The 284,998-nt window shown below is 33.5% G+C and overlaps 12 protein-coding genes, 4 long non-coding RNA genes and 2 pseudogenes across 27 annotated transcripts; 4 read left to right on the forward strand and 14 right to left on the reverse strand.

Moving 5' to 3' along the window:
* Window positions 1–9,607: 9,607 nt before the first annotated feature.
* On the reverse strand, window positions 9,608–14,105 carry LOC118030104 (uncharacterized). 4 transcript variants are annotated; one of them, XM_035034102.2, is made up of 8 exons: window positions 13,947–14,105; window positions 13,587–13,656; window positions 13,324–13,483; window positions 12,703–12,784; window positions 12,002–12,218; window positions 11,242–11,306; window positions 10,583–10,849; window positions 9,608–9,797 (listed from the first exon to the last, which is right to left on the reverse strand). In XM_035034102.2, exons 1-7 carry the CDS (start codon window positions 14,022–14,024, stop codon window positions 10,595–10,597), a joined length of 927 nt encoding a protein of 308 aa, XP_034889993.1. In that variant the 5' UTR covers window positions 14,025–14,105; the 3' UTR covers window positions 9,608–9,797; window positions 10,583–10,594. The 4 variants fall into 4 exon arrangements, with proteins under 4 accessions (XP_034889993.1, XP_073262851.1, XP_034889992.1 ...); XM_073406750.1 differs by lacking the exon at window positions 9,608–9,797 and adding an exon at window positions 10,175–10,373; XM_035034101.2 differs by lacking the exon at window positions 9,608–9,797 and having other exon boundaries at window positions 10,409–10,849.
* A 2,682-nt stretch (window positions 14,106–16,787) lies between these two features.
* Window positions 16,788–108,432, reverse strand: LOC118030114 (large ribosomal subunit protein uL18). Of its 3 annotated transcripts, none has more exons than XM_035034111.2 (9): window positions 108,289–108,432; window positions 19,338–19,407; window positions 19,126–19,217; window positions 18,610–18,736; window positions 18,451–18,530; window positions 18,212–18,328; window positions 17,610–17,744; window positions 17,304–17,473; window positions 16,788–17,109 (listed from the first exon to the last, which is right to left on the reverse strand). In XM_035034111.2, exons 1-9 carry the CDS (start codon window positions 108,289–108,291, stop codon window positions 17,010–17,012), a joined length of 894 nt encoding a protein of 297 aa, XP_034890002.1. In that variant the 5' UTR covers window positions 108,292–108,432; the 3' UTR covers window positions 16,788–17,009. The 3 variants fall into 3 exon arrangements, with proteins under 3 accessions (XP_034890002.1, XP_034890000.1, XP_034890001.1); XM_035034109.2 differs by lacking the exon at window positions 108,289–108,432 and adding an exon at window positions 60,366–60,486; XM_035034110.2 differs by lacking the exon at window positions 108,289–108,432 and adding an exon at window positions 19,651–19,731.
* LOC140955108 (uncharacterized) lies at window positions 21,449–23,037 on the forward strand. Its single transcript, XR_012168834.1, has 3 exons — window positions 21,449–21,584; window positions 22,763–22,793; window positions 22,991–23,037. It is a non-coding gene; the product is annotated as an uncharacterized lncRNA (long non-coding RNA).
* Window positions 23,554–28,332, reverse strand: LOC118030107 (disease resistance protein RML1A-like). The gene is made up of 5 exons (XM_035034104.2): window positions 27,632–28,332; window positions 25,462–26,566; window positions 25,064–25,357; window positions 24,224–24,979; window positions 23,554–24,139 (listed from the first exon to the last, which is right to left on the reverse strand). Exons 1-5 carry the CDS (start codon window positions 28,219–28,221, stop codon window positions 23,636–23,638), a joined length of 3,249 nt encoding a protein of 1,082 aa, XP_034889995.1. The 5' UTR covers window positions 28,222–28,332; the 3' UTR covers window positions 23,554–23,635.
* On the reverse strand, window positions 38,012–40,556 carry LOC118030109 (disease resistance protein RPV1-like). Its single transcript, XM_035034106.2, has 2 exons — window positions 39,708–40,556; window positions 38,012–38,969 (listed from the first exon to the last, which is right to left on the reverse strand). The coding sequence occupies exons 1-2, from the start codon at window positions 40,283–40,285 to the stop codon at window positions 38,198–38,200; spliced, it is 1,350 nt and encodes a 449-aa protein (XP_034889997.1). The 5' UTR covers window positions 40,286–40,556; the 3' UTR covers window positions 38,012–38,197.
* Window positions 77,625–80,951, reverse strand: LOC118030117 (uncharacterized). 5 transcript variants are annotated; one of them, XM_073406811.1, is made up of 5 exons: window positions 80,582–80,951; window positions 80,360–80,421; window positions 80,157–80,213; window positions 79,192–79,411; window positions 77,625–78,242 (listed from the first exon to the last, which is right to left on the reverse strand). In XM_073406811.1, the coding sequence occupies exons 1-4, from the start codon at window positions 80,860–80,862 to the stop codon at window positions 79,221–79,223; spliced, it is 591 nt and encodes a 196-aa protein (XP_073262912.1). In that variant the 5' UTR covers window positions 80,863–80,951; the 3' UTR covers window positions 77,625–78,242; window positions 79,192–79,220. The 5 variants fall into 5 exon arrangements, with proteins under 5 accessions (XP_073262912.1, XP_073262911.1, XP_073262913.1 ...); XM_073406810.1 differs by having other exon boundaries at window positions 77,625–78,275; window positions 80,582–80,950; XM_073406812.1 differs by lacking the exon at window positions 77,625–78,242 and adding an exon at window positions 78,981–79,128.
* On the reverse strand, window positions 94,594–96,072 carry LOC118030116 (ion channel CASTOR-like; annotated as a pseudogene).
* Window positions 108,433–110,478: 2,046 nt separating the features above from the next.
* Window positions 110,479–111,258, forward strand: LOC140955107 (uncharacterized). Its single transcript, XR_012168833.1, has 3 exons — window positions 110,479–110,546; window positions 110,946–110,976; window positions 111,175–111,258. It is a non-coding gene; the product is annotated as an uncharacterized lncRNA (long non-coding RNA).
* Window positions 111,259–112,591: 1,333 nt separating this feature from the next.
* On the reverse strand, window positions 112,592–117,860 carry LOC118030106 (disease resistance protein RML1A-like). 2 transcript variants are annotated; one of them, XM_073406768.1, is made up of 6 exons: window positions 117,628–117,860; window positions 117,064–117,582; window positions 114,966–116,046; window positions 114,556–114,861; window positions 113,359–114,471; window positions 112,592–113,274 (listed from the first exon to the last, which is right to left on the reverse strand). In XM_073406768.1, the coding sequence occupies exons 1-6, from the start codon at window positions 117,822–117,824 to the stop codon at window positions 112,693–112,695; spliced, it is 3,798 nt and encodes a 1,265-aa protein (XP_073262869.1). In that variant the 5' UTR covers window positions 117,825–117,860; the 3' UTR covers window positions 112,592–112,692. The 2 variants fall into 2 exon arrangements, with proteins under 2 accessions (XP_073262869.1, XP_034889994.2); XM_035034103.2 differs by having other exon boundaries at window positions 117,064–117,860.
* A 10,144-nt stretch (window positions 117,861–128,004) lies between these two features.
* Window positions 128,005–130,150, reverse strand: LOC118030111 (disease resistance protein RPV1-like). The gene is made up of 2 exons (XM_035034107.2): window positions 129,365–130,150; window positions 128,005–128,955 (listed from the first exon to the last, which is right to left on the reverse strand). Exons 1-2 carry the CDS (start codon window positions 129,868–129,870, stop codon window positions 128,187–128,189), a joined length of 1,275 nt encoding a protein of 424 aa, XP_034889998.1. The 5' UTR covers window positions 129,871–130,150; the 3' UTR covers window positions 128,005–128,186.
* A 7,957-nt stretch (window positions 130,151–138,107) lies between these two features.
* LOC140955110 (uncharacterized) lies at window positions 138,108–139,884 on the reverse strand. Its single transcript, XR_012168836.1, has 3 exons — window positions 139,651–139,884; window positions 138,704–138,749; window positions 138,108–138,259 (listed from the first exon to the last, which is right to left on the reverse strand). It is a non-coding gene; the product is annotated as an uncharacterized lncRNA (long non-coding RNA).
* Window positions 139,885–146,671: 6,787 nt separating this feature from the next.
* On the reverse strand, window positions 146,672–147,529 carry LOC140955109 (uncharacterized). Its single transcript, XR_012168835.1, has 2 exons — window positions 147,359–147,529; window positions 146,672–147,273 (listed from the first exon to the last, which is right to left on the reverse strand). It is a non-coding gene; the product is annotated as an uncharacterized lncRNA (long non-coding RNA).
* Window positions 147,530–151,623, reverse strand: LOC118030100 (uncharacterized; the record flags this gene model as incomplete). Its single annotated transcript, XM_035034099.2, has 6 exons — window positions 151,525–151,623; window positions 151,115–151,420; window positions 150,514–151,029; window positions 150,305–150,379; window positions 149,728–150,220; window positions 147,530–147,876 (listed from the first exon to the last, which is right to left on the reverse strand). Coding segments are annotated over exons 1-6 (1,836 nt in total), but the record flags the coding sequence as incomplete, so codon positions are not given.
* Window positions 151,624–154,201: 2,578 nt separating this feature from the next.
* On the reverse strand, window positions 154,202–159,567 carry LOC118030108 (disease resistance protein RPV1-like). Of its 2 annotated transcripts, none has more exons than XM_073406769.1 (7): window positions 158,743–159,567; window positions 156,631–157,723; window positions 156,231–156,536; window positions 156,076–156,145; window positions 155,257–155,735; window positions 154,803–155,172; window positions 154,202–154,715 (listed from the first exon to the last, which is right to left on the reverse strand). In XM_073406769.1, the coding sequence occupies exons 1-5, from the start codon at window positions 159,321–159,323 to the stop codon at window positions 155,701–155,703; spliced, it is 2,085 nt and encodes a 694-aa protein (XP_073262870.1). In that variant the 5' UTR covers window positions 159,324–159,567; the 3' UTR covers window positions 154,202–154,715; window positions 154,803–155,172; window positions 155,257–155,700. The 2 variants fall into 2 exon arrangements, with proteins under 2 accessions (XP_073262870.1, XP_073262871.1); XM_073406770.1 differs by having other exon boundaries at window positions 155,257–155,841.
* Window positions 159,568–161,791: 2,224 nt separating this feature from the next.
* LOC118030113 (cytochrome P450 71AP13-like) lies at window positions 161,792–163,402 on the forward strand (annotated as a pseudogene).
* Window positions 163,403–192,235: 28,833 nt separating this feature from the next.
* Window positions 192,236–194,797, reverse strand: LOC118030112 (disease resistance protein RUN1-like). Its single transcript, XM_035034108.2, has 3 exons — window positions 194,674–194,797; window positions 192,600–193,725; window positions 192,236–192,495 (listed from the first exon to the last, which is right to left on the reverse strand). Exons 1-3 carry the CDS (start codon window positions 194,748–194,750, stop codon window positions 192,370–192,372), a joined length of 1,329 nt encoding a protein of 442 aa, XP_034889999.2. The 5' UTR covers window positions 194,751–194,797; the 3' UTR covers window positions 192,236–192,369.
* Window positions 194,798–203,755: 8,958 nt separating this feature from the next.
* On the forward strand, window positions 203,756–204,974 carry LOC118030098 (uncharacterized). Its single transcript, XM_035034097.1, has 2 exons — window positions 203,756–204,286; window positions 204,459–204,974. The coding sequence occupies exons 1-2, from the start codon at window positions 203,756–203,758 to the stop codon at window positions 204,972–204,974; spliced, it is 1,047 nt and encodes a 348-aa protein (XP_034889988.1).
* Window positions 204,975–232,391: 27,417 nt separating this feature from the next.
* On the reverse strand, window positions 232,392–237,060 carry LOC140955076 (uncharacterized). Its single transcript, XM_073406616.1, has 7 exons — window positions 235,698–237,060; window positions 234,739–234,808; window positions 233,602–234,621; window positions 233,207–233,496; window positions 232,842–232,960; window positions 232,656–232,757; window positions 232,392–232,565 (listed from the first exon to the last, which is right to left on the reverse strand). Exons 1-7 carry the CDS (start codon window positions 237,058–237,060, stop codon window positions 232,392–232,394), a joined length of 3,138 nt encoding a protein of 1,045 aa, XP_073262717.1.
* Window positions 237,061–284,998: the final 47,938 nt, after the last annotated feature.

The following is a 284,998-nucleotide window of genomic DNA, read 5'->3' on the forward strand; positions in this document are numbered from 1 at the left end:
AGTCATTTAAATTCAAGCGAAGCTCACTGAGGGATTTCCAACCTTCCAAGCTCCGTGGGATTGAGCCGGATAGTCGATTGTTGGCAAGGTTTAGTACTGAAAGATTGGGTAAGTTTTCAACAGTGGCAGGAATAGAACCAGAAGAAGATTGTTTGAGAAGCTCAAGACATTGAGTTTCATCATAGTTCCTATATCCCGAGGAATATATCCGTTGAATTGATTATAACCCAGATTGAGAATGGTAAGCTTGGATAGATTACTGATATGGGGAGGGATATTTCCTTTGAGGGAATTGTGTTGGAGATCAAGACAAGAAGATTATGGAAGGATGAGAAGTTGAAGTCATCAAGCGTGCCTTTTCAGCTGGAAATTGTGAGGTTTATGGTGGAGACACTTCCACCATCATTGCAGTGGATCCCAGACCAAGTGCATGGGCTCATGTTTGATCCGGGAACGGTTTCCATGAGAGAGAAGAGAATTGAGCCTTGGCCACTGAGGCTTCTTTCTCCATTTGAGTAACGCCTCCACTTCTAGCACTCCTCCATCAGCTTGTTGATGATCAGTACTTGAAGCAGAAACATGTTGTGAAGTAAGCATTAACAAAGTAAGTAGAAACAACGACATGGTTTTAAGATTCTTCTTGATAGAAGAATCTAAAAGTTGAGAAAAGTTGATTAATCTTGAGCGAGCAGGATTCATAGAATAAATCAATTGAGAGAATTGAAGAACATACAAACATAAATACTTGTGTGTAAACAAGCATGGTAGAATATGCTAGCATCTCACTTGATCAGTTAAGTGGGTGTTTGGTTTTGTGGTTGCAGGTGAAGTTCACCCGCAATTCACATGTTTTAGTGTTTGATAATAAAAAAAAAAGTGATTTTTTACTGATGGGACCCATCAATTTTTAACGATTGCACCACAGGTTCGGAGAAGCAGCATTTCGTGATGAGATAATAATCTCAACAGTGGAGCATGAATAGTTTTTTTTTTTCAGTGCATAAAGTTTTTTTTTTTAAAAAAACTAATACAGTTAATTAATTGCACTTGTATTGTTCAAGTGAATGTGAACAATATTTTTTTTTTGTTTTTTTAAAAATTAGTTTAAGGTAAATTAAATTTGTTCGTACTATAATCTCAATTTTATTCCTGATAATATTTTACTTAATTTTATTGCATGCAGGATAAATCATGATAACTGTAGTTATTGTCGAATGAATTTTGTACGTAATAAAATTGTTGATTTTTTTTTAAAAAAATTGTGTTTTACTCGAAAAACTATTACTTAATATTATTTAATAACACTACATAAATTAGAAGGATATCGCATGATGACGTAGCATTTGTGAAATTTGATCGCAATTCCAATTATGTTATTGCTAGGCCCGACTCAGTTAAAAAAAATTCAATTTTTATTTTTATATTTTAATATATATATTTTTTAATTATTTTTATAACCTCAATTTGAAAAAACATTTTTTTAACCAAACTCATTAAACTACTTTTTTCTTTAACCTCAAATTCAACCACAGTTTTAACCAAACATTTATTTTTTCAAACCAATTTCAACTAAAAATACTTTTTATAAAGCAATTTTTTTTAAAACACAACCACAATAACTATCGCAATATCCAACACATTCAAGTCTATTTCAAAGTCGCCGTAGACTTGGATATTCAAAGAGACTACTCGCCTTCTTATTATAGACTTGAAACTTTGCTAGACAATTGCTCACGACTTGAAGATCTTGTTCCCTGGGCTACACGTCAAGATCTCGATCGGTTTATTGAATATTCAAAGCAGTGTTTGATTGCTACTTGATGTAGCTATTGAGCATATTACGAAGTAGTATATTATTTTCCAAATAAACTAATCCCCCGGCGATGTTTCAAGATGTATATTACTATTTATTGTAATAGTATAATTACTATTTTACTTTTCATCATTATCATTAGTCTTTTCACTATTTTGCCTCTTGTCATTTTATACGAAGGATTAGCCGAATTAATTTTCATTTTTTAAAGTATTTTTTAATATTTTTTTACCAGTATTTTTTTTATTTTTGTATTTATAGGGTTATTTTTAATTTTATATCATAGGTCATGTGCTTGATTTGTTTTCCCGGGTTGGTTCTCAAAGTCACTCAAAGCTTTATTTGTTATCTTCTTTTTTTTGACAAGTTTTTTATATTTATTTTTAAATTGACTTATAATAAATTTCTTGATAAAACCTGAATCTAAGATTTTATAAATTGTGAGTTTTTTAAGATTTGATTATGTTTAGAATGTTTGTCCAAATTTGCTTAGTTCTTACATATGTTTTGAATTTCACCCCTATAATTTTTTTAATCTTTAAAATTTAGTTTTTATTTTTTTAATTAATATTTATTTTATTTGGGATTCTTTTTATTTGTTTTCATTAAATTGCATCGTCTTTTGGTTTGTCTTATCAAAAAAAATTTTATTTTTTATTTTTGCTTTTGCATGCTTTTTTATTAATACTTTTCTACAGATCTCATCTTTCAAAATTAAATTAGTGGAGAATTATATTTCTTGATTAAATCCTGGTAAAAGATTTCACGGGATGTAACTTTTAGAGATTAGACTGGATTTAAGAGATTTACCTTTCTTTTTTTTCTTTTTTCTAAATTGATATTATCTTAAATTTTATCCTTTTTTTTAACTCTTTTTTTGTTATTGTTTTTCAGTTTAATTCTCTTTTTTTAACTTTTGGTTTCTTATTTTTTTTCAATTTGGTTTTATTGGGTTAGCCCACAACAATTTTTTTCTATTTCACCCCTATCGTTTTTCAATCTATAAATAATTTATCATATTACAAATAATTTCACTTTCATCCCCTTTAAGATTTTTTTAATCTTTCAAGTTTGGTCTTAAGTTTTTTAATTGTAATTTTTTTTAGTTTGCGATAATTTTTTTAGATTTCATCCTTATTGGGTCTTTGCTTGTCAAATTTTAGCACCATTTTTTTTTTGTTGTTCCTTTTCTTTGCAAGATTTTTTTTAATAGTTTTTTTCAATGATTTTATCTTTTAAAATCAAATTGGATGACATTTTAAGTTTCTTAATTGAACTCGGGTCTATAATTTAATAAGTTGTATTTTTTTAGATTAGATTATATTTAGAAAGTTTGCCTAGGTTTGCTTGGATTTTTTCCTCTATTTTTTAAGCTGATGTTCTCTATTTAGTTTTAGAAGTTTGACCCTTTTTTTTCTCCTTCATGTAGGTTAGCATTGGGTTGTTTAATAATCCCAATAGGTTCGGTGTGGTTTTTCTTCTTTTTTTTTTTTGGTTTTTTTAGTTTATTTATTTTTATCTATTAAACTAAAGTTAATAATACAGTTAAAAATTATTCAAACTTTTAATATTTTTTATATTTTAAAAAATGTATCCGCTCTGTCAGAACACAATCAACTGGTGATTTGGAGAGGAATTAATGAAAATTATGTTTTGGAAACGGAAAAAAAAAAAAAAAAAAAAAAAAAAAAAATGTCAATTGTCTTTTTTTTATTTTCATAAGTCGGCTAACTGTCATTGGACTTCATCAGGATTGCAGAGTATGACAGCTTTTTTCACTTCTGGAAAATTTGTTTATTTGCACTTAATTTAAGGGCTTTGAAAGTTGTAATCTATCGTTGTCAAAGAAGAAAATTGGGAAAGTTTCTTTCTTTTTTCTTTTGTTTCTAATTTAACCTGTAAAATGGGGTTATGGAGGATGGGACTAACAGGTGTTTGTTTTAGGAGTGAAAGCAGAATATATTTCTTATTGACTGAGGAGATATATATAGTTACATATGCTGACCGACTTCTCCTATTTGACAGGAAGACCAACTCCTAAGGGATTATAACCTGAGATCTTATCAACTAAAGCTGTGAACAATGGATTACAAGCTGAGATCTTATCAGCTAAGGTTTTGAATAATCTAAGAGCTTATCAGCTTAGCCAACGTGATTAGAGTCCTATACATAACAGAGTCCTTGGAGATATGTTTGTTATCATGCCCCCTCAAGATAGGCCACGATCATAGAGGCCAATCTTGTCACGAAAGAACTGAAATTGAGAGGTGGATAACGGCTTGGTTAGAAGGTCAGCTAGCTGATCAGCAGAAGAGATATGAGCAACACGAAGCCTATCAGACTGAACTTGGTCACGAATGAAATGATAGACCACGGCCACATGCTTCATTCGTGAGTGAAATATGGGATTGGAACTTAACTGAGTTGCTCCCACATTGTCGCAGTAGATGACAGGAGGAGTGGGAAGAGCAACACCTAGTTCTTGAATGAGCGAACATACCCAACTTAATTCAGCAGCAGTGGCTGCAACTGAGCGATACTCAGCCTCTGTAGAAGACCTGGCAATGGTTTTCTGTTTCTTGGAACTCCATGAAATTAAGTTACTCCCAAGGTATACTAGGTAGGCACTGGTTGAGGAATAATCATCCTTGTTGCCCGCCCAATCAGCATCCAAAAAGGCATGAAGTTTGTCAGCAAAAGCATGAAGAGAACAAGGAGAGTCACGGCGCAGAAGAAAGCCCTTGTTGAGTGTACCAAGGAGATAACATAGAATGCGCTTGACAAGGATCCAGTGTGTATCAGTCGGATGGTGCATGAACTGAGATAATTTATTGACTGCGAAGGACACATCCGGTCGTGTAAGAGACAGGTATTGAAGACTGCCAACAACCTCACGATAGATGGTTGGATCAGGGAGAGGCAAGCCTGACTTTAAAGAAACAGCAGATGCAGAGCTTGGAAGCGGTGTGAGAACTGGTTTTGCTTCATGCATGTGCAGACGAGTGAGCAAGTCAGTGATGTACCTGCGTTGGGAGAGCAGGAGACCATGTTTGTGAGATATAACCTCAACACCCAGGAAGTAGGACAAGTCACCAAGTTCTTTGAGAGAAAATCGTTTGGCAAGACTGGAAACAAACTGAGAGAGAACATCATCATTGCTACCAGTGACAATTATATCATCGACGTAAACCAGCAAATACAAAACATGAGGAGCACTTTGGAAGATAAACAGAGATGTATCAGAGTGAGAGTTATGGAATCCGGATGCCAACAGAAAGTGACGTAGCTCATTGTACCAAGCGCGGGGCGCTTGCTTTAGCCCATATATGGCTTTGTGTAGTTTGCAAACAAAGGAAGGTTTGTCTTGATCAACAAACCCTGGCGGTTGCTCCATGAACACGGTTTCAGAGAGGCTGCCTTGAAGAAAGGCATTGTTGATGTCCAGTTGTTTAAGAGACCATCCACGACTGATAGCAAGACTAAGGACGAGCCGGACAGTTGTTGGTTTAACAACGGGGCTGAAGGTGTCATGATAATCGACTCTAGGACGCTGGTGAAATCCTTTTGCAACCAGGCGTGCTTTAAACCGATTAATGGAGCCATCAGAATTTCTTTTGATTCTATAAACCCACCTGCAGCCAACAAGGTTAGTGATACCATCAGGGGAAACAAGTTCCCACGTGCCATTTCGAACAAGGGCATCATATTCCTCAGACATAGCCTGACGCCAGTTGGGATCTTTGAAGGCCTGAGAAGTATTTGAAGGTTCAATGTTGGAGGTGTCTGATTTTATGGTGTGAAGAGTGAGTTTCTGAACAGGTTTCTTGATATTATTTCGGGACCGGGTGACCATGGGGTGGTGGGAAGTTGTTTGAGGTGGGATTGGAGGTGCTTGAGGGAGTAGATGAGAAGCAGGTATTATAGGATTAAGTGGGGATGAAGAAGGAAGTACCTGTGACAACGGGGAAGAGGAGATTATGGTGCTGGGCAGGGCTTCGACAGTGCAAGATGAAGATGGAAGTGAACACAGTGAAGAACCCATAGACGAAGGATCAGCTGCATGACTTTGTTGAGATGGCGTAGATAGAACCAGTTGCTGCTGAGGAGTGGAAGAAACAGGAATGATGGGAGGGACCCAATCGGATATGTAAGGTGATGAATGGGAGGAGTCAGTGGAGGAGGACTTAAAAGGAAAAACCGATTCAACAAACTTTACATGACGAGAAACATGAATTTTTCTTGTGGATTTATCAAAACAAAGAAATGCACTTTGAGAAAGAGAATATCCGAGAAAGACACAGGGCTTGGACTTGGGATCAAGTTTATGAGATGTGTATGGACCTAACCAAGGATAACACAAACACCCGAACACTTTAAGTTTTGAAAAATTAGGACTGCTGTGAAAAATAGACTCATATGGAGAGGACATTTGTAGCGTGGGAGTAGGCATTCTATTAATTAAATAGACAGCAGTACTGAAAGCATAAGTCCAGAAAGTGGTCGGAATTGAGGCCTGAGAAAGAAGTGCAAGACCTGTTTCAACAATGTGAAGATGTCGTCTTTCAGAAAATCCATTATGTTCAGGGGTGTGTGGTGGAGAAGTGAGATGGCTTATGCCATTTTCGGAAAGAAATGGTTTGAGAGCAATATATTCACCACCGTTATCGGAATAGAGAGACACAATATTTTGCTGAAAATATTTTTCAACAATGGCTTTATAACGTTTGAACACAATTTGCACATCAGACTTTCGTTTTAAGGGATAAAACCATATGTATTTGGTAAAATGATCAACGAAAATAACATAATATTTGTAACCATCATGAGAAACAATTGGAGAGGTCCAAACATCAGAAAATATTATTTGAAGAGGACGAGATGTGATCAAAGTGGAAGTAGAAAATGGTAGTTTATGACTTTTATTGCTTAAGCATGCATTGCAGCAGAAATGTTTATGGGGAGAAAAATTCAAATTATAAAATGACAAAATATGACTAAGAATAGAAGATGCTGGATGACCAAGTCGTTGGTGCCAAATGGAGGATGTTGTTTTTACTGTGGAGAAGGCAAGAATAGGAGAGGAGGATGAGCGAGCAACTGGCCATTCATAAACTCCATCTTTAGTTTCGCCTTGCAGAAGAATGGCCTTCGTCCGTAGGTCCTTCACATGAAAACAAGTGGGAAAAAGTTCAACAGACACTTTATTAGTTTGACAGAACAAGGCAATGGAAATTAAATTTTTTTGCATTGGTGGAACACATAAAACGTCTTGTAAATGAAAGGAAGAGTTAAGTGTAGGAAGTGATACTGAACCAACGTGAGTAATGGGAAGAGTAGTACCATCGCCGATCATAACATCATCATGACCAGTATAAGGTACATGAAGGGAAAGATTGTTCAGGTCAGCAGTGACGTGATGAGATGCTCCACTATCTAGCAACCACGGTGCAGCATTGGATGAGGACGGAGAAGTAAAATTAGCCTGAGGATGTCCTGATGGGGTCATGCCATATGAAGAGTTGATATTGTGAGAGCCTGAAGTGGGCACCAACTGAAAGGAAGGACATCGTTTGGCAGTGTGGCCTTGAATATTGCAAATTTGACAATGTCCCAAATAGGGGCGTGCAGGCAATCTACTGTGGCGACCATAATTGTTTGGAGTAATGGACATAGCAGGTCGAAAGTTTGTGGTGGTTGATGAGCGAAAGTTGTTCCCTAGAGGAGAGAACGATGGTCGCCAGTTGGATCATGAAGGTCGCCAGTTGCTGTTGTTGGAGTTTCTAGCCATGGAATTGGCAGTGACAGGACCGATACTGGAGGAACGTGACTGTGTCTGAAGCGATGCTTCAAACGAGAGAAGCTTTTCATGAAGCTCATCAAAAGAGATAGCAGAATCCCGAGCTTGGACAGCACGAACAAGCTCCTTGTATTCATCATCTAAACCATCTAAAATCTTCTCAGTAAGATCTTCAATATCCATGGGAGCACCAAGGATAGCAAGTTCATCAGATCTTGCCTTGACAAAGTAAACAAAATCTGTAATGGTCATTGTGCCTTTAGTAAGATTTTTCAGCTGGTTCTTAACATGTTTGATACGGCCACGTGAAGGTTTTGCATATGTGACAGCAAGAACATTCCAGGCTTCACGAGAGGAAGTGGTTCGTGCAACAAAGGAAATCAGTAGGGGGGAGAGACTGCCAATAAGGGCATTTAAGATGAGCTGATCTTGTCTTACCCAAAAACTGTATGCAGGATTTGGAGCAGTTGTGCCGTCAACTGTGAGATTTATTGATGGACATGGCTTTGATCCATTGATATAGCCAAGAAGATCATAGCCAACAAAAAGAGTTTCAAACTGAATTTTCCAGGAAGCATAGTTGGAAGAGTTCAGTTTGAGTGGAGCTTGAGCAGCTGTGTTAATGGTGATGAGGTGATTGTCTGTGTTTAATGGAATGGAGTTGGACATTTTTGTTGTGAAGAAAAATTAAGAAAGAATCAGAGGAAGGATCAGAGGACGCTCTGATACCATAACAGGTGTTTGTTTTAGGAGTGAAAGCAGAATATATTTCTTATTGACTGAGGAGATATATATAGTTACATATGCTGACCGACTTCTCCTATTTGACAGGAAGACCAACTCCTAAGGGATTACAACCTGAGATCTTATCAACTAAAGCTGTGAACAATGGATTACAAGCTGAGATCTTATCAGCTAAGGTTTTGAATAATCTAAGAGCTTATCAGCTTAGCCAACGTGATTAGAGTCCTATACATAACAGAGTCCTTGGAGATATGTTTGTTATCAGGGACTACAGTCAAGATATCAGATCAATTTGCCTATAAACTCCTTGCTTGGCCAATACATCTGCAGCAGCGGGTGCTTCCTCTAAGCGTATGGCTGAAAATAACATACTTCACTGTAGTTTTTATGGAGCTTCATTGCATTATAACTTCCTTGCAACTTCCAGGGGCGAGCTGCACTAGAAACCATCTATGTTACTGCTGTTGTTGAGCTCTTGAGAAGATCAGAGGTCTTTATGCGGTAAGAGGAAGCAATTGCTAATGCTGTTGTGAAGGAAAAAAAAGGTTTGGAATTCTTTGGGATCTAAAGAAAGGATTAAAAACGCAAATCAACTTATCTATTCTACTCATTTGCCATTTATCTACTGATCCTTAAAGTCAATCATTAGTTTCATTTTAGCGATTTGTATCAAAGAAATTTTGTACTGAATAAAAATTATTCAAATTGTGGAAATCTATTTAATATTTTTATTAAATTCAACCCACCAGGTTAATCTTGAAACATATTAATCCGATTTTTTATCCAATCCTAATTTAGAATTAAACTATGTAAAAATTACTTTGATATGACTCGGTCGACTTGGCCGATCAAAAAGCTTTCCAAACAACTAGTAACAAAAATCCAGTGATGAATTTGAAAAATAAAATTGATATAAAAAACTCTCTCGATTTAATTTTTTATCTAACTCAGGTTTAAAATTAAATTATGTAAAAGTTACCTAACGTGAAAATCAACTTGATTGATCCAAAAATAACATAACCGACAAATAAAAAAAAATATGAGGAAAAAAGAGATTAAATTGACATAAAAATACCTCTTAGACCTAAATCCTTACTTAACCCGAGTTTAAAATTAAATCGTGTAAAAATTACTTTGACATAATCCAATCGATTTGATGAGTCCAAAAACAACCTATGAATTTATTAAAAAAAGCCTAAGAATGAAATTGTGAAAAAAAGGGGCCAAATTGAAAATATATATAAAAAAAGAAATGAAAAGGCTAAAAATAGCTTCATTATTTATATAAACAGCGAAACTCCATAATAATCCTGAGATTTTTTGTATAGAAGTAATTGTATTGTTTTAAAGGATCACTGATATCCATCTTACGGAGAAGGAATTAGATGAATTGAGGCAGCAAGTTTTGTCATTCCAGCCAAAAATAAGCATTTTAAGAAAAACCTGGAGGCCACAGAAAAGAATATTAATTATTTATAGAAGTAAATTACTGCAACAAATGGGAGGAGGGGCAGAGCAAACCAATGCAATCTGTCAGACTCATGAAGCAACATGAAGACAGAACTTAGGAAGCGGCATGATGAGACGTATAATCAACTCCATGTGATGAGTTAGTGCTACTTGAATATGAATATCTTTTACTCTCAAATAATGCTAGAAAACTAGCAAAAAATAAATATTTTGCAACCTCTAAGTGGTGATCATAAGAGAATGGTGTAGTCGAGGGAGAATACTTGAAAGACAACAGATATGAATATAGTTTGTGTAATTTATCATGCAATGTGATTGAATCTTTATGTGCTTGTTTGAAAACAGTTAAATAAGCAATTCGAAGTCATAATTTCGATTCATGATACATATTGAACATAAAAAAAAACCTAATCTAGAGCATGTGGACAAGGCATTAGAATCTGAAACAAAGTAAAATATGTTTGCTTCAACATAAGCCAATCTACCCAGAGCCCCCCGAAAACTACTCATGAATATCCAAAATGAAGAGCAAGCAAGAAGTGCAGAGAGCTGAGTGAGCATGTCAAGAAAAGGTAGAGGGTGAATGAAGCAGAACAAAGAAAAGATAAACATATTATAATAGTGTAAAATAGACAACTTAATTGCTTGCTCATTGATAATTTTTCAATGCTTGACTTGCAATGAGTTTAGCCTTATAGATAGCTTCATTAAAGGGACAAACATCCAAAAATTAAAGATAGCAAATGAGATATGTTTACCAGCATGAGTTTCTACCATGTAAATGATGGTAAGACAAATGATGGGTATGCATCATATTTGGATGCAAGGGCCTGCACAGAAGATAAAGTTGCTTCTTCTCCAAAACTATTGACTCCAAGTTCAGTTGCATGAATCCCACCGGTTATAAATGCTGACCGGATCCCAACAGCATTTGCACCTTTGATATCATGGTGAAGAGAATCACCCACAGCTATAGAATCAAAAGCATCAACACCAGCCAATTCCATAGCAGATTTATAGATTATCTGCCAAAAAGTTGATACAGCAATCAGAGCAGCCAAAGGAAATGTATAACCAAGAAAAAAAAAACAGCAATGATATGATAAAGAAGGTGATAACAATAGCTTTGCCCTAAAGGAATACACTAATTATATAAAATATGAGCAAAATGTAGATTATTCCTGGACATCTCAAACTAAAAAGTCAAATGTCAGCGAGTGATTTTAATCGCTTAATCTGTATTTTGTATAGAATATTTAAAAATAAAGGAAATAGCAGTTCATAGAACAAAAATTAAAAATTCAATGCTAGTTTGCACTTGCAATTTGAGGCAAATACATTGTTGTCCATATCACCAAAGGACATGATAAGCATTTCCCAATTAAGAGTAAGAACTAGCAAGAATAATATGCAGTACCTTATCTGGCTTGCCCATCCATTTCACTTCACCACCAAGCTTCTCATACTTGGCAGCCAATGTACCTAACAAGATAGCACAACTTGTATCACAAGAGTTAACAAAATAAATCTCTCCTTATTTTTATTTTTTTTTAGTTTTTCTTGCAAGTTGATCTATATATAAGGGGTGAGAAAATGAGAAAGAAAGCAAAGAGTAGCTAACTCCTAAATTTATATTATTATTCAAGCAATAAATAGAGTAGTTGTTCATATTTTCTAGACAAATTGATCACAAATTATCAAAACAAAATGAAATTTTCGTCTTAAAATCATATGCCAGACAAAGTCAATCAACGGCAATTTGTTCATTTCATCATAGAACATTAGGTTTATGGCTAGGCATTTTGCTGCTTTATTTAGATAAATGAAGAAACTAACGAAAGGAAAGGAAAGGAGAGGAAATACACTATGAAAAAGAAAGGATCCCCCAAAAGTTATACCATGCTACTAGATTACCAAGAAACATCTTCAAGGGAATTTTAGTAGAAAAACCTATCTCATTTAATAAAGATTTCATACATGGCTTCTCTAATTTCACAAGGGCATTGGGATTTTTGGAAATAAACCAAACATTTAGGTTATTAGAAACTAAACAAAAAACAGAATTACATCTCCATTGAAATGAGACTTCCATGCTAAGCTCCCATTCACAGAGACAGACATTTCTGATTAAGAATGTATTCTGTAAACAGGAGGATAAGATGACTCAAAATCTTTACCAGGCATGACTCGCAAGTCTCTAGCTTCAACAGTTACAAAGTCTGGATTGGCTACTACCATAGGAATTTGTTTAGCAGCACAGCGCTCCAATACTTTCTCAAGCTCCTCAAGAGTCATTGGGCAAGAAGCACCAGAAGACAGCCCCAATGCTTCAGTGCCATGAGCCAAAACAAACTCAGCTTCTTCAACCTTGTCAACAACTTGTAAGCCTAAGCCCTGCAAGGAAAAAATGGGCATAAAAGCAGAGTATTAATTATGAGTCTGACTCTGAGTGTCTAAGGTCTTCTAACACTTGAATAATCAAGATTATCCACTGTAAGTCTGCTAATTAGATCCAATGGATCATTCATGGCTCTTGACACAATCACTTAGCACAACTAGAGCAAATGCAGTGATCAATAGATTATCTACTCAAAGATAGTTCAGGTTGAACAGAAATCTATTCCAAAATTCTGTTCAGAGCCAAAGAAAAGAAAAATTACAGATGGAGAAATTGGCTACAAAAAGAGTTGCAGAAGATCTTGTGATCACATAATGGGTGCTTCCTGGTTTGTTTAATCATGTCCAATGTCTTTGTTTACCTAGGAAGAGAGAGAAGGGAAGGAGCACAGCGGGGGCGGGGGAAAGGCAAACTAGAAGTGTAAATGAAAAAAAGAAACCAAAGAAACAGTGTAGAAAAGAATTCAACCAAACCACACACCTCAAGAGATATGGCACCTCTGCCCTTCCAAGTCATGTGAATGCAAGATTTTCCTAATGCTGCAAACCAATCATCATCTCTCCTATCAATTTCAACATATGAATCAGGAAATATACACGTTTTTACGTGCATTTAAAAGATGTATAAACCATAAACTATGGCATAACTAAGTCAAAAGGAAGAAGTTTGGCTTATAAAATGATTTAAAAAAAAAAAAACAAATCTTTTCAATATTAGAAATGCCATTGATACCTTCCCTAAATGGCAGAATTATCAATCACTTTGAAGGATGGATACTCGAGGAGGAGGGTAGAGATAAGTGTTCCCATCATTCTGTTTTTCAATCATTGAAAATGGATTCTTTTTCTCAAATTTTCACAAATAAGGATATTGCAGGGTTTCAAACCAATCAACACTTCTCTAATAGTATTAGACATAAAGTCCACTTCTTTTCAACAAAATTTGGTACCCTATATGTAAGGATATTAGTGAAAATACATGAAAATTCAGTACACAAAATTGATACCGTATAAACACAAAAAAGCAACAGTCTTTTCAATCACCAAAACAACACCAAACATTGAACATAATTCCTCAACTCCATAAAGCTGAATAACTAACCTCTGCAAATATTGATGTGTTAATTCTCCACTGGTAATGGCTCCGAGAAATAAAGAAGTATCAAATCCAAGACTCTTCATTTTCTCCATTGTTGTAGATGCACGCCGCGAAGAATTACTTATAATCACCATTTTAGCACCGGTAGTAGCTAGCTTTTGCACTGCCACCAATACATGAAATAGAAACCACTTCCAACATAAAATTTTATAACAACATCAGCAAAGTACAGATCCAGATGCCAAAACTAATGAATAAGCACATACATGTTGAAATTGCACCAGGATAAGGTTGTTTTCCATCATGAAGTACTCCAAATTGATCTAAAAACCATGCCTGTGGTACACATTACCAAACTAATAAGCAAAACGTCTACTTCATGTACAATGTAATCCAAAAACAATAAGAAAGACCAACTGGCCAAGTTCTAAACTTTATATAGAATTCAACGCAATTCAAGCAAACCCATTTGAACCCGGATCCTAAAAACTATTAAACTGTAAGATATAGTAGTATTTTGTGAAATTAACAAGAATTAAACTGAAATTAATCTTTGAAAGCATATACAAAATAAACACCAAAATTTGCATAATTGACACATCTACAGTCATGGTAAGTTTGGTTACCTTGAACTGATGGGTTTTAGCAATGTGTTGGAGGCCATTAAAGGTCTGGAAAAGATGTAGTTCAGAGGACTGTAGCATTATCTTTCTCTTCTTATTCTTCTTCTTCTATCTTTTGAAATTGAAGTCAAAATCTGTTTTCATTTTTATCTCTATGGAGGGACAGATAGTACTACTTTGGTTATTTTACTAGATAATTATAACTTAATCCATGTAGTTTATCAAAATCAATTATTTAGTCCCTGCGGTTTTAAAATTAATTAAATAATTCATTTGCCTTCTTCGACTTAATAAATCATCAAATTAACTCTTCGAGTTAGAGATTTAAAAATTGTGGCTCTTGAAAAGGTTACAAAACTCAAATTAATTCTTCTATGTATTGTACTAATGCTCTTTGCATAGAACACTGCTAGGGTCCAAGAAATGGAGCACAACTTTTTCATTAAATCAGCACATAATTTTCAAGAAAAAATAAAAATATAAAATATTTATCACAATCTATAGAACGATAAACAAATTGAATTTTTGAACTCATTTTATATGATTTTTTTTTGTTAGAAATTTGAAGTTTAATTGAAGAAAATATGAATCGATAGAAAGGCTGGTTATGAAGTTCACTGATAAGCTTCTAAAAAAAGACTTACCTGTGAGGAAATGGAGAAGAAAATACAAATGAGGTATATATAATTAAAAAAAAAAAGAATTATGTTTTTCTTAAATCCAAGTCAACATATCTTAAAATCCACGAAAAAAATAATGAATAATGCATGAAAGTGATGACTATTCATGGACTGTTCAATTACTTTTTTTTTTTTTTTGGATTTAAGATTTTTAATCTTGGATTTAAAGGGATTCCATGAAATCTTAATTCATCATATAGATAAAGGAAAACTCTTCAGAAATCAATGGATTACATTTCATGTGAATATATAAAACACTCCAAGCCATAATAGTGTCTAGAAAATTGAGTTAAATTTATGCTCAAAATCCAATCATTGAAAAAGTAGGATAAAAAAACAAATAATCCTAAATAATAGAAATTTTAACCAAATTTTAAATAACATATTTTTTCCATTAGTTTTTTTAAAAAAATATCAAGTTTTTGTCAAAATAACTGCATTTATTGGACAAAAAATGCTCTCCAAAATGGGTAAGGGATACAAAATGCATGTTTTAGAAATCCAAATTGAAAACTGTTTTCTTTTGACAACTTAATTTATATGTAATTTATAATCAAATATCTATGTTATTTCTAAATTTGGGTTAAATATGTTTAGAAAATCTTGACCATGATAATAAGATCCATTATATGTTAACTGTTTCTTTTTTACTCTCAACTTGAATCAAGAAATTAATTGGTCAAATCTTTGATCAACCAGTTAGATCCGTCCAATTTCATAACTTTATTTTAAACTAATGTTGTGAACTTGTTACACTATTTATCTTTATAATGTTAATCTAGTGCAGGAGTGAGGAGTTTTAACATAGTTTGATAATATATTTATGTTCACAGAAAAAAAAAGATGTTATTTTCCTGTATATTAAATTAGAATTTCAATAATATGTATTTATAGTGAACCTTAACCGTACAAGAGATATTACTGATTCCTAATAATACCTCTTTATTTGACTATATGAATATTACTCCTTGCCTTTCTCCCTCTCATCATCTGTTTTGGTTATGATGCAATAACAAAATGAATGACCCTTGTTCTGTTCTCACTTGCGCATTTTTTTCCCCTTCTTCTTTTCAAATTTCTTATAAAGCGCTATACGACATTATATACAATAATTTATCGTCGCCTTCCAACTGAAACATGCTAAACTCCTCCATAAAAGCTCAAATGTTAATTAGAGCACACATTTTCCTCTCGACTCAAAGAAAAATTGGTGGAGGATCGGACAAGAACAGAAGCGGGTGTTGTTTTTATTGATATTCAGATGGTTCGTTTATTGCCTTTCCTTTCTCTCTTAGTTTGGCTTCTGGCGGTGGAGGTGGTGGCCTTCTAGCTGCATTTGCATCCCAACCACCAATGTTCAAGCCCAGTGTCATTGGCCTGCAACAAGTAGGCATGAACCCCCATGAAATATAAAATGCTAAGCAATACAATATCGGTGTACATTTGGCTAAACGTATCAGCTAAGTCATATTTCTTCCATGTATTTAGAGAGACTTGCAAGTATGTCAGTAGTTTTTGCACCAAACTCGTCATATAGGAAACGTAGATTCATCTACGTTGTCAAAGGCTTAAATCAAGAGAAAGATGCCCACCTGCGATGAACAAGTTTGTTATCTGAAAATGGCTTGGAATCTCCATGGCCAGCAATTGTTCTTAGAAAGCCTAGAGATGGAAGAGAAGATCTTAGAACTGGCTGAAATTGGTGTTATTGTGGTCGCTGGTGTTAAGGTTAGTGAATGAGCCATGACTGTATCTCAAACTCGGAGGATTGCTCGAATTCAGGAGGAAAAAATGGAAAGAGAAAATTTATCAAGTCAATCATGTCAACAGTGCATGGCATGAAATTACAGGTCGATAGTATTTTGAGCTCTGGTTGTAATGGGAAGTGGAAATCCGTTAGGAAAATTGTAATGCTCCCAATTTTACATGAGCAATTGGCATCTGATTCCCAGTCAGGAATGATTCTTAACAATAGATTATTAATACTATCTTAAAACCTTGAATTTCAAAGTTACATTCCAGCGTAAATCCATATTCCAACAAGGGGAACCTCTTGTTCCTTCAAAATCTAAATTTTTTTATGAAGTTTTACAACATCAAAACCAATGATCACCAGCTTCATATCCACATTGCAATTATTTCAACAAACAAAAGTAAGCCGGCATTTAATCAAGCAAATTATAATTAGCCAAGTCAAATTTGAAATTGCATTCAATATCAAGTTAAAAAAAAATCACAATCTTGTAATCTAAGAAAATTATACTCAAGGAGACAAATGGAGCCATAAGCAAAAATAATCTGAAGGACATAACTAGGTTTCAAATAAAAACTCATAAGTAGCCTGTGTGCCACGGAAAACTGACATTAGAGCTCAGGCATCAATGTTTCACTCATCATCTTCATCATCAGCGGCTGAGTTGAGAGCATTCAATCGCTCAACCAACTTGGCTTTCCTTTCCTCATAGGTTAGCTTCTTCAAGTTGTACCTGTGATACACAGAAACAATTTGAAGGAAAATACTAAATATATAATTTCAAGTAGCTCCATGCAAAAATGGCATGAGAAGATGGACTTGCAACTTACAGGTAGATGGAAGTGGTGATTTACCATACAAACAAATAAGCTATCACAAAGATGTGTGGGGTGCGTGCAAAAAGTTATCAATTAAATAGCAACAAACCTCTTGTGCTCCTTGGGTGGCTGCTTCTCTGATTTCTTTGCGGTTGGATCAGCACGAATGGCAGCATGAACCTTCTTGTACAATGCCTCCATACCATCAGCATCAATTCCTCTCTTGAGGTACTCACTAAAGTGGGATTGGTATTTCTCAGGTTCATCCTCCATCAATGTCTGGGGTGAAGAAACACAATAAATATATGAACATTATAATAGACAATATACAAGCACATTTTTTTACAGATGCAATTAAAAACGTGGAAACAACAAAATATAACAGGTTGTGTTTATTAAAGCTAGCCACATTTACCCTCATGTATGCAGCAACGTGGCCTCCATAAATATATTTGCGGTGAACTTCAGCATCAAGCTGCTTATTGTCCTTTGCAAAGCCAGCAAACCTCTTGTCACTGTGGGGAATATCTAAACCACCATCTAAAGCTCCCTACAAAAGAAAACAGAACGAATTAGTTCAATGAAACACATCAAGGGCACCAATCTAACTATCACAATTCTCAAGCATAAATAATATGATAGGTGAATGGTGTTGTGCAGTCAGATGCTGAATATTGAAATTCAAAGATAATGCAACTAATGTAAACTAAAAAGAAAAAAAAGAACAAGATAATAAATATTTGTTTAATGGATAAAAAGAGGGCAAAAGTAAAACCACCAAACTGGTTTTATAGTGAAAATATCACTAGCAACTTCTAATGCATTTCAGATACAACCTGGCAATGACATCAATAATCCAAATATCATTGCATGATAACATTTACAAAATAATTGATTGAATTGCACGCATTGATGCTTTAACAAAAATTATACTACAATGAAGAATCATTTTATGACAAGCTTCCCAAGACAAACATAATGGAAAAGGATTTTGCAAAATTAATTGTCTTAATATACCTTAAGTGCACCAAACACACGGTTTCCAGTAGTGGTTCTAAGCAGACCAACATCAAGTAGGGCACGGAATGGCCTCCTGCTATCAGCTGGTTCAACAGAGAAATCCTCTCCAGTAGCCTGATATTCAAGTTCATAATCCAAAAACTGTGTAAGACAGCTAATTTTTTTGAGTTAAGTTGTATCATGAAGAGTTAAAATTGGTTGTCAGAGAAGGTGAATTCTTTATCCCCACAATATACCTCCACATTTCCTTCATATTCATCATCCATCTCAAGCATTTTCAATACACGACGAGCCAAGAGAAGTCCAGTGCAGTAAGCTGAACGTGATTCCAAATCAAACAAAAGGTTAGAATAACATATTAGGTAAGCTCATAGTTTCCAGACCCAAAGGATTACCTGCTGCATAGTTTGTAAGACCAGCTTCAAGCCCATATCGAGGAAGCTCATGACTATACGCAGAAGCAAGGACTATATCTCCAGAAATGCTTGCAGATGTTATTTGTGCAATAATATCCTTGTTGGTCTAAAATCACAACGTTAAGGTGCAAAGCATATAGAACACAATCTATAACAGTACATAAATTGTTTTTTAAATGCCCTAATGAGCAGGAGCAGTACCCTACACCCAAAGTACACACCAAAAGCAGTTGCACCTTGAATAACATCTCAAGACCTAATGATTCAATTCAAACACAAAAACATCAATTCAAGTCAACATTCATGCACAATCCATAGCCTTATTTAAAAGCAAATGCAGTAATACTAGTTATATTTCTACTGTTTTACAGCATATAGCAAATAAAGATCCCAAAAATTAGTGGCTAACAATGCTAACAAAAACGCAAAAAAAGAACAGAGTAACAAGAAATGAAAATGACAACACGTTAAAGAACAAACCAATCAAAAGGATACAAATCGGACAACGAATCGGTACTTAGGCGTATTGTACTTGTTCTTGTCCTGATTAATCAGGCGAATCCTAGCCCTGTAGTCAGTCTTCCCAGCTACAAGAAAAGAATTCTCATCCATTGATCAAAAAAGGAAAAATCACCAAAACTCATTGAGGAGAATGAACTTTATCAGCAGACAATACATCTAATTAACCAAAAAGGTAAAATCTTTACCTCGCCTTCTCTTAAACTTGACTTGATACCTCTTGAAGTATGCCCTGCTTTTCTGCGACTTGGCAAAGGCCTGTCAAGCAAACAACAGAGAAAAACATACATATTAGCACAAGCCTATTTCTAAAAATTCAACAAAACCCTAATCTCTACTTAATTTATAGCTTTAAACAGAAAAAAAAAATTGAAATTTCTATCGTAACCAAAGCTTTTTAAGACTAATAAAATGAAATCTAAAAAACAGTTCGTTTTTTTTTTTAAGAAGAAATGAAAGAACACATGTAATGTAGTTGAAAGCTAGGGTTTTGAGAGTCACCATTGTAGAAGCTTGATATGGGAGAGGGAGAGGCCAGACGGCTGGTAGGGTTTGAGAGAGAGGTGTGAGAGATATAATGGAACTTGTTATAAACCCTATTCCCTATTGGCTCTTCAGATGAACGGCTGAGATTAGATTTTTTGTAGCAGCGATGGTTTTGTTGACTTGTGACTGGATGGCGTTTTGGTCATTTCGGCCACCAGTTTAAGCATACAAAGCCCAATTCGTTATTTTAGGCTGAAGACCCAAAGTCCATGGAGTCAATTAAAGAACAAAATTTCTTGGATGAAATAGAACATTGAAATATATTTTTAATATATATTTTTTTTAATTAATCAAAGAGCTTGAATAAATCAATTATATTATTAAAAATGTAATCTAATCAATTAAATTTTAAAAAATTAATATTTTTATTTTTTCAAATAAAAACTTAATTCGCATTAAACTTTTTATCACGAATTTTTAATTTAATCCACTAATAAAAATAGAGTTTTTTTTTGTTTTATCAAGATATTTAAAGGTTATAGATTAATCTTGTTCGAAGTTTAATAGATTTCATATTATGCAACCAAAACTTCAAATATAAAATATAATAATGCTTTAACGCTAAATCAATATTTAAATATAAAAATTAGGGTTTAATAACTATAATAAATAGATTTCTATTATGCAACCAAAACTTCAACGTCTTCTTGAACCAGCCTGGAAAATCAAGTCCTCCTGTCATGATTTTAAATACACTTCTCTCAGTGGCATGACCTTGTAAACTATTTTGTTTCTGAATTTTTTTTCTTAACATGAAAGACATGAGGACATCTCCCCTTTTTCCCTAATATCTCCGTCACCTCATAAGAATCACTGTAACCGAGAGCCTGTAGTTTTCACGTTAAGTGCCTATCATGCTATAAGCGTAGATCGAGTGAAGAGAAATGCAGACACAGGGTTAGCTATGGCAACACAATAGGGACATTTTCAGGACTTCGTATTGTATCATGTGATCAGAATACACACTCTGCAGACATTTTTAACTGCCATCTATGTTAACATGTCTATGGAGGATAGAGATCCCAACCAAATGGGAAAAATTGAATTCTACAGAAACGAAGAATTGCTGTGTTCTTACAGAATTTATCAAGGCCTTTTGACAACTTCACAGTTGCTCCATTCAGAAGCCAACGCTTTTTAGAATCCTAGTCTATTTGGTAGGAGGAAATTACCAGAGGAAGATGTAAAACAACAGGGGTAGCAAAACGAAGGAAAAGTTCTTGGTCAAAAACAAGAACAGAGAAGAAGGGAAGCCAAAAATCCAATGGCCGCACTCTATTTCCTGTCTCGTAGAGTAGAAAGAACATGAAAAGAGAAGAAAAAAACCTAGAAGAAGATTTTTCAACTTGAAAGATATTGTGTGAGTTTCATAACTTGCATATCATTTACTTGTGATGCTAGGAATAAGCAGATAATTACCCATATCAAGTCTTTTCTCTTGAAACTCGGAGGACTTGATCCACCATTGGAACTTGGACTCATGATAGGAACTGGCTTGAGAAGGAAACCAGAAGGCCGAGAAGGCACCAAACCATGAATTGGATTTAATACACAACTAAATTGAGTACTTTATGAGCTGATTGAGAGAGATCTTGGCACCAAACCATGAATCTGATATTTTCATTCCAGAAATGTTTCCAACACAAGTTTTGAGGTAAAATAGAATGATAAGACACATGAGCAGATTTACATTCAATCTGTGCTGTTCTTTTCATGGATTGAAAATTATAATTACAAGTATTTTCTGGAAGTGCTTGATTTTCTTGTGCAAAATCGAAGCTTTTCACAATATACTTGTGAGTTGTGACAACTTGGCATCATTTCAGGAGGCTGAAGCAATTCTAGAAGATATCAGACCTTCTCCAGTGCAAACACTTGGGTATGGTGTGGTAAGAAATCAGATTGCTTTTTGTGATACTGCACTATGATTAGTCTATTTCAATCATTTCTGCTTTTTTGGATTTCTTTTCCCCAACTAAAGCCATCTTTTTTTTAAAAAGGATATCTAATATCTAGAGAGACGTGTTTATGGGATGGGAATGATCTTTTTATTTTGTAGCAAGGACATAAAATAATTACTACTCTTTGTTTTGAATGTATGCTTCTGTATGGTCTAGAGACATGCTTCCACAAAGATGTGTATATAATTAACTAGAATTACTCATGCTGTTTACATCATGTCTTTATTAATCATGATTGAGAAATATCTATTGCGTACCATGCAAATGTCCATTGCATCCTTTACTTACACTATATTTATGTTGTGGACTGTAGGGACTACGGACACCACTTATCTCCACATTGGTATGATATTGTCCACTTTGGACCTAAGCCCTCATGGATTTGCTCTTGGGCTATACCCCAAAAGGCCTCATACCAATGGAGATATTTGTCCATCTTTATATACCCTTGATCCTCCCCATTTCTAGCCAATGTGGGACTTTGGTTGCATACCCAACAATCCTCCCCTCAAACAAAGGACCACCGAGCCTCCCCTAAACGATCATTTATCCGTCCACTCTCTATCAACCATGATTCTTCATTCTCCACTTCACCATGTTGGGGTTAGGACACGTCCATGAAGCATCCGGAGAGCACTACCTGACTTGAGAGTTTGCTCTTTCTAGGTCAACTCCTCTTCACCGTGTTGGAGCCAGGACACGTCCGTGAAGCACCAGGAGCAGGTCAACTCCTCTTCACCGTGTTGGAGCCAGGACACGTCCGTGAAGCACCAGGAGCACACCGCCTATCCAATAGAGCTGATCCACGGATTACATCGTGATTTGATTGGGGGCCCACCACCTTTTGTTCGGCATTTCGAGGATTCATCCATCATGGCTAACTCCGGGGCAAGGCTCTGATACCCACTTGTAGGGATTACGGACACCACTTATCTCCACATTGGTATGATATTGTCCACTTTGGGCCTAAGCCCTCATGGATTTGCTCTTGGGCTATACCCCAAAAGGCCTCATGGCAATGGAGATATTTGTCCATCTTTATATACCCTTGATCCTCCCCATTTCTAGCCAATGTGGGACTTTGGTTGCATACCCAACATGGACAGGGTTTTGCTGCAGCATCATATGCATTGCTAGGTTTGTACACTTTCTTCCTCATGGACAGGCTCTCTATTACTTTTCAAGAACGACTCCCCAAAATGTTGTGGAGTTTGAAATACTTCAGCTGTATTATATAGAACCAATGATATAAATTCTGGTTTTCTTTATTTTTTTTTCTTTTTTGTTGCTTTCCTCACATTCTTCTTGCCAACCAAGCTTGAACTTTGTTTCAGAGTGGGAGAAGACCTTACAATTTATTGCCATCAGTAGCTCCAGTCAGGTACACTTTTATTTGTTATAGTTCCCTGGTTAATGTTCCTTTCACACGCATATAGATGTTGATTTCTAAGCTGATAATAATTAAAACAAACTCCACACATTCTGATATTGTGCTAGTACTCAGATCCTTTGATGTAATCCGTGAAAATAACATGTATCCTTTGATAATAGATCTCCTTTGTCTATTTTGCATTGCTAAATTTAGTTAAGTGAACATTGAGTTTCTCTAATTATTGGTTTCTCACACTCTGCCAGGCTATTGATCAGCGGGTTGCTTCTTACAATGACCCTGAAGATTTTAAGCAAGATGTGAGGTATAAAATAGTTTGCTTAGGCTAGTTTTGAGTTTATTTGAAAGAGTTATAAAATATACAATAATAAAATCTTGAATTTAAAGTTTTTATGTACTTACTGTTTTTCTTGAATAAATGCGCTAGATGGTTGTTATAGTTAGTTGAGGAATTAGTTGAATAACAGAAAGTTAGTTCGTTAGTCAGTTGCAAGGGAAGAACAATATTTACAGCTATCTTGAAAACCAAGTAATAATTGAAGATCAATTTGCAGTAATTACAGAACTCTCTCTCCCTTTCTATTTTCTTTTATATCTCGCAAAATTTTCTTTTGAACTTTTTGTCCGCCGGTATATTTTCATAAAAGTGCAGATACACCCCCCAGCTTTTCAACTCCAAAGGCCACCTTTTCACCTCCAAAGTCCGTTGACCTACCTCCACAAAAAGGTTGTCGAAATTAAATGTAACTTCATTGCCAGAATATTCACTTAAATAACTTCCAAAATAATGGCGCTGGTAGTGTAGAATCATGTGATATGAGTCACATGACACCGAGACATCTGTTGGAGTCTCGTCTAGCCCTAAATAAAAGCTGTTTACTTCATCGTTTTTACACTTAACATGACAATCTGCCCTACCAAAGGGAAGAGGGCCTAGAAAGACAAGGCAGAAAGCAATTCCCTTGAGCGGACGACAATTTGAGGGCAACTGTATGGTGACTGAAGATCCAATTCCTTTGTAACCGAACCATTCTGGAATTTCACTCCCCGGTAGAACCATATCAAATGTGCCATGTAGGAGCTCCTCTCCGGACTGTAACACAAAAGTCACATTTCAAAAATGTGATGAAGCAAGCAAGAAAGAGAGAAGAAATAAAGAAGGGGTTAAGAGGGATACCTGAATTTTCAAATGCATTGCCTCTATCAGTTGTTTCTGATCCAATTCGATGCAATTTCTAAAATCCAAGTTCAAGCCGATATTGATGGTTGATGTCGCGGTTTTTAGTAATCGACAGTCATGTGCTCTTAGACTCTTCAGCGAAGGGGGAAGTTCAGGTAGCTCTTTAATAGGCGTTCTACTCAAAGTCAGTTGTTCCAAAGATACCATATCTTTGATTGACAAGGGTAGCTCTTCAATGCCTGTTTCACCCAAGTCAAGATACTTCAACGTTTTGAGTCTTGTGAGAAACTGGATTGATGATGGCACCTCTTTAATAGCAGTTCCCTTTAGATTTAATATTGTTATATCCCCTGAAATCTCTGGAAACTTGGTGATCTTCTGGCAACCACTTAGAGAAAGACTAAACAAATTGCCAGTGACTGATTGTGGAACTTCTTTGATTGAAGTTTGTTCCAACTTTAAATGTGTCATATTTTGTGAAATCGTTGGACACGTGGTCACATTTAGGCACTGACTTATTTCAAGGTTTCTGAGAACCTTTGATTCAAGCATTGGAAAACTTCCAAGTTTATAGCAACCACTGAGATCAATTTCTTCCAGCTTGTAAAGACATTGAAGAGATGACGGAACCTCGATTAAGCTTGGACAGTCCGCTAGCATTAAGCTCTCTAAATTTTTGGCCTTTGATAGATCTGGCAATTCCGTCAAATTTGGAGAGCCAGATAGGATGATTGCTCTTAAATTTCCAACATCCTGTCAACAGAAAAGGCATAATTAGAAAGTTAGCACCTCCCACTTCATATTTCTGATCATAAATCTGTAGCCATTAAATCATACCTGTACTCCTGTCCAAAGTTTTTCAAGCTTGCTTTCGCATAGGTCAAGCTCGACAAGGTGTTCAGCACGAAAAGATGGCGGCAAGGATTTCGAAGGGAATCCATCCCATTGCAAATATCTCAGCTCATTAGGAAGATATTCGAGGCCAGTAGGAGGAAGGTGTATTTCACCAAATACTCGATAGAAAAGGAGAAATCTAAGACCATCCATCATTGCGAAGGCATCAGATTTCAAGTGTATCTCTCCCGAGAAATCGGACATGTTCAAAGATATGCCTTTAATTTTTCGAGTTCCCTGTTAAACAAGAATAAAGAATAAACAAACAATAATACAATCTACGCAAACACATCAACTTTTGAGCAAATACATGAACGACAGTTAATGGCTGTAGCTTTAACCTTATTTTCCTCCAATACTTGAACGACATCAGGAGGATGACATAACCAGCTACGTTCGCCAGGAAAATCAGATTCTGCACGAACAATGTTAAATGCCATTTCTTGTAGTAAATCATGCATTTCTAGCCTATGAAACTCGTCAGTAGTTATGAGACACTTATCAATGAGCGTGCTTATATCGAACTTCACAGACCGATCATATAAGCCATCTACTAACATTCTTGTTACAAAATCTGGCTCCAATCCTTTTAAGAAATGTGCTATGTCAAGAAATATGGATTTTTGTTCTGAATCCAACCCATCGTAACTAATTCTCAACGCGCTTTCGATTTGAGGGTGCTGAGCTAGTTTATTCAATGCACTGCGCCATTCTTCGATGCTTTTACCATAGAGAGAGGAACCCAAAACTTCAATAGCCAACGGATTGCCTTGTACATGCCCTACAATCTTTTTTATCAAGTGCATTTGATCAATTGTGGGGATGCAATTCTTCAAGGCTTTTGACCTAAAGAGTTGGATAGCTTCTTCATCGTTCAACCCCTCAACCTCGTATGTCTCATCAACTACATTATTAAGCACTTGCTTGTCCCTGCTTGTTATGAGAACTTTACTGCCCGGACCAAATGAACTGTTTCGTCCATCAAGCAAATCTCTCCATTCTTCCAAAGCCATTGAATTATGCACATCATCCAGAACAATAAAAACCTTTATACGACGAAGTCTATCCCTCACAAAAGAATCTCGAAAACTCAAGTAGCCCATAGTGTTCAGAGTTTCTTTGCCAAGTAGCCGTTTAAGAAATTTTCTTCGCAAATCAGATTGTTGCCTAAAGTTTTCAAAAAAGATTCCTTCAAATTGAGAACAAACCTTGCTGCACACAGCTTTAGCAATCGTTGTCTTACCGATACCACCCATTCCCCATATCCCTATAATGAGAACATCTGGAGAATTTATATTTAACAAAGACTCAACTTTGCTAACACGAACATCAATTCCAAATAGACCAGCCGTAGTGTGACATGACTCGATAGATCCGGAGGAAGACATGGCATGCAATTTTTTCAAAACATCTCCAACGATTTTCTCAATAAATTCAGACTCCGGCCTGACAAATTAACAAGAGGAACACACATAATTGTTAGTCAAAATGGACCGGACAAGAAGAAACATATAAACATACTCACTCCTTAGTAGCTACATTTATACATAGTAGACACGTACGAGTAATTTAGCATCATTATTGGCAATGGATAGTGCTGATGTAACACATGAATCGATGATAACATTGAGTTGAGTGATATGTAAAAATACATGACATTCTTCAGTGATATGCATGTAACACATGAATCGATGATAACATTGAGTTCAGTGATATATAACACATGTAAAAACTGGAAACTACATGTAATCGGTGTTTATCTAATAAAATCAATTAAATGCAAATGCATATGATGTTTTCTCATGTCATCCTTTTCACCTCAAACAAATAGAATATTATTTAACGACAAAAGAAAACATTGTCTGTCCTTGTAAAATTTACAGTAAGGATCAAAAAAATATTTTTAAAAAATATATTATTTTTTATATAAATACATCAAAATAATCTTAAAAGACTTAAAAAAATATTTAAAATAAAAAGAATAATTAAAAAATATATATATTTTGAAACAAAAAAACAAACAACCACTTAATATCAATACAAGCCTTAATATTTATACAAGCGTTCCCCTACAAATAATTTTTTTTCAAAATTATTTTTAATATAAACATATTAAAATAATTTAAAAATACTAAAAAAATTAATTTAAAATAAAAGCAATTTAATTTTTTTACAAAACATTTTAAAACACAAAACAAACAACCACTTAATATCTATACAAACATTTTTATATTAAATAATAATTTTTTATTTTTTAAAAATATTTTTTAATATACACACAAATAATATAAAAACACTAAAATAAAATAAAGTTTTTTAAAAAAACAATTTTAAAACACAAAACAACCAACCACGTAATATCTATCCAAGTGCTCCGCTACAACGTTTACAAAATCAAATAAAATAAATATGAATTCACAGAGCTCATCATTCTCAATAATTTTAAATTAAATTTCAAATCCTCAACAAATGAACGAATATTTTCTCATGGGATATATTTCAAGAGGTTACCCAGAAATCCCTAAGCCCCATCCAGATAGATTGGCTGCATCCGTCAAAGCGTCTCTGAAGCTCTGCACTTCTTCCAACGTCAGAGCTTTATTCCTTACAAGTCTAGCAAATGCATCCCCAAAGCTTCCTGTTTGATGTCTTACATGGGTTGGATCCACCTTGTAGAATACCGGAATAACTATCTGTCCATTGTTTTTTCTACACTCAAAAATCTTTACAAGCTCCTCCAAGCACCATTTGGAAGATGCATAGTTTTCAGAAAAAACAATCAAAGAAAGCTTGGCCTCTTCAATTGTTCTCAGAAGTGATGCCGAGATCTCATCTCCTCTCACAAGCTGATTATCTACGAAAGTTAGGATTTGTTCCCGTTTCAAAGCAGCATGGAGGTGGCTGGTAAAACCAACACGAGTGTCTTCTCCCCTGAAACTAAGGAAGACATCATATTTAATTCCTTGTGGCTGGGCGGTGGTTAAGGTGGAAGGAGAAGATGGTGATGGAGATATATGACGGTTTCGTATGATGAATCTCCAGATATAAGCAAACACTTCGAAGAAATAAGAGTAATTAGACTCTGGTGGTAAGGTAGGCATGGAGGGAGAGAGCGGAAGTAACTCAAGGAAAAAAGATGAGGCTGATTTTGAATCAGTAGCTTAGGCTTTACGTGTTTAAGACCCTGCCTTAGGCATATGTATAATTTATAATAATCAAATCCAAGAATTTTCTTAGAAGATTACAAGATTGCACATTGTTGATTTCCTGGAAATTCCCCAGTTACAAAGTGATGTGATAGGAAAAGGCATTTATACGTTGTTTTGTTTTTATGGTATTCCCAGTGTTTTTATAAATTTTAATTTTTTTTAAAATTAATTTTTTATTATTATTTTAATTTACTGATATAAAAATAATTTTTAAAAATCTATATATATATATATATATATATATATATATATATATATATTCTTGTTCATCACATGACAGTTGTGATAACCAATGAAGTGTTGATTTATTAGTTAAGAAACGGTTATATTTCTATAAGAATGAAAACATAAATTTAATTTTTAAAAAATATACTTATCAAAATAAACAACTACAAACCTAACTAGTCTAACCTTTAAAAAATGTGAAGATATCAGAATAAAAACAAAAAATATCACAGCTGTGATAGATACCTTTCTTAATATTTCAAATGTATTAGCCATTCACTTGGCGGAGTAGCAGATCTTTAACTTTTTTATTATATATTTTTTAAAAACACTAAACACTTCTGTGTGTCCCACATCGATCATTCTTTAGTCTATTAATTTTTAATTCAAATTCTGTTATAATTTTCCAGGAAATTACGAATTTCTTGTCTTTGTTCTTTAAGGAACGGTCGCTTGACTCGCTTTTGATAATGGTCATATCAAAATCTGTCCGAGCACTTTTTAGAAATATACTGTGTTTTATAAAAAATATAATTTTTTATTTAAATTTAATGTTTTTAAATTTTTTTAATATACTAAATTTAAAAATAATTTTTTAAAAAATAAAAAAAAAATTTAATACATTATAATTTCCCTAGCAGCCCAAGGGAGCTGCCATGCACATAAAAGGAAAGGCGCTTTTATCTTTGCTTGTAACAATGTTTTTATATATTTTGATTTTTTATATTTTTTATTTAAAATTATTATTTTTTAGTTTATTCTAGTTTGTTTTAATATGTCGGTGTCAAAAAGAATTCTTTAAAAATAAAAAATTACATTATCTTAATATATTATTAAATAAAATACACTTTAAAAAATAATTATTACTAGTAAACATTTTCTATATCTTCCGTCCAAGTATTTGCTCTACTGAGGAATTTTTTTGCTTTCATGTTATATTATAATAGTTATGATGATTTAATTGAAAAAAAACTTGTTAGAGAGCTTGTTTGATATTATACTAGTGATTAATTTTTAAATTATTTTTTTATTAGAAATACATTAAAAATACCCTCTATTATCTTTAATTTAGTATATTAAAAATATAAAAATATAAAAAATTAATTAAAAATAAAAAAATCAAATCCATGTATTTTCTCAGACGTTAGAGAGGGTGCACATCTACTTGGAAATTTCCTGTGGACAGAAAGGCTTAATGTCTTGTTATTTGTTTTTTCTTTTTGTGATTTGGTAGGAAGAGCATCGAGTCTTCGATACAAGTGTTTGCACGAACTAGGACTTTGTTGACTTCCAATTATATTATAGTGATTGTAATGATTTCATTGGGAAAAACTTGTTACTCTGCCCCAATAATAGGAATTTTTTAAAAAAACTAATTGATACAGTTAGAGAAATATATAATATGGTTTAATTTTATTTAAAAAAGAACATAGTTTTTAAAACAACTGCTATTTAAACTACGATTTTAATATAAAAGCGATTCAAAATCATAATCGTGGTTCTGTTTACTGCTTTTGGCAATATAATTGGCATGCAGCCATGTAATTATAATTACTTCTTCTTTTTACATGCTTTCTTCCACCTCATTACACACAATCTATCCAAATAAATCGGCAGATGCCTTTTCCTTTTTCCTTTTATATATATTTATTTAATGTGAAGAAGAAGAAGAAAAAGAAGTCGTCTTGAAGGAGAGAGGAAGGGACGGAGGATGGGGCCAATCCTCTTCTTCATACTGGCGGGGACGACGACTTGACCTTAAGTGCGCTTCCTGGCGAGTGCTTGGGCAACGTGTTCGGGAAGCTGAGTTTGGAAATTACGTGTTTCTCTTCAACAGTGCTATGACTGTTGATAACGACAACTGGTGATTTTGGGCCTGCTTTGGCAACTTGATAGAATGTTTTTGACCCTCACCATTTTCATGATGTTAGCTTGCATCTTATTTTACGCCTCCATCCAACCTTATGCGGAAAAACGAAAGAGGAAAGAAATACTCAATGATTTCATGAAAACCTGAAAATAAACACAATAAGCCTTCAAATTCCAGGTCTTTAAAATTAAGGGGAAAAAAAAAATCTTCATATGAACTGAGCAAATGAAAATAATAAGAGAATAAGTTGAAACCAACAACTCGAAGGTGTTTGCCATCTCTTGGAGTATGGCTATCAGCAACAACAATTCTGTAAAATGCTCTGTTTTTGCATCCCAGCCTAGCTAAACGAATCTTCACCGCCATTTTCTTAGGCTGATCTTCTTCACCGCCATTTTCTCTATTAAAATAAATATCTTAGTATTGTGCTGTGACTGATTTTATGAGCTTTTTTATTATCATATAGAACCAATGATATAAATTCATGTTTTCTATATTTTTTTCTTTTCCTTTTCGTTGCTTTCCTCACATTCTTCTTGCCAACCAAGCTTGAACTTGGTTTCGATAAAATAATTATATTTTTTTTAAAAAAATAAATAAAACTAATGTCCAAGCTTTTTTATTTTTATTTTATTTTCATGAAGGTTTTTAGTTATAATCAAAGTGAATTAGGGACAATTGAGGGCATGTTTGAGATTGTGGTATCGGTTGCGGTTTTAAAGTGGTTTTCACTTTAAAATGTATGAAAATGATATTTTTTAAAAAATTATTTTTGAGATTAGCACATCAAAACAATCTGAAGACATAAAAAAAATTATTTTTGAGATTAGCACACCAAAATAGGGCCTGCATCTAAATAGCATTCGTGTTTTTTGGACGGTGCATGCAACATCTCTCAGCAGATAAACACCGCTTTCTACAATTGTATTAAAGCATCACGACGTCATCTTTCTGGAGGTCAGACACGTGTGCATGGCGGCGTAATGGTTTGGCTCCAACAATTTTTTTTCTTTCCTCTCTCTTTCATCTCTTCTAGTCTCGAGTTTCATGTTAGCTAGGAGTGTGGAAAAAAACCTAAAAACCGATTAGAAAAAAAAATCAGTTCGGTTCGGTTTCGATTTTAAATGGCTAAAACTAAATAAACCAAACCAAACCGGTTCAAATAAAAATAAAAAATCAATACTATAAATAGCTTCCAAACTCATCTACAGTTCTACATTTCAATCTCTTCTTCTAACCTAGCAAACCTAGTGGCCGACCCCCTCACTCCCTCTTGATCAAATCTTCATCTCTTCTCTATTCTCTCCCATCTACGTGTTCGGGAAGCTGAGTTTGGAAATTACGTGTTTCTCGTCATCATGACTGTTGACGAGAAGAAGAAGAAGAAGAAACAGTAAAATAATTATTTTTTTTTATCATTTAACTAGTTATTAAATTTTTTTATAAGATTCATTTATCATTGTGATTGTTGTAATTATCAAAGACAAATAATTTTTAAACATTTTAGAAGTACAAAAAAAAATTTAAATATTCTTAAAATAAAGTTCTTAAAACTAATATCCATGAATGTTTTGGTCTTTTTAACATTTTCATAACAAATAAAAAATAAAAGTTCTTAACTATATTACTCTTGAAAAAAATAAAATAAAAATAAAATAAAGAAGAAGTTCTTAAAACTTTATTTTTTTTTAATTTTTCCAGGTTGAACCGAGTTAACCCATGAAACTCGGGACTCGGCCCTTGGTCGGGTTTTTAATATCAGCACATCAACTTGATATAAAATAATAATTTAAAATTAAAAAATTAAAAAAAATTCAACTTGATAGAATGTTTTTACCCCTACCATTTTTCGAGCTTGCATATCATTTTTGGCCTCCATCCAACCTTAAGCAGAAAAACGAAAGCGGAAAGAAATGCTCTTTCTTAAAACCTTGATCCAGTGACCTTAGTTTGGATTAGATTTAAATTCAATCAGATGAAGATTAACCCTATTCATGAAAATTTAAGATTTAAATTATTAATCAGATGAAAAATTAAATTATTCTAGTGTTAGTGTAGGGTTTAAGTAATAGATTGCCACTAAACTAAGCTACTTAGATAAGCTCAAAACAATTGAACTCTTATTCATGAAAATTTAAATTATTTCTTTGTCAACGAAGAGGGCTGGACAACTTGCTATGTCTTTTAATTAAAATTAAAATTAAAAAAAAAACTAAAAATTATTCGTAATTATAAGAGACAAAATAACTCTTAAACATATTAGAAGTACAAAAAAATAATTTAAATATTCTTAAAACTAATATCCATGAGTGTTTTGGTCTTTTTAACATTTTCATAACAGAAATAACTATATTACTCTAGAAAAAAATAAAAAAAATAATAAAAATAAAGAAGAAGTTGTCTTGAGTAGGGACCGGGGATGGGCCAATCATCTTTTTAATGGTCGGGCAATAATAGCCATTTGGATGGGGACGACGACTTGACCTCGACTCTTCCAGGCAAGTGCTTGGGCAGTGTGTTTGGGAACCTAAGTTGCCTTGACATTACGCAATTATGTATTTCTTGTCTTAACGGTGGCTTTCGATAATTATTGGTCATAATGATTAGAGACAAATTAATTTTTAACCGTTTTAGAAGCACTGAGGAATGTTTCAAATATTCTTTAAAGTAAAATTTTAAAAACTAGGATTCATGGGTGTTTCGGTAAAATAATTAAAGTAAACTTTTTAGTTCTAATCAATGTGAATTAGAGACATTTGCATCTTACAAGCATCCATGTTTCTTTAGACAACACATGTGACATTTCTCCGCAAACACGTGTGCATGACCGGGGATGGGCCAATCCTCTTCTTCATGCCCCTGCAATAATTGCTATATTGAAGGGACGATGACTTAAACTAAATATGTATTTAGAAGAATAGTTGTGATTTTTTTTAATTGTTGTTATTTTAAAATAAATTAAAATAATATTTTTTTATTTTTTATTTTTTTTAAGATTATCACATCAAAATAATCTAAAACATAGAAAAAATATTAATTTTTAATAAAAAAATTTAATTTTTTAAAAAATATAGCTTTAATCACGTTGCAGACGGTGTAGGCCTTTTCTTTTTTCCTTTTTTATCGGCAGATGTCTTTTCTTTTTTAGATGCCTTTTGCCTTTTCCTTTATATATATAAAGGAAAAAGAAAACACGTAATTTCAAGGAAGATATAAGGTCAAGTCGTCGTCCCCACCCATCCATATGGCTATTATTGCCCAAGCAATAATGTCTTGTGGACAGAAAGGATTCAAATATTCTTTGAAGTAAAATTTTAAAAACTAGGATTCATGGGTGTTTCGGTAAAATAATTGAAGTAAAATTTTTAATTATAATCAAAGTGAATTAGAGACATTTGCATCTTAAAAGCATCCATGTTTTTTTAGACAGCACATGTGACTTTTCTCCGCAGACAGTGGCGGAGCCACATAGGTACAAAAGGGGGCAATTGCCCCCTTAATTATTTTTTAATATTTTTATATTAAAATATTAATATAATAATATAGTGAATGGTTCATAAAAAAATTGTTATTACAGCTCATTTCCTTCCTTTCTTTTTCTTACCCTAATTATACAAATTTCTCTTTTTGATTTCCCTGCCTCTCTCTTGTATATATATCCAGCTCGTTCCTTAACTCTATCTAATATACAAATTTTTCTTCAAGTACAGTTAAGTAATTAACTTATTTTACTTTTTGTTTTTATATTTTAGATAAATTTTCAACATCTTTTTTATTTGTTTTATTGTCTAATTATAATTTTTTGTTAATTAATTATTAAAAATATTAAAATTTATGATAATTGAAAAGTTTTGATATGAATATATTTAAATATGTTAATTTAATCAATTAAATATTTTTTTATTATAAAAAAATAAATTAATATTCATACAAAACCATTATTCTTGGCATCTCTTCACTTGATTTGTTTATAATTAAAATATCAAGTAGAAAACATGTTTTCCAAGCATTATTTCTCTTACACAAATATTAAACATTATTCCTCAATTAAATGTCTATAAATGATTAAGTATAATTTAATCAATATACTTATTATATATATATATATATATATATAAGTTTTATGAAACGGTTTTAAAATATAAAAAATAAAAAAGAACAATTATAATATAATTTTTTGTTATTTTAAAGTATTTTTAAATTAATTTTATTTGATATGAATTACTATATATATTTTGAATTAATTTCTAATATATATCTATAATATAATATTTGTTAGTAATTTGTCCCCTCATCTAAAAACTTCTAGCTCCGCCACTGTCCGCAGACCAACACCACTTTTTACGACTGTATTAAAGCATAACGACGTCATTTTTTTAATGGTTAGACACGTGTGCATGACTGCGTAATGGTTTGCCTCCAACAATTATTGCTGTAATTAGAAGAAACATATATTCTCGTGTATCATCATATCACAACTGTGATAGATAATTTTTTTAATATTTCAAATGGATTAGTTGTTCCCTTAGCGTATTAGCAGCTTTAGGATCCTTTGTTATTTTCTCTTCAAATTTATTTTTTTATTAATATATAAACACTTCTGTCCCACATTGTTGACTTCCTGGGAATTTCCCATGTAGAAAAGGCTTCATGTCTCGTTAATTATCAAAACAAGACAAAAGAATGGCGGGCAATAATTCTCAGCGTGAAGAAGAAGAAGAAGTCGTCTGGAAGGAGAGAGGAAGGGAGAGGGGATGGGCCAATCCTTTTTAGTTATAATCAAAGTGAATTAGAGACATTTGCATCTTACAAGCATCCATGTTTCTTTAGACAACACATGTGACATTTCTCCGCAAACACGTGTGCATGACCGGGGATGGGCCAATCCTCTTCTTCATGCTCCTGCAATAATAGCCATATTGACGGGGACGACGACGTGACCTTACAATTAAATTTGTATCATCATTCTTACAAGAATATAATAATATGATCAACAATTCTTTAAACAGTGTCTCCAAAAAGCCGTGTTTCCTGTAAATTCTGTGTTTCCTGGAAATTTATTATGTATAAAAGGCTTCGGGTTTTTTTTTTTATTAGGGCATCAAGTCTTCGATCAAGTGTTAACGCGTATAGAGGAATTTGTTGACTTCACATTATATTATAATGGTTATTATGATTTTACTGGGAAGAAATAACGAGTTATATTGCTCATTATATTACTCTGCCCCAATAATAGGAATTTTTTTTTAAAATGATACATTTAGAGAAATAATATGGTTTAATTTTTTTTTAGAAAACAACATAGTTTCAAAAAAATCTGCTATTTTTAAATCTCGATATCTGTGATTTTGCAAAAATCACAATCTATCCAAATAAATCGGCAGATGCCTTTTCCTTTTTCCTTAATATATATTTATTTATTGTGGAGAAGAAGAAGAAAAAGAAGTCGTCTTGAAGGAGAGAGGCAGGGACGACGACTTGACCTTAAGTAGTCTTCCTGGCAAGTGCTTGGGCAGCGTGTTCGGGAAGCTGAGTTTGGAAATTACGTGTTTCTCGTCACCAGTGCTTTGACTGTTGATAACGACAACTGGTGATTTTGGGCCTGCTTTGCCAACTTGATAGAATGTTTTTGATCCTCACCATTTTCATGATGTGAGCTTGCATGTCATTTTACGCCTACATCCAATCTTATGCGGAAAAACGAAAGAGGAAAGAAATACTCAATGATTTTATGAGAACCTGAAAACGAATGTTTTTGCATCTCATTTCTGGCCTCCAGTAACCTTAGTTTGGACTAGATTTAAATTAAAATAGATGAGAATTATCCCACAAAACTACTAAAATTAAAAACTATGAATATATTATTGAGACTTTTACTGATAACAAAATGAACTATGAACAATCAGTACTATCAATGATCATATTAAACTACATATACATAAAAAAATAAAATTACAAATGCAGTATCCACAAAGTTTAAGTCTTGAGTAACAAAGTTATCTATACATACCATGCATTGATTGCATTGATGATATGAGAACCTGAAAATAAACCCAATAAACCTTCAAAGTACAGGTCTTTAAAATTAAGAAAAAAAAAAAATTTCATGTGAACCGAGCATATGAAAATAATAAGAGAAAAAAAGGGAACCTGCTAAGGGGTTTACAGATAATTAATCTTCATGTGAACTGAGGGCACATTTGTTTTTTATCCTTTTTTTTTCCAGTTTATCTTAAACGTTAGATTTACTGATAATTAAATTTTAGATTTTTATTTTTCTCTGTGCGAGGTTTTCCCTTTGTATGCAGCCCCTTTAACAGTTAATCTGCATTACATGGGACATGGAAAGTGAGCTCAGAATAGGAAAAAGATGTGAATTTGTTGACTACACATTATATTATAATGGTTATTATGATTTTATTGGAAAGAAATAATGAGTTATATTACTCATTATATTAGTCTGCCCCTATAATTGGAATTTTTTAAAAAATGATACAGTTAGAGAAATAATATGGTTTAATTGTTGTTTAGAAAACAACATAGTTTCAAAAAATCTGCTATTTTAAATCTTGATTTTAATATATCTGTGATTTTGCAAAACCACAATCTATCCAAATAAATCGGCCTTTTCCTTTCTCTTTTATATATATTTATTTAACTGATGACAGAATGAACTATGAACAATCAGTGCTATCAATGGTCATATTAAACTAAATATACATAAGAAAATAAAATTAAAAATGCATTATCCACAAAGATTAAGTCTTGAGTAACAAAGTTATCTACACATACCATGCAATGATGATACGAGAACCTGAAAATAAACCCAATAAGCCTTCAAAGTCGAGGTCTTTCAAATTAGAAAAAAAAATCTTCATGTGAACTGAGCATATGAAAATAATAAGAGAAGAAGAGGGAACCTGCTAAGGGGTAGTAGAAACCAACACCTTGAAGGTGTTTGCCATCTCTTGGAGTATGGCTATCAGCAGCAACAATTCTGTAAAATGCCCTGTTTTTGCATCCCAGTCTTGCTAAACCAATCTTCACCGCCATTTTCTCTATTAAAATAAATATCTTTTAGTATTGGGTTGTGACTGATTTTATGAGCTTTCTTATTATCATATAGAACCAATGATATAAATTCATGTTTTCCATATTTTCTTTTCTTTTCCTTTTCGTTGCTTTCCTCACATTCTTCTTGCCAACCAAGCTTGAACTTGGTTTCAGAGTGTGAGAAGACCTTATAATTTACAATTTATTGCCATCATTGGCCCCAGTCAGGTATACTCTTATTTGTTACAGTGCTTTGGTCAATGGTTCTTTCACACACACACATGTTGATTTCTAAGTTGATAATGTTCAAAACAAACTTCATACTTTTTTAATATTGTGCAAGTACTCAGATCATTTGATGTATTCCATAAAAATGGCGTGCATTCGACCATTAAGTTAGAGACTATTTATCGGTGGGTTGCTTCTTACAATGGCCCTAAAGATGTGAGTATAGCCTTCCCCAGAAGTCTTTTATCTTTCATGTATTTATGGTGTAATGGGCACAATTTGGTAAATCATAATGGAAACCAGGTCTAAAACCAAGTCTTGTTTATTGTTCCAGGAAACTTAGATTTTACACGAACAATGCTAAATGCCATTTCTAGCATGTTATGAGAAGTAGTTATGAGACACTCATCACTGAGCGTGCTTATATAAAAAATCACAGGCCGACAATAAAAGCCATCTAATATTTTTATAGCTCGGTTTTGTTCAAATCTTCTAAAGAAATATGGATTGTTTATTCAATGCACTGCACCATTCTACAGTGCTTTTACCATAGAGAGAGGAACCCAAATCTATAAGAGCCAACGGATTGCCTTGTACATGACTTACAATCTTTTCTATCAATTCTCTATGATCAATTGTGGGGTTGCAATTCTTCAAGGCTTTTGAGCTAAAGAGTTTAAGAGATTCTTCATAGTTCAACCCCTCAACCTCGTATGTTTCGTCTACTACATTTTTAAGCACTTGCTTGTCCCTACTTGTTATGAGAACTTTACTGCCTGAACCAAATGAATTGTGTCGTCCATCAAGCAAATCTTTCCATTCTTCCAAAGGCATGAAATCATCCACATCATCCAGAACAATAAAAACCTTTTTACGACGAAGTCTCTCCCTCTCAAAAGAATTTCGAAAACTAAAGGAGCCAATGCTCATAATTTCTTGGCCAAGCAGCTGTGAAAGAAAGCTTCTTTGCAAATCAGCCATGGAACCAGTTTTTAATTCTTGCCTAAAGTTTGCGAAAAAGATTCCTTCAAATCGAGAACGAACCTTGTTGCACACAGCTTGAGCAATCGTTGTCTTACCGATACCATCCATTCCCTGTATCCCTACAATGAGAACATCTGGAGATTCCATTTTTAACAAAGACTCAACTTTGTTAACGCGAACATCAATTCCAAATAGACCAGCCGTAGTGTGACTTGAAGACATGGCTTGCAATTTGTTCGAAACATCTCCAATGATTTTCTCAATAAATTCAGACTCCAGCCTGACAAACAAGAAGAACACACCTAATTGTTAGCCAAAATGGACCGGACAAGAAGAAACATATAAACAGACTCACTCCTTACTATCTACATCTATACATATTAGACACGTATGAGTAATTGAAGCATCATTATTAGCAATGGATAGTGCTAATGTAACACTTGAATCATAAACCTGGACAAGATTCTCTTACTGGGCCTCTCGAGAGAATGAATTTGAGTTCAGAAATATGCAGCAGCTCCCTACTTATCTCAAGCTACAGTTAATCAATCCTTGAAATTGGAAACTACTTGTAAGTGTATATCTAAGAAAATCAATTAAATGCAAATGCATAAGATGTTTTCTCAAATCATCATATCATATAATCCTTTCAATTAAAAAAGTTTAAGTTGTTAGGAGAAAATCTCAAAATATATAATTTATAGTATTTTTTAAGTCATCATGATCTTTTTCACCTCAAATTAATAGACTATTAATGCCCCAATTTCAAGTGAAACGATAGAAGAAAACATTGAAACATTGATTGTCCTGATAAAATTTAATATAAGGATTATGAATATCTTCTTTCTGTCTCCTAAAGCTTAAGATCTGTACAAGTGTTTCGCTACAACGTTTTCAAAATCAAATAAAATAAATATAAATTCACAGAGCTCATCATTCTCAATAATTTTAAATTAAATCTCAAATCCTCAACAAATGAACGAATATTTTTCTTATGGGATATATTTCAGGAGCTTACTCAAACTTCCCTAAGCTCCATCCAGATAGATTGGCTGCATCCGTCAAAGCGTCTCTGAAGCTCTGCTCTTTGTCCATCGTCAAAGCTTTCTTCTTTATCAATCTAGCCAATGCATCCCCAAACCTCCCTGTTTGATTTCTTACATGGGATTGATCCACCTGGTAGAACACAGGAATAACTATCTGTCCATTATTTTTTCTACGCTCAATAATCTTTGCAAGCTCCTCCAAGCACCATTTGGAAGATGCATAGTTTTCAGAAAAAACAATCACAGAAAGCTTGGCCTCTTCAATTGTTTTCAGAAGTGATGCCGAGATCTCATCTCCTCTCACAAGCTGATAATCTATGAAAGTTAGGATTTGTTTCCGGTTCAAAGCATCATAGAGGTGGCTGGTAAAAGCAACACGAGTGTCTTCTCCCCTGAAACTAAGGAAGACATCATATTTAATTACTTGTGGCTGGGCGGTGGTCAAGGTGGAAGGAGTAGATGGGGATGGAGAAATACGACGGCTTCGTATGATGAATCTCCAGATATAAACAAACAAAAAGATAGAGAGAAACAAGAAAAACATCGCCATTGTTTTGTGGAGAAACAGTCGAAGAAACAAGAGTGAGACTCTGGTGGCAGGGTAAGTCTGTAGGGAGAGAACGGAAGTAACTCAAGGAAAAAAGATGAGGCTGATTTTGAATCAGTAGCTTAGGAACATGTATAATTGTAATAATGGGGGTTTCAAATCCAAATATTTTCTCATGTAGAGAGGGTGCACATCGTTGACTTCCTGGAAATTCCCATGTACAAAAGGGCTTCAGGTCTTGTTCTTTGTTTATTTGTGATATGGCCCTAGAGGGCTTCTCTGCCTTCGCATTATACTATTATAATGGTTGTTATGAATTGATTGGGAAAAAGTTGACACGCAACAATCAAGTGTTTTGTTATTCTTTTTTCTTTGTTTTATTTGGTGATGTGTAACCTGGCCGGATATGTATCTGTCGAAAACCAGACTAACAAGACTGTTTGTTTTGACATTTTAAAAACATTTTTAAATTTTTAAATTTTTTTTATTTTTTTTATTTTAGATTAATTTTTTTTTAATATTTTTAAATTATTTTAATGGGTTGATTTCAAAAATAATTTTTAAAAATAAAAAAAATTATTTTAATATATTTTTAAATAAAAAATATTTTAAAAACTAATCATAATTATAATATTAAATAGCCTTTGCGACTAAACACCAAATCCACCCTCATTTTCAAGTGGAAGTATTAACTCCTAGCAGGCCGAGTCAAAGCAAGCTAAAAATTTGTCCAGGATATTGTTTAAACAATCCCAATTGTACAACAAGGGATCCAAAATTGTCCCTTTTGCAATTGTTCCAAAATCTACCCTCTTTTTTTAAAAAAAAAAAAAAAAAAAACTGTCCCTTTTGCAATTGTTCGTTTTCGTTCCCAAAGTAATTCATCTCAATTTCATCAAATATATCATGTTTGCATGGTTTAAAACCTAATAATTACTTGTGACTGTACATCTGTATTATTTATTTATTTCTTTTTTCAGACTGGCAGAAACTAATGAACACTTCCTATTGTTGTTTTCTTCGGTGTCCATCGAATTTTTTTCAAAGAATAACATGTTCAGGGGATGAAGAAGAACCTCATCCTCATTCCTTCTCTGCAATTACCACGAAGACATCTTTCAGTGACCACCTACGTCTCTCACTTTTGGCAGGCGGATTGATAACAGCCTTTTCAGCATTAGCTGCACGGTAACCAATGACTATCTCTCTTCTCTGTCTGAAACTCATAGAAACTCAATTCCTCGCCTTCACTGAGGTAAAGATCTGCTTGCCTTATTTGTAGCTCATTTCCCTGATGAAGGCAAAATGTTTGTGAATGATGAGTTTAACTGATTAAAGGATCTTAAATTCCAACATCATCAATAGCAACAATTTCACTAAGACAACAAAGGAATCACTGATCAATGCTCGAGGGTTGTTCTAAGCAGTAAAGAGAGAACATGCTAGCAAACCCTGAATTATTTTAGCTAGCAAAGTTTAGCTAGCAAAGTTTCATGGGCTCTATAGTATACATGATGCAGATGGCTTTTTGAGAGAGAGAGAGAGAGAGAATTTTAATGTGAATGTTAAAGCCTGTTTGAGAGTGCTTTTCAAAAGTATTTTCAAAAAAAAATTTGAATTTTTTTTTTTGCTTTAAATTAATATGTTTTTGATGTTTTCAAATCATTTTGATGTGCTGATTTCAAAAATAATTTTTAAAAAATAAAAAAAAATATTATTAACATGCTTTTCTAAATGAAAAGTACTTTGAAAAGGAACAATAACTACATTTCCAAACACTCTCTAAAAGTGCTTTCAATATCTTCCCTCAAGCACGAGTTGGGAAAAAAACGAGAGCAATTCTGTAAAAAACTACCTCCTACTGATCAGAACTTTCCTAAAATAGATGTTTAGCAATTAAAAATCAAAAGCTAAACCTCTAGCATTACCCACGACACCTTGAATAGGAAGTGATCATCTCCTAGCATTGTCTTTAACAAGTGGTTGGACATAAGCATAAAGAACAAATATAATGAACACAAAATGAATTAAGGGAATTTTAAACTTCAATTCACTCAACAACCTGGAAAGGAAATTTAGCTCCGAACCCATTCAGTTGAGAGAAAAAACATAAAAGCAACAGAGATGATAACTTTTACAGGGTAATTGACATCATGAGATCAAAATGATATAAAAAAACAAAAAAAAAAATTAAAACAATTCAAATCCAAGTATTTTCTCACGACATTACAGAGGGTGCACATGGTTGACTTCCTTTAAATTTCTCAGGCACAAAAGGCTTTAGGTCTTCTTTTTTTTGTGATGTGGTAGGAAAAGGGACGTAGGAGCTATTTGTCTTTATGGTATAAACAGTATTTTTATAAATTTTGATTTTTTTTAGATTAATTTTTTTTTTATTTTTTTAGTTTGTTTTGATGTGTTGGTGTAAAAATAATTCTTTAAAAATAAATAAAATAATATATAATATATTTTTAATCAAAAAATATTTTTTTAAAAATACTTTCGAAGTCTTGGCTCTAAGTGTTTGTGTGTGCCGATTTCATTTTTGCTTTCACATTATACTAGAGCTCGTACTGAGGACTTTGTTGACTTCATATTATATTATAATGGTTATTATTATTTCATTGGGAAGAACTTGTTATGCATAGCTTTTGAACCTGTATAAAGTGTTGCGTGGATATCACCGGCGAGAAGGAAAAGACTAGCCAGCTGAGATAGAGGAGATATAGTTGCTGATCTCTTGAGCTCGTCAATCACAGTTTCGTAAACTCTTAGCTACACAAATAATTGTTAAAAGCAAGAGACTGTATTATTGCAGTTGAAAAACTGAGGCTTTATATCAGCCTTTACATAGCAGGAATATCAGAAATAACAGAACCACTAATGACGTGGTCAATCGCTTACAAGGAAATCAAATCTAAACTGAAGCTCTAAGAATCAGGACATTATTAACCCAAAAACAGCAACAATAAAAAGACTAAGTCAATAAAAGAACACAACAAACTCTCCCTTAAACTGACTTGCAATTTTCGTCAGTTTACATTTGGTGCCATACAAACTCCAAGCAGTTCTCTTAATCTTGTGAACACTTCAAGCGTCAAAGGCTTAGTCATAATGTCTGCTAATTGATCTTTGGAATCACAATACTCTAACTTAACAATTCCATCCATTGTTAAATCATGAAGAAAATGAAATCTAACATCAATGTGCTTGCTTTTTCCATGCATAACAAGATTTTTTGATAATTTAATAGTAGAGCTGTTATCACATAATATATCAATGCACTCACTTTGTTCAAGACCAAGCACATCAAGAATTCTACGCATCCATATACTTTGACATGCGCAAAAGGCAGCAGCTATGAACTCAGCTTCAATAGTGGAAAGCGTGACTACTGGTTGTTTCTTTGAAGACCATGCGACATCACCTGAACTGAGTAAGATTGCATATCTTGATGTGCTTTTCCGGTCTTCAATATCTCCTGCATAGTTGCTGTCCATGTAGGCTACCAACTTCTCTTTTCCACCTCTTTGGTAAGAGATTCCCAACTCATTCGTCCCTTTGATGTAACGAAAAACTATCTTTACAGCTTGTAGGTGTAACTCAGTTGGTCTTTCCATGAATCTGCTGATTAAACTTACCACAAAGGCTAAGTCTGGTCTGGTGGCAGTCAAATACATGAGGTTGCCCACCATTTGCTTGTATGTTGTTGCATCAACACTTACTCTGCCTTCATCTTTTACAAGCTTGAAACCTGGTATAATTGGATTTTTGATAGGATTGCAGTTTCTCATGCCAAATCTTTCAAGCACTTCATTAGCATATTTCCTTTGATTGATGAAGATCCCTCCACTATGTTGTACAACTTCCACGCCAAGAAAATATTTCATTTTCCCAAGATCCGACATGTCAAACTCTTGTTTCATAGAGTTCTTGAACCTTTGAAACATTTCTGCATTATTCCCTGTAAAAATAAGATCATCAACGTATACACTTACAATAAGACATTTCCCTTCCATTGTCTTTGTAAACAAGGTATGTTCACTCAGACACCTCTCAAAACCTTTTTTAATGAAATAGGACTCCAGTTTGTTGTACCAAACTCGAGGAGCTTGCTTGAGTCTATATAGAGCTTTCTTGAGTCTATAAACCTTGTATTCTGCTCCTTTTATTTCATAGCCTTGTGGTTGCTCAATAAACACTGCTTCGTTCAGCTCTCCATGCAAGAAAGCACTTTTCACATCGAGCTGATACACATCCCAACCTCTGCAAGCAGCAAGAGCTAGGATCATTCGAATGGTATCCCATCGAGCTACCGGTGCAAAGACTTCAGTATAATCAATTCCAAATTTCTGTGAGAATCCCTTTGCTAAAAGCCTTGCTTTAAGTTTATCTACTTTCCCATTCTCATTTAGCTTGGTCTTGAAGACCCATTTTACACCAATTTGTTTGGCTCCATATGGAAGTGTAGTAAGCTCCCAAGTTCCATTCTTCTCAATGGATTTGGTTTCCAAATCCATTGCTTCTCTCCACTTCAGGCTTTTGGCAGCTTCTTCAAAGGAGATGGGATCATTGGAGGCTGTAAACAACATTAAGTTAATTTCTTCATCTAAGTCAGATAACCCTTCACCACTTACATAATCCTACAAGTAAGCTGGTATCCTTCTAACTCTCCCTTGAACTGGAATGGAAATGACTTCGCTGGATGAAGAAATTGTCCCAGTAGAATTGTTACTAGTAGCACTAGAATTGTCACTAGTAGCACTGTTGTCAACCTGCTGCTCTTCTTCTGCATTGTCATATACTGGTTGCACATTATCTTCATTATTGTTGTCAATCGGCTGCTCTACTGCTATAGCATTTTCTGCAACTTGTTGCTCTGCTTCTGCATCTTTACAAACTGGTTGCAAATTACTGCCAATTTCCCACGCAAGAATTTGATTTCCAGTTTCTTCAGTACCCCAATCCCACCACTTATCTTCTTCAAACACCACATCTCTACTCACAATAATTCTGGTAGACACTGGATCATACATTCTATAAGCTTTAGATTCTTGACTCAACCCCAAAAAGACACATCGATGGCTTTTATCATCAAGTTTCTGCCGATGTTTGTTAGGAATGTGAACATGACCAATGCAACCGAACACCTTGAAATATTCCACTGATGGCTTGAACCTAGACCATGCTTCCTTTGGTGTCTTGTCTTTTACTGCAAAAAGTAGGACATCGGTTGAGTAAATGAACAACCCAGTTGACAGCTTCAGGCCAAAATATTTTTGGTACAAGCTTCTCTGTTAACATACAACAAACCATATTCATAATCGTCCGGTTCTTTCGCTCTGCAACCCCATTTTGCTGTGGGGTATAGGCTATTGTGAGTTGTCTAACAATACCATTAGAGCTGCAATACTCATTAAAATCAGACGAGGTAAACTCCTCACCTCGATCAGTTCGGAGACAACATATAACATTTGCAGATTCTTTTTCTACTAGACTTTTGAATTTTTTAAACATGGCAAGTGTTTCCGATTTAAGATTCAAAAAATAAATCCATAGCTTTCTGCTATAATCATCTGTAAACGTGAGTATATACCTCTTATGACTATTTGACTCAGGTGTAATGGGACCATAGATGTCAGCATGGATGAGTTGTAGTTTCTGTGTAGCTCTCCACATACTCTTCTTAGGAATGATTTCTTGATGTTGCTTTCTTATCATACATACTGTGCAAACAACAGAGGACTCACTGAGATAAGGCAGGCCTTTAACCATCTTCTTATGAGACAAGGTACTCAAGCCCTTGAAATGTAAATGCCCATATCTACGGTGCCACAGATCAGCTGGACTTTCAGATGTTGTCTTGAAGCATGTAGGAATGGAGACTTGAGCTTGCACCTGTGTTTCTCTTTTAGCCAGAAGGATAAACATCTGATTAGCAAACATTTGAGTACTCATAATTAACCCTCGTTCATAATGATAAATTTTGCATTCACCATGTTCCATTAGAATAGCCAGTTTACGTTCTTGTAGCTGACCAATACTAAGAGGATTACTTTTGAGCTCAGGTAAGTAAAATACATCAGCAATCATCTGACTTATACCATTAATTCTAAGCTTGATGTTTCCTTTCCCCATTACAGCCATTTTGGTGTCATTGCCAAGCTTTACAACTTGCCGAAAAGACTCATCCAAATAAATGAACCACTGCCTATCACCAGTGATATGGTTGCTGCAGCCTGAATCAAGAAACCACATTGTTTCTTTAGAGTTGGTAAGTTCTGTTTGAGCCATTAACAACATTTCTTCTTCATTTATTTCAGCATAATGAGCTCTTTTTTCCTAACTAGGACATTCATATTGAAAATGTCCTAGCTTGTGACACTTATAGCAGTCCACAAGTGCTTTGTTAAATCCATGTCTGCCTCTACCTTTTCCACGACCCTGAAATGTACTTCGACCACCTCTACTTCTTCCTCCTTCGTATGAAACATTCAGAGCTTGTTCATCGTTTTGAAAATGACGATTCAATCTTTGTTCATGAACAAGTAAGCTGCTTTGAAGTTCATCTATGGTAAGTTGGCTCAAATCGTTAGACTCCTCTACTGAACATAACACATAGTCAAATCTGAAAGTCATTGATCGTAGAATTTTCTCAATGATCATGACTTGTTCCATTGTCTCACCATGAACTTTCATCTTATTACAATCATTAATGTCCGAGCAAAGTACTCGTCCACTTTCTCCCCTTCCTTCATCTGCAGCACCTCAAATTCTCTTCTTAAAGCTTGCAATTGAGCTCTTGTCTCTAATTTGTTCAATTATTTGTTCTTCATAATTTTATGAAGTAATAGTTGTGTTGAATTTTAATTGTTATTGCAATAATTTTTCATTATTTTTCTGAAATTTAGTTATTATTTGCAGAAAAACTTAATTATTGTTTTGTATAGTATTCCATTTAGAAATTTTTTTTTTATGAACTTAGGATCACAAGAATTAGCATTGAGAAATAATTGTGTTGAATTGTAGTTGCTATTGAAATAATGTTTTCATTATTTTGTTGAATTTTAGTTATTTTATTTGTTTAATTTTTCTGTTAATATTTAATTAAATGCGTAGGATTAATTTTAATTATTATGTTGTATGTATTCCATTTAAAATAAATTCTTGTAAATTTAGGATTAAAAATATTATCATGTAGAAAATGAGAATGTTCTACAAAATTGAATTATAAAAAATTATAGTGTGATAGTAGAAAATCACACTATCAAGTGATATGGCCAACCTCCTGCATTGCTCCACGAAACATTGCAGAGCACCAAAATAACTAGAAGCATTCCAAGGAATCTGCAAAAATTAAAGCATGCAGAAAGCACCGGCAAAATCATCGGTGTAGAATTGAGAAGAGTCACAACAACTCGGACAACAAATAGAAAATTACAAAGAATTGAAGGGGTTATGACTAATTCCACAAAAAATAAAGAGCCCCACAAGAAAATAATACTACAAAAGAATCACATTAAAAAAATTGATCCCTCACACATATATTAAACTTGGTGGACTCTTGACGGATTAATTGGGGACTTCTTGACTCAAAATGTAATTTGGGTTAGAGTTTTTTTTTTTTTTTTTTTGTCAAATCAACATATCAATTCACTCACGATATGATTAGCTTTATCAAACCTAAATGAGATTCAAACGAGTTCATTTTAATAATTTTTTTAATTAATAGAAACAATAAAACATGTTACCAAAATACTATAGAGAATACTATGCATATAGAGTAAAAAAACTATTCATTGGGACCCTTTAGTTACATTTTTCCCCTTCTAAGAAAAAACCAAAAGCTTATGAGTTAAGGGCAATTCAATCTTTTCCATTGGTCATTAATTATTTCACCGGGAAACATATATGTAACCAGAAGCTTATGAGTTAAGGGCAATTTTTTTGACTAGGACATATGGGACTTTTCTATTTTTTATGCCTAGCAAAATGATTTTTTAAATCTTCATATAAAAAAAACTAATGTTTTTTTTATTAAGGATATTTAAGTTTTTTAAATACAGTAAAAAAAAATTATTTGCTCTTAAAAATCAAGAAAAAATCAATCTAGAGATATTTTTGTTTGTTGATGTTGGTTTTTTTTATTAATTCCAAAACTATAAAGGCTAATTTGATCATTGATGAATAACTAGTTTTTAAATTTAAAAAGTTATTGACGAATGTAGCTCACATGTCATTGCATGAAAGACACTTATGCTCTTTGAGTGATATGCACGTGCCTCAGGTGGTCAAATCTACCCTTGTGATGGAGGTTGGTTGGTTTGTCGAAGTCATTTTTTTTGCTTTCTTCTCTTTCAATAGTTACAAGTTTGTCCTTTTTATTATTGGTATTTCAGCTATGATACTTATTCTTTTGATATTTAATTCTTTTTCTTAACCATTTTGCAAAAGTTTCATTTGTTTTCAATTTAGTTCTTCAATTTCAATTTGCCATATATATATTTTTTTAATTTGATCATTGTTCTTTGATTTCTAAATTTTTTTTCCTTGCCCTATTTTTCAATTTTATTATTCAATCCAATTTTAGGGTATATTATTTTTCTAAATCAATCCTCATTCTTTTGAATTTTTTCTTTTGTTGAATTATTTTTCTTTTCAATTTGGCTCTCTAATAAAAAAAAATTGGTTTCGCCTTCTAATTTATTTTTTATTTCAATTTTCTCTGTCATTCGTTTAATTACAAATTTTTTTTTTTTGCATTAATGATTTTTTATCTCATCATTCAATATTTAATTTGTTGAGTATATGGCTTCATGGTTTTTTCATGTATGGTACTTTTGGTTTAATGACCTAGATCATGAGTTTAAAATGTTAACATAGACTAACATTCTTTTTATTTAGCTTGTTGTTTTTTCTGACATTAATTTTGTTTTCAAAAAATAAAAAATAAGAATTTCACGTTCAACATTAGTTTTTTTCCTTCTTTAATTTTTTTATTGTTATTTGTTTTGTTTTTTAAGTTCTTTTGATTTATTTTTTCTTCAAGTTTTCTTCTAATTATTTGGTTTAATTTGATTTTTTTATCAAAGTTGATCTTTATTCTTTGATTTTTCTATCCTTTTTATTAATTAAGTTTTTTTTTTAGTTTCATCCTTAGCATTTTATTTTAATTTTTTTATGTCAAATTTTGTTCTCATTCTTTTTATTGATATTTATTTTGTTTTGGATCCTTATTTTTTATTGTTTTCTTCTTTGTCAATTTTATCTCTAATTATTTTTTTATGGAGGGTTTAGCTTCTTTTTTTCCCACCTTCTATTATGTTAATTTCAGTCTCATGGTTAGGATGATGAGTTTTGAAAATTGACATGAGATGACTTTGGTCATTTTTATATCTCTCGGCGTTTGAATTTTTGAAATTGATCTTCATGGTTTTTTTTTTCTTTTCCTTATGTGGGATTATCTCATTTTTATGCTTATGGTTACAAGGTTAATGTGTTAACTCGAATCACTCGAAATTTTTTTTTCTTTGTTTTTTTTTTCAATTTAATTGGATGCATCTTTTTATTGCAAATTTTGCTTTGTTATTTTTTAGTGTTTATCTTCTTTGCAGACGATCTCTTCAATCTTCGCCTCATAGATGACCACGAGTTTTAAAAGTTCACACGTGTAGATTTTTACCTTTTTTAAAAAAAATTATTTTTTTAATTTCATCCCTAATATTTATTTTTTTAGGAAATGATCTTCTTGCTTTATTTTATTTTTTTCACATTTATTCTTTTGTGGTATCAAATATCTTAATTTTATTTAGTTATTTATTGATCAAATATTAATTTATTTAACTTAATGTATATTTAAGCATTTTAATTTGTAATTAGAAGTTTTTTATATTAAAAACTAATAAAAATCCTTTCTATTTTTTTATCAAAAAAATTTAATTCAGAGAAAAACACTAGTTAAATATCTAAATTGTTTTTTAAAATAATATTGTTTTAGTTTAAAAAATAAAATTAAAAACAATTAATTTTAAAATTGACTTTGCTCAGTCGACCAATCAGCAAATCAGGTTTTGGATTCGATCAGACCCCGGGCCCGTATGAAATCTATGGTCGGCCCCCTCCTGAAGAAATGAGAGGCAGAGAGAAACCAAAGAGATGAGCTAACAACATCAACAAGCCACACAATTTGATTCTCAACCATGATATGTAGATTGTTTCCTTAGACAAGTCGCAACACAAATTCCAAAACCCATTTTCATTTTCCTAGATTTTGAGTAAGTTTTAGTTCTTTTTCGAAGTGGGTGGTTTGATTTAGCTTAGCTTATCGTGTTGTAAATTGTCATCTTTTTTGTTGAATGCGGTACTTGGACATCACTTTTTGTAGTATCATGGTGTTAGTGATTGTATTGTGAGGCCTAGTTGGGGAATTGGTTTATTTGTTCTGAATCCACTCCTGTTTGGTTTGTTTTAGCTTAGTGTGTTTTACTTACTTGTGAGTTGTACACTTGAATATGTTGTTTTGTGGAACGAGTTCTTTGTTTTTCATGATTTTATTTAAAAATGGAGCTCAAGCTTGAGTTTTTAGAAGCCAACTTAAGGAGGGTTCATCTTGGTATAATGAATTGAAGCGGTCGTGGTTCAATTTTGCTCATTTTGATCCATTTCTCACTTGTCTTTCATAGTTTGGATCCACATTGACGCCATTTGTTTTCACTATTTGAGAAAGAGTTTACTTTTTTTTTTTTTTAATTTTAAGGAATCCTCTTATAAGTTGATTGCTTGTCAGAAATGGAAATAACCCTTATTCAACTTAGCTTGGTTTAATTGCTGCTCTTTTTTTCATGGGCCAATTTGGAGATTGAACTGCATTTTAATTGTAAAGTTTTACTTTCATGCAGAACATGGAAGCTTGGTGATTTTGATAAAGTTTATATTGAGTTAACAAAAGATGTTGCCTGTTTGCTTTGCCACTCAGTGTTGTTCCTCTTATTCTCAGGTGAGTTTCACTTCCTAGACTGTAATTTAATTCGTGTTGTTGCCAAGTTTCTATCATCCTTGTACCTTGGATTTCATCTATGCCCTTAGTTTAGGGGTTGCATGACCTCTAATTAGGTGAAGAACAAGCCAGGACTATAATTGAACTTTTGCTAAAGAGAAAAATTCTGGTGTCAAAAAATAAAAGAAAAAAAAATGTTGCAGCTAGAAATGTCTGCCTCTTTATAAAATATGTTTGATGTATTTGAGTTGAAAAATCTGGGGTGCCTAAGTGAAGGTTTTGAATGAAGGTATCAATTAAGCTTCAACTGTTTAAACATAAAGGTCAGTATGACATCATGTAGAGCTTATGTGCCTAAGTGAAGGTTTTGAATTGATTCTCATGCTCTAGCATGGTATCATAGTCCAGTGCAACTTTCTCCTTTTTCTTAGGCCTACACATCAGAGGGATGCTGGTTAAATCCCTTAACAATCTAGCAGAAAGTTTTGCATTGGCCTTATAATTTGCTTGTACACTCCCTTTAGTAGTTTAAGCTTGTGGGTGTGATTCTCTTGCACCAACTTCCTTCTCATGTGCAGTGGATTATGATGGCATTTTCTCTCCACTTAGAGCGTGTTTGATATTGTGGTCAAAACACCATTTGCCAAAAATTTAATATTTTTTGTTTAAAATTAATTTTTTTTAGTGTTTTTAAATCGTTTTGATGTGCTAATGTCAAAATAAATTTAAAAAATGAAAAAAACCTTGTTTTAATACGTTTCCGAACGAAAAACACTTTGAAAAGCAACATTTACCACAATGTCAAACATGCTCTTAATCTAATTACTTGCATCAGAATAGAAAATTAAGATATGAGGTCTGTGAGACTCCAATATACAAAGTCCTTGTCCACCTTTAAACAAAATTTGACAATTTTCAGTGAAGCCTTGCAGACAGTAACTTTAATTATTTTATTTGACCCTGAATTATTTTATTGTAATGAGCTGGAAGGAAGCATGTGAAAAGAAGAAGTAATTACAAGCCATATCGATGGGGACGACGAATTGACCTCAAGTCTTTTTAAAAAAATTAAAAATTTTTATTTTAAATTAATTTTTTTTTTTATATATTTTCAAATTATTTTGATTGACTAATATCAAAAATAATATATATTGCAAATTATAAATATTAAATTTTAAAAACTAAACATAACTACGTCTTTGCAAACTAAACACCAAATCCAACCTCATTTTCAAGTGGAAGTGTTTACTCCTAGCAGGCTGAGTCAAAGCAAGCTAAACATTTGTCCAGGATATTGTTTAAACGATCCAAATTGTATAACAAGGGATCCAAAATTGTCCCTTTTGCAATTGTTCCAAAATCCACCCTTTTAAAAAAAAAAACTAACTGTCCCTTTTGCAATTGTTCGTTTTCGTTCCCAAAGTAATTCATCTCAATTTCATCAAATATATCATGTTTGTATGGTCTAAAACCTCATAATTACTTGTGACTGTACATCTGTATTATTTATTTATTTCTTTTTTCAGACTGGCAGAAACTAATGAACACTTCCTATTGTTGTTTTCTTCGGTGTCCATCGAATTTTTTTCAAAGAATAACCTGTTCAGGGGATGAAGAAGAAGAAGAACCTCATCCTCATTCCTTCTCTGCAATTACCACGAAGACATCTTTCAGTGACCACCTACGTCTCTCACTTTTGGCAGGCGGATTGATAACAGCCTTTTCAGCATTAGCTGCACGGTAACCAATGACTATCTCTCTTCTCTGTCTGAAACTCATAGAAACTCAATTCCTCGCCTTCACTGAGGTAAAGATCTGCTTGCCTTATTTGTAGCTCATTTCCCTGATGAAGGCAAAATGTTTGTGAATGATGAGTTTAACTGATTAAAGGATCTTAAATTCCAACATCATCAATAGCAACAATTTCACTAAGACAACAAAGGAATCACTGATCAATGCTCGAGGGTTGTTCTAAGCAGTAAAGAGAGAACATGCTAGCAAACCCTTTGCTGTTGTGGTCCAACATATTAACTAGCTTAATTTATCACAACCATGATGATTATTTGGATGCAGGGCTCACGATATGCTACTTTCTCAATATAAGAAGCAGGGCATCAAAGTCATTATAATATATGATTTAAAGGAGTGACCAACTAAATGCACTAGGGAACGAAGCTAATGATCACCTGATGTGTTTAAGATTTCATCCTTTTCAGCATTAGCTAGCGAAGTTTCATGGGCTCTATGCAGATGGCTTTTTTTGTGTGTGTGTGTGTGTGTGTGTGTGAGAGAGAGAGAGAGAGAGAGAGAGAGAGAGAGAGAGAGGATTTAACGTGATTGTTAAAAGTGCTTTCAATATCTTCCCTCAAGAGTTGGGCAAAAAACTAGAGCAATCCTGTAAAAAACATCGCATGATAGTGCTTGTCAAACTACCTCCTACTAAGAACTTTCCAAGTTTCTGCTGAATTGAGGAAAGCTATAGTAAGTACCTCATTTGTTTATTTTTTAACCTTTCACATATGTTCTTTCAAATTAAACATATAGATAAGGTACTGACAGGCAAATTATGAGAAAAGAAAACATTGCATGCACTTGTTGGAATTTTATATTGCAATTTTGTAAGCCCACTTCGCCCTTCAAAATTTGGTTTTCCGTAGAGTGCAATAAGATCTCAGAATTTAACAGAAGTGAGACAGAAGAATACCTCATCTGCAAAGAGCTCTTCTAATACATCATTTATTTTGTTGATCTTCTGCAACCATGGCCAATGCCATGCTGACAAGCTCATTTGATAAAACATATTCACTGATCTTCGACATGGATAATAAATTTTTAGTTCTTGGGTCCAGAATTTCAATTATTATTACAGATTTATCTGAAGCCTGCTGCATCTCCCCAATCCACGAACCTTGAGAGAAGGTTCCTCTGCGAACCTGGTTTACCATTGGGAGACGCTTTGACTGCATGGATCATGAGAGTAAGAACACATGAATACAAAGGATCGAAGAGCACTAAATTGCACCTTTAACACCTGGATCCTGTACAATTATCTTCTTGAGCTCAGGAGAAAATAAACAAAATCTTTTGGCTTTTCCTTAAAGTTGAAGAGGAGTTAAAAGTGCTTTCAATATCTTCCCTCAAGCAAGAGTTGGGCAAAAAACGGATTTAATTGTTGGAATTTTCTATTGCAATTTTGTAAGCCTACTGAGTTTGAAGGAATGTAGGGAGAAACAAGAAAAACATTGCCATTGTTTTGAGGAGAAACAGTTGAAGAAAACATTTTGTTTGGCATTTTTGATTGGAGTTATTTTTTAAATAATTTTTTGTATCAAAATATATGTTAATGATATTTTTTTATTTTTAAAAAATTATTTTTAACATTAGCATATTAAAATAATTTGAAAATACTAAAAATATATTAACTTAAAGTTAATAAAAAATTAAAAAAAAATTAATTTTTTTTAAAAATATCTTTAAAATATAAAAACAAAGAGATAAGGGTAAATATGTAGGGAGAGAAGGGAAGTAACTCAAGGAAAAAAGATGAGGCTGATTTTGAATCAGTAGCTTAGACTTTTATGTGTTTAAGTCTTTAAGACGCTGGCTTAGGCATATGTATAATTGTAATAATGGTCGTTTCAAATCCAAGTATTTTCACATGTACAGAGATGTTGACTTCCTGGAAATTTCCCGTGTAAAATAAGGCTTCAGTTATTGTTATATGTTTATTTTTTTATTTGTTTTTGTGTTTTAAATTTTATTATTATTTTTATTTTAAATTAATATTTTAGATTATTTTGATATACTAATATTAAAAATAAATTTTTTTTAAAATAAAAAAAAAATTATTTTAATATATTTTCTATTAAAAAATGCCACACTTCATAATTCAATCTAAAAAAACAAAATGAAAAGGTAGTTTTGAGCCGAGGGTGAGACTATGAGCTAGAAGGATCACACACTCTTCTTTGCCTTCACATTATAATGGTTGTGATGATTTGATTATGATTTGTGTTTGTTATTTATTTTTTTTATTTGTAGTGGGTTTGTTTGGGATTGTGATAGTTATGACGGTTTAAAGTATTTTTTGTTTAAAAATATATTAAAATAAAAAACTTTTTATTTTTAAAAAATTATTTTTGATATTAATACATCAAAACTATCTAAACAAAAAAAATCAAAACTTTTAAAAATATAATTTCCACCACATTTCCCAACACATTCAAAATCCATTTTACCGGCCAAGTAAACGTGCGAACTGAAACACCCTAATTTTTAACTGAAAATGAAAACTATTAAATCAATTACGAGGGGCAAGAACAAAAAGGAAGGTTGAGGTACTATAGGCGTTCCTTACGATTTTTAAAAGTAGAAAAATATTTTAAAATAATTTTTTTAACTTCAATGTTTATTATATATATAGTCCATTCATATAAATTGTTTTTAAAATTTTTTATATAAAATATTAAAATTTCAAACAATTTTTTTAATTTTTTTTAGATTAACTTAACCAATATAATCCAAAAACACTGCCTTAATTTTGACCAAATCAACCTTAGATTTGGTTTCAAATCCAAATATTTTCTCATGTACAGAGGGTGCACATTGTTGACTTCCTGGAAATTCCTCATGTACAAGAAGGCTCCATGTCTTGTTCTCTGTTTATTTGTGATGTGGTAGGAAAGGGCATAAAGTCTTCCACCCAAAGGAATTCTTTGCCTTCACGTTATATTATTATAATGGTTGTGTTTGTTATTTGTTTTTTTTTATTATTTGTTTGGTGACATGTGGCCCCTGGCTGGATTTGTATCAAATAAAAATTAAACCAGTAATTAGCTTAACAAAACCCGCTTGACCTACCGAGTCAATCAGGAATCTGGATAACCCGGTGAAATTTCATCCATAAAGACTTTTTTTTTTTTTTTTTTATGAACCAGTCGAGAAACAAGCGAGCTGAAACACTAAATCCACCCCACCCTCATTTTCAACTGGAAATGAAAACTAAACACGCGTCCATCTTTTATCTCTTATGCATGATAAGACCCATGAAAACTGAAATCATTGCTTTGTCTATAAAAATAAAAAATAAAAAAACTAACAGCTTAGTAGTTTATTGTACATTAAAGACACATATAATTGTGCATTAAAATAATGACGTCACTATTTTGCTCTTTTAAAATAAAATCATTTAATTAGGTATTAAAAACAATATTTTTTTTTATGTGATCCGTTTATTATTATCATGTTAAATGAAGATAAATAAGTTTTTAAACATTTTTAAAACTAGGATTATGGGTGTTTTATTCTTTTAATATTTTGATAGTATAGTGAAATGACTATATTGCTCTTAAATGCAAAAAAATTAAAAATAATGTTCAGGGTTTTTTTTGTATTTTTATCATGGCTTTTTAGTTATAATCAATGTAAATTAGGAGCATTTTAGTCTTTTAAAAATATAAATATGATTAAAAAATAAAAAGTGGTTGATGCTGGTGTCTAGGAGATGCCCGCACTCTTTGAGCAGCACATGCAACATCTGCGGACAAATACTGCTTTTTATGACGGTGTTGGAAACATTACAACATCCTTTTTCTAGCGGTCAGGTATATATGCATGGTTTTTTTTTCGTTTTCTCCCTCTTCTCTTTCTCCTAGCCTCAAGTTTCATGTTTGCTCTTTCAAAAATTAAATGTCTCATGTTCAATTTGTATTTGTATCAATTTTATTTTTATTATTTTTAATTACTATTTGTTTTGCTTGAAATGCATTTTAAAGTTGATTTTTTCTTCAATTTTTTCTTTCAACATTTTATTTCTCCTAGTCTTTCAAACAAATAAAGTTAGGTTGTCTTTATGGTATAAACAATGTTTTTATAAATTTTTATTTTTTTAGTTTTTTTTGCGTGTTTTGATGTGTTGTTGTAAAAAAATAATTCTTTAAAAATAAAAAATATTATATTGAAGTTTTTTTAATAAAAAAACACTTTAAAAAATAATTATTAATTTTTTAATATTATATTGTAATGATTATGATGATTTGATCGAGAAGAACTTGTTAGACAACTAATTTGGTATTGTAGTTATACTTATTTTTTAAAGTATTTTTTATTTAAAAATCTATTAAAATAATATATTTTTTATTTTTTTAAAATTAATTTTTATATTATAACATCAAAATATTTTCAAAAGGCTAAGGTGTTTTTATTTGTGATGGGGTAGGAAAGAGTATTTAGAAGCTGTTTGTCTTTAAAACATAAACAGTGTTTTTATAAATTTTGATATTTTGAGTTTTTTTAGATAAATTGTTTTTAGTTTTTTCGGTTTGTTTTAATGTGTTGATACAAAAAGTAATATATTGATATATTTTTAATTGAAAAAATATTTTAAAAAGCAATTGTCATGACACTCATAAACACATTCCATATCTTGACTCCAACTGTGTGTGTGCCGATGACATTTTTGCTTTCATAGTATATCATAATGATTATGATGATTTAATTGAGAAGAACTTATACGAGAACCTGTTTTGTATTGTGTCAACATTTATTTTTTAAAGTTTTTTTTACATGAACATATATCAAAATAATAATTTTTTATTACTTTTTAAAATTTATTTTTGATATTACCACATCAAAATAATATAAAAATAACAAAATTAATTAAAAATAATTCCTAAAAATATTCCATGTACAAAATGCTTCATGTCCTGTTATATGTTTTTTTGTTTTGTTTTTTTTATTTGGTAGGGAAGGACATCAAGTCTTGGATCCAAGTGTTTGCTCGTACTGAGGACTTTGTTTGACTTAACATTATATTATAATGGTTATTATTATTTCATTGGGAAGAACTTGTTGTGCATAGCTTTCGAACCTGTATAAAGTGTTGCGTGGATATCGCCGGCGAGAAGGAAAAGATTAGCCAGCGGAGACAGAGGAGATAAAGTTGTTGATCTCTTGATCTCGTCAAATGCCATGTCAAATCTCTTCCAAGGTTTATCTGGACATTGATGATTCCAGGTTGTAGTTCTAGTGTTGTGATCAATATAATACGTTTTCCCTGATGCTGCATCAGATCGCCTCTCCCAGCCTGGTGGCAATGGAGCAGTATATCCACCATAGTTATTGACTGACTGATAACAGTAAGCCAATTCACTATCAAGTGATTGGCCAACCTCCTGCATTGCTCCATTTTGATGTGATCGTATGCAGAAAGCACCAGCAAAATCATCGGTGTACATGATTTCACCCCTGCAATCCTATTCTTTAAATCATAAAAACATGACACGCTATAAAAATAAAATAAATTAAATTAAAAATTTTATCCTTTTAATTTGATTAAGAAAGTCATCCTACAACTATTTTACATTTATTTAAAGCAAGTTACAAGACATGCATAAACTCTTTTGTAAAATTGCAGGTCTCCATTCGGCCAGCCCAGCACTAAAGGATGGTGAGAATTGAGAAAAGTCGCAGCAACTCAGACAACAAATAGAAAATTACAAAGAATTGAAGGGGTTATGGCTAACTCCACAAGAATAAAGAGCCACCGCAAGAAAATAATACTATAAAAGAATCAAATTAAAAAAATTGATCCCTCACACGTAAATTAAACTTGGTGGACTCTTGACGGATTAATTGGGGACTTCTTGACTCAAAATGTAATTTGGGTTAGAGTTTTTTTATTTTTGTCAAATCAACATATCAATTCACTCACGATATGATTACCTTTACCAAACCTAAATGAGATTCAAACGAGTTAATTTTTTTAATTAATAAAAACAATAAAACATGTTACCAAAATACTATAGAGAATACTATGGATATAGACTAAAAAAACTATTCATTGCGACCCTTTAGTTACATTTTTCCCCTTCTAACAAAAAAACCAAAAGCTTATGAGTTAAGGACAATTCAATCTCTTCGCATTGGTCGTTAATTATTTCACCGGAAACATATATGTAACCAAAAGCTTATGAGTTAAGGGCAATTTTTTTATTAGGACATAAGTGAATTATGTTTTATGCATAATAAAATTATTTTTTTAATCTTCATATAAAAAAAAACTAATGTTTTTTATTAAGGGTATTTAAGTTTTTGAAATACAGTAAAAAAAACATATTTGCTCTTAAAAATCAAGAAAAAATCAATCATTAGTCTAGAGATTTTTTTTGTTTGTCGACATCAGTTTTTTTTTTTAAATTCCAAAACTATAAAAGACAATTTGATCATTATAAGATGATTAACTAATTTTTAAATATTGAAAGTTATGGACATATGTAGTTCACACGTCATTGCATGAGAGGTATTTGTGCTCACGATGTGCGTGTGCCTCATGTGGTTAAATCTGTCCTTTTGGTGAAGATTAATTGGTTTGTCGCTAATGAGTCATTTTTTATTTTGTTACTTTTTTCTTCTTTTGTGCTTTATTTTACTGTTTTTCATATTTATTTTTTTGTATATCAAATATTTTAATTCTATTTAGTTATTTATTGATCAAATATTAATTTATTTAACTTCATGTATATTTAAGCATTTTAATTTATAATTATAATTTTTTATATTAAAAAACTAATAAAAATTCTATATCTTTAATTTTTTTATTAATAAAATTTAATCCATAACAAATACTAGTTAAATATTTAATTTTTTTTTAAAACAATATTGTTTTAGTTTTAAAAATAAAACTAAAAACAATTAGTTTTGAAATTGACTTTGCAATTGACCAATCAGCGAATCAGATTTTGGATTCGATCAGATCCCAAACCCGTATGAAATCTATGATCGATACCCATCTAAAAAAATAAGAGGCAGAGAGAAACCAAAGAGATGAGCTAATGGCATTGACAAGCCACACCATTCAATTCTCTACCATGATATATATACATATTAGCACAAGCCCATTTCTAAAAATTCAACAAAACCCTAATCTCTACCTAATTTATAGCTTTACATAGAAAAAAAAAATGATATTTCTATCGTAACCAAAGCTTTTTAAGACTAATAAAATGAAATCTAAAAACAGTTCTTTTTTTTAAGAAGAAATTAAAGAACACATGTAATGTAGTTGAAAGCTAGGGTTTTGAGAGTCATCATTGTAGAAGCTTGATCTGGGAGAGGGAGAAAGGGAGAGGCTAGACGTCTGGTAGGGTTTGAGGGAGAGGTGTGAGAGATATAATGGAACTTGTTATAAACCCTATTCCCTATTGGCTCTTCAGATGAACGGCTGAGATTAGATTTTTTGTAGCAGCAAGGGTTTTGTTGATTTGTGACTTGATCGCTTTTTGGTCATTTCGACCACCAGTTTAAGCATACAAAGCCCAATTCGTCATTTTGGGCTGAAGACCCAAAGTCCATGGAGTCAATAAAAAACTTAATTTTTTTTATTATTAATATAATAATCTGGATTAGTTTATATATATCTCGATTAATTTTATGGGACTTTAAGTTAACGACCATGTAAGTCTCTAGTGACCCTGAAATTTGTAAGACTCGAATTGATGATATTTAAAAAAACAAATCTAGAATCTGACTAATTGAGTTACACTCCTTAAAGTTGACATAATCTATTATTAAGTTATTAAGATCGTAATTAATATTACCGTTGTAATTATTTTTTAAAAATAATTTTTTATTTTTTAAATTTATTTTTAATATTAACTTATTAAAACAATTAAAAAATATTTTAAAAAATTAATTTAAAGTATAAAAAAATTCAAAATGCAGTATAAAAAAAAATATATAGGTTAATTTATGGGGTTGCTGAATCAATTTTAATTAATTATTTTTATTAAAAATATATTTTTTCAGAATTAGTCAAAATAAATCAATTATGTTATTATAAATTTAATCTGATGAATCAAATTTTACCAAATTAATATTTTTACCTTTTCAAATAAAAACTTAACTCGCATAAAGCTTCTCATCACGGATTTTCAATTCAACCCCCTAAGAAAAGTGGGGTTTAATAACTATAATAAATACATTTCTATTATGCAACCAAAACTTCAACGTCTTCTTGAACCAGCCTGGAAAATCAAGTCCTCCTGTGATGATTTTAAATACACTTCTCTCAGTGGCATGACCTTGTAAACTAGTTTGTTTCTGAATTTTATTTTTTTCCTTAACATGAAAGACATGAGGACATCTCCCCTTTTTCCCTAATATCTCCGTCACCTCATAAGATTAATCACTGTAACCGAGAGCCTGTTGTTTTCACGTTAAGTGACTATCATGCTATAAGCGTAGATGGAGTGGAGAGAAATGCAGACACAGGGTTAGCTATGGCAACACAAGAGGGACATTTTCAGGACTTCGTACTGTATCAAGCGTAGACATTTTTAACTGCCATCTATTTTAACAGTAAGCTTCAGTTCTGTAGAATTAAGACTGCCATATCCAAGAATAAATACACGGCTTAAAAATCCGCCGGTTGGGACTTTGAGATCATGTATTGGCAGCCACAGGTTTGAGCTTCATCTCCCAAGATGACTAGGAATTTGTAGTGAAGGGGAGGGGGAGGGGGAGGGGGAGAGAGTGAAATTTAACATGTCTATGGAGGATAGAGATCCCAACCAAATGGGAAAAACTGAAATCTACAGAAACGAAGAATTGCTGTGTTCTTACAGAATTTATCAAGGCCTTTCGACAGCTTCACAGTTGCTCCATTCAGAAGCCAACGCTTTTTAGAATCCTAGTCTATTTGGTAGGAGGAAATTACCAGATGAAGATGTAAAACAACAGGGGTAGCAAAACGAAGGAAAAGTTCTTGGTCAAAAACAAGAACAGAGAAGAAGGGAAGCCAAAAATCCAATGGCCGCACTCTATTTCCTCTCTCGTAGAGTAGAAAGAACATGAAAAGAGAAGAAAAAAACCTAGAAGAAGATTTTTCAACTTGAAAGATATTGTGTGAGTTTCATAACTTGCATATCATTTACTTGTGATGCTAGGAATAAGCAGATAATTACCCATATCAAGTCTTTCTCTTGAAACTCAGAGGACTTGATCCACCATTGGAACTTGGACTCATGATAGGAACTGGCTTGAGAAGGAAACCAGAAGGCCGAGAAGGCACCAAACCATGAATTGGATTTAATACACAACTAAATTGAGTACTTTATGAGCTGATTGAGAGAGATCTTAGCACCAAACCATGAATCTGATATTTGCTTTCCAGAAATGTTTCCAACACAAGTTTTGAGGTAAAATAGAATGATAAGACACATGAGCACATCCTAGTTAAAGAACATGGAGTCAATGGAAAGTATATGAACGAAAACAACAAGTGTCATACATGATAATGTTATCACATTCGAAATGCTTTGGGATTTAATTGCGAGGTGCTTTAAGCAAGGATTATGGATATAAAGGTGCACAACAGAAACTCCTTCCCTTTTAGAAAACAAGATAATGAGGAATAGAGCTAGCCAACAAGTGACTTTATGGTCCTAGTGAAACTGGTATCGCTGCTTTGACAGGAGCAAAGAATCTACAAGAGAACACATGGGTTGCGCGAAGGAATCCCAGAATAAAAAGCTGATACAGAGAGTACAAAACATACATTTAGAGGTTGAACTGGAACTGATGGAAGATGCTGGAAAAGTCTCGTCCCAAGAAACATTTCCAGCTGCTTCTGACGAGGGCCATCTTTACAAGTACATTTTTATATCTTCTCTGTAAAGTGATTTGAAGATTCTGAGCTACAGAAAACTGTTCAGATTTTTCTGCTTCTTCATTGAATATGTTTAGAATTTGGCTATGCATAGCTTTTGAACCAGTATAAAGTGCCAGCGGAGATAGAGGAGAAAAAATTGTCAAATCTCTTTCGAGGTTTATCTGGACATGGATGATTCCAGGTTGTAGTTCTAGTGTTGTGATCAATATAATACGTCTCGTTTTCCCTGTTGCTGCATCAGATCGTTTCTCCCAGCCTGGTGGCAATGGAGCAGTATATCCACCACCATAGTTATTGACTGACGGATATATAACAGTAAGCCAAATCACACTATCAAGTGATATGGCCAACCTCCTGCATTGCTCCACAAAACATTGCAGAGCACCAAAATAACTAGAAGCATTCCAAGGAATCTGCAAAAATTAAAACGAATGACTCCATTTTGATGTGATCTTATGCAGAAAGCACCGGCAAATCATCGGTGTAGAATTGAGAAGAGTCACAACAACTCGGACAACAAACAGAAAATTACAAAGAATTGAAGGCGTTATGACTAATTCCACAAAAATAAAGAGCCCCACAAGAAAATAATACTATAAAAGAATCACATTAAAAAAATTGATCCCTCACACATATATTAAACTTGGTGGACTCTTGACGGATTAATTGGGGACTTCTTGACTCAAAATGTAATTTGGGTTAGTGTTTTTTTTTTAGTCAAATCAACATATCAATTCACTCATTAGCTTTATCAAACCTAAATGAGATTCAAACAAGTTAATTTTAATAATTTTTTTAATTAATAAAAATAATAAAACATGTTACCAAATACTATAGAGAATACTATGTATATAGATTAAAAAAACTATTCATTGCGACACTTTAATTACATTTTTCCCTTTCTAAGAAAAAACCAAAAGCTTATGAGTTAAGGGCAATTTAATCTTTTTGCATTGGTCATTAATTATTTCACGAAACGTATATGTAACCAAAAGCTTATAAGTAAAGGGCAATTTTTTGACTAGGACATATAGGACATATGGGACTTTTCTATTTTTTATGCCTAGCAAAATGATTTTTTAAATCTTCATATAAAAAAAAAATAATGTTTTTTTATTAAGGGTATTTAAGTTTTTTAAATACAGTAAAAAAAAATTATTTGCTCTTGAAAATCAAGAAAAAATCAATAATTAGTCTAGAGATATTTTTATTTGTTGACATTGGTATTTTTATTATTTCCAAAACTATAAAGGCTAATTTGGTCATTGATGATTAGCTAGCTTTTAAATTTAAAAAGTTATTGATTAAAGTAGTTCACATGTCATCGCATGAGAGACACTTGTGCTCTTTGAGTGATATGCACGTGCCTCAGGTGATCAAATCTGTCCTTTTGTTGGAGGTTGGTTGGTTTGTCGATGATGAGTCATTTTTTTTCTTTTTTCTCTTTCAAGTTACAAGTGTGTCCTTTTTATTATTGATATTTCAACTATGATACTTATTCTTTTGATATTTAATTTTTTATCTTAACCATTTTGTAAAAATTTCATTTGTTTTTAATTTAGTTCTTCAATGTCAATTTGCCATATATATATTTTTTAATTTGATCATTGTTCTTTGATTTATAATTTTTTTTTTCCTTGCCCTATTTTTTAATTTTATTATTCAATCCAATTTTATTGTATATTATTTTTCTAAATCAATCCTCATTCTTTTGAATTTTTTCTTTTGTTAAATTATTTTTCTTTTCAATTTAACTCTCTAATAAAAAAAAAATTGGTTTCACCTTCTAATTTATTTTTTATTTCAATTTTCTCTCTCATTCGTTTAATTACCATTTGTTTTAAATTTTTTTATTTTTTTTGCATTAATGATTTTTTATCTCTATCATTCAATATTTAATTTGTTGAGTATATGGCTTCATGATTTGTTCATGTATGGTACTTTTGGTCTAATGACCTAGATCATGAGTTTAAAAGGTTAACGTAGACTAACATTCTTTTTATTTAGCTTGTTGTTTTTCTAATCTCATCGTTTGACATTAGTTTTGTTTTCAAAAAATAAAAAATAAGAATTTCACGTTCAAAATTAGTTTTTTTCTTTCTTTTATTTTTTTATTGTTATTTGTTTTTTTTTAACTTCTTTTGATTTATTTTTTCTTCAATTTTTCTTCTAATTATTTGGTTTAATTTGATTTTTATATCAAAGTTGATCTTCATTCTTTAGATTTTTCTATCCTTTTTATTAATTAAGTTATTTTTTTTAGTTTCATCCTTAGCATTTGATTTCAATTTTTTTATATCAAATTTTGTTCTCATTCTTTTTATCGATATTTATTTTGTTGAGGATCCTTATTTTTTATTGTATTTTTCTTTGTCAATTTTCTCCCTAATCATTTATTTATGGAGGGTTTTGTTTTTTTTTTTCACCTTCTATTATGTTAATTTTAGTCTCATGGTTAGGATCATGAGTTTTGAAAATTGACTTGAGATGACTTTGGTCTTTTTTATGTCCCTCGGCTTTTGATTTTTTTAAATTGATCTGCATGTTTTTTTTTCTGTTCTTTATGTGAGATTATCTCATTCTTATGCTTATGGTCACAAGGTTAATGTGTTAACTCGAATTACTCGAATTTTTATTTTTTTTTCTTTGTTTTTTTATTTTTTTTTCCAGTTTAATTGGATGCATCTTTTTATTGAAAATTTTGCTTTGTTGTTTTTTAGTGTTTATCTTCTATGCAGACAATCTCTTCAATCTTTGCTTCTTAGATGATCATGAGTTTCAAAAGTTCACGCGTGTAGATTTTTATCTTTTTAGTTTAAATTATTTTTAATTTCATCCCTAATATTTATTTTTTTAGGAAATGATCTTCCTGTTTTTTTTTTCACATTTATTCTTTTGTGGTATCAAATATCTTAATTCTATTTAGTTATTTATTGATCAAATATTAATTTATTTAACTTAATGTATATTTAAGCATTTTAATTTTATAATTAGAAGTTTTTTATATTAAAAAAACTAATAAAAATCCTATCTATTTTTTTTATTAAAAAATCTAATTCATAACAAAACACTAGTTAAATATCTAACGAAATCTATTATTGGTCCCCACCTGAAGAAACGAGAGGCAGAGAGAAACCAAAGAGATGAGCTAACGGCATCGACAAGCCACGTGATTTGATTTTCTACCATGATATATATATATATTGTTTCCTTGGACAAGTTGCAACACAAATTCCAAAACCCATTTTCAGTTTCCTAGATTTTGAGTAAGTTTTAGTTCTTTTTCGAAGTGGGTGGTTTGATTTAGCTTAGCTTATCGTGTTGTAAATTGTCATCTTTTTTGTTGAATGCTATACTTGGACGTCATTTTTTGTAGTATCATTTTGTTAGTGATTGTATTGTGAGGCCCAGTTGGGGAATTGGTTTATTTGTTCTGAATCCACTCTGGTTTGGTTTGTTTTAGCTTAGTGTGTTTTACTTACTTGTGAGTTGTACACTTAAATATGTTGTTTTGTGGAACGAGTTCTTTGTTTTTCATGATTTTGTTTAAAAATGGAGCTCAAGCTTGAGGTTTTAAAAGCCAACTTAAGGAGGGTTCATCTTGGTATAATGAATTGAAGCGGTCATGGTTCAATTTTGGTCATTTTGATCCATTTCTCACTTGTCTTTCATAGTTTTGATCCACATTGATGCCATTTGTTTTCACTATTCGAGAAAGAGTTTACTTTTTTTTTTAATTTCAAGGAATCCTCTTATAAGTTGATTGCTTGTCAGAAATGGAAATAACCCTTATTCAACTTAGCTTGGTTTAATTGCTGCTCTTTTTTTCATGGGCAAATTTGGAGATTGAACTGCATTTTAATTGTAAAGTTTTACTTTCATACAGAACATGGAAGCTTGGTGATTTTGATAAGGTTTATATTGAGTTAACAAAAGATGTTGCATGTTTGCTCTGCCACTTAGTGTTGTTCCTCTCATTCTCAGGTGAGTTTCACTTCCTAGACTGTAATTTAATTCATGTTGTTGCCAAGTTTCTATCATCCTTGTACCTCGGATTTCATATATGCCCTTAGTTTAGGAGATGCATGACCTCTAATTAGGTGAAGAACAAGTCGGGACTATAATTGAACTTTTGCTAAAGAGAAAAATTCTGGTGTCAAAAAATAAAAGAAAAAAATTTTGGTGCAACTAGAAATGTCCGCCTCTTTATAAAATATGTTTGATGTATTTGAGTTGAAAAATTTAGGGTGCCTAAGTGAAGGTTTTGAATGAAGGTATCAATTAAGCTTCAACTATTTAAGCATAAAGGTCAGTATGACATCATGTAGAGTTTATGTGCCTAAGTGAAGGTTTTGAATTGATTCTCATACTCTAGCATGGTATCATAGTCCAGTGCAGCTTTCTCCTTTGTTTTAGGCCTACACATCAGAGGGATGCTGATTAAATCCCTTAACAATCTAGCAGAAAGCTTTGCATTGGACTTATAATCTGCTTGTACACTCCCTTTTGTGCATGAAGGATTTGTTAATTTAATCTGCATTACATGGGAAGCTTAAGTTTTCTATCAGATTTGTGTAGGGGTTTTTATAGGGTGTGGGCATATGGTGGTTACTCTTGAGATTTATCTCCGCAATTAACTTTGGAGCTCTTGGCAGAGAAGGAAGACGCCATACTTATTGATGTCCAGCCTGAGGTAAGAGAGTAAATTTTCCTGGCCTTTTATGTTCTTAAGTTTCTTTTGTTAAATTCTATTACGTCAATAAGAGACACTAAAGATGACTATTCAGACATTTACTGAAGGGTTTGTACTGTTTTTCAACTCTGTTCATTAATACCTTCTATCTTTTAGCTACCCCATTTCATATTTTCAATATTTAATTTCTTTTCACTAGGAAATATTACTTACCATCCACCTATCAACCCCCCCCCATTTCTCTTACATCATAGTAAAAAAATCTCAAATATGGCACCCTCATTAATTTCCTTTTTTCCCCTTAACATGGCATTGAACTTGGTAGGCATTGTTTATATGAAGGTTCTCAGAGAAAGAGATGGCATTCCTGATCTTAGGCGAGCCGCTCGGTTTCTCTCTGCAAGTGTAACTCTACCAAAGGTTGGTTTTATTTGATAATACTATTCAAAAGCTATGAGTGGAGAGGTATCGCTATTTGGTATGAGGATGATAGTTTAGAACAATTACTTTATAAATGTCAAATAACTCTTTGAACCAACATTAAAAAAATAAAACGAGAATTGGAGCTTGGCTATATCCCTTTTTCATAACTTTGTCTTATATTCTTCAACTTTATTCAGGTTGATGGCCCAGCAAGGAAGCTTTTAAAGGGTGGACGAGATCTTGATGACATCTTACCTGCTGCAGTGATTCAAAACTTGAAAGTTGTACAGGTATAGCTTTATGTTCTAAGAGCTTCAATATAACTATTATTTATGCATGCCGTCATTGTTTCAAGACATTATGAAAAATAAAAATGAGAATTCTGAGTAGTGCAAGAAGAGAGGAAATTCTCGGGGGGGGGGGGTTTGGGCTTGGTTTAATCAATGTTGTGTGTTTTAGCATTAGTGGCCTCCAAGGACACAAGAAATGTTTTTGGTATTACCATATGCAGTACAGTTGCTACATCACAATCTACTGAGTATTCCATATTTAAATCCTGAAGTAGGAACATTGTCTTTTGTTCTTATACTTGTAGGACAGGTACCGGGTAATAGTTATGGATGCTGATGGTTCTCGTTCTACAGACATTGCTAGATCCTTGAGAAAGCTTGGGGTTAAGGCAAGTATTTGGAATCTCTAAGATTTTTTGAGTTTATTTATAATCAGCTGAAATCTAGAATTTTTCTAAATTAGGTTCAAAAAATATTGTATGAGCTAATTTTGTTATTTTTCATTTTTATTTTCATATTTCTTAGTTTGTTTAGGCTAATTTTGAGTTTATTTAAAGAGTTATAAAATATACAATAATAAAATCCTGAATTTAAAGTTTTTATGTACTTACTGTTTTTCTTGTAATTTGGTTAGTAAATGGTAATCAAAGATCCAAAACATGACTATAGTATTCTGCATGTGCAAGAATAAATGCAAGGGAATTTGTTGAATAACATAAAGTTAGTTCGTTAGTCAGTTGCAAGGGAAGAACAATATTTACAGCTATCTTGAAAACCAAGTAATAATTGAAGAACAATTTGCAGTAACTACAGAACTCTCTCTCCCTTTCAATCTCTTTTATATCTCGCAAAATTTTCTTTTGAACTTTTTGTCCGCCTGTAGATTTTCATCAAAGTGCAGATACACCCCACAGCTTTTCAACTCGAGAGGCCTTCGTATCTCACCACCTATCCTCGCCAAGCCCTCGCGACAGTAGCGGCGGAATTTAAATGTAACTTCATTGCCAGAATATTTACGCAATTGATTTACAAATATATCTTCGTAGCGTAGAATCATTTGATCTGAGTCACATGTCTCCAAGAAAAATAATTGAGATGGTGTTTCCGGTAAAGCGTATAAGACTTTATCATCACCATCATTCTCACCGTTTTTACTCTTAACATGGCAATTAAAGTATACATTATAAGAACCACAGGAGGGAAGAGGGAGTAGAAAGACAAGGCAGAAAGCAATTCCCTTGAGCTGATGACAATTTGAGGGCAACTGTATGGTGACTGAAGATCCAATTCCTTTGTCACCGAACCATTCTGGAATTTCACTCCCCGGTAGAACCATTTGAATTATGCCATGTGGGATCTCCTCTCCGGACTGTAACACAAGAGTCACATTTCAAAAATGTGATGAAGCAAGCAAGAGAGAGAGAAGGGGGTTTAGAGAGATACCTGAATTTTCAAATGCATTGCTGCTACCAGTGGTTTCTGATCCAATTTGCAGCAATTTGTAAAATCCAATTGATCATGCCATAATCTACCGTTATTTATGATTGATATTGCGGTTTCTAGTGATGCACAGTCATATGTACTTAGACGGCTCAGCGAAGGGGGGAGCTCAGGTAACGCTTTAATAGGCGTTCCATCCAAAGTCAGTTCTTCCAAACATACCATATCTTTGATTGACAAGGGTAGCTCTTTAATAGGCGTTCCACTCAAATCCAGAACTTCCAAACATACCATATCTTTGATTGACAAGGGTAGCTCTTTAATGCCTGTATTAATCAAGCAAAGCTCCGCCAAAGATTTCACATCCTCTAAATTCTCCGGAAACTTGGTCATCTTTGAGCAACCACGTAGATTAAGATATTCCAACCGGCCAGTAAGTACTGATTGTGGAAGTTCTTTGATTGAAGTTTCCGTCAACCATAAACTTTCCATATTTTGTGAAATCGTTGGACACGTGGTCATATCTAGGCACCTATCTATATGAAGTCTTCTGAGAACCTTTGAATCAAGCATTGGAAAACTTCTAAGATTATAGCAACGAAAGAGATCAATTACTTCCAGCTTGTAAAGATATTGAAGAGATGACGGAACCTCGGTTAAACTTGGACAGTTCTGAAGTGTTAAGGACACTAAATTTTTGGCCATTGATAGATCTGGCAATTCCGTCAAGTATGGAGAGTCAGATAGGTCGATTGTTCTTAAATTTCCAACATCCTGTCAACATAAAAAGGCATAATTAGAAAGTTAGCACCTCCAACTTCATATTTCTGATCATAATCTGTAGCTATTAAATCATACCTTTACTCCTGTCCAAAGTTTTACAAGCTTGCTTTTGCGTAGGTCAAGCTCGACAAGGTGTTCAGCACGAAAAGATGGCGGCAAGGATTTCGAAGGGAATCGCTCCCATCGCAAATATCTCAGCTCATTAGGAAGATATTCGAGGCCAGTAGGAAGAAGGTTCATTGTAAATTCATATTCTTGGAAGGAACCAACATAGAAACTGAGAAATCTAAGACCATCCATCATTGCGAAGGCATCAGATTTCAAGTGTATGTGTCTCGGGAGCCAGTGAAAAGATATGCCTTTAATTTTTCGAGTTCCCTGTTAAACAAGAATAAAGAATAAACAAACACTAATACAATCTACTCAAACACAATATCAACTTTTGAGCAAATACATGAACGACAGTTAATGGCTGTAGCTTTAACCTTATTTTCCTTCAATACTTGAACGACATCATGATGACGAGATAACCTGCTACGTTCGCCAGGAAAATCAGATTCTGCACGAACAATGTTAAATGCCATTTCTCGTAGTAAATCATGCATTTCTAGCTTGTCATCAGTTACAGTTATGAGACACTTATCAATGAGCGTGCTTATATCGAACTTCACAGACCGACCATATAAGCCATCTAATATTCTTGTTGCTTTGTTTGACTCCAATCCTTTTAAGAAATGTGCTATGTCAAGAAATATGGATTTTTGTTCTGAATCCAACCCATCGTAACTAATTCTCAACGCGCTTTCGATTTCACGGTGCTGAGCTAGTTTATTCAATGCACTGTACCATTCTTCGATGCTTTTACCATTGAGAGAGGAACCCAAAACTTTAAGAGCCAACGGATTGCCTTGTACACGCCTTACAGTCATCTTTGCTATCCAGTATCTGTGATCACTTGTGGGGATGCAATTCTTCAAGGCTTTTGAGCGAAAGAGTTGAATAGCGTCTTCATCGGCCAACCCCTGAACCTTGTATGTCTCGTCTACTACATTACTAAGCACTTGCTTGTCCCTACTTGTTATGAGAACTTTACTGCCCGGACCAAATGAACTGTTTCGTTCATCAAGCAAATCTCTCCATTCTTCCAAACACATTAAATTATCCACATTATCCAGAACAATTAAACCCCTTATACGACGAAGTCTATCCCTCACAAAAGAATCTCGAAAAGTCAAGTAGCCCATGGTGTTCAGAGTTTCTGGGCCAAGCAGCCATGAAAGAAAGCTTCTTCGCAAATCAGATTGTTGCCTAAAGTTTGAAAAAAAGATTCCTTCAAATCGAGAACGAACCTTGGTGCACACAGCTTCAGCAATCGTTGTCTTACCGATACCACCCATTCCCCATATCCCAACAATGAGAACATCTGGAGACTCCATACCCAACAAAGACTCAACTTCGCTAACACGAACATCAATTCCAAATAGACCCGTAGTGTGACTTGAAGACTTGGCATGCAATTTTTTCAAAACATCTCCAACGATATTCTTAATAAATTCAGACTCCAGCCTGACAAACAAGAAGAAACATATAAACATACTCACTCCGTAGTAGCAGGCACATATGAGTAATTGAGCATCATTATTGGCAATGGATACAGCTAATCAATCCTTGAAACTGGAAACTACATGTAATCGGTGTTTATCTAAGAAAATCAATGAAATGCAAATATAGCAAAGTTGGCATATGATATTGTTTTCTCATATCATCTTATCTTATAGAATCATCTCAATCAGTAATATTTTTTAATATAGCATTCTCCTTTTCACCTCAAATAAACACTCAAATAAATAGAATATTATTTAAGGACACAAGAAAACATTGACTGTCCTCATAAAATTTAACGTAAGGATTCCTAAGTATCTACTTTTTATCTTATTCAAGAAACTTTTTAAAATATATTAAAAATATATTTTTTAAAATATATATATATATATATATATTTTAATATAAATGCATTAAAAATAATCTGAAAAAACTAAAAAGAATAGTTTAAAATAAAAAGAATTATTTTAAAAATATATATTTTAAAAAAACATTTTGAAACACAAAAACAAACAACCACTTAATATCAATACAAACCTTAATATCTATACATGCATTTCACTACAAATAATTATTTATTTATTTTAAAAAAAAATTATTTTTAATATAAATATATCAAAAATAATATAAAAACACTAAAAAAAAATAATTAATTTTTTTAAATTTTTTTAAAAAAACATTTTAAAACAGAAAAACAAACACCCACTTAATATCTATACAAGCATTTCGCTACGGATAATATATTTTTTTATTTTTTAATATAAACACAATAAAATAATCTAAAAACATTATTTTTTAAAAAAAATTAATTTTAAAAAAAAACATTTTAAAACACAAAATCAAACAACCACTTAATATCTATACAAACATTTAGCTACAAATAATATTTTTTTTATTTTTTAAAATATTTTTTAATATAAACACATCAAAATAATTTTTTAAAAAAAACTAAAAACAATTAAATTTAAAAAAAAAAAACATTTTAAGGTGGTAAAACCAACACGAGTGTTCCCGTTTCAAAGCAGCATGGAGGTGGCTGGTAAAACCAACACGAGTGTCTTCTCCCCTAAAACTAAGGAAGACATCATATTTAATTCCTTGTGGCTGGGCGGTGGTTAAGGTGGAAAGAGTAGATGGTGATGGAGACATCATATTTTTTTGTGGAGAAAGAGTCGAAGAAACAAGAGCAAGACTCTGGTGGTAAGGTAGGTCTGGAGGGAGAGAACGGAAGGAACTCAAGGAAAAAAGATGAGCCTGATTTTGAATGAGTAGCTTAGGCTTTACGTGTTTAAGAACCTGCCTTAGGCATATGTATAATTTATAATAATCAAATCCAAGAATTTTCTTAGAACATTACAAGATTGCACATTGTTGATTTCCAGGAAATTCCCCAGTTACAAAGTGATTTGATAGGAAAAGGCATTTATACGTTGTTTTGTTTTTATGGTATTGACAGTGTTTTTATAAATTTTTATCTTTTTTATTTTTTTTAAAAATTATTTTTTTTATTATTGTAATTTACTGATATAAAAATAATTTTAAAAGATCAAAAGCATATAGATTCACAGAGCTGTGATAGATAACTTTTTTCATATTTCAAATGTATTAGCTGTTCCCTTAGCGGAGTAGCAGATCTTTTGTTATTTGATCGAGTGCAGTATAACCTTTTTAATGAAGTTTATTTGTTATTATCGTATTGATAGAGAATAAATTAATTTTTTAATATTTTATAATTATAATAGAATTATTTAAATATTCTTAAAAATAAAATAAAAATTAAAGTAGATGTTTCAGTCTTTTAATGTTTTAATAGCATAACATTATTTTTAAATACAAAATAATTAAAATTGATGTCCAAGTATTTTTTAATATTTTTATCGTAGCTTTTTAGTTATAATTAATATGAATTAGAGGTAATTTAATATGTTATCACTTATAATTATAATTAGAGGCAAATGTATAATTATAATATGGGGTTATCAAATTCAAGTATTTTCTCAGGACATTACAGAGGGTGCACACTGTTGACTCCATAAATTTCTTATGTACAAAAAGCTTGAGGTCTTGTTATTTGTTTTCCTGTGACTTGGACGGAAAAGGTATTTATGCTTTGTTTGTCTTTGCAGTATAAACCATGTTTTTTATAATTTTTTTTATTTGAAATTAATTTTTTTAGTTATTTTGGCTTGTTTTGATGTATTAATATAAAAAATAATTTTTAAAAAAATAAATATAAAAAATTGTTTTTAATATATTTTTAATCAAAAATACTTTATAAAATTATTACCAGTAAACACTCTTCATATATTGGGTCCAAATGTTTGCGCGCGGTGAGGCTTTTTTTGCCTTTACATTATATTATAATGGTTATATTAATTTAATTGAGAAGAAATTGTTATAAATTAATTTAATATTATAATAACGGCTGGTTTTTAATATATTTTTTTATTTTTTAAAATTTATTTTTAATATCACACATCAAAATTATATAATAACATGAAAAAAAAATTAATTTAAAATAAAAAATAAAATCCACATATTTTCTGGAGACGTTACAAGGGTGCGCATTATTTACTATGTGGGAATTTCCTGTGTACAAAAGACTTTAATGTCTTCGATCCAAGAATTTGCTGGCACTTTGTAATTTTGTTGACTTCACATTATATTATACTGACAAATTGAAATGTCCGTGTGCTGCCGCAGTTTTATAAAATAAATATATTTAATAGTGTTATAATTGTGAATCACCACTAGATAAGTAATAAAAACTAAAAGGTATAATGAAGTAAATATTTCATGACAGAAAAAAAAGTTGTGTTGGTGATCAAAAACTTAGAGACTGAATAAAATGATTTGCAAACAATCTACAGTGTTTTGTGAGGAAATATATAAATGTTTTTGTTACATGATTTAGCTTTTCAGTTAATAAAAAAGAAAAAAAAAATTCCAAAGCTAAATTCTCTACCAACTTAATATATATATAAAAAAACCTACAAAGATAATTTTGTAAGGAAAAAAAACCCTGAAAAAAAACGTTGTAGCAATTGACAATATTTTGTACTAATATATCAAAAACAGTGTTTTCTCCAATAAAATAAAATAAAAAACCATTTAGAGAAATATTGTAGCAATCCACAATATTTTGTGAGAAAAACTATAACGCTTTCCTTATATGATTTAGCTTTATTGTAATTATAATTCTTAACCAACTCAATATTAAAAAAAAAAATCAAAAAAGATAATTTTAGAAAAAAAATCATATGAGAAAACACTGCAACAATTCACGGTGTTTTAAAAAAAATTATAAAACTAAATTCTTAATTAGCTCAATATTAAAAAAAATCGACAGGGACAATCTTAGAAAAAAAAATAACAAAAAATACACCAAAAAAGAGGGAAAAATCATGTTGGAAACATTGTAGCAATTCACAATGTTTTATGGTGAAAGCTACAGTGCTTCCCCACATGATTTAGTTTTTATTTATAATGACTTGTAATTGTAATTTTAAAACAACTTAATATTAAAAAAAATAAAATTGACAAAGATAATCTGGAAAAAATTATAAGAAAAGAAAAACAATGTGAAGAGATACTGTAGCAATCCACAATGTTTTGTGAGGAAAGATACAATGCTTTCCCCACATGATTAAGCTTTATTACAAAGTTAAATTCTAACCAACTCAATATGAAGAAAAAAAAATTAACGAAGACAATTTTGGAAAAAAATATTACAAAAAAAGAAAATACAAAAGAAATTGAAAAAAAAACCACGCGAGGAAAAACTATATCAATCCATAATATTTTGTGAGGGAAAACTTGTATTTACTTATAATTGCAATTCTTAACCAGCTTAATATTTAAAAAATAAAATTAACAAAGATAACAAAGAAAAAAAAAACTATGTGAAAAAAAAACATTGTAGCATCCACAATAATTTGTAAAGAAAGTTACTGTGCTTTCCTCACATATTATAATTGTAATTTTTAACTAGCTCAATATTAAAAAATAAAATAAAAAAGTTTAATTTTAGAGAAAATAAAAAAAAAAACCATGTGGAGAAATAATGTAGCAATCAACAATTTTTAAGAAAAAAAATTACAAAACTAAATTCTTAATTAGCTTAATATTAAAAAAATCGACAAACATAATTTTAAAAAATAAAAAAATAAAATAGAAAAACTATGTAAAAAAATTACCGTAGCAATCCACAATATTTAAAAAAAAAAATTCAAAATAAAATTTTTAATCAGTTAAATATTTAAAAAGTAAAATTAATTCAAAATTACACACAATCTATTCAAATAAATCCGTAGATGCCTTTTCCTTTTTCCTTTTATATATATTTATTTATTGTGAAGAAGAAGAAGAAAAAGAAGTCGTCTTGAACTTGAAGGATGAAGGAGAGAGGAAGGGACGGGGGATGGGCCAATCCTCTTCTTCAGATTGACGGGGACGGCGACTTGACCTTAAGTACTCTTCCTGGCGAGTGATAGGGCAGCGTGTTCGGGAAGCTGAGTTTAGAAATTACGTGTTTCTTTTTACATGCTTCCTTCCAGCTCATTGCACACAATCTATTCAAATAAATCGGCAGATGCCTTTTCCTTTTCCCTTTTAAAGGGATCACCGACCGTCGGTGTTGTTGGAACATAAACAATTGGACATTGGAAGAAATAAATAATTTCCCCATGCTTAAATTACGGCTACTATTCTTTTCAACTCCGGCCAGACATGACAGGGCTTTAGTAAAATGCCTTTTTTCTTCTTCTTCCTCTGTCTTTTGGAGAAAAGATGGAGAAGTTTATTAAAATTCATGGCAAGTTTATTAAAATTAATGGATGCCTTTTCGAAATTACGTTTCCTTTTTCCTTCTATATATATATACAAGGATATATATTATATACTAAGCTAAAGTGGGATTGTGACATTTCTGTATGATGTATCTTTGTTGGTGTGTATATATATACCAACATAATTGGTTCTGTTTACTGCTTTAGGCAACATAATTGGCATGCAGCCATGTAATTATAATTATTTCTTCTTTTTACACGCTTCCTTCCAGTTCATTACACACAATCTATTTAAATCTGCCTTTTCCTTTTTCCTTATATATATATATATATTAAAGAACTCTAAAACGCGTGGGGAAAGTACTGTAGTTTTCCCCACGGTTTTCCCTGCCAAAACATATATCGTCTCTGCATTATTGTTGGATGTCTTCCTCACTTTCCCACGAAATATATTATCACTGTATAAGTTTGAAAAAAACGAGATGTAGTGTCTTAAATGCTTTAAAAAATTAGGCCGTCGTTGTTTTTTTTCCCTGTAATTGGGTCTTCTTTTCCTTAAATACTGAATTGTCTGCCATCTTATCACCTTTAAAATAATTAAAAGGCTTAGAGAATGTCAAGTCAGCTACTCTTTTCAATGATGCATTAAATACTTTCAAGTTTCGTTTAGATAAAGTGGCCAATCTTCTTAGTGGTGCATTAAATAAATGTGGCGTTGGCATCATTATACATACATGCTTGCCTTTCCGTTTTCATTGTTTCCTGTTCCATTTTGGTTGGCATTTCTGTTATTTGAGCATATTGTCACCTCTCCTTTTCCCCAGCCAAAAGCCACACTAGCAATCAACATCCACCGTTGTTTTTCTGCCTTCTCCAGTGGCTGAAGTGGATCACCAGCAGCTTCGTCGTGGATCATCATCCTCACGACAGACCAGCAACAACAGCAAGCACCTCCCGCAGGCTAGGTAGCTTCTTCTCTTCTTGCTTTTCCACGTAAATCATGCATCTCTCAGCTCTCACCTCACTTATAATATTTGAACACATTGTCACCTCTACTCTTCCCCAGCCAAAAGCCACACTAGCAATCAACATCCACCGTTGTTTTTCTGCCTTCTCCAGTAGCTACAGTGGATCACCAGCAGCTCCACCGACGACCACCAACAGCTCCACCGTGGACCACCATCCTCACGACAGACCAGCAGCAACAGCAAGCACCTCCTCTAGGCCAGGTTGCTTCTTCTCTTCTTCTTGCTTTTCCACGCAAATCATGCATGAATACTGTAAAAAAAAAAAACAAAAAAACAAAAAACCCTGCAGAATACATGAGTAATTAATTACGTGTTGCTTGCAATCTGCTTTGCCAAAGGAAATAGCCATTTGGTTAATTATTAATTTCTAATTATTATTATTAGGAATTGGTTACATATATTTGGTGATAATTAAATTTTCATTCCACAGGATGGTTAATTAGAATTAAAATAAATGATAAGTCTTTTAATATGAGGAGTCAATAGTTTGGACCTTATAAAATTTAATGAATCATGTAACCCTCTAATTATAAAACTCGGATCAATTTTATAGATCAATCTAGGATTTTATTAATCCTATCAATAATAAAAATTAATTCATGACTTGAGTAAATTTCGGTTTAAAAATCTATTGATATTTAAAAAAAAATACTGTCAAAATAATATTGTTTTGATTCTTTAAAAAAAAATTAACTCGAGTTGACTTTTCAACTTATAATCTAGGTACTCATGCCGTAAATCAATTTATAAATTAGATTTTAAAACTATAGAGTGATCAAATTCATATCTTACAATCCACAAAATATAAAAAGTTCGAATTTTCAAAATTTTATCATGTTTCTAGAATACATGTTTTATAATTGTGCTTCCTGTTAATCACATGCAACAAAGTGTTAGGTGCGAAATGAGTGCAAATTAAGTGGAAATCTTGCAGAGTCCCTTTATATATAAATAGCAAGTTAAATATACCCCACCTACAGTTCTCAAGTTGAATCCAATGGATCAATTGATTAAAATTTATTAATTAGCTAGGAGACCAGAGGAAGCAGACTGCAAAGTCTTCTACAGTAATAAACTTTTAAAAATCTATTCTCAAACTCGGTTCCTTCTCCTCCTTCGCAGATCGTCGCCTTTGTCTATCAATCAAAATTATTAATAAATAATTAAAAAAAAAACTCTTTAAAAGAAGATGAACTTACCTTGACAGTGATATCGTCTTTGCGAGTTTTCAAAGCGGTGGAGACGACTTTCGGTAGATCATCTTCCTCAACATGAGGTAGCCACGCATCAGGGTTCTTGAAGCAAAGGAACACGTTTCTGTCATAAGGACCAACAGTTCCAGCGAGGTCGCCCTTGTGAAAACATTCTCCATCTTCTCCATCAGAAATTGAAAGACACGTCGTCGTGGTCTCTCGGTTGCTTTTGAAGTCAGAGAGTGAAAAGAGAGGTTTTGCTAGTGGAGGTGAAGATAGATTGAAAGATAGACTTGCCAACGATGAGAAGAGAAATTCAACGTATTAAAACGAAATTAAATTTTAGTGGAAATTTTACTTCTTTTGATGCAGGATTGGGACGAGATAGTGGGTTGTCTCCCATCATGGATTATTTATATTTCCCATCGAGCAATGAGCCAAAAGTGTAGGGTAAAAACCCCTTTGAATTTTCAAAGCCAAAACAGTGTTATCTTGATAACAGCCCCACAAATAATCCCATGATATAAGTTAGCAAGAGACTGGGTGCACATTAGCACTGGCCAGGACACACAAAGCAATAAATTTAGATTGCCCCATCCCTGGTCTCCTTGCCAAGTTGCTAAAAATTACACCAAGCACTTATTTTTTTTATCACAAGAAACTTTCCGCTTTCTAACAAACAACAACTCATAAAGTTTAATCTTTCAAATGCAAGCTACAAAAAGCATAAAGCAGGGTGTCCATAATTTAGAAAAATGGAGCTCGGTAAAATAACTGAGAATGATCAGTCTAATGGATCCTGAAAGGACCTGAGGCTGAAAGAAACAAAATTTAAGATTATAGAAATTTAGATTTTAACACCCGCAAAAAATTTGAAAGAAAAAATAGACTAACAAAAATAACAAAGATTATAGCCCTTATTCTTTGCAGCTTAAAAATTAGAAGGAAAACTTAGTAATAAATAGACATACCATCATCTGAGCAAGGTGAAACATCATCACGTGGATTCGATGATTTCTCAAGATGACCTTCACAGAGACCAAAAAACCCATCAATTATTTCTCACATTACAATCCAATTTTCTTTAGCAATCTGATTATAATAATGCCTATCTAGATGCAATTTGCAAACATTCTTGTCTGGAAAGTAAAAACCAAAGAACCCAGAAACTTACCATCATTAGAAACAGCATTGCACTTTGAAATCTCATCTTCCTTCTCCACACTCTCCACATCACTAAAAACCAAATAAATAATAATCCCAGAAAAACCCAGTCAGAAAATAAATAGAACACTAAAAAAGCACAACAATGATCAAATCTTTTTCCCAAATTTTCTTTTCTCATCAACCAAACAGACTCTTGAAGAAAAAAGAAATAAATAAAGAAAGAGAGTACCCAGAAGTGCGTTGTTTAATGAGAGATGCCCGAGAGAGAAGCTCGTCAGATTTGAGGGAGAAATGTTTAGAAGAGTAAAGCTTTGCCAACTCTGTTAATGCAGAAACCAATTGAAGATTCGCCGCCTCTGATGGGTTTAAAGTTTCGAGCCTTGAAACCTCAGTTTCAAGAAGAGTTATGGCTCCTTCTGTGTCACCGGCTGTCACCAGATCTTCTACTGTTTCACTCCAGTTTTGGTTTGATTGTTCTTCATGTTCTTCTTGTGCTTTCACTCTCTCCATTGGATTTCAAACAAAGATTGCGACTTTGGAAGAAAGTTTTGGAGGACGAGTACTGTACTGGTATTTATTTGAGATTAAAATTACCAAAAAAATTTATTTTTTCATCGAACGAGTCATAAAAACAAATTAGATACATAATCTTTTTTTTTACATTAAAAAATTTTAAAAAAACAAAAAATTTAAAAATTTTAGGTTTTTTTATAAAATTATATCCAAGAATCTTGAGTTTAGCTGGAATGACTAACTTAAAAGTAATATTTATAATATTAATAATAAAATTAAACTTGTATGACCCAAGTGTAAATGAGTCTGACTGCAACACCGGACTTAAGAATATTGGATGTGGGTCTGACTATAAGGTCGTGTCATAAAAATATGATAATTAAATAGATTAATTAAAAAACAAAGAAAAAAAATCAACAGGAAGGAAAAAAACTAATGAAAAAAAGAAAAAAAAAATTGAATTAATTGGGTTAACCCTTTAAACCTGATTATCGAAAAAAAAATGACAGATTTATCTAGAATTAACTGAGTTAACCCATCAAACCAAGTTAACCTGTTAAGTCTAGGATACGTGTCATGAAAGTATGAAAGTTAGATAATTAAATAGAAAGAAAATTAATTTTAACAAAACTAAACTAAATGAAAAAAAATAATTCATCTAATCAGGTTAACACATCAAACCCGAGATCTGTATCATGAAAATTTGATAACTAAATAAAAAAAAATTTAACATTAACAAACTAAATCAAACAAAAAAATTCATTAAAAAAATTAAAAAGAAAAAAACAGTTATATAATGTATTTTCAAGATAAAATATATTTTAAAAAAACAATATTTACTACGCTTTCAAACACTCACTTTAATTATCTGAAATATAAATATATTTATTTATTGAGATAAATATAAAAATAAAATTTATATAAAATAATTTTAAAGTAGATTTTTAAATTTTCAAAAGCAAAAGATACATGGAGTTCATTCTACATTTCTACATTGTTTTCATTTTGCTTTTCTCAAGTACATCCAAACTCCATATACTAAGAGATAAAAAGCTAGAAAATTATTATTATTTTGAATATATTAAATCGATGTAAAAAATTAAACTCTTAAAATTATTTAAAAAAACGATTAAAATTATAAAAATATGTTCTCAGCAGGTGTGAAATATATGTTTGCAACATCTTCGATGACATTCCAACTGAAGAATCTGTTAGCCCAGCTAGCACCATTAAAGATGTTGACACAACAACCTCAGTAACTTCTGCTGCTGGAAGTTCCATGACTTTCACCCCTCCAACACCGAACCTTGCAGATCCCTTGAATGTAGATCAATCTCCAATTCAGACTCCAACTTCACAGCAGCACACCTCTTCACAAAAAGACACATTTTATCACAGCTACCATCGTCAGTCAAAAAGAGCACTAACCTTCAATGATGTTAAGCCACACGACAGGTTTGTTTTGCTTCCCCACACATAACAAATAATTCATGTATTATACAAACAATATATGTTCCAGTGCGATGGTGCTTCAACCATCATTTCCTTGAAAGATAGCACACCGACCGAAATTCATATTTCCCAATGCAAATATGACACACCAGACGAAGCCAGTATCTCATTTCCTTCATATACATTCCCTTAACAATTATTCATTGATTGATTTATAACTTTATAAATAGTCTTCCCTTTCATTTTTAATATCTTATTTAGAATCCAAATATCATCCCGTGGAATCCTTTTTCAACTATATCATTATTTTTATTTTTATTTCCTATGAAAATTATTACTTGAATGTTCTAATAATAAATAAATTGTTTTGCCTTTCATTCATATTGTTTACACTTACCATTGCTTAAGTACTTCCTTTCAATATATGATTCAGCACCCAACTTCCCCAACCAACACCCTTCAAAGATTATGCAGACTCATCAAAGGAACATCTCTGCAAAGATGATGACACTCCTGCATCACAACTTTCAAAGAAGCAGCACCTGTCCATTTCATCACCTGAAAAGGTAAACATCTACTTCTAATTATTTTCCCTTCTTTATGAACTCACATGCTCAACAACAATTACATGTTTATTTCTCATTTCTTATTTATCTTTAAAAACATTTAATATTTATTGCTTTATAAAATTTATAGCTTACAGTTACACTTATTTTTTGCAATAGGAAAACGATTAACGCATTGGCGTCCAATTATCTATCTATATGTATAAAACATAAAATATTTTTCCTCTGGATGCTTTTGTTATGCTTGAATTTAACTATCTCCACTTAACTTTTGCAACTAACTTTATGAATCTGCTATCTATTTCTATATAACATGTGCAAAAAAAATATTACAGATTTTAACACCCGCAGCATCGCGCGGGTATCAAGTCTAGTATATATATATATATATATATATGATGTTTGTCTTTTTGGTATAAATAATGTTTTTATAAAAAAAATAAATCAATATTTATATGTACTAATATCAAAAATAATTTTTAAAAAATAAAAAATATTATATTATTTTTTTAATAAAAAAAATAAGAACTACCTACTACACTTACAGAAGAAACATTCCATGTATTGAGTCCAAGTGTTCGCGCGTGTCGAGGAACTTTTTTTTGCCTCCCAATAATTAGTGTTATTTGTATTATAACTTTTTTAATATTTCAAATGGATTAGCTATTCCCTTGGCTTGGCGTATTAGCAATTTAGCAGTTTTAGGATCTTTTGTTATTTTCTCTTCAACTTTTTTATTATATATTTTCTTTACACAGTAAACACTTATGTCCCGCGTCATTCTTTTAAGTATATTAACTAGTGTATCGGCATGCGATTCACAACAGGGTTAATATTAATCTTTTTAAAATTAAAATAGCAATCATGTCAGCCTAAGCATTTTGCATCTAGAATAGTAAAAAGTCTAGAATAATATATATATATATATATATATATTAAAGAACTCTAAAACGCGTGGGGAAAGTCTTGAAGGAGAGAGGAAGGGACGGGGGATGGGGCCAATCCTCTTCTTGATGCTCGGGCAATAATAACCATGTTGATGGGGACGACGACGACTTGACCTTTAGTCTTCCCGGCGAGTGCTTGGGCAGCGTGTTCGGGAATCTGAGCTGCCTTGACATTACGTGTTTTCTGGAAATTACGTTTTTCTTGTCTTAACGGTGGCTTTAGATAATGTTCATACTTCATATTTATAGGAGATAAATCAAATTTTAAACGTTTTGAAGCACTTAGGAATGATTTAAATATTCTTAAAAAGTAAAATTTTAAAACTAAGGATTCATGGGTGTTTTTATTTTTTAATATTTTGGTAGCATAGTAAAATGACTATATTATTTTAAAAATTTTAAAATTTTAAATTCAAGTATTTTCTCGGGATATTATAAAAAATATTATTTTGATGTATTTTTAATTAAAAAATAATTACAATAATTTTACTATCACATTATATTATAATGGTGATGATGATTTGATTGAGAAGAATTTAACTTGTTAGAGAACCTGTTTTAATATTATGGTAATAATTGTTTTTTAAAGTGTTTTTTTTTAAATACATTATATTAAAATAATATTTTTAATATTAACACATCACAATAATATATTATTATTATTATTATAATGTAATAATAATAACCACAAAAGGCTTGTTATTATTATTATTATTTTCTAATTTAGCAGGGAAAAAAAAAAGGGGAAAAAAAAAAGAGTGAAGAATCTGTTAATGGCAAGACTTTGAACAGCAAGTTTTCCATCCAAGTGCTTGCGCGTAAAAGGGGGGGGAAAAGTGTTTGCGCGTAAACTTTGTTGCCTTTCACATTATATTATAATTTGGTAGGGAAGGGCATGATTATTACGAGCTAGTTTATTCAATGCACTGCGCCATTCTTCGATGTTTTTATCATAAAGAGAGGAACCCAAAACTTTAAGAGCCAACGAAATACCTTGTACATGCCTTACAATCTGTGCTATCGAGTGTCTTTTAAAATTTTTAAAACTAGGATTCATGGGTATTTCAGTCTTTTAATGTTTTGATAGTACAATGAAATTACTATATTGTTCTTAAAAGCAAAAAAAATTAAAATTGATATTTAGGGGTTTTTTTTTTTTTGTATCTTCACCATAGCTTTTTAGTTATAATCAATGTAAATTAGGGGCAATGTAGTTATAAATATGATTTAAAAAATAAAAAATGGTTAAGGTGTGCGTTTGGGAAGCGTCCATACTTTTTGAACAGCGCGTGCAATATCTCTCAGTGAACAAACACTACATTTTGTGACAACATTGGAAGCATCACAACATCTTCTTTTTAGTGGTTAGAGATCTGTGTGTAGTAGCGTAGTGATTGGGCTACAAAACACTTTTTTTCTTTTCCTCCCTCTTTTCTCTCTCCTAGCCTCGAGTTTTATGTCATCTCTTTTAAAAATTAAATGTGTTATGTTCAATTTGTATTTGTATTCATTTTGTTCTCATTATTTTAATTATTACTTGTTTTGTTTTTAATGCTTTTTTAAAGTTGATTTTTTTCAATTTCATCTTTTGACATTTTATTTTATTTAGTTTTTTATCCAATTTGGTTTTCGTTCTTTTAATTGCTATTTTTTTTTTGTTTTTTTATCATTTTTCTTGATATATTTTTTTTATTTCATCCATTGTAATTTTATTTCATTTTATTTTTTATGCAATTTGCTACTCATTCATTTGATTGCTATTTTTTTTATTTTCTTGATTTATTTTATTTCTCAATTTAGTCCCTCATTATTTTATTTTATTTTATTTTTATACAAAATTTGGTTCTCATTCTTTTAATTGCTTTTGTTTTTTAATCTTGAATGATTATGAATTTTGCTTTGTCACTTTTTCGTGTTTGTTTTCTATGGGATAATCTTGGTCTCATGACCTACGTCACGGGTTTTTAAATATTAACCTGATTTAACCTTGATCTTTTTTTAGGTTTTTTTTTTATAAATTAATTTTTTTTAATTTCATTGTTCGACATTAGGTTATTGGACCTTGAAATTCATGATTTGTTTCGCTTTTCTTTCTGTGAGGTTATTCCAATCTCATATTTCAAATCACGAGTTAATCAAGTTAACCCGAATTGACTTGGTTTTTTTTTTTTTTTAGTTTTGTCTTTCATCATTTAGTTCGTTTGAGAGTTGGTTTCCATTTTTTTTTTCAATTTGTTCTATATGAAGTTATCTCTGTCTCATAACTAAGTCATGAATTTAGCATACTAACTCGAGTTAGGATTTTTTATTCTTTTTTAAAATTATTTTGTTTTAGTTTGTCCTTTAATGTTTGATTTTCTGATAATTGAACTTTATTTTTATTTTTTAATGAGGTTATCTCATTCTCTTTCAATTTTACTTTGTTATCAAATAAAATCGTTGACACTTTTCAAGAATACATAGAGGGTATATTTTTATAATATTAGCAAATTTTCTTTTTTTATTAGTCTTCGGTGACTTTTTTTTATATATTGTTAGTTTTTTTAATCATATTATTAAATTAATTGAGATTATTGAAAGCATTCAAATCTATAATTCAAGTCGCAAATCATTTTGTTTTTTTTTTAAATACTATTATTGTTTGCGTTTTTTTTTATCTTAAAAATAATTTGACTCGGCTCATAACTTAGCACGAGCCATTTATCTAGTTGGATGCTAAATGAGATGCTTGCAACTTATAGCACATTATAAGCATATTGGTTAAGAATGTTTTTTTTATTTATCATTTTAATCAAATAATTTTTTGAATTAACTAAGTTCATAATATTTTTAATATGGTCTTTTTGTCACGATATCAATATTTTTCTATTTATATTGTAATCATACAATATTATGTAATCTCATTAAAATAATAAATATTTTAATTGTATCAATAATTTATTTATTGGTTTAAATTAATTATAAAATCATTTTCAGTCTTTATATAGATTACTTACGATGAACAAAACTAGTTTTTCTTAAAATAATTTATTTTAGTTTTTTCACAGGCATATATTAATTTTAATTTAAAATTTTCATCTATAAAAAATAATCTTATTTTTAGGGTACTTTTAATAATAAAAAAAACCATATTTGAAAATGGAAAATTCAATAAATTTCTTGATCTGAGTAGTAAAAAAAGAAGAAGGTATATCTAAATAAAAAAAAGATTAAAGTGTATGCATTAGCATTTGATCTCCTGCCTAAAATAGATGTTTAGCAATTAAGAATCAAAAGCTAAACATGTTTATCTTGCTAAACCTCCAGCATTACCCACCATACCTTAAACTCCAATCTCCAGGTTAAACTTAAATACTAGGATAAATTTTTATTACCCCAAATACCAGAAACACAAACACAACAAAAACAAGGAGTGAAAGCATATAACTTATAGAAGTAATACAACATAAATTGAACGTGAGTATGGTTGTCAGTGTGATATCGGTTGTTTTTCAAATAATTTTTCGTACCAAAATGCATATCAATAATATATTTTTTTTATTTTAAAAAAAAAATTATTTTTGACATCAGCACATCAAAACAATCCAAAATATACAAACCATATTAAATTTTAACAAAAAAAAAATCAATTTCTTGGAAACAAACGGTGTGTAATAAGAATAAGAAAAAAACTTACTTCACAAGGTCAACATTAAGACCCAATCTTCTAGCATCGCCCTTGGCTACCAAAAAAGAAAAGCAAAAATGTCAAAATAATCAAGCAACTTCTAATAATCAAGCCACTGCAAAAGCTAAGCTCACTAATCAACATATATATATATATATATATATATATAATATATATATATATATATATATATATATATATATATCTTCCCCTAACAGCAAAGCTAAAAATTAAGCATGATTAGTGCTTCAGTGACAAAAGGGAACGAACTTTGTTTCGTTTCTGGGTTTATGAACTGGATTCAGTCAGCATTACGACATAATCAAAAGGAAGGAGTGAAGCTTTGGTTACCGGAATGGACTAAATACTGTTATTTTACTTGATGATATATAGATATATAGGCAATACTATTAATCCTATCAATAATGTTGGCCAAAACCCAAAAAAATTGTAACTAAAATTTATTTTTTCCCTATACCTAATGGTTTGGCTCCAATTTTTTTTTTCTTCTCTCTTTTATCTCTCCTAGCCTCGGGTTTCATATAAGCTCTTTCAAAAAAAATTCAATGTGCCATGTTAAGTTTGTATTTGTATCAATTATGTTATCATTCTTTTAATTACTATTTGCTTTGCTTTTAATGCTTCTTAAAGTTATTTTTTTATTTCATCCCTTAACATTTTATTTTATTTGATTTTTGTATTCAATTTGGTACTCATTATTTTAATTTTTTTTTTCAATTTCATTCATTTACATTTTGCTTAATTTAATTTTCTTATCCAATTTGGTACTCATTCTTTTGATTGCTATTTTTTTTTTTATTTTCTTGATTTATTTTAATTTTTAATTTAGTCCCTTATTATTTTTATTTTTATTTCAAATTTTTTCTTCAATCTTTTGATTGCTATTTGTTTTGTTTTTTTTAATCTTGAATGATTAAGAATATTACTTTGTGATTTTTTTTCGTAGTTACCTTTTATGGGGTAATACCGGTTTCATTATTTAGGTCACGTGTTTAGAATATTAGTCATATTTAACTTTGATCTTTTTTTTAGATTTTTTTTTTAAATTGAAGTTTTTTCACTCTTATCATTTGATATTATTAGGTTATTGGGCCATGATCTTCGTATTTTTTTTTTATAGGATTATCCTGATTTCATAACTTATGGTCACGAGTTAGTCAAATTAACCTGGATTGATTTAATTTTTTTTTAAAAAAATTTTAATTAATTTTTTTTTTATCATTTAGTTTGCTTGAGAGTTAACCTCCTTTGTTTTATTCAATTTTTTCTATACATAGTTATCCTAGTCTCATGACAGAAGCATGAATTTAACATGCTGGCTCGAGTTAGGTTGTTTTTAACACTATTTTTTATTTAATATGTCATTCAATGTTTGATTTGTTGGTAATTAAATTTTAAATTTTTATTTTATTTATTTTTAAATGAGGTTAACTTGTACTCATTTTATTTTTACTTTGTCATCAAATAAGATCAGAGAAACCTTTAAAAAATATTTAAATGATATATTTTCATAATATTATTAAGTGTACAAAGTGATTTGGAGGAAAGGGCATTTAGTTGGTGTTTCTCTTTTTTGTATTGACAGTGTTTTTATAAATTTTTTAAAAAAATTATTTGAAAATTTTAAAAAAAATTTAATGTGGTAATATAAAAAATATTAACAAAAAACAAAAAAACATTATCTTTATATATATATTTTTTAAAAAACAATTATTACTGTAATTAGAAGAAACATATATTCTCGTGTATCATCATATCGCAACTGTGATTGATAATTTTTTTTAATATTTCAAATGGATTAACTGTTCCCTTAGCGTATTAGCAGCTTTAGGATGTTTTGTTATTTTCTCTTCAATTTTTTTTATTATTATACAAACACTTATGTCCCACATTGTTGACTTCCTGGGAATTTCCCATGTACAAAAGGATTCATGTCTCGTTAATTATCAAGACAAGACAAAAGAATGACGGGCAATAATTCTCAGTGTGAAGAAGAAGAAGAAGTGTCTGGAAGGAGAGAGGAAGGGACCGGGGATGGGCCAATCCTCTTCTTCATGCTCCTGCAGTAATTGCTATATTGAAGGGGACGATGACTTAAACTAAGTATCTGTTCGAAAATATAGTTGTAATTTCTCTTGAAGTGTTTTTTATTTTAAAATTATATTTTTTATTTTAAAATTAGATTAACATATCAAAATAATTCAAAACATATAAAAAACTATTAATTTTTAATTAAAAAAATTTAAAATTTTAAAAATACAGTTTCACCACTTTCTAGACAGTGTCGGCGTCGGCGTCGGTGTCGGCAGATGCAGATGCCTTTTCCTTTTTTTATCAGCAGATACCTTTTCCTTTTTAGATGCTTTTTCCCTTTTCCTTTACATATATAATTGTTTGTCTTTTCAAGGAAGACTTAAGGTCCAGTCGTCGTCCCCACCAATATGACTATTATTGCCCGAGCATAAAGAAGAGGATTGGCACATGCTTTGGCAATTTGGCAACTTGATAGAATGTTTTTGAATTTTGACCCATTTTCATGATGTGAGCTTGCATCTCATTTTTTGCCTCCATCCAACCTTATGCGGAAAAACGAAAGAGGAAAAAAATACTCTTTCTTAAAACCTTATCCAGTGACCTTAGTTTGGACTAGATTTAAATTAAAATAGATGAAAATTAACCCACAAAACTACTAAAACTAAAAACTATGAACATATTTTTGAGATGACAGAATGACCCATGAATAATCAGTGCTATCAATGGTCATATTAAACTACATGTACATCAGAAAATAAAATTAAAAATGCATTATCCCACAAGTCTTGAGTAACAAAGTTATCTACACATACCATGCATTGATGATATGAGAACCTAAAAATAAACCCAATAAGCCTTCAAAGTCCAGGTTTTTAAAATTAGAAAAAAAAAAAAAATTCTTCATGAGAACTGAGCATATGAAAATAATAAGAGTAGGGTGAGAAGAAGAAAAGGGAACCTGCTAAGGGGTCGTAGAAACCAACAGCTTGAAGGTGTTTGCCATCTTTTTTTAGTCAAAATGTGTCAGAACACTTTTTAGAAATGTACTGTTTTTTAAATAAAAATTAATATTTTTATATATTTTAAATTGTTTTGATATATTAAAATTAAAAATAATTTTTTAAAAAATAAAAATAATATTTTAATACATTTTAATTTTAATTTCCCGTAGCAGCCCAATGGAGCTGCCATGCACATGGAAGGAAAGGCGATATTATCTTTGCCTATAAACAATGTTCTTATAAATTTTTATTTTTTTTAATTTTTTATTTTAGATTAATTTGTTTTTAGTTTTTTTCGGTTTGTTTTAATATGTTTGTGTTAAAAATAATTCTTTAAAAATAAAAAATATATTATTTTAATGTATTTTTAAATAAAAAACACTTTAAAAAACAATTGTTACCATACTCGTAAATACCTTCTATATCTTCGGTCCAAGTATTTGCCTTGCGGAGGACGCTTTTGCCTTTATATTATATTATAATAGTTACGATGATTTAATTGAAAATAACTTGTTAGAGAGTCTATTTGATATTGTACTAGTGGTTGTTTTTCAAAAAAACAATTAATAAAAATATATCAAAACAATATATTTTTTTATTTTTTAAAATTTATTTTTAATATCAGAAAGTCAAAATAATATAATTAAAACATAAAAAAAAATAATTTAAAATAAACAGAAAATAAATAAAATTCAAATTCAAGTATTTTCTCAGGGCATTACAGAAGGTGCACATTGTTAGCTTCCTGGAAATTTTCCATGCACAAAAGGCTTCAAGTCTTGTTAATTTGTGATGCCGTAGGAAAAGACATTTAGGCTTTTGTTTGTCTTTGCTGTGTAAACAATGTTTTAATAAATTTTGAAATTATTTTAAATTTTATTTTAGATTTTTTTTTTAGTTTTTTTGGTTAGTTTTGATGTGTTTGTGTCAAAAATAATTTTTTAAAAGTAAAAAAATATATATATTATCTTGATGTATTTTCATGCAAAAAATATTTTAAAAATCAATTATTACTATATTCACAAACACCTTCTATATCTTCAATCCAAGTGTTTGTACATGCGGAAGATTTTTTTTGCATTAACATTATATTACCACACTTGCAAATACTTTTATAATTTCGAACCATGTGTTTGCACATGCCAAAGATTTTTTTACCTTTACATTATATTATAATAATTATTTTTCAAAATAATTTTCACTTGAAAATGCATTAAAATAATATTTTTTTATTTTTTAAATTTTATTTTTTATTCAGTCCATTGAAATGATATAAAAATAATTTAAAATAAAAAAATCAAATCTTTTCTTGGACGTTGCAGAGGGTGCACATCTACTTGGTAATTTCCTGTGTATAAAAAGGCTTAATGTCTTGTTATTTGTTTTTTCTTTTTGTGATTTGGTAGGAAGGGCATCGAGTCTTCCTTAAGTCATCTGCCGATGATAGATTGTGTGTAATGAGCTGGAAGGAATCATGTAAAAAGAAGAAATAATTATAAGCCATATTGATGGGGACGACGACTTCATCTCAACTCTTCCTTTAAATTACGTGTTTCCTTTTTCCAAATATTTTCTCATGTACAGCGGTGTTGACTTCCCTGAAATTTCCTATGTACAAGTCTTGTTCTTTGTTTATTTGTGATTTGGTAGCAATGATCTACACGCAACGATCAAGTGTTTGTTATTTGTTTTTTTTTTTTTCTTTTTTTTTTTTATCTGCATCGGTTAAAAACCAGACCAGCAATTAGCCCAGCAAACCCGTTTGACCTACAAGGTCAACTCCTGGATTTGATTTAATAATTATATAGGATACATTCCTATTAAGACTAAGCTACTTTGTTAGGCTTGAAACAATTGAACTCTTAGAGCAATTGTTTTGTCTCTTCTTTACATGCTTCAAAATGCTATTTTATCATTTAAGATCATTGCTTTGTCCATGAAAAGGGTTTAGACAACTTGCTATGTCTTCTAATTAAAATTTTTAAAACTAGGATTGATGGGTGTTTCAGTCTTTTAATGTTTTAATAGTATAGTGAAATAACTACATTGTTCTTATAATGGGTGTTTCAGTCTTTTAATTGTTCTTATATCAATAGGATTGATATGCGTGCTAGATGACGTACATGTTTTATGAGCAACGCATGTAAGATCTCTCAATAGGCAAACACTCTTTTTATGACAGAGCTGAAAGTGTAACAACATCATCTAATTGCTAACGACACAACAATCAGCAATAAATATTTTCTCAAGTACAAGGACATGCAGGAACAACAATCAGCAGATATTCCAGATTCTCACACATTTGAAATGTATGCAGTCCTTTTAACGGTTAATCTGCATTACATGGGACATGGAAAGTGAGCTCAGAATAGGAAAAAGATGCGCAGCCTATCATACTAGACTGAGCAATATTAAGCTGTACAACAGGAAATGATAATCTCAAAAAATATTTATCCTCTTCAACCTGTCATGTTCTTTGTATTTTTTTTCTTATTTATCTTGTCGTTTCTATAAAGGAAGAACCTATTAAATCATGTGAAAGGCATAAGTGAAATACTATGTTCAAGATTCATTACATTATAGATTGAAATAATATAATGATGATTTTATTCTTGTAAAAAAAATTCAAATAACTTACCATGAAGGGGAATAAGGTCTTTTGTGCAGGATTTATTGGATATTATTAGTTGATCGAGGATAAATTAGTTTGTTTATTTTTTTTAACATAATAATTTAATTATCCTTAAAAACAAATAAAAAATATTTAGCTTTCAAGCTTTTAAAAAAACTAAGAGGCAACAGCAAAACATTATAGTCCGAAGCTATAATATTTAGCTTGAAACTCTTGACTATTACACTCCAAAGAAGCCTCCTAGTTGGTGTCCCTATAAAATTAACAAATACCACCGCAATAACAACGCCGCAGATGAGGGGGTGGATAGTACTTTCACGGCACTCTCCTCTGGATTTTATCAGGACTTTGAGAAGCACGAGGCGCGCCAACTTTCTTCTTCTAGACAAATATACCCTGGAACGAAGCATTAACAAGAATCCCACATCGGAAACAAACGAGGGAATAAAATGGGTAATATAGCGGTGGAGGAATAACTTTAATAATGACCTTATTTGAACAAGTTTAATCAAGCTTAATCCCAGAGAAACAAAAATGTAAAAATAATTAAGCAAATACCCCTAACATCAAAGCTAAAAATTAAGCATTATTAGTGAGGAAAGGGAGCGTACTTTGTTTCGTTTCAGGTTTATAGATTGGATTCAGTCAGCATGACGACATAATCGAAAGGAAGTTGGTTACCGGATTAGACTAAATATAATTATTTTACCTGATGATAGATAGGCAATAGTATTAGTCCTCTCAATAATGCTGGCCTAAACCCAAAATATCTATGAACAATCTATCAAGTTTAATATTAAACTATATGTATAAGAAAATAAAATTACAAATGCATCCCATTTTGCAAATGCATTTCCCCAACGAAGTTTAAGTCTTTAATAACAAAGTTATTTACACATGCAATGCGAACTTGAAAACACCCTATAAGCCTTCAAAGTTCAGGCCTTTGAAATTAGAAAAAAAAAAAATCTCCATGTGAACTGAGCATGTGAAAATAATAAGAGAAAGGTAAGAAGAAGAAGAGGGAACCTGCTAAGGTGTCGTAGAAACCAACAACTCGAAGGTGTTTGCCATCTCTTGGAGTATGGCTATCAGCAGCAACAATTCTGTAAAATGCCCTGTTTTTGCATCCCAGCCTAGCCAAACGAATCTTCACCGCCATTTTCTTGGGCTGATCTTCATGAAGTGAAAAATGTGAGAGTGAATTGCAGAGGGAGGGAGGGAGGGACAGGGTGTTTGTGGATATGGGTTTTTATATGGATAAGGAGGATTGGATGCGGATATGGGCTTTTGTACTTCTTTCTTGTCAAAACTATGCGTTTTTACCACATTGGGCCTAATTGATCCCTCTGTTTTTTTTATAAAAAAAAAATTATCCCTTTTGCAATTGTTCGTTTTCGTGCAAATCAAGAAAAAATATACTAGATGTGACTGTACATCTGTAGTATTTATTTATTTCTTTTTTCAGACTGGCAGAAACTAATGAACACTTCCTATTGTTGTTTTCTTCGGTGTCCATCGAATTTTTTTCAAAGAATATCATGTTCGGGGGATGAAGAAGAACCTCATCCTCATTCCTTCTCTGCAATTACCACGAAGACATCTTTCAGTGACCAACAACGTCTCTCACTTTTGGCAGGTGGATTGATAACAGCCTTTTCAGCATTAGCTGCACGGTAACCAATGACTATCTCTCTTCTCTGTCGGGCGCGTAATAGTACTTCATAGAAACTCAATTCCTCGCCTTCACTGAGGTAAAGATCTGCTTGCCTTATTTGTAGCTCATTTCCCTGATGAAGGCAAAATGTTTGTGAATGATGAGTTCAACTGATTAAAGGATCTTAAATTCCAACATCATCAATAGCAACAATTTCACTAACACAACAAAGGAATCATTGATCAATGCTCGAGGGTTGTTCTAAGCAGTAAAGAGAGAACATGCTAGCAAACCCTTTGCTGTTGTGGTCCAACATATTAACTAGCTTAATTTATCACAACCATAATGATTATTTGGATGCAGGGCTCACGATATGCTACTTTCTCAATATAAGAAGCAGGGCATCAAAGTCATTATAATATATGATTTAAAGGAGTGACCAACTAAATGCACCAGAGAACGAAGGTAATGATCACCTGATGTGTTTAAGATTTCATCCTTTTCAGCATTAGCTAGCAAAGTTTCATGGGCTCTATGCAGATGGCTTTTTGTGTGTGTGTGTGTGTGTGAGAGAGAGAGAGAGAGGATTTAACGTGATTGTTAAAAGTGCTTTCAATATCTTCCCTCAAGAGTTGGGCAAAAAACTAGAGCAATCCTGAAAAAAACATCGCATGATAGTGCTTGTCAAACTACCTCCTACTGAGAACTTTCCAAGTTTCTGCTGAATTGAGGAAAGCTATAGTAAGTACCTCATTTGTTTATTTTTTAACCTTTCACATATGTTCTTTCAAATTAAACATATAGATAAGGTACTGACAAGCAAACTATGAGAAAAGAAAAAATTGCATGCACTTGTTGGAATTTTCTATTGCAATTTTGTAAGCCTACTTTGCCCTTCAAAATTTGGTTTTCCGTAGAGTGCAATAAGATCTCAGAATTTAACAGAAGTGAGACAGAAGAATACCTCATCTGCAAAGAGCTCTTCTAATACATCATTTATTTGTTGATCTTCTGCAACCATGGCCAATGCCATGCTGACAAGCTCATTTGATAAAGCATAATCACTGATCTTCGACATTGATAATAAATTTTTAGTTCTTGGGTCCAGAATTTCAATTATTATTACAGATTTATCTGAAGCAAAGCATGCTGCATCTCCCCAATCCACGAACCTTGAGAGAAGGGTCCTCTGCGAACCTGGTTTACCATTGGGAGACGCTTTGACTGCATGGATCATGAGAGTAAGAACACATGAATACAAAAGATCGAAGAGCACTAAATTGCACCATTAACACCTGGATCCTGTACAATTATCTTCTTGAGCTCAGGAGAAAATAAACAAAATCTTTTTGGCTTTTCCTTAAAGTTAAAAGTGCTGTACAAAAAGTGCTTTCAATATCTTCCCTCAAGCAAGAGTTGGGCAAAAAACGGATTTAATGTGATTGTTGGAATTTTTTATTGCAATTTTGTAAGCCTACTGAGTTTGAAGGAATGTAGGGAGAAACAAGAAAAACATTGCCATTGTTTTGAGGAGAAACAGTTGAAGAAAACATTTTGTTTGGCAGTCTTACTGGATTACAGTTACTTTTTAAATAATTTTTCATATTAAAATATATATTAATGATATTTTTTTATTTTTAAAAAATTATTTTAATATCAGCATATCAAAATAATTTGAAAACATTAAAAATATATTAATTTAAAATTAATAAAAAAATAAAAAGAGTTTTTAAAATTTTTAAAAAATATTTTTAAAATATAAAAACAAATCGGTAGGGGTAAATATGTAGGGAGAGAAGGGAAGTAACTGAAGGAAAAAAGATGAGGCTGATTTTGAATCAATAGCTTAGACTTTACGTGTTTAAGTCTTTAAGACGCTGGCTTAGGCATATGTATAATTGTAATAATGGTCGTTTCAAATCCAAGTATTTTCACATGTACAGAGATGTTGACTTCCTGGAAATTTCCCGTGTAAAATAAGGCTTCAGTTATTGTTATATGTTTATTTTTTTATTTGTTTTTGTGTTTTAAATTTTTTTATTATTTTTATTTTAAATTAATATTTTTTAATATTTTTAGATTATTTTGATATATTAATATTTGTCACACCCGGATATCGCGGCGACCTTAAAAAATTATCTAGATTGATAAAAGAACAAATATCTGGCATCTTGTTCTTTTAGAAAAAAGGTCTTGTTTCGCCACCTAGTATTATGGTCATTAAAAAACCTTAACTGGTCAACAGAGATTCTATGTTTCGGTACTGGTTATTGTAAAAGGAAAAATATTATCACCCCTTAAACGTCCTGCCTGAGACAGGCTGCATTACTAAATATTTATTAGTTTATGCTATGAAAATTTGTTTATAATATTCCCGACTCTGGTGTCAGTAAATATTCAACTACGAATATTTCCAACTCTGATGTTGGTAAATATTACGTAGCTATAACATAAATTAGATCAATATTTTTTTTTATTCCCGACTCTAGCACCAGTTAATAAATAAATAATAATAAATTTATTTTTACGAATGCAAATATTTTTTATTTTTCTAGCTAAATAAAATAAAATACAACGAATAAAAATAATATAAATTTAAGCCAGTATTTTTATTTCTGACTCTAACGTCAGTAAGTAAACCAATAAATTTACATTATTTATATTCATGCATACATATTATTTTTATTTTTTTTTGTTTTTTTTGTTTTTTAATTTTTTTGGGCTAGGCTGAGCTGGACCCAGCCCAGCATATTATTTTTTGGGCTGAGCCCAACTCAGTCCATATAGGCTCGGCTAAGCCCAGCCCAGCCCAGCCCGGTCACTGGCCCAAGCCAGTGAATCGGCTGGGCAAAAGCTAAAAGCACGCGTGAATTGGTCACGCGTGCGTGAACACTGGTGAAGGTAATTAAATTACCTTCACACCGTGTTCTTGAAACACTAACAATTTATATTTTGAAATGGAGATACAAAGGGGATGAATTCATACCTGCTTCTAGAGACTGAGGATGTTCGCAGCGCCGATGATGATTCTCGCCTACTACTTCTCCTTGTCTTCCTTTTGTGATTACTTGAATTGTGTCTTCCTTCTTGCTTTCTCAGTAGCTTTTTAGACTTCGAAGACGATGCCGGTTTGCTGTGATGTTCTTTGAATGAATACTGGTCTTTCCTTTGTTCGCAGGGACGAAAACGGTTTCAAAGATAATTCTCGTCACTGTGTGTGTGTGCTGCCCTCTTGTTCTCTCCTTCTCTCTGCGTGTTATTATTTCCTTCTCAGTATTTTTTTCTGGGTTTTTATGCTCTGTCTGGTGCTGCGAGTAGCTCTGTTTTTGGGTTGTTTTTTTCGGCTCTGTTTCTTGTTCTTAGCTCTGTTTTTCTGGGTTGATGTCTGCCTTGCTGGTCTGGGTTTTCTTCTCCCTTTTATAGACTTCCTAGCCACTTCCCTTAACCAGTCCTGTCTTTGCAAGACTGTTACCTTCCCCGACGAGATCGTGGGCGAGAGACGTGGTCCACGATGACTTCGTTGCAGATCTTCAGAGTAGTTCAGACTATGGAATCGGGATGGAGAAGACGAACACGGCTGTTCCACCAGCAACGGCGACGTTTCGGCAGCAATGGATTCCACCAGCAATGACAACGTTTCAAGCAGCAATGGATATTGTCATTTTGATCCCTGAACTTTGGAAATTTGGCAATTGGACCCCTAAGCAATTAAACATTTCTGTTAATTTTGCCCCTTTTGGATTAATTTCAGTTAAATCCCTAAATTGGTACACTGTTTACAAAACAGTCCTTAATTCCTGGATTATTCAATTCGGTCCTTAATTAATTCTTTTAATTTTTCCCTTTTGATTAATTTCAATTAAATCCCTAAATTATAACACTATTTACAAAACAGTCCTTAATTTTTGAATTGTTTAATTTGACCTTTAATTAGATCTTTAACTTTTAATTCTTTCAAAATTGATCAATTAACTCTCAAATTACATTCACAAACTTCAAATTTTGTTGTCTTAACCTCATTGTCAACTATATTTAATTTTTATTGTTTGTTCAAAAATTGGGTTATGAAAATATTAAAAATAAATGTTTTTAAAATAAAAAAAATATTATTTTAATATATTTTCTATTAAAAAAATACCACACTTCATAATTCAATCCAAAAGAAAAAACAAAATAAAAAGGTAATTCTGAGCCGAGGGTGAGACTATGAGCTAGAAGGATCACACACACTCTTCTTTGCCTTCACATTATAATGGTTGTGATGATTTGATTATGATTTGTGTTTGTTATTTGTTTGGGATTATTATAGCTATGATGGTTCAAAGTATTTTTTGTTTAAAAAAATATTAAAATAAAAAGCTTTTCATTTTTAAAAAATTATTTTTGATATTAGTACATCAAAACTATCTAAAAAAAAATAAAAAAATAAATCAAAACTTTTTAAAAAATAATTTCCACCGCATTTCTCAACAAACTCAAAATCCACTTTCCCGGCCAAGTAAACATGCGAACTGAAACCATCTAGGGCCCGTGGGATTAGTCGAGGTGCGCGTAAGCTGATCCGGACACCCACGTTAAACTAAAAAAAAAAAAAACATGCGAACTGAAACACCCTAATTTTCAATTGGAAATGAAAACTATTAAATCAATTAGGAGGGGCAAGAACAAAAAGGAAGGTTGAGGTACTATAGGCGTTACAATTTTTTTAAAGTAGAAAAATATTTTAAAATAATTTTTTTAACTTCAATGTTTATTATATATATAGTCCATTCATATAAATTGTTTTTTAAAATTTTTTATATAAAATATTAAAATTTCAGATGATTTTTTTAGATTAACTTAACCAATATAATCCAAAACACTGCCTTAATTTTGACCAAATCAACCTTAGATTTGATTTCAAATCCAAATATTTTCTCATTACAGAGGGTGCACATTGTTGACTTCCTGGAAATTCCCCATGTACAAGAAGGCTCCATGTCTTGTTCTCTGTTTATTTGTGATGTGGTAGGAAAGGGCATAAAGTCTTCCACCCAGAGGAATTCTTTGCCTTCACATTATATTATTATAATGGTTGTGTTTGTTATTTGCTTTTTTTTTTTTTGATTTGTTTGGTGACATGTGGCCCTTAGCTGGATCTGTATCAAATAAAAATTAAACTAGTAATTAGCTTAACAAAACCCGCTTGACCTACCGGGTCAATCAAAAATCTGGATGACCCGGTGAAATTTCACCAATAAAGACTTCTTTTTTTTTTGAACCAGCCGAGAAACAAGCGAGCTGAAACCATAGTTATTAAACCCGGCCCGGCCCGGCGGGTCGACCCGGGACCCGGTCGGTCGACCCGGGACCCGGTCGGTCGACCCGGGACCCGGTCGACCCGGTGGCTGGACCGGTTCGGGTTTAATAAAAGACGGGCTGTGGCAACAGCCCGGCCAAACCCGGGCGACCCGGCGGGTCGACCCGGGTGACCCGGGCAAACCCTGACGAGACCCGGGTTTTTTTTTTTTTTTTTAAATGTGGGATAAAAAAAATTTTGGTTTAAATATTTCAACTTAATATGATAACATAATATCTTTTCAATATGGGGTTTGAAGCCCTTTCATATATACTCTATGTTTCCAAGAAAAAAATCATGTTTTTTCAATGTGGGATAGAAAACCTTTTGGTTTAAATACTTCAACTTAAAGGGATAACATAGTATCTTTTTCAATGTGGGATTTGAAAGCCCTTTCATATATATACTCTATGTTCCCATGAAAAAAGTTATGTTTTTTCAATGTGGGATTTGAAACCCATTAGTATATATACTATATGTTCCCAAGGAAAAAAATCATGTTTTTCCAATGTGGGATAGAAAACCTTTTGGTTTAAATACTTCAACTTAAAGGGATAACATAATATCTTTTCAATGTGGGATTTGAAACCCTTTCATATATATACTCTATGTTCCCATGAAAAAAGTTATGTTTTTTCAATGTAGGATAAAAAACTTTTTTAATTTAAATACTTCAACTTAAAAGCTTAACATAATATCTTTTTAATGTGGGATAAAAAACTTTTTAAAATATTATTTTAAACTTCATTATTTATAATATGTATAATCTATATTTACATGAATTTTTTCATATGAAATATTAATTTTTTTTTTAATTATTACGGGTTAATCCGGGTCAACCCGGGTTGACCCATGAAACCCGAGACCCGGCCCCTTGGCCGGGTCAACCCCCGGGCCGGGTCAACCCCCGGGCCGGGTTTAATAACTATGGCTGAAACACTAAATCCACCTTTTTATCTCTTATGCATGATAAGCCCATGAAAACTGAAATCATTGCTTTGTCTGTAAAAACAAAAAATAAAAAAACTAACAGCTTAGTAGTTTATTGTACATTAAAGACACATCTAATTGTGCATTAAAATAATGACGTCACTATTTTGCTCTTTATAAAATAAAATCATTTAATCAGTTATTAAAAACAATATTTTTTTTATGTGATCCGTTTATTATTATCATGTTAAATGAAGATAAATAAGTTTTTTAAACATTTTTAAAACTAGGATTATGGGTGTTTTATTCTTTTAATATTTTGATAGTATAGTGAAATGACTATATTGCTCTTCAATGCAAAAAAATTAAAAATAATGTTCAGGGTTTTTTTTTGTATTTTTTATCATAGCTTTTTAGTTACAATCAATGTAAATTAGAAGCATTTTAGTTTTTTTAAAAAATATAAATATGATTAAAAAATAAAAAGTGGTTTGATGCTGGTGTTTGGGAGATGCTCGTACTCTTTGAGCAGCACATGCAACATCTATCAGCGGACAAACACTGCTTTTTATGACGATGTTGGAAGCATTACAACATCCTTTTTCTAGTGGTCAGGTATATATGCATGGCTTTTTTTTCGTTTCCTCCTTTTTCTCTTTCTCCTAGCCTCAAGTTTCATGTTGCCTCTTTCAAAAAAGTAAATGTGTCATGTTTAATTTGTATTTATATCAATTGTGTTCTTATTATTTTTAATTACTATTTGTTTTGCTTAAAATGCATTTTAAAGTTGATTTTTTCTTCAATTTTTTCTTTCAACATTTTATTTCTCCTAGTCTTTCAAACAATAAAGTTAGGTTGTCTTTTATAGTATCAACAATGTTTTTATAAATTTTTATTTTTTTAGTTTTTTAGTTTTTTGTGTGTTTTGATGTGTTGTTGTAAAAAAATAATTATTTAAAATAAAAAAGATATTATATTAATGTATATTTAATAAAAAAACACTTTAAAAAATAATAATTAATTTTTTTAACGTTATATTATAATGATTATGATGATTTGATCGAGAAGAACTTGTTAGACAACTAATTTGGTAATGTAGTTATAGTTATTTTTTTAAAGTATTTTTTATTTAAAAATCTATTAAAATAATTTTTATTTTTATTTTTTTAAAATAATTTTTATATTATAACATCAAAAATATTTTCTCATGTACATAGGTTGCACATTGTTGACTCCTGTGAATTTAATATGTACAAAAAGCTTCAGGTTATTTTTTTTTTTGTGATTTGGTAAGGAAAGGCATCAAGTCTTCGATCCAAGTGTTTGAGCGTACAGAGGACTTCGTTGAGTTTCACATTATATTGTAATAGGAATTTTGTTTTAAAAAACCTGCTATTTTAAATTATGATTTTAATATAACCGTGATTTTGCAAAATCACAATCTATCCAAATAATTTGGCAATGCCTTTTCTTTTTTATATATATACAAGCATATTGGTATACACTCCGCAACAACAAATCAATAGCAATTATATTTTTTTTGAAATATAAAAAATATAAAGAATAAAGATAATATATTAAATGTCTTGGGTCTGATAGCAACCCAACTCTATGCGGTCCTGATAGCAGTAAAGCCCAACGCTATTAGATCATAACAAAGATAGGGCCTAACCTTATTGGATCCTGCCTTACAACATTGGCCAATAATATTGAGTCCTGATAGGTAGCAAAATCCAACATTAGCAGAAAAATATTCAACCAACCCATTCTCAAATAAAAAAATATATATATAATCACCCAACTTTTGTACAATATACAAAAAGTCTCATCAATTTATTTTCATTTTATCATATGAAAAAAAAATTACATAAGTGAAAAGAAAAACAATCTAAAGAGATAAAAAAAAATTTTGGATATATCTAGGTTTGGCTAGGAGTCAAATCCCATAACTATATATGTTGTATATAATTAAGTTTAAAGGATTATTTTTGAAAGAATTTTATATCACATTAAAAAGAGACTATCTTATTCTTATAAGTTGAACCTATTACTCTCTTATTGTGAAGTTATCTTCTGCCTAAAATAGATGTTTAGCAATTAAGAATCAAAAGCTAAACATGTTTATCTTGCTAAACCCACAGCATGACCCCCAACACCTTAAACAGGAAGTGATCATCTCATAGCATTGTCTTTAACAGGTGGTTGGACATAAGCATAGAGAACAAATATAATAAACACAATAATGAATTAAGAGAATTTTAAACTTAAACTCATTCAGCAACCTGAAAGGAAATTTAGCTTTCAACCCATTCAGTTGAGAGAAGAAACATAAAAGCAGCAGAGATGGTAACTATTACAGGCTAATTGATATCAGAGATCAAAATAATATAAAAAAACAAAAAATTAATTTAAAATAAAAAAATTAAAAAAATTCAAATCCAAATATTTTCTCACAACATTATAGAGGGTGCACATTGCTGACTTCCCATAAATTTCTTATGTACAAAAGGCTCAAGGTCTTTTTATTTGTGATGTAGTAGGAAAGAGCATTTAGGAGCTGTTAGTCTTTAAGACAGAAATAGTGTTCTTATAAATTTTGATATATTTTTTTTTAGATTAATTTTTTTTAGTTTTTTCGGTTTGTTTTAATGTGTCGATACAAAAAGTAATTTTTTAAAAATAAATAAAATAATATATTGATATATTTTAATTGAAAAACATTTTAAAAAAGTAACTGTCATGTCACTCATAAACACCTTCCATATCTTGACTCCAAGTGTGTGTGTGCCGATGACATTTTTGCTTTCATAGTATATCATAATGATTATGATGATTTAATTGAGAAGAACTTGTTTGAGAACATGTTTTGTATTTTGTCAATTTTTATTTTTTTAAAGTTTTTTTTACATGAAAATATATTAAAATAATAATTTTTTTATTACTTTTTAAAATTTATTTTTGATATTACCACATCAAAATAATATAAAAATAAAAAAATTAATTAAAATAATTCCTAAAAATATTCCATGTACAAAATGCTTCATGTCCTGTTATATGTTTTTTTGTTTTGTTTTTTTTATTTGGTAGGGAAGGACATCAAGTCTTGGATCCAAGTGTTTGCTCGTACTGAGGACTTTGTTGACTTCACATTATATTATAATGGTTATTATTATTTCATTGGGAAGAACTTGTTGTGCATAGCTTTCGAACCTGTATAAAGTGTTGCGTGGATATCGCCAAACAATCACAATAACACTATCCATCAATAGCCGGTCACCTTGATTCGTCATTGATGCCTTTTCTTTTGACGTCCGGACATCCTTATTCCACCCTCTCTCATCTTATCTATGTGCAACACCGTTAGTTTCTTCAATAAGCTTCCTTCATCCTTACCTTTCAACAAAAACAGCTGTTTTGAAATCCCATAATAATTTTTTTAAAAAATATATTTTTTAAATAAACTAAAATAATATATTTTTTTAATTTTTTAAAAATTATTTTTAATACCAACATATTAAAATAATCTCAAAATAAAAAATAATAATTTTAAATAATTTTTTTTTAAAAAATTATCTAACCCACCTAAAACGCAGTGCCAAATATATGCAAAATCAACGAGCATAACTTTTAGAAGAAAAGAAAAGGGAAACACAGAATATTCAGTAGTCAATACATTGAGAACTCATTCAACCTTGGCTCACTAATTTGACAAGTCTAAGCTCTAAACACCAAGAAGAAAGAAATTTTGATTCACTGTTGGAGCCTCGCATCCAGCCTCAATTCTTTTTTAAGCAGTGCATGAACACAAGGAAAACCTTGATTAATAGCAAACCATGCATGTAGGCGGATTCCACGATTATTTATGCAAGCCTCGACACGTTTATTTATCAAGTGTACAACCTCTCTCCATATATTCCGTACATAATGGAACTATTTCATATTCGAAATCAATCCAGGTAGGATGCCAAAACTTAATTTGTTAAGATTGATGTGGTAAATTCATCTTGCAGTTGTAGGTGCCTGCTCGAGTATTTCCAGAATTTTTGTGCTGATTGGTTCACTATCTAGTCGCGAATGGTGATTAGCTAGTTGCACGTTCGATCTGTTGAGTCCAACTTTTAATAATAGTCTACTTAAACAAGCTGATCGCCAACCAGAGAGAAAAAGTGAAGACATCGTGGTAAGACCAAGGAAACATGTATGTTTCGTAGGAAAGGGGAGATGTTAAATAATCCCTGAAAAATATATTACCATACTTGGTCATAATATTCAAAATGTTCGACAAACCTAGTTAATTTCTCATTATCTTCACCACTCAAGACAGCAACACCGTAGGCAACTGCCTCATCTGGATTGATGTTCTTGTAGAGATCCTTCCCAATGAAAAAATATTGCAATAAATGTTGCACCATGGGAATCCTATTGGAACCACCAATAAGAACAATATCATTGATGCTGCTTTTGTCCATCTTGGCATCCCTCAAACACTTGTCCACCAGATTCAAATCCATCTCAATGTTAGCCTGAGTAGAGGAAGAGAGGCTCCTCTTCATCCTCTCACAAGCAGTACTCAACCTCTTGAGGGCCATGGCATTTCCACTGCTATCCTTCTCCTTATTCCTCTTCCAAAATTCCTGAACAAAGTGCTTCATCATTCTGTTATCAAAGTCCTCACCTCCAAGGCGGGAGTCTCCAGCAGTGGCCTTCACCTAAGAGATATTCCCTTTAATAGTAAGCAGGGTGACATCAAAAGTACCACCACCCAAGTAAAACATTCCTCTCAACAACAATAATTGCCCTCTTTTCAAGATCATAAGCCATTGCAGCAGCAGTGGGCTCATTAATGATATGCATGACATGAGACCAGCAATCTTGCCTGCATCAGCTGTGGCCTGTCGTTGAGGGACATTGAAGCAGGCAGGGGCAATGAGTATTGCAAGCTTCATCGCACTGCCAAGGTAAGCCTATGCAATTTGATGCATCTTTAAGAGGACCATTGAAGATATTTCTTCAGCTGCAAACTATTTCTCTTCACCGTTGTAGTTGACCACAATCAAGGGCTTGTCACGAGGAACTTCAAGGACTTTTAATGGCCACTGTTGGATGTTGCTCTGCACAAAAGTATCACTAAATCTCCTGCCAATCAACATTGTCGCATCTTTTAACATATAGATGTCTAAAACCCCATCATTATTGACTGACTGATAACAGTAAGCCAATTCACTATCAAGTGATTGGCCAACCTCCTGCATTACTCCATTTTGATGTGATCGTATGAAAGAAAGCACCAGCAAAATCATCGGTGTACATGATTTCACCCCTGCAATCCTATTTTTTAAATCATAAAAACATGACACGCTATAAAAATAAAATAAATTAAATTAAAAATTTATCCTTTTAATTTGATTAAGAAAGTCATCCTACAACTATTTTACATTTATTTAAAGCAAGTTACAAGACATGCATAAACTCTTTTGTAAAATTGCAGGTCTCCATTCGGCCAGGCCAGCACTAAAGGATGGTGAGAATTGAGAAGAGTCGCAGCAACTCAGACAACAAATAGAAAATTACAAAGAATTGAAGGGGTTATGGCTAACTCCACAAGAATAAAAGAGCCACCGCAAGAAAATAATACTATAAAGAATCAAATTAAAAAAATTGATCCCTCACACGTATATTAAACTTGGTGGACTCTTGACGGATTAATTGGGGACTTCTTGACTCCAAATGTAATTTGGGTTAGAGTTTTTTTTTTTTGTCAAATCAACATATCAATTCACTCACGATATGATTAGCTTTATCAAATCTAAATGAGATTCAAACGAGTTAATTTTAATAATTTTTTTAATTAATAGAAGCAATAAAACATGTTACCAAAAATACTATAGAGAATACTATGGATATAGACTAAAAAAAACTATTCATTGCGACACTTTAGTTACATTTTTCCCCTTTTAAGAAAAAACCAAAAGCTTATGAGTTTAAGGGCAATTTAATCTTTTCGCATTGGTCGTTAATTATTTCACCGGAAACATATATGGAACCAAAAGCTTATGAGTTAAGGGCAATTTGTTTTACTAGGATATTAATTGAATTATTTTTTATGCATAATAAAATGATTTTTTTAATCTTCATATAAAAAAAAAACTAATGTTTTTTATTAAGGGTATTTAAGTTTTTTAAATACAGTAAAAAAAAAACATATTTGCTCTTAAAAATCAAGAAAAAATCAATCATTAGTCTAGAGATAGTTTTTGTTTGTTGACATCAGTTTTTTTTGTAAATTCCAAAACTATAAAAGGCAATTTGATCATTATAAGATGATTAACTAATTTTTAAATATTAAAAGTTATGGACAGATGTAGTTCACACGTCATTGCATGAGATGTATTTGTGCTCACGATGTGCGTGTGCCTCATGTGGTTAAATCTATCCTTTTAGTGAAGATTAATTGATTTGTCGCTGACGAGTCATTTTTTATTTTGTTACTTTTTTCTTTTTTTGTGCTTTATTTTACTGTTTTCATATTTATTTTTTTGTATATCAAATATTTTAATTCTATTTAGTTATTTATTGATCAAATATTAATTTATTTAACTTCATGTATATTTAAGCATTTTAATTTATAATTAGAATTTTTTATATTAAAAAAACTAATAAAAATTCTATATATTTAGTTTTTTTATTAAAAAAATTTAATCCATAACAAATACTAGTTAAATATTTAATTTGTTTTTTTAAAACAGTATTGTTTTAGTTTTAAAAATAAAACTAAAAACAATTAGTTTTGAAATTTGACTTTGAAATCGGCTAATCAGCGAATCGAGCTTAGGATTCGATCAGATCCCAGGCCCGTATGAAATCTATGATCGGTACCCACCTGAAAAAATAAGAGACAGAGAAAAACCAAAGAGATGAGCTAATGGCATTGACAAGCCACACGATTCGATTCTTTACAATGATATATATACATATTAGCACAAGCCCATTTCTAAAAATTCAACAAAACCTTAATCTCTACTTAAATTTTAGCTTTACAGAGAAAAAAAAAATGATATTTCTATCGTAACCAAAGCTTTTTAAGACTAATAAAATGAAATCTAAAAACAATTCTTCTTTTTAAGAAGAAGTTAAAGAACACATGTAATGTAGTTGAAAGCTAGGGTTTTGAGAGTCACCATTGTAGAAGCTTGATCTGGGAGAGGGAGAAAGGGAGAGGCTAGACAGCCGGTAGGGTTTGAGGGAGAGGTGTGAGAGATATAATGGAACTTATTATAAACCCTATTCCCTATTGGCTCTTCAGATGAACGGCTGAGATTAGATTTTTTGTAGCAGCAAGGGTTTTGTTGATTTGTGACTGGATGGCGTTTTGGTCATTTCAACCACCAGTTTAAGCATACAAAGCCCAATTCGTTATTTTAGGCTGAAGGCCCAAAGTCCATGGAGTCAATAAAAAAACAAATTTTTTTGGGTGAAATAGAACATTGGAATCATAGTTATGGAGTCAATAAAAGACTCATTTTTTTTTTATTATTAATATGATAGTTTGGATTGGTTTGTATGTATTTCAATTAATTTTATAGGACTTGAAGTTAACGACCATGTAAGTCTCTAGTGGTCCTGAAATTTATGAGACTCGAATTGATAATTTCTAAAAAAACAAACCTAGAACCTGACCAATTGAATTATACTCCTTAAAGTTGACGTAATCTATTATTAAATTATTAAGACGGTGATTAATATTACCGTTGTAATTATTTTTTTTTAAAAAAATTATATTAAAATATTTTTTTTTATTTTTTAAATTTACTTTTAATATTAACATATTAAAATGATTAAAAAATATTTTTAAAAAAATAATTTAAAGTATAAAAAAATTCAAAGTGCAGTTTAACTATAAAAAATAAACAATATCTAGGTTAATTTATGGGGTTGCTGAATCAATTTTAATTAATTATTTTTATAAAAAAATATTTTTTTAGAATTAATCAAAATAAATCAATTATGTTATTATAAATTTAATCTGATGAATAAAATTTTACCAAATTAATATTTTTACCTTTTCAAATAAAAACTTAACTCGCATAAAGCTTCTCATCACGGATTTTCAATTCAACCCACTAAGAAAAGTGGGGTTTAATAACTATAATAAATACATTTCTATTATGCAACCAAAACTTCAACGTCTTCTTGAACCAGCCTGGAAAATCAAGTCCTCCTGTCATGATTTTAAATACACTTCTCTCAGTGGCATGACCTTGTAAACTATTTTGTTTCTGAATTTTTTTTTCTTAACATGAAACACATGAGGACATCTCCCCTTTTTCCCTAATATCTCCGTCACCTCATAAGATTAATCTCTGTAACCGAGAGCCTGTAGTTTTCACGTTAAGTGACTATCATGCTATAAGCGTAGATCGAGTGGAGAGAAATGCAGACACAGGGTTAGCTATGGCAACACAAGAGGGACATTTTCAGGACTTCGTATTGTATCATGTGATCAGAATACACACTCTGCAGACATTTTTAACTGCCATCTATGTTAACATGTCTATGGAGGATAGAGATCCCAACCAAATGGGAAAAATTGAATTCTACAGAAACGAAGAATTGCTGTGTTCTTACAGAATTTATCAAGGCCTTTTGACAACTTCACAGTTGCTCCATTCAGAAGCCAACGCTTTTTAGAATCCTAGTCTATTTGGTAGGAGGAAATTACCAGAGGAAGATGTAAAACAACAGGGGTAGCAAAACGAAGGAAAAGTTCTTGGTCAAAAACAAGAACAGAGAAGAAGGGAAGCCAAAAATCCAATGGCCGTACTCTATTTCCTCTCTCGTAGAGTAGAAAGAACATGAAAAGAGAAGAAAAAAACCTAGAAGAAGATTTTTCAACTTCAAAGATATTGTGTGAGTTTCATAACTTGCATATCATTTACTTGTGATGCTAGGAATAAGCAGATAACTACCCATATCAAGTCTTTTCTCTTGAAACTCGGAGGACTTGATCCACCATTGGAACTTGGACTCATGATAGGAACTGGCTTGAGAAGGAAACCAGAAGGCCGAGAAGGCACCAAACCATGAATTGGATTTAATACACAACTAAATTGAGTACTTTATGAGCTGATTGAGAGAGATCTTGGCACCAAACCATGAATCTGATATTTTCATTCCACAAATGTTTCCAACACAAGTTTTGAGGTAAAATAGAATGATAAGACACATGAGCAAATTAACATTCAATCTGTGCTATTCTTTTCATGGATTGAAAATTATAATTACAAGTATTTTCTGGAAGTGCTTGATTTTTTTGTGCAAGATCTAAGCTTTTCACAATATACTTGTGAGCTGTGACAACTTGGCATCATTTGAGGAGGCTGAAGCAATTCTAGAAGATATCAGACCTTCTCCAGTGCAAACACTTGGGTATGGTGTGGTAAGAAATCAGATTGCTTTTTGTGATACTGCACTATGAGTAATCTATTTCAATCATTTCTGCTATTTTGGATTTCTTTTCCCCAACTAAAGCCATTTTTTTTAAAAAAAAGGATATCTTGTATCTAGAGAGATGTGTTTATGGTATGGGAATGATCTTTCTATTTTGTAGCATGGACATAAAAGAATTACAGGTTGATTTCTCTTTATTTTGAATTTATGCTTCTGTATGGTCTAGAGACATGCTTCCACAAAGATGTGTATATAATTAACTAGAATTACTCATGTTGTTTACATCATGTCTTTATTAATCATCAATCCATGATTGAGAAATATCTATTGCGTACCATGCAAATGTCCATTGCATCCTTTACTTACACTATATTTATGCTGTGGACAGGGTTTTGCTGCAGCATCATATGCATTGCTAGGTTTGTACACTTTCTTCCTCATGGACAGGCTCTCTATTACTTTTCAAGAACGACTCCCCAAAATGTTATGGAGTTTGAAATACTTCAGTTGTATTATATAGAACCAATGATATAAATTTTGATTTTCTTTATTATTTTTTTCTTTTTTGTTGTTTTCCTCACATTCTTCTTGCCAACCAAGCTTGAACTTTGTTTCAGAGTGGGAGAAGACCTTACAATTTATTGCCATCATTGGCTTCAGTCAAATATACTTTTATTTGTTATAGTGCTCTGGTAAATGTTACTTTCACACACACATAGATGTTGATTTCTAAGTTGATAATGATTAAAACAAACTTCACACATTATGATATTGTGCTAGTACTCAGATCCTTTGATGCAATCCCTAAAAATAGCATGTATACGACCATTAAGCTAGATCTCCTTTGTCTATTTTGCATGTGTCCTAGGGAAAGTTTTATGTCATTACTAAATTTAGTTAAGTGAACCTTGAGTTTCTTTAATTATTGGTTTCTCACACTCTGCCAGACTATTTATCAGCGGGTTGCTTCTTACAATGGCCCTGAAGACTTTAAGTAAGATGTGAGGTATAACCCACTCCAGAAATCTTTTGTCCTTAGTGTATTTATGGTGTAATTGGCACAATTTTGTAAATCATAATGGAAGCCAGGTTTGAAATCAAGTCTATTTATTCATGCTCAATGAATTATATAGAATCATCTTAGATAGACAGGTGTCATATGTTAGTACAACATTATTTAGCAAATAACATGTTTACTGGGATGATGAGTTTTTATTAACAAAATGAACCTTGGTGTTTGCACAGTAAAGGGCATGGAAAATATATATATATATATAGCAAATCTCTTCTGTGTCTAAATGTTCTTTCAACACTCGGTTCTTGACCATGTTCTAATCATGTCAGAAGTCTGAGTCGTGTTGATAAGCAAACTGCCTATGACATTGGAGTCAAACTCTTATGGATTGTTGAGATCTTGATTAACTAGGATTTCAAACGCTTCTTTGAATGCGTTTGCTCTCTCTTGTTAGACTTGGCGTCTAGGCATTTTCATGGGCAGCAGGAAAACTAGAAAACAATCGCATTGGTTTACCTACATCACCTTTATCTTCAGATGTTCAAAACCGGGTGCTGCAAGCTGCTGCAAAGCATGAATCCCAACCATCTGAAGCTGAAGTTCTGAATCCATCACCTGAATCAGTGATTCCATTAAATGAGAAAGTAGATCTTTCAGAAGCATAGGCATCGAGGCGGCGTTTATTGGAGTGTGGTGTATAATTATTGGAGGCGGCATTAAATCTAAGAAGATCACTTGGCTAAATCTAAGAAGAGGTCTAGGTTGTGGTGAGTAATCAATCTGGTAAACACACTCATAACTTTTAGACGCCTTCAATTTTGTCAAGAGATTCTATGGATCTAGTTTTAAAATGAAGCTGGTTAGTTGTAAATGTCCCGAATTCTTCTAAATTCGGTTCAAAAAATGTTTATTTAAAGAGTTCTAAAATATGCAATAGCAAAATCTTGAATACTTGCTGTTTTTCTTTTGTTGTTAGTATTCATTAGTTAGATGGTTGTTACAGTTAGTTGAGGAATTAGTTGAATAACAGAAAGTTAGTTCGTTAGTCAATTACAAGGGAAGAACAATATTTACAGCTATCTTGAAAACCAAGTAATAATAGAAGAACAATTTGCAGTAATTACAGAACTCTCTCTCCCTTTGTATATTTTTTTCTGAACCTTATGATCGTGTCCGCCGATATATTTTCATCAAAGTGCAGATACACCCCACAGCTTTTCAACTCGAAAGGCCTTCGGATCTCATGACCTTCGTTCTTAATTCCCTTGATGTCCACTAAATGGTAGAATTTAAATGTAACTTCATTGCCAGAATATTTACGTAAATGATTTCCCAATCCGCGCGAGTAGTCTAGAATCATGTGATCTGAGTCACATGTCCTCAAGTAAGAAGGAAATGCTTGAAGGCTTTTCTGGGAAGCTAAGACGACTTCATCATCACCATCATGCTCACTGTTTTTACTCTTAACATGGTAATCAAGATATAATTTAACATTAATATCATCATTGACTTCATAAGGCATGTCCTGGGAGGGAGGAGGGAGTAGAAAGACAAGGCAGAAAGCAATTCCCATGAGATGACGACAATTTGAGGGCAACTGTATGGTGAGTGAAGATCCAATTCCTTTGTCACCGAACCATTCTGGAATTTCACTCCCCGGTAGAACCATTTGCATCATGCCAATTGGGATCACCTCTCCGGACTGTAACACAAAAGTCACATTTCGAAAATGTGATGAAGCTAGCTACAAAGAGAGAAGAAAGAAAGACGGGGTTAAGAGGGATACCTGAATTTTCAAATGCATTGCCTCTATCAGTTGTTTCTGATCCAATTTGAAGCAATTTGTAAAATCGCTTGGAGTCATTAAACTTTTGATATTGAAGATTGATATCGCGGTTTCTAGTGATGCACAGTCATGTGTTTTTAGAAACATCAGCAAAGAGGGAAGCTCAGGTAACACTTTAATAGGCGTTCCATCTAATTCTAGAGTCTTCAAAAATATCATATGCTTAAATGATGATGAGGGTATCTCTTTAATGCTTGATTTACTCAAGTTAAGACTCTTCAAAGAATTCATAGGCACTGTGATTTCTGGGAGGCTCTCAAGTTCTGAGCAACCACTCATATCCAACGTTTCGAGTCTTGTGAGAAACTGGATTGATGAGGGTATCTCTTTAATGCTTGATTTACTCAAGTTAAGACTCTCCAAATATTTCATAGGCACTGTGATTTCTGGGAGGCTCTCAAGTTCTGAGCAACCACTCATATCCAACGTTCCGAGTCTTGTGAGAAACTGGATTGATGACGGTATCTCTTTAATGCCTGTTTTACTCAAGTTAAGACGCAGCAAAGATTTCATAGGCACTGTGATTTCTGGGAGGCTCTCAAGTTCTGAGCAACCACTCATATCCAACTTTTCGAGTCTTGTGAGAAACTGGATTGATGAGGGCACCTCTTTAATAGCAGTTCCGCTTAGACATAATACTTTTATATCCCCTGAAATCTCTGGAAACTTGGTCATCTTTGAGCAACCATTTAGAGAAAGATATTCCAACTTGCTAGTAACTGATTGTGGAACTTCTTTGATTGAAGTTTCCGCCAAACATAATCTTTCCAAATTTTGTGAAATCGTTGGACACGTGGTCATATCTAGGCACCCACCTATAGAAAGTATTCTGAGAACCTTTGAATCAAGCATTGGAAAACTTCTAAGATTATAGCAACCACGGAGATCAATTTCTTCCAGCTTGTCAAGATATTGAAGAGATGACGGAACCTCGGTTAAACTTGGACAGCCCACAAGTATTAAGGACACTAAATTTTTTGCCATTGATAGATCTGGCAATTCCGTCAAATATGGAGAGTCAGATAGGTCAATTGTTCTTAAATTTCCAACATCCTGTCAACAGAAAAAGGCATAATTAGAAAGTTAGCACCTCCAACTTCATATTTCTTATCATCATCTGTAGCAATTAAATCATACCTTTACTCCTGTCCAAAGTTTTTCAAGCTTGCTTCCCTGTAGGTCAAGCTCGACAAGGTGTTCAGCACGAAAAGATGGCGGCAAGGATTTTGAAGGGAATCCATGCCATTGCAAATATCTCAGCTCATTAGGAAGATATTCGAGGCCAGTAGGAGGAAGGTTCATTGCAAATTCATCTTCTTGGAAGAAATCAACGAGATCGAAACTGAGAAATCTAAGACCATCCATCATTGCGAAGGCATCAGATTTCAAGTGTACGTGTCTCGGTAACCAGTCCAAAGATATGCCTTTAATTTTTCGAGTTCCCTGTTAAACAAGAATAAAGAATAAACAAACAATAATACAATCTACTCAAACACATCAACTTTTGAGCAAATACATGAACGACAGTCAATGGCTGTAGCTCTAACCTTATTTTCCTCCAATACTTGAACGACATCAGGAAGATCACATAACCTGCTACGTTCGCCAGGAAAATCAGATTCTACACGAACAATGTTTAATGCCATTTCTCGTAGTAAATCATGCATTTCTAGACTGTTACGAGAAGTAGTTATGAGACACTTATCAATGAGCGTGCTTATATCGAAAATCACAGACCGACCATAAAGGCAATCTAATATTCTTGTTGCTTCGTCTTGCTCCATTTCTATGAAGAAATGTGCTATGTCAAGAAATATGGATTTTTGTTCTGAATCCAACCCATCGTAGCTAATTCTCAACGCCTTTTCGATTTGAGGGTCCTGGGCTAGTTTATTCAATGCACTGTGCCATTCTTCGATGCTTTTACCATAGAGAGAGGAACCCAAAACTTTAAGAGCCAACGGATTGCCTTGTACATGCCCTGCAATCTTTTTTATCAAGTGTCTTTGATCAATTGTGGGGATGCAATTCTTCAAGGCTTTTGAGCTAAAGAGTTGGATAGCTTCTTCATAGTTCAACCCCTCAACCTCGTATGTCTCATCAACTACATTCTTAAGCACTTGCTTGTCCCTGCTTGTTATGAGAACTTTACTGCCCGCACCAAATGAACTGTTTCGTCCATCAAGCAAATCTCCCCATTCTTCCAAAGCCATTGAATTATGCACATCATCCAGAACAATAAAAAGCTTTTTACGACGAAGTCTATCCCTCACAAAAGGATCTTGAAAACTCAAGAGGCCCCTGTTCAGAATTTCTTGGCCAAGCAGCTGTGAAAGAAAGCTTCTTTGCAAATCAGATTGTTGCCTAAAGTTTTCAAAAAAGATTCCTTCAAATCGAGAACAAACCTTGCTGCACACAGCTTTAGCAATCGTTGTCTTACCGATACCACCCATTCCCCATATCCCTATAATGAGAACATCTGGAGAATTTATATTTAACAAGGACTCAACTTTGCTAACACGAACATCAATTCCAATTAGACCAGCCGGAGTACTGTGACTTGAAGACATGGCATGCAATTTTTCCAAAACATCTCCAACGATTTTCTCAATAAATTCAGGCTCCAGCCTGACAAACAAGAAGAACACACACATAATTGTTAGTCAAAATGGACCGGACAAGAAGAAACATATAAACATAGGAGACACGTACGAATAATTGAGCATCATCATCGGCAATGAATAGTGTTATTGCAACACATGAATCGATCATCATTGGCAATGGATAGTGCTAAAAATACATGACATTCTATATTAATCACTTTTACATGTATTCGGGGTTTATCTAAGAAAATCAATTAAATGCAAATGCATAAGATGTTTTCTCATATCATCTTAATTTATCATAATAGAATCACCTCTATCAATATTATTTAATTTTTAAAATGTCATTATCCTTTTCACCTCAAATAAATAGAATATTATTTAATGACAAAAGAAAACATTGTCTGTCCTTGTAAAATTTACCGTAAGGATAAAAAAAAAATCTAAAAAATATATATTATTTTTTATATAAATACATCAAAATAATCTTAAAAGACTAAAACATATTTAAAATAAAATAATAATTAAAAAAAACATTTTGAAATATAAAAACAAACAACCACTTAAAGCCTTAATATTTATACAAGCGTTTTGCTACAAATAATATTTTTTAAAAAATTATTTTTAATATAAACATATTAAAATAATTTTAAAATACTAAAAAAATTAATTTAAAATAAAAAAATTAATTTAAAATAAAAAAATTAAAAAAAAAACACAAAACAAACAACCACTTAATAACTATACAAACATTTTACATTAAATAATATTTTTTTTATTTTTTAAAATATTTTTTAATATAAACACAAATAATATAAAAACACTAAAAAAATAATTAAAAAAAAACATTTGAAAACACAAAAGAACCAACCACATAATATCTATACAAGTGCTTCGCTACAACATTTTCAAAATCAAATAAAATAAATATGAAATAAATATGAATTCACAGAGCTCATCATTCTCAGTAATTTTAAATTAAATTTCAAATCCTCAACAAATGAACGAATATTTTCTCATGGGATATATTTCAAGAGCTTACTCAGAATTCCCTAAGCTCCATCCAGATAGATTGGCTGCATCCTTCAAAGCGTCTCTGAAGCTTTGCTCTGTGTCCATCGTCAAAGCTTTCTCCTTTATCAATCTAGCCAATGCATCCCCAAAGCTTCCTGTTTGATTTCTTACATGGGATGGATCCACCTTGTAGAATACCGGAATAACTATCTGTACATTATTTCTTCTACGCTCAATAATCTTAGCAAGCTCCTCTAAGCACCATTTGGAAGATGCATAGTTTGCAGAAAAAACAATCATAGAAAGCTTGGCCTCTTCAATTGTTCTCAGAAGTGATGCCGAGATCTCATCTCCTCTCACAAGCTGATTATCTATGAAAGTTAGGATTTGTTTCCGGTTCAAAGCGGCATAGAGGTGGCTGGTAAAATGAAAACGAGTGTCTTCTCCCCTGAAACTAAGGAAGACATCATATTTATTTCCTTGTGGCTGGCCGATGGTTAAGGTGGAAGGAGTAGATGGGGATGGAGAAACAAGGGCGGTGGTTAAGGTGGAAGGAGTAGATGGGGATGGAGATACAAGGGCGGTGGTTAAGGTGGAAGGAGTCGATGGGGATGGAGATAAATGACGGTTTCGTATGATGAATCTCCAGATATAAGCAAACACTTCGAAGAAACAAGAGTAATTAGACTCTGGTGGTAAGGTAGGCATGGAGGGAGAGAACGGAAGTAACTCAAGGAAAAAAGATGATTTCTTAGGCTTTACGTGTTGAAGACCTGGAAATTTAGGCATGTATAATTTATAGGCATCAAATCCTGTTGATTTCCTGGAAATTCCCCGGTTACAAAGTGATATGATAGGAAAAGGCATTTATACGTTGTTTTGTTTTTATGGTATTCCCAGTGTTTTTATAAATTTTAATTTTTTTTTAAAATTAAATAAAATTTATTATTTTAATTTACTGATATAAAAATAATTTTAAAAAATAAAAAAACATATATATATATTCTTGTTTATGATATCACAGCTGTGATAGATACCTTTTTTAATATTTCAAATGTATTAGCCATTCACTTGGCGGAGTAGCAGATCTTCTCTTTAACTTTTTTATTATATATTTTTTAAAAACACTAAACACTTCTGTGTGTCCCACATCGATCATTCTTTAGTCTATTAATTTTTAATTCAAATTCTGTTATAATTTTCCAGGAAATTACGAATTTCTTGTCTTTGTTCTTTAAGGAACGGTTGCCTTTGATAATGGTCATATCAAAATCTGTCAGAGCACTTTTTAGAAATATACTGTGTTTTATAAAAAAAATAATTTTTTTATTTAAATTTAATATTTTTAAATTTTTTTAATATACTAAAATTAAAAATAATTTTTTAAAACATAAAAAATAATATTTTAACGCATTATAATTTCCCTAGCAGCCCAAGCGAGCTGTCATGCACATGGAAGGAAAGGCGATTTTATCTTTGCTTGTAAATAATGTTTTTATAAATTTTGATTTTTTTATTTTTTTTTTAAATTATTTTTTTAAAATTTTTTCCGGTTTGTTTTAATATGTCGGTTTGTTTTAATATGTCGGTGTCAAAAACAATTCTTTAAAAATAAAAAATCCATTGTCTTAATATATTTTTAAATAAAATACACTTTAAAAATAATTATTACTATACTTGTAAAAATTTTCTATATCTTCAGTCCAAGTATTTGCCCTACGGAGGAATTTTTTGCTTTCATGTTATATTATAATAGTTATGATGATTTAATTGAAAAAAACTTGTTAGAGAGCTTATTTGTTATTGTACTAGTGATTAATTTTTAAATTATCTTTTTATTAGAAATATATTAAAATAATATTTTTTTACTTTTTTAAAATTTATTTTTGATATCAGAACGTCAAAATAATATAATTAAAACATAAAAAAAATTAATTTAAAATAAACAAAAATAAACAAAATTCAAATTCAAGTATTTTCTCTCGGCATTACGGAGGTGCACATTGTTAGCTTCCTGGAAATTTTCCATGCACAAAAAGCTTCAAGTCTTATTATTTGTGATGCGGAAGGAAAGGGCATTTAGGCTTTTGATTGTCTTTGTTGTGTAATCATTGTGTTAATAAAATTTGAAATTATTTTATATTTATTTTAGATTAATTGTTTTTAGTTTTTTTTTAGTTTTTTTTGGTGTTTTGGTATTTAAAATAATTCTTTAAAAGTAATAAAAAAACATTATCTTAATGTATTTTTAATCAAAACATATTTTAAAAATCAATTTTTACTACACTCATAAACACCCTCTATATCTTCAATCCAAGAGTTTGCACATGCCAAAGATTTTTTTGCATTCACGCTATTGTATAATGGTTATGATTATTTGATTGAGAAGAACTTGTTAAAGAATCTATTTGATATTGAGATAATAATTGTTATACAATATAATTTTTATTTGGAAATACATTAAAATATTTTTAAAAATTTATTTTTAATATCAATATATTTAAACAATATAAAAAATTAATTAAAAATAAAAAAATCAAATCCATGTATTTTCTCAGACGTTAGAGAGGGTGCACATCTACTTGGAAATTTCCTGTGGACAGAAAGGCTTAATGTCTTGTTATTTGTTTTTCTTTTTGTGATTTGGTAGGAAGGGTATCGAGTCTTCCATACAAGTGTTTGCACGAACTAGGACTTTGTTGACTTCCAATTATATTATAGTGATTATAATGATTTCATTGGGAAAAACTTGTTACTCTGCCCCAATAATAGGAATTTTTTAAAAAACAAATTGATACAGTTAGAGAAATATATAATATGGTTTAATTTTATTTAAAAAAGAACATAGTTTATTTAAAAAAACTGCTATTTTAAACTACGATTTTAATATAAAAGCGATTCAAAATCACAATCGTGGTTCTGTTTACTGCTTTTGGCAATATAATTGGCATGCAGCCATGTAATAATTACTTCTTCTTTTTAGATGCTTTCTTCCACCTCATTACACACAATCTATTCAAATAAATCGGCAGATGCCTTTTCCTTTTTACTTTTATATATATTCATTTATTGTGAAGAAGAAGAGAAGAATAAGTCGTCTTGAAGGAGAGTGGAAGGGACGGGGGATCATATTGACGAGGACGACGACTTGACCTTAAGTAGTCTTCCCGGCAAGTGCTTGGGCAGCGTGTTCGGGAAGCTGAGTTTGGAAATTACGTGTTTCTCGTCATCATGACTGTTGACGAGAAAAAGAAAGAAGAAGAAAAAGAAACAGTAAAATAATTATTTTTTATCATTTAACTAACTAGAATTTTTTTATAAAATTCATTTATTATTGTAATTGTCATTGTTGTAATTATCAAATACAAAATAATTTTAAAACATTTGAGAATTACAAAAAAATAATTTAAATATTCTTAAAATAAAGTTCTTAAAACTAATATCCATGAGTGTTTTGGTCTTTTTAATATTTTCATAACATAAATAACTATATTACTCTTGAAAAAAATAAAATAAAATAAAAAGAAGTTCTTAAAACTTTATGATTTTTTTTTTAATTTTTCCGGATTGAACCGAGTTAACCCATGAAACCCAGGACTCGGTTCCTTGACAGGATCAACTCCCAAACCGAATTTAATAACTATGATTTTTGCATGTCGATGACATTTTTGCCTAGCATTATATTATAATGGCTATCTTGATCTGATTGAAAAGAATTTGTCAGAGAAACTGTTTGTTATTGTACGCAGTAATAATTATTTTTAAAGTGTTTTTAATTTGAAAATACATTAAAATAATATATTTTTTTAATTTTTTATATTAACACATCAAAAATGATATAAAAAATAATAATTAAAAATTAAAAAAAAAATCAACTTGATAGAATTGTTTTACCCCCACCATTTTCATGATGTGAGCTTGCATGTCATTTTTGGCCTCCATCCAACCTTAAGCAGAAAAACAAAAGCGAAAAGAAATGCTCTTTCTTAAAACCTTGATCCAGTGACCTTAGTTTGGATTAGATTTAAATTCAATCAGATGAAGATTAACCCTATTCATGAAAATTTAAGATTTAAATTATTAATCAGATGAAAAATTAAATTATTCTAGTGTTAGTGTAGGGTTTAAGTAATAGACTGCCACTAAACTAAAAGCGTGTTTGGGAGTATGATTGTTGTTGCTTTTCAAAGTGTTTTTCACTTAGAAAAGCATGTCAATAATATTTTTTTTATTTTTTAAAAATTATTTTTGAGATCAGCACATCAAAATGATTTTGAAAACATCAAAAATATATTAATTCAAAGCAAAAACAAATTCAAAATTTTTCAAAAACGCTTTTAAAAAGCACTCCCAAACAGACACTAAGCTACTTAGATACGCTCAAAACAATTAAACTCTTATTCATGAAAATTTAAATTATTTCTTTGTCAACAAAGAGGGCTGGACAGCTTGCTATGTCTTTTAATTAAAATTAAAATTAAAATTAAAAAAAAAACTAAAAATTATTCTTAATTATAAGAGACAAAATAACTTTTAAACATATTAGAAGTACAAAAGAATAATTTAAATGTTCTTCAAACAAAGTTCTTAAAACTAATATCCATGAGTGTTTTGGTATTTTTAATATTTTTATAACAGAAATAACTATATTATTCTTGAAAAAAAATAAAATAAAGAAGAAGTCGTCTTGAGTAGGGGTCTTCCAGCGGGCAAGTGCTTTGGCAGTGTGTTTGGGAAGCGAAGTTGCCTTGACATTACGCAATTATGTATTTCTTGTCTGAACGGTGGCTTTCGATAATTAATGGTCATAATGATTAGAGACAAATTAAGTTTAACCGTTTTAGAAGCACTGAGGAATGTTTCAAATATTGTTTAAAGTAAAATTTTAAAAACTAGGATTCATGGTGATAAGCTAGCAAGAATTGTTACAGAGATGAACAAGAAGCAAATAGAAGTAGAGAAAGATGCTGCTGTAATGCAGAGGAAGAAGAAAATGTTTATGTGTATTATTCACTGTTTACATTCCCAGCACTGTTACATTCATTTTATATCAACAAAAGGTGAGAAGCTTGGTTACGTATTCTACTCAACTATAATAGAATTCATTAACTGTCTAACCATATTAACAAACTTGCTAACCATTATATTCTTTATTCTCTTTGACAGGTGGCTGAAGCAGAGCCTTTGATATCTTGACATTCCCCCGCAATCATATGCTTGGAGGAACCAAGCATAAGATTGGAACAGAGACGTTGAAATAATGGAGTGGAAAGGCCTTTAGTGAGAATATAAGCAAATTGATCAGGAGAAGAATATGTTGTTGAAGCCATAGAATCTGGAAACATGGACCTTGAAAAGGTTGAGAAATGGTTGACTGCATGTGAAGAGGAGAGTTGGCTTGAGGAATATAACAGGGATGACAATTGATACAATGCTGGGAGAGGTGCTCATCTGACTCTCAAGCGTGCTTCTTTCTATGCTTGAAGAGTACACCATATTATGCCAGGAGAAAGAGGAAGAAAGACGGAGGCAGCGGGATCAGAAGGAACATTTTTAGAGTTCAAGAGATAGAGAGGAAGAGAATCACAGATTTGAGAAGAGAGTTGAAGAAGAATTTTTCAGTTTGACAATATATCAAAAAGAATCACAGATTTGAGAAGAGAGTTGAAGAAGAATTTTTCAGTTTGACAATATATAAAAAAGAATCACAGATTTGAGAAGAGAGTTGAAGAAGAATTTTTCAGTTTGACAATATATCAAACATATGATAGGCAGATTGATTATTATGAAAGAATTGGTTTAATCAGACGATAATAATGCCAGAAACAGAGATTAGCAAGATATTAGAAGCAGTGAAATCACAGGATCACAAGATATTAACAATCCTAAGCTCTGATACCATGATAAGCTAGTAAGAATTGTTACAGAGATGAACAAGAAGCAAATAGAAGTAGAGAAAGATGCTGCTGTAATGCAGAGGAAGAAGAAAATGTTTATGTGTATTATTCACTGCTTACATTCCCAGCACTGTTACATTCATTTTATATCAACAAAAGGTGAGAAGCTTGGTTACGTATTCTACTCAACTGTAACAGAATTCATTAACTGTCTAACCATATTAACAAACTTGCTAACCATTATATTCTCTATTCTCTTTGACAGGTGGCTGAAGCAGAGCCTTTGATATCTTGACACATGGGTGTTTCGGTAAAATAATTAAAGTAAAATTTTTAGTTATAATCAAAGTGATTTAGAGACATTTGCATCTTAAAAGCATCCATGTGTTTTTGAACAGCACATGTGACATTTCTCCGCAGATCAACACCGCCTTTTACAACTATATTAAGAGTGTGTTTGGTATTGCGGTAGCGGTTGCGGTTGTGGTTTAAAAAAAGTTGTTTTATAAAAAGTACTTTTAATAAGGTTGGTTTGAAAAAATAGGTGTTTGGTTAAAACTGTGGTTGAAATTGAGATTTAAAAAAAAGTAGTTTTAATGTGTTTGGTTAAGAATGCTTTTGAAATTGAGGTTATAAAATAATTTTAAAAAATATATATTAATATTAATGGTTTTTAATTTAAATATTATGGATTTAACTATTGCTATTACATCATGAAATAAATGACACTTTATATATAAAAAAATTATTTTAATAAAAAACTATCTACAATTTCATTACGTACAAAATTCATCCGACAAGAACTACAAAATTAGGTAAAATATTATCAAGAATAAAATTAAGATTACATTACGAGTAAATTTAATTCACCTTAAACTAATTAAAAAAAAATAAAAAAAATTATTGTTCATGTGAACATTACAAGTGAAATTAATTACTTACATAGGTGTAATAATAAAAAAAAAAAAAAAAAAAAAATGTTCTGTGAACAGTGGAGGCATGCTCCACTGTTCACTGAACAGTGGATGCATGCCTTCACTGTAATAAATAAATATATTAAAAAAAAAAAAACTGTTTTGTGAATAGTGGATCGTGATCCACTGTTCACAACAGTAGCATAACTTTGGACGCGCAAAAAGCAGGCAGGAGCTGCTTCTTCTTTTCTCGCGTTTTAAACGCATCTGCACGTGGGACCCAGTGAATAGTAATATGCGTTTATTAATTACCAAACGGCTTATTGTTTGAAATCGCAGGAAACGTGGAAGCCACCACGTTACCAAACGGGCTCTAAGAGTATGTTTAGCAGTGTAATAATGGTTATTTTTTAAATAATTTTTTGTGCTGAAATACATGCTAATAATATTTTTTTTTTATTTTTTAAAAATTATTTTTGACATCAGTACATCAAAACAATCTAATACATACAAACAATATTAAATTTTAATAAATTTTTTTTTTGAATTATGTGGAAACGAACCGTGTTCTCAAATACTTTCTAAAATACGTGTGTATGACCGCGGAATGGTTTGCCTCCAACAATTATTGCTGTAATTAGAAGAAACATATATTCTCGTGTATCATCATATCACAACTGTGAGATAATTTTTTTAATATTTCAAATGGATTAGCTGTTCCCTTAGCGTATTAGCAGCTTTAGGATCTTTTGTTATTTTCTCTTCAATTTTTTTTATTATATAAACACCTCTGTCCCACATTGGTGACTTCTTGGGAATTTCCCATGTAGAAAAGGCTTCATGTCTCGTTAATTATCAAAACAAGACAAAAGAATGAGAGAGGAAGGGACCGGGGATGGCCCAATCCTCTTCTTCATGCTCCTGCAATAATTGCTATATTGAAGGGGACGATGACTTAAACTAAGTATCTGTTGTTTGGAAGGAAGTATAGTTGTGATTTTTTTTTAAAAAAATATTTTTATTTTAAAATAAATTAAAATGATGTTTTTTAATTTTTTTTAAAAATTATTACATCAAAACAATTCAAAAAAATATAAAAAATATTAATTTAAAAAAAAATCTAATTTTTTTAAAATCATGGTACGTTTCAGACGGTGTCAGCAAATGCAGATGCCTTTTCCTTTTTTCATTTTTATCGGCAGATGTCTTTTTCTTTTAGATGCTTTTTCCCTTTTCCTTTACATATATAAAGAAAAAAGAAACACGTAATTTCAAGGAAGACTTAAGGTCAAGTCGTCGTCCCCACCAATATGACTATTATTGCCCGAGCATCAAGAAAGAGGATTGGCCCATGCTTTGGCAATTTGGCAACTTGATAGAATGTTTTTGAATTTTGACCCATTTTCATGATGTGAGCTTGCATCTCATTTATAGCCTCCATCCAACCTTATGCGGAAAAACGAAAGAGGAAATAAATACTCTTTCTTAAAACCTTGATCCAATGACCTTAATTTGGACTAGATTTAAATTAAAATAGATGAAAATTAACCCACAAAACTACTAAAACTAAGAACTATGAACATATTTTTGAGACTTTAACTGATGACAGAATGAACCATGAACAATTAGTGCTATTAATGGTCATATAAAAACTACATATACATCAGAAAATAAAATTACAAATGCATTATCCCACAAAGTTTAAGTCTTGAGTAACAAAGTTATCTACACATACCATGCATTGATTATATGAGAACCTGAAAATAAACCTAATAAGCCTTCAAAGTCCAGGTCTTTAAAATTAAGAAAAAAAAATCTTCATGTGAACTGAGCATATGAAAATAATAAGAGAAAAAGAGGGAACCTGCTAAGGGGTTTACTGATAATTAATCTTCATGTGAACTGAGGGCACATTTTGTTTTATCCTTTTCTAAAACTTTTTTAATTTTTCCAGTTTATCTTAAACGTTAGATTTACTGATAATTAAATTTTAGATTTTTATTTTTCTCCGTGCGAGGTTATCCCTTTGTATGCAGCCCCGTTAACAGTTAATCTGCATTACATGGGACATGGAAAGTGAGCTCAGAATAGGAAAAAGATGTGAATTTGTTGACTACACATTATATTATAATGGTTATTATGATTTTATTGGGAAGAAATAATGAGTTATATTACTCATTATATTAGTCTGCCCCTATAATTGGAATTTTTTTTTAAAATGATACAGTTAGAGAAATAATATGGTTTAATTGTTTTTTAGAAAACAACATAGTTTCAAAAAAATCTGCTATTTTAAATCTTGATTTTAATATGTCTGTGATTTTGCAAAATCACAATCTATCCAAATAAATCGGCCTTTTCCTTTTCTCCTTTATATATATTTATTTATTTATTGTGAAGAAAAAGAAGAAGAAGTCGTCTTGAAGGAGAGAGGAAGGGACCGGGGATGGGCCAATCCTCGTCTTCATGCTCCTGCAATAATTTCTATATTGAAGGGGACGATGACTTGAACTAAGTTTCTGTTTCGAAATATTGTTGTGGTTTTTTTTTAAAGTGTTTTATTTTAAAATATATTAAAATAATATTTTTTAAATTTTTTAATTTTTTTAAAATCATGAAAATAATTTAAATTATACAAAAAATATTAATTTTTAATAAAAAAAATTTTAACTTTTCAAAAACACAATTTACATCATGTTCCCAAATAAGCATATGCATATGCCTTTTTCTTTTTCCTTTTTTATCGGCAGATGCCTTTTCCTTTTTAGATGCTTTTTGCCTTTTCCTTTATATATATAAAGGAAAAGAGAAACACGTAATTTCAAGGAAGAGATAAGGTCAAGTCGTCGTCCCCATCGATATGGCTATTATTGCCCGAGCATCAAGAAGAGGATTGGCCCAGGCTTTGGCAACTTGATCGAATGTTTTTGAATTTTGACCCATTTACATGATGTGAGCTTGCATCTCATTTCTGGCCTCCTTCCAACCTTAAGCGGAAAAACAAAAGAAGAAAGAAATACTCCTTGAAACTTTGATCCAGTGAACTTAGTTTGGACTAGGTTTAAATTAAAATAGATGAAAATTAACCCACAAAACTACTAAAACTAAGAACTATGAACATATTTTTGAGACTTTAATTGATGACAGAATGAACTATGAACAATCAGTGCTATCAATGGTCATATTAAACTACATATACATAAGAAAATAAAATTACAAATGCATTATCCACAAAGATTAAGTCTTGAGTAACAAAGTTATCTACACATACCATGCAATGATGATACGAGAACCTGAAAATAAACCCAATAAGCCTTCAAAGTCCAGGTCTTTAAAATTAGAAAAAAAAAAAAATCTTCATGTGAACTGAGCATATGAAAATAATAAGAGAAGAAGAGGGAACCTGCTAAGGGGTCGTAGAAGCCAACACCTTGAAGGTGTTTGCCATCTCTTGGAGTATGGCTATCAGCAGCAACAATTCTGTAAAATGCCCTGTTTTTGCATCCCAGTCTTGCTAAACCAATCTTCACCGCCATTTTCTCTACTAAAATAAATATCTTAGTATTGGGTTGTGACTGATTTTATGAGCTTTCTTATTATCATATAGAACCAATGATATAAATTCATGTTTTCTATATTTTTTTTTTCTTTTCCTTTTCGTTGCTTTCCTCACATTCTTCTTGCCAACCAAGCTTCAGCTTGGTTGCACAGTGGAAGAAGACCTTATAATTTACAATTTATTGCCATCATTGGCCCCAATCAGGTATACTCTTATTTGTTACAGTGCTTTGGTCAATGATTTCTAAGCTGATAATGTTCAAAACAAACTTCACACTTTTCTGATATTGTGCAAGTACTCAGATCATTTGATGTATTCCATAAAAATGGTGTGCATTCGACTATTAAGTTAGATTCCCTTTGTCTATTTTGCATGTGTCCTAGGGAAAATTTTGTCATTGCTAAATTTAGTTTAGTGAACCTTAAGTTTCTCTAATTATTGGTTTCTCACAAACTCCACCAGACTATTTATCGGTGGGTTGCTTCTTACAGTGGCCCTAAAGATGTGAGTATAGCCTTCCCCAAAAGTCTTTTATCTTTCATGTATTTATGGTGTAATGGGCACAATTTGGTAAATCATAATGGAAACCAGGTCTAAAACCAAGTCTTGTTTTATTGTTCCAGGAAACTTAGATTTTACACGAACAATGCTAAATGCCATTTCTAGCATGTTATGAGAAGTAGTTATGAGACACTCATCAATGAGCGTCCTTATATAAAAAATCACAGGCCGACAATAAAAGCCATCAAATATTCTTATAGCTTGGTTTTGTTCAAATCTTCTAAAGAAATATGGATTGTTTATTCAATGCACTGCACCATTCTACAGTGCTTTTACCATAGAGAGAGGAACCCAAATCTATAAGAGCCAACGGATTGCCTTGTACATGCCGTGCAATCTGTTCCATCAAGTGCATTTGATCAATTGTGGGGATGCAATTCTTCAAGGCTTTTGAGCTAAAGAGTTGGAGAGCTTCTTCATCGTTCAACCCCTCAACCTCGTATGTTTCGTCTACTACATTTTTAAGCACTTGCTTGTCCCTACTTGTTATGAGAACTTTACTGCCTGAACCAAATGAATTGTGTCGTCCATCAAGCAAATCTTTCCATTCTTCCAAAGGCATGAAATCATCCACATCATCCAGAACAATAAAAACCTTTTTACGACGAAGTCTCTCCCTCTCAAAAGAATCTCGAAAACTAAAGGAGCCAATGTTCATAATTTCTTGGTCAAGCAGATGTGAAAGAAAGCTTCTTTGCAAATCAGCCATGGAACCAGTTTTTAATTCTTGCCTAAAGTTTGCGAAAAAGATTCCTTCAAATCGAGAACGAACCTTGTTGCACACAGCTTGAGCAATCGTTGTCTTACCGATACCATCCATTCCCCATATCCCTACAATGAGAACATCTGGAGATTCCATATTTAACAAAGATTCAACTTTGTTAACGCGAACATCAATTCCAAATAGACCCATAGTGTGACTTGAAGACACAGCTTGCAATTTGTTCGAAACATCTCCAATGATTTTCTCAATAAATTCAGACTCCAGCCTGACAAACAAGAAGAACACACCTAATTGTTAGCCAAAATGGACCGGACAAGAAGAAACATATAAACATATAAACAAGAAATATATAATTTATAGTATTTTTTAAGTCATCATGATCTTTTTCACCTCAAATTAATAGACTATTAATGCCCCAATTTCAAGTGAAACGATAGAAGAAAACATTGAAACGTTGATTGTCCTGATAAAAATTAATATAAGGATTCCTAAATATCTTCTTTCTGTCTCCTAAAGCTTAAGATCTGTACAAGTGTTTCGCTACAACGTTTTCAAAATCAAATAAAATAAATATAAATTCACAGAGCTCATCATTCTCAATAATTTTAAATTAAATCTCAAATCCTCAACAAATGAACGAATATTTTCTTATGGGATATATTTCAGGAGCTTACTCAGACTTCCCTAAGCTCCATCCAGATAGATTGGCTGCATCCGTCAAAGCGTCTCTGAAGCTCTGCTCTTTGTCCATCGTCAAAGCTTTCTTCTTTATCAATCTAGCCAATGCATCCCCAAACCTCCCTGTTTGATTTCTTACATGGGATGGATCCACCTTGTAGAATACTGGAATAACTATCTGTCTATTATTTCTTCTACGCTCAATAATCTTAGCAAGCTCCTCTAAGCACCATTTGGAAGATGCGTAGTTTTCAGAAAAAACAATCACAGAAAGCTTGGCCTCTTCAATTGTTCTCAGAAGTGATGCCGAGATCTCATCTCCTCTCACAAGCTGATAATCTATGAAAGTTAGGATTTGTTTCCGGTTCAAAGCATCATAGAGGTGGCTGGTAAAACCAACACGAGTGTCTTCTCCCCTGAAACTAAGGAAGACATCATATTTAATTCCTTGTGGCTGGGCGGTGGTTAAGGTGGAAGGAGTAGATGGGGATGGAGACATCATATTGTTTTGTGGAGAAACAGTCGAAGAAACAAGAGTAAGACTCTGGTGGTAAGGTAGGTCTGGAGGGAGAGAACGGAAGTAACTCAAGGAAAAAAGATGAGGCTGATTTTGAATCAGTAGCTTAGGCTTTACGTGTTGAAGACCCTGCCTTAGGCATATGTATAATTTATAGGCATCAAATCCAAGAATTTTGTTAGAACATTACACGATTGCACATTGTTGATTTCCATTGTTAAAAATCAAAAGCATTTATATTCTTGTTTATCAGATCACAGCTGTGGCCTGTGATAGATAACTTTTTTAATAATTCAAATGTATTAGGTATTCACTTGGCGGAGTAGCTGATCTTTTGTTATTTTCTCTTTAACTTTTTTATTATATATTTTTTTAAAAACACTAAACACTTCTGTCCCACGTCATTTTTTTAGTCTCTTAAGTTTTACTTCAAATTCTTTTATAATTTTCCTGGAAATTACGAATTTCTTGTCAAAATGTGTCAGAACACATATTTGAAATATACTTTTTTTTTTTAAAAAATTAATATTTTAAATTTTTTTTGATATAGTTAAATTAAAAATAATTTTTTTTTAAATAAAAATAACATTTTAATACATTTTAATTTTAATTTCCCGTAGCAGCCCAATGGAGCTGCCATTCACATGGAAGGAAAGGCGATTTTATCTTTGCCTATAAACAATGTTTTTATATTTTTTGATTTTTGATTTTTTATTTAAGATTAATTTGTTTTAGTTTTTTTCGGTTTGTTTTAATATGTTTGTGTTAAAAATAATTATTTAAAAATAAAAAAATATATTATCTTAATGTATTTTTAAATGAAAAACACTTTAAAAAACAATTGTTACCATACTCGTAAACACCTTTTATATCTTCGGTCCAAGTTTTTGCCTTGCGGAGGACGTTGTTGCCTTTATATTATATTATAATGGTTATGATTATTTAATTGAAAATAACTTGTTAGAAAGCCTATTTGATATTGTACGTTGTTTTTTTTTTAAAAAATATTTATTAGAAATATATCAAAATAGTATATTTTTTTTATTTTTTAAAATTTATTTTTAATATTAGAAAGTCAAAATAATATAATTAAAAAACAAATAAAAATAATTTAAAATAAAAAAATAAATAAAATTCAAATTCAAGTATTTTCTCAGGGCATTACAGAAGGTGCACATTGTTAGCTTCCTGGAAATGTTCCATGCACAAAAGGCTTCTAGTCTTGTTATTTGTGATGCCGTAGGAAAAGACATTTAGGCTTTTGTTTGTCTTTGCTATGTAAACAATGTTTTAATAAATTTTGAAATTATTTTATATTTTATTTTAGATTAAATTTTTTTTAGTTTGTTTTGATGTGTTTGTGTAAAAAAATAATTCTTTAAAAATAGAAAAATATATATTATCTTGATGTATTTTCATGTAAAAAAAAAATATTTTAAAAAATTAATTATTACTATATTCACAAACACCCGCCATATCTTCAAGAACTTGTTAGAGAACATGCTTGATATTGAGGTAACAATTGTTTTTCAAGATAATTTTCACTTAAAAATATATCAAAATAATATATTTTTTTATGTTTTAAAATTTAAAATCAGTACATTAAAATAATATTAATAAACAATATTTTAATAAATTTAATGTGAAGGAAAGGGCATTTAGGTTTTGTTTGTCTTTGCTGTATAAACAATATTTTAATAAATTTAGAAATTGTTTTATATTTTATTTGAGGTTAATTGTTTTTTTAGTTTTTTTCTGTTTGTTTTGACATGTTGGTGTCAAAAATAATTTTTTAAAAGTGAAAAAAAAATTATCTTGATGTATTTTCAAGCAAAAAACATTTTAAAAATCAATTATTATCACATTTACAAACACCTTCTATATATTCGGTCCATGTGTTTGCACATGCCAAAGACTTTTCTACCTTTATATTATATTATAATGGTTATGATGATTTGATGGATTTGTGGTATTGTAATAACAATTGTTTTTCAAAATAATTTTTACTTGAAAATACATCAAAATAAATATTTTTTTATTTTTTAAATTTTATTTTTTATTCAGTCCATTGAAATGATATAAAAATTAATTTAAAATAAAAAAAACCAAATCCATGTATTTTCTTGGACGTTGCAGAGGGTGCACATCTACTTGGTAATTTCCTGTGTATAATAAAAAGGCTTAATGTCTTGTTATTTGTTTTTTCTTTTTGTGATTTGGTAGGAAGGGCATCGAGTCTTCCTTAAGTCATCTGCCGATGATAGATTGTGTGTAATGAGCTGGAAGGAATCATGTAAAAAGAAGAAATAATTATAAGCCATATTGATGGGGACGACGACTTGATCTCAAGTCTTCCTTTAAATTACGTGTTTCCTTTTTCCAAATATTTTTTCATGTACAGAGGTGTTGACTTCCCGGAAATTTCCTATGTACAAGTCTTGTTCTTTGTTTATTTGTGATTTGGTAGCAATGATCTACACGCAACGATCAAGTGTTTGTTATTTATTTTTTAATTTTTTTATCGAAATCGGTTAAAAACCAGACCAGCAATTAGCCCAGCAAACCCGTTTGACCTACAAGGTCAACTTCTGGATTTGATTTAATAATTATATAGGATACATTCCTATTAAGACTAAGCTACTTTGATAGGCTTGAAACAATTGAACTCTCAGAGCAATTGTTTTGTCTCTTCTTTACATGCTTCAAAATGCTATTTTATCATTAAAGATCATTGCTTTGTCCATGAAAAGGGTTTAGACAACTTGCTATGTCTTCTAATTAAAATTTTTTAAAATTAGGATTGATGGATGTTTCAGTCTTTTAATGTTAGTCTTTTAATGTTTTAATAGTATAGTGAAATAACTACATTGTTCTTAAAAGAAAAAATAAAATAAAATTGATATTTAGGGGTTTTTTATATTTTTTTTCAAGGCTTTTTAGTTATAATCAATGTGAATTAGAGGCAATTCAGTCTTTTAAAAAATAAAAATATAATTAAAAAATAAAAATTAATTGATGTTTGTGTTTGGATGACGTCCATGTTTTATGCATTAACGCATGTAACATCTCTCAACAGGCAAACACTTCTTTTGTGACAGAGCTGAAAGTGTCACAACATCATCTACTTGCTCATGACACAACAATCAGCAATAAATATTTTCTCAAGTACAAGGACATGCAGGAACAACAATCAGCAGATGTTCTAGATTCTCACACATTTGAAATGTATATATGCAGTCCTTCTAGCAGTTAATCTATACAACAGGAAATGATAATCTCAAAGCATTGTCTTTAATAGGTGGTTGGACATAAGCATAAAGAACAAATATAATGAACACAATAATGAATTAAGAGAATTTTAAACTTCAATTCACTCAACAACCTGGAAAGGAAATTTAGCTCTGAACCCATTCAATTGAGAGAAGAAACATAAAAGCAGCAGAGATGGTAACTTTTTGATAAAACAATGGAACAATGCAACAGTAGAGAATGTATGTTGCAGCTAAAAGCTTAAGGTATGCGTGTATTGTATTAGGGTTTTATAATACCTAAATGTCCACAATTAATGCCTAAATACATGCCTAAGAATATTCACATTCCATAATAGGATAATATTACAATCAGCTCATCCTATATTTAGATATTCCATAATACCCCCCCTCAAGTTGGAGCATGAAGGTCTCGAATGCCCAACTTGCGCAATAAAAATTCATATTGTTGCTTTCCCAAGGCTTTTGTGAATATGTCGGCAAGTTGTAATGAAGACATAACGAATTTAGTCGTAATACTCCCAGCCACAATGGCATCACGTATAAAGTGACAGTCAACCTCAATATGCTTAGTGCGCTCGTGAAACACAGGATTCTGCGACATATGAAGGGCCGATTGACTATCACAATGAAGGGACATAGGAGTCGGATGAGACACGCCAAGACTTTCCAGTAAAGCTTTAAGCCAAGTCAACTCACATGTCGTCATAGCCATAGATCGGTATTCTGCTTCGGCGGAGGAGCGGGAGACAATGTGTTGTTTCTTGGTTTTCCAAGATACCGGTGAATTACCAAGAAAAACTATCCAACCAGTAAGTGATCGTCGAGTAAGGGGGCAACCGGCCCAATCGGCATCACACCACCCGTGTAGCCGCAGATCACTGTCACTACGAAGAAATACACCTTGACCCGGATTACCCTTATGATACCGGACCACCCGCAAAGCAGCTTCCCAGTGTTCCTCCCGTGGGCATTGCATGAATTGGGATAAAATATGCACACTATAAGAGAGTTCGGGTGGAGTGAAGCAAAGATAAATCAATCGTCCTACCAAGTGACGATATTTTTCCGGATCGACTAATGCTGTACTAGTGGACAAAGCAAGTCGATGATTTTGTTCTAAAGGAACAGTTGCTGGTCGAGCCCCTAGTAACCCGGCCTGCGAAATAATGTCAAGTGCATATTTGCGTTGACAAAGAACAAAACCAGCAGGATTGCGCGCCACTTCAATTCCCAAAAAATATTTTAGGCAGCCAAGATCTTTCATGTGAAAGCAAGCACTGAGATAATCTTTGAATGTCTGTATATCACCCGGACGATTGCCAGCGATGATAAGATCATCAACATACACAAGGACACTAAGTTGTACTCCCCCCTGCAAATATGTGAATAAGGAGTAGTCGGAATAAGATTGTTGGAAACCATAGCTCGTCAAGGCGGTTGAGAGTTTAGCAAACCAACACCGAGGAGCCTGTTTCAACCCATAAAGCGACTTTCGAAGTTTGCAAACTGCCCCAGTTGTCCCGACGCGAAAACCAGGCGTAAATTTCATGTAAACTTCCTCCTGAAGATCACCATGCAAAAATGCATTATGAACATCCATCTGATGTACTGCCCAATTCTTCGCGGCGGCCACAACAAGAAATACCCGTACGGTAACCATTTTTGCGACAGGCGCAAAGGTGTCCGTGTAATCAAGGCCTTCAGTCTGATGATTGCCCAAAATGACTAGGCGAGCCTTCAATCGCTCAATAGTACCATCAGAATTATATTTGATCTTGTACACCCACTTGCATCCCAAAGCTTTCTTCCCAGCCGGTAGACTCTGAACAACCCAGGTCTCATTATTTTCGAGTGCGGAAATTTCACGCTGCATGGCATCTCTCCAACCTTTGTTTCGGACTGCCTCCGAATAGGACAAGGGTTCCCGCTCAGCTGTGATGACTGCAAGAAAGTGTCTATGTCGCATAGAAAATTTGTCACAATTCACATAATGTGCTAAAGGAGAGGGTGTACCTGAAGGATGCAGTGGGTCGAGTGGCGAGCGAGATGGACTCAGTTGAATGGTGTTGGTGACATAATCATGGAGTCGGATGGAGGGATACCGCTGGCAATGTCCTCTTCCCAATAGATTAACCTCTTCTTCTAGATGAGGAGAAGTCGATGGGGCAATAGTTGGAAGTGACTTAGAAGATGAATGAGCGAACTCCAGCATATCCTTGGGTATAAGATCGTGGGCCTCGTCAGAAGTGGTGAGAGCCATATCGGTAGTGGAAGGCCCATCAGTAGTTTGAGCAAGAGGAAAAACATCTTCGGAGAACACAACATCCCGAGAGAAAAAAAAACCGTCTTTCCAAATCATACAGACGCCATCCCTTCTTTCCATAGGGATAACCAACAAAAATACACCGACGACTTCTACTTGCCATTTTATCCCCCGTCTTCTCATGTGCATAACACAAAGACCCCAAAACGCGTAAGTGATTATAAGACGGTTCCACCCCATGTAAAACGTGATATGGTGTTTTCCCATCCAAAATCAACGAAGGAGTCCGATTGATTAAGTACCCAGCAGTCAATACACACTTGCCCCAAAATTTAATTGGAAGAGAACCTTGAAATCGCAGAGCGCGGGCTACATTCAAAATATGTTGATGTTTTCTCTCCACACGCCCATTTTGTTGTGGAGTGCCTGTACAAGAAGTCTGAAAAATAATTCCTTGATCAAAGAAATATGATTTCAGACATGTAAATTCTGTCCCATTATCGCTTCGGACAATTTTGACTTTCCGAGCAAATTGTCTCTCAACCATGGAAAAAAATTGTTTAAGCATACTAGATACCTCTTTCTTGTCAACAAGCAAATAAATCCATACAGCACGAGAGAAATCATCAACAATAGTTAAAAAATATGAAGCACCACATGAAGAAACTGTTCTATATGGTCCCCATAAATCACAATGAATCAGTTCAAAAATACCCAAGGTCTTATTTTCGCTAACACAAAATTTATCTCTCCGCTGTTTTGCTCTTTGACAAACATCACAATTTTTATTCAAACTGTTTTTCTGGTTACTAGAATGAACTTCGGGAACTAACTTTGTTATTCGTAGAGAAGGATGCCCCAGTCGCTGATGCCAGAGATCAAGAGACGCTTGATTACTGATCTTCATTGTATTAATCCGCGGTATCCCTTTGAAATAATAGAGTCCATCTCGTCTCTCACCCGCACCAATCAGCATCCTCGAGGTGTGGCCCTGTATAACACATAATTTTTTAGTGAATAGTACAAAACAATCATACTGATCAATTAATTGCGACACAAAAATTAAATTGCAAGTAAGTCCTGGCACATAAAGGACATTTGCAAGGCACAAATCTCCATCAAGAACGGTTGTTCCCTCTTTGACCGCCAAAGCACTACTTCCATCTGGTAATCCAACGGGACACTGATCGATTATTCTTAAATCATTAAGTTCCTCAATGGACCCTGTCATGTGGTTAGAAGCCCCGGTGTCCAATATCCACACCGAACCAGTCACTGTCCCATACAAATTTTTAAGCTTACCGGTCATTTTATCAGTTATTTCCTTCGGCTCTCCCAAATAGCCTTTAATTTTGCCCACTGCTCGTCACTCAAACCTGGGAACGACGAGCTTCCTCCTGCGTCTGCAACAGTGGCAGAACTGGACCCGATGTTGGTGAGAGCAGCGTTAGCACGATGGGTTCCTCTGTGACCCCGGCCTCTTCCTCTACCACCGGAGTACCCTCTGCCATGGCCAACCTCTCTTCTCTCGTCTCCCCTGGGTCTGTCACCCCACCATTCAGGGTATCCCGTTAGGGCAAAACAATTGTCTTCTCCATGCCCTGATTTATGGCAGTGCGAGCAAATCCCCTTCTCTTGCCCGTCGGTTCGAGTCATGGAGCCCTGCTGTCGTCCGTCGGTTCGGGTGCGAGCAACAAAAGCCACAAATTCTCCTTGTTCTTCTCTGCCTCGAGTCATCCCCTTCACCTGTTCTTCTTGAGTGAGGATGGAATATACCTTGTGCAACCCCGGTAATGGGTCTTGTGCCAAGATGTTAGATCGGGTTGTCCCGAACCGCTGCTCATCGAGACCCATAAGAAATAGGTGCACCTTCTCTTCCTCTCGTCTCTTTTCCAATTCTGAACCCAGATTGCATGTGCACTTTCCACACTTGCACGCCGGCAATTGCTCAAAATTGCCCAGCTCATCCCATAATTGTTTCAATTTCCCATAGTAATCCATGATAGTCATTCCTTTCTGTTTGCAATCGGCCAATTGGGACCTTAATTGTTGAATCTGAGGTCCATTGGTGATGCTGAATCGGTCTTTAATGTCCAACCACAAATCCCGTGCAATCTCTACATGAGATATGGTTGATCGGAGTGTGGATTCGATAGTGTTTCGAATCCAGGACACCAACAATGAGTTGATGGTCCACCAGTCTTCCCAATCTTCTGATTCTTCACTGGGTCGTTCAATAGACCCGTCGATGAACCCGAATTTCTTTCGGGCTCTTAGGGCCGTTCGGAACGAACGTGCCCACTCTTCATAGTTGTTCCCCTTCAGTTGGACCTGAGTAATCGTAAACCCAGGATTATCAAGAGATGTAATATCGTATGGCGAAATCGTTTTTCGATTCTCACTAGATACACTCCTGCTGCCGGACATGGATTCTGCCATGTATTATGTTTGATTGTGTTTCGATTGTTTTTTTGCTCTGATACCATGATAAAACAATGGAACAATGCAACAGTAGAGAATGTATGTTGCAGCTAAAAGCTTAAGGTCTGCGTGTATTGTATTAAGGTTTTATAATACCTAAATGTCCACAATTAATGCCTAAATACATGCCTAAGAATATTCACATTCCATAATAGGATAATATTACAATCAGCTCATCCCATATTTAGATATTCCATAATACTTTTACAGGGTAATTGACTTCTCTGGATTCGAGGTCTCACCAGCTGGTCCCTTTTTCTGCCTCATAACTACCATCGGCGGTGGCGATATTAAACCAGCTCTCATAAGAATGCCACGCACGGTGTATGTAGGCTGAGCACCGACAGAGAACCAACACCTGCAGAAGCAAGTAGAAGAATAACCAAAATCAACTAAACAAGATGAAAGACATTACGCCAACCCATTTAATCAAGCAGGCAAATAGAAGCAGCCATACAAGAGCTTCATGCAAACTAAAGATTGATCCATCAGTTTTCTCCTCCTTTAATTCAAAATTGGCAAAAACTGAACAGATAACTCTCTCATTGTGAAGTTATCTCCTGCCTAAAATAGATGTTTAGCAATTAAGAATCAAAAGCTAAACATGTTTATCTTACTAAACCTCCAGCATTACCCACCACACCTTAAACTCCAATCTCCAGGTTAAACTTAGATACTAGGATAAATTTTTATTACCCCAAATACTAGAAACACATACACAACAAAAACAAGAAGTGAAAGCATATAGCTCATAGATAATACAGCATAAATTGAACGTGATAAGAAAAAGAGAAAAACTTACTTCACAAGGTCAACATTAAGACCCAATCTTCTAGCATCGCCCTTGGCTGCCAAAAAGAAAAGCAAAAATGTAAAAATAATTAAGCAACTTCCCCTAACATCAAAGCTAAAAATTAAGCATGATTAGTGCTTTAGTGACGAAAGGGAACGTACTTTGTTTCGTTTCCAGGTTTATAGATTGGATTCAGTCAGCATTACGACATAATCAAAAGGAAGGAGTGAAGCTTTGGTTACCTGATGATATATAGGCAATAGTATTAGTCCTCTCAATAATGCTGGACTAAACCCAAAAAATTCCAACTAAAATTTATTTTTCCCTATACCTGATGACCTTTGTGCTTTAAAAACATATTTTTGAGACTTTAACTGATGACAGAATAAACTATGAACAATTAGTGCTATCAATGGTAATATTAAACTACATATGCATAAGAAAATAAAATTACAAATGCATCCCATTTTGCAAGTGCATTTCCCCACTAAGTTTAAGTTTTTAATAACAAAGTTATCTACACATACAATGCAATGCGAACTTGAAAACAAACCCTATAAGCCTTCAAAGTGCAGGCCTTTGAAATTAGACAAAAAAAATCTCCATGTGAACTGAGCATGTGAAAATAATATGAGAAGGGTAAGAAGAAGAAGAGGGAACCTGCTTTTTTTTAAAACTTAAACTTAAACCTATAAGAGGGATCAATTATTTATTTGTGAAAATAAATAATTGATCCCTCTGTTTTTTTTTTTTTTTTAAATAAATTGTCCCTTTTGCAATTGTTCGTTTTCGTGCAAATCAAGAAAAAATATACTAGATATGACTGTACATCTGTAGTATTTATTTATTTCTTTTTTCAGACTGGCAGAAACTAATGAACACTTCCTATTGTTGTTTTCTTCGGTGTCCATCGAATTTTTTTCAAAGAATATCATGTTCAGGGGATGAAGAAGAACCTCATCCTCATTCCTTCTCTGCAATTACCACGAAGACATCTTTCAGTGACCAACTACGTCTCTCACTTTTGGCAGGTGGATTGATAACAGCCTTTTCAGCATTAGCTGCACGGTAACCAATGACTATCTCTCTTCTCTGTCGGGCGCGTAATAGTACTTCATAGAAACTCAATTCCTCGCCTTCACTGAGGTAAAGATCTGCTTGCCTTATTTGTAGCTCATTTCCCTGATGAAGGCAAAATGTTGTGAATGATGAGTTTAACTGATTAAAGGATCTTAAATTCGAACATCATCAATAGCAACAATTTCACTAACACAACAAAGGAATCACTGATCAATGCTAGAGGGTTGTTCTAAGTAGTAAAGAGAGAACATGCTAGCAAACCCTTTGCTGTTGGGGTCCAACATATTAACTAGCTTAATTTTTCACAACCATAATGATTATTTGGATGCAGGGCTCACGATATGCTACTTTCTCAATATAAGAAGCAGGGCATCAAAGTCATTATAATATATGATTTGAAGGAGTGGCCAACTAAATCCACCAGGGAACGAAGCTAATGATCACCTGATGTGTTTAAGATTTCATCCTTTAGTTTAGCTAGCAAAGTTTCATGGGCTCTATAGTATACGTGATTGTTAAAAGTGCTTTCAATAACTTCCCTCCCTCAAGCAAGAGTTGGGCAAAAAACGGATTTAATGTGATTGTTGAAATTTTCTATTGCAATTTTGTAAGCCTACTGAGTTTGAAGGAATGCAGGGAGAAACAAGAAAAACATTGCCATTGTTTTGAGGAGAAACAGTTGAAGAAAACATTTTGTTTGGGAGTCTGGTTGTGATTGTATTTACTTTTTAAATAACTTTTTGTGTCAAAATATATGTCAATGATGTTTTTTTATTTTTAAAAATTATTTTTAATATCAGAACATCAAAATAATTTGAAAACACTAAAAACATATTAATTTAAAATTAATAAAAAATTTTAAAATTTTAATTTTTTTTTAAAATATAAAAATAAAGAGGTAGGAGTAAATATGCAGGGAGAGAAGGGAAGTAACTCAAGGAAAAAAGATGAGGCTGATTTTGAATCAGTAGCTTAGACATGTATAATTGTAATAATGGTTGTTTCAAATCCAAGTATTTTAACATGTAGTGAGATGTTGACTTCCTGGGATTGTGATAGTTACGATGATTTAAAGTATTTTTTTATTTAAAAATATATTAAAATAAAAAAAATTTCATTTAAAAAAAATTATTTTTGATATTAATACATCAAAACTATCTAAAAACATAAAAAAAATATTATTTTAAACAAAAAAAATAATCAACTTTTTAAAAAATAATTTCCACCCCATTTCCCATCACATTCAACATTCACTTTATCGGCCAAGTAAACGTGCGAACTGAAACACCCTAATTTTCAACTGGAAATGAAAAATATTAAATCAATTAGGAGGGGCAAAGAACAAAAAGGAAGGTTGAGGTATTCTAGGCGTTCCTTACGATTTTTAAAAGTAGATAAATATTTTAAAATAATTTTTTTAACTTGATTGTTTATTATATATATAGTCCATTCATATAAATTGTTTTTTAAAATTTTTTATATAAAATATTAAAATTTCAAATAATTTTTTTAACTTTTTTTAGATTAACTTAACCAATATAATCCAAAACACTGCCTTAATTTTGACCAAATCAACCTTAGATTTGGTTTCAAATCCAAATATTTTCTCATGTACAGAGGTGCACATTGTTTGAGCAGCACATGCAACATCTATCAGCGGACAAACACTGCTTTTTTACATGAAAATATATTAAAATAATAGTTTTTTGATAATTTTTTTATTGTGTCAAATGCCATGTCAAATCTCTTCCAAGGTTTATCTGGACATTGATGATTCCAGGTTGTAGTTCTAGTGTTGTGATCAATATAATACGTTTTCCCTGATGCTGCATCAGATCGCCTCTCCCAGCCTGGTGGCAATGGAGCAGTACATCCACCATAGTTATTGACTGACTGATAACAGTAAGCCAATTCACTATCAAGTGATTGGCCAACCTCCTGCATTACTCCATTTTGATGTGATCGTATGAAAGAAAGCACCAGCAAAATCATCGGTGTACATGATTTCACCCCTGCAATCCTATTTTTTAAATCATAAAAACATGACACGCTATAAAAATAAAATAAATTAAATTAAAAATTTATCCTTTTAATTTGATTAAGAAAGTCATCCTACAACTATTTTACATTTATTTAAAGCAAGTTACAAGACATGCATAAACTATTTTGTAAAATTGCAGGTCTCCATTCGGCCAGGCCAGCACTAAAGGATGGTGAGAATTGAGAAGAGTCGCAGCAACTCAGACAACAAATAGAAAATTACAAAGAATAGAAGGGGTTATGGCTAACTCCACAAGAATAAAGAGCCACCGCAACAAAATAATACTATAAAAGAATCAAATTAAAAAAATCGATCCCTCACACGTATATTAAACTTGGTGGACTCTTGACGGATTAATTGGGGACTTCTTGACTCAAAATGTAATTTGGTTTAAGAGTTTTTTTTTTTTTTTTTTTGTCAAATCAACATATCAATTCACTCACGATATGATTAGCTTTACCAAATCTAAATGAGATTCAAACGAGTTAATTTTTTTAATTAATAGAAACAATAAAACATGTTACCAAAATACTATAGAGAATACTATGGATATAGACTAAAAAAACTATTCATGGTGACACTTTAGTTACATTTTTCCCTTTCTAAGAAAAAACCAAAAGCTTATGAGTAAGGGCAATTCAATCTTTTCGCATTGATCGTTAATTATTTCACCGGAAAAAATATATGTAACCAAAAGCTTATGAGTTAAGGGCAATTGTTTTACTAGGATATATGTGAATTATTTTTTATGCATAGTAAAATGATTTTTTCAATTTTCATATAAAAAAACCTAATGTTTTTTTTATTAAGGGTATTTAAGTTTTTGATATTTATTCTTTTGTATATCAAATATTTTAATTCTATTTAGTTATTTATTGATGAAATATTAGTTTATTTCACTTCATGTATATTTAAGCATTTTAATTTATAATTAGAATTTTTTATATTAAAAAACTAATAAAAATTCTATATATTTAATTTTTTTATAAAAAAATGTAATCCATAACAAATACTAGTTAAATATTTAATTTGTTTTTTTTTAAACAATAATATTTTAGTTTTTAAAAATAAAACTAAAAACAATTAGTTTTGAAATTGATTTTGCTCAATCGGCCAATCAGCAAATCGGGTTTTGGATTCGATTAGATCCCGGGCCAGTATAAAATCTATGATCGGTCCCACCTGAAGAAATGAGAGGCAGAGAAAAACTAAAAAGACGAGCTAACGGCATCAACAAGCCACGCTATTTGATTCTCTACCATGATATATATACATATTAGCACAAGCCCATTTCTAAAAATTCAACAAAACCCTAATCTATACTTAATTTATAGCTTTACACATAAAAAAATGATATTTCTATCGTAACCAAAGCTTTTTAAGACTAATAAAATGAAATCTAAAAACAGTTCTTTTTTTGAAGAAGAAATTAAAGAACACATGTAATGTAGTTGAAAGCTAGGCTTTTGAGAGTCACCATTGTAGAAGCTTGATCTGGGAGAGGGAGAAAGGGAGAGGCTAGACGGCTGGTAGGGTTTGAGGGAGAGGTGTGAGAGATATAATGGAACTTGTTATAAACCCTATTCCCTAGTGACTGGCCTATTGGCTCCTCAGATGAACGGCTGAGATTAGATTTTTTGTAGCAGCAAGGGTTTTGTTGATTTGTGACTGGATGGCGTTTCGGTCAGTTCGACCACCAGTTTAAGCATACAAAGCCCAATTCGTTATTTTGGGCTGAAGACCCAAAGTCCATGGAGTCAATAAAAAAAACAAAATTTCTTTGGTGAAATAGAACATTGGAATCATAGTTATAGAGTTAATAAAAGATTTAATTTTTTTTATTAATATAAGTGTTCGGATTAATTTATATGTATTTTGATTAATTTTATGGGATCTGAAACTAACAACTATATAAGTTTCTAGTGGCCTTAAGATTTATGAGATTCAAACTAGTGATCTCTAGGAAGCAAACCTAGAATTAACTAATTGAATTACAACTTTTAGAGTTGACATTATTTATTATTAAGTTATTAAGATGGTGATTGATATTATTGTTGTAATTATTTTTTTAAAAGAATTTTTTATTTTAAAATATATTAAAATAATTTTTTATTTTTTAAATTTATTTTTAATATTAATCTATTAAAACGATTAAAAAATATTTTAAAAAAAATTAATTTAAAGTATAAAAAAATTCAAAGTGCAGTTTAACTATAAAAATAAACAATATCTAGGTTAATTTATGGGGTTGCTGAATCAATTTTAATTAATTATTTATTATTAAAAAAATAGTTTTTTAGAATTAATCAAAATAAATCAATTATGTTATTATAAATTTAATCTGATGAATCAAATTTTACCAAATTAATATTTTTACCTTTTCAAATAAAAACTTAACTCGCATCAAGCTTCTCATCACGGATTTTCAATTCAACCCACTAAGAAAAGTGGGGTTTAATAACTATAATAAATACATTTCTATTATGCAACCAAAACTTCAACGTCTTCTTGAACCAGCCTGGAAAATCAAGTCCTCCTGTCATGATTTTAAATACACTTCTCTCAGTGGCATGGTCTTGTAAACTATTTTGTTTCTGAATTTTTTTTCTTAACATGAAAGACATCAGGACATCTCCCCTTTTTCCCTAATATCTCCGTCACCTCATAAGAGTCACTGTAACCGAGAGCCTGTAGTTTTCACGTTAAGTGCCTATCATGCTATAAGCGTAGATCGAGTGAAGAGAAATGCAGACACAGGGTTAGCTATGGCAACACAAGAGGGACATTTTCAGGACTTCGTATTGTATCATGTGATCAGAATACACACTCTGCAGACATTTTTAACTGCCATCTATGTTAACATGTCTATGGAGGATAGAGATCCCAACCAAATGGGAAAAATTGAATTCTACAGAAACGAAGAATTGCTGTGTTCTTACAGAATTTATCAAGGCCTTTTGACAACTTCACAGTTGCTCCATTCAGAAGCCAACGCTTTTTAGAATCCTAGTCTATTTGGTAGGAGGAAATTACCAGAGGAAGATGTAAAACAACAGGGGTAGCAAAACGAAGGAAAAGTTCTTGGTCAAAAACAAGAACAGAGAAGAAGGGAAGCCAAAAATCCAATGGCCGCACTCTATTTCCTGTCTCATAGAGTAGAAAGAACATGAAAGAAAAGAAAAAAACCTAGAAGAAGATATTTCAACTTGAAAGATATTGTGTGAGTTTCATAACTTGCATATCAAGTCTTTCTCTTGAAACTCATAGGACTTGATCCACCATTGGAACTTGGACTCATGATAGGAACTGGCTTGAGAAGGAAACCAGAAGGCCGAGAAGGCACCAAACCATGAATTGGATTTAATACACAACTAAATTGAGTACTTTATGAGCTGATTGAGAGAGATCTTAGCACCAAACCATGAATCTGATATTTGCTTTCCAGAAATGTTTCCAACACAAGTTTTGAGGTAAAATAGAATGATAAGACACATGAACATTCAATGTGCTATTCTTTTCATGGATTGAAAATTATAATTACAAGTATTTTCTGGAAGTGCTTGATTTTCTTGTGCAAGATCTAAGCTTTTCATAATATACTTGTGAACTGTGACAACTTGGCATCATTTCAGGAGGCTGAAGCAATTCTAGAAGATATCAGACCTTCTCCAGTGCAAACACTTGGGTATGGTGTGGTAAGAAATCAGATTGCTTTTTGTGATACTGCACTATGATTAGTCTATTTCAATCATTTCTGCTCTTTTGGATTTCTTTTCCCCAACTAAAGCCATCTTTTAAAAAAAAAGGATATCTTGTATCTAGAAAGACGTGTTTATGGGATGGGAATGATCTTTTTATTTTGTAGCAAGGACATAAAATAATTAGGTTGATTTCTCTTTGTTTTGAATGTATGCTTCTGTATGGTCTAGAGACATGCTTCCACAAAGATGTGTATATAATTAACTAGAATTACTCATGCTGTTTACATCAGGTCTTTATTAATCATCAATCCATGATTGAGAAATATCTATTGCGTACCATGCAAACGTCCATTGCATCCTTTACTTACACTGTATTTATGTTGTGGACAGGGTTTTGCTGCAGCCTCATATGCATTGCTAGGTTTGTACACTTTCTTCCTCATGGACAGGCTCTCTATTACTTTTCAAGAACGACTCCCCAAAATGTTGTGGAGTTTGAAATACTTCAACTGTATTATATAGAACCAATGATATAAATTCTGGTTTTCTTTAAATTTTTTTCTTTTTTGTTGCTTTCCTCACATTCTTCTTGCCAACCAAGCTTGAACTTTGTTTCAGAGTGGGAGAAGACCTTACAATTTATTGCCATCATTGGCTTTAGTCAGGTATACTTTTATTTGTTATAGTGCCCTGGTTAATGTTCCTTTCACACACACATAGATGTTGATTTCTAAGTTGATAATGATTAAAACAAACTTCACACATTCTGATATTGTGCTAGTACTCAGATCCTTTGATGTAATCCGTGAAAATAACATGTGTCCTTTGATAATAGATCTCCTTTGTCTATTTTGCATGTGTCCTAGGGAAAGCTTTATGTCATTGCTAAATTTAGTTAAGTGAACATTGAGTTTCTCTAATTATAGGTTTCTCACACTCTGCCAGATTATTGATCAGCAGGTTACTTCTTACAATGACCCTGAAGATTTAAAAAAGATGTGAGGTATAAATTAGTTTGCTTAGGCTAGTTTTGAGTTTATTTGAAAGAGTTATAAAATGTACAATAATAAAATCTTGAATTTAAAGTTTTTATGTACTTACTGTTTTTCTTGAATAAATGCGCTAGATGGTTGTTATAGTTAGTTGAGGAATTAGTTGAATAATAGAAAGTTAGTTCGTTAGTCAGTTGCAAGGGAACAACAATATTTACAGCTATCTTGAAAACCAAGTAATAATTGAAGATCAATTTGCAGTAATTACAGAACTCTCTCTCCCTTTCAATCTCTTTTACTTCTCCCTCAATTTTCTTTTGAACTTTTGTCCGCCGGTAGATTTTCATCAAAGTGCAGATACACCCCGCAGCTTTTAAACTTGAAAGGCCTTTCGTACACTCCAATACCGTTGTAGAAATTAAATGTAACTTCATTGCCAGAATATTTACGTAAATGATTTCCCAATTTATGCTTGTAGTGTAGAATCATGTGATATGAGTCGCATGACACCAAGACATCTGTTGGAATCTGTGCTTTCCTGAAAGCAAAGCTGTTTTTACCCTTAACGTGGTAATTACAACATACCTGTTGGTTGGGAAGAGGGCCTAGAACGACAAGGCAGAAAGCAATTCCCTTGAGCTGATGACAATTTGAGGGAAACTGTATGGTGAGTGAAGATCCAATTCCTTTGTCACCGAACCATTCTGGAATTTCACTCCCCGGTAGAACCATTTGAATTCTGCCATATGGGATCTCCTCTCCGGACTGTAACACAGAAGTCACATTTCGAAAATGTGATGAAGCAAGCAAGAAAGAGAGAAGAAATAAAGACGGGGGTTAAGAGGGATACCTGAATTTTCAAATGCATTGCCTCTATCAGTTGTTTCTGATCCAATTTGAAGCAATTTCTAAAATCCAATTTCAAGCCGATATTGATGGTTGATGTCACGGTTTTTAGTGATGCACAGTCATGTGCTGTTAGAGTCTTCAGCGAAGGGGGAAGTTCAGGTAGCTCTTTAATAGGTGTGATTGCAAACCATTTCATAGGCACTGTGATTTCTGGGAAGCTCTCAAGTTTTGAGCAACAACTCATATTCAACCATCTGATTCTTGTGAGAAACTGGATTGATGATGGCACCTCTTTAATAGCAGTTCCCTTTAGTTCTAATATTGTTATATCGCTTGAAATCTCTGGAAACTTGGTGATCTCTGGGCAACCACTTAGAGAAAGACGAACCAAATTGCCAATAACTGATTGTGGAACTTCTTTGATTGAAGTTTGTTCCAACTCTAACCGTGTCATATTTTGTGAAATCGTTGAACACGTGGTCACATTGATAAGGGAATTTTTAGCATGTATAATTTCCGCTATTCATGCTTGATTTTTAATTATTTTGGATATGTTGCACAAGACAATTAGAATTTTGAATCTCTTTTTGAACTATTAACCTCGTGGGAAATTAATGTGTTTTCAGATCTTAGGTTACTGAACAGGCAGAGCCGGGCAGTGAAACTGAACAGTGATTCATTATGTGCTGCAAAGAAGCTATACAATTTAGTTTCGGATGTTCGTAACCATTTTCAAATAGCTGAGATGAAGGTCTACAAAACATATGAAGGGCATATAACTCAGTTTTGTTGTTTCGAAGCCCAAAAAGCGAGTTGAAAAACAAGGATTGAACCAGCCCGAAATTCCTGCACTGCAAAAACTGTTTTGGTTTATGGAACTTATCTCAACGCTCAGATGTCCAAAAATTGCAAGATCAGTTTCGTTGGAAAGAAAATTTGATTCTCTACAATTTCTCCAGAAATAGAGATCTTTGAATTCGCATGTTTTCTACCTCAAATCGGGCCCGCAATGTCTGAGTAGGAAGGAATTTAATGCAGAAAAGGAAACTTTCCTCATTACTGCAGGGGTAGAAAAGCCACAATATAAAAGAAGAAAAAGGAGGAGAGAAGACAGAACAAAACCCTACAACATAGAAAATAGAAAGAGAGGAGGCGGCACCAAAGGAACAAAAGAGGGGCAGAGGCAAAACTATTGAAAACCGGGAGGACACCTATCTTTTCGACGGAAATTCTCTGCTCTTGAGTGATGTTCATCGTATCAAGTTTGTTTCTCTTTAATTTAACTATGGAGTAGACTTTTATTCTGGGATTTTTGATGTAACCTTACTATGATTATGTGAACAATTTCTTTGATTGAATTATTACATTAAGATGTTGAGTATTTCATTCTATGTGTAATGCTTGCGTGTGTTTGGCCAACATCTGCATGATTTAGATTTCAATTTGAAACTGAGAAGTGATAATTGTTTTAGCTATTGTTTGAAATACCGTAAGAAATCTATAGGATAGAGATATCCTAAGAACTTTTGTAATCGTTACAGGTTTTACAGTACTTAATAAATTTCGACAAGTTCAGAACTTTTGTAGAGTATATGAAATTTGTTTGTCGAAATAATTTATTGATGCTCGAGAGAGATTAATATTTACATAAGGAAAACCTGATTATCAACATTAGGAGTAATCAATTTAATCGAGAAAGTTCATGTAAGCATAGTTACGGTAAGTCAGAAATCCTAGAACCAGTACAATTGAATTCATGAATATTTAATCAATTGGTTGTTAGTTTTTAATCATTAATTTTTGTTTCATAAACTATCTCATTCGATTTCTCAAATAGATCATAATTTTAAAAACTTTGGAAATTAGTAGTAATTTTTACAAATCCTCGTGAGACGATACTCTACTCATCACTTTATTACTTGTTACGATTCGTGCACTTACAAAATTAACCAACACTATTTGTGCAAAGTTATACACACATCCTGCATGTTATATATATTCAGTATGCATACAAAGGTTTGGATATTAATCTCAATTTTGTTAGGCTTGCAATTTGATTTTAGCCATGCTATTGCTTGTGAATTAAGGTGGAGAAGAGCATAAAGATTGAATCCTTCCTTCAGTTTACTATATAAAGTGTATATGGATTGAATTGCTTTTTTACTCTCTTATTTATAGCATTCCGCATGTGCAAGAATAAATGCGCACATGATTCATTAGTTAGATGGTTGTTACAGTTTGTTGAGGAATTAGTTGAATAACAGAAAGTTAGTCCGTTAGTCAGTGCAAGGGAAGAACAATTTGCAGTAATTACAGAACTCTCTCTCCCTTTCTATTTCCTTTATTTCTCCCTCAATTTTCTTCTGTAACTTTTGTCCGCCGGTAGATTTTCATCAAAGTGCAGATACACCCCCCAGCTTTTCAACTCGAAAGCCCTTCGGTTGTCCACTTCATGGTGGTAGAATTTAAATGTTACTTCATTGCCAGAATATTTACGAAAATGATTTACCAATTCGAGCTCGTAGCGTAGAATCATGTGATCTGAGTCACATGTCTTCAAGTCAAATGATAGAGCACGGGTTTTCTCGGAAGCTAAGACGACTTCATCATCACCATCATGCTCACCGTTTTTACTCTTAACATGATAATCAAAATATACATGAACATAAGAACGATCATCGAAATCATGGGAGGGAAGAGGGAGTAGAAAGACAAGGCAGAAAGCAATTCCCTTGAGCCGATTACAATTTGAGGGCAACTGTATGGTAACTGAAGATCCAATTCCTTTGCCACCGAACCATTCTGGAATTTCACTCCCCGGTAGAACCATTTGAATACTGCCATCTGGGATCTCCTCTCCGGACTGTAACACAAAATTCACATTTCAAAAATGTGAAGAAGCAAGAAAGAGAGAGAGAAGGAAGAAAGACGGGGTTAAGAGCGATACCTGAATTTTCAAGTGCATTGCTGCTACCAGTGATCCAATTTCAAGCAATTTGTAAAATCCAATCCATCCCATAACCTGGCGATATTGATGATTGATGTCACGGTTTCTAGTGATGCACAGTCATGTGTTGTTAGCTTCCTCAGCGAAGGGGGAAGCTCAGGTAACGCTTTAATAGGTGTTCCATGCAAAGTCAGATCTTTCAAACATACCATATCTTTGATCGATAAGGGTAGCTCTTTAATAGGTGTTCCATGCAAAGTCAGAACTTCCAAACATACCATATCTTTGAATGATAAGGGTATCTCTTTAATGCCTGTTTTACTCAAGTAAAGACTCTGCAAAGATTTCATAGGCACTGTGATTTCTGGGAAGCTCTCAAGTTTTGAGCAACCACTCATATCCAACATTTCGAGTCTTGTGAGAAACTGGATTGATGAGGGCACCTCTTTAATAGCAGTTCCCCTTAGATATAATATTCTTATATCCTTTAAATTCTCTGGAAAGTTGGTGATCTTTGAGCAACCACTTAGATAAAGACGTTCCAACTTGCAATTAACTGATTGTGGAACTTCTTTGTTGGAAGTTTGCTCCAAATGTAAGCGTGTCATATTTTGTGAAATCGTTGGACATGTGGTCACATCTAAATTTTTTGCCATTGATAGATCTGGCAATTCCGTCAAATATGGAGAGTAAGATAGGTCAATTGTTCTTAAATTTCTAACATCCTGTCAAAAGAAAAAGGCATAATTAGAAAGTTAGCACCTCCAACTACATATTTCTAATCATAAGTCTGTAGCAATTAAATCATACCATTACTCCGGTCCAAAGTTTTACAAGCTTGCTTTCGCGTAGGTGAAGCTCGACAAGGTGTTCAGCACGAAAAGATGGCGGCAAGGATTTCAAAGGGAATCCATACCATTTCAAATATCTCAGCTTATTAGGAAGATATTCGAGGCCAGTAGGAGGAAGGTGAATTTTATCTTCTTCGGAGGAACCTACGTGATAGAAATCGAGAAATCTAAGACCATCCATCATTGTGAAGGCTTCAGATTTCAAGTGTATGTGTCTCGATAACATGGACGTGTCCAAAGATATGCCTTCAATTTCTTCAGTTCCCTGTTAAACAAGAACAAAGAATAAAGAACCAATAATACAATCCACTCAAACACATCAACTTTTGAGCAAATATATGAACGACAGTTAATGGCTGTAGCTTTAACCTTATTTTCCTCCACTACATGAACGACATCAGGAAGATGACATAACCTGCTACGTTTGCCAGGAAACTTAGATTCTGCACGTACAATGTTAAATGCCATTTCTAGTAGTAAATCATGCATTTGTAGATCGTCATGATTTGCAGTTATGAGACACTTATCAATGAGCGTGCTTATATCGAACTTCACAGACCGACCATAAAAGCCATCTAATATTCTTGTTGCTCGCTGTTGCTCCCATCCTGTGAAGAAATGTGCTATGTCAAGAAATATGGATTTTTGTTCTGAATCCAACCCATCGTAACTAATTCTCAACGCGCTTTCGATTTGAGGGTCCTGAGCTAGTTTATTCAATGCCCTGCGCCATTCTTCGATGCTTTTACCATATCAAACCAATATACATCCCGGAAGATATATGACCGCACTATCTTTAGCACGTGACGTCTGAGCGGTTCACTCGACGCTCACAGTCCGGTGCTGGCAACCGGAATCGGCCAATCCATGGCTCGGTGACAACGCACACCGGCGGCTCCGTTCCGTTTGCTGCACATGCGAAACGGATGGTAATATTAATTTAAATGAAATATATCGTTCAATTAATTTGTTGTTAATACATTTTTTTCATTATAGGCTACGTCTCTTGGACGTGAGTCGAGCCTTATGGAGCTGTTTGTGGAGACGCACGTGCGGAGTCATGACCGCCAAAAGGGGACGCAACAGTTCGTTGACAACCGTGCTCAACATTTTGTGGTATGTTTGTTCAACCATTTTATTTTGTAAGTTATTATTATGTTTATTGAATTGAATATGATGATTTTTTTTTCAGGAGACCTATAATAATCGGTTAAGGGAGAGATACGGGGACGATCCTTCGACCCATCCGGAATTCGATCCGGATTTGTGGATGGAGGCTGGATCGTCAGGTGGACCCGATAAAAATCGGGTTTACGGGCTCTCCAACACTACCGCCGCCAACTTGCGGTCGACCGGTACTACTTCAACCACTGGGAGCTCCCAATTTGTATCGAGCTCCCAATCTAAGGAGTTTGTGGCCTTGCAGCAAAGGTGCGACCACCTATCAGAGGCATACACACAACTCAAAGAAGAGTCTGAACAACAAAGAGCGGCCTATGAAGAGCTTCGTCAAATGGTCATGAACATGACACAAGGTGGAACATGTGCGCCTAATCCTTTTTGGCCGCCAAACCCCCATCCTCCTCCTCCTCCTCCTCCACCACCTTTATATTAATTTTTAATAAACATTATTTACATTTTAAATTTTGTTTAATGTTTTTTTGAAACACATTCATTTTGTAATGAATATTATTTCACTTTGAGTTTTTGTTGCTTAATATAAATTTTATTTGCATAATTGGTTTGTATTACCATTAATTTATATTATTTTTTCTAAATAATTAAAAAACAATTAAAAAAAAACAATTACACAGGGATTTACCGACGGAATAACTCCGTCGGCATTAGACAATGTCTGCCACCATCACCCACCATCACCGACATATTCACCGACGGAAATAATCCGTCGGTATAAATTTACCGACGAATTTACAGACGGAAATATTCGGTCGGTATAAAATATCATCGACACTTTTGCCGACGGAGTTAGGCCGTCGGTATTTACATAACACCGACGGAATATTTTCCGTCGGTATATTCCAAGCGGGAAACTTTTTTTTTTTGGCGCCCACGGTCTGTCGGTAAAAGTTTTTTTTTTTATTTCCAACCGATATAGCGACGAAATGTAGAATCACCGACAAAAGGTATTCCGACGGGAGTATTCCGTCGGTAATATAGTCGGTAAATACTTTACCGACGAACGTTCTATCACACACCGACGGACTATGTCCGTCGGTAAAACTGTGAAATCTTGTAGTGAAAACACTAAAAAATATATTAATTTAAAACAAATAAAAAAATAAAAAATATAATTTTTTTCAAAAAAAAATTTGAAACGTAAAAACAAACTATGTCATTTTTTTAATGGTTAGACACGTGTGCATGACTGCGTTTTGCCTCCAACAATTATTGCTGTAATTAGAAGAAACATATATTCTCGTGTATCATCAGATCACAACTGTGATAGATAATTTTTTTAATATTTCAAATGGATTAGCTGTTCCCTTAGCGTATTAGCAGCATTAGGATCTTTTGTTATTTTCTCTTCAAATTTATTTTTTTATTATTATATAAACACTTTTGTCCCACATTGGTGACTTCCTGGGAATTATTATATAAACACTTCTTGCATCGCATCGCATCGTTTTTCCTTTTTTCTTTTTTATCGGCAGATGCCTTTTCCTTTTTAGATGCCTTTTCCTTTTCCTTTATATATATAAAGGAAAAGGGAAACACGTAATTTCAAGAGAGAGATAAGGTCAAGTCATCGTCCCCATCGATATGGCTATTATTGCCCGAGCATCAGGAAGAGGATTGGCCCATGCTTTGGCAACTTGATAGAATGTTTTTGAATTTTGACCTATTTTCATGATGTGAGCTTGCATCTCATTTCTGGCCTCCATCCAACCTTATGCGGAAAAACGAAAGAGGAAAGAAATACTCTTTCTTAAAACCTTGATCCAGTGACCTTAGTTTGCACTAGATTTAAATTAAAATAGATGAAAATTAACCCACAAAACTACTAAAACTAAGAACTATGAACATATTTTTGAGACTTTAACTGATGATAGATTTTCATCAAAGTGCAGATACACCCCACAGCTTTTCAACCCGACAGGCCTTCGGATCTCATGACGTACCTTCCTCGCCATGTTGTTCCCTACACGGTGGTGGAATTTAAATGTAACTTCATTGCCAGAATATTTACGTAATTGATTTACGAATATGAGCTCGTAGCTTAGAATCATGAGATCTGAGACACATGTCTCCAATAAATATAATGGAGCATGTCTTTCCTGGGAAACGAAGACGACTTCATCATCACCATCATTCTCACCGTTTTTACACTTAACATGGCAATCAAAATATACATCATAAAAACCACAGGAGGGAAGAGGGAGTAGAAAGACAAGGCAGAAAGCAATTCCCTTGAGCTGATGACAATTTGAGGGCAACTATATGGTGAGTGAAGATCCAATTCCTTTGTCACCGAACCATTCTGGAATTTCACTCCCCGGTAGAACCATTTGAATTTTGCTAAGTGGGATCTCCTCTCCGGACTGTAACACAAAAGTCACATTTCAAAAATGTGATGAAGCAAGCAAGAGAGAGAGAAGAAAGAAAGAGAAGGGGGTTTAGAGAGATACCTGAATTTTCAAATGCATTGCTGCTACCAGTGGTTTCTGATCCAATTTGAAGCAATTTGTAAAATCCAATCCATCCCATAATCTACCGAAATTTATGATTGATATCGCGGTTTCAAATGATGCACAGTCTTGTGCATGTAGATACCTCAGAGAAGGGGGGAGCTCAGGTAACGCTTTAACGCATGTCATGGGAGGGAAGAAGGAGTAGATAGACAAGGCAGAAAGCAATTCCCTTGAGCTGATGACAATTTGAGGGCAACTGTATGGTGAGTGAAGATCCAATTCTTTTGTCACCGAACCATTCTGGAATTTCACTCCCCGGTAGAACCATTCGAATTGTTTCATCAAATCCCTTGATCTCCTCTCCGGACTGTAACACAAAAGTCATATTTCGAAAATGTGATGAAGCAAGCAAGAAAGAGAGAAGAAAGAAAGACGGGGTTATGAGAGATACCTGCATTTTCAAATGCATTGCTGCTACCAGTGGTTTCTGATCCAATTTGAAGCAATTTGTAAAATCCGTTCGAAACCATAAACTGGCGATATTGATGATAAATGTCATGGTTTCAAGTGATGCACATTCATGTGTTGTTAGAGTCTCCAGCGAAAGGGGAAGCTCAGGTAATGCTTTAATAGGTGTTCCATTCAAATACGGAACTCGAAAACATACCATATCTTTGATTGACAAGGGTAGCTCTTTAATAGGCGTTCCATCTAAATTTAGAGTCTTCAAAGATATCATGTTTTACTCAAGTTAAGAAACAGCAGATGTTCCATAGGCACTGACTTTTGGGAAGCTCTCAAGTTTTGAGCAACCACTCATATCCAATTTGCGGAGTATTATGAGAAACTGGATTGATGAGACGTTCCACTTAGATAAAGACGTTTCAACTTGCGATTAACTGATTGTGGAACTTCTTTGTTGGAAGTTTGCTGCAAATGTAAGCGTGTCATATTTTGTGAAATCGTTGGACACGTGGTCACATTTAGGCATGGCAAGTTCTTCCAGCTTGTCAAGATATTGAAGAGATGACGGAACCTGGTTAAACTTGGACAGTCCTTTAGTATCTAGGGCTGGTTTTTTGAAGTGTGATTATAGTTATTTTTTAAAGTATTTTTTATTTAAAAATATATTAAAATGATTTGAAAACATTAAAAAAAATATTAATTTAAAACAAATAAAAAAATAAAAAAAATTAAATTTTTTTCAAAAAAAAATTTAAAAACGTAAAAACAAACCAGACCTAAAACTAAAGCACTTTAGATTTTTTACCATTGATAGATCTGGTATTTCCGTCAAATATGAAGTCAGATAGGTTAATTTTTCTTAAATTTCCAACATCCTGTCAACAACAAAAGGCATAATTAGAAAGGTAGCACCTTCAACTTCATATTTCTGATCATAAATCTACAGCAATTAAATCATACCTTTACTGCTGTCCAAAGTCTTACAAGCTTGCTTCCGCGTAGGTTAAGCTCGACAAGGTGTTCAGCACGAAAAGATGGGGGCAAGGATTTCGAAGGGAATCCATCCCATCGCAAATATCTCAGCTCACTAGGAAGATATTTGAGGCCAGTTAGAGGAAGGTGCATTTTATCTTCTTGGGAGTAACAACGGCCATAAAAATTGAGAAATCGAAGACCATCCATCATTGCGAAGGCATCAGATTTCAAGTGTATGTGTCTCGGAAACATGGACATGTCCAAAGATATGCCTTTAATTTTGCGAGTTCCCTGTTAAAGAATAAACAAACAATAATACAATCTACTCGAACACATCAACTTTTGAGCAAATACATGTACGACAGTTAATGGCTGTAGCTTTAACCTTATTTTCCTCCAATACTCGGACATCATGAGGATGACATAACCTGCTACGTTCGCCAGGAAAATTAGATTCTGCACGAACAATGTCAAATGCCATTTCTCGCAGTAAATCATGCATTTCTATCTTGTCATGATAAAAGTAATCAACTGTAGTGCTTATGAGACACTTATCAATGAGCATGCTTATATCAAAAATCACAGACCGACTATAAATGCTATCTAATATTATTGTAGCTTTGTCTTGCCGCCATCCTTTAAAGAAATGTGCTATGTCAAGAAATATGGATTTTTGTTCTGAATCCAACCCATCGTAACTAATTCTCAACGCCCTTTCGATTTGAGGGTCCTGATCTAGTTTATTCAATGCACTGCGCCATTCTTCGATGCTTTTACCATAGAGAGAGGAACCGATAACTTCAAGAGCAAACGGATTGCCTTGTACATGCCTTACAATCTGTTTTATCAAGTCTCTTTGATCAATTGTGGGGATGCAATTCTTCAAGGCTTTTGAGCTAAAGAGTTGAATAGCTTCTTCATTGTTCAACCCCTTAACCTTGTATGTTTGGTCTACTACATTCTTAAGCAGTTGCTTGTTTCTACTTGTTATGAGAACTTTACTGCCCGGGCCAAATGAACTGTTTCGTCCATCAAGCAAATCTCTCCATTCTTCAAAACGCATTAAATCATTCACATCATCCAGAACAATAAAAAGCTTCATTCGACGAAGTCTATCCCTCACAAAAGAATCTCGAAAACTCAAGGAGCCCATAGTGTACAGAGTTTCTTTGCCAAGCAGCCATGAAAGAAACCTTTTTCGCAAATCAGATTGTTGCCTAAAGCTTGCAAAAAAGATTCCTTCAAATCCAGAACGAACCTTGTTGGTCACAGCATGAGCAATCGTTGTCTTACCGATACCACCCATTCCCCATATTCCTACAATGAGAACATCTGGAGATTCCATATGTAACAAAGACTCAACTTCGCTAACACGAACATCAATTCCAAATAGACCAGCCATGATGTGACTTGAAAACATGGCATGCAAATTTTTCAAAACATCACCAACGACTTTCTCAATAAACTCAAACTCCAAGCTGACAAACAAGAAGAACACATATAAACATACTCGCTCCTTAGTAGTATGAGTTAAGCAATCCTTGAAACTGGAAACTACTTGTAATCGGTGTTTATCTAAGAAAATCAATGAAATGCAAATGCGTATGATGTTTTCTCATATCATCTTATCATATAGAATCATCTTAATCAATATTATTTTTTAATATAGCATTATCCTTTTCACCTCAAATAAATACTCAAATAAATAGAATATTATTTAAGGAGAGAAGAAAACATTATACTCAAATAAATAGAATACTATTTAAGGACAGAAGAAAACATTTACTGTCCTCGTAAAATTTAACGTAAGGATTCCTAACTATCTACTTTTTATCTCCTAAAACTCAAGGATATTCAAGAAAATTGATTATTTTTTAAAATATATTAAAATAATATATTTTTAAAAATATTATTTTTAATATAAATACATTAAAATAATTTAAAAACACTAAAAACAATAATTTAAAATAAAAAGAATTATTTTTAAAAAATATATTTTTAAAAAACAATTTGAAACACAAAAACTAACAACCACTTAATATCAATACAAACCTTAATATCTATACAAGCATTTCACTATAAATAATTTTTAATTTTTTTTTTTAATATAAACATATCAAAATAATATAAAAACATTAAAAAATTAATTTAATTTTTTAATAAAACAATTTAATACAGAAAAACAAACAACCACGTAATATCTATACAAACATTTCACTCCAAATAATACCTTTTTTATTTTTTAAAATATTTTTTAATATAAACACAATAAAATAATCTTAAAACACTATTTTTGTTTTTTTAAAAAAAATATTGTAATATACGGAACAACCAACCACATAATATTTATAGAAGTGCTTCGCTACAACGTTTTCAAAATCAAACAAAATAAATTTGGATTCACAGATCTCATCATTCTCAATAATTTTAAATTAAAATCTCAAATCCTCAACAAATAAACGAATATTTTCTCATGGGATATATTTCAAGAGCTTACTCAGAATTCCCTAAGGTCCATCCAGATAGAGTGGCTGTATCCTTCAAAGCGTCTCTGAAGCTCTGCACTTCCTCCAACGTCAGAGCTTTATTCCTTATCAGTCTAGCAAATGCATCCCCAAAGCTTCCTGTTTGATTTCTTACATGGGTTGGATCCACCTTGTAGAATACTGGAATAACTATCTGTCCATTGTTTTTTCTACACTCAAAAATCTTTACAAGCTCCTCCAAGCACCATTTGGAAGATGCATAGTTTTCAGAAAAAACAACCACAGAAAGCTTGGCCTCTTCAATTGTTCTCAGACGTAATACCGAAATCTCATCTCCTCTCACAAGCTGATTATCTACGAAAGTTGGGACTTGTGTCCGTTTCAAAGCAGCATGGAGGTGGCTGATAAAACCAACACGAGTGTCTTCTCGCCTGAAACTAAGGAAAACATCATGATCTTTAATTACTTTTGGATGGGCGGTGGTTAAGGTGGAAGTAGTAGATGGCGATGGAGAAACATGGCGGCTTGGTATGATGAATCTCCAGATATAAACAAACAAAAAGATATTGAGAAACAATAAAAATACCATCATTGTTTTGTGGAGAAACAGTCGAAGAAACAAGAGTAGGACTCTGTTGGTATGGTAGGTCTGGAGGGAGAGAGCGGAAGTAACTCAAGGAAAACAGATGAGGCTGATTTTGAATCAGTAGCTTAGGCTTTACGTGTTTAAGACCCTGCGTTAGGCATATGTATAATTTATAGGCATCAAATCCAAGAATTTTCTTAGAACATTACAAGATTGCACATTGTTGATTTCCTGGAAATTACCCAGTTACAAAGTGATGTGATAGGAAAAGGCTTTTTATACATTGTTTTGTTTTTATGGTATTCATGGTGTTTTTATAAATTTTGATTTTTTTTATTTTTTTTAAATTAATTTTTTTAGTTTTTTTATTATTGTAATTTACTGGTATAAAAATAATTTTTAAAAATCAAAAGCATATAGATTCTTGTTTATCGCATCACAGCTGTGATATATAGATAATTTTTTTCATATTTCAAATGTATTAGCTGTTCCCTTAGCGGAGTAGCAGATCTTTTGTTATTTGATCGAGAGCAATATAACCTTTTTAATGAAGTTTATTTGTCATTATTATTATTATATTGATGGAGAATAAATTAATTTTTTAATATTTTATAATTATAATAGAATTATTTAAATATCTTCAAAAATAAATAAAAAATTAAAGTAGATGTTTGAGTCTTTTAATGTTTTGATAGCATAATAAAATGATTACATTACTTTTAAATACAAAAAAATTAATATGGAATTAAAATGTTTTAGTCTTTTAATGTTTTAAACTTGTTACTCTACTCCAATAATAGAAATTTTTAAAAAACAAATTAATACAGTTAGAGAAATATATAATATGGTTTGATTTAAAAAAAAAACATAATTTAAAAAAAACCGCTATTTTAAACTACGATTTTAATATAAAAGGGATTGAAAATCACAATCGTGGTTCTGTTTGCTGCTTTAGGCAACATAATTGGCATGCAGCCATGTTATTATAATTACTTCTTCTTCTTTTTACATGCTTCCTTCCACCTCATTGCACACACTCTATTCAAATAAATCGGCAGATGCCTTTTCCTTTTTTCCTTTTAAAGGGATCACCGGCCATCGGTGTTGTTGGAACATAAACAATTGAACATTGGAAGAAATAAATAATTTCCCCATGCTTAAATTACGGCAACTATTCTTTTCAACTTCGGCCACACATGATAGGGCTTTAATGTCTTCGATCCAAGTGTTTGGTGGTACTGTATACTTTGTTGACTTCACATTATATTATAATGGTTATGATGATTTCATTGGGAAAAACTTGTTACTCTGCCCAATAATAGGAATTAAAAAAAAAAAACAAATTGATACAGTTAGAGAAATATATAATATGGTTTAATTTTATTTTAAAAAAAAAAACTGCTATTTAAATTACGATTTAAATATAAAAGCGATTCAAATCACAATCGTAGTTCTGTTTATTGGCATGCAGCCATGTATATTATAATTACTTCTTCTTTTTACATGCTTCCTTTTTCTTTATTTTATATATATATATATATATATATATATATATATATGCTGTTTGTCTTTTTGGTATAAATAATGTTTTTACAAATTTTTTATTTATTTTTTTAATATTTTTATCTACTAATATCAAAAATAATTTTTAAAAAATAAAAAATATTATATTATTTTTTTAATAGAAAAAACAAGAACTACCTACTGCACTTACAGAAGAAACATTCCATGTATTCAGTCCAAGTGTTTGCGCGTGTCGAGGACCTTTCTTTGCCTCCCAATAATTAGTGTTATTTGTATTGTAACTTTTTCAATATTTCAAAAGGATTAGCGATTCCAAGTGTTTGAAATCTGATGCACTTGGCGTATTAGCAGCTTTAGGATCTTTTGTTATTTTCTCTTCAACTTTTTTATTATATATTTTCTTTACACAGTAAACACTTATGTCCGAGCATAGTTTTGAAACCCGACCCGGTCAAGTGATCGGGTCACGGGTCAGGTGGGTTGACCCGGGTCAACTCGGGTCAACCCAAAAAAACTATATAAATAAAAAAAAACAATTAATATTCTTAAAAAACATTATCTTCATGAATACAAAATATATGTGTGAATAAGAAAATGTATTTTTTATTTATTAAAAACATACAATTTTACTTTTTATTTCAAATTGTTATAGTTTTTTCCAAACGTTATTTTAGTTGTTGTTTTTTTATTTAATTAACCATGATGTTAATAAAAAAAAAAAATTGTTGTTAAAAAAAATTACATGAATAAAAATGGAAAATTTTAATGAAAATAATTTGTTTCTCCATAATAATTTTTTTCATTGCCTTTCTTGCAAATATTTTTTTTTATAATATTTTAATTAAATAAAAAATGAAATTTCAAAAATTAAAATTAGCTAACTCAGTCATAGCTACCAAGGATAGAGATTTGTTTATTGCAAAACTTCAGTCATATCACTTCCTATAAAGGGATTTGTCTCTGTTTAATTTCTGGTATCAACACTAACCACTTGAATTGTCAAGGGAAAAGATCCATCAATGGCTTTACTACAATGGCTGAAAGAATGCTCCAAACCTTCCTTGTTCGTTGTAACTATTTTTCTAGTAGCAGTGCTCAAGTTTCTCATGAAGGAGAAACTGAAAAAGAGGAAGCTCAATCTCCCACCAAGCCCTGCAAAATTGCCAATCATTGGTAACCTTCACCAGCTTGGTAATATGCCTCACATCTCTCTCCGAGGGCTTGCCAAGAAGTATGGTCCCATCATTTTCTTACAGCTTGGGGAGATCCCAACTGTAGTGATTTCATCAGTTGGATTGGCAAAAGAAGTCCTGAAAACTCATGATCTTGTAATCTCTAGCCGTCCGCAGCTCTTTTCGGCCAAACACTTGTTCTATGGTTGCACTGATAGTGCTTTTGCTCCTTACGGTGCTTACTGGAGGAATGTGAGGAAAATTTGCATACTTGAGCTGCTCAGTGCCAAGCGTGTCCATTGGTACAGCTTTGTTAGAGAAGAAGAAGTTGCTCGCTTGATTCGTCGGATTGCGGAATCTTCTCCTGGCATCACCAATCTAAGCTCGATGATTGCACTATATGCCAATTTTCAAGTGGAGGATTCAGTCTTGGAGACTATTTTCCTTCGATGGAGTTTGTGCACAGTCTAACTGGAATGAAATCGAAACTCCAGTACACCTTCAAACAGTTTGATCAGTTCTTCGATGAGGTGATAGCTGAGCACCGCAGTTCTAAGGGAAAACAAGAGGAGAAGAAGGACCTTGTTGACGTTCTACTTGACATTCAGAAGGATGGATCTTCTGAAATTCCTCTCACCATGGACAACATTAAAGCTGTCATCTTGGTCAGTGAAGATGACCGGGTCTCACCCGGGTTTGGCCGGGTCGACCGGGTCCCGGGTCAACCCACCGGGTCGACCGGGTTTGACCGGGCCAATTCCCAAGCGGGTTTTGGCCTCCACCCGGACCGGTTCCATGCCCGGGTCGGACGGGTCCCGGGTCGACCCGCCGGACCGGTCCGGGTTTAAAAACTATGGTCCCGAGTCATTCCTTAAGTACATTAACTAGTGTATCGGCATGCGATTCACAGCAGGGTTAATATTAATCTTTTTAAAATTAAAATAGCAATCATGTCAGCCTAAGCATTTTGCATCTAGAATAGTAAAAAGTCCAGAATATAATATATATATATATATATATATATATATATATATATGTGTGTGTGTGTGTGTGTGTGTGTGTGTGTGTTGTGAAGAAGAAGAAGAAGAAGTCTTGAAGGAGAGAGGAAGGGACGGGGGATGGGGCCAATCCTCGTCTTGATGCTCGGGCAATAATAACCATGTTGATGGGGACGACGACGACTTGACCTTTAGTCTTCCTGGCGAGTGCTTGGGCAGCGTGTTCGGGAATCTGAGCTGCCTTAACATTACGTGTTTTCTGGAAATTATGTTTTTCTTGTCTTAACGGTGGCTTTAGATAATGTTCATACTTCATATTTTCATATTTATAGGAGATAAATCAAATTTTAAACGTTTTGAAGCACTTAGGAATGATTTAAATATTCTTAAAAGTAAAATTTTAAAACTAAGGATTCATGGGTGTTACTATTATTAATATTTTGATAGCATGGTAAAATAACTACATTACTTTTAAACATTTAAAAATTTTAAATTCAAGTATTTTCTCGGGATATTATAAAAAATATTATTTTGATATATTTTTTAATTAAAAAATAATTATAATATTTTGACCATCACATTATATTATAATGGTGATGATGATATGGTGATGATGATTTGATTGAGAAGAATTTAACTTGTTAAGAGAACCTGTGTAATATTATGGTAACAATTGTTTTTTAAAGTGTGTTTTTTAGAAATACATTACATTAAAATAATATTTTTTATTTTTAATATCAACACATCACAATAATATAAAAATAAAAAATAATAATTTAAAATAAAATAACTCAAATCCAAATATTTTCTTAGTACATTACAGATGGTTCACATTATTGACTTCCTAGAAATTTTCATTAACCACAAAAGGCTTGTTATTATTATTATTATTTTTGTAATTTGGCAGGGAAAAAAAGAGAGTGAAGAATCTGTTAATGGCAAGACTTTGAACAGCAAGTCTTGCATCCAAGTGCTTGCGCGTAAAAGGGGGAAACAAAAGTGTTTGCGCGTAAACTTTGTTGCCTTTCACATTATATTATAATTTGGTAGGGTTGGCATGATTATTATGAGCTAGTTTATTCAATGCACTACGCCATTTTTCGATGCTTTTACCGTAAAGAGAGGAACTCAAAACTTTAAGAGCCAACAGACTGCCTTGTACATGCATTACAATCTGTGCTATCTTATTCATCATTCGAACAAATTAGTTTTTAAACATTTTAAAAACGAAGTAAAATAGTTTAAATATCCTTAAAAGTAAAATTTTTAAAACTAGGATCCATGGGTATTTCAGTCTTTTAATGTTTTGATAGTACAATGAAATTACTATATTGTTCTTAAAAGCAAAAAAATTAAAAATTGATATTTAGGGGTTTTTTTTTTTTTGTATCTTCACCATGGCTTTTTAGTTATAATCAATGTAAATTAGGGGCAATGTAGTTATAAATATGACTAAAAAAAATAAAAAATGATTAAGGTGTGCATTTGGGAAGCGTCCATACTTTTTGGACAGCGCGTGCAACATCTCTCAGTGGGCAAACACTACCTTTTGTGACAACATTGTAAGCATCACAACATTCTCTTTCCAGTGGTCATGGATGTGTGCATAGTAGCGTAGTGATTGGGCTATAATATATTTTTTTTTATCTTTTACTCCCTCTTTTCTCTCTCGTAGCCTCGAGTTTCATGTCATCTCTTTTAAAAATTAAATGTGTTATGTTCAATTTGTATTTGTATTCATTTTGTTCTCATTATTTTAATTATTACTTGTTTTGTTCTTAATGCTTTTTTAAAGTTGATTTTTTTTCAATTTAATCTTTTGACATTTTATTTTATTTAGTTTTTTTATTCAATTTAGTTCTCGTTCTTTTAATTGCTATTTTTTTTGTTTTTTTATCATTTTTCTTGATATATATTTTTTTATTTCAACCATTGTAATTTTATTTCATTTTATTTTTATGCAATTTGCTACTCATTCATTTGATTGCTATTTTTTTTATTTTCTTGATTTATTTTATTTCTCAATTTAGTCCCTCATTATTTTATTTCATTTTATTTTTATACAAAATTTGGTTCTCATTCTTTTAATTGCTTTTGTTTTGTTTTTTTTTTTTTTTATCTTGAATGATTATGAATTTTGCTTTGTCACTTTTTCATGTTTGTTTTCTATGGGATAATCTTGGTCTCATGACCTACATCACGGGTTTTAAATATTAACCTGATTTAACCTTGATCTTTTTTAGTTTCTTTTTTATAAATTAATGTTTTTTTAATTTTATTGTTCGACATTAGGTTATTAGACTTTGAAATTCATTATTTGTTTCGCTTTTCTTTCCGTGAGGTTATTCCAATCTCATATTTCAAATCACGAGTTAATCAAGTTAACCCAGATTGACTTGGCTTTTTTCCAATAGGTTTTTTTTTTAGTTTTGTCTTTTATCATTTAGTTCGTTTGAGAGTTGGTTTCCATTGTTTTTTTCAATTTGTTCTATATGAAGTTATCTTTGTTTCATAACTAAGTCATGAATTTGGCATACTGTCTCGAGTTGGGATTTTTTATTTTTTTAAAAAAATTATTTTTGTTTTAGTTTGTCCTTTAGTGTTTGATTTTCTAGATATTGAACTTTATTTTTTTTTAATGATGTTATCTCGTTCTCTTTCAATTTTTCTTTGTTATAAAAAAAAAATCATTGACACTTTTCAAGAATACATAAAGGGTATATTTTTATAATATTAGCAAATGTTCTTTTTTTTATTAGTCTTCGGTGATTTTTTTATATATTGTTAGTTTTTTTAATCATATTATTAAATTAATTGAGATTATTGAAAGCATTCAAATCTATAATTCAAGTCGCAAATTGTTTTTTTTTTATTTAAATACTATTCTTGTTTGAGTTTTTTTTTTATCTTAAAAATAATTTGATTCGGCTCACAACTTAGCACAAGCCATTTATCTAATTGGATGCTAAATGAGATGCTTGCAACTTATAGCACATTATAAGCATATTGGTTAACAATGTTTTATTTATTTATCATTTTAATCAAGTAATTTTTTGAATTAACTAAGTTCATAATATTTTTAATGTGGTCTTTTTGGCACGATACCAACATTTTTTCTATTTATATTGTAATCATACAATATTATGTAATCTCATTAAAATAATAAATATTTTAATTGTATCAATAATGTATTTATTGGTTTAAATTAATTATAAAATCGTTTTCAGTCTTTATATAGATTACTTACCATGAACGAAACTAGTTTTTCTTAAAATAATTTATTTTAGTTTTTTACAGGCATATATTAATTTTAATTTAAAATATTTTCTTCTATAAAAAATAAGATTATTTTTTACGGTACTTTTAATAATAAAAAAAAAACCATATTTGAAAATGAAAAATTCAATAAATTTCTTGATTGGAATAGTAAAAAAAAGAAGAAGGTATATCTAAATAAATAAAGACTAAAGTGTATGCATTAACATTAGATCTCCTGCCTAAAATAGATGTTTAGCAATTAAAAATAAAAAACTAAACATGTTTATCTTGCTAAACCTCCAGCATTACCCACGACACCTTAAACTACAATCTCCAGGTTAAACTTAAATACAAGGATAAATTTTTATTACCCCAAATACCAGAAACACAAATACAACAAAAACAAGGAGTGAAAGCATATAACTTATAGAAGTAATACAGCATAAATTGAACGTAATAATAAGAAAAAGAAAAAAACTTACTTCACAAGGTCAACATTAAGACCCAATCTTCTAGCATCGCCCTTGGCTACCAAAAAGAAAAAGAAAAAAACTTACTTAACAGGTGTACAAAGTGATTTGGAGGAAAGGGCATTTAGCTGGTGTTTCTCTTTTTCGTATTGACAGTGTTTTTATAAATCTTATAATTTTTTTTATTTGAATTTTTTTTAATTTTTTTAATGTAGTAATATAAAAAATATTTTTTTAAAAAAACAATTATTACTGTAATTAGAAGAAACATATATTCTCGTGTATCATCATATCGCAACTGTGATTGATAATTTTTTTAATATTTCAAATGGATTAGCTGCTCCCTTAGCGTATTAGCAGCTTTAGGATCTTTCGTTATTTTCTCTTCAATTTTTTTTTTATTATTATATAAACACTTGTGTCCCACATTGTTGACTTCCTGGGAATTTCCCATGTAGAAAAGGATTCATGTCTCGTTAATTATCAAAAACAAGACAAAAGAATGACGGGCAATAATTCTCCGTGTGAAGAAGAAGAAGTCGTCTTGAAGGAGAGAGAGGAAGGGACCGGGGATGGGCCAATCCTCTTCTTCATGCTCCTGCAATAATTGCTATATTTAAGGGGACGATGACTTAAACTAAGTATCTGTTCGAAAATATAGGTGTAATTTTTTTTTAAGTGTTTTTATTTTAAAATTATGTTTTTATTTATTTTAAAATTTTAAAATATAAAAAATTTAATTTTTTAAAAATACAGTTTCACCACATTTCTAGACGGTGTCGGCAGATGCAGATGCCTTTTCCTTTTTTCTTTTTTTTCGGCAGATGCCTTTTTCTTTGTAGATGCCTTTTCCCTTGTCCTTTACATATATAAAGGAAAAAAGAAACACGTAATTTCAAGGAAGACTTGAGGTCAAGTCGTTGTCCCCATCAATATGACTATTATTGCCCGAGCATCAAGAAGAGGATTGGCCATGCTTTGGCAACTTGATAGAATGTTTTTGATTTTTGACCTATTTTCATGATGTGATCTTGCATCTCATTTCTGGCCTCCACCCAACCTTACGCGGAAAAACGAAAGAGGAAAGAAATACTCTTTTTTAAAACCTTGATCCAGTGACCTTAGTTTGGACTAGATTTAAATTAAAATAGATGAAAATTAACCCACAAAACTACTAAAACTAAGAACTATGAACATATTTTTGAGACTTTAACTGATGACAGAATGAACTATGAACAATCAGTACAACAAGAATTCATAGTTTTACCGACGGAAATATTCCGTCGGTATGTGATTGATAGTACATCGGTAAATTATTTACCGACTAAATTATCGATGGAATACGTCCGTCGGCTTACTTTTCGTCTGTGATTCCACATTTCGTCGCTATATCGGTCGACAAAACAAAACAATCATTTACCGACGGTTTTACAGACAGAATTTGCGCACCAAAAAAAAAGGCTCAATGGTCATATAAAACTACATATACATCAGAAAATAAAATTATAATTAGTGCTATCAATGGTCATATAAAACTATATAACTGATGACAGAATGAACCATGAACAATTAGTGCTATCAATGGTCATATAAAACTACATATACATCAGAAAATAAAATTACAAATGTATTATTCACAAAGTTGAAGTCTTGAGTAACAAAGTTATCTACACATACCATGCATTGATGATATGAAAACCTAAAAATAAACCCAATATATAAGCCTTAAAAGTTCAGGTCTTTAAAATTAAGAAAAAAAAAATCTTTATGTGAACTGAGCTTATGAAAATAATAAGAGAAAAAGAGGGAACCTGGGGTTTACTGATAATTAATCTTCATGTGAATTGAGGGCACATTTTTTTTAATCCTTTTCTAACACTTTTTTTTTTCCAGTTTATCTTAAACGTTAGATTTACTGATAATTAAATTTTAGATTTTTATTTTTCTCCGTGCGAGGTTATCCCTTTGTATGCAGCCCCTTTAACAGTTAATCTACATTACATGGGACATGGAAAGTGAGCTCAGAATAGGAAAAAGATGTGAATTTGTTGACTACACATTATATTATAATGGTTATTATGATTGTATTGGGAAGATGAGTTATATTACTCATTATATTAGTCTGCCCCTATAATTGGAATTTTTTAAAAAAAATGATACAGTTAGAGAAATAATATGGTTTAATTGTTTTTTAGAAAACAACATAGTTTAAAAAAATCTGCTATTTTAAATCTTGATTTTAATATGTCTGTGATTTTGCAAAATCACAATCTATCCAAATAAATCGGCCTTTTCCTTTCTCCTTTATATATATTTATTTATTGTGAAGGAAAAGAAGAAGAAGTCATCTTGAAGAGAGAGAGGAAGGGACCAATCCTCTTCTTCATGCTCCTGCAATAATTTCTATATTGAAGGGGACGATGACTTGAACTAAGTTTCTGTTTTGAAATATTGTTGTTGTTTTTTTTTAAGTGTTTTATTTTAAAATATATTAAAATAATATTTTTAAAATTTTTAATTTTTTTAAAATTAACTTATCAAAACGATCCATTCAAAAACACAATTTACATCAGTTCCCAAATAAGCATATGCAGATGCCTTTTTCTTTTTCTTTTTTTATCGGCAGATGCCTTTTCCTTTTTAGATGCCTTTTGCCTTTTCCTTTATATATATAAAGGAAAAGGGAAACACGTAATTTCAAGGAAGAGATAAGGTCAAGTCGTCGTCCCTATCGATATGGCTATTATTGCCCGAGCATCAAGAAGAGGATTGGCCCATGCTTTGGCAACTTGATAGAATGTTTTTGAATTTTGACCCATTTTCATGATGTGAGCTTGCATCTCATTTCTAGCCTCCTTCCAACCTTAAGCGGAATAACAAAAGAAGAAAGAAATACTCCTTAAAACGTTGATCCAGTGACCTTAGTTTGGACTAGATTTAAATTAAAATAGATGAAAATTAACCCACAAAACTACTAAAACTAAGAACTATGAACATATTTTTGAGACTTTAACTGATGACAGAATGAACTATGAACAATCAGTGCTATCAATGGTCATATTAAACTACATATACATTATAAGAAAATAAAATTACAAATGCATTATCCACAAAGATTAAGTCTTGAGTAACAAAGTTATCTACACATACCATGCAATGATGATACGAGAACCTGAAAATGAACCCAATAAACCTTCAAAGTCCAGGTCTTTAAAATTAGAAAAAAAAATCATGTGAACTGAGGATATGAAAATAATAAGAGAAGAAGAGGGAACCTGCTAAGGGGTCGTAGAAATCAACACCTTGAAGGTGTTTGCCATCTCTTGGAGTATGGCTATCAGCAACAACAATTCTGTAAAATGCCCTGTTTTTACATCCCAGTCTTGCTAAACCAATCTTCACCGCCATTTTCTCTACTAAAATAAATATCTTAGTATTGGGTTGTGACTGATTTTATGAGCTTTCTTATTATCATATAGAACCAATGATATAAATTCATGTTTTCTATATTTTTTTTTCTTTTACTTTTCGTTGCTTTCCTCACATTCTTCTTGCCAACCAAGCTTGAACTTGGTTTCAGAGTGGGAGAAGACCTTATAATTTACAATTTATTGTCATCATTGGCCCCAGTCAGGTATACTCTTATTTGTTACAGTGCTTTCGTCAATGGTTCTTTCACACACACACATGTTGATTTCTAAGCTGATAATGTTCAAAACAAACTTCACACTTTTCTGATATTGTGCAAGTACTCAGATCATTTGATGTATTCCATAAAAATGGCGTGCATTCGACTATTAAGTTAGAGACTATTTATCGGTGGGTTGCTTCTTACAATTGCCCTAAAGATGTGAGTATAACCTTCCCCAGAAGTCTTTTATCTTTCATGTATTTATGGTGTAATGGGCATAATTTGGTAAATCATAATGGAAACCAGGTCTAAAACCAAGTCTTGTTGATTGTTCGAGGAAACTTAGATTTTACACGAACAATGCTAAATGCCATTTCTAGCATGTTATGAGAATTGAGAAGTAGTTATGAGACACTCATCAATGAGCGTGCTTATATAAAAAATCACAGGCCGACAATAAAAGCCATCTAATATTCTTATAGCTTGGTTTTGTTCAAATCTTCTAAAGAAATATGGATTGTTTTATTCAATGCACTGCACCATTCTACAGTGCTTTTACCATAGAGAGAGGAACCCAAATCTATAAGAGCCAACGGATTGCCTTGTACATGACTTACAATCTTTTCTATCAATTCTCTATGATCAATTGTGGGGTTGCAATTCTTCAAGGCTTTTGAGCTAAAGAGTTGAAGAGATTCTTCATAGTTCAACCCCTCAACCTCGTATGTTTCGTCTACTACATTTTTAAGCACTTGCTTGTCCCTACTTGTTATGAGAACTTTACTGCCCGAACCAAATGAACTGTGTCGTCCATCAAGCAAATCTTTCCATTCTTCCAAAGGCATGAAATCATCCACATCATCCAGAACAATAAAAACCTTTTTACGACGAAGTCTCTCCCTCTCAAAAGAATCTCGAAAACTAAAGGAGCCAATGCTCATAATTTCTTGGCCAAGCAGCTGTGAAAGAAAGCTTCTTTGCAAATCAGCCATGGAACCAGTTTTTAATTCTTGCCTAAAGTTTGCGAAAAAGATTCCTTCAAATCGAGAACGAACCTTGTTGCACACAGCTTGAGCAATCGTTGTCTTACCGATACCATCCATTCCCCGTATCCCTACAATGAGAACATCTGAAGATTCCATATTTAACAAAGATTCAACTTTGTTAACGCGAACATCAATTCCAAATAGACCCGTAGTGTGACTTGAAGACACAGCTTGCAATTTGTTCGAAACATCTCCAATGATTTTCTCAATAAATTCAGACTCCAGCCTGACAAACAAGAAGAACACACCTAATTGTTAGCCAAAATGGACCGGACAAGAAGAAACATATAAACATACTCACTCCTTAGTAGCTACATCTATACGTAGTAGACACGTATGAGTACTTGAGCATCATTATTGGCAATCGATAGTGCTAATGTAACACATGAATCTTAAACCTGGACAAGATTCTCTTACTGGGCCTCTCGAGAGAATGAATTTGAGTTTAGAAATATGCAGCAGCTCCCTACTTATATCACGCTACAGTAATCAATCATTGAAACTGGAAACTACTTGTACGTGTATATCTAAGAAAATCAATGAAATGCAAATGCATAAGATGTTTTCTCAAATCATCATATCATATAATCCTTTCACCTCAGCTGTGGCCTGTGATAGATAACTTTTTTAATAATTCAAATGTATTAGGTATTCACTTGGCGGAGTAGCTGATCTTTTGTTATTTTCTCTTTAACTTTTTTTTATTATATATTTTTTAAAAACACTAAACACTTCTGTCCCACGTCATTCTTTAGTCTATTAATTTTTACTTCAAATTCTTTTATAATTAATTTTCATGGAAATTACGAATTTCTTGTCAAAATGTGTCAGAACACATTTTTGAAATATACTGTTTTTTTTTTAAATTAATATTTTTTAAATTTTAAATTTTTTTGATATACTAAAAATTAAAAATAATTTTTTTAAAAATAAAAATAACATTTTAATACATTTTAATTTTAATTTCCCCGTAGCAGCCCAATGGAGCTGCCATGCACATGGAAGGAAAGGCGATTTTATCTTTGCCTATAAACAATGTTTTTTATAAATTTTGATTTTTTTTATTTAAGATTAATTTGTTTTAGTTTTTTTTTCGGTTTGTTTTAATATGTTTGTGTTAAAAATAATTCTTTAAAAATAAAAAAAAATATATTATTTTAATATATTTTTAAATGAAAAAACACTTTAAAAAATAATTGTTACCATACTCGTAAACACCTTTTAGATCTTCAGTCCAAGTTTTTACCTTGAGGAGGACCTTTTTGCCTTTATATTATATTATAATGGTTATGATTATTTAATTGAAAATAACTTGTTAGAGAGCCTATTTGATATTTTACTAGTGGTTGTTTTAAAAAACAATTATTAAAAATATATCAAAATAATATATTTTTTTATTTTTTTAAAATTTTATTTTTAATATCAGAAAGTCAAAATAATATAATTAAAACACAAAAAAAATAAAATTTAAAATCAACAAAAAATAAATAAAATTTAAATTCAAGTATTTTCTCAGGGCATTACAGAAGGTGCACATTGTTAGCTTCCTGGAAATGTTCCATGCACAAAAGGCTTCTAGTCTTGTTATTTGTGATGCCGTAGGAAAAGACATTTAGGCTTTTGTTTGTCTTTGCTATGTAAACAATGGTTTAATAAAATTTTGAAATTATTTTATATTTTATTTTAGATTAATTTTTTTTTAGTTTGTTTTGATGTGTTTTGTGTAAAAAATAATTCTTTACAAATAAAAAAAAATATTATCTTGATGTATTTTCATGTAAAAAATATATTTTTAAAAATTAATTATTACTATATTCACAAACACCCGCTATATCTTCAAGAACTTGTTAGAGAACATGCTTGGTATTGAGGTAACAATTGTTTTTTCAAGATAATTTTTATTTAAAAATATATTCAAAAATAATATATTTTTTTATATTTTAAAATTTATTTTTAATATTAGTACATTAAAAATAATATTAATAAACAATATTTTAATAAATTTAATGTGAAGGAAAGGGCATTTAGGTTTTGTTTGTCTTTGCTGTATAAACAATATTTTAATAAATTTAGAAATTGTTTATATTTTATTTGAGATTAATTTTTTTTTTAGTTTTTTCTGTTTGTTTTAACATGTTGGTGTCAAAAATAATTTTTTAAAAGTGAAAAAAAATTATCTTGATGTATTTTTCAAGCAAAAAACATTTTAAAAATCAATTATTATCACATTTACAAACACCTTCTATATCTTCGGGTCCATGTGTTTGCACATGCGAAAGACTTTCTGCCTTTACATTATATTTATAATGGTTATGATGATTTGATGGATTTGTGGTATTGTAATAACAATTGTTTTTCAAAATAATTTTTACTTGAAAATACATTAAAATAATTTTTTTTTTATTTTTAAAATTTTATTTTTTATTCAGTCCATTGAAATGATATAAAAATTAATTTAAAATAAAAAAAATCAAATCCATGTATTTTCTTGGACGTTACAGAGGATGCACATCTACTTGGTAATTTCCTGTGTATAGGCTTAATGTCTTGTTATTTGTTTTTTCTTTTTGTGATTTGGTAGGAAGGGCATCGAGTCTTCCTTAAGTCATCTGCCGATGATAGATTGTGTGTAATGAGCTGGAAGGAATCATGTAAAAAGAAGAAATAATTATAAGCCATATTGATGGGGACGACGACTTGATCTCAAGTCTTCCTTTAAATTACGTGTTTCCTTTTTCCAAATATTTTCTCATGTACAGAGGTGTTGACTTCCCGGAAATTTCCTATGTACAAGTCTTGTTCTTTGTTTATTTGTGATTTGGTAGCAATGATCTACACGCAACGATCAAGTGTTTATTATTTGTTATTTTTTTTTTTAATCTGCATCGGTTAAAAACCAGACCAGCAAACCCGTTTGACCTAATAGGTCAACTCCTGGATTTGATTTAATAATTATATAGGATACATTCCTATTAAGACGAAGCTACTTTGTTAGGCTTGAAACAATTGAACTCTTAGAGCAATTGTTTTGTCTCTTCTTTACATGCTTCAAAATGCTATTTTATCATTTAAGATCGTTGCTTTGTCCATGAAAAGTGTTCTTTCAACACTTGGCTCTTGACCATATTCTGATCATGTTAGAAGTCTGAGTCATGTTGATAACTAAACTGCCTATGATATTATCAAGGTTCATATTTCTCACCCTCCACTAGACATTTAGAAGTTATTTAACTAAGTTTTTAGATTGTTAAGATCTTGATTAACTGGGATTTCAAATGCTTCTTTGAAGGCATTAACTCTCTCCTGTTAGACATGGAGTCCAGGCATTTTCATGGGCAGCAGGAAAACTAGAAAACAACCGCATTGGTTTACCTACATCACCTTCATCTTCAGATGTTCAAAACCGGGTGCTGCAAGCTGCTGCAAAGCATGAATCCCAACCATCTGAAACTGAAGTTCCGAATCCATTACCTGAATCAGTGACTCCATTAAAAGAGAAAGTAGATATTTCAGAAACATAGGCATCAAGGCGGCATGTTGACAGTTGCCTCATTTGCTGCTGAAGAAGAGGTCTTCAATGCTGAGGAAGCTGAGAATATTTGGCCAAGATTAGTTTTCCATTATCTTAGCATGTTTGTTACAAATAAAGCTGCCATAGAACAGCTTTTTTTCAGTTAAGATTTCGTGCTTATTTTTCTATAGTTTGTTATCAAAACTCTTCTATAAAAGAGTGATTTCATTAATAAAGTATTATGCTTGCAGTCACAATAACAACAATTGTTAAAGCTGGTTCTGTTTCTTTGTTTCTTCTTTATCTCTATACTGTTTTATTGATCTTCAAATTGGTATCAGAGCTGATATTGATCTTGCGGGGCCAGCTTGAGAGAAGAGAGTAACTTGTGAGAAACCTTTTACACCAAAAACATAAACACAAAACCCTCCTATTTTTTTCAATGACATCAAACATGTATTCTCTTGCATCACCACCAGTATTTACTGGTGAAAACTATCAAATGTGGTGTAAGAATGAAGACATACTTGCAGGCCTGTGATTTCTGGGATGCAATAGAACAAGAACAAGAATCCCAGCCACTACCTGTTGATCATACTATTGCTCAAATCAGAAACCATCGTGAAGAAAGAGCAAGAAAGTTCAAAGCAAAAACATGTCTCTACTCTGCAGTTTCAGAAGCAATATTCCCCAGAATTATTGCACTTGATACAACCAAGCAAATATGGAATTATCTTCAGGAAGAATTCCATGGTAATGAGAGAATAATTCAGATGCAGGTATTGAATTTGAGAAGGGAGTTCGAGATGCAGAAGATGAAAGAAACAGAAACAATCAGAGATTTTTCTGATAGATTACTTTTTATAGTCAACAAAGTAAGACTATTGGGAGAAGATCTTCCTGATAAAAGAGTTGTTGAAAAAATTCTGATAACTTTACCAGAAAGGTTTGAATCAAAAATTTCTTCCTTAGAAGAATCAAAAGATCTCTCAAAAATATCTTTGGCAGAATTGCTCAATGCTTTACAGGCTCAAGAACAAAGAAGAATAATACGGCAAGAGGAGTCCATGGAAGGAGCTTTTCAAGCAAAAATGCATGTTCAAAAAGGAGACAAAGGAAAAAAGAAGATCAACAAATACAATGGAGTCGATAGCAGCAAAAGATCTGGAAATTTTCCTCCCTGCCAACACTGTAAGAAAACAAATCATTTACAGAAATATTGTTGGTGGAGACCAGATATTAAATGCAGAAAGTGTAATCAACTGGGACACATGGAGAAGATTTGCAAAAGCAAAACTAATTTGCAAGAAGATGAAGCCCAAGTTGCAGATCAACAACAGGAGGAGCAGCTGTTTGTAGCTACTTGTTTTGCTAACAAACATGCAAGTGATTGCTGGCTGATAGATAGTGGTTACACAAACTACATGACAAATGATGAAAATCTCTTCAAGCAACTTGACAAATCCAGTGTTTCTAAAGTCAGAATTGGAAATGGTGAATATATTCTTGTCAAAGGAAAAGGAACAGTTGCTATTGAAGGAAATTCAGGTATAAAACTCATTTCAGATGTTCTTTTTGTTCCTGAAATTGATCAGAATATGTTGAGTGTTGGCCAGCTTCTTGAAAAAGGATACTCAGTTGTGTTCAAAAACAAACATTGTTCAATTTCTGATCCTGCTGGATTAAAAATATTCACTATAAAGATGAAAGGAAAAAGTTTTTCACTTGACTGGATGGAAGAGGATCCGATTGCATTTCTAAGCACAACAAATCAGTCAGAATTGTGGCACAAAAGACTGGGGCATTTTAATCAAGCAACATTGATGCAGATGCAGAAAAAGAAAATGGTGCAAGGAATGCCAAAATTGGATGAAGAAATCACAGTCTGTTCTTCTTGTCAATATGGCAAGCAGAATAGACTTCCATTTCCTCTAAACAAAGCCTGGAGAGCAATGAAAAAGCTTCAGCTTATTCATACTGATGTTGCTAGACCTCTGAAAACAATATTACTGAATGGAAGCAGGTATTATATTACTTTCATTGACGATTATACAAGAATGTGCTGGGTTTATTTCTTAAAGTTTAAGACTGAAGTAGCAAATGTTTTTATGAAGTTTAAAAACTGGATTGAGAATCAAAGTGGTCACAGAATTCAGGTTGTTAGATATGATAATGACACTAAAAACACATCAAACAAGTTTGCCAAGTTTTGTCATGATGCAGGGATTGAACATCAATATACTACACCTTACACTCCTCAGCAAAATGGTGTAAGTGAACGAAAAAACAGAACAATCATGGAGATGGCAAGGTGCTTGTTATTTGAGAAAGATTTACCCAAGAAGTTTTGGGCAGAGGCTGTGAACACTGTTGTGTTCTTGTTGAATAGGCTGCCAACAAGAGCATTACAAAACAAAACTCCATATGAAGCTTGGCACGGTTACAAACCTTCACTCTAAAATTTAAAGATTTTTTTTTGCTTATGTTTCACCTATGTTCCTCAGGTAAGAAGAGATAAACTTGATAAAAAGGCTGAGGCTGGCATCTTTGTTGGCTACAACAATGTTACAAAAGGCTACAGAGTCTTTCAACCTCAAACAGAAAAGGTGATAGTTAGAAGAGACATCAAATTCATTGAAACTGAAAAATGGAACTTCAAAGATGCAAGTGCAGGTATGGAGATTGTGCAGGATGTTGATGATATTGATGAAGCACCAGTTAGAGGAACTAAGTTGCTTACAGACATCTATCAAAGTTGCAATGTTGTTGTGTTAGAACTTGCAGAATTTGAAGAAGCCAAAAATGATCCAAAATGGATTGATGCAATGAATGAAGAGCTGAGGATGATTGAGAAGAATCAAACATGGGAATTGGTGGACATGTCAGAGCATAAAAAACCTATTGGAGTAAAATGGGTTTACAGAACAAAATTGAATGCTGATGGCACTATCAACAAACACAAAGCCAGATTAGTGGTCAAGGGTTGTTGCTACCCAATTTTTGACCCATGTTTTTGATATATTTTCAAAAAATTCCAAAAATAGAGAAAAACAAAGAAAATCCAAAAAATATGTTTTTTAATATATTTTCATCATTTTAGCATTTTCAACGTCGTCCAAAAAAAGAATTTAAATTTTTAAGGGTCTTTCGAACGCGTTCGACTTTTCACGCGTCGTTTTTAAAATCATTGATTTTCCTCATCGAGTCGACGTTGATATTGCTCGTTTTCAAAAAATACAAAAAAAACAAGAAAAATCAAATTTTACAAAAAAAGAAAGTTAAGGGACCAATTTTGAAAACTTGGCAATATTTTTTTTTTGTCTATAAATACTGGTTTCCAACACTTACAAAGGAGAGGGGTAATTGTGTAAAGAGGAGAGAAACACAAAAAAACCCTAAAAACATAAACTTAACTCTCTACCCACACAAACCAGCCGCCGGCTCCTGACCAAAAAATAGCCTCCGTTCCCCGGGGTCCTTGGTTGGTGTTTTCAGAAGAGAGCCAAGGACCCCCTGATTGATTGCTCCCAACCCGGTTGGGACTTTGCTCTCCCGAAACAGTCGCTGCTGCTTCTCAACCAAAACCCCCCCCTCTGGTTTGATTTTACTTTTTTTCCTACAGCCGCCGGCCACAAACAGAAGCCAAAACAGCTGCTCCCTACCCGGTTTTGATTTTCTTTCTTCGGAACCAGCCCCTTTCCCCTTCTCTTCTTCTCATTTTTTCCCGCCGCTCCTTCATCCCTCTCTTCCTCCGATCTGCCTCACAACAGCCACGATCCAGCACCCCTCAACTCTCACTCACGGCGTTTCCTCCTTCACCGAACAGACCCGACGGCCTCAGTTCCAACTGAGCATCTGCTGCACGCCCAGATCAGTCCGCTGCTCCTTCGCCTCACAGTAGCTCTCGCCGGCCAGCCTTCCACAGCAGCACTCGATCTCCTCAGCACCGCCACCGATCTCCCCACAACTGAAGAACCCAGCGACGCCAACAGCGCCGCCCGATCTACGGACGACAGCAGCAGCGACCACAGCCGTGACCACCTTTGCAACCACCAGATCGACAGCCAGCCGAGAAGAAGAAAGAAGACAGCGGTTCACAGATCTAAAAAAGAAAAAAATCCAAGAATGGATCTGGACTAAAACAGACTTGCTGGTTGCGTTTTTTTATTGTTTTTTTCAGGTCAACACCGGCGAGGAAAGGGCGAAGGGAAGGAGTCGATCTAGGCTACCCCTTTGTTGCTGTTTTTTTTAGGCGGCGCGTGAACCCACGCGCCGCCAGTGGCGGGGGGCGCGTGGGGAGACGCGCCGCCAGTGTTCCCGAGAGCCGAGGAAATCTGCTGAACACTGTTCCGCAACTCCAGAAATCCGTTTGCCACTGTTCTGAATAGTTTTTTGGATTATTTTGTAATTTTCAGATTGTTTAATGTAATATTTGTGTAATTTTTAGTTTTTTTTTAGTTTGTACTTTATGTAAATGTGGATGGAAATAAAAGAAAAGAAAAGAAAAGAAAAGAAAAAGAGAAAGTGATAATAAAAAAAAAAAAAAAAAAGAAATGTTTGTGTGTGCTTGTATGTTTGTTTTTTTATTTATTTATGTTATTGAATTAAAAATCAAAAAAGGACAAAAAGATTTATTTGTTAATTTAAATATGGTTAAATATCTCAAGGACAAATAAAATCAAGTTGTATTTTCCATGAAAATATAAGGACAAGTTTCTACATATATTCGGGGATTTAATAACTGATTTATTCAAGCCTAAGAATTTAATTAATATTTTAAATTTTCAAATCACATATCAGAACACGAAGCAGCTTACCTCAGGTAGGGTGTGTTAGGGGTGCTAATACCTTCCCTAACCACAACCAGTCCCTTACCCATGATCTCTGACAAGACCAGTACATCAGGTTTCCTAGTAGCCCTCAATAAATTACTAGGTGGCGACTCCTATGAACGAATTCAAAGCAAACGCAACAACGAGAAAAATCGCCAGCCGATGCCGCGCGCCTGATTTTTTTTGGGGTGCGACAGAATGGCGAATCCACTGGGGAAAGGTATTGTTTTCAACTTTATCGGACTAAGCTTTGTGTTTTGATGTGTTTAAGTTTTTTTTTTTTTTGTACTTTGTTTTATTTTATTTGTGTTTTATTCATGCATTGTATATAATTCTCTCATGCATCACAAGTTTTAATTTTTGAAAGCACACACAAGCTTTAGGTTAGGTGGGGGACTAACAGCTTACCTTACGACTTGAGTCAAGGTTGAAGTTTGTGTAAACCCCAACTCTTTGTTGAGTGCTTAGACTGGTAATAGTTGGACACGTGCCAACCAATTACCTGCTGGGCCCCTATATTGCCTTTACGAGGGCAATCACTGGGACAACAAGAGACCCTTTTAGAGACCAAGTAGCAAACCTACCCTGTCTCACGTAAAATAAATAGAACTTGTCTTTAAGTTGTATGTGCTATCGTTGTTTGCATCTGAGCAAAATCACGATTCTTGTTCCATCATACAAGAGTTACGACCATATTGTCACCCCTCGAAGGGTGAGTTCGTCATATAGATTACATATTCATACATTTATCATGCATGTACCGGGTTGAAAAATAGGTTCCCCCGCACAAGCTGTGCTGCATGTGATTGAAGAAAGATGATGAAAGTGAAGAAAGGTGTCAGATAGAGGCTCATTATCAGATTAAGGTTGAGAGCATCGAAGGTGAAGTAGCTGGACTCAGATCTGCTCGAACAAGTGTTGAGCATCAAATGGAAAGAGAATGTTTGCATAGTCTTCTATAGGAACACTGCTTGTTCACATCCAATTGAAGCTATATCTCTCATTTTCAGTCATGAACAAACAACGACGCCTTCAGTCATCAACTAATGACAACTCTGATTCTTGTCCAGTTGCACTGTTAAGTGTTCATCGCCTCCACATCATTTAATGAAACCAAACGACTACTAGCCTCCTGTACATGGTGCATTAGCTTGCTTTGAAGTTACCCCCGATTATGAGCTCAATTCCAGTTCAGCAGCACAAGTTCAGCAGCACAAGATGGTCTGAAAAACCATGATCAGACACTGCACTTCTACGTGGTAGAGCTCTCTCTGTAGAGATTTATTTGAGGATCTGCCAATGGGAAATGCAAAAGGGAATGTATTAATTTCATATGCTTTGAAATTTTTTCCCACCAGTGGCACCAACAAAGCATTGTAGTAGGCAGAAGAGTCAGACCTGGTTTGAAAAACATGGAGCAGACATCAAACTTCAACGTTGCAGAGATCTCTCGGCAGGAATCTATTTGTGGATCTGTAAGTGGGAAGTCCAAGAAGGAATATAGTAGTTTCAAATCATCTATGATTTTCCTCCAACAGTGTCAGTATTAAAATGCAAAAGTAGAGAGAAGAGACATGCCTAGACTGAAAAACATGAAGAATACTGAAACTTCAACAGAGCAGGACTTCCTCTATAGGTGTTTGTTTGCTGCACTGTCAGTGAGAAATCGAAGAGGGGACAAAGGAGTTTTAGATTCATCAGGTGCTCTTCCAATAGAGACAATGTGTGATTCCACACGTCGGTAGTGGCGATACTACAAGTCTCTAGGCGCTGCCAGGATTACCAAGATATTAAGAGGTTTCCAACAATCCTAGAACAACAACAATAACATTGGAAGATTGACATGAAGTTGTGGATTGCCAAAAATTGAACAAGCTATCAAGATGGGAAAGATTGAAGTTTTTGTTATGGATTCCGGAACCGTGAAGAGAGTTGAATCAGAAGATGACTCTCGATTGAGAAACCTCAGTTATTTTGCCTAGTCAAGCCTTGCTCAAGCATCAATTGATCAAATGTCTTTGCCAAGATGGGACATTCCTATGCCGTTTAAGTTTGTCGACCAGCATCTGCCAGATTCCAGAATTTTGCTTGACTCCGACAAATCCCATGCAACCACCAATTTCTCGGTGGTATAATCCAGATAAGAGATGTGATGTCATGGTGGGGTCCTCAACCATTTCAAGTGAACAGTTTCAAGAATTGCAAGAATTGAGTCTGAAAGTTGGTGAGCAAGAGACAAGTGGAGTCGGTGAAGAAGGGTGTCATTGGCTATATTGTCCCCCGAACATTTTCAGAATGACATGTTGATCGAAAGTGCTTGGCAAAACACAGATATTGCCAGAAAAGCTGATTCAAGAATGGTGATGAACAATCAATCATATTGTTTTGGAATTATGCATTTTGTTTTGGGATCACATCTCATCCTTCAACGAGACATGCCTTGCTTTTGTCTTTTTTTTGTTGTTTTGAAATCAACAGATGTTTAACATTTTATTCTGACAAAATATTTTGATCAAACTCCAACATGTGATAAAGGTTAATCAATCTGGAAGATTAAAAGTGTTTTGATTACAGAAATGACTCGATGCTTGAAAATGACATGAGGTGACCAAACAATTTTGAACTCATACCTTTTGAAACTGAACCACACATCATATAGCTAAGTTTTAGCAGTATGCATAATGACATATAGTGGATTCAATAGTTATGGACTCGTGAATCATGACTCTTACAAGTCCAAATCATTCATTGGATGAGGTCAAAATTTATCAGTTCTAACTGACCTTGCTTGAAATGAGAAAAGGCCATCTTTGATATCCCTTCACTTTCTAAAGGTTATATCCCTTGTAGTCCCATTTTGAGCTGAATAGAATATTCTTTTCATGAAAACCCTGACTAGGATCACACCCCATACTGGGGGTAGATGAGAGATATGTTGGAGACATTGATATAATTAATGGATAAAGGGAAAGGCTTAGAACAAAAGTCCAATGATTGAGAGAGAGCTAGAAGAAGACACATAGACTGGGGGCATATAAGAAAGTTTTGAGGAAGGCTATGAAAAAAAAAAAGAATGAAAAAAGGAAGTTGAATTTGCCTTCACTTAAATACAAGTCAAAGATAAAGGAAGGAGAACGCCTATCAAGTCTATGAAGAGCAAAAGAAATTTCAATCAAAGAAAGGCACAACAAAAGTCAATACTAAAAAAAAAAGAGATTAAGCTATAAGCGCTGACTTTTGGTATCCATTATAAAGCCTATGATGTTATCAAATGATTAAGGTTGGTTATTCATCAAGGAAATGTGGATTTGCATTATGACTTATGTTAAGAAAAGTCTAAACTTTGAGGTTAACAAGGTTATATGGCGTTTCCTCTACAAAGACAACAATAGAAAAGAGTTGATGAATAGTTGATGTTGATCCTAGGTCTTTGAAACCCTCAAACACCTTTTGAGCCTTTGAAATTCTTTTCTTTCATAGCCATGAACCATAGCCTGCATTACGTGTTTTTAAAAGCCCTTTTTAATCAAGCAAGCAATTTGAACCGATAAATGGCGATCTCAAAACTTGAAGAGTTTTTCCATAAGAGTCGTGGCTTCATGAATTAAGCTACTGGTTATTATGCATGCTGATAAAATAAATGCTAAGAAAAGAAACAACCTTTCTTGATAAAGCCTGAGCATCTTTTTTTTATGTCACCTCATCACAGACCATCAAATGATATACCCAATATCAAGGATTCAAATTGATACAAAGAACCATGGAAAAAGCCATTTTAATCCTACAACGGGTCGATTTCTGTTTTCAAAATACAAGACAATCAAAGGACTGTGTATTTCGAATAACGTGTGTTGGGTCTTTGATAAAAAAAAAAAAAAAAAAACTTGATTTTTCAAAAGATTTCCAAAAAAGGACATCTCTGATTTCATTTCAACAAACTAGACTTTGAATAGACATGATCTTTGAAATATGAGAGTTGATTCCAGAACAAGGAAGATTATCAAACACAGAAGAACATTGATTGAGTATGCAAAATCATTGATAGAAATGACATTGAAGTCCTCGACACTCCTTGAAAAGTTGAGCAGCTGGGGGCAATACAGTGGACCTTAAGAAGGAAAACAAATAGTATCCAAATCAGCTGGGGGCAAAGAAAGAATCAGATGATAAGTCATCAAAGTCCTGGAAAGTTATGATTATCATCTGACAATGACAAAGGAAAACATCATTGAGTATAAACTGATGAATGAGCATTCATATCATTGCTGGGGCAATGTTGTTCAAAGACAATCCATGATTCAGTGAACTTCAGCAGCAATTGATGAGCAACGCTGCACTTGAAGGATATTTTCATATCTCCATCTTGGGTCACCTTCTAAAACATGGCTATGACTCCGGACAGATGTTATCGGGTGAGTGCATTTGAATGAACATCGAACATATGCATACCACCGAGATTGACTATGGGACCATCTATGCTGAAGCTCAAATACGCACTTCACCGCATGAATATGGGTGATAACATGAACATCATTGATGATGCCAAAGCAGTTATGTTCACGATCTGATTTGACAAGCTAAGAGGAATCCATAGAGAAATACATCGCGCTTACAATGATGAGTTGTTTACTACAAAGCATGAGATCCATGTCTGGATGACTTGGCAGTTCCATGAAGGCTGGTGACCATACATACTTGAATGGTGTTTCAACCGAAGGCAAGTTCATGACTGATTAACAATCTTGATGGGTGTTGGCATGATGCACACAATCAATCAGAGGATAATTCTCAGAAGAAGCCAGGAGAGAAAATCCTTCATGATGAATCAAGCAGTACCACACTTGGGGGCAGGGTCAAACTTGATGAACGATGCAAGCAATAATTGTCGAAGACAGCTCGGGTTGGGCACTACATTTACAACTGAGTGGATGGCTAGCACATGAATGAGCCAATGCATCGGAAGAGTAAGGAAAGCTTTGGAATGCAAACAAAGGCACCCTATGATGATGGAGCATCAAAGAGGGGGGGACCTATATTTCAAAACAGGTAAGGATGCATGCATGTCATCTAACCTAAAAAAAAAAAAATTGCACATATTTTTGAATTGTTACAGGAAAATCCTTAAGGAGGTCCAGCAAGATATTGGAAAAAGAAAGAAGCATGGTGGTGATGATAATAAAGAATCGGTTTTGATCATGGAATAAAAGGACGATGGGATGAACCCTAACATTAGGAAAATCCCAAAGAAATGAAAAGATCAACCTTGCAATCGGGAAGCCTCGAGTTTTCAACCCTTGCAGTCAGGAAACACCGAGTTTTCAAATCCTATGATCGGGACTTATCAGGAAGCACCAAGTTTTCCAGCCCTTCTTCTGTCATCCCATCAGGACTTCGCCAGGTAAGTCCTATTTTTCACACGTGTCATATCATATTTTTTCCATCTGGGTAGGTCGCCCATCATAATAAGACCGTTCTTCATATTTTTTCCATCCGGGTAGGTCACCCATGACAATGAGACCGCAGTTTTCCACATTTTTTCCATCTGGGTAGGTCACCCATTACAATGAGACTGCATTTCACATTCTTTCTATTTGGGTAGGTCGCCCATCACAACGAGACCACTTCATCATATTTTTTCCATCTGGGTAGGTCACCCATTACAATGAGACCACACTTCATATTTTTTCCATTTTTTTGGGTAGGTCGCCCATTACAATGAGACCACACTTCACATTCTTTCTATCTGGGTAGGTCACCCATTACAATGAGACCGCACTTCACAGCATTTTTCTAGGGTTCGTCACCCGTACAATGAGACCAGCATCTTTCTAGGGTTCGTCACCCGTACAATGAGACCACCATTTTTCTAGGGTTCGTCACCCGTACAATGAGACCACCATTTTTCTAGGGTTCGTCACCCGTACAATGAGACCAGCACTTGTCTAGGGTTCGTCACCCGTACAATGAGACCAGCAGCACTAGGGTTCGTCACCCGTACAATGAGACCAGCTTTTTTCTAGGGTTCGTCACCCGTACAATGAGACCAGCTTTTTTCTAGGGTTAGTCACCCGTACAATGAGACCATTTTTTACACATTCTTTTGTTTTGGTTAAATGAGGTCGCCAGATGGGATCTCATGTAGCTTTGGTTAAAGGGAATCGCCAGATGAAATTTCAGGTTAACCGAGTTACACAGTTTAGTTCCAGTTGAATGAGGTCGCCAGATGGGATCTCATGTAGCTTTGGTTAAAGGGAATCGCCAGACGGGATTTCAGGTTAACCGAGTTACGCAATATTTTCGTTCCAGTTGAATGAGGTCGTCAGATGGGATCTCAGGTAAACCTAATGTGTGGGCAGGTCGCCCGTGAAAATAGACTATTGGGAGAGTGTGGGTCGGTCGCCCGTGAAAATAGACTAGAGTGAGTATGTGTAGGCACGTTGCCCAAGATAATGAAATCATTTTTCTTTTGTTTTCTTTACAAAGCTTACTATGCAAAATTTTGAGGATTTTCGCTTCGTAAGCATTGTAAAGAGGGGGCATCTGTTGCTACCCAATTTTTGACCCATGTTTTTGATATATTTTCAAAAAATTCCAAAAATAGAGAAAAACAAAGAAAATCCAAAAAATATGTTTTTTAATATATTTTCATCATTTTAGCATTTTCAACGTCGTCCAAAAAAAGAATTTAAATTTTTAAGGGTCTTTCGAACGCGTTCGACTTTTCACGCGTCGTTTTTAAAATCATTGATTTTCCTCATCGAGTCGACGTTGATATTGCTCGTTTTCAAAAAATACAAAAAAAACAAGAAAAATCAAATTTTACAAAAAAAGAAAGTTAAGGGACCAATTTTGAAAACTTGGCAATATTTTTTTTTTGTCTATAAATACTGGTTTCCAACACTTACAAAGGAGAGGGGTAATTGTGTAAAGAGGAGAGAAACACAAAAAAACCCTAAAAACATAAACTTAACTCTCTACCCACACAAACCAGCTGCCGGCTCCTGACCAAAAAATAGCCTCCGTTCCCCGGGGTCCTTGGTTGGTGTTTTCAGAAGAGAGCCAAGGACCCTCTGATTGATTGCTCCCAACCCGGTTGGGACTTTGCTCTCCCGAAACAGTCGCTGCTGCTTCTCAACCAAAACCCCCCCTCTGGTTTGATTTTACTTTTTTTCCTACAGCCGCCGGCCACAAACAGAAGCCAAAACAGCTGCTCCCTACCCGGTTTTGATTTTCTTTCTTCGGAACCAGCCCCTTTCCCCTTCTCTTCTTCTCATTTTTTCCCGCCGCTCCTTCATCCCTCTCTTCCTCCGATCTGCCTCACAACAGCCACGATCCAGCACCCCTCAACTCTCACTCACGGCGTTTCCTCCTTCACCGAACAGACCCGACGGCCTCAGTTCCAACTGAGCATCTGCTGCACGCCCAGATCAGTCCGCTGCTCCTTCGCCTCACAGTAGCTCTCGCCGGCCAGCCTTCCACAGCAGCACTCGATCTCCTCAGCACCGCCACCGATCTCCCCACAACTGAAGAACCCAGCGACGCCAACAGCGCCGCCCGATCTACGGACGACAGCAGCAGCGACCACAGCCGCGACCACCTTTGCAACCACCAGATCGACAGCCAGCCGAGAAGAAGAAAGAAGACAGCGGTTCACAGATCTAAAAAAGAAAAAATCCAAGAATGGATCTGGACTAAAACAGACTTGCTGGTTGCGTTTTTTTATTGTTTTTTTCAGGTCAACACCGGCGAGGAAAGGGCGAAGGGAAGGAGTCGATCTAGGCTACCCCTTTGTTGCTGTTTTTTTTAGGCGGCGCGTGAACCCACGCGCCGCCAGTGGCGGGGGCGCGTGGGGAGACGCGCCGCCAGTGTTCCCGAGCCGAGGAAATCTGCTGAACACTGTTCCGCAACTCCAGAAATCCGTTTGCCACTGTTCTGAATAGTTTTGGATTATTTTGTAATTTTCAGATTGTTTAATGTAATATTTGTGTAATTTTAGTTTTTTTTTAGTTTGTACTTTATGTAAATGTGGATGGAAATAAAAGAAAAGAAAAGAAAAGAAAAGAAAAGAGAAAGTGATAATAAAACAAAAAAAAAAAAAAAATGTTTGTGTGTGCTTGTATGTTTGTTTTTTTATTTATTTATGTTATTGAATTAAAAATCAAAAAAGGACAAAAAGATTTATTTGTTAATTTAAATATGGTTAAATATCTCAAGGACAAATAAAATCAAGTTGTATTTTCCATGAAAATATGAGGACAAGTTTCTACATATATTCGGGGATTTAATAACTGATTTATTCAAGCCTAAGAATTTAATTAATATTTTAAATTTTCAAATCACATATCAGAACACGAAGCAGCTTACCTCAGGTAGGGTGTGTTAGGGGTGCTAATACCTTCCCTAACCACAACTAGTCCCTTACCCATGATCTCTGACAAGACCAGTACATCAGGTTTCCTAGTAGCCCTCAATAAATTACTAGGTGGCGACTCCCACGAACGAATTCAAAGCAAACGCAACAACGAGAAAAATCGCCAGCCGATGCCGCGCGCCTGATTTTTTTTGGGGTGCGACAAGGGTTATGCACAGATTTTTGGTGTTGATTTTTCAGAAACATTTGCTCCAGTTGCACGTCTAGACACCATAAGAAAGTTATTAGCAGTTGCCGCTCAAAAAGGTTGGAAAATCTTTCAACTTGATGTGAAGTTGGCATTCTTGAATGGCTATCTGCAGGAGGAGATTTTCGTTGAACAGCCAAAAGGATTTGTTGTAAGAGGAGAAGAAGAAAAGGTTTACTTATTGAAGAAAGCTTTATATGGATTGAAACAAGCTCCAAGAGCTTGGTATAGCAGGATTGATGAGCATTTACTCAAACTTGACTTTAAGAAAAGTTTGAGTGAATCAACCTTATATATCAGAAATTCAAATTCTGATTTCATTGTGGTTTCACTTTACGTGGATGATCTTTTTGTTACAGGAAACAATCCAAGCATGATAAACCAATTCAAAGCAGAAATGATGAAGGTTTTTGAAATGACAGATCTCGGTGAAATGTCTTATTTTCTTGGAATGGAAGTCCAACAAAACCAACATGGAATCTTTATTTGTCAGCAGAAATATGCCAAAGAGATTTTGAAGAAATTCAAAATGGAAGAATGCAAATCAATGACTACTCCCATGAACGTGAAAGAAAAATTCTGCAAAGATGATGGAGCTGATAAAGTTGATGAAGCAATTTACAGAAGCTTGATTGGATGTCTTATGTACCTCACTGCTACAAGACCTGATATCATGCATGCAGTAAGCTTGTTATCAAGGTTCATGCATTGTGCAAGTGAGTTCACTTCAAGGCTGCGAAAAGAGTTGTGAGATATATCAAAGGTACACTAAGCTATGGCATTCAGTTTAGTTGTATTAATAATTTTGATCTCCAAGGATATGCAGACAGTGATTGGGCTGGCAGTTGTGATGACATGAAGAGCACCTCTGGATATTGTTTCAGTTTTGGATCAGGAATTTTTTCCTGGTGTTCAAAAAAACAAGAGGTAATTGCTCAATCAACAGCAGAGGCAGAGTATGTTGCAGCTACAAATCAAGTTTTATGAATGAGAAAAATCTTAGCAGATTTGGACATGGAGCAGAAGAAAGCTACTAGGGTCAATATTGATAATCAGGCTGCAATTGCAATATCCAACAATCCAATCTTCCATGGCAAAACAAAGCATTTTAAGCTCAAGTATTATTTTCTAAGAGAGGTTCAGAAGAATGAAGAGTTGCAGCTTATTTATTGCAAGACAGAAGACCAGCTAGATGACATTTTTACCAAGCCATTGTTAAAAACAAGGTTTGAAATATTAAGAAACAAGATAGGCATCTGCAACAAAAGATTCAAGGAGGAGTGTTGACAGTTGCCTCATTTGCTGCTGAAGAAGAGGTCTTCGATGCTGAGGAAGCTGAGAAGATTTGGTCAAGATTAGTTTTCCATTATCTTAGCATGTTTGTTACAAATAAAGCTGCCATAGAACAACTTCTTTTTAGTTAAGATTTCGTGCTTATTTTTCTATAGTTTGTTATCAAAACTCTTCTATAAAAGTCACAATAACAACAATTGTTAAAGCTGGTTCTGTTTCTTTGTTTCTTCTTTATCTCTATACTGTTTTATTGATCTTCACGGCATTTATTGGGTGTGGTGTATAATTACTGGAGGCAGCATTAAATCTAAGATCACTTGGCTAAATTTAAGAAGAGGCCTAGGTTGTGGCGAGTAATCAATCTGGTAAACACAGTCAAGAGATTCTATGGATCCAGTTTTATAATGAGTTTGGTTAGCTGTAAAGGTCCCGAATTCTTCTAAATTCGGAATTAATTTTGTTACTTTTCATTTTTATTTTCATATTTCTTAGTTTTAAGTTTATTCAAAGAGTTATAAAATATGCAATAACAAAATCTTGAATACTTACGGTTAGTTGAGGAATTAGTTATAACTTTCAGACTCCTTAGATTTTGTCAAGATCCAGTTTTAAAATGATGTTGGTTAGTTATAATCTAGATTTTTGAGTTTATTTATAATCAGCTGAGATCTAGAATTTTTCTAAATTAGGTTTAAAAAATATTGTCTGGGCTAATTTTGTTATTTTTTATTTTTATTTTCATATTTCATAGTTTGCTAGGCTAGTTTTGAGTTTATTTAAAGAGCTATAAAATATACAATAATAAGAATACTTACTGATTTTCTTGTGTCGTGTTGTTAGTTTATGTCATCAAAGTGTTACAGTTAGATGTGCAGCTTCAAAACTATTTGCAGTTAGTTGAGGAATTAGTTGAATAAAAGGAAGTTAGTTCGTTAGTCAGTTGCAAGGGAAGAACAATATTTACAACTATCTTGAAAACTAAGTAATAATTGAAGAACAATTTGCAGTAACCACAGAACTCTCTCTCCCTTTCAATCTCTTTTATTTCTCCCTCAATTTATTTTCTTCTGAACTTTTGTTTGTTAAGGAAGATCCGTGTCCACCGGTAGATTTTCATCAAAGTGCAGATACACCCCACAGCTTTTAAACTCGACAGGCCTTCCGGTCTCATGCCTCCCACATCCCTGGCAGAATTCAAATGTAACTTCATTGCCGGCATGTTTACGTAAATGATTTACCAATTGGAGCTCGTAGAGTAGAATCATGTGATCTGAGTCACATGTCTTCAAGGAATATGATGGAGCATGTCTTTCCTGGGAAGCGAAGACGACTTCATAATCACCATCATGCTCATCGTTTTTACTCTTAACATGGTAATCACAATGTATAAGAGCATCAAAACGTCTATCATTATGGAAGGGAAGAGGGAATAGAAAGACAAGGCAGAAAGCAATTCCCTTGAGCTGATGACAATTTGAGGGCAACTGTATGGTGAGTGAAGATCCAATTCCTTTGTCACCGAACCATTCTGGAATTTCACTTCCCGGTAGAACCATTTTAATTCTGCCATCTGGGATCTCCTCTCCAGACTGCAACACAAAAGTCACATTTCGAAAATGTGATGAAGCAAGCAAGAGCGAGAGAAGAAAGAAGGACAAGGGGGTTTAGAGAGATACCTGAATTTTCAAATGCATTGCTGCTACCAGCGGTTTCTGATCCAATTTGAAGCAATTTGTAAAATCCAATCCTAACTCTAATCTACCGATATTGATGGTTTCTAGTGATGCACAGTCATGTGTTGTTAGATTACAAAGCGAAGGAGGAAGCTCAGGTAACGCTTTAATAGGCGTTATCAAAGATATCATATGCTTAATTAATGATGAGGGTATTTCTTTAATGCCTGTTTTACTCAAGTCAAGATACTGCAAAGATTCCATAGGCACTGTGATTTCTGGGAGGCTCTCAAGTTTTGAGCAACCACTCATATCCAAATTACGGAGTTTTGTGAGAAACTGGACCACTTAGATGTAATTGTACTATATCCTCTAAATTCTCCGGAAACTTGGTCATCTTTGAGCAACCATTTAGAAAAAGAAATTGCAACTTGCCAGTAACCGATTGTGGAACTTCTTTGATTGAAGTTCGTTCCAACTGTAACCATACCAAATTTTGTGAAATCGTTGGACACGTGGTCAAATGTAGGCACTGACTTATAATAAGTTTTCTGAGAACCTTTGAATAAAGCATTGGAAAACTTCTAAGATTTTTGCAACCAAAGAGATTAATATCTTCCAGCTTGTCAAGATATTCAAGAGATGACGGAACCTCGATTAAACGTTGACAGTTATCAAGTATTAAGCACTCTAAATTTTTGGCCTTTGATAGATCTGGCAATTCCGTCAAATAGTAAGACAGAGTTAGGTCAATTTTTCTTAAATTTCCAACATCCTGTCAACGGAAAAAGGCATAATTAGAAAGTTAGCACCTCCAACTTCATATTTCTGATCATAAATCTGTAGCAATTAAATCATACCTTTACTCCTGTCCAAAGTTTTACAAGCTTGCTTCCCTGTAGGTCAAGCTCGACAAGGTGTTCAGCACGAAAAGATGGCGGCAAGGATTTCCAAGGGAATCCATCCCATTGCAAATATCTCAGCTCATTAGGAAGATATTCGAGGCCAGTAGGAGGAAGGTTCATTTTATCTACGTCGTGATAGAAATTGAGAAATAAATCTAAGACCATCCATCATTGCGAAGGCATCAGATTTCAAGTGTATGTGTCTCGGTAACCAGTCCAAAGATATGCCTTTAATTTTTTGAGTTCCCTGTTAAACAAGAATAAAGAATAAACAAACAATAATACAATCTACTCAAACACATCAACTTTTGAGCAAATACATGAACGACAGTTATTGGCTGTAGCTTTAACCTTATTTTCCTCCAATACTTGAACGACATCAGGAGGATGGCATAACCTGCTACGTTCGCCAGGAAAATCAGATTCTGCACGAACAATGTTAAATGCCATTTCTTGTAGTAAATCATGCATTTTTAGTAAAGCATGCTTTTTTAGCCATATACTATTCTTGGTATAAGAAGTAGTTATGAGACACTTATCAATGAGCGTGCTTATATCGAAAATCACAGACCGACCATAAAGGCCATCTAATATTCTTGTTGATTCGTCTGGCTTCATTCTATTGAAGAAATGTGCTATGTCAAGAAATATGGATTTTTGTTCTGAATCCAACCCATCGTAACTAATTCTCAACGCCCTTTCGATTTGAGGGTCCTGATCTAGTTTATTCAATGCACTGCGCCATTCTTCGATGCTTTTACCATAGAGAGAGGAACCCAAAACTTTAAGAACCAACGGATTGCCTTGTACATGCCTTACAATCTTTTTTATCAAGTGCATTTGATCAATTGTGGGGATGCAATTCTTCAAGGCTTCTGAGCTAAAGAGTTGGATAGCTTCTTCATAGTTCAACCCCTCAACCTCGTATGTTTTGTCTACTACATTCTTAAGCACTTGCTTGTCCCTACTTGTTATGAGAATTTTACTGCCCGAACCAAATGAACTGTGTCGTCCATCAAGCAAATCTTTCCATTCTTCCAAAGGCATTAAATCATCCACATCATCCAGAACAATAAAAACCTTTTTACGACGAAGTCTCTCCCTCGTAAAAGAATCTCGAAAACTCAAGAAGCCCATGCTCATAATTTCTTGGCCAAGCAGCTGTGAAAGAAATCTTCTTTGCAAATCAGCCATGGAACCTGTTTCTAATTCTTTCCTAAAGTTTGCAAAAAAGATTCCTTCAAATCGAGAATGGACCTTGTTGCACAGAGCTTGAGCAATCGTTGTCTTACCAATACCAGCCATTCCCCGTATCCCTACAATGAGAACATCTGGAGATTCCATACTTAACAAAGACTCAGCTTTGCTAACACGAACGTCAATTCCAAATAGACCCTTCATAGTTTGACTTGAAGACATGGCGTGCAATTTTTTCAAAACATCTCCAACGATTTTCTCAATAAATTCAGACTCCGGGCTGACAAACAAGAAGAACACATTTAATGTAATCCTTAGTAGCAGGCACGTATGAGTTAACCAATCCTTGAAACTGGAAACTACATGTAATCGTTGTTTATCTAAGAAAATCAATGAAATGCAAATGCATATGATGTTTTCTCGTATCATCTTATCTTATAGAATCATCTCAATCAATATTATTTTTTAATATAGCGTTATCCTTTTCACCTCAAATAAATACTCAAATAAAAAGAATATTATTTAAGTACAGAAGAAAACATTTAATGTCCTAATAAAATTTAACGTAAGGATTCCTAACTATCTACTTATCTCCTAAAACTCAAGGATATTCAAGAAAATAGTAATGATTATTTTTTAAAATATATTAAAATAATATATTTTTAATATAAAATAATTTAAAAATACTAAAAACAATAGTTTAAAATAAAAATATTATTTTTAAAAAAACATTTTTGAAACACAAAAAACTAACAGCCACTTAATATCAATACAAACCTTAATATCTATACAAACATTTCACTACAAATATTTTTTTAAAAAAATTATTTTTTAATATAAACATATCAAAATAATATAAAAACATTAAAAAATTTAATTTAATTTTTTTTATAAAACATTTTAAAATAGAAAAACAAATAACCACTTAATATCTATACAAACATTTCGCTACAAATAATACTTTTTTATTTTTTAAAATATTTTTTAATATAAATATATTACAATAATTTAAAAATTCCAAAAACAAAATTAAAAAAAAAAAACAAATATTTTAATACACAGAACAACCAACCACATAATATCTAAGTGTTTCGCTACAACGTTTTCAAAATCAAATAAAATAAATATGAATTCACAGAGCTCATCATTCTCAATAATTTTAAATTAAATTTCTAATCCTCAACAAATGAACGAATATTTTCTCATAGGATATATTTCAAGAGCTTACTCAGAATTCCCTAAGCTCCATCCAGATAGATTGGCTGCATCCGTCAAAGTGTCTCTGAAGCTCTGCTCTGTGTCCATCGTCAAAGCTTTCTTCTTTATCAATCTAGCAAATGCAACTCCAAAGCTTCCTGGAAATGAATCAGTAGCTTAGGCTTTATGTGCTGAAGACCCTGCCTTAGGCATATGCATCAAATCCAAGTATTTTCTTAGGCATTACGGAAGTAACCATTTGTTGATTTCCTGGAAATTCCCCAGTTACAAAGTGATGTGACAGTTTTTTATAAATTAATTTTTTTTTAATTAATTTTTTTTAGTTTTTTATTATTTTAATTTACTAATATAAAAATAATTTTTAAAAAATAAAAACATATATATTCTTGTTTATCATATCACAGCTGTGATAGATACTTTTTTTAATATTTTCAAATGTATTAGCTATTCACTTGGCGGAGTAGCAGATCTTTTGTTATTTTCTCTTTGACTTTTTTATTGTATATTTTTTTAAAACACTAAACACTTCTGTGTGTCCCACATCGATCATTCTTTAGTCTATTAATTTTTACTTCAAATTGTCTTATAATTTTCCTGGAAATTACGAATTTCTTGTCTTTGTTCTTTAAGGAACGGTTGCTTTTGATAATGGTCATATCAAAATCTGTCAGAGCACTTTTTAGAAATATACTGTGTTTTATAAAAAAATAATTTTTTATTTAAATTTAATATTTTTAAATTTTTTTGATATACTAAAATTTAAAATAAATTTTTAAAACATAAAAATAATATTTTAATACATTATAATTTCAGCCCCAAGGGAGCTGCCATGCACATGGAAGGAAAGGCGCTTTTATCTTTGCCAGTAAACAATGTTTTTATAAATTTTGATTTTTTTTATTTTTTATTTGAGATTTTTTTTAATTTTTTTTAGTTTGTTTTAATATGCTGGTGTCGAAAACAATATTTTTAAAATAAAAAAATATATTATTTTAATGTATTTTTAAATAAAAAATACTTTAAAAAACAATTCTTATAATACTCGTAAACATCTTCTATATCTTCGGTCCAAATATTTGCCTTGTGGAGGACTTTTTTGCCTTTATATTGTATTATAATGGTTATGATGATTTAATTGAAAAGAACTTGTTAGAGAGCTTGTTTGATATTTCTATTAGTGATTATTTTATAAATTATTTTTTTATTAGAATACATAAAAATAATATTTTTTAATTTTTTAAAAATTTATTTTTGATATTAGAACGTCAAAATAATATAATTAAAATTAAAAAAAATAATTTAAAATAAACAAAATTCAAATTCAAGTATTTTCTCTCGGCATTACAGAGGGTGCACATTGTTAGCTTCCTGGAAATTTTCCCATGCAGAAAAGGCTTCAAGTCTTGTTATTTGTGATGCGGTAGGAAAGGGCATTTAGGCTTTTGTTTTGTCTTTGCTATGTAAACAATGTTTTAATAAATTTTGAAATTATTTTATATTTTATTTTAAATTAATTGTTTTTAGTTTTTTTTGTTTGTTTTGGTGTTAAAAATAATTCTTTAAAAGTAAAAAAAAAAAAAACATTATCTTAATATATTTTCAAGCAAAATATATTTTTAAAAATCAACTATTATTACACTCATAAATACTCTCTATATCTTCAATCCTATATCTTCAATCCAAGTGTTTGCACATGCCAAAGACTTTTTTGCATTCACATTATTATATAATGGTTATGATTATTTGATTGAAAAGAACTTGTTAGAGAGTGTTGAGGTAATAATTGTTATTCAAGATGATTTTTATTTGGAAATATATTAAAATAATAAATTTTTTTATTATTTTTTTAAAATTTATTTTTAATATTAATACATTAAAATAATATAAAAATATAAAAAATTAATTAAAAATCAAAAAATCAAATCCATGTATTTTCTCAGACGTTGGAGAGGGCGCACATCTACTTGGAAATTTCCTGTGGACAGAAAGGCTTAATGTCTTGTTATTTGTTTTTTCTTTTTGTGATTTGGTAGGAAGGGCATCGAGTCTTCCATACAAGTGTTTGCACGAACTAGGACTTTGTTGACTTCCAATTATATATATTATAGTGATTATAATGATTTCATTGGGAAAAACTTGTTACTCTGCCCCAATAATAGAAATTTCTTAAAAAAACAAATTGATACAGTTAGAGAAATATATAATATGGTTCAATTTTATTTTATTTTTTAAAAAACATAATTTTAAAAAAACTGCTATTTTAAACTAAGATTTTAATATAAAAGCGATTCAAAATCACAATCGTGGTTCTGTTTACTGCTTTTGGCAATATAATTGGCATGCAACCATGTAATTATAATTACTTCTTCTTTTTACATGCTTTCTTCCACCTCATTACTTTTTTTTTTTTTTGATTCGAGGAAACCCACCTTCTGGAAAGCGCACTTTGTGGGCCCAGATAAACGAGTAAAACCCTGGTTGTCCCAGGCTTTTACAAGAAGTGCATGCCCTGACTCGAACTCAAGACCTGCTGTGCAGATCTCAAGCCCTTTGCCACCATGCTACACCCTTGGGGACCTTCCACCTCATTACACACAATCTATTCAAATAAATCGGCAGATGCCTTTTCCTTTTTCCTTTTATATATATTTATTTATTGTGAAGAAGAAGAAGAAAAAGAAGTCGTCCTGAAGGAGAGAGGAAGGGACAGGGGATGTGGCCAATTCTCTTCTACATATTGACGGGGACGACGACATGACCTTAAGTAGTCTTCCTGGCGAGTGCTTGGGCAGCGTGTTCGGGAAGCTGAGTTTGGAAATTACGTGTTTCTCGTCAACATGACTGTTGACGAGAAAAGAAGAAGAAGAAGAAGAAACAGTAAAATAATTATTTTTATCATTTAACTAGTTATTAAATTTTTTTATAAGATTCATTTATCATTGTCATTGCTGTAATTATCAAAGACAAAATAATTTTAAAATATTTTAAAAATTACAAAAAAATAATTTAAATATTCTTAAAACAAAATTCTTAAAACTAATATCCATGAGTGTTTTGGTCCTTTTTAACATTTTCATAACAGAAATAAACTATATCATTCTTGAAAAAAAATAAAATAAAGAAAGAAGTCGTCTTGAGTAGGGATCTTCCAGCTGGCAAGTGCTTGGGCAGTGTGTTTGGGAAGCTAAGTTGCCTTGACATTACGCAATTATGTATTTCTTGTCTTAACGGTGGCTTTTCGATAATTAATGGTCATAATGATTAGAGACAAATTAATTTTTTAACCGTTTTAGAAGCACCGACGAATGTTTCAAATATTCTTTAAAGTAAAAGGATTCATGGGTGTTTCGGTAAAATAATAAAAATTTTACTTTAGTTATTGTTTTTTCTTAATTTTTGGTATTGACAGTGTTTTTATAAAATTTTATAATTTTTTTATTTGATTTTTTTATTTTTTTTAAAATTATTTTAATGTGCTAATATAAAAATATTTTAAAAAAATATAAAAAACACATTATCTTTATATATATTTTAAAAAAAACAATTATTACTGTAATTAGAAGAAACATATGTTATCATGTATCATTATATCACAACTGTGATAGATAATTTTTTTTAATATTTCAAATGGATTAGCTGTTCCCTTAGCGTATTAGCAGCTTTAGCATCTTTTGTTATTTTCTCTTCAATTTTTTTATTATATAAACACTTCTGTCCCACATTGTTGACTTCCTGGGAATTTCCCATGTAGAAAAGGCTTCATGACTCGTTAATTATCAAAACAAGACAAAAGAATGACGGGCAATAATTCTCCGTGTTAAGAAGAAGAAGAAGTCGTCTGGAAGTAGAGAGGAAGGGACCGGGGATGGGCCAATCCTCTTCTTCATGCTCTAAATAAATAAAGACTTAAAGTGTAATGCATTAACATTAGATCTCCTGCCTAAAATAGATGTTTAGCAATTAAAAATAAAAAAACTAAACATGTTTTATCTTGCTAAACCTCCAGCATTACCCACGACACCTTAAACTACAATCTCCAGGTTAAACTTAAATACAAGGATAAATTTTTATTACCCCAAATACCAGAAAACACAAATACAACAAAAACAAGGAGTGAAAGCATATAACTTATAGAAGTAATACAGCATAAATTGAACGTAATAATAAGAAAAAGAAAAAAACTTACTTCACAAGGTCAACATTAAGACCCAATCTTCTAGCATCGCCCTTGGCTACCAAAAAGAAAAAGAAAAAAACTTACTTAACAGGTGTACAAAAGTGATTTTGGAGGAAAGGGCATTTAGCTGGTGTTTCTCTTTTTCGTATTGACAGTGTTTTTATAAATCTTATAATTTTTTTATTTGAATTTTTTTTTAATTTTTTAATGTAGTAATATAAAAAAATATTTTTTAAAAAAAACAATTATTACTGTAATTAGAAGAAACAATATATTCTCGTGTATCATCATATCGCAACTGTGATTGATAATTTTTTTAATATTTCAAATGGATTAGCTGCTCCCTTAGCGTATTAGCAGCTTTAGGATCTTTCGTTATTTTCTCTTCAATTTTTTTTTTATTATTATATAAACACTTGTGTCCCACATTTGTTGACTTCCTGGGAATTTCCCATGTAGAAAAGGATTCATGTCTCGTTAATTATCAAAACAAGACAAAAGAATGACGGGCAATAATTCTCCGTGTGAAGAAGAAGAAGTCGTCTTGAAGGAGAGAGAGGAAGGGACCGGGGATGGGCCAATCCTCTTCTTCATGCTCCTGCAATAATTGCTATATTGAAGGGGACGATGACTTAAACTAAGTATCTGTTCGAAAATATAGGTGTAATTTTTTTTTAAGTGTTTTTTATTTTAAAATTATGTTTTTATTTTATTTTAAAATTTTAAAATAATAAAAAATTTAATTTTTAATTAAAAAAATTTGAATTTTTTTAAAAATACAGTTTCACCACATTTCTAGACGGTGTCGGCAGATGCAGATGCCTTTTCCCTTTTTCTTTTTTTTCGGCAGATGCCTTTTTCTTTGTAGATGCCTTTTCCCTTGTCCTTTACATATATAAAGGAAAAAAGAAACACGTAATTTCAAGGAAGACTTGAGGTCAAGTCGTTGTCCCCATCAATATGACTATTATTGCCCGAGCATCAAGAAGAGGATTGGCCATGCTTTGGGCAACTTGATAGAATGTTTTTTGATTTTTGACCTATTTTCATGATGTGATCTTGCATCTCATTTCTGGCCTCCACCCAACCTTACGCGGAAAAAACGAAAGAGGAAAGAAATACTCTTTTTAAAACCTTGATCCAGTGACCTTAGTTTGGACTAGATTTAAATTAAAATAGATGAAAATTAACCCACAAAACTACTAAAACTAAGAACTATGAACATATTTTTGAGACTTTAACTGATGACAGAATGAACTATGAACAATCAGTACAACAAGAATTCATAGTTTTACCGACGGAAATATTCCGTCGGTATGTGATTGATAGTACATCGGTAAATTATTTACCGACTAAATTATCGATGGAATACGTCCGTCGGCTTACTTTTCGTCTGTGATTCCACATTTCGTCGCTATATCGGTCGACAAAACAAAACAATCATTTACCGACGGTTTTATAGACGGAATTTGCGCACCAAAAAAAAAAAATTCCCGCTTCAAAAATACTTGTCGCACCCCAAAAAAAATCCGGCGCACGGCATCGGCTGGCGATTTTTATCGTTGTATGTATTGCTTTGAATTTGGTTCGTTGGAGCCGCCACCTAGTATTTAATCGAGGGCTACTAGGAAACCCGGTGTACTGGTCTTGTCAGAGATCGCGGGTAAGGGACTGGTTGTGGTTAGGGAAGGTATTAGCACCCATAACGCACCCTACCTGAAGTAAGCTGCTTTGTGTTCTGATGTGATTTGAAAATTTAAAATATTAATTAAATTCTAAAGCTTGAATAAATCAGTTATTAAATCCCCCAATATATGTCGTGGAAAATACAACTTGATTTTATTTGTCCTTGAGATATTTAACCATATTTAAATTAACAATTAATTCTTTTTGTCCTTTTTTATTTTTATAATTCAATAACATAAATAAATAATAAAAAAAAACAAACACACACACAACTTTCTTTTTATTATTTATTTTCTTTTCTTTTTTTTTTGTTCTTTTCTTTTTGTACATCCACATTACAAATTAAAAAAAATACAACGCTAAACAAAAATTACATTACATAACTTAAAAAATTACAGAATGGTCCCTAAAACTCTAGAATTTGCAGGGAAGGCCATCTGCAACCGCCACCGTCACTGGCGCGGCGGCGCGTGAGAGCGCCGCCGCAAGAAATTCCAGCAGCAGGGGAGATCCGAAAACGGCTTCCTCCCTTCTTTCTCGCCGGCGGTGACCTGCACAAACAGCAAAATCCCAACAACCAGTCGATTTTAATTTTTCTTTTGTGCAGATCCGTTCTCGGATTTGTTGTTTGGTCCTTGTTGCTCTTTCCTTCTTCTTCAAGCGGCGGCTCTGGCGACTGAGGAAGGAGAGTCTGAGGCCGGAGCTTCTGTGAACGGAGGTTAACTCCACGGTGGCCGATCTGACAGCGAGAAGGGGTGACGGCGCTGCTGTGGCCAGATGTGGACGGCGCTGAGGAGATCGGGTCGGTGGAGATGAGGAAACGAACTCCGCCCGTTCTCTGGTTGAGGGGATGAGGCTGTGCTGCGGTGGGGTCTGTCGGTTGGTCCGTGGCCGGCGCCGTTGATGGCTGAGAGGAGCGAACTGATCGGGTCTGTGGGCGTGCCGCCGATGCTCGGGTGGAACTGAGGGCGCCGCTGTGATGGACGAAGCTGCTGTGGTGGACGGCGCTGCTGACTCCTACGGGTGAAGAAGAAAGGCAAGCCGGCTGGGAGAGAGGAGATCGCCGGCGTGCAGGGGAGGTTGGTGTCGGCTGTGAGGCTGTGGTTGATTCTCCGTTTTGGCTTTGAAGATGAGCAAAAAATGGGGAAAATGGTGACGCGGGTGATTGGTCTGAGGGGAGAAGGAAAATCAGAAGGTGACTTGTTTGGTCTGAAAGAGAGGGGAGTGTGGGCGACCGAGAGATGATCAGAGATCGTGGCTGAGGGGAAGAAAAAAAATCAGACCAGCGGGGGGCGGCGGCTCTTTTTGAGAAAAATGGGAGAAGATAGGTTTAGGGTGGGTTTTTTTGTATTTCCTGGTGTTTCCAAAATTAGCCCCCCTTTTTCTAAATTGGCTTCCCCCTATCAAAATCAAAGTTGTTGATTCCGTTCCATTTCGGCCGGAATACCCGGAACATCTCGTACCAGTTAAAAAAACGAAACAAAATGGAACAAGTTTCGTCTCGCGTAAAATCTCGGTCTGATCCGGAAATTCCTGGCAAATTCCGGCCGGAACGTTCCGGCTGGAATCAATGCGTTCCGTTTCGGGTCAACGCTGCCCGAGTCAAAGACTCAAGGTTAGATTCAAAATTAAACCCGGTTTACAATCTACAGTCTATAGACTCTACACCCGTGCTACAGCCCTACACCCGTGCTTTTTTTCTCTTTTGCTAAACCAAATCCCTAATTTCTCTTCCTCCTCGCAGACTCAACCCGACCAAAACAATTACAATCTTTCGTCTTCTCTAGTTCTATGAATCTCTGTTGTTTGTCATGCTCTTCCATGCGGCAGTAAGCCACTGACTTCCCGACCGAAGAAGAAGCCAATAACTGCACAATCAACAAAAAAGAGAAGAAGCCGCCCCCTGCAACCTGGCAAAGAATTATCAAAGAGGTTGATAATTCTCAAGTCTCAACCTCCCCGTCAAGAGGATTATCACACAGAAGACAGAACCAGAAGATTCATCAAACCTCGCTGGCCATCCGCTCCCTTCCCTGCAGAGCTAAGGTGCGATCCTTTTTGGTCTTTCTATTTTTTATTTCATTGTATCCGTGTTAATGTCAGAATTGGTATCTGGCTTTCTGTTATTTTGGAGGTTTGCTGTAAATGAAGTTGATAATTCAGCTCTGGTGGTTCTTTCTTGAGCCAGCGGAGATGACAACAAAAGCTCAGTGGCTGGTCTGTGGAGTTTTGCTGTAAATAATCTGGACTGTGGAGTTTTGATAATCAGCTCTGTTTTTACTTTTTAGTGAGTGGAATGTGGAGTTCTTCAAAATCAGGACTGTGGGTTTGTGAATTACTTTTGGGGATGCCTTAGAAAATCAGGACTGTGGGTTTCCTTTTATTGGATTCTTCCCTGCGAACTGCGAAGGAGAGGAGGGGTTTTTTTGGCATCAATGTCAGCGGATCAATCTGATTAATTGCTGGAACATTAATATCAATGTCAGGGGTTTTAATTTGGTCTTTCTTTGTATGTAATTTAATTCTGAAATGGAAAACTTACATTGCTGGAAGTTTGCGAAGGAGAGGAGGGGTTCTTTGCTGGAACTTTCTTTGTATATAATTTAATTTGGTCTTGTATCTAATTTAATTCAAGTTCAATGTAATCTTTTCTTTATATATAATCTTACTGTTGGGTTTGATTTATATTCTGTGCCCAAGCTAGGTTCTGTATATTAATTGCTAGGTTTGGTAGTTAATAATATAAGTAACTTGACCATGACCGGATTAATTTCTTATTAATTATAAGAAATGATACATAATTATTATATGAAACTGAATGTATATATATGTTTACTGCTATGTTGTATTAATTTCTAAGTAATTATTATATGTATATGTGTAAAATATAAGTAATTTAAGCATAACCGTATTATATAGTTTTTTTGAGAATTATTATATGTGTATATATATATGTGTGTGTGTGAAACCAAATGTACCAAACCTTAATTAATTATAAGGAAGGATACATAATTATTATATGAAACCGAATGTATCACATAATAAATTTAAAGTGTGAAGCTAACAAATAATATTTGTAATAAAAAAACATGGTATCTTGAGAAATGTCATTCTTTTGATTTTAAGTTATTGTTATTATTACCATCATTTTACTTTAAAAATCACATTGATGTAAATTGTAATAGCTGAAATTAATTGTGTTTTATTTTTTTTTTTCAGATCAAATTACATGGCTGAAAACTCATCAAGTGGTGGTTCTTCTATGCCTTCAACTCCAGCAAGATCAGATGATCCAGCATGGGCTCATGGGCAAGTGGTTGTTGGTGCAAAGAACTTAAGTATATGTGTTCATTGTAGCAAAAGGATCAATGGTGGTGGTATTACTCGTCTGAAGTATCACCTCGCTGGTATCAAGGGCCAAGTTGAAGCTTGTAAAAAGGTCCCTCCAGATGTGAAATGGCAAATGAAGCAATTGATTGAGGACTTCACAATGGAGAAAGATAAAAGAAAGAGACTTAGGAATGATATTGGAAATTCTCAATCACTTTCCAATGATGAAGTTGAAGAGGGTGATAGTGCAAATCCTACTTTAAGTGATATCAGTTCACAAGCAAATAAGAGATTGACAATGCAAGGCACAAGTGCAAATAGAAAAAAGATGACTTCATTCGTTCCACGAAATACCCCAAATTCACAACCTGGCATTAAAAGTGCAATGGCTTCTAAAGAGAAGGAACATAATGCAAGGAAGGCCATGGTGGTACGATGTTAATGTACCATTTAATGGTGTTAAATCATACTATTATCAACCAATGATAGACGCCATAACATCAATGGGACCTGGTTTTAAAGGACCATCATATCATGATTTAAGGGGACCACTTTTGAAAGGTGTAGTTCATGATGTCCATGAATATCTCTTTGAAATCAAGGCTGATTGGAAACTTTATGGATGCTCCATTATGTCAGATGGGTGGTCAAATAGAAGGAATGTACCAATTGTGAATTTTCTTGCTTATTCTCCAAGAGGTACCATATTCTTGAAGTCAGTTGACACTTCAGGTCTTCGAAAAGATAAAGAGACATTGCTTGAAATGTTTGATGAAGTTGTCAAAGAAGTGGGGCAAGAAAATATTGTCCAATTTGTTAGTGATAATGAGTCTGCATTCAAGGCTGCTGGGAAGGCTTTACAACAAAGGTATGACACTTTCTTTTGGTCTCCTTGTGCTGCCCATTGCATTGATTTGATGTTAGAAAATATTTCTGATCCAAGATATTTTCCGATGATTGATGAAACCATTAAAAAGGCAAGAAACATAACCAAATTTATATATAATCATGCATGGGTTTTAGCTTTGATGAGGAAAGACTTTACTAATGGAAATGATCTGTCGTCCTGGCATTACAAGGTTTGCTACCCATTTTTTAAGCATCCAATGTTTGCTTAAGTTTAAGAAAGAGCTTCGACAAATGTTTACTTGCATGAAATGGGTACAATCAAGTCATGGTAAAAGTAAAGTTGGAAAGGAAATAACTGCCATAATTTTACAAGATAAAGACTTTTGGCCTCGATGTGAACATATAGTCAAAGTTAGTGAGCCTTTAGTGCGAGTTCTTCGGTTAGCAGATAGTGAAGAAAAACCAGCAATGGGTTATTTATATGAGGCAATGGATAAAGCAAAAGAAGCCATCAAGACAAGGTTGAAAAATAGAGTATCTCAATATGGACCATATATTCGGGTAATTGATGCTAGATGGGATAAGCAACTTCATAGTCCATTACATGCAGCAGGTTGTTTTCTTAATCCTGGAATCTATTTTAGGCCTTCTTTTTCAAAACAAAAGGAGGTTACTCGAGGTTTGCTTAGCACAATTACTAGATTGGTCCCTGATTGTGACACTCAAGATGTAATTAGTGGCCAACTTGAGGAGTATAAGAAAGCAACTGGTGATTTTGGCATGACCCTAGCTATTCGTCAAAGAGAAAAGTTAAATCCAGGTAATAACATTGTCGCACGTGTGCGGCGGCGCGGCGATCGTCCACCCCAACCCTTCATGAGGGTGTGGTATGTTGTCTATTTGGCATGGAAAATATGGTGAGACAAGGAGTTCTTTGTCTCTAAGCTAAAAATGGACTGGGAGTCGCCACCTAATATTCTGGCTACTAGGAACCTTAACTGGTCTTTAGAGATCGGGTACGGAGACTGGTTGCGTAAAGGGAAGGTATTAGCACCCCAACTACGCCCTACCTAAGGTAGGCTGCATTGTTTTGTCTAATAAAATCTAAGTCATGTTGTGGTTTCCTATTGTCCAAAATATGCATTACATGTAATGTCATACCCCGGGTTCTAATGTCCAAACAAAAAAAAAGAATTAAATATCTGGAATACGTATTACGTGTAATGTCATACCCCAGGTTTTATTGTCCAAAAAAAAGAATTAAATATCCGGAATATGCATTACGTGTAAAGTCATACCCCGGATACTAAGAGACAAACAAAATAAAATTTTTTTATTGTTTTTGAAATTTTGGCCAATGTTCTATTGACTTTAATAAACTGGTTATTAAAGCCAAAATGCATGCTAAAATATTTTTTTGGTGTATGAAAAATACAATATGAATTTTTAGCTTTGAGACACTTGGCCGTATGCACAAAAACATTTTTTTTCTCTTTTTTTTTTATTTTTTTGTATTTTTGTGGAAGTTTTTGATGAAAACTGGGTATTTAAAAGTCAGATTTTTGTATTTTTAACAACATAAAATACCACCCAATATTAATCAAAATGACATAAAAACTACGCGGAAAAATTATAAAATGCTGAAACAAATATTTTTGATTTTTTTTCTTTGAAATGGGCCGGGTCAGGCCCAAATACATGGGCTGGGCCGAACCTGGCCCAAATGCATGGGCTGGTCACTGTGCACATAGTAACCGGGGTACTGTACACACAGTGAACAAAGAATTAATTAGCAAATGCACAGTAATGTGAATTAATTAGCCAGTTACTGTGCATAGCACAGTAACTAGCTAATTAATTCTGCAGAACGTAAACGTATGAACTGAAGCAAAAAAAACGACGGGAACGGTAGGACGTTACCTGGAGCTGTGTTGATGCTGGCAACAGCTGATGCAGCAGGGGTGGCGGCGGCGGTTCGTGGTGGCCGGCGGTTTTCCTTCTCTCTCTCCCCTCTGTTTTTTCTGTTTTCTTCTCTACTTCTTCCTTTCTCTTCTCTGCCTTCTCTCCTCTCTTCTCACTCTATTCTCCCTTCTATTACCTCTTCTATTCCCTCTCTCTCCGTCTCCTTCCTCTTCTCTTCCCCCCTATTTATAGCCCGTGAGCATGTGTTTTTTTTTTTTTTTTTTTTTTTTTTCATCGTGGGGTCATGCGGCGGCTGGTCGGGCGTTGCTGTCCAGGCGTGCCTCCCTCAGTTTCGGCGGTGCGGTAGGCGGTCGGCCAATGTCTTCAGTCGGTGGGCTAGAGGGACCAGCGGTCGGTGGGCTGGAGGGACCAACGCCATTAAATATACATCTTTTTTCCTTCTTTACTGCTGTATGTTAGGCGGGGAAGAAAGGGGAACAGTGCCGTTCAAAACGGCACCGTTTAGCCCTTTTCTGTTTTTTTTTTTTTTTTTTTTTTTTTTTGCATGGGCTGGTTACTGTGCACACAGTAACCGGGTTACTGTGTGTACAGTAACCAGAGAATTAATCTACGGGTTACTGCGACCAGTACTGCGCACTTTTTTTTTTTTTTTTTTTGTATTTATTATTTTTTTATGGGGACCCAAAATGGGTTACAACAAACATTATGTTTTTTTAAATATAATATTGTTTTGTATTTATAGTATCTAATTTATTAAACTTTTGTCTTATCTAGTTGCATGGTGGGAGCAATTTTGGCAATGATACTCAAGAACTTCAAAAGTTTGCAATTCGAATTCTTAGTCAATGTTGTAGTGCAACTGGGTGTGAAAGAAATTGGAGTATATTTGAATTCATTCATTCCAAAAGGCGCAATAGGCTAGAGCACAAGAGATTAAGTGATCTAGTATTTGTTCGTTATAATTTGAGGATTCAACAGAGGTAAAATATTGATATTATCATATTAATAATAATATTGAAAATGATTATTACTATTTTTATTAACAATGATATTAATTTTTTAAAACTAAACTTATCACTAATATATATGTGATTTATATTCATGTTGTTTTTTGTAGGAATTTGAGCAAAACAAGGGATGCTTTAGATCCCATTAGCCTCGATAACATTGACCTATTGAATGAATGGATTTGTGAAGAACCTAGCCTTCTTGATGGAGATGATATAAGTTGGGGAGACTATAGAAGCACCTTTGTCTACTTTGACTTTAGAAGATGAAGAGACATGTTTTGAAGAAGAAAATATTGAGCTTGGTGGAAATGATCAACTATTGGAATGTCTAGTTGATGACTTGCCCTACATACCACCACAAGATCAAGATCCTTATTTTTATGTTAATGATGGAGATGATGTTTAATTTATGTTTATTTTGTGTTAAAACATTTTACTTTCATAATATTTTGGTATTTTGTTTAAGTTGAATTACTTTAAGATTTTAAATTAAAGTTATATTTAATCTTGACTATTTAGGAATATTTTAAATTTTTAAAATTATGTTGCTTGATATTGTGTTTGTATTTTGTCATGCATAATTTATCTTGAATTTAAATTATATTTGTTGAATATATATATATATATATATATATATATATATATATATATATATATATATATATATATATATATGAACAGTACAACCCCGAAACGGCACGCCGAAACGGTCCGAAACCGGAACATTCCGTTCCAATTGAAAAAACGGAACACTCGCTGAAACGGAATTGACAACCTTGATCAAAATTGGCTCCCCCCTTTAAAAATTCAGTGTAGCATTGTATTTATAGGAAAAGTTTTGCTAGGTTTTCAACCTAGTCCCTCAACTTTTCCTTTCCTTCTCTTTTTCCTTTTTTTTTTTTGTAAATTTTGATTTTTCTTATTTTTTTATATTTTTTGAAAACGAGCAAAATCAACGTCGACTCGATGAGGAAAATCAATGATTTTAAAAATGACGCGTGAAAAGTCGAACGCGTTTGAAAATCTTTTGAAAAATTAAATTCTTTTTTAGACGACGCTGAAAATGCTAAAATGACGAGAATATATTAAAAAAACATATTTTTTGGATTTTCATTGTTTTTTCTCTATTTTTGGATTTTTTTGAAAATATATCAAAAACATGGGTCAAAAAATGGGTAGCAACCATACCGACAGATTGTTATTCCGTCGGTGATATCACAATTCACCGACGGTTACTTTCCGTCGGTAACTTAGTCGGTGAATTGTTGAAATACCGACAGAATATACCGTCCATAAATTCATCAATAAGTTATAATACCAACAGAGTAATTCCGTCCGTCGGTAAATCTGTTGGTGAGTCATGAAAACACCGACCAAATTTATCCGTCTGGAAATTTGTCGGTGATGGTCGCGGCTACTGTCAAATGCCGACGGATTTAGTCCGTCGGTAAATCCCTTTGTAATTTTTTTTTTAATTATTTAGAATACATAATATAAAATGATATAAATTAATGGTAATAAAAACCAATTATGCAAATAAAATTTATATTAAGCATCAAAAACAAAAAATTGAAAGATAAATAATATTGATTACAAAATGAAATGTTTCAAAAAAACATTAAATGAAACTTTAAATGTAATAATGTTTATTAAAAATTAATATAGAGGATGAGGAGGAGGAGGAGGAGGAGGAGGAGGTTGGCTGTTATGCGGCCAACTTGGATTGGATGCACATGTTCCACCTTGTGCCATGTTCATGACCATTTGACGAAGCTCTTCATAGGCCGCTATTTATTGTGCAGATTCTGTTGTGTATTGTTCTTTGAGTTGTGTGTACGCCTCTGATAGGTGGTCGCACCTTTGCTGCAAGGCCACAAACTCCTTAGATTGGGAGCTCGATACTGATTGGGAGCTCCCGACGGTTGAAGCAGTACGAGTTGTCCGCAAGTTGTCGGCCCTAGTGTTAGAGAGCCCGTTGTTGGTTAAATTTGCAAGTGCACAAATCGTAACAAGTAATAAAGTGATGAGTAGAGTATCGTCCCACGAGGATTTGTAAAAATTACTACTAATTACCAAAGTCTTTTAAATTATGATCTATTTGAGGAATCGAATAAGATAGTTTATGAAACAAAAATTAATGATTAAAAACAAACAACCAATTGATTAAATATTAATGAATTCAATTGTATTGGTTCTAGGATTTCTGACTTACCGTAACTATGCTTACATGAACTTTCTCGATTAAATTAATTACTCCTAATGTTGATAATCAGGTTTTCCTTATGTAAATATTAATCTCTCTCGAGCATCAATAAATTATTTCGACAAACAAATTTCATATACTCTACAAAAGTTCTGAACTTGTCGAAATTTATTAAGTACTGTAAAACCTGTAACGATTACAAAAGTTCTTAGGATATCTCTATCCTATAGATTTCTTACGGTATTTCAAACAATAGCTAAAACAATTATCACTTCTCAGTTTCAAATTGAAATCTAAATCATGCAGATGTTGGCCAAACACACGCAAGCATTACACATAGAATGAAATACTCAACATCTTAATGTAATAATTCAATCGAAGAAATTGTTCACATAATCATAGTAAGGTTACATCAAAAATCCCAGAATAAAAGTCTACTCCATAGTTAAATTAAAGAGAAACAAACTTGATACGATGAACATCACTCAAAAGCAGAGAATTTCAGTGGAATAGATAGGTGTCCTCCCGATCTTCAATATTTTTGCCTTTGTTCTTTTTCTGTTTCCTTTGGTGCCGCCTCCTCTCTTTTTCTTTTCTATGTTGTAGGGTTTCTCCTCTTTCCTCTCTCCTCCTTTTTCTTCTTTTATATTGTGGCTTTTCTACCCCTGTAGTAATGAGGAAAGTTTCCTTTTCTGCATTAAATTCCTTCCTACTCAGACATTGCGGGCCCGATTTGAGGTAGAATACGTGCGAATTCAAAGATCTCTATTTCTGGAGAAATTGTAGAGAATCAAATTTTCTTTCCAACGAAACTGATCTTGCAATTTTTGGACATCTGAGCGTTGAGATAAGGGCCATAAACCGAAACAGTCTTTGCAGTGCAGGAATTTCGGGCTGGTTCAATCCTTGTTTTTCAACTCGCTTTTTGGGCTTCGAAACAACAAAACTGAGTTATATGCCCTTCATATGTTTTGTAGACCTTCATCTCAGCTATTTGAAAATGATTACGAACATCCGGAATTAAATTGTATAGCTTCTTTGCAGCACATGATGAATCACTATTCAGTTTCACTGCCCGGCTCTGCCTGTTCAGTAACCTAAGATCTGAAAACACATTAATTTCCCACGAGGTCAATAGTTCAAAAAGAGATTCAAAATTCTAATTTTCTTGTGCAACATATCCAAAATATTTAAAAATCAAGCATGAATAGCAGAAAATATATATGCTAAAAATTCCCTTATCACCCGTAAACCCGATTCTTATCGGGTCCACCTGACGATCCAGCCTCCATCCATAAATAAGGATCAAATTCCGGATGGGTCGAAGGATCGTCCCCGTATGTCTCCCTCAACCGATTATTATAGGTCTCCTGAAAATAAAAAAAGTAATCATCATATTCAATTCAATAAACATAATAATAACTTACAAAATAAAATGGTTGAACAAACATATCACAAAATATTGAGCGCGGTTGTCAATGAACTGTTGCACTCCCTTTTGGCGGTCTTGACTCCCCACGTGCGTCTCCACAAACAGCTCCATAGGGCTCGGCTCACGTCCAAGAGACGTAGCCTATAATGAAAAAAAAATTATTAACAACAAATTAATTGAACGATATATTTCATTTAAATTAATCTTACCATCCATTTCGCATGTGCAACAAACGGAACGGAGCCGCCGGTGTGCGTTGTCACCGAGCCATGAATTGGTCGATTCTGGTTGCCAGCACCGGATTGTGAGCATCGTGTGAACCGCTCAGACGTCACGTGCTCAAGATAGTGCGGCCATATATCCTCCGGGATGTATATCGGTTTGAAATCCCTCCAAACCGCAACATCGTTCCAGCCTTGGAACCCCCTATCCCTCGCAGTTTTTTTTGCCTTTTTTTGGGCTTCGTACCAAAAATCACGCAACCTACTTAACGCAAGCAAAAATTACATTTCGAAACATAAATGTTTTTGTAAAAAAAAGTTGTATTGTTTTCGATGTTACCTAGTTGCCGCATGATTTTCCCACACCCTCCTCACAACATTGTTATGTTCCTCATTCCAGCAGAATTGATTCTGTGTATAAAAAATAATTTTTAAAAATGTTAATAATTTATTTACAGTTATATTAAGAATTTATTAGAAATAAGCTGAAAATTATATATTAACACGAACCTCAAATCTGGAAAACCATGCATTGATTTGAGGCATCCATTCAGGATGCTTGGATATCTGACTCCATTGAAACAATGGAATCTCCATCGACGCTTTAAACGCCGATGATATTACTCGGGCGGCCTCAATGTTTGTGAACCTGAAAAGAATTGAAATTAATTAAATAGTGACTTCATAATTTTGTTTTAAATTTGTTTTTTTTTTTTTAAAAAAACTAAAACCTTAACAAACTTACATTGAAAGATCGTCCTTCCATTGTGCCTCATACTTGCAGGTCCATCGATTCCGCTGCGAAGGCACGCCGCTTCTGCGATGTGAAACAGCGCTGGAAGAGGCAACATCAGCTGACGACGCAAGTGGTGTAGGTGCCTCTTCTTAAGAGGCACCTAAGGAAATATCTTCGACACTGCTAGACGAACTAGATGCGACCGTACGTGAAGCTCTAGTTTTCATTCTCTGCATCTAATCAATTTTATATAAATAATTATATAATTCAATTCAAATGTTAAAAAAATTCGGCAGCACCTCCCCTATACTTGGATACTACCCAAATCCACAAACCTGCAAATATTAACAATAGCCACAACCAATTGACCCAATCTATACTAATTATTCCAACATATTCAATTACTAATCCTAAGGTAAATTCAACATTAACAATTACAATTCAACAAATTATTCAATAATTATGTCAATACAACAAAACTATAAATTCAAAATAAATAGAAACAATTAAACACAAATCATTAAGTTAGAGTAAAATTAATAATTCTTCCAACATATTCAATTACTAAATCTAAGATAAATTCAACATTAACAATATTAATTCAACAAATTATTAAATAATTATGGCAATACAACAATAAAATATATTCAATAAATTTTTTAAAAATATAAACTAACAATTAAAAACATATGCAATTACTAATTATTCCAACAAATGCAATTACTAATTCTAAGGTAAATTCAACATTAACAATATTAATTCAACAAATTAATCAATAATTATATATGGTAATATAATAATAAATTATATTCAATAAATTAAAAAAAATATATAGACTAACAATTAAAATCAATGGAAATAATTAAACACAAATCATGCAATAATAGAGTAAAATTACTAATTATTCTAACATAGTCAATTGTTCTCAGAAGTGATGCCGAGATCTCATCTCCTCTCACAAGCTGATTATCTATGAAAGTTAGGATTTGTTTCTGTTTCAAAGCAGAATGGAGGTGGCTGGTAAAACCAAAACGAGTGTCTTCTCCCCTGAAACTAAGGAAGACATCATATTTAATTACTTGTGGCTGGGCGGTGGTTAAGGTGGAAGGAGTAGATGGCGATGGAAACATTGGGGTTTCGTATGATGAATCTCCAGATATAAGCAAACACTTTGAAGAAACAAGACATCAAATCCAATAATGGAAATTTTCTTAGGCTTTACGTGTTTAAGACCCTGGCTTAGGCATATTTATAATGGGGGCATCAAATCCAAGAATTTTCTTAGAAGATTACAAGATTGCACATTGTTGAATTCCTGGAAATTCCCCAGTTACAAAGTGATTTGATAGGAAAAGGCATTTATACGTTGTTTTGTTTTTATGGTATTGACAGTGTTTTTATAAATTTTGATCTTTTTTTATTTTTTTTAAATTATTTTTTTTTATTGTAATTTACTGATATAAAAATAATTTTAAAAAATCAAAAAGCATATAGATTCTTGTTTATCACATCACAGCTGTGATAGATAACTTTTTTCATATTTCAAATGTATTAGCTGTTCCCTTAGCGGAGTAGCAGATCTTTTGTTATTTGATCGAGTGCAGTATAACCTTTTTAATGAAGTTTATTTGTTATTATCGTATTGATAGAAAATAAATTAATTTTTTAATATTTTATAATTATAATAGAATTATTTAAATATTCTTAAAAATAAAATAAAAATTAAAGTAGATGTTTCAGTCTTTTAATGTTTTAATAGCATAATAAAATGATTACATTATTTTTAAATATAAAATAATTAAAATTGATGTCCAAGTATTTTTTTTAATATTTTTATCGTAGCTTTTTAGTTATAATTAATATGAATTAGAGGTAATTTAATATGTTATCACTTATAATTATAATTAGAGGAAAATATATAATTATAATATGGGGTTATCAAATTCAAGTATTTTCTCAAGACATTACAGAGGGTGCATACTGTACAAAAAGCTTGAGTTCTTGTTATTTGTTTTCCTGTGACTTGGACGGAAAGGGTATTTATACTTTGTTTGTCTTTGCAGTATAAACCATGTTTTTATAATATATTTTTTATTTGAGATTAATTTTTTTTAGTTATTTTGGCTTGTTTTGATGTATTAGTATAAAAAATAATTTTAAAAAAATAAATATAAAAAATTATCTTAATATATTTTCACTCAAAAAATATTTTAAAAAATTACTGTCAAACTCGGAAACACTATCCATATATTGGGTCCAAATGTTTGCGCGTGGTGAGGCTTTTTTTTGCCTTTACATTATATTATAATGGTTATATTGATTTAATTGAGAAGAAATTGTTATAAATTAATTTGATATTATAGTAACGGCTAGTTTTTAAAATGTTTTTTACGTGAAAATATATTAAAATAATATATTTTTTATTTTTTTTAAATTTATTTTTAATATCACATCAAAATTATATAATAACATGAAAAAAAATTAATTTAAAATAAAAAATAAAATCCACATATTTTCTGGAGACGTTACAAGGGTGCGCATTATTTACTATGTGGGAATTTCCTGTGTAAAAAAGACTTTAATGTCTTCGATCCAAGAATTTGCTGGCACTTTGTAATTTGTTGACTTCACATTATATTATACTGACGAGTTGAAATGCCCGTGTGCTGCCGCGGTTTTATAAAACAAATATACTTGATAGTGTTATAGTTATAAATCAGCACTAGATAAGTAATAGAAACTAAAGGTATAATGAAACAAATATTTCATAACGAAAAAGAAGTTGTGTTGGTAATCAAAAACTTAGAAACTGAATAAAATGATTTGCAATAATATACAGTGTTTTGTGAGGAAAGATACAATGCTTTTGCCACATGCATGATTTAGCTTTTTCTGTTAATAAAAAAGCCAAAAACAAAATTACAAAATTAAATTCTCTACCAACTTAATATATATAAAAAAAACCTACAAAGATAATTTTATAAGGAAAAAAACCCATGAGAAAAAACGTTGTAGCAATTGACAATGTTTTGTACTAATATATCAAAAACAGTGTTTTCCCCAATAAAATAAAATAAAAAACCATTTAGAGAAATATAGTAGCAATCCACATTGTTTTGTGAGAAAAACTTTAACGCTTTCCTCATATAATTTAGCTTTATTGTAATTATAATTCTTAACCAACTCAATATTTTTTAAAAAAATCAACAAAGATAATTTTGGAAAAAAATCATAAAAAAATCATATGGGAAAACACTGCAACAATTCACGGTGTTTTAAAGAAAAAAAATTACAAAACTAAATTTTTAATTAGCTCAATATTAAAAAAAATTGACAGGGACAATCTTAGAAAAAAAAAAACAAAAAAAACACCAAAAAAGAGGGAAAAATCATGTTGGAAACATTGTAACAATTCACAATGTTTTATGATGAAAGCTACAGTGCTTCCCCACATGATTTAGCCTTATTTGTAATGACTTGTCATTGTAATTTTCAAACAACTTAATATTAAAAAAAAATAAAATTGACAAAGATAATCTGAAAAAAATTATAAGAAAGAAAAACCATGTGAAGAGACACTGCAGCAATCTATAATGTTTTGCGAGGAAAGATACAGTGCTTTCCCCACATGATTAAGCTTTATTACAAAGTTAAATTCTAACCAAATCAATATGAAGAAAAAAAAATTAACGAAGACAATTTTGGAAAAAAATATTACAAAAAAAGAAAATACAAAAGAAATTGAAAAAAAACCACGCGAGGAAAAACTGTATCAATCCATAATGTTTTGTGAGTGAAAACTTGTATTTACTTATAATTACAATTCTTAACTAGCTTAATATTTTAAAAAATAAAATTAACAAAGATAATTTTAGGGAAAAACATAACAAAGCAGAAAAACACTATGTGGAAAAAAACATTGTAGCATCCACAGTAATTAATTTGTAAAGAAAGTTACATTGCTTTCCTCACATATTGTAACTGTAATTTTTAACTAGTTCAATATTAAAAAATAAAATAAAAAAGATAATTTCAGAGAAAATAAAAAAAAATCATGTAGAGAAAGAATGTAGCAATCAACAATGTTTTAAAGAAAAAAAAAATTTCAAAACTAAATTCTTAATTAGCTCAATATTAAAAAAAATCAACAAATATAAATTTTAAAAAATAAAAAAATAAAATAGAAACTATTTAAAAAAAACACCGTATCAATCCACAATATTTAAAAGAAAAAAATTTCAAAATAAAATTTTTAATCAGTTCAATATTTAAAAAGTAAAATTAATTCAAAATTACACACAATCTATTCAAATAAATCCGTAGATGCCTTTTCCTTTTTCCTTTTATATATATTTATTTATTGTGAAGAAGAAGAAGAAAAAGAAGTCGTCTTGAAGGATGAAGGAGAGAGGAAGGGACGGGGGATGGGCCAATCCTCTTCTTCATATTGACGGGGACGACGACTTGACCTTAAGTACTCTTCCTGGCGAGTGCTAGGGCAGCGTGTTCGGGAAGCTGAGTTTAGAAATTACGTGTTTCTTTTTACATGCTTCCTTCCACCTCATTACACACAATCTATTCAAATAAATCGGCAGATGCCTTTTGCTTTTTCCTTTTAAAGGGATCACCGGCCGTCGGTGTTGTTGGAACATAAACAATTGAACATTGGAAGAAACAAATAATTTCCCCATTCTTAAATTAAGGCTACTATTCTTTTCAACTCCGGCCAGACATGACAGGGCTTTAGTAAAATGCCTTTCTTCTTCTTCTTCCTCTGTCTTTTGGAGAAAAGATGGAGAAGTTTATATATATATATACCTTTTTCCTCTTTCCTTATATATATTTACACACACACACACCTATATATAGGTGTGTGTGTGTGTGTGTAAATATATATAAGGAAAGAGGAAAAAGGTATATATACGTGTGTGTGTGTGTATATAAAAGGAAAAAGGAAAAGGCACATGGCAAGTTTATTATAATTAATGGATCGAGTAAAATGTACAAGTTTCTTCGTATAATTTTATTTTTTTCAAATAAAATATTAATTCGGAACTAAAAACAATTAAAAATTTCCAAAATATCCATTTTAAACTGGGATGAACCCCAGAAAATATTCGACTTTTATTCCCCCCTGCGGTCTAATGTAAAAGACGGGTGTTTTTTTTCACTTGTCACGCTCCCCTGCATCACCGACTCATGGAGGTAAAAATCTTACGTCACGCACTGAGAGCCTTGGCTTGGCGGTGGGAGGAGCTTGTCTCCTTCCGCTGCTCCTGAGTTTGAGTTCTCATGTGCACGTCTGTCATCCCTGCGGTGCCTTACATGCCCACTGGGTTTGCAGGGTATTCAGTGAGCCGTGGGATTAATTGTGGTGCGCGCAAACTGGTCCGAACACCCACATAAATCACACAAAAAAAAAATCTTACGTCACAGCGACATCATCTTGTCCCCTACATTTTGTCCTCAGCTGGAAGACACGTTCGAAAAAGAGAGAGGTGATCTAAAGTCATTGTTGCGGACAAGCAGCAACCAGGAAGCAATCCACTTGCCCCGGTGAGGACAAAATGCAGGGGACAAGCCGTTTCAGGATTGTACTGTTCATATATATATATATATTCAACAAACATAATTCAAATTCAAGATAAATTAATTATAAATTATACAATACAAACACAAAGACAAACAAATATAATTTCAAAACATTAAATATTTCTAAATAGTCAAAATTAAATAGATCTTTAACTTAAAGTAATTCAACTTAAACAAAATATCAAAATATTATAAAAGTAAAATGTTTTAACAAAAATATTTTGAATATAAAGTTAGGTCAATGTTATCAAGTGGCTAATGAAATCTAAAACATCCCTTGTTTTGCCCAAATTCCTACAAAGTATAAACATGAAAAAAAAACAATATGAATATAAACCATATATATTAGTGATAAATCTAATTTTAAAAAATTAATATCATTGTTAATGAAAATAGTAATAATAATTTTCAATATTATTAATAATATTATTGCTATTGAAAATAGTAATGAAAAAGAGTTTTTTTTTTATGATCGGGTGGTTTAATTAATGAAATTGAGCAAGGTTCAATTTGATTCAATGACTTTTCAAAAGCAGAACGGAACATGTGGAATGAAACCGGAACGTTTCGGGTGGAATTTAGCCGAAAAATCCGGAACGGACCGAGATTTAAAATGAGATGAAATTTGTTTCGTTTTGTTCTGTTTTTTGAATTGGCATAGAATATTTCGGCCATTCCAGACGATCTTGGAACGGAATTGACAACCTTGGAAAATACAACATTAAAAGAAGCAAAAACCTTATACAGTCATGGCATTGTTGATTATCGAAAGCCACCGTTAAGATAAGAAATGCGTAATTTCCAGGAAATACGATTGCAGTCAATCCAAGAGGTGATTTTTTTAAAAAAAAACATTGTTTAAAAAAACTGCTATTTTAAACTACGATTTTAATAGAAAAGCGATTCGAAATCACAATCGTGGTTCTGTTTACTGCTTTAGGCAATATAATTTCCAGGAAATGCGATTCAAACATAGTCATAGCATTGTTGATTATCGAAAGCCATCAATAAATTAATTTAAAGTAAATAAAATAAATAAATTCAAATCTAAGCATTTTCTCATAGGGTGCACATTGTTGACTTGTTGGGAATTTCCTGTGTACAAAAGGCTTAATATCTTGTTATTTGTTATTTGTTTTTGTTTTTTGATTTGATAGGGAAGGGCATCAAGTCTTCAATCCAAGTGTTTGCACGTACTAAGAACTTTGTTGACTTTACATTATATTTGAATGGTTATGATGATTTCATTGGGAAAAACTTGTTACTCTACCCCAATAATAGGAATTTGTTTTTTTTTTTTTTTAAATGATACCCTTAGAGAAATAATATGGTTTAATTTTTTTTTTTTAAAAAAACTGCTATTTTAAATTATGATTTTAATATAAAAGCGATTCAAAATCACAATCCAATCGTGGTTCAAGCAACATAATCGGCATGCAGCCATGTAATTATAATTACTTCTTATTTTTACATGCTTCCTTCCAGCTCATTATACATAATCTATCCAAATAAATCAGCAAATGTCTTTTTTTTTTTCAGTCAGATTTTTTTTTATATTTTTTTAATTGATTATTAATTTTTTTAAACGTTTATTATATAAATACTAAAAAAATATTTTATTTTTTTAATATGGGATTTAAAACCCTTAATTAGTATATATACTTTATATTTACAAGAAAAAAGTTATGTTTTTTTAATGTGGGATAAAATATTTTTTAAATTTAAATACTTCAACTTGAAATGATAACATATTAACATAATATATTTTCAATATGGGATAAATTTGTTTTTTGAAAATAATCTCTTAAACTTCATTATTTATAATATATATAGTTCATATTTACATAAATTGTTTTTTTAATTTTTTATATAAAATATTAAAATTTCAAATATATTTTTTAAAATTCTTTTAGATTAATTTGCGTTAACCTATACATAACTCAAAACCTGATTTTTTTTAGCTGGGTTATCCTCCAATACTATGCTGGCGAGTGCTTGGGCAGTGTGTTGGGAAAGCTGAGTTGCCTTGAGATCACGTATTTCCTTGAAATTACGTGTTTCTTGTCTTAACGGTGGCTTTTGGTAATGTTCATGATAGAGATAAATCAATTTTAAAAAGTTTTTAGAAGCACTTAGGAATGATTTAAATATTTCTTAAAGTAAAATTTTTTAAAACTAAGGATTCATGGTGTTTCGGTATTTTAACATTTTTATAACATAGTAAAATGATTATATTATTTTAAAAAATAAAAAAAAAATAATGTAAAATAAAAAAAAATAAAAATTTCAAATCTAAGAATTTTCTTGGGACATTATAAAAATATTATTTTAATATATTTTTAATCAAAAAATACTTTTAAAAGCAATTATTACAACACTTATAAATACCTTCCATATCTTAAGGACAAGTGTTTTCGCATGCCAAGAACATTTTTGCCTTCATATTATATTATAGTAATTTGATTAACAAAAAACTTGTTAAATAATCTATTCAGTATTGTATTAGTGATTTTTTTTTAAAATTATTTATTTTTTAAAAATATTTTAAAATAATATATTTTTATTTTTTAAAATTTATTTTTGATATCAATACTTCAAAATAATATAAAAATAAAAAAAAAAACTCAAATCCAAGTATTTTTTAAAAAAACATCACAGAGGGTGTACATTATTGACTTTCTAGAAATTTTCTATGTACAAAAGGCTTCCTGTCTTGTTTTTTTATTTATTTGTAAGTGCTTGTTTGGCATTGCGGCCAAACCGGCTTTTCACCAAAATTCAAATTTTTTTTTTTGCTAAAATTGAGTTCGGTTTGTAGTTTTTGGATCGTTTTGATGTGCTGATGTCAAAAATGATTTTTAAAAAATAAAAAAAAATTATTGGCATGCTTTTCGGCACGAAAAGCTATTTGAAAAGCAACCGCTACCACACTCCCAAACACCCTCTAAGTCTTCCCATCCAAGTGTTTGCGCGTAAACTTTATTGACGTTTACCTCATATTATAGTGGTTACTAGATTTGTTTCCCGCGCTTCGCTGCGGGGTGGGCTTCGCAGCGGATTGAAACATTAATTCTATTTTTATATAAACACAATAAAAGCAAAATGCATTAACTTTTTTTCAACATGTTCAAGGCTTGAATGCAAAACAACTAAGCAACCGTATGAATTGTTTAATACCCTTCAAAGCAATTATATATTTGAATTGTCTTGCTCAATTAAACACGTTAGTCTAGCATGGTATGGAGTTTTATGTTTCTTAATGAATATACATAGCAGCCGTGAAAAAGTTGATGAAGGCCTCAACTGCATCAACAAAAAAATTTCTGGAGCGGTGATGCAGCCTCTCTAAAGCTTCAGTTTTCCTGTAAAAAGGAGGTGATGTTATTTATAGACATTAATGAGATGAGCAAAAATAAATGGAGTGAAGGATAAGGCTAATCCAATATCAATAGTAATAAAACATGAAGAGAAGGAAATAAATCTTTGAATTAAAAAGGGCAAAGCAAAAATAAACCACCTAGCTTGTTCTATATTTTCAAGCAATACAACCCACAGTGGTAAATATACATTCTTATGAATGTTTAAGATCTTTATTGAAATTTTAATCCAAAAAGCTCAATGGTTGTTATGTGTTAGAAATCACAACCTAATAGGAGCATTCATACATCTTACCTACATGTCCTCTTTAAATTTCTGGACCAAAAAGTTCAATGGTTGTGCTGTGTTAGAAATTACAGGTTCATGGGAGCATGCAGACTTGTTTCCTACATGTCTTCAACAAACGGGACCATTGTAACATACTGGAAGTCCACTGCCAGTGATAGTGATAGTGTTCATTATAGGAAGACCAATTATAAGAACCTTGGAAGCCACCCCTGTAACAATGCACTTATCACCTTTGATTTAACAAAAAGATACATAACATAGCATTGCACTTGCCAAACTCTTTTTACAACCTATTTTCCATCAATGACCACATCTTCTATGTGGTCCAACGTTAATTGTTGATGGTGTTATAAACACTCAAAGTGATTTTGTGTTAGGATTGCAACCCAACCAACCACCAAGTTCTGCCAGCCCTTATCCAAAGCTATAGTATATCATGTAAACTATTTGTTTAATGGTGAAACAAAAAAAAAGGAAAAAGTAGGAAGCCATCAAAATCTTGAAAAGTCCAAGAATTAATAGATCACACTCTCATTGCTGAATGAAGGAAAAAATCCGATTAACCACGTAATAAATTGCTAGTTACACAGAATGATGTACACCAGTTACCAAGTTTTCTTTCTAATCAACTTGTGCAGATCCCTGCAACTGTATTGTTGGTCTAAAGATCCCTGCAAGCAAAAGTTGAAAAAACCTTAGATCCTTCTCTTCTGAATCAACAAAGATTCCTCTCTCTCTCGCACGCAACCCTCAACAACCCATAAAAATCCAATCTTTCCCTCTCACACTCTTCTTCAACTAACAGCCAGTGGCAGCAACAAATCCATCAAACGATTTCAGTTATCAAATATTGCTATAACATGGGTTCATTCATTCGGATATAAAGCTAGAAAATAACCTCCTTGCAACCTCTGCGAGAAAGAGGTCCATCCCAATTCAAGCAGCAATTTCTTGAAGGCAGAAGTAAAGCCAAGAAAGATATCTTGTGCATGGTTAAAAAAAAGTCATAAGTCTCTTTGATATGCATATGGATTAGCTTTGATTAAGATCACTTGAATAATCACACCTCTCAGCATAACATGAAGGTCAATGCTTAGTGGTTACGCCCACAAACCTGCCATCCGAGATGATGCCTCAATAATCTACATTATAAAAAACAGTCATCGGCATTAGAAAGAAAAACAAAATTAACAAAAGACTTCTCTGTCATTACATTTAGGCATGTAACATCAAAGAAAGGCACAATTAATAGTCCAAGACAATAGCTTTCCTACAATAAGCTTGAACTGTAACACATTGATAGGAATGAAATAGATTACATGCGTCGTCCATATAGTTCATTCTTTACTTTTGACACCAGGGTTTAAGACCACAAAATAAAGTCAATATTGTTGTCAACCGAGTTCAAGAAGTTAAATGGACAAAATCATAAATAATTGCTGATCACGATACATACGTTTACACAACTCAATGTAATATAACTTTCTAACCACTACTTTCATTTCTCCGCCCTGACCCAATAAGTATGCTGCAAAAATCTTCAATCTGATTACTGAGTCTGACTGGCAAACTGTTTTTCATAAAAACCAAGTTAGGGATTGCAGACGGAATAACCAATTTAAGCTTGGATTGTTAAATATACATGGAATTAATCAAGATCAATGGTAAGCAATATAGAGATGTCAACAAATTGTGCACTTGCTTATTCAAAGATGAAGGTGCACTTGCTTATTCAAAGATGAAGAAAATAGCATAACCTAACTAACAAATTTGATTCATTGATTAGCGATTAATCATATCCATCATCAAATTCAAATGAATTAGCATTCAACACAAAAAAATAAAAGACAGAATTTAAAAAGGCAGGCCTAACCTTAGCGACAAAAACGACAGATGACTTGGTCTTGCAGATACAACGACGACAATCATCGCAGATGAAACAGAGTCATGCCATGCATGTGGAGCAAACTTCACGATGGCAGTAAATAACCCATTCTAGAACTCTACACAATAATAAAAAAAAATATATGCAAGCTCATAAGAGAATTCAATGAAAATCATGAAAAATTCTTCATGCAGGAAGGAGTTTACAATAATTTAATAGAAATAACAAAAAGATCAATTTGTTTTTGTGAATGGAAAAGAAATAGAGAGAGGGAGAGAGGGGGAGAGGGGGAGAGAGAAGCCTGGTGTATGTGTTTTTTTTTGTTTAACCGCAGAGACAAAGTGAGAACAAAAAGGAAGTGAGATTGAGCAAATCAATTTTGAGAGAGAGAGAGAGAGAGAGAGAGTCAATTTCTTTAACTTTAGCTTTCATGACTTTTTTTTGTTGTAGAGAGTAGGGTTACAGAGATATGAAAAAAAAAATAAAGAAGACAAAAGATAGCAAATTGATCTTACAGATTGAAACTCAACTGAAATGCAGCTTGATTTAGGCAAGCCCAGTAACCAGTAACCAGTAATCTCCAGAGCTATAACAGTACACAAATTGCTCAACAACAAAAATTAAAGTAAAATCCCCAACTAAACACAAATAAAACCACTAGCTTTTTTAGTAATACAAAACTAAATTTGATCAAGTGGGCGTCACATTTAATGCACATAATGAGAACCCATACTATCTAGAAGAAATGTCTCCCAAAATCAAGCCGGATTTTTTGGGTTGGTGCCCACGTTTTTGTTCTTTTTTTAGGCAATTCTCGGCTGGTTTTTGATTGATTTCAGATTCATTTTGGAGAGGCTGCTTTTGGTCTTGTAAATGTGATTCATATGCCATTTGAATGTAGTCTCAACCCCAACATCAGTCTCATCCCCTGCAAACCTCACCTAACCATCCTAGCCCCAATAACTGTCCCATCCCCCACAAACCGCACCTAACGAATCCAAGAAACCACCAACAAATAAAATAGAGATGAACACAATCAAAGAAAAATTGAGTTCATTTTGTGAGTCCACAATGAATAACTCTGAATGAACAGTTGAATCATCAAATCTTTTAGTTTTTTTTGTTACGATGAAGCAAAAGAAAACACGCCAAGAACAACACATAAAAATAATTGAAGAAATTGAACAAAACTTCTCGTGAAATTAAACAAACTCGCCGTGAGAAATACTGTTTGAATCCAGTGAATCCACTCAGTTACGAAGAAGCAAAAAAAAAAAAACACGCCAGGAACAACACATAAAAATAATTGAAGAAATTGAACAAAACTTCTCGTGAAATTAAACAAACTCACCGTGAGAAATACTGTTTGAATCCACAGTGAATCCACTCAGAATCTACAGTGTTTTCCTAATCTCTTTTAGTTTTTTTTTTAATCTGGATATGAGAACTGCAGCAGCAAATAATTTCCTGGAAGCCATTATCAAAAATCACTTTGAAAGAATATGCATATAGAGAGAAGAGAATGTTCACATATGCTGTTTTCATAGTTGATTTATCCAAATTAAAACCATGCCAGATCCTTATCTTGGTCGGATATGACCAATCCAAACCCAAATTGTTTTGTTATGTTAGTTAATTTACATCCAAGTGATCTGCAGCAACTCTGTTTTTGTACTGCAGAGCTAATAATTTTTTTGAACTCTATTCATTCCTACTAACAATATGTAATAATTAAAAATTTCTTCCATTCAAATTATGTGTTTAACACAAATTTGGTACACTCCTAATACATCAACGTAGAGGAGGATTCAAAGTTCAGTTCTGAGGTCTGCTCAGAGCTAGAAAAAATCCCACCCTTCTTATTATATAGTTCTAGCACATGTTGAATTTGAGGAAAAAAAGCTGAAAAGGAGGAAAGAAATGCATAGTTTTTCCATCTCATAGCATAGAATTTCCGAAGACCCTCATTGACCCTCTTACAGTCAGCTCTGATTTCTTCATTGCTTCCTGTCAAAGGACTTAAATTTCCCATCTTTATCATAGACTGAGCAAAGCTATCAAAGAAGGCGGTCTGGCTGTTAGCAAATCGGTTGACGATGGCAACAATGGAATTTGCTATAACAAACAAAGTTGATACCAAATGATCAATTTTTTTTTCCAACCAAAATCTTGTTGAAAACCAATTCAGCCACTAATCATATGCAATTAAATTCAAAACGATAATTCAGCCACCAATTACATGCAACTAAAATTAATTAAACGCATGGCAATTAACAGCATAATTTCAAAAAGAGAATTTTCTCTATGCAAGTTTCGTTGGAAACAAAAGTAGCCAGCAATCATATGTAATTGAATTGAAAGGTCTTGAAATGAGCAATGTATATTCGTGGAGAGAAAATAGAACCAAACAAAACAATAATGGTTAAGCATAAAGTTGTAAACCATTTTAGGCAGAAATCGTACACACTGAAATTTAAAGTGGTAATTTTATTGCTAACTATATATAATTTAATTCATAGGCCAAGGAAATATAAGACAACATGCCAAGAATTCTTAATTCAACATACAACACCTTAAATTACCATGTCAAACCAAAAAACAATTTAATTCTCCGTTTTGAAGCATAAAAGCAATAACATTGATTGCCTAAATTATTTCATCAGTTAACCTAGCAATTAACACCCAAACGAAAAAATCTTCAACATATATATTTTTTTTATTCTTAAGCATCTTTCATTTCAGAATGTATCTCTTTAAATAACCATTAACATGAGTTCAATTAATTTTTTCATGAGTTCAAGCAACACCTTTTTAAAAAAAAAAAAACACATATCAGCAAGCATATATTTTCCAGTAGAACAAAACAACACCCTAATTTCAAGCTATCATGCAAACAAAGAATAAGCATTGATTAACCTAACTTAAGCTCTTTCAACAACAACAAAGATATTCTAAAAAATTTAGTAGAAAATAGTTTGTAAGAAAGAATGAAACAACTAAGAACCAAAACACTGTTTAATTAAAAAAAGAGGCATGAAAATACCTTGTCAAACATTCCTTGAAAGTGGATAGCAAATCAATAGCCTACACCATTAAACATTCTGAGAAGGTCCACACAAAATAAAGCAACCTGTAAAACAAATATTTTCATATGCATAAATCCACTAATCAGCCAAATTAGCACCTAAAATCCAGATGGAAAAAAACCACAAACAAATTGTTTTTCTCATATCTGAAGCACCAATCAACTTCAAATGCCTCATCTCAAATAACAATTTTTTTTAAAAGGGAACAAAACAACGTGAAGTTTAACAACAATGAAGCCACCCAAGGCTTTGTGTGAACATAGTGCAGGAAAAATATGTTATTAGATACTGTATGCATTATGGTGATCATATTACAAAGGAATGGGATAACACAATACAACTCACACATTACCTAATAAACTGGAAAAAAAAAAAACATGGAACCCAATCAAAGGCATACAGATAAGATGACATGAACATGAAAAAAAAAAAACCACATAAGCAAATGAAAACAATAAGGGGAACTGTAGTTACTGAAATGAAAAAAAAAAAAAACAAATGCCACATGACAGCCTTTGCCAATTAAAAAGACAACATGGATTAGAGCATAAAACTCTCAACTATAAAAAACATGGACCCAAAATAAAAATAAAAATTGTATGGACAAAATAATATTTAAATAATAATGGGTTTCAATATAGAGTTGGTGTTTTTATATAATGATGGGTTACATTAATTTTGCATGGACAAAGTAATATTTAAATCACAAACATGTATTTATTTGGCATATATGGTTTTACAGCCTACGGAGCACAATCTTTTGTTCTTGAAAATGGATGATCATGTCATGCACTTGTCTTTTTTACCTTTATTTCAATATATTTCTAATATATTGAAATAAACAAATGCCACATGAGCAAATGAAAACAATAAGGGGAACTGTAGTTACTGAAATGAAAAAAAAAAAAACAAATGCTACATGACAGCCTTTGCCAATTAAAAAAGACAACATGGATTAGAGCATAAAACTCTCAACTATAAAAAACATGGACCCAAAATAAAAATAAAAATTGCATGGACAAAATAATATTTAAATAATAATGGGTTTCAGTATAGAGTTGGTGTTTTTATATAATGATGGGTTACATTAATTTTGCATGGACAAAGTAATATTTAAATCACAAACATGTATTTATTTGGCATTTATGGTTTTACAGCCTACGGAGCACAATCTTTTGTTCTTGAAAATGGATGATCATGTCATGCACTTGTCTTTTTTACCTTTATTTCAATATATTTCTAATATATTGAAATAAACAAATGCCACATGAGCAAATGAAAACAATAAGGGGAACTGTAGTTACTGAAATGAAAAAAAAAAAAAAAACAAATGCTACATGACAGCCTTTGCCAATTAAAAAGACAACATGGATTAGAGCATAAAACTCTCAACTATAAAAAACATGGACCCAAAATAAAAATAAAAATTGCATGGACAAAATAATATTTAAATAATAATGGGTTTCAGTATAGAGTTGGTGTTTTTATATAATGATGGGTTACATTAATTTTGCATGGACAAAGTAATATTTAAATCACAAACATGTATTTTATTTGGCATATATGGTTTTCCAGCCTACAGAGCACAATCTTTTGTTCTTGAAAATGGATGATCATGTCATGCACTTGTCTTTTTTACCTTTATTTCAATATATTTCTAATATATTGAAATAAACAAATGCCACATGAGCAAATGAAAACAATAAGGGGAACTGTAGTTACTGAAATGAAAAAAAAAAAAAACAAATGCTACATGACAGCCTTTGCCAATTAAAAAGACAACATGGATTAGAGCATAAAACTCTCAACTATAAAAAACATGGACCCAAAATAAAAATAAAAATTGCATGGACAAAATAATATTTAAATAATAATGGACCCAAAATAAAAATAAAAATTGCATGGACAAAATAATATTTAAATAATAATGGGTTTCAGTATAGAGTTGGTGTTTTTATATAATGATGGGTTACATTAATTTTGCATGGACAAAGTAATATTTAAATCACAAACATGTATTTATTTGGCATATATGGTTTTACAGCCTACGGAGCACAATATTTTGTTCTTGAAAATGGATGATCATGTCATGCACTTGTCTTTTTTACCTTTATTTCAATATATTTCTAATATATTGAAATAAACAAATGCCACATGAGCAAATGAAAACAATAAGGGGAACTGTAGTTACTGAAATGAAAAAAAAAAAAAAAACAAATGCCACATGACAGCCTTTGCCAATTAAAAAGACAACATGGATTAGAGCATAAAACTCTCAACTATAAAAAACATGGACCCAAAATAAAAATAAAAATTGCATGGACAAAATAATATTTAAATAATAATGGGTTTCAATATAGAGTTGGTGTTTTTATATAATGATGGGTTACATTAATTTTGCATGGACAAAGTAATATTTAAATCACAAACATGTATTTATTTGGCATATATAGTTTTACAGCCTACGGAGCACAATCTTTTGTTCTTGAAAATGGATGATCATGTCATGCACTTGTCTTTTTTACCTTTATTTCAATATATTTCTAATACTTTATCAACAAAGTATTTCAATATATTTCTAATACTTTAATATATTTCTAATATTTAAAAAAAATGAATTAATTTGTAAAAAAACAAACATAAAACGGAAAAGAAAAATTATACTGAGTTTTTTGGCTAAAACTCTATGAAAATTCCATGGTCTTTCCATTCTGCTACTATTTTTTTTAATTCCTTAAAGCGTGCAGTCACCAATTGAAACATGCTTCTCTTTACAAATAACACCAACCATAACTATAAATGCCACCCAAAGTTTCACCAAACTACTGAGTATAAATGTTAGGTAATTTCATGCATGAAGCATTTGAGCAAAGCAAATTACCTGGGATTAAACGTGAACTTCTGCCAATGATTAAACAACCCCTTGTGCAAGCGAATTCCCTGATATAATAAATGTGTCCATGTTAAGTGTTAAGTTTCTCCGTAAGCACTCTTTCTTCAAAATACTAAAATGTTCCCTTCAGTTAAGCATAAACTGAAAACAGGAAAAAAAAAAAAAAAGCATCTGCATGTAAATCACTATCCCACACCACCTCCCTTCCCCAAGCAAGAGCACAGACTATGTCAGTTTACCACTGCATTAAGTGAAATTACAGGTGTCTCAGATCATATTTCGGGAAATCATAATGATCTCCCCTGTCACGGTATATTCTAGGAATGCTTCTATTAACTTTGATTTGCTGAATGTTTATAGTCAAATGTTACTGGGGCATAAGGATTGGTATATTACTAATAACAAAATAGGCAACAAACAATGCTACAAATAATCATTCAACAAAAGCAAAAAAAATTAAGACAACTAAAAGGAGCAAAATCTTAAAAATACAGCAAAGAAACAATGAAGAAATATGGCTTTCACATGAAAGGAAAAAGCTGGAAAAAAGCATTGACATGTCTAAACAAACCTCTGAGTACAAAGTTTATAACTTGCAACCCAAATTGATTTGAAACTAAAGCTGAGAAAAAGCAGAGAATAATCTTAAAAAACTAACATTTGTCTTAGTATAACACGAGGAAAAAATTAGGAGCCACCACACCCAAAAGCAGAGCATAAAGCATTATATATCTTTGCAGGAAAAAAGGGAAATACATGCCTACCAACATGATAAAAAGCAAACAACTAGATGTCACAAAACCTAAGTTATTGCTATGACCAGATATGAAATAGAGTCCTTAAAAAATATTCCAACAGGACAACCCACCACCTACCCAAGTCAGAACTAAACTAACAAATCAGCCCCCTCACCTTGTCTCCACATTTCCCGTCCAAGAAAAAATGACCAGATATGAAATAGAGTTCTTAAAAAATATTTCAACAGGACAACCCATCACCTACCCAAGTTAGAATCAAATTAACAAATCAGCCCCCTCACTTTGTCTCCACATTTCCCACTCAAGAAAAACACTGCACATCATAATGGCAGCAACATGCCAACCTTGACGTGCATTAAATGCCTATTAGCTAAAATAGCTTAAAACCATACTTCTCTTCTCCTTTCATCAGCATGTTGAACCAACCCACTCTCAACTATCTCAAGAGACATCCAAATGCATGTCAACACTTTAATTCTTGGAAAAAAAAACATACCAGCACAGAGAAATGCAAGCAGACGTATAAATAAGAACCACAAAGAGACTTTTAATCCATGCCAAGGCACCTAACAAACAAAGCTTCACTGTCAAGTGATATTTTGCAAAAAAAGCAAACTAAAAATTAAATTAATTTAAAAAAACAAAAACTGGTCAGTCAATCACTGTAATAATATACAAAATCTAACCAAATTACTAATCACAAATAAACTCACCTGCTCTCTCAATCAAATCTAACCAAGTGGGCGTTGCATTTAATGTAGCATACTGAGAACACACACAACACCAGAAGAAAGGACTCCTAAAATCAAGCCAGATTTTCTGGTGGCGGTGACGTCTCTGTAGAATAAAGTCCCTTTCCCTTTTAGCCTAAGCCATCATGAAATCCAAGCCGTCGTTCACTCTTCATTTCCTGGTCTTTCCTTTTGGGATCTATATTATGCAATTATAAAATATGCCCATGAGGACCCAAGCAGCAAGAAAAAGGAGGAGCTAAAATTCCCCATCAGACAAAGCTCTATAAGGTAAGGAAGAAAATCACTTACGGATCCAGATTCCATTATTTTTTAGTGAACGGAACGCAAGCGCAAGCTCCACCCCGACCTCCTGATGAGAACTGAAATGCAAACTGAGATCTTGGAGTGAAACCAAGACGATCTTCCCTCCATGAATTCCAACTTAGCGCGAGAAAACACTAAGCTCCAGCCCACAGTAATTAGACACAGTGGGCACAATGTTTTCTTAAGCCCTTTTAGCATTAATTTTTTAATTTCTGAGATAGATCTGGAATTGTGAATGTGGGATTTGTTTGGGAGGTGTTCTCTGATGCGTTTGTATAAGAAAAAACAAAGAGATAAAAAGTTGTACCTGTAACCTGCTAAAAAAAAAAAACACAAAGATATATGGCAAGGATGCTGCCACATACCCAACAAAATAAATGAAAAAACAGTGAAACAAAATTGGCTAAGACTTACAGCAAGAATGAATTTTAAATGTAAATAGTGCAATTTACAATGATTTTAGACACAATCTACAGTGATTCTCTGATCTGTTTTAGTTTTTTTTTTAATTATAATTTCATTGGAAAGAACTTATTATGTATTTTCTCGGACATTACACAGAGGGTGTGAAAGATTGTTCACACACACACGGCGTTGCAGTCGATACCTACACCAGCCTTGTTCTTTGTTTATTTTTAATATATTATAATTGATGTGATGATTTGATTGGGATGGGAGGAACATATTACTCTACCCCAGTAATAGACACGCAACAATCAAGTGTTTGAAAACACAGTGAAATAAATTAAATATTTTTTAAAGAAAAATTTTAAAATTAATTAAATTAATTTTTTAAAATTTCCCTTAAATGTGTCATGTTCGATTCTTCTTTATTTTTCTTTTTTAGCCTTCAGTTTTATGTCATCTCTTTCAAAAATTAAATATGTCATATTTAATTTATATTTGTATCAATTGTTTTTATTATTATTTGTTTTACTTTTAATGTTTTTTAAAGTTGATTTTGCAAATTGTTGATTTCCTGGAAATTCCCCAGTTATAAACTGATGATAGAAAATGGTATTTAGATGTGTTTGTTTGTTTTTTTTTAGTATAAGTTGAGAATTACTGAATGTCTTAGGTTTAGCCTTAGCCAACCTTTCCTATTTATATATGTAGGGCAGAATACAGTAGTAACCATAGGGATTACAACATTGGATTAATCCTACATTACATTAATATCCTATGTATAGATATACATGATATACATTCTATAATATGCCCCCTCAAGCTGAGGGTGGAGGATCGACCCGAAGCTTGAACCTGAAGGCAGTAAAGGACGCAGCGGAAAGTGGTTTGGTGAAGACATCAGCAAGTTGATCCTGAGAGGGGATAAACCGAATTTGAATTTCCTTCTTTGCTACCCGGTCACAGACAAAATGATAGTCTACCTCAACATGCTTAGTACGAGCATGAAAGATAGGATTTGCTGAGAGATAAGTAGCACCAAGATTATCACACCAAATAATAGGAGCTGAGATGGAGGGAACCTGAAGATCTCTTAACAAATATTGAAGCCAGATGACCTCAGCAGTACCATCTGCTAAGGCTTTATACTCAGCCTCAGTGGAAGAGCGAGCAACTGTACGTTGCTTGCCGGATTTCCAGGAAATCGGTGTTTGACCAAAGAAAACAAGATAACCACCCGTAGACTTGCGATCATCAATACTCCCAGCCCAATCAGCATCTGTAAAACCATGAAGAGCAAAGGAGGTACCTCGAGTGATATGAAAACCATGAGAAGCCGTTCCTTTGAGATAGCGGAGTATGCGTTTAACAGCAGCCCAATGGAAATCTGTAGGAGCATGCATGTACTGACAGACTCTGTTAACAGCAAAACAGATATCTGGGCGAGTGAATGTAAGATACTGGAGAGCACCCACAATTTGACGAAACCGTGTGGGATCAGAAAATGGATGATCCGGCTGTAGAGCAAGTTTAGAGGGAGAAACTGGAGTGTCAACCGGTTTGCAGGAAGTCATACCAGCCCGAGTGAGGATGTCAAGAATATATTTTTGTTGGCACAACATCAGACCCATACCTGTAGACTGAACTTCAATACCTAGAAAGTAGTGAACATCACCTAAGTCACGTAGCTTGAATTCAGAGCTTAGTAACTGGACTAGATGATGGAGCATGGCAGAGTTGCTGCCTGTAAGCAGAATATCATCAACATAGACGAGAAGATAGAAGATATTAGTGCCATCAGATAAGATAAACAGGGAAGTGTCAACCTTGGACGCAAGGAAACCAATAGAGAGTAAAAAATCACTCAGACGAGTGTACCATGCCCTTGGTGCCTGTTTTAAACCATATAGTGACTTGTGCAACCTGCACACATGAGATGGAAGAGTAGAATCAACAAAACCTGGAGGTTGTTTCATGTAGACCTCTTCAGTAAGAACACCATTGAGAAAAGCATTATGAATATCAAGCTGATGGATCTTCCAATTACGGGAAACTGCAATGGAAAAGACTAATCTAACGGTGGCCTGCTTAATAACTGGGCTGAAAGTTTCAGAATAATCAATGCCTTCCTGTTGAGTAAAGCCTCTAGCAACTAGACGGGCTTTATAACGTTCGATGCTGCCATCAATACGACGTTTGATACGATATACCCATCGGCTGCCCACAACATTCATCGATGGATGAAAGGGCACTAGAGACCAAGTATGATTGGATCGTAAAGCCTTGATCTCATCACACATGGCATCATGCCAAGCCACATACTTATCTGCATCAGAAAAGGCAACAGGTTCAGAGGAGGGAGAGAGCAATACTCGTGAAATAGCTGCAGTAGAGGCAGCAGAGGCAGCAGAGGACACCATATGGGCATGTTTTGGCTGTCGTGATCGAAGGATCATAGGGTGTCGGTTGAGAACTGGCTGTGACGCAGGTGGAGGAGGCATGACAGAGGTGTCATGATGCAACGGATAGGCGGAGAGATCCACCACCAGATTTAGTCCAGGAGAAGAATCCGGTGAAGAAGCTGCCGTAAGGGGAGAGCTGGCAGCAGAGGCAGAGTCGGCAGAAGCCGAATTGGTGGCAGAAAAAAGAGGAGCTGAAGACGAGCCAGAGGATCTCCCACTATGCGCAAGAACTCCGTGCTGGAGAACAGGAAACACTGAGCTGCAACCTGGAGCTGCAACAATATGGTTAGATAAAGATGCATGGGGTGATCGGCAAGGGAAATATGGGGGCTGTGGTGCTTGAGTCGGCAGTAAGGGTAGGGCAGAGGCAGAGGCGGGTGGGGATGGATTTTGAGCTGTAAACAATGGTGAGAGGTTGAGATTTGGGAGGATGGTAATAGGGGATGGTGTATGGGTTTGAGAGGGAACCTGTGCAATCTGTTCAGATTTATCAAACGGAAAAACATTTTCATGAAAACGAACATGACGGGAGATATACATGCGATGAGATTCAATATCAAAACATCGATAACCAAGGTGAGAGGGACTGTAGCCAAAAAATATACAAGGAGAAGACCGAAAATCTAATTTGTGATTATTATAGGGACGCAAGAAAGGAAAACATAGACATCCAAAAGTACGTAAAAATTGATAATCAGGAGACCGTTGAAACAAACAATCAAAAGGAGATCGATTATCAAGAACAGAAGTAGGCATACGATTAATGAGATAAACTGAAGTATCAAATGCATAATTCCAAAAACGAAAAGGAGCTTTTACATTGACCTAGAAGAGTAAGACCGGTTTCCACAATATGCCTATGACGTCTTTCTACCATTCCATTTTGTTCGTGAGTATGTGGACATATCAGACGATGATGAATACCAACAGTTTGGAAGAAAGTGGAGAGTTTGCGATATTCACCGCCCCAATCAGTTTGAACAGATTTTATTTTTAAAGAAAACTGACGTTCGACAAGAGTTTGAAATTGATGAAAGACAGAGTAAACATCAGATTTTGCAACAAGTGGATAATACCATATATATTTTGTGTGCGCATCAACAAATATAACAAAATAACGATAACCATCCAAAGAAAAAAGGGGAGCAGGACCCCACACATCACTAAAAATTAATTCAAGCGGAGCAGAAGTTTTGTGACCAGTAGGTCGTAAAGACAAACGTGACGATTTTCCTAAAGGACAACTTTGGCATTGAAAATTAAGACTTTTGTTGTTACACATGATCTTATTTTTTGAGACTAAAAATTTAAAAATACGGGAGGTAGGATGACCTAGGCGACGGTGCCACAAATCAGCAGAGGCAGAGGTGCAAGGAGACCAATAGGCTTGAGGAGTTGACAGGACGGAAGACCTGAACTTGGATAAAGTATAGAGACCATCTTTACTCTGACCTGAGAGAAGGACTTCATTGGTGTTGAGATCCTTGACATAAAACAGAAAAGGGTGAAATTCAAAATAAACATGATTATCGAGACAAAATTTTTGAACAGAAAGCAGAGGTTTCGTGATTGCAGGAACATGTAGAACATTAGATAAAGTGAATGAACGATGTGGGTTATATATTTTTGTATGGCCAATATTAGATATGGAAAGTCCCTTACCATCACCAACATGCAAATTATCATTACCATTGTATGGTTCTGAAGCAGTCAAGGTTGCAAGGTCGGGTGTGACGTGTTGGTTTGCACCGGTGTCCGGAAACCATTCAGCAGCAGAGGCAGAATTATTGAATGCCAAATTGGCACTGTGTTGCGGGCCATGACTGCGTTGCTGAAGTTGGGAACACTGAGGAGCAGTGTGTCCATAATTGTTGCATAGCTGACAGCGGGAATTTGAGCCTCGGCGCTGCCAATTTCCTTGCCAGCTGCTGTGCCTATTTTCGGTGCCATATGGAGGAGCAGAATTATAATTAGTTGGAGGGTTACGAAAATCAGACCTGTAGGAATTATTTCGGTTTCCTCGATGAGAAGGAGAACGCCAGCTGCCACGCCCCCTATGTCTTCCAAACTGAGCAGAATTGCAGCGTTGAGACAGTAGTGCTGAAGGTGGCGTGGGCAGCAGTGGTTGGTTGGCGTTGGCAGCAGATCCCATAGACAAATGAGAGGTTTTATGAATAAATTCATGAGTTAGCAGATGACTAAGCAAATATGCATATGGTAGAGGATCCGCCCTTGTAATAAGACTTGTTACTAAGTCCTTAAATTCTCCGCGAAGGCCACGAAATATATAGAGATTAAAATCGGTTAGCGAGATAGGCCGGCCAGCAGCTGCTAGCTCATCAAATAAAGTCTTAGCTTTTTGCAAAAATTGAGTTACCGAATCATCACCTTGTCGAAGTTCTTGAAGGGAACCATGTAATTGCATAATACGGGAATTGGATGTAGAGGCTAGAGCTTGCTCAAGTGTGAGCCAGACAGAACATGAGGTTGGACAATCAACAACAAGATGAAGAACTTCCATGGACAACGAAGAGAGCAAGGCACTTAGAATTAATTGATCCTGTTGTTTCCAACGAAGAAAGGATTGAGATACCTGAAGAGTAGCACCATCGGCAGCAGGAATATGTGGAGAGGGGCAGGAGTTTGAACCATCAACAAAGCCAAAAACTCCTTGGCCTAAGAGGTATGGTTTCATCTGCATTCGCCAATACAAGTAATTGGTATTCGTTAATTTCATAGAGATGACCTGATGGGTGTGTGAGAGGGACACAATTGCTACGGCAGAGGCAGAGGCTGCTGTAATTTCAGCAGACGAAGATGGCAGCAGAGGAGCATTGTCCGGATTGAGCAGAGGATTGTCCGGATTGAGAAGAGCATGGCCAATATTAGTGTGCTGTGGCCACTGCATAATTGAGGCTAAAGAAGAGAGCTGTCCTGCGGCTGAAGAAGAAAATTGTAGCGAAGGAGGTGGGACAACAGGGGCTGCTGCAGAGGAGGAGAAGGCTGCCGGCTGAGAAGAATCCATTGCTGTAGAGAAAGAGAAGGCTGCCGGCTAAGTGTTTTAATTTAACCTAGCTCTGATACCAAGTTGAGAATTACTGAATGTCTTAGGTTTAGCCTTAGCCAACCTTTCCTATTTATATATGTAGGGCAGAATACAGTAGTAACCATAGGGATTACAACATTGGATTAATCCTACATTACATTAATATCCTATGTATAGATATACATGATATACATTCTATAATAGTATAAATAGTGCTTTTATAAAAAAAACATAGTTTAAAAAAAACCGCTATTTTAAACTACGATTTTAATATAAAAGGGATTGAAAATCACAATCGTGGTTCTGTTTACTGCTTTAGGCAACATAATTGGCATTCAACCATGTTATTATAATTTCTTCTTCTTCTTTTTACATGCTTCCTTCCAGCTCATTACACACAATCTATTCAAATAAATCGGCAGATGCCTTTTCCTTTTTTCTTTTAAAGGGATCACCGGCCGTCGGTGTTGTTGGAACATAAACAATTGAACATTGGAAGAAATAAATAATTTCCCCATGCTTAAATTATGGCTACTATTCTTTTCAACTCCGGCCAGACATGACAGGGCTTTAGTAAAATGCCTTTTTTCTTCTTCTTCCTCTGTCTTTTGCAGAAAAGATTGAGAAGTTTATTAAAATTCATGGCAAGTTTATTAAAATTAATGGATGCCTTTTCGAAATTACGTGTTTCCTTTTTCCTTCTATATATATATATACAAGGATATATATTATATACTAAGCTAAAGTGGGATTGTGACATTTTCTGTATGATGTATCTTTGTTGGTGTGTATATATATACCAACATAATTGGTTCTGTTTACTGCTTTAGGCAACATAATTGGCAAGCAGCCATGTAATTATAATTATTTCTTCTTTTTGCACGCATCCTTCCAGTTCATTACACACAATCTATTTAACAAATGCCTTTTCCTTTTTCCTTATATATATATATATATATATATATATATATATATATGCTGTTTGTCTTTTTGGTATAAATGATGTTTTTATAATTTATTTTTTTAATATTTGTATGTATTAATATCAAAAATAATTTTTAAAAAATAAAAAATATTATATTATTTTTTTAATAAAAAAAAATAAGAACTACCTCCTACACTTACAGAAGAAACATTCCATGTATTGAGTCCAAGTGTTTGCGCGTGTCAAGGATTTTTTTTGCCTCCCAATAATTAGTGTTATTTGTATTATAACTTTTTTAATATTTCAAATGGATTAGCTATTCCCTTGGCTTGGCGTATTAGCAGCTTTAGGATCTTTTGTTATTTTCTCTTCAACTTTTTTATTATATATTTTCTTTACACAGTAAACACTTATGTCCCGCGTCATTCTTTTAAGTATATTAACTTGTATATCGGCATGCGATTCACAGCAGGTGTCGCACGTGTGCGGCGGCGGCGATCGTCCACCCTCAAGGAAAAATCGGAATATTTATTCCTGGCAAATAATGAGAGACAAGGAATTCTTGTCTCTATATATGAAAAAAATGGACTGGGAGTCGCCACCTAGTATTCTGGTTACTAGGAACCTTAACTGGTCTTTAGAGATCGGGTACGGAGACTGGTTGCGTAAAGGGAAGGTATTAGCACCCCAACTACGCCCTACCTAAGGTAGGCTGCATTGTTTTAATGTCTGATAAAATCTAAGGTCTTGTTTGTGGTTTTTTTTTTTATTTTATTGTTCGGAATACGCATTACATGTAATGTCATATCCCAAGCTCTATAAAAAAAAATAATAATAATAAATTAAATATCCGGAATATGTATTACGTATAATGTCATACCCTAGATATTAAAAGATAAACAAAATAAATTTTTTGTTGTTTTTTTGAAATTTTGGCCAATATTCTCTTGACTTTAATAAACTGGTTATTAAAGCCAAAATGCATGCTAAAACATTATTGTTGTTTTTTTTTTTTTTTATGAAAAATACAAAAATGATTTTTTTTTGAGACATTTGGCCGTATGCACAAAAACATTTTTTTTCTCTATTTTTTTTTATTTTTGTTTTTTTTGTATTCTTGAAAAGCTGAAAACTGGGTATTTCAGTACCGGATTTATATTTTACGACATAAAAATATTGCTCGATATTAAATCAAAATGACATAAAAACTACGCGGAAATATTATAAAATGCTGAAATAAATATTTTGATTTTTTTTTTTTGAATGGGTCGGGTGAACAGTATCATGTGAACAGTACCACGGGACAAAAACGGGGTATTTTAATACCGGATTTATATTTTTACGATGTAAAATACAGACGATATTAAGCAAAATGATAGAAGAAAATGTGCTTTAAAAAAATATATATAAAAATTATAACAACAAAAAAAAAATAATAATAAAATAAAAATGGGCCGGGCCCGGCCCAAATGCATGGGCCGGGCCGACCAAGCCTATTTACATGGGCTGGTTACTGTGCATCAGCACAGTAACCAGCCCTTCGTTATTTGCAGAACGTGAATTAATTCACGTTCTGCATGAAGGCGCAGCAAATCATAAACAAAGCGAGGCAGAGGCGGGGCAACAGGATGGCGTACCTGCGGTGGCGTCGAGGCGGTGCTGCTGGCGGCGGAGGCACGGGGGCCGGCGGTTTTCCTTCTCTCTCTCTCCTCTGTTTTTGTTCTCTTCTCTGCCGAATCTCTTCCTTCTTCTTTTTTTTCTTTTTTTCTTTCTGTTTCTCTCGTCTCTCTCTACCCTCTTTATTTCGTGGAATCCTTCTCCTTCTCCCTCTCCCTTCTTTTTTTCAGTCCCGTTCCCCTGTTTTTATAGGAAAAAAAAACAGGGGGAACGTCACGGTGGGGCGGCCAACAGTGGCCGCCCCCCCCCCCAACTATTGAAGTGGCCGACAAAAGTATGTAAGTGGCTGAATTGTAGGCGTCTTATTGAGCCAAATCCGGGAAAGAAGTTCGGCGAAAAGTGGAGAAGAAAAAAAATTTCTTCTCCCCTGTTCTCTGCGTGCGCAGGGAAGAAGACAATGGTGCCGTTTCAAAACGGCACCGTTTTGCGTTTTCTCTTTTTTTTTTTTTTTTTTTTTTTAATAAACAGTATGTGAAACGGCGCCGTTTTGGTCAAAACGCGCCGTTTCATTTAAAAGGAAAAGGCGGTAAAACATGTCAGATTCAAATTTCGTCCCTCAATTTGCGCGTGTTTTACGATTTCATCCTTGGTCTCGGATTTCTTCAATTAAGTCCTTAATTGGCCATTAAACTTCATTTTTATGCAATTAAGCCCCTGATTTGACCAAATTAACTTCCAAAAATTATAATTTGACCCCATAAACTTAATTTCTTCCAATTAAAGCCCAAAATAACTCCAAAATCAAATGTTTTGCAATTAAAACCTCTATAAATTCAATTAAACCTTCAATAAAATTTAATTGAGTCTATAAACTTCTAATTTTGCATTTTTCTTCCACAAATTGAATTTTCTTTATCATCGGGGCTCTCATCAGTCAAATGATATACTGTCAAAAATTAATTTTTGATTTTTGAACATCCTTAATCAATTTTTTTTTTTGAGCATATTTAGGGCGCTCTGACATTTTTTCACTGTTATATTTTTTAATAATATATTTTTTTGAATTTTTTTGTATTTTTTAGGTGAGGACCCAAAAATGGGTTACAACAGATGCCCCTCTTTATAATACTTACGGAGCAACGATTTTGCATAGTAAGTGTTATAAAGATAGACAAAACCAAATGTTCAACACCACTCTCCTCAAACTTGACTGGCTAGAAAACCCATTCGGCTATTTCTTTGTATCAAAGCAAAACATTATGTGCGGTTGGGCTAGACTGAAATTCCTTTTGGCAATCCCCTCTAACCAGAACCAAAACCTGTGTGTGGTTGGGATAGACTGAGATTCCTTTCGGCAATCCCTCTAACCAGAACCAAAATCCTGTGTGTGGTTGGGATAGACTGAGATTCCTTACGGCAATCCCCTCTAACCAGAACCAAAACCTGTGTGTGGTTGGGATAGACTGAGATTCCTTTCGGCAATCCCCTCTAACCAGAACCAAAATCCTGTGTGTGGTTGGGATAGACTGAGATTCCTTACGACAATCCCCTCTAACCAGAACCAAAATCCTTGTGTGTGGTTGGGATAGACTGAGATCCTTTTCGGCAATCCCCTCTAACCAGAACCAAAATCCTGTGTATGGTTGGGATAGACTAAGATTCCTTTCGGCAATCCCCTCTAACCAGAACCAAAATCCTGTGTGTGGTTGGGATAGATTGAGATTCCTTACGGCAATCCCCTCTAACCAGAACCAAAAACCTTGTGTGTGGTTGGGATAGACTGAGATTCCTTTCGGCGATCCCCTCTAACCAGAACCAAAAACCTTGTGTGTGGTTGGGATAGACTGAGATTCCTTTCGGCGATCCCCTCTAACCAGAACCAAAATCCTGTGTGTGGTTGGGATAGACTGAGATTCCTTACGGCAATCCCCTCTAACCAGAACCAAAAACCTTGTGTGTGGTTGGGATAGACTGAGATTCCTTTCGGCGATCCCCTCTAACCAGAACCAAAATCCTGTGTGTGGTTGGGATAGACTGAGAATCCTTACGGCAATCCCCTCTAACCAGAACCAAAATCCTTGTGTGTGGTTGGGATAGACTGAGATCCCTTTCAGCAATCACCTCTAACCAGAACCAAAAACCTTGTGTGTGGTTGGGATAGACTGAGATTCCTTTCGGCGATCCCCTCTAACCAGAACCAAAAACCTTGTGTGTGTGTAGCTCGGTCAACCTGAAATCCCATATGGAGATACCCTTTAACCAAAGCTACATGAGATCCCATCTGGCAACCTCATTAAACCAAAACAAAAGAAATGTAAAGACAACGGTCTCATTGTAATGGGTGACCTACCTAGGTGGAAAGAAAATGAAGTGTGGTCAAGTGTCCACAAACCCGTTGGACCTTCACTCAGATATTTTCTTTAAGCAACTAAATAAAACAAATTGTGCATGCAATGGTCTAAAATGTATGTAATGATAATGCATGCACCCTTACCTAAATTGAAACATAGGTCCCTGAAGTTTCGTAAAACCCTTTCCTTTGTATGAGCTTGTCTTGTGTTTTTGCAATCCGTTGCTGGTATGTGTTTTGATTAATACTTAAAAGTGCATGTTTATCAAGGTTTTATATCATCATTTTGCACTTGAAGTATCAATAACTCCTTAACTAAAGCATGTTTTATAATAACAAGTTTGATATTATAAGATACCTTAATTTATGGTAAATGCTCATTTTAAATGCAGGACTATCACATAAATAAAAGGATTGATTGATGAGTTTAAGCATTGAAAGTTAAAGGACAAAGAGATGGCCAAACTTAGAAAAGAGATGTCGGTGCAGTCCAAACCGGAACATTGCTCGGTAATTGGATCATATCTGGAGCTCTAGATTTCGGATTTAGGTCCACTTTATATGGATGGAAAGGTAAGACAAAGGCCTACAACTTTTATGGGGAGCCCAAGATTTGAAAAGGTCGTTTTGAAGTCCAAATTGAAGGAACAACGAAGAAGTCCGAAGCTGTCCTGCAGCCCAAACACTATTTAGTGTTCAGCCCATATCTTGAGTTCTAGAAGTCCAAATGACCTCATCTTTTTTTTGTTGGAAAGCTGAGACAATTTCCTAGAACATTCTTGAGGATTCTGGGCAAATTTATGATGTTATCAATGACGTCTTGATCAGACAAGAAGATAAGGATTGTTATCTAGTCAAGATGTGGCCACCCACTCATCAATTAGTCAACAAATCAATAGTTCCAAATTTTGGCCTATAAAAGGAGGCACTTACCATGTATTGAGGCATCTTGGTTTCCAGATCAAGATCATGCTCTTGCTTTCTCTCTTTGTATTGCTTATGTTTTGCTTTCATTAATATCAAGTTTATGCACTTAATTTCCTTTCCTTTACTTAGTTAACTTCTTTCTCATTTATGTTCTTACCTTGTTCATTTATGTTTCTTTCTTTCATTATGTTTTAGCTAAGTTAATTATGTCAAGGTGAAAAGGGTACACTAATGGTGTAAGAATAAGTATAATATAAACTTAACATGGACCTTAACGTTGGATACTAACATGTTTTTATATTTGTTATCTTGTTCACTTTTAATACTTTGCTTGTTAAATGGTTAATCTAGATTTATGTTGTATAACACTTGGTACAACAAATACTTGGTACTTTCATAGCCCATACTGTATGGTATAACCGACACCTGAGCTATGAAAGGGACTTGATTTGTTGTTAACATAAGTTATAATCATGAATGCCTGCCAACATTTACAAGTATTAGCTTTATTCGAATAAGATAACTAATGTAATCATGTTAACAATTTATAATCTGATTGGAACCTCCTTTATGTGTGGTTTCCAATTGAGTAATAAGAGTTTATATTATACTTGTTTGAAGTACCATTAGTGGATCCTCTAACCTTGACATTTGTTTTTATCATTGTTTAATCCTTACGTTAATCTTTTATCTCAAAGTTCTCATTAATTTCTTTCATCTTCTGTTGTTATTATTATTATCATTGTTATTATTATTATTATTTACATTCTGTTTATATTATATAATATATATCTTTGATCTTTTCATAAAGTCAGTATATAGGCTGGAAACCTGTGACCCGATCTTTAGATCATTCTCAGGTATAACAACGCCACGTACTGAGTATTATTGTTGTTGTTGCTGTTGTTGTTGTTGTTGTTGTTGTCTTGTTATTTATAATTTATACAATTAACCTCTCTGTGGTTCGACCCCGGTCTTGCCGGGTTATTTATTACTTTCGACACTCCTGCACTTGGGAAGAGACATCAAGCTTTTGGTCGTGTCAAGTTTTTTGGCGCCGTTGCCGGGGAGGTAAATTCTTGTATAAATTATAATATTTAATTTATTTTCTCTTTTCACTTTTCATTTTATCTATTTTTTGTTTCCTTTGTTTTGTTTTGTTTCTTTTTCTTTTATTTTCTTTTCTTGCTTTTATTCTCTTCTTACACGTGCATGAGAGTTTGGTCACGTACATTAAGTGGTAGACTTTGTAGGGTATCCTCATCATTTTCAGAAAATATGGCCGAAGAAGATAATCAATCACTTCATAATGAGAATAATGAGAATAACCGTATGAGAACACTTAGAGACCACATGAATCCCACAAGAACAAGTGCACCCTCATGCATAGTTTTCCCTCCTGATGCATCTCATTTTAATTTTAAGCCAGGCATTATTCAACTTTTACCATCTTTTCATGGCTTAGACTTAGAAAATCCATACTTGCATTTAAGGGAATTTGAGGAGGTCTGTAATACCTATAATGACTCAAATTGTAGCATGAACACCATTCGATTAAAGCTTTTTCCTTTTTCATTAAAAGATAAAGCTAAAACATGGCTACAAAAATTTGAGACCAGGATCCATTCGTGCTTGGGATGATATGCAACAACAATTTTTAAAGAAGTTTTTTCCATCTCATAGAACAAACTCTTTCAAAAGACAAATCATCACTTTCACTCAAAAGCCAGGAGAAACATTTTACCAATGTTGGGATAGGTATCGAGATTTGCTTAATACTTGCCCACATCATGGTTTTGAAACATGGAGATTGGTTTCACATTTTTATGAAGGTTTAACACCTAGAGATAGGCAAAATGGTTGAATTGATGTGCAATGGAACCTTTGAAGATAAAGACCCTAATGAAGCAATGGAGTACCTAGACTTGCTAGCCGAAAATGCTCAAAATTGGGACACCACAGGTACTTATGAGGCACCAGGTAAAACTCAACCTCATACATCTAGTGGGGGTATGCACAACCTTAGGGAAGATCATGACCTCCAAGCCAAGTTTGCATCTTTAGCTAGAAAAGTCGAGGCACTAGAATTAAAAAAGAGTGGTCAATTAAAATCTGTTCAAGACATTGTGTGTCAAATCTGTGAAACAAATGAGCATGCAACCAATGATTGTCCAACTTTGCCTTCTTTCAAGGAATGCCTCCATGAACAAGCCCATGCTTTAAACAGTTTCCAAAGACCCAACCATAACCCATACTCACAAACATATAACCCTGGTTGGAGAAATCACCCAAATTTTAGTTGGAAGAGTGATAGCAACAATGCACAAACTTCACATCCACCGTTTCAAGCACACCATAATTTCCAAAATTCTCATGGATATGCACCTCCTTATGCTCCACCTCCTAGAAGAAATTTTGAGGAAACATTGCATGCATTCATTGAAAAGCAGGAGACAATCAACACTCAACTTGCTCAAAGCATGACTGATTTTAAAGATGCTCTTGCAAAATTAACATCTGCTCTCAGTTTCCAAGAGAAAGGTAAGTTTCCTTCTCAACCACAGCAAAATCCAAAGGGGCAATACCATGCAAATGCAAGTAGTTCTGGAAGCCAACACATGGATCAAGTCAAATCAGTCATCACTCTTCGTAGTGGTAAGGTTATTGAAAAACCTATTCTTGAACCTTGTGAGAAAGATGATGAGTCTATCTCTGAGGGTAAGGAAGGGGTTGAACCTGAACATTGCAAAGAAAAGGCTGATTCCCCGCCAGCACTTCCATTTCCTCATGCCATGATCAAACAAAGGAAAGTTAGTCACAACTCTGAAATCTTTGAAATTTTCAAACAGGTAAGGATCAATATACCTTTGTTGGATGCTATTAAACAGGTTCCTTCCTATGCTAAATTTTTGAAAGATCTGTGCACTGTGAAGAGAAAATTGAATGTGAAAAAGAAAGCCTTTTTAGCCGAACAAGTAAGTGCCATTCTTCAGAACAATAATGCTTTGAAATATAAAGACCCTGGTTGTCCTACAATTTCTTGCTTTATTGGAGAACATAAAATTGAAAGAGCCTTACTTGATCTTGGAGCTAGTGTGAATTTACTTCCATATTCAGTTTTTCAGAGTCTCAATCTAGGTGAGTTAAAACCAACCTCTGTAACTCTTTTACTCGCCGATAGATCTGTAAAAGTTCCTAGAGGAATAATTGAAGATGTGTTGGTACAAGTTGATAAATTCATTTATCCTGTGGATTTTGTTGTCTTGGACACGCAACCTGTTGAAGCATGTAATTCAATTCCTGTCATTTTAGGACGTCCATTTCTTGCCACTTCTAATGCATTGATTAATTGTAGGAATGGATTGATGAAGCTATCATTTGGAAACATGACATTGGAAATGAATATTTTCAACATTTACAAGCAACCTGGAGATGATAATGATTTACAGGAAGTTGACTTTATTGAAAAATTAGTTCATGATCAATTTCAAACCACTTCTAGTGAAACTGAGATTGATGAATCTGATGATTTGCAAATGGTCTACTTTCAGGAATCAAAGGCATGCAATTGGAGACCACAAATTGAAGAATTGCCACCACGATCAATTGAGCCCATACCTTCAAGTGTTCAACCACCAAAACCTGAATTGAAGTCGTTACCATTTAATCTCAAATACTCATTTTTTGGGAGAAAATGAAACTTTTCCGGTAATAATCTCGTCCAAACTTAATGCGCATCAAGAAGGTAAGTTATTACAGACTTTGAAAATGCACAAAAATGCATTAGGATGGACCATAGCTGACATAAAAGGAATTAGCCCTTTGATTTGCACACACAGGATTTATTTGGAGGAAAATGCTAAACCCTCTAGAGAAATGCAACGAAGGCTTAATCCTAATATGAAAGAAGTAGTGAAAAATGAAGTCATTAAGCTTCTAGATAATGGAATCATTTATCCTATTTCTGACAGCAAATGGGTAAGTCCTACCCAAGTTGTACCCAAAAAGTCTGGAGTCACTGTGATAACAAATGAGAAAAATGAGTTAATTCCAACTAGGACTGTTACGGGTTGGCGCATGTGCATTGACTATAGGAAACTTAATTCAATGACTAGAAAAGATCATTTCCCTTTACCTTTCATGGACCAAATCCTAGAAAGAGTTGCAGGTCATGAATTTTATTGTTTCCTAGATGGTTATTCAGGTTACAATCAAATTGAAATTGCATTGGAAGATCAAGAGAAGACTACTTTCACATGTCCATTTGGTACTTTTGCATATCGAAGGATGCCTTTTGGATTATGTAATGCACCAGCCACGTTTCAAAGATGCATGCTTAGCATATTCAGTGATATGGTTGAACGTTTTCTTGAAATTTTTATGGATGATTTTTTCTGTTTTTGGTGATTCATTTGATGATTGTTTGACTAACTTAGAAAAGGTTTTGAGCAGGTGTGAAGAGAAGAATCTTGTACTGAATTGGGAAAAATGTCACTTTATGGTAACAAACGGCATCGTACTTGGTCACATTGTTTCATCGAAAGGAATTGAGGTTGACAAATCTAAAATTGAGTTAATTGCCAACTTACCAACACCAAAATCTGTTAAAGATGTTAGATCATTCTTAGGACATGCTGGTTTTTTACAGAAGGTTCATCAAAGATTTTAGTGTAATATCTAAGCCCTTGAGTAACCTTCTAACAAAGGATAATATTTTTGAATGGACTGAACATTGTGAGGAAGCCTTTGTTAAACTTAAAAACTTGCTTACTTCTGCTCCTGTCATTCAACCTCCTGATTGGTCATTACCTTTTGAAATAATGTGTGACGCTAGTGATTATGCCGTGGGTGCTGTCTTGGGACAAAGGAAAGATAAGAAACCTTATGTGATTTACTATGCAAGTAAAACTTTAAATAGTGCTCAAATGAATTACACTACCACTGAAAAAGAATTACTTGCAGTAGTATTTGCATGTGACAAGTTCAGATCTTATCTTGTTGGCTCACCTGTTATTGTTTTTAGTGATCATGCAGCATTGAAATATCTTCTCTCTAAGAAAGATTCTAAGGCTAGATTGGTGCGGTGGATTTTGTTACTTCAAGAATTTGATATCACAATCAAAGACAAGAAAGGCACCGAAAATGTTGTCGCGGATCATTTGTCAAGATTGACAACCGATTCGAGATCTGACATTACACCAATCGATGACTACTTTCCTGATGAATCTTTATTTTCTGTCTCTACGATGCCTTGGTTTTGCTAATATTGTTAATTTTCTTGTTTCAGGACAATTGCCAGCTCATTGGAGTACCCAAGACAAAAGAAAGTTCTTGAACGAAGTAAAGAACTTTTATTGGGATGACCCTTATTTATTCAAATATTGTCCTGATCAAATATTTCGAAGATGCATTCCTGACAATGAGGTAAGTAGTGTCATTAAATTTTGTCATTCTGAGGCATGTGGGGGTCATTTCTCATCAAGAAAGACAACTGCAAAAATCTTACAAAGTGGATTTTACTGGCCCACCATGTTCAAAGACTCACATGCATTCTGTAAGATTTGTGAAAAATTGTCAAAAGTTGGGATCTATTTCGAAACGTCACATGATGCCTTTAAACCCTATTCTTGTCATTGAGATCTTTGATTGTTGGGGTATAGATTTCATGGGTCCATTTCCTCCATCATTTGGTTTCTTGTACATATTGGTCGCAGTAGATTATGTTTCAAAATGGATAGAGGCAATTCCAAGTCGAACCAATGATCACAAAATAGTGATAAAGTTTTTGAAAGAAAACATTTTAAGTCGATTTGGAATCCCTCGAGCCATGATAAGTGACGGTGGAACACACTTTTGCAACAAGCCATTTGAGTCTTTAATGAAGAAATATGGAATCACACATAAAGTTGCCACCCCTTATCACCCTCAGACAAGTGGACAAGTAGAGCTTGCTAATAGGGAGCTCAAACAGATCTTGGAGAAAACAGTGAACCCTAATAGGAAAGACTGGTCTTTAAGACTTAATGATGCACTTTGGGCTTATCGAACTGCTTATAAAACATCATTAGGTATGTCACCTTATAGACTAGTCTATGGAAAACCTTGTCACTTGCCTGTGGAAATTGAACATAAAGCTTATTGGGCTATTAAAGCTTTCAATTCAAGCCTTGATGATGCTAGTCAGCTGCGAAAATTGCAAATAAATGAGCTTGAGGAAATAAGAAATGATGCATATGACAATTCAAAAATTCATAAAGCAAGAATTAAAGAGTTTCATGACAAGAAAATACTGAGAAAAACATTCAATGTTGGTCAAAAAGTCTTGCTTTATAATTCTCGACTCCATTTATTTCCTGGAAAACTAAGAACAAGATGGAGCGGTCCTTTTATTGTGAAACATGTGTATCCATATGGGGCCTGTGATATTGAGAATCCAAAGAATGGCAATGTTTTCAAGGTAAATGGGCATCGTTTGAAAGTTTATTTTGATAATTTTTCGGTTGAAAATGACTCTATTGAATTGAGTGATCCTGTATATAAAGATTGATTCTTTTTATCACATTGTTTTGTGTTTTGTTGTTTTGCTAGTCTCTCTTTCACCCCGGTCAAATGGCGGATAACGGTACTCCGTGACTTAAGTCGGTTTTTTCAGTTTCCCAAATAACTGATATCTGTATATGTTTGTATAATTCTTAGCTCTTTCTTCCTTCTTTGAATCGCTTCTCTAATTCTCTTTTGAAAATGGACACCACTCTTGAAAAGTTGAAAAGGTATTTTCCCGCTTTGCCTCCAAATGCGATTAATAAAATTTACCGTGCTAGGTGTGCAAGATTGAGGTTGTTAATGAATCATGGAATTCCTGAAGATATCCGTTGGTTAATTGAAGCAAAGGTTCGATTATCAGGTGAGTCATTCAATTCTTTCATTTCACACATGCCTGGAACAGGTAAAAGCACTTTTGCAAAGAAACGTCGTGCAAAACGACTGAAAGTCTGTCACAGATGTGCCAGATGGACTTGTAATGCAACATGTCGTTCTTTAGGAATGGTATCTGTAAACCGTGAAGATAAGATACAATTCATTAAGGATGGCCTGAGTAAGGGGTCTTTAGATAATCTTTTGTTGACCCTTGAGACGCATCCTAGTGGAGATGTACATCGTGTAATTCATGATTTATGGCCACAATTCCATACAGAACATGATCGACTTAGTCTTGGGAATCTGACTAAAAAAGACCCTGTTTGCCAGTTTTTAAGAAAAACTGGATGGGAAGCCTATCCCCGACCCATAGAGGGCGTTTAAGCCGTTCTTGGACGTAAAACCAAGGGAAGATGTGAGCCACAATCACAACTACCTGTACATACATGCTTTTTCAAAATAAATAATTAATAAAGAGAGAGAGAGTTTGTGAGACTACAGCTGGCCTACATATAGGTGGTATGATTGCATTTTCACTTTTTCATCTATAAATTCTTCTCTTCCTTCCCTTCATTTCTACTCATCCCATATATTCATCAAAATATAGAAGTGTGTAGAAATGGCAGGTTCCTCAAGTCATCATATAAGAAATATTTGTGTTTTCGGTGGATCCAGTTCTGGGAAAGAAAAAGAGTTTTTAGAATCAGCAAATCATCTTGGCCGGGTACTAGCTGAGAGAAAGATTCATTTAGTGTATGGGGGAGGTAGCCTTGGGTTAATGGGAGGTGTGTCAATGGCTGCATTTTTAGGAGGCAGTCAAGTTTTGGGGGTTGTCCCCAAAGCTTTAGCAAATGGGGACATCATTGGAAAAACAATTGGAGAAGAACTACAGGTCCCAACAATGTCTGACCGACTGAATACCATGTTTAACCATGCTGATGCCTTCATTGCCTTACCAGGTGGTCTGGGCACATTGGAAGAGATCTTTCATATTTCATCTTGGGCCCAACTGCACATTCACCATAAACCCATAGGTTTGTTAAATGTTAATGGTTTTTATGATAAGTTGCTGTCTTTCCTTGATCAAGCTGTGGAACAGGAATTTCTAACATCTTCGGCACGACGAATCATAATCTCTGCTGCTACTGCTGAACAATTGATTGACCAACTACAATCTTTCACCCCTGTCATTGATCCCTGCATGAGTCGTCTAGATTGGTCAACTAAGGAAAGCCGTAAAAAGCTTAGATTAGATTTGAGCCTTCATCTGTGAAACCTTGTGTCTTTTGGTTTTATTAATAGCATATTATTTTGTTTTGTTACTTCTTATGTTTGTTTAAGTGTGTTTCAGGTTTGTCATTGTTCGCTGTTTCAGGTGATGTCTTCTATACTCTATCTTTCTACCTTCGAACATTGAGGACAATGTCTCGTTTTGGTTGGGGGGAGAGGGTAGTAGTTTAAAAAAAAAAAAAAATACTAACTTGCTAACTGTTTTTGCTATTATTAAAACCATTTGACAAAATTGTTATTAGGATGGCAGAGTATGGAATCAATTTTATTGACTCTAGAGACGCATCTTAGTAAGTTTCATTACCAAGGTCTATCATAATACTTCTTGAAATATTCAGGTTTACAAACTCTCACATTTGTTATCACTTGATTCTGCTTTTATACTCATTTAACAAGTATTATTAAACCTTCATTTTCACACACACACTTTAACATATGATTGTGGGTTGCACATTGGATTATTACATTAATTATGTTCTTTTGTTGAAGGTAACAACTAAGGGAAAAGGATAGTATATAATTTCAAAAAAAAAAAAAAAAAAAAAAGAAAAAAAAAAGAGATAGTATTGATGATAATAAAACGTGGATAAGTTTGGTTTCGTAGCCTCCCTAACCTAAGCAATTAAGCCCGAAGGGGTGTTTTAACACCTAATACCCTAAAGTCAACTGACTTGGGAGCTATTGGCCCAAAGCTTGTTACATGGGTTAAGGAGAAAAGCTTAAGGGAATCAAACATTGCACTATCTACGTATCAGTATCTGCAACCCGAGTTGTTAAGCTCGTAGGGGTGTCTCAACACCTAATGCCCTAAGATCAACTGGTCTGGGAGTCATTAGCCTAAAACTCGTTACACGGGTTTAAAGATACATTGTGTTTTAAGTTGTATGTGTATATAAATAAAAATAAAAAAAAAAAAAAAAGAAAAAAAAAAGAAGAAGAAGAAAAAATAATAATCCCAACCCAAGGAAGTTCACCTTAAACATTTGAACATAATATTTGTTTTCTTCCAACAAAAGCCCCATCATCTATGTTTTCATTGAGCACACAAAAAGAAGGTTTATTAATATCTTGTTTACGAAGTATGAAGCAGGAATATAAATTTAATGAGAGTTTGTTTATCTGGATAGATTAATGGAAGTTGAATGATGAATGCCTTGCTTTGTGGAACTTGCAAATTGTTTCTCTATTTTAACGCTTTAGATTACTAGGGACTAGTAATAAGCTGGTTGGGGGGTGTGATTAATACTTAAAAGTGCATGTTTATCAAGGTTTTATATCATCATTTTGCACTTGAAGTATCAATAACTCCTTAACTAAAGCATGTTTTTATAATAACAAGTTTGATATTATAAGATACCTTAATTTATGGTAAATGCTCATTTTAAATGCAGGACTATCACATAAATAAAAGGATTGATTGATGAGTTTAAGCATTGAAAGTTAAAGGACAAAGAGATGGCCAAACTTAGAAAAGAGATGTCGGTGCAGTCCAAACCGGAACATTGCTCGGTAATTGGATCATATCTGGAGCTCTAGATTTCGGATTTAGGTCCACTTTATATGGATGGAAAGGTAAGACAAAGGCCTACAACTTTTATGGGGAGCCCAAGATTTGAAAAGGTCGTTTTGAAGTCCAAATTGAAGGAACAACGAAGAAGTCCGAAGCTGTCCTGCAGCCCAAACACTATTTAGTGTTCAGCCCATATCTTGAGTTCTAGAAGTCCAAATGACCTCATCTTTTTTTTGTTGGAAAGCTGAGACAATTTCCTAGAACATTCTTGAGGATTCTGGGCAAATTATGATGTTATCAATGACGTCTTGATCAGACAAGAAGATAAGGATTGTTATCTAGTCAAGATGTGGCCACCCACTCATCAATTAGTCAACAAATCAATAGTTCCAAATTTTGGCCTATAAAAGGAGGCACTTACCATGTATTGAGGCATCTTGGTTTCCAGATCAAGATCATGCTCTTGCTTTCTCTCTTTGTATTGCTTATGTTTTGCTTTCATTAATATCAAGTTTATGCACTTAATTTCCTTTCCTTTACTTAGTTAACTTCTTTCTCATTTATGTTCTTACCTTGTTCATTTATGTTTCTTTCTTTCATTATGTTTAGCTAAGTTAATTATGTCAAGGTGAAAAGGGTACACTAATGGTGTAAGAATAAGTATAATATAAACTTAACATGGACCTTAACGTTGGATACTAACATGTTTTATATTTGTTATCTTGTTCACTTTTAATACTTTGCTTGTTAAATGGTTAATCTAGATTTATGTTGTATAACACTTGGTACAACAAATACTTGGTACTTTCATAGCCCATACTGTATGGTATAACCGACACCTGAGCTATGAAAGGGACTTGATTTGTTGTTAACATAAGTTATAATCATGAATGCCTGCCAACATTTACAAGTATTAGCTTTATTCGAATAAGATAACTAATGTAATCATGTTAACAATTTATAATCTGATTGGAACCTCCTTTATGTGTGGTTTCCAATTGAGTAATAAGAGTTTATATTATACTTGTTTGAAGTACCATTAGTGGATCCTCTAACCTTGACATTTGTTTTTATCATTGTTTAATCCTTACGTTAATCTTTTATCTCAAAGTTCTCATTAATTTCTTCATCTTCTGTTGTTATTATTATTATCATTGTTATTATTATTATTATTTACATTCTGTTTATATTATATAATATATATCTTTGATCTTTTCATAAAGTCAGTATATAGGCTGGAAACCTGTGACCCGATCTTTAGATCATTCTCAGGTATAACAACGCCACGTACTGAGTATTATTGTTGTTGTTGCTGTTGTTGTTGTTGTTGTTGTTGTCTTGTTATTTATAATTTATACAATTAACCTCTCTGTGGTTCGACCCCGGTCTTGCCGGGTTATTTATTACTTCGACACTCCTGCACTTGGGAAGAGACATCAAGCTTTTGGTCGTGTCATGTTTCCTTGCACAGTCTTTCTCTTATCCATTATATTTCAAGGAAGAAAATCTCCACTTCTTCACTAGGCGCCCCATCACCTTCTTTTTGCCAATGTTTTATTTGTCTTTCTCAAAATAAAGGGCTGTTGTTTTTTTGTTGTGTTTTTTTTGTTTTTTTTTTTGTTTTTTCTTTGTATGAAATAAAGGATAGGGTTGCCTAAAGAAAAGAAATCTTTAACAACACGAAACAAACTTGAACTTGTTCATGACTACAAGTACTGTCAACATACACACTAAAGACTTGTTTAAGCAATTCCCAATACTAGTTTTCTTGGGTTTTAGGATGTTGTCTTTAGGTTAAGCTCTTCGTTTTTATATTTCAAAAGTGACCTTCTGCTTAATCTTTTGAAAAGGGTTCAAGCATAGACTTGAAAAAGCTGTATATATAAAAGCAAATGTCTCATACTAGCATTGTTTGTTTTGCACAGAGCACAACAAATTTCCATACTATATCAAACCATGTGGGTCATGAGATCAAAGTTTATCAAACCAAGTTACATGCGCTTGATTAGAAAGGACTTTTAACGGCTTGTAATGTAGGATCAACTTATTCAGCAAACATATTTCTGGTATATGTATTGATTCTAGAAAAGTCATTTGGAGAGTTTGTTCTTGATTCCAAAACCCAAAGTTTGTAATTCTTCTCTTTTTTTTTTTCAGAATGTTGCCTTTAGTGCCCTTGTTGTGTTTGCTAACTGAGACATAACCAAATCTCCTCAGCTATTTTCACTGCTTTGTTTGGATGATAAAAAGAGACCAAATATTACATGGTCAATTCTAGCATCCCTTTTCACTGCTTTGTTTGGATAGTCTTGGGTTCGATATTAGTATCAATCTTTTCTACCCTCTAGTCGGTCTCTCTCTTTTTTTTTTTTTTCATCGTTAATCTTTGTCTTGAACCCTCCCCTTTCCTATTGATTCTGAGTGTCTTCTCAATACCTCTTATTTGCCCCCAGTGTGGGGTGATCCTAGTCAGGGTTGTGATAAAAAAAACGATCTAGCTCAAAATAGGGATTACGAAGGATGAAATTATTTAGAAACGTGAATGGATGACAAAGATGGCCTTTCCTCATCTCAAAACGCACATTGTTAAGTTTGATAAACCTTGTTCTTATCCCAGGAAAATATGTAGGATCTAACCATTCATCCATGCAAATCCAGCAATGCTAGTAGAGACAAAGTTTTATCTCAGGGTCAACTTTGAGGTTTATTTCGGTTTGGTCACTTCTTTAATAGGAACTGCTTAAAGTTCATCTTTGAGCACTATATGATGCATTTCTTATAATCATGCACAAAATCAATTCTGTTAAGATGCATAATCTGAGTAAGGTGAGATCAAATGAAACGACAGGGTTCTTTATACAAAGAAATCATGGCCAAACTTTACTTTATTGATTTCAGGAGAAAACTGAACACATTTAGACATAATATCTCTTTACAGAGTCAGAATTCACAGGTCTGGGTAGATCTTCTCCATCCATTCTGGACAATGTCAGAGCTCCTCCTGAGAAAGCCTTCCTTACGACATAGGGACCTTCATAATTTGGAGCCCACTTGCTGCAATCTTCTCCTGGCAGAGACAATAATTTCTTCAGCACTAGATCTCCTTCTTTGAACACACGAGGTCTAACTTTCTTGTCATATGCCTTGGCCATCCTTTTCTGATAAAGTTGGTGATGACAGATTGCGGTTATCCTCCTTTCACTTATCAAGTTTAACTGTTCATATCTCACTTTGGCCCAATCAGCCTCTTGTAACTCTGAATCTATCAACACCCTTAATGATGGGATGTCAACTTCCAATGGCATTACTGCCTCCATTCCATATACCAACGAATATGGGGTTGCTCCGGTCGAGGTTCTTATTGTAGTACGATATGCGTGGAGAGCAAATGGCAACATTTCATGCCAATCTTTATAGGTGACTACCATTTTTTGAACGATTTTCTTGATGTTCTTATTGGCTGCTTCCACGGCCCCATTCATCTTTGGCCTATATGGTGAGGAATTTGAATGTTTGATCTTCCATTTAGTACAAAGCTCTGCTATCATTTTGCCATTGAAATTCTGAGCATTATCCGTTACTATCTTTTCTGGCACCCCATAACAACAAATCAAGTCTTTCTCTATGAACCTCTTTACCACTTTCTGAGTCACATGAGCATATGAAACAGGCTTCTACCCATTTCGTGAAATAATCAATGGCTACAAGGATGAATCTATGCCCATTGCTGGCTTTTGGGTTAACAGGCCCGATTACATCAAGTCCCCACATTGCAAATGGCCAGGGAGATACCAGATTGAACAAAGGGGTTGGAGGTGCGTTGACTTTATCACTATGCACCTGGCACTTGTGACATGTTTTTAACGTAGTCAATGCAGTCTTTCTCTAATGTCATCCAGAAATAACCAGCCCTTTGTATTTTCCTTGCCATCATATGTCCACTAGCATGAGTTGAGCAAATCCCTTCATGAACCTCCTGCAAAGCCTTTCTAGCATCTGTTGCACTTAAACACCTTAGCAAGGTTCCATCAAATGATTTTTTATACAGAATCTCTCCATCTAGATAAAAAACTCATAGCCAATCTCCTTAGGGTCTTCTTATCCGTCTTCGAAGCTTCCTCTGGATATTCTTGCTTTTGCACGAAGTTCTTGATATCGTAATACCAAGGCTTCCCATCTATTTCTTCTTCAATGGAGTAACAATAAGCTGGATTATTTCTAATGTTGATGTGTACTGGTTGTACCCTATGCCCGAGATCAATGTAGCCATAGCAGCTAAAGTAGCCAAAGCATCTGCAAAATGGTTCCCTTCTCTTCCCAAGTGAGTGAACTTTATCTCTTCAAAGTTGCCTAATAATGAGGACAAATATTCCTGGTAAGGCTTTAACTTTTCTTCCTTGGTTTGCCATTCTCCCGTCACCTGACAGATAATCAACATTGAGTCACCATATACATCCAGCTTTTAATCTTCATCTCTAATGCATCTTCTAAACCAAGAATGCAAGCTTCATATTCAGCTGTATTGTTGGTGCATTCAAAATGCAATTTAACTGAAACTGGATACAACTTTTGATCAGGAGAGACTATCACTGCACCGGCCCCATTACCATATACATTCACTGCTCCGTCAAAAAACATAGTCCACCAATCTGTCATCTCTTCTTCTCTCTCTATTGATAATAAATTTTCATCCGGGAAATCAAAATCCAGTGGCTCGTAATCTGCAATAGCATTATCAGCTAAGTGGTCAGCAATCACGCTCCCTTTCACAGCTTTTCGTGTCATATATACGATATCATACTCAGATAGCAAAACCTGCCACCTTGCAATTCGGCTGGAGAGATAGGGCTTGTTACATATGTACCTCAATGGATCCACTTTTGAAATTAACCAAGTGGTGTGATATAACATATAATGTCGTAATCGTTTTGCTGCCCATCCCAATGCACAACATAGTTTTTCTATTACCGTGTATCTAGACTCACATTCAGTGAACTTTTTACTTAGATAATAGATAGCCCTTTCTTTCCTCCCGGTTTCATCATGCTGTCCAAGTACACATCCCATAGCCGTTTCTGTCACTGTCAGATACAAAAGTAAAGGCCTTCCTAACGTAGGAGGCACAAGCAAAGGTGGATTTTGCAAATAACGCTTGATTTTATTGAAAGCCTCTTCACACTCCTCATTCCAAGTCCCAGGATTCTTTTTCCTCAGCAGTCGGAAGATAGGTTCACATGTTGTAGTTAGTTGGGCGATGAATCGGGCAATAAAGTTCAGCCTGCCCAAAAAATCCCCTCACCTCTTTCTCTGACTTTGGGGTTGGCATGGATTGGATAGCTTTTGTTTTATCAGGATCCACCTCTATACCTTTACCACTGACTACAAATCCTAGCAGCTTGCCGGACTTAACCCCAAATGAGCATTTTGCAGGGTTGAGTCTTAATTCATACTTTCTCAATCTCTCAAATAACTTCCTCAACACCTTGACATGATCTTCTCCCTCTTTTGACTTGGCAATCATATCATCTACATACACCTCGATTTCTTTATGCATCATATCATGGAATAAAGTCACCATAGCTCTTTGATAGGTGGCACCTGCGTTTTTCAAACCGAACGGCATAACCTTGTAGCAATAGGTTCCCCAAGGGGTGACAAACGTTGTTTTTGCCCTGTCTTCTATAGCCATCTTTATCTGGTTGTATCCTGAGAAACCATCCATAAAGGAATAAGTGGAACTACGGGCAGTATTGTCCACTAAAATATCTATGTGAGGTAGTGGAAAATCATCTTTAGGGCTAGCTTTGTTCAAATCCCGGAAGTCCACACAAACCCTAATTTTCCCTTCCTTCTTTGGTACGACAACAATGTTGGATACCCACTGCGGGTATGTAACAACTTCTAAGAATCCAGCATTCCATTGTTTTCTCAAGTTCCGCTTTCACTTTGATCCATGTCTCCGGGTGTGCTCTTCTCAACTTCTGTTTGACTGGTTTTACACCCTTCCTCTAATGGGATCTTATGTACCACGATATTTGTGTTCAAACCAGGCATATCCTTGTAAGACCAAGCAAAAACATCTGAGTACTCATGTAGTAAAGCACTTAACTCCACCGTTTGCTTAGGCGTAATCAGTGTCCCTATTTTCAATTCTTTTTTAAACTGATCACAACCTACATTTATGATTTTAAGTTCTTCAGCAGCAGGTTCCCATGTTTTTTCATGTTGCTCTACTAGTTTTGTGAATTCTTTGATATGATTTTCATCCCCTTCTTCTTCTTCCATCATGGTCACATGTTCGTTAAAGTTTGGCCATTCATTCTTGATATTAAATGTATGTGATGTTGTGGAAGATTCGCTTTCAGGATTCCTGAAAGCGGAAAATGTTTGATGTAAAAGCGAGAAGAGAGAGAGAGAAACAATGACAGATGAATGTAGAAAAAGTATGATCTCCTTGATTATGATAAAAGTGGGATCACTGATAAAGACAAAATCTAGTTGACATCATGAGCCTTGATTATCAACTAAAATGACAAAAACAAATAAACAAACAAAAGCATATGAAGGCAAGCACAAGGGGTTTACATTTTAAATACTAGCGGAGCTTCTTGGGTCACCCAATTTTGAAACTTTTCACCTTCAGTCAACCTTCGCACAAAAGTCTTAGTGGGGAGTTCTTCTAGAATATGCACAGTCAGTTGTGGTAGCATTTCATCTTCCATTTCAACAGTCAGTTGTGGTAGCACTTCATCTTCCATTTCAACTATTGTTTTTGTGCCACTTCCTTCCTCCTTATCATCTTCCAAGGTGTTGATGCTCATAGTTGCCATCCTTTGAATATCATCTTCTGCTCAGTTATCTGGTTGCATCACATATGCTGCCTTTGGGAAAGAAACCATCAGTGGAGGGATTTCCATTTCTTCTTCTTCAGGCTCCCTTCCCTCGATTCTAGCCATTCTTCGTTCTCTTCGTTTATTGGCAGCCCAACGATGATCCTCCTTCTTAGGCTTATATCCCAGCCCAAATCTTTGGTCAACAGCTCTCATTGTGATTGGCTTAATCCTTTTTGGTATTCCCGTGATAGGGTCATATTGGAATGGGATTCCATATTCCAAGAAACATCGAACGGCCATCTTTGCTGCTGTTGATATCTTCGGCTTTCTTAGCACTGTGCTTTCAGGTACCCACTCAGTGTTTACAATCTCAAAGGCATGGAGATTCTCATCCGTGCAATCCTCTGCCTCCAGAAAGGGTATGGTCACATTCTTTACCATGGAGATTGTTTCCTCTGCTTTGACGGTTACCAACATCCCGTTCATGATATATTTCAAACACTGGTGTAATGAGGAAGGTACTGCTCCAGCTGTATGAATCCAAGGCCTTCCGAGTAACATACTATAAGAAGGGTGGATATCCATAACTTGGAATGTGGTTACGAACATTTGTGGACCCACATACAACTCAACCTCTAAATTCCCAATGACTGGTCTAGGTGAGCCATCATATGCTCGTGCCATCATAGTGCTAGGCTTTAGATGAGATTCATCAACTGGCATTTCTTTAAGCATATATTTTGGGCAATACATTAAGAGCCGAGCCGTTATCAACAAGCACCTTTCCAATAAGGAAATCTTTGCATTTCACGGTGATATACAATGGCTTGTTATGCCCAGTTCCTTCAGCACTTAGTTCGTCAGCCGTGAAATATAGGTAATTTGAAGCGTGGATCCTCCCTACCAAATGCTCCATGGTTTTTTTGTTCAATGTCCTGGGGGACATATGCCTCGTTCAGTACCTTTTGTAAGGCATTTCGATGAGGCTCCGAGCTTAGTATCAAGGACATGAGAGATATCCTTGCTGGAGTCTTTTTGAGTTGATCCACTATGCAATACTCACTATGCTTGATCAACTTTAGAAATTCATTTGACTCCTTCTCTGTTACTGGCTCATTCACCTCTACTTCTTTATCAAGATCCACCATTTCTTTACCTTTGGCCTTCTTCAACTCTTCAGGTGTAAAACAGCGGCCACTCCGTGTTAGCCCACTAACCTCAGAATAAAATAAAGGGAGAGGGGCTTGAATGTTCGAGGTACAAACATAGTTATATGGCATTGCACTGTGATCTCCTTTGGTAAAGGAAGGTTTAGTCAAGATCAGCCTTGCGAACCCATTAGCCAAAGGTTGAACTCTACAGACCTCTGACAATTTATCTTGGCCTTCCATCATACTCACCTCCTGGTTGCCCCCAGGGTTTTCGAGTCTCAATTCTCCCATGAGTAGCATCTTTGCAACCTTCTGGCGAAACTTGACACAATCTTCGATATGATGTCCCTCCATCCTGTGGAACTCACAATAGTTATCACTTCCCAATTGACATGTAGTGCTTATGTTTAGGAATCCTGATTGTAACAACATATCGTATAACCTCTTCATGGATACCTTCAACATTTGGCCTTGATTGCCAATCTCTATCATGCCCACTCTAGAACTACTACCAGTATGTTTAGGCAATGGATTTGAAATGACATTAGGTGGATCTTCAAATGATACCCACCCCATCTTGATGAGTTCTAACAACTTCCTTTTAAAGCGTAGCAAGTTTCAATTGCGTGCCCAGAATTACCGGCATGGTATTCGCAAGCGAGTTCTGGCTTGTACCACATAGGAAAAGGCGGTTGGATTTTGCGGTAGATGGATTGGGGTTATTTGCCCAATACTTAGCAATTTTAGCGTATAAATCTTTTTAAAGGCATTGGTAATGGAGGTAATTGCTCAGAAGTATATCTGGTATATGGCTTTTGATAGTTGTTTTGGATATTAGGTGGGTAATTTATTCTGTTGGTTGGATTTCGAGGCAAGGGTTTGGGAAAGTTCATGTTGGTGAATTGGGGGGTAGATGTTTCTGGGTTTGGATAATTTACTCTTTTGCCTTTATACCCTCCCTCTAAGTTGTTAACATCTCCTTCTCTTCTTCTTCCAGAAAATCCCTTTTTTTCTAGAGGCTCCGGTATGCGCCCGGCTTTAATGCCTTGTTCTATTCTCTCTGCTACTCGTACAACATCATAAAAATGTTGAGACGAGCTGCCCATCAAATGCTCATAGTAAGGTGTTTTAAAAGTGTTAGCAAATAAAGTCACCATCTCTGTTTCGATTAAAGGAGGTTGGACATGTGTCGCCTCATCTCGCCATCTTTGTGCATACACCCTGACTGACTCTTGGCTTCTCTTTTCCATGGACATCAAGCTTGTTCGATCTGGGGCTATTTCCAGGTTAAATTTATACTGTTTGAGGAAAGCATCCACCAAATCTTTCCATGTCTTAATTTTAACAGTTTCCAACCTCATATACCAATTTAAAGCAGAGCCTGATAGACTATCCTGAAAAAAATATATCAGCATTTTATCATTATGGATCACTTCAGCCATCTTGTTGCAGTAAGATCGTAGATGTGTGTTTGGGCACTCTAAGCCTGTATATTTGGTAAATTCTGGGATCCTGAAATCTTTTGGTACCACGATGTTTGGTACCAAACATACATCAGCTGCTCGTGTTGGGTCAAACCAATCATTTCCTTCTACAGCTCTCAACCGTTCCTCTAATGCAGATATCTTATCTTGGCTTATGAAATTGCTTGACCTACTATCAACAGGCCCATCCGTCGTTAAATCCACGGTGGGTAGCGTGTGAGCTGGCCGGATAGGGATGGCTGGCGCAAAATGTTGTTCTGTTACTGAATCTGCCCCCAGAATTGGTGATGCTATGGGAATGTGTGATATGGGTGAAATCGTAGCTGGCTGGGCGGATGTTCCCTCCCCACTTTTTGCTTTTAACAGTTGTTCAAGCAGATTAGACATCCGTGACACTTCACTTTTCACTGATTCTAGCTCGCTTTGGTAGCGGGATTCTAGGTGAGCCCTCTCTTCGTGTTCCATTCTTGTTCTGAATCTGGTGTAATGGACCTTATGTGGGGGACCTATGTTTCAACTGCGGTATGCAAATGACATATTATAAACAAAATGTATGATGTAAGTAGGATGCGTATGTATATTTTAATGAACTGATTCATGACTTTCGTAATCCTTTAAGCAAGATTTCTGAGCTGAACTGATTGCTGTAAAGAGTATTTGCCAAGTTCTTTATCAGTAACATTCAAGTGGAAAGAAAGATAGGTTATAACCTTTTTATAACAAAACTGAAGCTTGTACAAAAAGGTATAAATCAAACAGCACTTAATACAAAAACTATTTTACAAGGCATCCCCCTTATCAGCTAAGTCTTCAACAAATGAAATGAGAGCCCCCATATATTCTCGATATTTTGTAACACTATTTCCAACTTGGGTAGCTTGTTGCATCATCCTCTCCGCATAACGAGCCACTTGCCCAATCTGTTTCGTCATATGTCTTATTTTTGCATGCAACAAGACGTTATCGGTGATTATCACTTCATTGCTGGCCCTTAAGGCTTCATTGCTCCTTTCTAATGTTCGGACCATTGTCTCAAACAATGTTAATGTAGTCCTGACTCTTTGTAATTCTTCTCTTGCGATGTCTAGCTCAGCGATATTGAAGTTCATTTGAATTGTAAAGCTGTCAATATCTTGACATTCCTGGCACACTTGCTTCAGCTCATGTAACTCTTTTTCTATTTCACCATAATGTCTTCTTAGCCGCTTTTCTTGTATTTCCAACTCAGATTGTAGAATCATTATCTGTTCTTTTGAATCCTCAGCCCTTTTCTGGTAATCTCTTCTATCCACCTCGGCAGTCTTTCTCATACTTCTCTCTTCCTCCAACTGTACCATATATTGGGCACGTGCTCTTCTTTCTTCTTCTATGTCGGGGTGGACTTGTCGATTCTTCTCTTTTTCAATTTTTATCTTTCTTATGAAACCGCTCCTTTCTTTCTTCAAAGAGTCCAATGTCTCTTTATCTGTAATTATCTTGCTTTTCGTTGATTTCTTTATCTTGATCAATTCTTTTTCTGTGATCCCATTTTTGTGACTCAGTTTGTCATTTGCACTTATGAGATCTTTCACCTCCTCCTGGCTTCCTTTGGCTATTGCTTCAGCTATCTCTGCTCTTTTCTGCCATTGTTTGCAAGATATTAGTTGCTCCTCTTTCTCTTCGAGTTGTTGTTTTAAGCAATTCCTCATCATATTTTCTTCTTCTACTTGTTTTTCCAGGACTTGTTGCTGTCTTTTGCTTTTGCCGAGGTCTGTGCCACATCTCTCCAACTGTCTTCTTAGTTCCTCCTCATGAAGAGTCCTTTTTCTTTTTGGATGCTCCATTATTGACTCAAGATGCTCATGTGTTGAAGACTCTATTACCCCAGGAAGCTTTCCATTTCTCCAACTTGTATAATTTTGACTGACAGATGAGTCAAACATGCTGCCTTCTTCCCTTTTCACCAGAACAGGCCTTTCCCAGTCTTGTCGAATGAGTTCCATTTCTTTGAGGTATGGTTGATGTTTGAATAATCCCATGAAATCTGCTAAACCCAGAGTTCTTGGTGCATACTGCATTCCACCTAACTGTCTGGTTACTAATGCTGGGGCATAATTGATGTATCCCGTTATACCAATCAGGGGAACCCATACCTTACTTCCACACCTCATTATACAGACTGTGTTGTTCATCCATGGTGCTTTCCATTTGAAGTTGCTTTGTGGTAGTGTAGAATATTTCTTTATCCATGCTTTCTCATCCCAATGTCTCCAAGTCTCCTCTATTGTAACTTTCAATGGTCGAAGGTCGAACCACCAGAAGTTGTTGAATATGTCCCTTGGCGTCTCAATATGACTGATAATCCATAAGTATAACATAGGGACACAACATCTCATTACCCCCTTGCCATTTATTCTGCAATGGTTGAGTGACAACATGGTTTCGGCCAAAATTGCTGAAGAGGGATTGATCTGATCATACTCGTATTCTAAAAATATGCTTGCGGCTTCCAAACTGATGACCCCAATTTCAGACGGAAACAATACGAGGCCAAAAATGGCGAAAGCCACCAATCGGTATCGTTCATCTCCTAATCTGCCTTCCTCAAAGTTTTTCTTCATCCTAGCTTCAATGACCTTCCATTTAAAACCCCCATTAGCTATTCTGCATTGACTGATCATTCCCAGGCCTAACAGCTTTATCACCTCCGCGGCTGTGCCTTCAAAATTTCGTCTGAGGTAAATTCTGTGGCTTTTATTTGGAAAATCCAGGATCCTCTCATATTCCTCCAAGGTAGGTGTCATATCTATGCTCCCAAAAGTAAAACATCGATAACTAGGATCCCAAAAGGTTACTAGGGCTTTGATTGTTGTTGTTTGTAAGGGTAGCCTCATTAGTTGAGCAATTCTTCCATATCGCCTTTCGAAAAATGTATCGTCAACATATCTCATTATGGGCCATATTTTCTCCAAGTCATTGATTGTGTGATTTATTTTGGTAATCTCGGGTAATGTACTGATATTGATTCTTGGACAGTTTCCTTCAGCTACCTGGGTCAGCTCAGATTCTTGCCCAAACTTGTGAAAAGATTGATACTCAGTCATGATTTCAGTTCAACCTATAATGATGATTGTTACATGATTAAATGCAACATGCAAATAACAATAAAGTAATATATTTACAGTAACACAAATCCTAAGGTTACGTTCTAATCATTATGTGAGACAAAAAAAGAAGGTAGGTTTTCTACCTAGTCTCAAAAAAGATCTCATATCTGCCCAGTGACGGCCTTCATAAAGGCAGTAATGGGGGCGTTGCAAGGAACAGTTAAAGCACGTATGCCCACCATTACCAAGCAGGCACTCAGATATGAGTTGGGTGTTTCACGCATCTGAACCCGACCAATAGTCATAGGGCAGATCGTTAATACCCCACTTAAACTTAAAGGCTTGTGTATTCGTTTCAACAAATTAAAGCATTGACATATATATACAGGAATTAAAGTGCGTAAGCAATAAAAAGAAAGAAATGCATAAAAAAAGTAAACATGCAAAAAAAAAAAAAATCAGACAAAAACAAAGCTTAGTCCACAAGGTCCCCAGTGGAGTCGCCATTCTGTCGCACGTGTGCGGCGGCGGCGATCGTCCACCCTCAAGGAAAAATCGGAATATTTATTCCTGGCAAATAATGAGAGACAAGGAATTCTTGTCTCTATATATGAAAAAAATGGACTGGGAGTCGCCACCTAGTATTCTGGTTACTAGGAACCTTAACTAGTCTTTAGAGATCGGGTACGGAGACTGGTTGCGTAAAGGGAAGGTATTAGCACCCCAACTACGCCCTACCTAAGGTAGGCTGCATTGTTTTTAATGTCTGATAAAATCTAAGGTCTTGTTTGTGGTTTTTTTTTTTTTTTTATTGTTCGGAATACGCATTACATGTAATGTCATATCCCAAGCTCTATAAATAATAATAATAATAATAAATTAAATATCCGGAATATGTATTACGTATAATGTCATACCCTAGATATTAAAAGATAAACAAAATAAATTTTTTGTTGTTTTTTTGAAATTTTGGCCAATATTCTCTTGACTTTAATAAACTGGTTATTAAAGCCAAAATGCATGCTAAAACATTATTCTTGTTTTTTTTTTTTTATGAAAAATACAAAAATGATTTTTTTTTTTGAGACATTTGGCCGTATGCACAAAAACATTTTTTTTCTCTATTTTTTTTTTATTTTTGTTTTTTTTGTATTCTTGAAAAGCTGAAAACTGGGTATTTCAGTACCGGATTTATATTTTACGACATAAAAATATTGCTCGATATTAAATCAAAATGACATAAAAACTACGCGGAAATATTATAAAATGCTGAAATAAATATTTTGATTTTTTTTTTTTTGAATGGGTCGGGTGAACAGTATCATGTGAACAGTACCACGGGACAAAAACGGGGTATTTTAATACCGGATTTATATTTTTTATGATGTAAAATACAGACGATATTAAGCAAAATGATAGAAGAAAATGTGCTTTAAAAATATATATATATATAAATTATAACAACAAAAAAAATAATAATAATAAAATAAAAATGGGCCGGGCCGACCAAGCCTATTTACATGGGCTGGGCCGACGGCCCAGCCCAGACCCAAACGGGCTGGTTACTGTGCATCAGCACAGTAACCAGCCCTTCGTTATTTGCAGAACGTGAATTAATTCACGTTCTGCATGAAGGCGCAGCAAATCATAAACAAAGCGAGGCAGAGGCGGGGCAACAGGATGGCGTACCTGCGGTGGCGTCGAGGCGGTGCTGCTGGCGGCGGAGGCACGGTGGCCGGCGGTTTTCCTTCTCTCTCTCTCCTCTGTTTTTGTTCTCTTCTCTGCCGAATCTCTTCCTTCTTCTTTTTTTTCTTTTTTTCTTTCTGTTTCTCTCGTCTCTCTCTACCCTCTTTATTTCGTGGAATCCTTCTCCTTCTCCCTCTCCCTTCTTTTTTTCAGTCCCGTTCCCCTGTTTTTATAGGAAAAAAAAAAAACAGGGGGAACGTCACGGTGGGGCGGCCAACAGTGGCCGCCCCCCCCCAACTATTGAAGTGGCAGACAAAAGTATGTAAGTGGCTGAATTGTAGGCGTCTTATTGAGCCAAATCCGGGAAAGAAGTTCGGCGAAAAGTGGAGAAGAAAAAAAATTTCTTCTCCCCTGTTCTCTGCGTGCGCAGGGAAGAAGACAATGGTGCCGTTTCAAAACGGCACCGTTTTGCGTTTTCTCTTTTTTTTTTTTTTTTTTTAATAAACAGTACGTGAAACGGCGCCGTTTTGGTCAAAACGCGCCGTTTCATTTAAAAGGAAAAGGCGGTAAAACATGTCCGATTCAAATTTCATCCCTCAATTTGCGCGTGTTTTACGATTTCATCCTTGGTCTCGGATTTCTTCAATTAAGTCCTTAATTGGCCATTAAACTTCATTTTTATGCAATTAAGCCCCTGATTTGACCAAATTAACTTCCAAAAATTATAATTTGACCCCAGAAACTTAATTTCTTCCAATTAAAGCCCAAAATAACTCCAAAATCAAATGTTTTTGCAATTAAAACCTCTATAAATTCAATTAAACCTTCAATAAAATTTAATTGAGTCCATAAACTTCTAATTTTGCATTTTTCTTCCACAAATTGAATTTTCTTTATCATCGGGGCTCTCATCAGTCAAATGATATACTGTCAAAAATTAATTTTTTGATTTTTGAACATCCTTAATCAAATTTTTTTTTTTTAGCATATTTAGGGCGCTCTGACATTTTTCACTGTTATATTTTTTAATAATATATTTTTTTGTATTTTTTAGGTGAGGACCCAAAAATGGGTTACAACAGCAGGGTTAATATTAATCTTTTAAAAATTAAAATAGCAATCATGTCAGCCTAAGCATTTTGCATCTAGAATAGTAAAAAGTCTAGAATAATATATATATATATATATATATATATATATATATATATTGTGAAGAAGAAGAAGAAGAAGAAGAAGTCTTGAAGGAGAGAGGAAGGGACGGTGGATGGGGCCAATCCTCTTCTTGATGCTCGGGCAATAATAGCCATGTTGATGGGGACGACGACGACTTGACCTTAAATCTTCCCGGCGAGTGCTTGGGCAGCGTGTTTGGGAATCTGAGCTGCCTTGACATTACGTGTTTTCAGGAAATTATGTTTTTTTGTCTTAACGGTGGCTTTCGATAATGTTCATATTGATAGGAGATAAATCAATTTTTAAACGTTTTGAAGCACTTAGGAATGATTTAAATATTCTTAAAAGTAGAATTTTTAAAACCAAGGATTCCTGAGTGTTTCTATTTTTTAATATTTTGATAGTATAGTAAAATGATTATCTTATTTTTAAAAATATAAAAATTTAACAATTTCAAATTCAAGTATTTTCTCGGGATATTATAAAAAAAATTTATTTTAATATATTTTTAATTAAAAAATAATTATAATATTTTTGCCTTCTTATTATATTATAATGGTTATGATGATTTGATTGAGAAGAACTTATAAGAACAGTTGTTAATGATTGTTTTTTTTAAATGTTTTTTTTTATAAATACATTATATTAAAATAATATATTTTTATTTTTAAAATTTTATTTTTTTTATTTCAACACATCAAAATAATATAAAAATAAAAATAATAATAATTTAAAAATAAAAAAGTAAAAAAACTCAAATCCAAATATTTTCTTAGTACATTACAGAGGGTTCACATTATTGACTTCCTAGAAATTTTATTAACCACAAAAGGCTTCATCTCTTGTTATTATTATTATTATTTTGTAAGTTGGTAGGGAAAGGCATCAAGTCTTCCATCCTAGTGTTTGCGCGTAAAAGAAATAATAATAATAATAAAAGTGTTTGCGCGTAAACTTTGTTGAATTTCACATTATAATATAATGGTTATTATGATTTCATTGGGAAGAACTTGTTACTCTGCCCTAATTATAGGATTTTTTTTTAAAAAAATGACACTATTAAAGAAATAATATGGTTTTAATTTTTATTTTTTTAGAAAAAAACAACATATTTTTTAAAAACCTGCTATTTAAATCATGATTTTAATATAACCGTGATTTTGCAAAATCACAATCTATCCAAATAATTTGGCAGATGCCTTTATATATATATATATATATATATATATTGAAGAAGAAGAAGTCGTCTTGGGAAGTGTGTTTGGGAAGCTGAGTTGCCTTGACATTGAGTATTTCCTGGAAAGTACGCATTTCTTGTCTTAACGGTGGCTTTCGATAATGGTCATAGCACTTTCGGTTTGTTTTTGACCGAAAGAGGAAAGAAATTTTTGACCGAAAAATGAACACAGTTTACAATAACTGGTGATTTTTGGGCTTGTTTTTGACCCTCACCATTTTCATGATGTGAGCTTGCATCTCATTTTATGCCTACATCCAAACTTAAGCGGAAAAACGAAAGAGGAAAGAAATACTCTTTCCTAAAACCTTAGTTCTGACTAGAACTATGAGCATATTTTTGAGACTTCAACTGATGACAGAATGAACTATGAACAATCAGTGCTATCAATGATAATATTAAACTACATATTTAAGTCTTGAATAATAAAGTCATCTACACATACCATGCAATGATGATATAAGAACCTGGAAATAAACCCAGTAAGCTTTCAAAGTCCAGGTCTTTAAAATTAGAAAAAAAATCTTTATGTGAACTCAGCATATGAAAATAATAAGAGAAGGATAAGAAGAAGAAGAGGGAACCTGCTAAGTGGTCGTAGAAACCAACAACTTGAAGGTGTTTGCCATCTCTTGGAGTATGGCTATCAGCAGCAACAATTCTGTAAAATACCCTGTTTTTGCATCCCAGTATAGCTAAACGAATCTTCACCGCCATTTTCTCTTTATTTCGAGTGTATGCTTTTGTATAGTCTAGAGACATGATTCCACAAAGATGTGTATATGGTTAACTAGAACTATTCATGTTGTTTACATCAGGTCTTCATTAATCATCAATCCATGATTGAGAAATATCTATTGCTTACCATGCAAATGTCCAGTGCATGCTTTACTTATTGTTGTAACCCAATTTTGACCCACTTATTGTTAAAAGACCAGGGGTTTGAATCTTGAAAATTAAAAGACTAGGGGTTTGAATGCAAGGATTTAGAAACTTCAAAGACCAGATTGGAAATAACCATTCTCAGCCCCAAAACAGCACCGTTTCAATCAGGTGTTGTCCGTCATCTTCGTCTCCAAAGCACCGAACGTCCGCCTGCAAAGAAGGAAACGAAAGTGTGAAACACCAGTATCCTAGCCCATTCAAAATACAGAAAAGCAATATTTATCTTCACGATAATTACAGCCCGGCGAGATAAAGATTGCACTTCGCATCCGAGTCCTAGTAGGAATCGTCTCCCTCAGCCGTGCTTATCAAGAGGAGAGACGTGATCCCTATAAATACCCAACAATTGATAGCCCCCGGGGTAAGAGGGGGAGAGGGAGAAAGGGAGAAAAAACCGAGTAAAAAAGCCAGAGCAAAACAGAGCATAAAAATCACAGAGGGGAATCAGTTCGGCCTTTGCCTTCATCCTTACATAAAACGACCAAAAAAATCAATACCCACAGAAGCCAGCAGCTTCGTTCTCGTTTCTGAAAACAGAGGGAAAGAGATTAGCCAGGCAAAAGTCATCAACAACCGTTCCAGCCCGAGCTTCGCCATCGTCTCCAACGCTTCTAACAGAACAGATACGCTATGTTTCTTCTTCTTTTGTCACAATTAAATGGTCTTTTACACTGTGCAAGTGAATTAATTCACTTGCACAGTGTAGCAGCACGCGTGCGCTATTGCACGCGTGCTGCCTAGCCCAGCCTGGCCACCGGCTTGGGAAAGAGATTAGCCAGGCAAAAGTCATCAACAACCGTTCCAGCCCGAGCTTCGCCATCGTCTCCAACGCTTCTAACAGAACAGATACGCTCTGTTTCTTCTTCTTTTGTCACAATTAAATGGTCTTTTACACTGTGCAAGTGAATTAATTCACTTGCACAGTGTAGCACGCGTGCGCTATTGCACGCGTGCTGCCTAGCCCAGCCCAAAAATATATAAAAAAAAATATAAAAATTGTGTATAAAAAAATATGAATTTTTTTTATTTATTTATTCTTTGACTTCAGATTCAGAATAAAAATACCCATTCAAATTTATTTCATTGTATTTTAATATGTTATATAAAATAAAAAATGTGTGAACCAAAAATAATAATAATAATATAAGATAAGATAAAATAAATTTATTTGGCATATTCATTGACGCCATAGTCAGGAATAAAAAATACTAATGTAAATTTATTTTATTTTATTTTATCTTGTTTTTATTTAGCTACATAAAAAATAAAAATGCGTATGCATAAAAAACAAATAAATTGATTTTTACTTGTTTATTCACTGACGCCAGAGTCAGGAATACAAAAAAATGATGATTTAAATTTATTTACTTTGATACCTACGTAATATTTACCAATGCCAGAGTTGGAAATATCCGTAGTTGAATAATATAAGATAAAATAAAATAAATTTATTTTGGCATATTCACTGACGCCAGAGTCAGGAATAAAAAAAAATACTAATGTAAAATTTATTTTATTTTATTTTTATCTTGTTTTTATTTGGCCACCAAAAAATAAAAAATAATGCGTAATATTTTTATTTACTTTGATACCTACGTAATATTTACCAACGCCAGAGTTGGAAATATCTGTAGTTGAATATTCACTGGCGCCAGAGTCAGGAATATTACGCGCAAACAACCATAGTATAAACCAACAAAATGTTAGCAATTAATGATAAATATTAGCAATGCAGCTTGCCTTAGGCAGGACGTTTAATGGGTGATAATATCTTTCCTTTTACGTAACCAGTCTCGGACCATAGAATCTCTGTTGACCAGTTAGGGTTCCTACTAACCGTAATAATAGGTGGCGACTCCTTAAACAAAGAATATCCCATTTAAAGAATAGGATGTCAGAAATTCATTCTTTTCAAAAACTTAATTTTTAAGGTTGCCGCGATGTCGAGTGCGACAGAATGACGACTCCACTGGGGATCTAAGACTAAGCTTTGTCTTTATTTGTTAAAATTGCTACAAATGCTTGTTGTGTTGTTGGTTATTTTTTGTTTTTTGTTATTTATTTATTTTGTTTTTTTGGTTTATTTTATTTATTTTTACGGCTTTAGCATCCATATTTATTCATGTCATCATATATATTGGATATGCATTGACACCTTCACACACCACACATTTCATAATAAATATCTGTTATATAAACTTTATGTTAAGTGGGAGAGTAGCGGTACCCCAATGGTTTTAGCCTGGGTAAGACTCGTGAAACCATCCAACTTTCGCTTGATTGTTTACTCGATAGTGGTTGATATGCCTAAACTAATATTATTATTTTTGGGTGACATAATGGCTGTTAATCGAGAAGTCAACACTGTTGAGTATGAGCTTGAATCTGAATCATTGCATATGACTGAGGGAGACTGCCCTAGACTGGATGATAGTGGGATACCGCTGCTAAAAGATGTGAGATGTGTAATAAATGATGACATTCGTTTACTTCCACTCACCAAATACTTGGCTGATGAGACAGAATTTACTAAGATGTATGGGAGAGTTTTGCATCTTCTAAATGTGCCAGTATTGCCATTGGCCATGTTGTAACCCAATTTTGGATTCACCAAAATTTTCTTGAATGTCATTTAATTTTTATTATTATTTATAAAAATCCAAAAAAATTAATAAAAATTTTAAAAAAAAATCAAAAATATTTTTTTTCTCTCGAGTCAACCGCATCTTTTCATTAAAACCATGTCGACCAGGGTAAAAAATGAGTTTCGGGTCAAAACCGTCATTTTCAACCAAAACCGAGTTCACCGGGTCAATACGGGTCAAACCATGTCGACCAGGTTTAAAAATGAGTGACGGGCTGTTTCGGGTCAAAAACGTCATTTTCGACCAAAACCGAGTTCACCGGGTCAATACGGGGTCAAACCATGTCGACCGGGATGAAAAATGAGTTTCGAGCTATTTTTGGGTCAAAACCATTATTTTTCGGTTAAAACCCGGTTTACCGGGTTAATACCCATCAAATGTGTTTTTGGTATTCCATTTCTTTTTTTTTTTGCTGTTGAAACAGGTTTTTTCTAATACTGATTTGAATTTTTAATTTTACCTGTATAAATATTTATTATTATTATATAATAAAACAAAAAATCAATAATACAGAAAATTTTTTCAACGGAGCAGAGCGGAGCAGTTGGGAGCAGTTGTGTTTTATTTAAAGAAGATGCTCGTTGTCCCCTCGTAATTGGCTATAAATAGGAAATTAAGGGGGGCAGAAAGGAGGAGAAATAAAAGGAAGAGAAAGAATCGTAACACTGCATGTTTTTTTTTAATTTTTCTTCGGGAGAGTAGGATATTATTTAAAAAAAAAGACAATTTGAAAAATACCAAATATATCCCGATTCATCTCAGCCATTGAATTAATTCAAGATTTAATCCCGTCGCGCCACGTCATCCGCTGCACCGAGATTTCGGTGCATCGAGCCACACAGGATCAAAACCCAGAAAATCACAGCCGTCCGATCAACCTGCAGATCTAGCCAATCACAGCCATCCGATCGTTTCATCCAAGATCCAACGGTTAACATCCTTCAGCGGCACCGGTACACCATATACGCATCCGCACCGTAGCCAATCTCAGAGCATCTCTCTCCTCTCGCCGGCGACTCTCTCTCTCCTCCGATCTCCCATCATCGGCCGTATCAAGCCTCCGAACCACCACATAAAGGTTCCTCACATGCTTTAAAGTAAAACCCCGGTGGTTTTCATCGTTTTCACCGCCTCATCTGGCCGGAAAAAGGCCGCGATCGTCGCCGGCCACCGAAGCTTCAAGGCGTTGATTCTCCCTCTTCAGCCATCAACGGCCGTCGAGACCGCCACCAACAGAATCCTCGGCCTCAGATCTACCAGAACCGACCATCGGTTGGCCAGAAATCTCGCCTGAAAATCTCGCCGCCACCAACAGTAGCCGCGCGTGAGCCACACGCGCCGCCAGTGGCATTTTCGTAAATTTCTGATAAATCCGAGGGTATTTCAGTCTTTTACCTATACTGTGGTGCTCAAGTAATTTTTTTTTATTTCTAACATTTTTGTTATTTTGTATATAAATTTTCTTGCATGTTGTAAAATAAAAAAAAATAAAACAAAAAAAAGAATAACAATGCGGGTCCAACACCCATCCTATAATGTTATCGTTTGTGGGTCCAAAGCCCAAATTTCAAATATAAGATACCCATTTCTTAACGATATAAAAATAATTTTATAAACAAATATTATTCGTCGATGCGTCTCTTTTTTTAGAAAAGGACTGATGTCAAAAGTTTAAATACCAATATGGATTAAACGTCAATATTTTAGACAAGTCTCCTATTTTTAGGGACTGATGTCATTTTTAACGTGTCTCCTATTTTTAGGGACCGACGTTAACCATAAAAAATAATAAAATTGCAAATAAGCTCAAAATATAATATCATTTGAAACAAATAAAAAACACACAAGTAAGGGTAACCTGTCTTTTGAAAGGATGTTTTAAGGGTGGTGTCTACCTTCCCTTAATCATAACTAACCCAGTACCTGAATCTCTGAAACCAGTGTTTAATTTGGGATTTCTAGTTCCCTCAAATTACTAGATGGCGACTCCAATAAAATTTTCATTTCAACCAATCAAAACAAAATCTTTTTGTTAAATAAACAAAAATGATATGGAGCCGTCGCCCGACGTCATGTATCGACAGAATGGCGACTCCACTGGGGAATTAGGGTTGAACCAACTGCTTGTGTGTGCTTTTCATTCTTTTTATTGCTATTTATTTTTTGAGTATTTATTTTATTTGCACTATTTATTTTATGCAATATCAATTGTAAATCATTTTATTTTTTTAATTACACATGCATGCATGTTATTTATTTGTGTATTGACACACTTCACAATAAACCCATAAAAGCTCTGGACCCGAGCTCGTCCTTTTTAAGATTAGAAAAGAAAGATTCAGGTGGCAAGTGTGACTTATGTCCACTGATGCTCATTTGGACTTTCGCTTGGATTGTAACTCACCCTATGCAACGGGTATTGTGGAATTTTCTTCCCATACTCATGTTGTATAAGGTTAAGAGATTGATTACCCCATGGGTAATTCGGGCAATCTAAGAACCAAAGAAAATCTTTAAGATTAGAATCAACTGAGCCAAACCCTATGAGCTAGATCCTATCCATTAGGATATACCTTTTAGGACACAAACAAATATCAATGCATTAACATACATGTTCATATACATTTCATATTCTCATTAAATCTCCACCGATCCTCATAGGAAGTGTGAGATTAAAAAAAAAAAAACCATTACTATTGAGGAATTTTTGACCAGATCAGAATTGAATCAACATGATGAAAGGGATTGTTTGCCATCAGAACATGGCATCAAATTTCTCCCCTAAATCGGTTCAAGTCCCTGTAGGTTTGGAGTCCTCAGTGAGAACTTTTTTTTTAAGAGAATCTGATCTGGTCTGTTCCTCGTCATAATTTTTTTTAAAAAAAAATTGAAACCAATAACAAGCATGCATAAACCATATGGCATTTTGCATTCATTGATGCATTTCATTTAGTTTACTTGCATTCATTCATGTTGAAATATAGATCCCCCAAAAGACCATAAAATTCATTACACTCGACTACGAAGGAAGATCATGGAGAATGAAGAAAGGGCCTATCTAGAGGCTCATTATCAAAGAGAGTTGGAGAACATGAAAAACGATATAGCACGACTTACAAGTCTACTCGAGCAGGCCCTAGTAGCCAAGTCTGGGGAAGGTACCTCTACTCAGCCAGCAGTTGCAACTCCATCTATATCTATGCCAGCAGCTCCCTTTGTATTCCCGCCTCAAAATTTAGGGGCAAATCCCTCTTCATTTGAACAACAGTTCACTGCCAATGTTCCACCAGCACAAGTGCCAGTTACTGTAAACCTGGCAACTGATGACCCACAAATGATGAAATTCTTTGAAAATATCGATTATGATAAATTGACCGCTCTGGAAGAAAGATTGAAGGTAGTCGAAGGGGCAGACTTATATGATCCTGTTTATGCTGCAGAAATGTGTTTAGTTCCAAATGTAGTTGTACCCAAAGAATTTAGGGTACCAGAATTCATCAAGTATACTGGAACTGAATGCCTAGTCACTCATCTTAAATCTTACTGCAATAAGATGGCAGAAGTAGTGAATGATGAGAAACTTCTCATCCATTTCTTTCAAGACAGTCTTTCTGGATCGACATTAAGCTGGTATACAAGGCTGGATAATACTAAGATCAGAAAGTGGAAAGATTTGTCAAAAGCCTTTGTGGAGCAGTATAAATTCAACATGGAGGTAGCCCCGGACAGGTCAAGCTTGTTAGTCATGGAGAAGGGCAACAAAGAAACTGTCAGAGAATACGCTTTGAGATGGTGTGAAAAAGCATCTCATGTGCAACCCTCTTTGTTAGAAAAAGAAATGGTCACTCTATTTTCTAACACTTTTAAATCTCCATACTTTGAACACCTTGTGGGTAGTTCAGCTCAGCATTTCTATGATGCTGTAACTATCGCTGAGAGAATAGAACAAGCGATAAGAATAGGGAGAATTTCCCTTGGGGGCATCTAAAGCAGATATGAAGACCTTGAGAAGGCTAGCCATGTAATTTTACCTGGATGGAGAAATTCTATGTAAAAGATCATTCAATGGCACCGTACTAAGATGTCTAGATGAAATCCCAGCTAAGGTAGTATTGCAAGAAATTCATGAAGGAATTTGTGCAACTCATGCAATGGGGCATATGATGGCTAGACAAATGCAACGATCTGGGTACTTCTAGATGACCATGGAGAAAGATTACATCGATTATGTCAGAAAATGCCATAAATGTCAAGTGTACAATGATAAGATAAATGCACCTCCATCTCCTCTGTTTAATATGACATCATCATGGCCATTTGCAATGTGGGGAATAGATGTGATTGGGCCAATCAACCCAAAGGCCAGCAATAAACATCAATTTATCTTAGTAGCCATTGATTACTTCATAAAGTGGGTGAAGGCCCATAGTGAAGAAAGCATTTTCCGGAGGGGCTCTGTTGTTAACTAGGATGGATGGAGATGATTTACCTAGGCCTGTGAACTCTGATTCTGTGAAAAAGTATTATGTATGATGTGTTTCATCCAATCAAATCAATGAAGTTTTGGCTAGGAAATTCCCTTTGCATATACCTCACCAAAAAGCTCATGCATGATCTCAATTGCTCAACAATTTGATCTTTCAAACTTTTTTTTTTACAAGAGAATCCATTCTTCTTAAATGAGGTTTTAAAAGAACTGATTTTGTTTGTGATTTCAATGAAATAAATCAATGATTTTGTTTGAAATAATGTTCAGAACAATTCTCTTGAAAGAGATGACCAAACAAGTCCAAAACATGCAATTGGAACAACTATCACCCAAATTATGTCTTGGATCCACATTTTATCAACATGAATAATAGTTGGTAGTACATTAGTTTGTCATGGACTCGCAAAACATGTTATTTTACAAATCCAAAGCATTACGTTGGATATGGACAAAGTTTATTGGTTTTAACTAATCTTACTTGAAATGAGGAAAGGCCATCTTTGATATTCCTTTCACTTTCTTTAAAATTATCCTTTGCAGTCCCAATTTGAGCTGAGTCTATTTAAAGCCTTTTCTTTCATGAGAACCTTAACTAAGATCACACCCTACACTAGGGGGCAAAAAGTGAAATATGATTAAGGAAATTGTCTTGAAGGCATGTGAGCTTATAAAGAAAGTCTGACAACAAAGAATTCAATTAAATTCCAAACAATTGAGAGAATTCCTAACAAATATGGGAATAACAAAAAAGAAAATAGAAGTTCCTCATTTGGAATATTTAGCATCATTTTTGTTGTCAAGGTAGCAAAAGAAAATGCCAAGACAAGATAATAGTGATCTATAGTTTATAAGCCCTTAAACACTTTTTTGAGCTTATGGAATACTCTTTCTTTTATAGCCTTGAGCCATAAAATACATTACGTGCCTTTGAAGTCCTTTCTAATCAAGTAAGCGACCTGGATCAATAAATGGCGTTCTCAAAATATAAGAGACTTTTTCATCAAGAGTCATGGCGTAGCAAATAATTACTCGTTATTATTCATGCTGTTAAAAAAGTGTTTCTAAAGATAAAAGGCAAATTGTTTCTTTACTCTCAAAATACCTTCAAGTAATTGCTTGAACACTTTGAAAACCAAAGCAGAAGGTCATCTCATCACTTACCTTCATCTTAGATTACTTTTACTGAGAGATTTGACATAAAGCCCAGAGTTGCCTGAACATTGTTATAAACAGACATTGAGAGTTTCAGTTTTCGAGAACAAAACAGATCTTTTGAAAAAATCATTTTGAAAAAAAGGTTTTTCTTTGTAAGAAAAATGAATATCTGGCACACTACGAGGCACCATTAGAAAATCAGAGATTCTAATGACAACAAGAGTAAAGGAGGAAATGAATTGAGGCAGTTAATTCTCCCAGGGGCAGAGAAGCAGTTACTAGATCCTTAATGGCACAAAGAAATTTGCTTCCCTAGTGGAAAATACACATGATAAAACTATGGACTTCTTCTAGCATGAGGGCTGAAATAGTATGATTTACAGTGTCCATGAAAGGAGATTGTTGACACTCACAATATGATCAGTTAGACAACAAGATAACTGATACATCTTCAGTAAGAGGAATGCAGATGAAATCCCAGGTGAAGCGGGATAATCCTCTTACATTGACCATATAAATTGGTTAAAGAATCTTCAATAATGGGAATGTTGCTTATAGAACAATGTCGGGCCACGGAGAAGCTGATTCTCTCAGTGAAGTTACCAATAGAGAAACGTGCAGTGACTGTTGGGAAACTCAAACAATGCTTATCTTAGAAATTGGACAACATGGGTCAGCTTGAGTAGACTTGAAGTACGCGTAAATCAAAAAGAGCTCACTCAAAGTCAAAACCCTCAAAATAAGATGAACAGGGATCTATATTTCAAAAACAGGTAAGATACATTGCATATCATCTCACTTCACAAGCATCGCATATTTGTTTTGCAGATATCTCTCGAAACAAAACTCCTCACGGGATCCAATGAGACAAAGATGAATTGAAGTTCTTTTAAATCATATCAGATGTGGCAATTCCATAAAAGCAAAATTCATACGAGAAAGATGGATTTTTATTCATGGGCATAATGGTTTACAAGTACAAACGTTAAACACTGCGAGGACGATTAGGGATATTTTCAGCTCGCTGATGATCCATCATTACTCGAAATTCCTCAAACTGGTTAATTATGCGTTCCATCTGTTCCTCGAACTCGAGGTGTCGTGTGTTAACATAGTCCCTCCAAAAGTCAACACGTGCATTGAGCTCTTCGTTTCTCCTCTCCAAGTCGTTTTTGTAACGTCTCTCATCATGGAGCCTTTTCCTTAAATTCTCAATCTGATTATGGAGCTCAGGAATTTGAGTATTCAACTCAAGTCTTCTGGCATGAAGACGCTCTGCCATGTTCACCAAAGACGAAGTAGCTCTGATACTGAGAGCAAGTGACTGATTCACTGCTTCAATATCGGTCCTGGCTGCCAGTATTAATTCATCACGAGGAAGGATCATGTCTCTAGCCACGGCTACAGCAATATCTTCATTGTTCATTACAGTATCCTCTATTGTAACTGGACGACCATTCACTTCAAAAGTAGTACGCCAAACTACAGGCTCTGCCGCAGGAGCAAGGTTTGGATTAGCATTGGAAGAAGAGGAAGACATGGTTAAAACTTCAAAATTTGAGAACTCTGAGAGTATTGAAAATGTGAGAAGTTGATGATTTCTTTTGCCCAATACTGCGTGATTTATAGGGAATTTGCTCCTGCCATCATTTTGAATAGAAGCTCATATCTCAGCCGTGCATATAAGACTTCCTTAAGAAGCTTTCATCATCTTTGAGATTCGATTTGCAAATCAAATCCCAACCGTACATACAAGACTTTCTTGAGAAGCTTTCCTGATCCATTTACAAATCAAATCAGCCGTACATATAAGACTTTCTTGAGCGTCGTCTTTGAGATTGATTTGCAAATCAGATCCCAGCTGTACATATAAGACTTTCGTGAGAAGCTTACATCATCTCTGAGATCGATTTACAAATCAGATCTCAACCATACAGGTATGACTTCCTTTAGAAGTTTTCATCAACCCTGAAGCTCACTACTGAAATCACTTTCAAGTATTTCACCATCGGGCAGGTCGCCTGGAACAATTAGACCACTTGCGATTTTCATCGCATTTTATCAATCGGGCAGGTCGCCTGGAATAATTAGACCACTTGCGAGTTTTCTCGCATTTTTTTTCATTTATCGGGCAGGTCGCCTGGAACAATTAGACCACTTGCGAGTTTCCTCGCATTTTATCAATCGGGCAGGTCGTCTGGAACAATTAGACCACTTGCGATTTTCATTGCATTTTATCATCGGGCAGGTCGCCTGGAACAATTAGACCACTTGCGAGTTTTCTCGCATTTTATCAATCAGGCAGGTCGCCTGGAATAATTAGACCACTTGCGAGTTTTCTCGCATTTTTTTTTCATTTATCGGGCAGGTCGCCTGGAACAATTAGACCACTTGCGAGTTTCCTCGCATTTTATCAATCGGGCAGGTCGCCTGGAACAATTAGACCACTTGCGATTTTCATTGCATTTTATCATCGGGCAGGTCGCCTGGAACAATTAGACCACTTGCGAGTTTTCTCGCATTTTATCAATCGGGCAGGTCGCCTGGAACAATTCGCATTTTATCATCGGGCAGGTCGCCTGGAACAATTAGACCACTTGCGAGTTTTTCTCGCATTTTATCATCGGGCAGGTCGCCTGGAACAATTAGACCACTTGCGATTTTCATCGCATTTTATCATCGGGCAGGTCGCCTGGAACAATTAGACCACTTGCGAGTTTTTCTCGCATTTTATCATCGGGCAGGTCGCCTGGAACAATTAGACCACTTGCGATTTTCATCGCATTTTATCATCGGGCAGGTCGCTTGGAACAATTAGACCACTTGTGATTTTGATCGCATTTTATCATCGGGCAGGTCGCCTGGAACAATTAGACCACTCACAAAATTCTTCGCTTTCTTCTTCACTATCGGGCAGGTTGCCTGGAACAAAGAGACCACTTGCGAGTTTCCTCGTATTTTATCATCGTGGTAGTAAAAAAAAAAAAACATTTTTGAAATCACTTTCATGTATTTCACTAAACCATTGTTGAAAACACTTTCATGTTTTTCACTTGGGCAGGTCGCCTAGAAGAATAGACCATTGTTGAAAACCCAATTTTGGATTCACCAAAATTTTCTTGAATGTAATTTAATTTTATTATTATTTATAAAAATCCAGAAAAATTAAGAAAATTTTTAAAAATCAAAAATATTTTTTTTTCTCTCAAGTCAACCGCATCTTTTCATTAAAACCATGTCGACCAGGGTAAAAAATGAGTTTCGGGTCAAAAACCGTCATTTTCAACCAAAACCGAGTTCACCGGGTCAATACGGTCAAACCATGTCGACCAGGTTTAAAAATGAGTGACGGGCTGTTTCGGGTCAAAAACAATCATTTTCGACCAAAACCGAGTTCACCGGGTCAATACGGGGTCAAACCATGTCGACCGGGATGAAAAGAGTTTCGAGCTATTTTGGGTCAAAAACCATTATTTTTCTGTTAAAAACCCGGTTTTACCGGGTTAATACTCATCAAATGTGTTTTTGGTATTTCATTTCTTTTTTTTTTTGCGGTTGAAACAGGTTTTTCTAATACTGATTTGAATTTTTAATTTTACCTGTATAAATATTTATTATTATATATAATAAAACAAAAAATCAATAATACAGAAAATTTTTTTCAACGGAGCAGAGCGGAGCAGTTGGAGGCAGTTGTGTTTTATTAAAGAAGATGCTCGTTGTCCCTCGTAATTGGCTATAAATAGGAAATTAAGGGGGGCAGAAAAGAGGAGAAATAAAAGGAAGAGAAAGAATCGTAACACTGCATGTTTTTTTTTAATTTTTCTTCGGGAGAGTAGGATATTATTTAAAAAAAAAGACAATTTGAAAAATACCAAATATATCCCGATTCATCTCAGCCATTGAATTAATTCAAGATTTAATCCCGTCGCGCCACGTCATCCGGTGCACGAGATTTCGGGTGCACGAGCCACACAGGATCAAAACCCAGAAATCACAGCCGTGCCGATCAACCTGCAGATCTAGCCAATCACAGCCATCCGATCGTTTCATCCAAGATCCAACGGTTAACATCCTTCAGCGGCACCGGTACACCATATACGCATCCGCACCGTAGCCAATCTCAGAGCAATCTCTTCTCCTCTCGCCGGCGACTCTCTCTCTCCTCCGATCTCCCATCATCGGCCGTATCAAGCCTCCGAACCACCACATAAAGGTTCCTCACATGCTTTAAAGTAAAAACCCCGGTGGTTTTCATCGTTTTCACCGCCTCATCTGGCCGGAAAAAGGCCGCGATCGTCGCCGGCCACCGAAGCTTCAAGGCGTTGATTCTCCCTCTTCAGCCATCAACGGCCGTCGAGAGACCGCCACCAACAGAATCCTCGGCCTCAGATCTACCAGAACCGACCATCGGTTGGCCAGAAATCTCGCCTGAAAATCTCGCCGCCACCAACAGTAGCCGCGCGTGAGCCACCACGCGCCGCCCAGTGGCATTTTCATAAATTTCTGATAAATCCGAGGGTATTTTCAGTCTTTTACCTATATTGTGGTGCTCAAGTAATTTTTTTTTTATTTCTAACATTTTTGTTATTTTGTATATAAATTTTCTTGCATGTTGTAAAATAAAAAAAAATAAAACAAAAAAAAGAATAACAATGCGGGTCCAACACCCATCCTATAATGTTATCGTTTGTGGGTCCAAAGCCCAAATTTCAAATATAAGATACCCATTTCTTAACGATATAAAAATAATTTTATAAACAAATATTATTCGTCGACGCGTCTCTTTTTTCAGAAAAGGACCGATGTCAAAAGTTTAAATACCAATATGGATTATGTCCATAGTTTTTTTTTTGGTAACTCAGACGTACTTCTCCTTTATAGGGTTAAACGTCAATATTTTAGACAAGTCTCCTATTTTTAGGGACTGATGTCATTTTTAACGTGTCTCCTATTTTTAAGGACCGACGTTAACCATAAAAAATAATAAAATTGCAAATAAGCTCAAAATATAATATCATTTGAAACAAATAAAAAACACACAAGTAAGGGTAACCTGTCTTTTGAAAAGGCATGTTTAAGGGTGGTGTCTACCTTCCCTTAATCATAACTAACCCAGTACCTGAATCTCTGAAACTAGTGTCTAATTTGGGATTTCTAGTTCCCTCAAATTACTAGATGGCGACTCCAATCCAAAAATTTTCATTTCAACCAATCAAAACAAAATTCTTTTTGCTTAAATAAACAAAAATGATATGGAGCCGTCGACCCCCGACGTCGCTGTATCGACAGGCCATAAGAGCCTTGATTCATTTTTGGAGATCCAGATTATCAGATTGTTTTACATTTGGGTCGATGTCGATATGGTTCCTACCATTGAAGAATACGGTGTTTTGACAGAATTTCCTGAGGACATACATAGGGTGTACTTTCATCAAAGGATTGAGGATACTACAGAGGAGCTTGCTAAGTTATTGGGAATCCAACAAATGAGTTTGTATAGAGAAAAAAATAATTCTGGGGGGTTTGAGATGTGGAAACGACTAGAAGAGTTGTTGATTGCTAAAAAAGTCTAATCCATGTTTTGCTAAATTAGAGGTATATACAGAATATGGCATTTGGGAAATATTTGGCTTTTGGTTTTGATTTTGTGTCCTTCAACTGCTGAATTATCGTGTAGAGGCAGCTAATTTGTTTGTGATTGAGTATGAGAAGACCAAAATAATCCTTCTGCACTGCGATCTTGGCATGAGAAACTTTTTTGTCCCTCAATCATTGCAAAAAAGACTGAGAGGAGAAGGTTCTATGAGATTGTTGTGTTCCATTAATTATTCATTTGGATGGTAAGTCACATAGAATCCAAGACACCAATATTCCAGAATTTTTGGTGGTTTGATCAAAGGCCACTCGAATTATTTGTATCAAATGAATGGAAAATTTTTTGTGAAGATGACTGGAGGATAAAACTACAAGGAATTCCACGAAGCAATTTTAATTGAAGAGCTCCTTGGATGAGAAATGTAACGTACTTAATGGGTTGTGGGAAGAAGCCTTGGGTACCTTTGATTGGAGTGACTGGATATATTAGCTAGGCGCCTGCTTTAGTTGCAAGACAGCTTGGGGGCATACAAAGCATCCCAAGAATGGTTGGTTTAGCTCAATTCACCAGAGTATACAAAGAGCTACCATAGAGATGTTGGAAAGCATTAAACAGGATTGGAAATCTTTGGTACTTGTTAAAAAGGAGACTGGATTAAAGGAATCCTATAGTTAGTTGAAAAGTATCCAAATGGCGTAATGGAGGAAGGCTCTTATATGACAGAAGTTTCTAAATCTGTGGGTATTCGAAGGAAAAGAGTGAACTGTGAAGAGGAATTAAGAAAACAAGTAAAATCATTACAAGTTGAGCTTAAAGCAAAGGAAGAACAGAGAGTGTCCTTTAGAAACGGCAGCTAGCAAAGAAAAGGGTTGCTCTAGGAGAGAAACAGCTGAAGAA

Source organism: Populus alba, chromosome 19 (assembly GCF_005239225.2).
Source record: "Populus alba chromosome 19, ASM523922v2, whole genome shotgun sequence".
In the NCBI taxonomy this organism is placed as follows: domain Eukaryota; kingdom Viridiplantae; phylum Streptophyta; class Magnoliopsida; order Malpighiales; family Salicaceae; genus Populus; species Populus alba.

Bases quoted from the DNA above. Each gene is read 5' to 3' on its own strand.
- LOC118030111 (XM_035034107.2), bottom strand. From the start codon at position 129,870: ATGATGTCTCCATCCCCATCTACTCCTTCCACCTTAACCACCGCCCAG. The intron at 128,956-129,364 runs GTAAGCTCCTGA...CTTGTTTGTCAG, and splicing joins TGGAGCTTAGGGAAGTCTGA to GCTGGAGTCTGAATTTATTG.
- LOC140955076 (XM_073406616.1), bottom strand. From the start codon at position 237,060: ATGGATTCTTCTCAGCCGGCAGCCTTCTCCTCCTCTGCAGCAGCCCCT. The intron at 234,809-235,697 runs GTAAGGGACTTT...TTGATACTTCAG, and splicing joins TAATTTGCATGTTGGTGATG to TTTATCTCATTAATCGTATG. The intron at 234,622-234,738 runs GTCTCCTGATTA...TTTTGGCTACAG, and splicing joins TTTGATTGTTTGTTTCAACG to TCCCTCTCACCTTGGTTATC.
- LOC118030098 (XM_035034097.1), top strand. From the start codon at position 203,756: ATGGCTGAAAACTCATCAAGTGGTGGTTCTTCTATGCCTTCAACTCCA. The intron at 204,287-204,458 runs GTACGATGTTAA...TTTGAAATCAAG, and splicing joins ATGCAAGGAAGGCCATGGTG to GCTGATTGGAAACTTTATGG.
- LOC118030106 (XM_035034103.2), bottom strand. From the start codon at position 117,824: ATGCCTAAATTTCCAGGTCTTCAACACGTAAAGCCTAAGAAATCATCT. The intron at 114,472-114,555 runs GTATGATTTAAT...TTCTGTTGACAG, and splicing joins AACTTTGGACAGGAGTAAAG to GATGTTGGAAATTTAAGAAC. The intron at 113,275-113,358 runs GTATCCCTCTTA...TTTGTGTTACAG, and splicing joins CAATGCATTTGAAAATTCAG to TCCGGAGAGGTGATCCCAAT.
- LOC118030104 (XM_035034102.2), bottom strand. From the start codon at position 14,024: ATGCTACAGTCCTCTGAACTACATCTTTTCCAGACCTTTAATGGCCTC. The intron at 12,785-13,323 runs GTTAGTTATTCA...TGAAATTGATAG, and splicing joins ACACATCAATATTTGCAGAG to GAGAGATGATGATTGGTTTG. The intron at 12,219-12,702 runs GTGTGTGGTTTG...TTTTCCTTGCAG, and splicing joins GAGGTGCCATATCTCTTGAG to GGCTTAGGCTTACAAGTTGT.
- LOC118030109 (XM_035034106.2), bottom strand. From the start codon at position 40,285: ATGGCGATGTTTTTCTTGTTTCTCTCTATCTTTTTGTTTGTTTATATC. The intron at 38,970-39,707 runs GTAAGCTCCTGA...CTTGTTTGTCAG, and splicing joins TGGAGCTTAGGGAAGTTTGA to GCTGGAGTCTGAATTTATTG.
- LOC118030107 (XM_035034104.2), bottom strand. From the start codon at position 28,221: ATGCCTACCTTACCACCAGAGTCTAATTACTCTTATTTCTTCGAAGTG. The intron at 26,567-27,631 runs GTAACCTCTTGA...TTAATTTGTCAG, and splicing joins TGGGGCTTAGGGATTTCTGG to GCCGGAGTCTGAATTTATTG. The intron at 25,358-25,461 runs GTTAAAGCTACA...CTTGTTTAACAG, and splicing joins AAGTATTGGAGGAAAATAAG to GGAACTCGAAAAATTAAAGG.
- LOC118030117 (XM_073406811.1), bottom strand. From the start codon at position 80,862: ATGGAGAGAGTGAAAGCACAAGAAGAACATGAAGAACAATCAAACCAA. The intron at 80,214-80,359 runs GTAAGTTTCTGG...GTCTCTGTGAAG, and splicing joins CAATGCTGTTTCTAATGATG to GTCATCTTGAGAAATCATCG. The intron at 79,412-80,156 runs GTATGTCTATTT...TGACTTCAAAAG, and splicing joins TTCACCTTGCTCAGATGATG to CAACCGAGAGACCACGACGA.
- LOC118030114 (XM_035034111.2), bottom strand. The intron at 18,737-19,125 runs GTATCCTTTTGA...TTGTGATTTTAG, and splicing joins ACCGATTCGTTGTCCGATTT to ACCAACAAGGATATTATTGC. The intron at 17,110-17,303 runs GTTTGTTGCTAT...TGTGTATCACAG, and splicing joins CCACCCAAGGAGCACAAGAG to GTACAACTTGAAGAAGCTAA.
- LOC118030108 (XM_073406769.1), bottom strand. From the start codon at position 159,323: ATGATGGTATTTTTATTGTTTCTCAATATCTTTTTGTTTGTTTATATC. The intron at 157,724-158,742 runs GTAAGCTCTTGA...CTTGTTTGTCAG, and splicing joins TGGACCTTAGGGAATTCTGA to CTTGGAGTTTGAGTTTATTG. The intron at 156,146-156,230 runs GTATGATTTAAT...TGTTGTTGACAG, and splicing joins GACTTTGGACAGCAGTAAAG to GATGTTGGAAATTTAAGAAA.
- LOC118030112 (XM_035034108.2), bottom strand. From the start codon at position 194,750: ATGGACACAGAGCAGAGCTTCAGAGACACTTTGACGGATGCAGCCAAT. The intron at 193,726-194,673 runs GTAAGCTCTTGA...CTTGTTTGTCAG, and splicing joins TGGAGCTTAGGGAATTCTGA to CCCGGAGTCTGAATTTATTG. The intron at 192,496-192,599 runs GTTAAAGCTACA...CTTGTTTAACAG, and splicing joins AAGTATTGGAGGAAAATAAG to GGAACTCAAAAAATTAAAGG.